The 246099-nt window shown below is 46.2% G+C and overlaps 3 protein-coding genes across 4 annotated transcripts; 2 read left to right on the plus strand and 1 right to left on the minus strand.

Annotated features, from left to right (window-relative positions):
* Window positions 1-6636: 6636 nt before the first annotated feature.
* LOC133351499 (pleckstrin homology-like domain family A member 2) lies at window positions 6637-16769 on the plus strand. Its single transcript, XM_061566758.1, has 2 exons — window positions 6637-7783; window positions 16006-16769. The coding sequence occupies exon 1, from the start codon at window positions 7195-7197 to the stop codon at window positions 7723-7725; it is 531 nt and encodes a 176-aa protein (XP_061422742.1). The 5' UTR covers window positions 6637-7194; the 3' UTR covers window positions 7726-7783; window positions 16006-16769.
* Window positions 16770-161134, minus strand: SLC22A18 (solute carrier family 22 member 18). Its single transcript, XM_061566757.1, has 10 exons — window positions 160845-161134; window positions 156876-156973; window positions 153598-153743; window positions 150645-150777; window positions 128213-128331; window positions 126137-126241; window positions 59089-59189; window positions 38483-38584; window positions 23924-24044; window positions 16770-18901 (listed from the first exon to the last, which is right to left on the minus strand). Exons 1-10 carry the CDS (start codon window positions 160956-160958, stop codon window positions 18699-18701), a joined length of 1242 nt encoding a protein of 413 aa, XP_061422741.1. The 5' UTR covers window positions 160959-161134; the 3' UTR covers window positions 16770-18698.
* Window positions 161135-179539: 18405 nt separating this feature from the next.
* Window positions 179540-219711, plus strand: ST8SIA1 (ST8 alpha-N-acetyl-neuraminide alpha-2,8-sialyltransferase 1). Of its 2 annotated transcripts, XM_061566744.1 has the most exons (6): window positions 179540-180363; window positions 186651-186795; window positions 192042-192154; window positions 193930-194022; window positions 201790-202244; window positions 219234-219711. In XM_061566744.1, coding segments are annotated over exons 1-6 (1032 nt in total). In that variant the 5' UTR covers window positions 179540-180139; the 3' UTR covers window positions 219236-219711. The 2 variants fall into 2 exon arrangements, with proteins under 2 accessions (XP_061422728.1, XP_061422727.1); XM_061566743.1 differs by lacking the exon at window positions 219234-219711 and having other exon boundaries at window positions 201790-203067.
* The last annotated feature ends 26388 nt before the right edge of the window (window positions 219712-246099 follow it).

Here is a 246099-nt window from a genome sequence, read left to right on the forward strand (position 1 = left end):
CGAACTAATTATATGATCCCATCGCCAATGGAGTGCCCCTCACTCACCCCTCACCCCCCGCCTTCACAAACCAGGGCCCGGTTTCATGGGAGGATAATTTGACATTTGTCTAGGGTCCAAAACTCCAGAGGAGTCCAGGAAAAAAAAACATTTTAATGTGAACCATATACACAATTATATATTTTTATTCAGACAGTACATTAGTCACCGACATGTACCGATCGTATATGTTAGAGCACCATTCCATAGCCCAGCACCCGGGGGACACTAAACTCTCTTAAATGCTGTAAGAGGAGGTGAGCATTGGCAGGTATTTTTTTGCTCAGGTGTCCAAAGGACAAAGGTGGCGATTCATCCGGCCGAGTCACCAAGTCGCACTGACCAACATGTATATGTGTATGTTGAACTTCTTTCGCACCGCACGTAGGCCAACCGTGCGAATAGGAGGTGCCGGGAAGGACAACAAACTAAACACACACACAAAAACAATCCGCACGGGGCATGTATGTGGAGGCCTTCGTGGAGCAGTGAATTGACAATAGGGGGCTATACAGTACTTACACATGGCTTACATTTTCACTTAATGTTTTACGAGTCGCTGTGAGACTTTGGTAGGCATGTGACTAGTAGCCCCATCCATAACGAGAGGTATACTGGATGTGGTATGCCGGGTGCTGAATTCGTTTGCTTTCGGGTCCCTGACCGCCCCAGTCCCGGCTGAAATGAACCCACTATTCGTACACGTTACGATAACTCAGTCCGATCGTGATGTTGCCGTGTCGTGTGTCTATCAAACTGTTTCATCGATTAATATTCAAGGGTCAACCTGCTCTACTGTGGCACGAATAGGGAACGCAGAGCTCACGAATGTTGACTCGTGCCTTGCTTGCTGTGCGCGCGTGCGCGTGTGTGTGTGTGAGCACACAGCACATGCGACGGGCACTTTTGTCACGACGCTCTCGTTGCCAAAGTAAGGCGATGAGGATGCCCATCCCTTGACTACAAAAACAAGCGACCGCTCACTTCGGTGGCTATTTTTGAACGTGGCCAATTCCCCCGTTTGCCAGAGCCAGATTTAATCCGGTGGAGGTTGCCACTCGGCTTCGACGCCTATTTCCAGAGCATGGCTGAGAATGGTTTACACACGTTGTTACCCACTGGGTTATACATTACCCAGGTACAGCCACCCACACCCGGGTCTAAAGAAAAACATCCCTTCAATCGCCTTTAACATACCTATAAAGCCTTGAATAGCACAGGAGGGGTTTGAGTGGCCAACACCACGCCCCGTTGCCGTTCTATCCCAGTGCTGATGTTTACACACTGTACCAGGAACTCATTTAAGGCTGAACCAACCTAGCGGTGGTCCGGGACCGTTTCATATATATATATATCTCCCGCTGTTACAGTATTGGTCGTGAGCGGAATTTTAATTCGGGACGCACGCTTTGTAGTGCAGTGCGCTAACCACGACACTAACCGCTCACCACCCAGGGTACGATGTATCTTACACATCAGCCCCGCACACAGTTTACACAAAATAAAGAGCACAACGTTGAAGAAAAAAAGAATAGACTTTACCCTTTCCGGCAAGAATACAGGTGTTAAGATGTTCAAACGCCCATTAGCCAAAAAAGGTCCCAGAGATGACTACTTTCTGTATTGGGGCAGGTGCTTTTAGCGAGCACTGATCAAAGCCTGCACGGGGCACGATGGGGGTGGTGTGGACCCAACTCTTGGCCCCATGTGTCTCCTTGGTGCTAATATTTACATATCTGCGCAGGAACTCATTTAAGGCTGAGTCGACCTAAGGGTGGCCGAGGACTCGTTCATATATATAACCCATCGCCGATGTTAGCTGTGGCCACGAGTCGAACCCAGGTCACCGGATTTGTAGTGCATTTGCGCTAACCACTCGCACCGATCCTCATTACTTGCAGGTTTATCCACACAGCCACTCACACTCGGGCAGGGCCTATTTTAAGGAAAGGTTAACCACTGACCATCGAGCTCTGTCATGTATTCACGTAAGTATATGGCATAGTGTTACAGGATACAGAGCAACAGCTACAACAGTTACCGAGTTGGATACATAGCTGCTATGGTTACCACTTTTTTTACTGACCATTTGTCGATTGAATCCTGAGCAAAGTCGGCTTCATACTGACCATTTTTGGTTGTCACTAACTAGTTAACAATGACGTACAAAGACTAACATCCCGGTGTAGCCTTTAACAGGTTAGACTTGGGGATAAGTGCTGTTAGCTAAGCAACGTTCCGGCCTTAATAGGTGCTCGCAAACACACAGGGTACATCTGCACACACGCACACACAAAGCTCACATCCGCATGAGACCCACTGCACATTCAGGTGTGTACTGCACGTGCACAAAACATGGTCAACGTCACAACCGTTCATTCACTCTTCATTCATTCCGCTTCTGCCAATCCTTTATTTAACCAGGTGAGAACCCACGTGACGTCGTCCTTCGAAAGAATGGGCAATCCATCGTGTGTGCCACTGGTGTTACGCAGTGTTGTCTACATCACCAAGTGTTTAAATGGAACGCAATTTATGTTATTTTGTCAACAACAATAATGTCAATTATTATTTTAATAGTGGCAGTTTAACCAGCAAAGCCAACGCTTGAGTCCCGGGACTATTTAAACACGGTCCTAAATGAGGATGTTTGGCGACATTTGAGTGCCCGGAACAAACAAAAAAACCCTCACCACATATTTGAGGGGGTAGGACTCAAAGCTCCGCACGGATAGAGTCAAGACTTCATTGTTGTGTTTCCATCTGCTAACTCCCTCGCAGCTCATCCCGAGAACAGCTTGGTCTACCCGGGCAGTCTTCCATAACACAAAGAGCGTTTTGTGCGTGACAAGTGACTACACAGATCTATATTGCAAATTGATTTGTTTTTTTTTACAAACTACACTATACAGTACATTTATATTAGTCATCGTGTACAGAGAACATGATACATTAATAATCGCCCCGGGTATCGATGACACGTTGAAACCGATTACTATATATGTGATACTTTGCAATGGACACGTGGGCAATCGTTATAGCCATCTGTCATCGGCATCCATCATCATGAACATTAGCATCATTGCATCATAATGATCAGCAGTAGTCGTAGCAATTTACTACTATAATGAGCCAAGGCATGTCTGTGTGTCCCGCGCGTGACGTCACTCCCCGTCGAGCAGCCCCCCTCAATAATCATGAACAGCTGACGTCCTCCAAATGGACCCCCCCCCTCCATTAATCATAATTAGCGGGTGACGTCACTCCACATGGGGGGGGGGCGAGGCGCCTCCTCCCCCCTCCTCGGCGTCAACTCACAACCCCCACTACAAAGGCAGAACCCTCACGTCACGCGATCTCCGTAACGCTGTTGATACATAGAAGTAAAAAGGACGTCATGATGAACAAGGGATTATAACCTTTAAATGAAATAAGTATGTGTCACCGCGCCCTTACAAATTGCACACGAATTGATGCAATGAATATCACTTCGCGTTCTGCTTTTCGCTTGCAAGTTTCAGATTTACTGCAATACACCCGTCCTTGGACGGGCAAAAGGCTAGTGCTATATATAAACGGTCCTACTACCAAATATAATGATCATTATTAAATCATCACCAATGCGTCATCATTGGCACCAATGTATCATTTCCAACATCATTAGCAGCAATACAAATACGTCTTGTGGGTAATTCACACGTAATCATCATCATTAATTCATCATAAATGCATAATCATTTTCAACACTGATTCATCATTATCACCAGCAGCAGCAGCAAACATAACTTTCTCGCGGTCATTTACGCATCATCAACAATGCATCACCATCATGAGTGTATTGTTCATGCATCAACTATCGTTGATGCATGAATGCATCATCGGACACTATTATGATCATCAGGAAGCGCAATGGAAATATGTCCCGGTAATTTACAAATCATTAACACATGATCCTCAATTGAAATTAATCATGATCTATATTTTCTTCAATTATCAATAATCATCATCATCATCATACTCAAACATTACCATTAATGACTTATAAATATCGTCATTATCTTCATTTGTTGTCATAACTAACGAATCGTCAGTACAGTAATGACAGTGATTTATATCAAGCGGCAATTCACAAATTATTATCAACACACCATCATCACCTTCAATTCGTAAATGATAAATCATCACCATGATTAACACAACAGCAGCATCATCAGCAGCAATGGCAATAATTCGAATCTGTAAACACATGACAACGGAAACATTTACAGATTTGAATTATCGTGTCCTTCAGGCAAGTGCTAATGGGTCCCCATCGTGTTAAGGTAACAAGCCATCTCCATATAAGGGGCTCTCCCACAGGCATAGTGGCAGCAGCGAACATTTTAATATAATAATCATAAACAGCTCGGTTTTCGATAGCACAATTTGCACAAGGCCTCAGAGGGTTTCACATAGAGTGTGAGTTATGGAGAAAGCCTGTTGTGAAGACAGGCGAGTTTGAAGACGAGAATTTTTAAAAATTGTAACAGACTCGGACTCAGAATAAAGGTTTTTGGGTTAGATCGCGTAAGTATAAATGTGTCGTAACCCTCCACCACCCGACACAGCCAATTACTAAGGGATTTGTCAGGTAAACGAAACGCCAATTAGTGACTACTTCAGTACTCAAATTGTAAATCTTGTGGATTTACTCTCCAACACACCGGTGGGCTGAAGTAGTAACGAATTGGCACGTTCTGTTTACGTGACAAACCTCGCTAATTTGCTGTGTCGGGTGGTGGAGGGTTACGACACGTTTACACTTACGCGATCGAATCCAAAAACCTTGATTATGAATAATATCGGACCCGAAAGCCCGCTACGAGTTAGACACCGCGGACTCCCGCAATGGACCGAGGAGGAAGAAAATTCCACACAATTCTCACGAAGTTTCGGCCACAACGCAAGCAGCCGTCCTCAGGTGAAGAACAGGGCTGTCGGAAAGACAGCGTCATTCAGACGCTGTCTTTCCGACAGCCCTGTTCTTCTTGCTTGCGTTGTGGCCGAAACGTCGTGAGAATTGTATTTTATTATATTTTATTTTTATTATTTTATTATTTCCCTTCTACGTGACTTTATCGAAAGAACCAAGAAGATGAATCCCTGCATGCAGTCACGAAAGATTTAAATCGAAACGTCTGGTCTTTACAATAACAAGTGGACTGCAGTGAATCGACGAGTCCTAATTAATGACGAGGCGAGTACACACCGAAGTTGTGTCTTTGCTTCACTGCCGCCTGTTGGTTCGGCCACATTTTCTCAACAACTCTTGTTGATTTGGTGGTACTAATGGGTTATGGGAGTGTTCACATTCCCAAATTATTGAGGACTATGTCCAAGCTCTTGGTTTGATTTTAGTACTACTGTGCTTATTTCACCAAATCGGAAACTGTCGTATGCCTATACAAATATCCCCCCTTTAAACAAAACATACTTATGGGGCAAGTGTAGTTAGCGAGCACCTATGAAGGCCGGCACGGCACGCGAAGGGTTGGGCGGCCAGCACCACGCCCGGCCGCCTTTGTCTCCCTAGTGGCGATGTTTACGCACCGCACCAGTCACACTCCTCATTTGAGGCTGAGTCGACCTAGAAGCGGTTCAGGTAATCGTCAGTGCTGTGGTTGACCGTGATAGGGGTTATCGCTATCGGGCACGACGCCGTTGCCACTCACACACACGTTGTTTTTGAGCCGGAGAGTCTGGATAAGTCTCTTTGTGGGAGATCATCCCGGACAACGAGATTTCAACGCTGCTGCTTGATCCTGCTGCTGCACAATTATTATTCGTGTACAGCTTGCAGGTGCTGCTGCTTCTTGCTCCTGCTGCTGCTGCAGTTGCTGCTACTGCTGCACACTTATTCTTTGTGTAGTGCAGCTGCAGCAGCAGCAGCAGTAGTAGCAGCAGCAGAAGCAGCATAAGCAGCAACAGAAGCAGCATAAGCAGCAGCAGCAGAAGCAGCAGCAGCAGAAGCAGCAGCAGCAGAAGCATCAGAAGCAGCATAAGCAGCAGAAGCAGCAGAAGCAGCAGCAGCAGCAGAAGCAGCAGCAGCAGCAGAAGCAGCATAAGCAGCAGCAGCAGCAGAAGCAGCAGAAGCAGCAGCAGCAGCAGAAGCAGCAGCAGCAGCAGAAGCAGCAGCAGAAGCAGCAGCAGCAGCAGAAGCAGCATAAGCAGCAGCAGCAGCAGAAGCAGCAGCAGCAGCAGAAGCAGCAGAAGCAGCAGCAGCAGAAGCAGCAGCAGTTACACTCCTCATTTGAGGCTGAGTCGACCTAGAAGCGCGATGGCACCTTTGCTGGGATTTTGTCGCCGGAGGTAATTCTCCCATCGGAAGCGTGCGGGGGGGGCGCGCTCGCGCCGGCTCGGGGTGGAGGGGGTGGGGGCCGTGTGGCTGAAGCGGGGTTGGGCGACGTGTGACGTCAGCACTTTGCGGCGGGGCTGGGGTGAGGGTGGGGGTGTGGTGGGGGGCTGGGGGGTGAGGGTGGGGGTGTGGTGGGGGGGTGAGGGTGGGGGGGTCCTCGTATAAAGAGGAGCGCTTCCTCGCCACGCACAGCGCCACTGACAGCCAACGCGGGCGTCAGCAGCAGCAGCAGCTGCGTGTGTGTGGGCCCAGCGCTTGCCTGCCCTTCCCCGTACAACACCCACTGAACAACGCGTATCATCCACATTGTCGTTATGCATTAACGTTGCTCGCCAAGCGGATATTTCACGGCATCTGCTTGCCGAAGACTGGGGCTTGTGTGTGTGTGTGTGGTTTTTGTTGTTATTTTAAATTCAACGTCCGAACCTCGGGACTGTCATTACCGCTACATTTCATTTTTTTTGGGGGGGGGGTTAAAGTAATTCTTTTCACCGCTGCTTTCGGAATCGTTCTCAACAGTGGCCAGCAGCGAAGAGACCCTGAAGAAAACGCCACCAAACAACAGCAACAGCAGTAGCAGCCCAGGCACTTCCAGACGGTGTCAACTGGAGGACGTCATCCCGTCGCTCTCGAGCTCAGCAGGGAGCCCTCTGGTCACACCGAGGCCCCCAAGACAGATCCTCTAGACAGCGCGAGAGGTGGAAGAGTGCCGGGTTGGGGGTGGTGGGGGAACGAGGTTGTGTGGGACACCGGGGAGGAGGATGCGAAACACAGCACCCATGGACCCACGGCAGGTGATCAAGGAGGGCGAGCTGGAAAAGCGCAGCGACAACTTCTTGCAGCTGTGGAAGAAGAAGCTTTGTGTCCTCACCCCGGAGGGTCTCAGCATCTCTGACGCCGAGGAGGGCTTCATGAGACCCCGACGTGGCGGCGGTGCCGGTGGTGGTGGTGGTACAGCTGGCGCCGGTGGAGCAGTCGCGGGTGGTGGTGGTGGTGGTGCTGGTGTTGGTGGTGGTGGTGGGAGCAGCAGTGGCTCGGCCAAGGAGCTGCCCTTCGCCAGCATCAAGACGCTGGACTGTGTGGAACGCAAGGGCAAGTACGTGTACTTCACCATCGTGACGGCCGAGAACAAGGAGATCGATTTCCGCTGCCTGGACGAGACGGGGTGGAACGCGCAGATCACGCTGGCGCTGGTGCAGTTCAAGAACCAGCAGGCGGTGCGGGAGGCCAGGGCTCGGCAGCAGCAGCAGCAACAGCAGCAGCAACATCTGCCACAGTCCGTGCGCAATTGACAACCCCGCCCGCGTTTATAAAGTGGCCACTTGGAGCCCCTGTGAACGAGTCCCAGAGGTAAGAAGGTTCGGATGTTGCTGCTGCTGCTACTGACGACGATGATCATCGCGATTTCATTTTCCATTCCTGTGTCCAAAGCCACTGCTGGATGAAGGCGAACCATCCCGGTGTCGTGTCGGTTCTTGGAGGTTTTGTTTGATCGGAACTCGCCACGCTGGTCCGGGGAGGGTCGGTGACGTGGTTGAAGGGGAGAGAGGTTGGAGAGAGACTAGGACCTGTTCACGTATCACTCGCCGCTGATGTTTACCGACACACAAATCTTGGTTGCTGCGTTTAATAGCGCGGCGCGCTTATCCATTGCGCCACTTGATCCATCCATAACAATAATTGTTAGAATCTTAATAATGCCTTTTGCCCACGAATGCCTCACTGGGTCTCAACACTTTAGTTTGTTAATGAGGGCCTCTTGAATGTTGGAGGTGGGGGCGTGGGGGGGGTGTTTGGCCAATGTCATCAATCTGCGTGTTTGGCACGTGGAAGGAAACTGCAGCTCCCCGCGGAGAAAACCCACGACGCACATGTGCGGGTGACGTTCAAAAACTCCGTAGAGGTGGATTCAAGAATGCACTAACGGACTGCCATCCCAAATGACCCATCGCCAGGTATATGCGTGGTCGACCGCATCGTCGCCCTTCACGGGAGGGGGGGGGTCAATAGTTCAGTGCGATGGGAGGCGTCTGAGAGTGTGTACGTCTTGAAGATGTGGAGCGAATTAAATGAGTTGACGCGCAGATGTGAGGTCGATTATTATTGACATCGCAGGATCGAGAGAGGTGACGGCGGCTTGGAGAGGTCTTCATCCAGCAGTGGATTGAACATGGCTGATGGTTCGCTGACGATTGATATCGTAACTCCTTTTTTTAAGGAACACTAAACTTAAAAAAACTTCAGGCTGGCTCCGTCTTATGGGTTATCTGCCTAGCTCGCTGCTGTCATTTTGTGGGGGCCCAGATGTGACATTGGGTTTTAGTGTTAGGTTACTTGTAATCAAATACTGAACTGCATTCGTGCCAATTGTCAGCTTTCTAGCCCTTGCAGTCAGGGCATCATTATAATGTACATCAGGCACTCATCTACATGCATCGGCTTTGCGTGCTGTAGAATTCATTTAACAAGTCACATGACGGTCTATTTTGTTAGTTATCTTGGAATTGCATTGGGAGACAGACAGAAAGCAAAACAAACACGTGGATTAGATTAGAGAACGTTACCAGATTTAAGACAATTACAACTGTTGAGAAAAGTAAGTGCACTTGCATCGGGCAACGCCGCTTGGAAGGGATGATGATTTAATTTATTATTTTATCTTTATACGTGACTTTACCGAAAGAACCAAAGAGTAATTCCTGCAGTCACGAAAGCTACAAATTAAGAATGATGACCGATGGTCGAGAATAGTGACAGAGCGGCAGCCAAGAAATGGAACGCGTCCCAGAGGGCATTAATCGAGGAGATGGAGCGATTAAATCAGCTCACGTGTTGGTGCTAGGTGAGCCACAGAACTGCGACAGATGGCAAGGACTTGGGAAGGCCTTCATTCAGAATCAGAATATTTATTTATGCTGGAGGAATCCGATGAGCTATAAAGCTCTTTTTCACAGATGTCCAGTAGAGGCGGGTCAGAAGGTTACAACAACAAACGTTACAAAAACACGATAGGAGTGCAAAGTATAGGAAAGGTAAGTAAATCACACACAAAAATAAAATACACGTAAAACTAAACTATTTTGTTTCACCAGGTTAAATGTGTTTATTTTTCAGAATCGACCTGGCCACAAATGATAGCTCAACGAAGTGGCTTTTGTGGACATTTATTATAGCCAACGGTGAATGAATCATGGCTGATACTTGATTGTAGTTTCAGTTAATTTGTAGTTTCAGGGTTAAGGATGAACAAGTCATGGGCAGTGTGTTTTGTCTGGCCATTGCTCAGCGCTTATATTTAAACATTATCCTAAGGGATGCGGTGTGTGAGCAGTGAATAACTTTGGCTTTGGGAGATATCCACAGCTGGCTTTCATCCAGCAGCAGATAAATACTGGCTCTGTGCTGTGAGTGCGCTTAAGCTGTGACACTAAATCATATATGTGCAGGATGAAGCACGGATGAGGGGAAACATGTGTTGGCTGGATTGCATTTTTTCAGTGTTGACAGATTTTACAGGCACAGTATTCTGTTTTTAGTCCACTTTTTCATGAAATCTTAACGCCAACTCAAACCTAGCTGCTGTTTTTGTATGGACCGTTGTTATTATTCTTGTACTGCTCACGGTACAAACAGCGAGAGAATGAGCAATCCACCGCTGGATGAAGGCCTCGTGGGGGTTGTTTGATCATACTTTCCCACGCTGGTCAGTGCGGGAGATCCAGGATCTATCCACATGCCACTTATGTTAGCCGTGGCCAGGAATCGAACTCGAGTGGCCATGTTCGTAGCTTCGTGCGTTCACCACCGCACTACCGCTCCACCACAAAGCAATTATGGCAGTGTTGAAATGGACACGTGAATAAACCCGGTGGCATTCGTTTGCAACTCAAACATATGCAGGTCAAGGCGGGGTGCTAAGTGCATACGCACTGGTCCTGCTACTTTGATGAATTCCCATTCCTCCCCGGGTAGAAAGGACCGTCTAAAGCTCTGCCCCCAATTTAAAGAGGCCCTCGCTGAACCGGCGAGTGTAATTCGAAGCCTTCCCGTTCAATGCTCTGCGGCGGCATTGTCCGCCTGTCCCTTTTGTGCTCGCGCGGGCATTCTTTTTGAACGCACCCTTCCCTTGGTGTCCCGCGGCCGATTGTCCTTTTGCCAAGGTCTCACTTCGAAAAGAGGGCACGCACGGTGTCTCAATAGAGGGGGGTTTCACTCACCTGCTCACGAAGTGCATATGGAATTACGCACCCAAAGCTTTTAGGGTTGACGTCTTTTGTTTAACGGTGGCGGGGGTGAGGGGGGGACCGAAACAAACGCTTGCTTTTTTCCATATAAATCGGCACAAGTGCCAGCCTCGTGCGAACTGAATGAATTCCCACCGACTTCCATCGACCCGCGTGAAGATCTTAGCACCGCGAGGTGGCAGCCGATGAAACAACGGTGCCTCTTACGAAAGTGTCCTGAGCAGGGACATGCGGGGTGCTTTTTTTTGGAGGGGTGGATTGTGGCTTCCGAAATGTAAATGCACGCCCAGCCACGGGTACCGCGTCAATTCATGCTGTGATGTCTTGCCAGTCGTATTACGCACGTGTACACAAGTATGTCCGTGTCGATGCCTTTCGGGCGTTGACAAACCACAATCGGGTGCACGCACACACACACACCACACACTCGGAAAACACGAATGTCTGTCTACGTGACGCGTCCAGATACAGTGGCGCGTTTCGTGTGTGAGCTCGTATGAGGTCAGCGCACAGCGGTGCATGATTTAAGACTAAATTATTCATCTAATGCGCCATTAATGCATTGTGCTTAGCGTCATCACAATATCGGGTACAGTGCCGGAGTTTATTATTATTTTACAGTTTAATACCCCCCCCCCCCCAGTTATAAAACACAAGGTGCAATAATTGTGTGCGATTTAAATGCGAGTGCAGGACAGGCAATTGTGTACTCTACCCAGTCGTAGGAAGGCGATTGTGATTTGTCGGAGGCACACAATACTTTTTCCCGTGGAAATGATTCTCCCATAGAACAACACAGTTGAATCACCACGGTAGGTTCGTGTTGTAAATGATTAATTCCGATCATTCATTCCATGCCCTACAAGTATTCTTCAGTGTGTGTGTGTGCACGCGAGTGTGTACACGGGGAACGGTAGTGCAGCGGTTTAGCGCGCTGCGCTGCGAACCTGGTGACCCAAGTTCGATCCCTGCTGACCCAAGTTCGATGCCTGCTGACCCAAGTTCGATCCTTGCTGACCCAAGTTCGATTTCTGCTGACCCAAGTTCGATTCCTGCTGACGGTCAACACCAGTGACGATTTTATGAATCGGTGCTGGGCCTCTCCTAGGTCGACTTGGCCACAAATGAGTACCTGGTGCGATGTGTAATGATCGCCACTGGGGAGACAAAGTCGACCGGGCGTGGTGCTTCCCCGTGTGCCGTGGGGGCCTTCATAGGTGCTCGCTAACAGCACTTGCCCCAACTGTCTGTTAAGGCTATACTGGAGATCTTTGTCATTGTATACGCAGACGACAGTTTCCGATCTGGTGAAATAAGCAAGGTACTAAAAAAAAGCTAATAGCTTAGAATAGTCCCAATAATTTTGGAATGTGAGCACTCCCACTACCTATTAGGCCGTAATGAAATAGAACACGTCCCTGCGTCTATACACGGGTCTGCATTTCACTCGGAAGCATGCCTGGTGACGCAAATGCAATTCAATATAATCCCGTAGGTGCATGCCGGTGGGCTTTACATCAGCTCCTCACGAGCCTCTGCCCTCAAGTGTTCACGCTCCGTTTGATTAATGGACGGTATTGGCTCTCGGCGCTTTTAAAGCATACCCAATTTCCCGCGGGGCAGATTTATTTTCATAATGCCCGAATCTGAGCCCAAGTAATGCGTTCGGCAGAGGCGGACACAATTATCTTCCCCGACGGCGGCAATCACGATTCTCGTTTGTCACAAAATTGCGTGGTGGTTACAGGACGTATAGCAGCAGCAGTGCGATTCGTGCGTGTTCCCGATTTATTTTTAAACAAATTGCACGTTTAACTGATGGCTTTAGCACGCACGGCCACATTTGCACGTGTGTGTGTGTGTGTTTTGACTCGTAAGGAAAATGGCACGTTACGATATCGACTGTAAAAATAAAGAGGTAAAGGTTGCAGCCCTGCAATTACCCGCTCATGCGCACTGCTGGTGGAAGGCCCTCTGTGCCCCTCGAGAGGATATTTGGCCTACTTCTTCCACACTGACCAAACATCTTGGGGGAGTAAGCCACATTTCATGCCAGCGTGCAGGCCTGCCAATCTACTAACTGGTGTATCCTTTTATACTGTGCGGGGAGAGGGAGGGGAGTTTAAGAAACCTGACACGTTTGAAACCAGTGGCCCTCGGGATCGCAAGTACAACGTCTCATAGCCATCACACCACGACAGCATCCATGGTCTAGAAAAATACTACTGATGAACGGATGGAAACTGTGGCAAAGTGTTTGGATTTTGGTAACTTGCAAAATGCATTCTTATTTTTGTTTTATCGGGCAGATGGGTTACCTAAAACTGCGACACGGAGTCGTTTGTAAGAGGTACTGTAGTTAATTGTGCGCTCGCTATGAAAACCCGAATCTGATAAATACTTAAATCCAAACTGTAAAATAACCCGGGCCACACAATGACACACATCGGTTTACTTATTACGAATTCAATCGCGGTGGGTTCACTCCTCGCTTACGACATTGAATCACGTTACTTTTAAATGTGCCGTACTACAAAACCTGTGCAAATAACATGTTAAAGAAATTACATTTTATAGCACCTTTTAAGGCAAGTTTTTCCCGGGATATTAATAATCCCGTTTTTTTGTGTGTGTCAGTTGAGTAATAATACACCACTCAAGGCAATGCATTTATTTACATGCAGATCTGCCCTCCTCTGGTATCAAACAGTCGGCCAGAGCAGACATTTTTCAGTTGTATTTATTTGGTTTCGCTCTGTGAGCCATTCGGCTCTTGAATCGGGTGCAATCGCAAAAAAAAAATCGCTACTACCTTCACACTACCAATGTATTTATACGGCCAATATATATATGTTTCCATACCCCACTCATTTTAAGTGGTTATCACATTATCCACTGTTATTGTCCACGTAAATTAATTTGAACCGCTAAAGTGATTGCACCTCTGGTGGTACCTATAGTTGAAATATCGGGTTCTGGCTTACGGACTAATATTGTAGGATACAGTATTCACCCTTCCCAAGGCACGTCCTGTTTGTTTGTACCTCAGCGGTGCCCACGCCGTTGGCAATACACATTTTTAACTGCGGTAAATTGTGCTCCATGCTACACGCATTTAGCAAATAAAAGTAGCACGCTTTGCATGCGCCTGCGTTAAACTAAAACTAAACTATATTTTTAATTTCGATTTAAAGCTTTCGTGACTGCAGGGATTCATCTTCTTGGTTCTTTCGGTAAAGTCACGTAGAAGGGAAGTAATAAAATAAGAAAAATAATACATAACAAAACATACAGGCATTATTTTGTTATGTTTTATTTATGTTATTTATTTATGTTTTATTTTTATTATTTTATTACTTCCCTTCTACGTGACTTTACCGAAAGAACCAAGAAGATATATTTTTAATTTTACCAGGTATGGCCCACTGAGCGATATAGCTCTTTTTTGGAAGCGACCTGGCCACAAATGATAGCCAAATGAAATGGCTTATCGTGTGGAAATGTATAGCAGACAAATACTCTAAACGTACGTTGATTCTAAATGTGGAGGGAAAACCTGGAGCACCCGGAAAAAAATCCACGTGACCACGGGGAGAACATGCACACTCCAAATATGCAGACATCAGGGGTAGGATGGAACCCACGGCCTCCTGTATACCAGGCGAGGTAGTTAACATCTCACCACCACGGCGCACAATGGATTTGGCTGGATCTGTGGGTGGGATTTTGCGTATTGCTTGAGGTCTTGAAGCTCCCCGTCTTTTGTGAGCCACACGGGCACTCCGGGACACCCAGGAGCACCAGTGAAAGATGCAAAGACAAAGTCTCCCGTATAGCCTTAACAGACTGTATGGGCAAGTGCTGTTAGCGAGCACCTATGAAGGCCGGAACGGTACACGAACGAGGGGGGTGGGTGGCCAGCACCACGCCTGACCGCCTTTGTCTCCCCAGTGGCGATGTTTACACACCGCACCAGGTACTCATTTAAGGCTGAGTCGACCTAGGGGAGGCCCAGGACCGGTTCAGATAATCGTCACTGGTGTTAGCCGTGAGCGGGAATCGAACCCGGGTCGCCAGGTTCATAGCGCAGCGCGCTAACCGCTACACTACCGCTCCCCAAAAAGATGCACGCACACACGCACACACTCCAACACCACCACCACGACCACGACTTCACACCCCACCGCTCGCCCAATAAACACACATGCTGCCAGGATATAAGATTTGGCTGTCATGGCAACGGAAATGCCATTTGCCAAGTGGTGCTACTGGGCGGGGCTGTGAGAGTGTCAAGATCGGGTGCGTTTAGACATCGCTGCTGTTGTGACCTTCCAAAGCCAGCGAAACTGAATTCTTACAAACACAAAAAATAACATTTAATGAAAATGCATTGCGTGAAAGCTGTGCAAAAGCTCTTCAGGACTGGCCGATTTTTTGTATTGCTGTTTGTTGCGCTGATTGAGAGCGTTGGTTTAGATTCTGCATTGCTTTTTGGTTTCCTGGCTTCGCGTGTTTGAACGCAGGCAGGTTTCTCGGAGATGCACAGCAATTGCGAGAGAGAGAGAGAGAGCGCCATCATTCACGTACACACTTTGCTGAGCCCTGGCAAATTCATCCGGTGCAATGCTCATCGTTGTCTTCGGCCACGATCAGTCCACCCGCTGGATTAGCGGTCTCTCAAAAACGTCGCCATCTCTCGTGACCCTGCGATGTAATCATCCAGAATCAGAAGATTGAACCGGGAGAAATCCGATGAGCCATGAAGCTCTTTTTCACAGATGTCCACCATAGGAGGTGGATGTCCTCTCCTTGGCTGTGTCTCTTAACCGTCGGCCATCATCCCTTTCTAGCGCCGTCTCCTGCCGAAGCCAACGACTCGTAATTCCTTAACGGCTTGAACGATGTCTTTAACGTGGTGCAGTGATGTTGCCAACGCAAAAGTGCAGCGTCTCGAATACTGGAAAACTGCACACGGTTGACGAGAGCAATAACAGCTGTTCGTGATGCTTAACCCATCGTTAATTCAACAACCCTTTGCGCGTTTGCACTGGGGGAGGAAGTAACCCAGTTTCCATGTGCACAGACACATCTCAACCCTAAAATTAGCCACAGCCAACGTGGCCGCATTGAAAAACCAAAAAGGCAGATAATTTTACTAATCACAGGGTAGTCATGCTTATCTTCTGACGTGTAATGTTTGCCGGTAATTGGGAAATCTGTGTACGCGAACGTTTGAATTCAGAAGAGCTTTGCACCGCTCTTCATTGTTGAAATTCCCGATACTTTCATATATTTACATCTCTCGTCCACCGCCTTTTTCTTTTCCAGGCTGCAAGCAGATTGGAAGTGAGTCACCAGCTTCCACCCTCCACCTCTGCCAAGCACAAAGCAGCGACCGACCCTCCTCCTCCTTTTTGCCAATCTTTCGCAGCCAGCTTTTTTTGTAGATAGCCCGCAGTTCCCGAACAAGTTGCTACGGTACCGTGCCGCGTGCGTGCGTGCGTGCGCACGGCGCGACGCACCCTACAACCGCACCTCCTGGCGACGGCGCGAGAGCGGCCACGTGTCAGTCGCGTGTGTCATGTTGCTAATCTGCCTGCCATGCAAATGCCCGGGAGCGGCTGCCCCCCCCCCCCCCCCAAGTAGTTGGACAGAAACGGCAAATTTTGTTTTGCTTGACGTGGCATGGCGATGGGTTCCCGCGCAGTCGGGGAAGAGATGACGGCACTTTTGGCGATTGGGATCTGCGCGCGAATCTTCATGCCGAGGAGTGTCGTCGTCGTCGTCGGCATCGTCCGGAGGAGTCGTCGGGGGGGAAGGAAGAAAGAAAAACAGTGTTACCTGCTGTAGTGTATAATTATATTGTACGTTTGTGATTCACCACGTTTTAAGTGGAGATGTGATTCATGCTTCTTCTTCTGTTGTTGTTGTTGTTGTTGTTGATTCTTCTTTCCTGTCCATTAGAACTTGCACCTAGTGAATGGGCAGTGTTGTGTGGATCAAACCGATTGTTGGTTGTTCAGAGCTCTTGTGTCTGCATTGCTCCACTGTTAATATTATTTACATCAATAAAAAATAACATACAACCCCTGTTTTAAGTGTCCAACTTCATCATGGTTTATTAAAGCACTGTGATGCAGCAATTATTATAATAAATTAGCATTTATAGCACTGATAAAGGTTAGATCACATAAATATAAATGCAGTTAAACCCGCCTCCACCCAACACAGCCAATTTGTAAAGTTTGTCAAGTAAACAAAACTTCTAGCGGTTTGTTCGAGAGTATGTTTTGTTGACGTAACAAACTTTACGAATTGGCCGTGTCAGGTGATGGCGGATTTCACGACGCATTTATATTTACGCGATCTAACTGAGAAAAAAAAACGTTATCATGGCTAATATTGGTCGCGAAAACCTACGTGTTAAACTTATAGGCCTGGATCAATCGACTGCTGGATGAAGCGTTCATCGCAAAATTCACCACGATGGTCACTGCGCGCGAGTTGCTACGTAGGGCATTCGCTCGGACCGGTTCTGCCAATCACTGACGTTAGCCGTGGTTGCGAATCAAACTCGGGTTCACGGTGCAGTGGGATAAACAGCGCGTCACCGCTGCACCCGATTGGAGCATTTGCATTAATTGCATTGATTTGCATGACTCAGGCAGGCAAAAGCACTGCGGTGTTTAATGGAGCCTCTAATGATCGCCGCACACATCGTGTCTCAACAAGAACACCCACCGAAGCATTAGGACTTAATCCTGGGGATCGCGGTCGTGCTTACACTTATCGCATAGGTAAGTGCTGCAGTACGTTTCGTACAGCCGTCTGCACAATTGTCCTACATCACACCTTGCAAGAACGCCCACCGGGGCACTAGCATTTATGCCTGGGATCGTCTCCAAATTGGTCACACGGCTGCGGCTCGTAGTGCAATTAAGAATGCCGCGTGATTCTGAATTGTACAGCTATAACCCGGCAATTTTATGCACCACATGTTCTTAAATCCCGACTGAAAATCCCAATGATGAAAATAAAAACAGTCTTGGAACGCTTGGACTTTTTCCAGTTGTCATTGATGCTCAAGATGCTGACCGCATTTGCCAAAAAGTGCGCATATTAAACACTCTCTGCCAGACTCTTGCTTGAGTTGGCGGTAAATGAGGCAGATAGAAGTGCTTCATTTGGCACGCATTCCTGGTCTACACTCCACAGCCAAACAAAAACTCGCAAGAGTGAAAACTTGAAGCTGTTTATCAATGGGAAACTTTCTTGCACTGAAGTAGCAGTTAAAAAAAATGCTCTCCAGACTGCTGCATGAGTGTTGTGTACTGCATAGGCAATGTCGCAGGAGCAAGCGTGCCGTCATTCAGGAAGGATGTTAAGCATTTCGGCTTCACGTGTGAAAAATCGCAGGCTGCCGAGGAAAACTGGGGCCGAAAAAAGGGAGCAGTCTTTGAAGGATGAAAAATTATCGCAGCTTGTTTTTTTAAAATCGTTCGTGCTTGCTTTTCTTTTTTGCGGTTTTATCACTTTCATTTAGTTATGCCCATGGATGCCGGTTGTCGCCTACGAAGTAAAACTTCCGTGTTTAGGTTTCATTTCAACTCGCCAAAAAAAACCTAACACCGGGCGTTTGATGTACAGCAGCGCAGTTTATATTTGTAGTAGCAGTAATGCAAAAACAAATCTGGCTTGGAAAGGCGGCTACGCGAGCGAGCTGACGTTACGTCCGCCCACCATGCCACGGTTACGCACGAACAGTCGCAGTCCAGAGGCGCTGAGAGAGAAACGTGCATCGCGTGCGGTTGTCACAGCCAAGTTTAGATGAATGTGTGCGGTATGAAAATAAAACTGAGGAAACGTTGCGCATCAAACCACCCGGGCTTGAACGCACACTTCTTTAAAATATGTTTTCAACTTTCATTCGAGTCAAATTTCTTTTGGCCCTTCATTACTCCATCACCAGCATCGCCATCGTTGGTCCCAGTCAATCCACCGCTGGATGAAGTCCTCCCTATTTACTGCTTCGAGCTAAAAATAGCCGCCGCCTTTGATTTGGACCGTATGTAGATGTGCAGGCTGACGAAGAGCGCCAGGTTGACCGCGAACTGAAGCCACCCAAACACGGGGAAGCCAAAGGACGCGTAGAGAAACCCACCGATGGTCGGGGACACCGTTCGGATGAGCGAATGGATGGACATGCTCAGACCCAGCATCACACCTGGAGAACGAGAGACACAAAACAAATATATATACACGTCTTCATCTTCGCACTCATCACAAATTGCAAACCATCGCGCGTTTCTAGTCGTGGGCAGATGCCCTGCTCGGCGAAGGCCCTCCGATCCTGCTGTCATCTCTCACAGTCCCGCGATGGAATAATTCAGCTGGCACCCACGCACGAGGTCATTTCATCACTTCATCTCCTCGTCGGGCGCCATGTCAAACATGTTCCACCCCTTGGCTGCCACAACGTTATCACTCTCGACCATCGGCCGTCATCTCCTTTTGCAAACGAGGGCGCCACGGTGGCGAGATTGTCAATTGCCTCGCCTGTTATGCAGGAGGTCGTGGGTTCAACCCCAACCTTGATGTCTGTTGCCGTGTGGATTTTTATCCGTGTCCTCCGGTTTTTCCCTCCACATTTAAAATCAATATGCATATGCGTATTTGGCTGCTCTAAATTTACACATGATAAGCCACTTCGTTGGCTTTAAAGGTGTTATGCCCAAGCCTACTTAATTTCCTCCACAGTTTGTATGATGTCATTGAACTACGTGTTCTCTAATCCGTTTGTTCCTCGTGTCTTTCCAAGCACGCATCTGCCCATGTTACTTTTGCGCACTTCTCAGTTTTTCGTTCCAAATGGCAAACCAGGTAATCCGTGAACGCACGTTTTTATACAGTTACCGTTTAAAAGTTATGTGTTACTCATTACGGATGAGTAGTTAGGCTTTAACGATGGCATGCTAAACTTTATTTTTGTGAATGGAGGGGTATGTAACGTGTGATTGCAGGTAGCACATTTGGTTTGAATGAAGTCTAAACAGTAGACCAGTTGGCAAGTCACGTGTGGTGTGGTCAAGGGAGGGTACTCCCACGTCTTCCAAGGCATCTGTCCAGTATGGAGGAGTAGGCCAAAATACCATCTCGAAGGGATCTCTTGAGCTCCATCATTTTTGGAGGTCCTTCCACCTCCAGTGACGCGAGGTCGCAATTGCAGGGCTGCACCTTTGCCAAGCCAGAGGGAATTTTTTTCCAAAGTACCCAGTCATGTGGGGGGATAGGTTTTTGTTTCACACCAATGAACTGCTGACACGGTGCCCGGCATGCCACATCTTTCCGCCTGCATATTTTCAGAGCGATCGGAACACAAATGAATTAGCAATTGCGTGGTATCGCTGTTACATTTCAGGGCAAATCCGTACAAGAGAGAGAGGGAGGGAGATAAAAAAAATACGTGAAGATTGCAAGCGTCCATGTTGCTCAGAGGTCACTCACTCAATTCGGATTCCAAGGTTCAGTGATTTTAACTCCTAGCCCGGCGCTGTTGACCCGCTCTGTTGATGGCACGAAATGGGCAGCGTGACATGCTGTCACTCTCCTGGGCGGATATCTCCCTTGATTCTTCTGTTGATCCCAACGAGTACAGCACGCTCCCTGACACTGCACAATACAACCAGGGCTAGTTGGAAGTTAATTCTTCTCCCGTGGAATTCGGACTTCACAATTCCACACCCGACAATTCCTTCTCGGGGTTTATGTGTTTTTATTATTACACGCTTTTTATTAACTCTGTCTGTTGTTGTTGTATCCACAAATCTTGTAACTCAATTTTTACCCACTTCCCAATGTGGTATCGACTGCAAACTTGGTATACTTATGTCATACTGATGACGATACTATATTCTATCATAAAAAAAATGATATTTGTAAACATAATTTTTTATATGTTCTGTTTCGGCTTGGGTCTAATTGTCCACGCTCAACTGCCGTTGGCTGTAATCACCACGGCCCCTTACGTTGTGGCAAGCTTCTTGGCCACTTCCTGGAGACGTGGAGTTCTTCCATTACTAGTACGGTACATTTAATTAAAGCGTGTTTTTAAAAAAGTTAAAAAAATATTACTTATTTTTGTTAACGATAGCAGTGAACGACAGTGCCTCTAGTGGCTGTTGGCGGGGCTGCTAAATCTTGCGCCACGGCAACTCGTTTCGTCTCCGGCACACAACCACTGAAAACGATGGCTTCGAGGCGTGTTGTCCTTGCTTCTGTGCTTAGCATCCAACGAAACACACGGGCGAGTAACCTAAACAAAGCCGGGGGCGGTAAGTTGCGCACAGAAACGTCGTAACACTGGGACCCGTAGCTGTAGTCCCCTTTATACCAAGTTCGGAAGCAGTGACCCGCTGTCAAAGCACATCTGCTCCCAACAACAAAGGAGTCCTGTCCACATTGAAACAGCCAGAGAGGGTATAGCAAAACTGCCTGTGTGTACATCAGCTTGAGTAAGGGCCATGCATTTGCTACTTGACACTACGGTCACCTCAATGTCCATTGATTGGTCAACAAATGAAGAGATGGCTGGTTAAACAAACGATTGTTCTTGATATAGCCACCGAACCGGTTTGCACGGCGTTGACAATTTCCATTCCTGCAGCTGCCCCACTCATTCCCGTGGGGAGGAATTAGCAATGCCCGCTGCAAAGATGACGGCCGTGGATTTTGCTCCCACGTGTTTTTCGGATTGTACCGCACGTTTCGCTGCTCGTGCCGTGAGCTTCGTCGGGAGCCCGGCGCACGGATTGAAACGTCGGACATCGTTACCCAGCGACACACGCGCGGCACAAAACTGAAAACACACCGGAGAGCAGTGAGAGGGGCGCAATTGCGAAAACATTCGGTGCACGCGTGGGCCACTTTGTGATGGGCCATGGCCCAATTTTTTTAAAGTCATTTATTTTTTCAGGAAGACCTTTCATTGAGATATTGGCCTCCTTCCTTCTTGGAGGAGGATATTAACATGTGGGAGGAAACTGAGAGTCGGTTTTCTCCATGACCTCTGCATCACCATTTGCACGAATCGGGTGTTTAAATGCCCTAGAAACTCAAAGTGCCTTTTATCACATAGCCAAAGGGACCCCAATAACTAGATGTGCTTTTTTGGCAACAAGATGTCTTCATCACTGGACTGTAAATGGGTATTAGTCTACTAGTTCACGGGGCTGGGGCGTGATATTGCTATGCCTTTTTGTCTCTCAAGTAAGTCATTTGCATCATAGCGGATAAAAGCAACAGTCTGCAGAGACACAGACATGCCCCTGTAACTTCCCCTATGTAGCAACGATTACCCCCGGGTTCTCTTTCACAAAGCGTCAACAACCTCTGAACGGGTTGAATAGTGAGGGAATGAATTACATGCATTAAACAAAGGAGTACAATTCTTCTACAAACACACACACACGGCAAAGACAGCTTGATCGAAAACGACTCGCCATTTTGCTCTCACGGCCAGACTGCCTTCATTGTGCCGTCTCCACTAATAAAAACACATTAGGCACTTAGCGTGCGGCGGGGCTTACACGGAGAGGCGATGGGTGAGGCTCTCACACTCGGCAAGAGACGGCGCCTACGCAGGAGTTAGACCTTGCCAGCGTAGGCTGTGCCACTGTGAGCTGAGAGGCATAAACGTGGCGCTGGGCTGGGCTGGGCAAATCCGGCCAGTGTGTTTTTTTTGTGTGTGTGCACCCTTCACGCAGCTGCTGCCCGTTCCCACAAACGCAAGGTACGGGGATTCAAGATGCCGATTATCGGGGGGTCCTTACAGCTGCGAATTCCGCGCGCGTGTTAACTCAATCCCCTTTTTGCGGTAGCGATTATCTCCCACGACAAAATGTTGCTCACATTCCGCCGGGTGGGTCTTTATGGGTGCCAAATAATAAGCGAGTGAAGAATTACAGGGTTAGGAGGACGGGATGGGTGGTGGTGGTTGGTGTGGTGGGGGGGGGTGAGAAATGGAGTTTTAAAAAGGATGCGGTGTGAAAATGTGCCCCGAAACAGCAACAACCGCACAGCTCTTGTCGCGCTCAGGGCGAGGGATCGTGAAACGAGATGCCCCCCCCCCCCTCTCCCGATATCGATGGAGGTTACGTTAGCCTCACTCTTTAATTGATTCGCGGAATGAAATTTTCCGGGCGTCACCTACCTACCTACCTCCTTCTGCCCCGTGCGTCCAGACCGCGTGATTATAACGCCGTGATTCACGACGCCACTTTGCCCCCCGCTCAATCCCCGTGTCCTGATTCACGGCCCAGCCTTCCCCCTAAGTCCCGCCACGTAATGCGCTTTAATCCTGCAAAATATGCGCACTAAGTGCGCATTACATAATGGCACAAATTGCCGGTGTTCTCGTTAACCCCTTCGCTTCCCGGAACCTGCAGTCCCTCTCTATCCGTGGGGATTCGTCGCTGCCCTGCCTTGTTCTCTTACGGTGGGTGGCTCGGTTACAAGCGGCATGAAGCGACCCGCGGTGACGGATAAAGGAGCTGACACAATTCATCAAATATCAAGGATGTGGGGATACGCGCCGGAAGGTGGGGGAGGCTCAACAATGGTGCGATGTGCAGATGCCATCGGCGTGCAGTTGATATTATTCGTGGTTTTGATGTGTTTGTAGCATGGGCCGAGTTTGCGGTGGGGGGGGGCAATGCCCCCCCCCCTAACTAGACAACTTCATCAATTTAAATTTCGATTTAAAGCTTTCGTGACTGCAGGGATTCATCTTCTTGGTTCTTTCGGTAAAGTCACGTAGAAGGGAAGTAATAAAAAAAAACATAATTATTATTAAAAATAAAAAAAATAATTATGTTTTATTTTTATGTTTTATGTTTATTTTTATTATTTTATTACTTCCATTCTACGTGACTTTACCGAAAGAGCCAACAAGATTCATCAATTTATTTTCAGGAGTTTACAATTAAGACGAATAAAAATATAAATACATGTATTTATATTCCTAATGTGAGGGGCATAGCGAACCCCTGCAGCACCCCCCCCCCCCCCATATAGAAGTCAAACTCCGCCTTTTAGACTTTCTAGGTTTAATTTACAATGCGGGGAACGTTTTAATTTCTCTCCCCCCGCCCTTCACTCTTTGCGGTGCACCTGGGTGAATTTATCTCCCAACGATGGACGAGTCTTGCTGTTGGTGTTGTTGTTGTTGTCTTCCCACCCGGTGTTCTACCTGTGTTTGCAGGCGGCACGACCTTAGTCAGCAAGCTGTCCGACATCACCATGGTCATGCCCAGCCCCAGCGACATGGGAATGGCATTCAGGCAGAAATGAAACACCGAAGTCATCATGGCCTGCAGAATGTTCAGTGCGGAGACAACGAGGGAGACGACACAAGTCAGGAAATGGTGGTTACAGTACTTGTACCACCGCAATCACCACTGATGCAAACCACCACCGCGATATCCACAACTGTAATTTCAATTTCCACCATCACATTAGCACTGTCACCATTTCCATCAACAACATGAAATCAATCAACACCACCACTACACCGACCTATCACCGTCACATTCATCACCATCACATCCCCCACCACCACAACTACCGCCAAATCACATTTGCCGCATCGCTTCCACCACCACCACCACCATCTTCACATTCATCACTGCCACCATGACCATATCCATCACCACCTCCACCACTGTTTCCACCATCAAGGCCATCAATTGAAGCCGTAATTTTAAATTATCCCATGTGCCTCACTGCAGAAAACACACTTTTGCTCAGGTGCTATTTATTTTGCTGGCAAAGTGAGGCAGGCAGTCCCACTTAAGAGAGAAAGAGAGATTGAGTACAGTGGTGCAAGAAGCCACCGATTAGCACATGTTGGGTCATTCTGGACTGGGCAGTGATTCACATTCATTCATTCATCACGCATAGTCAGCGAAGAGCCGCTGCGTCGAGCATGTAACCACTTGCGACAGCATTCGCAAAAACTGCTCTTGCTGCTATACACCCGCGTCTCGAGTGATTTGTTTGATCCACCGATCACGGGGGGAAGGGGGGGCGGGGGGGAGGCGACCACGGGGTCAACGCCATTCCTTTGGGGGTCGCAGTCCTCACTTCAAACATCGACCGCCAACTGCCGTGAACGCAATTTGCTGCAATTTGCGCATCAAGATGGGGGCGACGTGTCCACGAAGTGGAAGCCGTCTCCCTCGAACTCAGCTCGAGAATGGTGACATTTGCGACGCAGAACCCGGACTAAAGATCCACGCGACCACGGGGAGAGAGACACGCAAACTGCAAATATACAGCAGGAGGCGTCAGGGTCGGGATCGAACCCACGTCCACTCCTGTATACCAGGCGAGGGAGTCAACATCTCGCCACTGTGGCGCCTTAGCAATGTCCATGCCTCCGCACCATACAACAAAGCTGACAAACACAGCACTCGTAGACTCTCGATTTAGTGCCCAGACTTAAACGTTTCTGGGACCAAATATGGTTCAGGCCATTCATTATTCCTGAGGTCAGGTCGATCCAGTGCATGACATCAGGTCTACATCATCCAGCAAAGGGTATATTGAGATGTGCATTCTAGACGACTGGCAAGCATGATTTCCTACATACTGCAACAACAACAACCGCCATTCATTCGCCACTAAGTGGCGGTGACGTCACCACGACGCTTGTGCCAGGCCATGTGCACCTTGAGGCCACGTGAAGTGTCGAACGCCCGCTGGCAGGAGGTCACGGGGCAGACCCAGGTGCCACGGGTCGACTGACTGAGACGACTGGCTGATGCACCACCTGTGCCCCCTACTGTGCCAACTTGCTGGGCTACATACTGCACACATTATAGGACACATATAGTTGGTGTGATTGTTGTTATTTTGTTAAGGATTTGACAATCTGCAGGTTAGGTATGCACGGATTAATCTATTCAATTCCAATCTATTATACTGCTGACGATGCGTACGCATCGTATGCTTCAACGAGGAATATATTATTTATAATATATGCAAATTATTATTTCATACCTGAATAGTGGGAAGCTAATAGAATGAATATTTTAAGTTAGTTTAACACGTAGCAGGCTTTCGCGACCAATATCATCCATAATACAGGGTTTTTTTGGGGGGGTTAGATCGCATGAATATATAAATGTGTCGTTAAACGCGCCACCACCCAACACAACCAAATAATAAGGTTTATATTGATATATTTACGCGATCTAACCCAAAAATAACTGTATTATGGATACTATTTTACGTTATTTGTCAAACCACTGTTGGATAAAGTTATCCGCAAGTTGGTGTCGGGCAAGGAGGTTGTTTGACTATACTTCACCAAGCTCGTCAATGTGGGTCGGTGAAAAGGGGGGAATCCAGGACCCGGTTCAGATATTGCTTGCCACTAATGTTAGCCATGGTCGGGAATCGAACTCAGGTTACCTGGCAAACCGCACAGAATTAACGAGGCAGAAAACATTCGACGAAGCATGTGAGACAGAAGGTGCCAATGAAGTGCAATTTCGGATCAAGCCAGGACAACAAATCGTGACAATTCATCGAATCACCAGAGGGGTGAATTACTGCGTGTCTGTTTACTGCGCAGCATGAGCGCACATTGATTGTTTGTAAGTCACCAACCCTGTCACCACTTAAGTGAGAACCCAGTGAAACCTGTTCTGAGTGTGCATAAGCAAGCGAAGAAGCATAAATATAATGGCTCATCCACTGAACACACATGTTGGAGGATAACACCTCGAGTAAAAGTTGTACAAATGAGCAGTTAGCAATAACATTTCACTGCCCAAAAAAAGAATTCTCAATTAAATTTCCTCCTGTTTATTTCCAGAACAAATCCCTTTTTATCCGCAACCCTTTCGCTCATGACTCCACCAAAGCTTGTGAGTAGCATGACAAACGCGTCCTATCATCTGTGGAATATTTGCACGCATAATTCTAGTGTAGGTGGCAGCAATGTTGACAGTGGTGCCTCGTGGAAATGGGGGAGGGGGGAACGGCAAATAAAAATACAAACTTCAGTCACAATACTCTTTGGTTCTTTCGGTAAAGTCACGTAGGTAGAAAAATAAAGTAAAATAAAAAATAACATCTCATTATTTTTCGACCTACGTGACTCTACCGAAAGAACCAAAGAGTATGGATTCCTGCAGTCACGAAAGCTTCAAATCAAGATTCAGTCACAATCTGTCACACCTGCCTTGAGCCAATGACTGAACGTCTTCTTCAGAACATAAGTTGCAGATAAAAGGATGCCGTTTGTAACACGTGCACATGACATGCTCGTTACAATAACAACAACAAACCCACAAGTGATGCGTTGTAACCATCCAGGGAGTTTACTCCTTGCCCTGGGGCTTGGCTACGCCTTCCCCTAATTGTCCACCAAATTCTGATGGTCTCCACTGCATTAATATAAGGGGCCGTCCATAAATGACGTCACGTGATTTTGGACGATTTCTGACCCCCCCCCCCTCGTCACACGGCGTCACAAAAAGTCAGACCCCCCCTCAAATCTGACGTCACAAAGCTCTGCCCCCCCCCAAAATAAAACATGCTTCAAATCGCTTTAAACTATTGTCATTGTAGTGCGTATTTAATGTGGCGCTGCACTTTGATGTAAAACATTTATTAAAAAGTCTATTTAATTCAGTAGAACGTGTTGTCTATATTTATTTAAAGTTGCGCAATTTGATGTGACGTCACATTTCTCAACCCCCCCCCCCCCCATCGTAACACATCGTCACAAATTTCTGACCCCCCCCCCTTAGGGGCGTGACGTCATTTATGGACGGCCCCAAATAGCTGAGCACAGGCCTAAAAAAGGGCCCAAAACGCAACAAATATCCGACAACAAAATAAAAACTGTGAGAGATAAGAGTTGACTCGTTTCTGGAAATGAGCGCGGTTACAGCAAACTTGGAAAAGAGACGAGGGGAGGGGAATTCCAAAGTTGAGCAGCCTTCTGCTTCTTCTTGTCGTACGGCTGATGTGCATGCAGAACAACGACTACAATCTTCTTGGTTCTTTCGGTAAAGTCACGTAGAAGGGAAGTAATAAAATAATAAAAATAATAAAATAATAATTCTTATTTTATTTTATTATGTTTTATTTTTATTATTTCATTACTTCCCTTCTACGTGACTTTACCGAAAGAACCAAGAAGATGAATCCCTGCAGTCACGAAAGCTTTAAATCGAAACGACTACAATGTCACATTCAGGTGGTCAAGCCAAATAAATAACAGGAGTCGCGGAGTGGATCATCGCCGTGATGTCTCCCTTCGTATTTGCGGATCGGGCATCGTTGTTCGGGTCTGTCCTGGATGACCACAGTCGCACACCGGCGAGTTCTACTTGTGTATCGTGCATCCACATCTACTGCCGTGGTTTGTACCAGTGGATGCGGTTTAGGGTGGACCATGAGTTACTCTTTGGTTCTTTCGGTAAAGTCAGGTATAAAGATACAATAATAAATTAAATACTAGCATACGACGTTTCGATTGCAACACAAGCAATCGTCATCAGGTATAAATGAAATAGAAACACAAATCTTGTATACTTAGACATGTAATGTAATACAACAGAGAATCGGATAACATAACAGTCAACACCCTACCTGGTTGATTACGTTCTTCTTGAGAATGCTAAATTTGAGAGAGAGATCAAACACAGAACCAGACACATATAGACAGACATATAAGCAGACAGATATCACAGAGATACATAGAGAGAGAACAAACATAGGCACACAGAGGCATACATTTCTAAGTATACTAGATGTGTGTTTCTATTTCATTTCTACCTGATGATGATTGCTTGTGTTGCAATCGAAACGTCGTATGCTAGTATTTAATTTATTATTTTATCTTTACACGTGACTTTACCGAAAGAACCAAAGAGTAATTCCTGCAGTCACGAAAGCTTCGAATTATGTTTGGTGGACCATGAGCTTCGTGGAAGATCAACCGCAGATATATTCCACGTCTTTATTGAGCAGCAAGAGTAGTTGCCGCGTTGATGAGACCGAGTCGTCAACACGGGTGGAGTTCACACGAACAGGAGCCGTGCCAGTGGCGATAGAAGAGGAACAAGGAGGCAACTGACCGCGAGTTACGAGAGTAAATCAGCGAGTTCTGGGGTCATCGATCAACCCGATTGTTTCACTTTGAATGCCCATCAAGTACAGTGAGGTGGTGGGGGTGGTGTGCCCCGTGTTGGCACGTGGAAGGAGGGAGCGGGTTTAAAAAAATGAATTCGACAAAGTTGGCTTTCCCCAAGAGAGGAAGTTTGGCTTAGGGAGAGCAGTTGAATCATCCTCCCATCCCGAGGTGGTTACAACTGTGAAGACATTTAATTGTGCCATGCCAGCTCAGGTTTCGGCTTGGGTTATAGAGCAGAGAAACACAAATGCCCACCGCTACCCACGGTGGAGTGAATGGGGAGGAGATGAATGTGGAGGCACGGTTGTTTTGTTATTGAGGTTCGCTCCGGAGAAGGGAAAAAAAACACATTGCAAGGTGAGAAGGAACAGGAGAGGAACGCCGAATAAGTGGCTGGAAACAAAAAAGCAAAGGAGCCAATTGGATCAAAAGCAAAGGATCTTGCGCACAGCAGGTTACATTTCATTAAAGCAAAGAGGGCAAGAAAAGCTAGCGGCAAGGTCAGACCGCTGTAATGGTGCAAAGCAAATCACTATCACAGGAATAATATTTAATGGACATGGAAAGTACGCACTGTACAGAGAAGAACACGAAGCGCCAAAGGGTGCACGCACACACAAGAAAGCGAACTCCGGTGTGATTGCATTTCTCGCGGAGAACGCAAGGGGAAGGGATGGGGAAGGGACAGAGGTCGCAAACGGGTTTTGATTCCTTACCCGTACCCGGCCGCACCAGGGTCGCAAACGGGTACCCTACCCGTACCCGGCCGGGTAGGGTACGGGCATCGGGTACCTGATTGCGACGTCTGGGATGAAGCCATGTTGCAGGCGCGGGTGGGTTGATTCTAACAAACTTGAATTGTGAGAAGAGACAAGACGTTGGGAAATGAGTGACAAACGGTTACTCACCAGTGACTCACGGCCTACCCGTACCCGTACCCGGCCGCACCAGGATCGCAAACGGGTACGGGTACGGGTAGCCGGGTATCGGGTAGGGTACGGGTATCGGGTACCCGGTTGCGACCTCTGGGATGAAGCCATGTTGCAGGCGCGGGTGGGTTGATTCTAGAAACTTGAATTGTGAGAAGAGACAAGACGTTGGGAAATGAGTGATAAACAGTTACTCACCAGTGACTCACGGCCTAACCGTACCCGTACCCGGCCGCACCAGGGTCGCAAACGGGTACCCGGTTGCGACCTCTGGGAAGGGAGTAGCGTATTGGAGAGAGCCGTGCGCTCTTGCTCTCTCGCTCTCTGCCTGTGTCCCGGACCCAGCCGGCGCCTGTAGCCGTCAATCTCGGCTTCTAATCCCCGAGGCCCCTTTTGGCTCTTAGCATTCCAAAGCTCTTTCAATCACGGCGATTTTACGTTTCCGAATTGTGAGTCTTAAAAATAAAAAATAAACGCTTGAATGTAAACTTGATTTTAACAAAGGAGAGAGAAAGAAAATACCGAGTGAGCCGAGTTGCGAAATCCTTTTGAAGCCGCCTAATACTTGCGTTGTTGTCAGCGATTATCCATACCCTCCCCATATAGTCACCGTCCGTGGAAGTTTACCTTCATCGAGTTAAAAACACCGATTAACGCCCACAGTGTTACTAATGTCGAGGGTCTTGCGGCCAAACGAGACGAGGTTCAACCCACGACACGTCCTGTATAGCCTTACAAGACTGTTGAGGGAAGTGCTGTTAGCGAGCCCCTATGAAGGTCGGCATGGTACACACCACCGCACCAGGTACTCATTTGAGGCTGAGTCGACCTAGGGGAGGCCCAGGACCAGTTCGGATAATTGTCACTGGTGTTGGCCATGAGTGAGAATCGAACTCGGGTTGTCAGGTTCGTAGCGCAGTGCGCTAACCATTGCACTACCGCTCCCCACAACACATCGGAGAGCGAAGATCCCTTGTATAGCCTTAACAGATTGTTAGGGCAAGTATGAAAGTGCTAGCTCACAAGAGCAATCACAGTATCACTCGCAATATACTAAGCCAGTGTGTATGCATTCTCTGGCTAATGTGGCACCATATCGTTTTCAAACGCAATCAAATACTCTTTCAATAGTTTTTTTTGTAATTAAAGTTCATGATTTGAACGTAGACGCCGTTTGGTGTAAGTGCTATATATGAAGGCTGGCAGAGCATCAATGTGAGTGGTGTGTTCGTAATTTTCAAAAGTCAGTCGGAACTGCACTGGCTTAGTGCTTGAACCTGGCTGAGCCCAGGAGGAACTCGCGCTCCCAGGGGGACTTGACACTTCTAGAGCCACCAGCTGTGGTCTCATGGGGTCAATAGAGTCGCTGCATGAGAGGCGCGGTATAAAAAATAAATAACGATGATCATGAATATAGAAGGGAGATGCATATCCTGTGATGTCACTTTCTAAGGTCAATTTGCTGGCTGCGTTAATGTTTAAATCCTATACATGGCAAAGCATCACAAAACTGATTTTAGCTTAAGATTGTCGAAAGTAACCCGTGCATATATTTAACCTTGTTGGAAATTAACTTATTTTAAGATCACTTCTCGACTCAAACCGTTGGCAGTGGAGTCGAAGGTAATCGACATGCCCCGATGCGTTTGACAATTCGATGCAGTGTTACATTTCCGAGACCAAATGAGACGGTTTTTGTTTTTATTGCCTCATTTGTACCATTTCTTGTTTGCTGTCTCTTATTCGGACGGTTTCAAACACTTAACCTCGACGAAACTGGAGCAAACAATTGGCACACGAGACACAAGGTGGATTAAAAGGGCCTAATAATAAGACTGTGTCCTCATCCCCCCTTATAGACCATGTAAAAGAGCAATCAATTCATGATAAATGTTCAGTGGCCATCGCTTCCGTGACCGTCAGCCGCATCAGACCGTCAACAGGCCGATGCGCACACCTCCTTCACGTTTGGGTGAAATTTAAGATAAGCCACATGAGTGCGATTGTGGCCATGCAACTGTAACTATACGTCTGAGCTCTACACACAAACTCTCTCCTGAAGGCCTCTCGTGGCTAGCAGAACTCAACATTGGCATTTAGCTCCTGAACATTCTGCTGCCATACACAACAAGAGAATAGTGGCCATCGTTTAAATGTGAGCTCGGGTTTATTTGAATTTTTACTTAAAGCTTTCGTGACTGCAGGAATACATATTCTATGGGTCTTTCGGTAAAGCCGAGTAGATATTAAAAATAAGAATAAAAATACCACGACGTTTCGATCGCAATAGTCTTCCTACTCTTCCTCTAACTTGAAGACGATTTCTTGTGTTGCGATCGAAACGTCGTGATATTTTTTTCATAATTTTTCTATCTACGTGGCTTTACCGAAAGACCCATAAAATATTCATTTGAATTTGTTACATTGATAATAAAATCCCATTCGGCCAGTTTTCCCTGGCTGCGTTGAGCACAGCAGCAGGAACAAAACAAAGACAAAAACATCAACATTGCAGAGAAGGGGTACAGGGTTCCTCAAGGAATATTGCACAGCTACCACGGAAGGCCTTTGACGAACATGAACATGAGAGCGAGAGGCACCAGAAAAAATATATATTACTGCAGTGCTCAGGTCCCGCCAGTAGTTCTCATCTGTAAACACCTCGAGAGTGAAGCATCATCACTGCATGCAGGCCATGTGCAAATGTGCTCCTAAAGGACGTGAGCTGGACTCTAACAGTACGAATATTAGTCACCATATTTTGAAATAAATGAGTTGTACACACGTTATTAAAGTCAACTGACTGAGATTTGCGAAAGTGTATTGACGATTGGATGGGGTATAAAAGTGTTACGCAAATGTGTTTGTTAAGCACTATATTGTGTTGATTGCGGCTTCTGATGTGGTCATTCTAACGTTACTGTGAAATGTGGAAAAGTTAAGAGTTGAAAATATTGTTTTCATTCTCTGAGTTCCAAATATGATCCTCATCGCGGTACCCCGGGCTACCGAATCATACAAAATGGGCCGAGGCAATTAAATATTTTATTTCTGGGACACTATTTTTTCCAGGGGTGTACTTAACTCCGCGACTGGGGTACCAATCAATCCTGAATCGGTGCCACACTCTGCGATGTCGAAACGCAGCGAGGACGATTGTGCTGAAACCCTGAACGCTCGCACGCACCGTGGTGGTGCATCGTGTACAGCTCGTCGAGATGAGTCGATTGCCGCGTCGCCGACCATCAACAGACTAAACATGACTGCATCACGGACATTGTGCAAGAGCCGGGGTACTATGGAACCCCGGGGTACCGCCATAAGGTTCATTTGTTATTTAATAATTGTAATACAGAGACGCCCTTATATGTTTTTGCCTATGAAGAATTTGATGTACAGTGCATTGCAAAGATGGTTTTATTTCTTTTTTAAAACATGTGCAAAACAATGTGTAATGTTTATTTGTTCCATGCGAATTTTAGAGATTGCTGACCCTGAAGTGCCGAAACAGTGGTGCCTTATGCGGTTATAGACATGTATAGAGTGTATGCTGAGTGAATGTAAGTTGTATTTCTCTGCCCTTTGAGGCAGTGAAACATCACTGCATGCAAGCCATTGGCAGTGTGCGCTCCTGAGCAGTAAGCGAAGAACAAGAGTGTTCATCCGTTATTGTTACAGACATTCAATAAATGTTGGTGGCATTTGGAATGGACCCTGCCCCCTCATTCTAAAGATGCTACACACATACATTTTGAACAATCGATTCTCACGAGCACTATCTGAATGCAGGTATCGTGAACGTAGCAATCAATATTAATGAATGAATGCGTCGTTGTGCAAGTTAGTATGGAGGGAAAGCGGTTGGTGGCCTGGTGGGTGTGGATATGAGGAGACGGGATGAAATCACGGACCTTTATTCATTGAGCACAGTGATTGAACTGGGCCGTTCTTGGGCCAGAAGACCCTGATTTCCAATAGTCATGGAAACCACTGTTGGGTCACCCGTACACATTCTCGACACTATATATATATCACATGCAATGTCCATACTCCTTGGCACTGTCTTTGCACTTAAAATTGCGTGATTTGACACCCTTTGTCCCAAACACTTATTTGTGCGAATGTATAACTGTGACATAGTACAACTCCTTTTAACCTGCTCTTTGTCAATACTTTCTTATATTCAAAGGTGGCAACCCTTCCATGATTTTAAGGCTAAGCGTCAATAGTATTCACAGACAGAAAACGGACCTGTAGCACAGTGCCCTAACTATGACACCACACATAGACAAAGATCCCCCGTACAGCCTTAACAAACTGTTGGGGCAAGTGCTGCTAACGAGCACCTATCGAGGCCGGCACGGCACACGAGGGGATGGGTGGCCAGCACCACGCCAAGCTGCCTTTGTCTCCCCAGTGGCGATGTTTACACACCAGGTACTCATTTGAGGCTGAGTCGACCTAGGTGAGGCCCATGACCATTTCAGATATTCGTCAGTGGTGTTGGCTGTGAGCGGGGATCGTACTCGGGTCACCGGATTCGCAGCACAGCGCGCTGCAACACTCCTGCTCCCCACACAAACTGCTTCTCTACACAGACACATACTTGTGGGTGTGAAATGAATGTAATGAAGCCGCTGCAAATTAATCTGTTAAAAATAAAATACTTGATAAAATGATAGACGACTAATTAGCGTTATGTTTCTGGCTCACACACACAAATGAACCACAGGAGTTTTTTTTTTTACTTTAAAAGATGTAGCAAAAAAATATCATTAAGTATGCAATGTTCTTTGTGCTGATCTTCATGAAGCAGCGATTAAACGTTGGAGCTCAGTCTGACCTGCTTATACGCAATAACCCCCCCCCCCCCCCAAAAAAAAAACAATGATGATCTTGCTGCGGTTACTGTTATCGGATTATTGCGTTATTTTTACAATACCATTTTGCCTCGGAGCACACGTAATACACGGAGCACAGAGAACAGCTGCAGCGGGTAAGATCAGCGTTTACCGTGACCTTTGGTGCCTAAAATGCCAGGAATGTAATTGGAGCCAAATGAAGCTTTTTCAAAACTTTTATTTTGGTTGCATTCGTGTTAACAAAGGCGGGGGGGGGGGGAATAACTATTAAAAGCCCCATCAAGTTAGACACCGCAAATTGCACGCGCATCGGAAAAAAAATTTACGCTGAGCGCCGCCACCATCGAAACCGCCCCAAAAGATGTGATGCATCACCGCCACAACAACAACAACAGCGCAGACGTGGGGAAGGCCGCACGAGAGGCCGGGCAGCTCGTTAAAGATTTGAACACCGAGGGGAGATGAAAAAAAATTAACCCGTAAAAACAAAGTTTTTCACTATAAATCCTTTATATGCGTGGCGGCTAGAGTCCTCTCGTCCTCTGGCTTGAGATGGCTGCCACCTATGGGTCAGATGATTGCGTGCCACCATTAAGCAATTGGTAATTTAATATAAAAAAAAAAGTTCCCTAAAAAGTGTAAAATTTTGGGGGAAAAAATTCACGAAAATAAATTGTCACACACAACGAGTCTGTGTGCAAAATGTCAGCTCGATTGGATCACGGGAAGTGGGTTAAAAAACGACCGAAAGATTTGCACGGTCGTAAGCGCGCAAGCGCGCAAGCAAGTGAACTTAATATAAAGGATTTAAAAAAGTTTTCGTCAAATAAATAAATGGGGACGGCAGCTCAACGTAACCGAAGCCTTCTTTGTAACGGACGCCCTTAATTTTGCCAGGCGAGCTCTCGTTGAATGTTATTAGTTCATTACTTTTAAAATAACATTTGGGGTGAATTAATTTGTAAATATACAAGCCCTTTTGTCAATTCTTCTTCTGGATGATGGCCTCCTCACGCTGTGTGGGTTGTTCAGGTCATTTGGCCACACTTTGTCATGCTAGTCGGTGTGTGTGTGTGTGTGAAGGCAGGTAAACCTAGACATGTGAGCATAGTACATTGCAATGGATTTTGTGTAACGTTATATTCACGGTGGTTGCCTAACAAAAGCACAATCCAGGCTCAAACCTGCTTAGCGTTCAAGATCTGACAAGATTGGGTGTATTATAGGTGATTTGCTCATAGGCAGCAATTGAATTTAGATGTGTGCTCATTTTTAAATTGGCATTCTGGCCATGAGAGATACACAATGGCCTCACTGATATGAGTGGCATAACAGTATAACGTTATTGTAATGCCGCATAAAACAATACTGGGCCACTGAATAGGAGGATAAAACTGTCCGCTCGCCACCAAACGCCCAACGGTGGCGATGACAAGCCCACTTGAGGTGCTTCAGCCGCACCGAACCTCACAAAAATAATATCCAGGGCCTACCTTGGCTCCTCCCACCCTCAACCAGTATATATACAAATACTGTTTTCTTGGAATTTCTCTCACTTGATACAGCAATCGTGCTGTGACGGTTCCACCTGAAGACGGAGGCTTGTGTTGCCTCCGAAACGTCGTGATTTTTATTTTATTTTTATTTTACTTTTATTAATTTTAATTTCTGACCTACGTGACTTTACCGAAAAAACCTAAGAATACCACTTGAGGTGGACTACAGGTGACCAATCGACGACGGGCCGCAAAGCGTCCGAGCAGGTGTGTCGCGTGCCCCGTGTGTGGGGTCGCGCGCGGGCGTCCTGTTCCGCAGCGCTCGCCCCCCTAAAGACGTCGGAGTCGATGTCCTCCCTCGGGCCGACCGCACAGCTGCGCTGCTTCTTCCAACGAGAGGGACATTTCGGCAGCCGTTTGTTCAACAAGCCTGAGCCTTGCTGATGAGTCCCAAACGGTCAAAAAACAAGTCCAGGGGTCGGATTGTTTAAATCAATGCTGCAGGGTAATATTGGTCTTTAAGGCAAGAGGTCCGATGGACTAAAATTATATTTTTATTTAAAGCTTTCGTGACTGCAGGGATTCATCTTCTTGGTTCTTTCGGTAATTTTATGTTTTATTTTTATTATTTTATTATTTCCATTCTACGTGACTTTACCGAAAGAACCAAGAAGATAAAATTATATTTTTATTTATACATGGAGACAGTTCTATTCGACTGCCCCTATTTCAATGGAGGGCAGTTTGGGTTTCTCCATGAACTGCCATGATGTTCTATGCAAGGGGACAATGACTGTTTATTCCTTGCACAGTTTTTAATGGCTGAATATTTAATTTAATTGAGCATACATTCAATCAAGCGGTATGGCCTCACAATATAAGCCAATGTATCGATGAGGCTATTATAGCCTTACTATGGCCTCGTTTATTAAAATACAGGCTGGTGTGCTCCAATGTGTCGCATGCGTTTAATATCGCTCGGTCCGGAGTGAACTTTCTTCAAATTTATATTTATTTTTAACAATCTCTTCGAAGAGACAATTAAGTAGATTGTCAAGGCGCCCACAAAAAAGCAATCATTCCATTCAGCCCTTTCAACTACTTCGTGGTGGCAACCTAATTGGGTGCATTCAATCAGACGGAAATTTCAAGGCGTTTTTATGAAAGCAATTGAGCGCTAAGTATTTATGTGATTATGTTTTTTTTTTTCTGCAAGGTCAAAGTTGCAGACAAAAGTTTCAGCTGCAGAAATGGAGGGAGAGTTTGCAATCTACCCTTGTGCTCGGCATACAGAAGAAGTAAGGTTACAAAATGAGATAAGACGTAAACATTTCATGGAATCGTTTAATCATAGCTGCGGCCTTAATCTCTGTCACAGAGCAAATCCCACTACAGATCAGCAAGATCTATGGGCAAGCCAAATTCCCTCTACATAGCTAATTTATATATGGAGAATCATTCTTGGAGCTATAAATCTTTGTAAATACATCTCAAGAGATGTACCCTGCATAAATAAGATTCTTTTTTTTTTACAATTGTGGGTTAGATCTGGGTGATCATGCAAGCCATTAAGGGGAATTTCACAAATTTCACCGTTCATCTGCGGCTAAAAGAGGCATCTGTTATTAACTGCGCCTCTGTTTGTGAATGTCAGAGTGTTTTCATTAATGCAAAGGCCATTGCGAAATTCCAGTTTCGAATGTGGCTGGGCGCTCGTTTGATGCAAGCGGCAACCCAGCGGTTCGACGCGACGCTCCCTTGCTGCGAGCGTTCACAAGCCCGTGGCCTCTCCAACCCTCCGAGACACGTTCACGCTTGGCCGATCCAACTAAAAACAGACCTGCGATTTCTTCCCACACTCGGGGCACGCAGGCTTGCAGTGCAGCGCTGTCGGGGGTGATGGCCACGGCCGTTGCGATTGTTTGAACCAAACCGCCGGCGAGCGGAAGGGCCTCCGCTGGGAGAGGACGCTCAAGGGTATTTGGTCTACTCTTCCAGCCTGGCCAGATGTGTTGAAAGAGGTGGATGTACGAAACGCAACGTGGCGGTGGAGAGACGGGGTAGGGGAAATGTGGCAGCTTTGTAGCGGCACCGTTAACGAGGTATATGCACCTCCGATTAGAATGATTGGCTACGTAGGATGCGAAAGAGGTTCAACATACATGCAGGTATAAGGACCAAATTGCTTCTATGGAAAATACTAAATGAGGCACGCTGTTGAGACGTGAACCGAACGTACATCTGTCCATTTATCCATACATCTTTTCATCCATCCCTACACACCGCCTCGGCGTGGGTTGACCGTCTTACCGAGCCGATGCCGACGAAACTCGTGATGCCGATGCCCCAGAGGAGCAGGCTGCCTTCGTGGAAGCGCTTAGTCAGCCGGCCCATCAGCACCCCCTGCATGACCTGTGCACACACGTGGGCCGGAGGCACATGTTTCTTAGCTTGACTTTCCACGAGCTGGTCAGGCGAGGTCCTGCGTGCGTGTGTGTGTGTGTGTGATTCGGGGGCGGGGGGTGAGCGGTGGGCGGAAGACAACCTGGGGCCACGTTGTCGTCATTATGAGCAATATATGTGTCTTTGCTGTAGAAGTCCCTTAAGTTTAATGTTGAGCCAAGGTCTGTCCATTCTTGCGCTTTCCCAAGCATCCCCTGATAGGGTGTTACTGGCCGGTAATGAGAAAATATATGCTGACCTTGAAGGCAAAGTGAGGCTTGCTGTCTGGCCAAATTAACCACCAGAAATAAAAAATAATCCCCTTACACACACGCTGGACCTGCCTGTAAATATGTAAGCAGTTACTGCAAACTTTACTTATAAATATATGCAGAACTGCCGAAGAAATTGTAATACCTGGAGAGATCAGACCATGTCTGTCTAATTAAGTTTATTATAAATAGCTGCAGTGATATCATGTTTTTGTCAATATGATATAACATTTCACAATATGACAATTATCACGATATCAGTTTCACACAACTTAGTAATTTTATTTAACCTGTTTTAGTGCATGTTTTGTGCTTTGCTGTACTTCCAGTACATATAGAGATTACTTAAAGATTTCTTAACTGCGGTTTACTCAATTTAAGCCTGCCATATGTCTTTCTAATCATTAAAATCCACGACGCTTAAAATTCACAAGCTGTCAGTTACACTAAGGATATTAAAATAATGAATTAAACTGTGTTATGTAACAGCCATGCTGTCAATTAATACAGAAAGCATTTTGCAGAGCATTAATTTATGGGCAAGATAGCTATTTATTTGAAACTTCAATTACCGAGTTTGCTATTTCAATTTTTTTTGGCAGCAATAAAAAAACATTTCAGAAAAATTGAATTAGCAACGATAATCAAAACATAACTGTACTTTGTGCAGAGGACGCTGTGGTCACCGTGGGTCTCATAACGTACAACGTTTCGTAGGATTATACATATGTCGAACTTCTTTTGCACCGTACATAGTCAACCGTGCTAAATTGCCAGTGAGGGATTGCTATATATCGTGGCAACCCTGTGGGTAAACATTAATGAATTGATGCAGCTAATCCGGCTGTGACGGTCCCACCTGATGACGGAGACTTGTGTTGCCTCCGAAACGTCGTGATTTTTGTTTTATTTTATTTATTTTTATTAATTTTGATGTTTTACCTACGTGACTTTACCGAAAAAAACCTAAGAATTTTAATGAAAGCCCTTTCCACTAGGCCGCACTTTCATGCTGCCTTTATGAAATTGCAGCTAAAGTGCCAAGCCACGACGAGCCTTAATTTTGGCAAAATCTTTATCAGGGTTCTCAACATGAACAGAAACGCTATATTCGTTGCTTCATTATATTACGGCACTTTGTCCAAGGGTTGCCATTCCAATTATAAAGTGCCGCATAATGTGGGGGCTGAGCGTACGCGCGATGGTGTCAAATGAGAAGGTCACAACATAACTGTGTGTGTGTGTGTTCCTGTGAAATTCGTGCATTCCTGAAGCCAATTAAACATATATATTAGCTAATAGATAAGAAATTACCATACACAGACTCAAGTGCACAAACAGTTTGTAATATCCGAGCAGTGGTACAACAGAGGGCACAAAAGCAACACTTTTGCTTGTATGGTATTTTGTAATGTTTTGTATACATTTGTGTCTGGTTCACAAGCTTTGCTTCGAATACTAAACACTGTGCCAAAGGTGGTTTGACAGTTTTATTCTCCTTTCAGTGGCCCAGTATTGTTTGATGAGGCATTACAATAAAGATTCCCAACGTTATACTGTTATGTCATTCATATCAGCGAGGCCATTGTGTATCTGTCATGGCCAGAATGCCAATTTAAAAATGAGCACACATCTAAATTCCATTGCTGCCTATGAGCAAATCACCTGTAATACACCCAATCTTGTCAGATCTTGAAAGCTAAGCAGGTTTGAGCCTGGATTGTGCTTTTCTTAGTCAACCACCTTACACAAAATCCATTGCAATGCGCTATGCTCCCATGTCTAGGCTTATCTGCCTTCACACACACACACACTGACTAGCATGGCAAAGTGTGGCCAAATGACCTGAACAACCCACACAGCGTGAGGAGGCCATCACCCAGAAGAAGAATTGACAAAAGGGCTTGTATTTCGATTTAAAGCTTTCGTGACTGCAGGGATTCATCTTCTTGGTTCTTTCGGTAAAGTCACGTAGACGGGAAGTAATAAAATAATAAAAATAAAACATAATAAAATAATTCTCACGACGTTTCGGCCACAACGCAAGCAGCCGTCCTCAGGTGAAGAACAGGTCTTTACCGAAAGAACCAAGAAGAAAAAAAGGGCTTGTATATTTACAAATTAATTCACCCCAAATGTTATTTAAAAAGTAATAAACTCATGACATTCAGCGAGAGCTCGCCTGGCAAAATTAAAGGCAACTGATTGATTGCATACAATACGAGAAGACGGGTGGGGAAACAAAGGAATAGATTCAATAAGGAAAGGACACCAAGGTTGAAAAATTCCACACTTTAATTATTTATCTTAGGTGACTGGCGCATTACGTGGGTTTGCTAGATAACAGCCACTTTCTGCAATGTCATTTTGGTGAATGTGTCGAAATTTTCACTATGTTTGCAGCCCCAATTATAATTTGCGAAAGCCAGATAAACTGCAAAATGATGAAAGTTAATCTTAATGCGAAACATTATTTTAATATTTGTCATATTCATGGCAAGATCTTCGTATTTTTTATCTCAGCATGCCCTGCCTACTAATGTGTATGAGTATTGCACTACAGCCCATTACATTTTACTTGCTTCTGCAATCGGTCACTGATGAAATGTGATACTGACAATCGCTATATGCACTATAAAGCGCATGCCTATATTCATTGAGTGCAGCAATTTTATTTCCTCACGTCTACCATAAATGTGCGTTTCAACCTGCATTGACCGGCGTGGTGAAATATGGTCAAATAACACCCACAATCTGCACGGCGTGGAGAGGCCCACATCTAGCAGTGTACTGACGAAAAGGGCCGTACCGTACATTTACGTGTACCAAACAGTTACAAAAATTGTCCAGTATTGAGAAGATAATTTATAAATGACGAAGGTTTTCCTATGCCACATCAGTCATGGGGGTTCATCTTCTTGGTTCTTTCGGTAAAGTCACGTAGAAGGGAAGTAATTAAATAATAAAAATAAAACATAATAAAACAATTCTCACGACGTTTCGGCCACAACGCAAGCAGCCGTCCTCAGGTGAAAACCAGGTCTGTCGAGGCGACAGACATGAGGACGGCTGCTTGCGTTGTGGCCGAAACGTCGTGAGAATTATTTTATTATGTTTTATTTTTATTACTTTATTACTTCCCTTCTACGTGACTTTACCGAAAGAACCAAGAAGATGAATCCCTGCAGTCACGAAAGCTTTAAATCGAAAAAAAGTCATGGGGGTTGTTTCACCATACTTCACCATGCTGGTCAATGTGGGCTGGTGGAATACAATGCGGCTCAACGACCAATTCAGATGAAATGTTTTACGATTTCATTGCAGATAGCAGTCTTCAGCGCAGTGTGCTAACATCTGCTGCACCACCACTGCACATTACGAACAATGAAATAGAACGATGGGGGCGCCACGGTGGCGAGATGTTAACTACCTCGCCTCGTATACAGGAGCTCGTGGGTTTGATCCCGACGCTGACGCCTGCTGTATACTTGGAGTTTGCGTGTCTCTCTCCGTGGTGACGTGGATTTTTTTTCCGGGTCCTCCGGTGTTCCCCTCCACATTTAGAAACATTGCTTTGAGTATTTGGCTGCCGCTATAAATTTCCACGTGATAAGCCACTTCGTTGAGCTGTCCATTTTGGCCAGTTCGCTTCTGAAAATTAACTATATGGCTCAGTGGGCCTCATCTGGTAAAATAAAAAAATTAGTTTTAGTTTAACATTTTAAAAAGTTAAGTTATTTTTCAATTGCTTTAGATCACTGTGATGACCATTCGTAACTGCCGTGCACCTGACGTTAGCAGTGTGTGGGAGTCGAAAGCGGACCGCCGCATTCGTGGCACAGCGCGCCAACCGAAACACCCCCATTGAGGAAATAGAGATGTCAAGATCAAAAAATGTCAGCGGATATTGACTAAGAAACAGGCGCCATTAAAAAAAAATCATTGTTCTATGTAATTTAACAATGCTATGATATGTATTAATGATGGAATAGCGTGTATTGATTCCCAAGAATCCACTCGCGTATGACATTTCAACAAGTACAGTGTTCATACAAAGGCACAGTTACTGCCTGTGTTTACGCAGTGGGGTGGCTGGGACTCAAAGATGTGCCACCCGAGTTAGCCTGTGTGAACATACATTAAATATCCATAACACAATCTTGATTTGAAGCTTTCGTGACTGCAGGAATCTATACTCTTTGGTTCTTTCGGGAAAGTCACGTGACTTTACCGAAAGAACCAAAGAGTATCCATCATACAGTTGTTTTTTTGGGTTCGATCGCGTAAGTATATAAATGTGTCGTTAAACCCGCCACCACCCGACACAGCCAATTAGTAAGGTTTGTCACTTTAACAGAATATGTCGTCACTAGTACAGCACACCGGTGTGTTGGAGAGCAAATCCACAACATTTACAATCCACGTGTCAGGTGGTGGCGGATTTAACGATACATTTATATTTATGCAATCTAACCCAAAAAACCTATATTATGGATATTGGTTGTGAAAGCCTACGTGTTAAACGTACCTTAAATATCTCATTAAATTTGATCGAATCAGTGCCCCAGGCTTAACAATTAAAAGTATAAATGACCCCATCAGCCTCTTGAATTTTACCGCACCATCATAATTGTTGCATTAATGGTCTTGCATTATCATTTGGTTTATCATTCTCCTTTGGAGCATGGAGTGGTGGTGCAGTGATCAGCACACTGTGCTATGAACCCAATAACCTGAGTCTAATACTGGTAGGAACCTCCTGGTTACACCAGCCCACAGGGAATTATTGTGTCTGTCGTGCAGGGAGGGGCTGGGTGGGGAGGGGCTGGGTGGGGAGGGTGGGGAGGGGCTGGTCATCCCGTGGTGCCCTTATAAAACTCAACGTTTAACCTACTCACGCCGGCTTGTGCCCGCCCTCACAGTCGGCCATATTTGCGGAATACACCACGCCGCCGTTGACCCTGGCCATTGACTGAGCAACCCAACGTTCCTACCAGCTCCCTCCGCAGGAATGTGTTTCCTGGCCAGTGATGTCTGAACCAGTCCTATGCCCCCCACCCCTTCACCAACCCACTTTGACTCCACATAGTGAAGTATGGTCCAAGATGATACACATCCTGGGGAGGCCTTCATTTATGAGTGGACTGGCAAAGGGCTGAAAATGACATGGATGTAGGTGCTAGTTGGATTGTCACATTGGAGAACTTGGAGATGGCTATGGCTTGGGGAAGCCTTCATCCAGCATTGGATATATCATGGCTGTTGATGATTATATGTAATTCGTGGCAAAAGAAAAACAAGTTCAAGGTTACATGAGATGAAAAATCTACTTGCGGTGTATCAGAGATCAGTAGCGTGGACAAAGTGTGCATATGAGCCATCTCGCATACATCCACTGGCTGCTAATGAAATTGGTAGCAGGCATTTGCATTAGTGCTTAATTACTGCGACGATTTGGAACAGGCTAATATTCATTAGGAAAAGGGATAACCTTTTAATAGATCACGTTCAATTAAGTTGCATTAATCTTGATCAATAAACATGCCAGTGTGATTTATGTGATGCAGTGCACGCTGGATTAGGAGGTCTGTCGAGCAGGCCTCCATATTTAAGGGAACGATTAAATATAAATCTAACCGTAATACTGCCATGCATCAGAATAAATTCAGCGTGTGCCATGCAATGAATGTGTGCCCTCGGCTGAAAGCCCGTGGCTAGAATGCGACGTAAATTTTACTTTTCAAAGTTTTCTTGGTTCTTTCGGTAAAGTCACGTAGAAGGGAAGTAATAAAATAATAAAAATAAAACATGATAAAGTAATTCTCATGACGTTTTGGCCACAACGCAAGCAGCCGTCCTCAGGTGAAAACCAGGTCTGTCGAGGCGACAGCGTCTGAATGACGGCTGCTTGCGTTGTGGCCTAAACGTCGTGAGAATTATTTTATTATGTTTTATTTTTATTATGTTATTACTTCCTATTTTTTATTACTTCCCTTCTACGTGACTTTACCGATAGAACCAAGAAGATGAATCGCTGCAGTCACAAAAGCTTTAAATCGAAATTTTCAAACGTTTTCAATGTTTTCCTACCTGCAAAAGCAATGTCCAGCAAAAATAAAACCGCGTAACGACTCGAAATGATGATCCAGTTATGTTTAATTGCACATAACTTCAGGTCAGTGTTAGTGCTGGCTAATGTATTTTTTTTTATTATAATAATAATTCTAGCAGTCCACATGGCATGAATCCAAAGATCAATATAATAATTCCAAAACTTTGTAAATTTATGACCAAGCTGAGCCAAGGAATGGAATGCATCCAATGGGACGTTCACCAACTGAGTTGGAGGGATGAAATCGGCTCGCGTGCAGCTGCTGTGTGGATTGTTGCATCGCGGAACCGTGAGGGGTGGCGATGACGCGGAGAGGACTTCGTTCAGCAGCGAATTGATGAAGGCTGATGATGATTATGAGCTTACGGAATAGCCATGTAACAATTCCAGCCACCACCCCACCTCAACCAGCAATTTGATGAATTGTCACACGTTCGGGTCGTGATTCAATTCAATAATCAGTTATTGATTGTTTCAAATCGTTGCGTCTCATATTGTTTCAAATGGTTTTGTTCAATCCGTTGGCCTATATATTAGATTGGCATATTATTTTCACGTAATTTGTACAAATCGTCAATAATAATAATACATTCTTACATGCACAATTCTACGGGTGAATCGTGAGCGCAAGAAGAGATTTTTATCGATGAATCGAAGCATCGTTAGACAGCTGTTATTTACACATTGCTCAGTTTAAACATTTAGCCATTTGTGCAGTCTATACGGCCTATTCACTATCAGACCTGTCAACAACAGCTGTTTTAAATCCCTCCCGTTGTGGTTCTGGTTCTAAACATGCCCACGTTGATAATTGGTTCTTTACCCTTCTATCTGGCAACAAAACTGACACCTTTTTGCAAGGAGTCATGTTTGCATAGACCGCAATACCTGCAGTCATAATACAAACAAAAGAACATAACTTTGATAATGTGCACTGTCCTTGAAGTTGATTGGTCCACACCCGAGACAGCTTTCCTTCGAGCCTAGTCTCATATGGGTTGGACCAGATGACGCCAAAAGGCGCACAACTCAAGGACAATGCACATTATCAGAGTTATGTTCTTTTGTTTGTATTATGACTGCAGGTATTGCGGTCTATGCAAACATGACTCCTTGCAAAAAGGTGTCAGTTTTGTTGCCAGATAGAAGGGTAAAGAACCAATTATCATATTTTTACTGGCAAATGAGGTCCCCATAGCATGGCCACGTTGTTAAGGCTCACGAGTAAGCATTAGACCAATGTTCCTCTGAAGATGTGCAAGTTCAGCATGGAGAAGGAGGCGGTGACGTCACTGAGACGGGCAATTGCCTCAAGGTTGAGATCATCCTCAGGACGGACGGCAAGAGACATCAGGAGTGGACCTCGCAGGTCACGTGGTTTGGCAACAGTTGTGATCCGCAACATCATTAGCCATGATGACCTCTTGACCCTGAACCTGTATGCATTGATTATGAACCTGGTTTGTTGGTCACATGTTTTTTTTTTCTCTCTCCCCCACAAGCAACAATGATTTAAAAGTTACATGTACGTCACTTACTCACTGGTAAGTCAGTTACCACCACATCACCCATGCTATAACCATGGTTACTAGTCCCATGGACTTCATTTGTGGATACCTCCAAGTTGAGAACTCGGTCTACTCACCCACACTCACCTACCACACTGTAAGTCACAACAACTCACTCACCCTCTCACTCACCCACACTCACCCTCTCACTCACCCACACTCACCCTCTCACTCACCCACACTCACTCATCCATACTCACCTACCACACTGCGGGTCACAACAACTCATTCACCCACACTCACTCACCCTCTCACTCACCCACACTCACCCTCTCACTCACCCACACTCACCTACCACACTGTGAGTCACAGCAGTTCACTCACCCTCTCACTCACCCACACTCACCCTCTCATTCACCCTCTCACTCACCCACACTCACCTACCACACTGAGTCACACCAGCTCACTCACCCTCTCACTCACCCATACTCACCTACCACACTACGGGTCACAACAACTCACTCACCCACACTCACCCACACTCACCCACACTCACTCACCCTCTCACTCACCCTCTCACTCACCCTCTCGCTCACCCTCTCGCTCACCCTCTCACTCACCCTCTCGCTCACCCACACTCACCTACCACACTGCAGGTCACAGCTCACTCACCCTCTCACTCACCCTCTCACTCACCCTCTAGCTCACCCTCTCACTCACCCACACTCACCCTCTCGGTCACCCACACTCACCCTCTCACTCACCCACCCTCTCACTCACCCTCTCACTCACCCTCTCACTCACCCACACCCACCCTCGCACTCACCCTCTCACTCACTCTCTCACTCACCCACACTCACCCTCTCACTCACCCACCCTCACCCTCTCACTCACCCTCTCACTCACCCACACTCACTCTCTCAGTCACCCACACTCACCCTCTCACTCACCCACCCTCTCACTCACCCTCTCGCTCACCCACACTCACCCTCTCAGTCACCCACACTCACCCTCTCACTCACCCACCCTCTCACTCACCCTCTCGCTCACCCACACTCACCCTCTCAGTCACCCACACTCACCCTCTCACTCACCCTCTCACTCACAACGCTTCTCTTTCTGCTTTTTCCCTGGCATTGTTCCACTTTGGAATCCCCCCCCCTCCCATCGACTCGTTTCCCCAAGATCTTACAATAACAACCTTGCTCAATACAAGACACGTGTTGAACTCGGATCTATTACAACATCTATTGCACTGTTTGTTGCTGCATGCTTGACGTTTTAGGCCTTTGAGCCAGTTTTTTAGAGCAACTGTGTTAAAAAAATATATAAACCGTAAATGTCAAAAAAAATCATTGGATGATGCGGCTTAGCTGGCTGAAGACCAGAAGTGGAGGCAAAAACAACGTGACTTTATGTGCTGTACAGCACAAGAAGGACTTGGGTCTAAGGTCCAGGCATTCTGCACAAGTGCCAAAAGAACACTCATCATAAACAAAACGCCGTATTTTCTGCTCGTATCTATTACAGATGTGTGTGCCTATGAAGGCAGCCTTGAAGCTTAGCTTCTGGAAACCTTTTACGAAAAAATGTGTTAAAAAATCTCCCCTTCCCCGGTCCATGACCAACATGTAACTTTAGTGGTGACAATACGAAGGAGTTAAACATTCCTGACTTAAGTTTTTCAAATAGATTCCAATTACATTTTAACCCCCCATCCGCCCCGCCCCCCGTTCATTTAATTCAGGAGATTACAATCATATATATACATATAAAGCACAAACTTTATCTCTACCACCACTGCGCACACGCAGACATTTGTCAAACCTGGCTTACATTATTTTAATGTCAATGTATATCAAGAGTAAAAAGGGCCGTCCATAAATGACTTCACGCGATTTTGGACGATTTTTGACCCCCCCCCCCCCCTCATCACACGGCGTCACAAAAAGTCAGACCCCCCTCAAATATGACGTCACAAAGCTCTGCCCCCCCCAAAATAAAACATGCTTCAAATAGCTTTAAACTATTGTCATTGTAGTGCGTATTTAATGTGCCGCTGCACTCTAATGTTGTAGGAGAAAACTTTTATTAAAAAGTCTATTTAATTAAGTAGAACGTGTTGTCTATATTTATTTAAAGTTGCGCATTTTGATGTGACGTCACATTCCTCACCCCCCCCCCCCCGTCACACATTGTCACAAATGTCTGACACCCCCCCCCCCCCCCAGGTGCGTGACGTCATTTATGGACGGCCCCAAAGTGCATGCCCAAGTTTTAATAATGCACACTCTCTGTCTAAATGGACCGAGTCTCAAACTCGCACTCGCCAACGTGAGCTGAACGCATTGCGCCGTGCAGAGCAGCCCACGGCGTTGTGTCGTCTGCACAACGAAAGCAAGGTGGACCGAGTGGCGGTCTATGGAGTGCGACGCAGTATCCATACCCAACATCCCACATCATCAACGTGGCCCCACTGCAATTCCAACACAAGAAAGGGTTCACAAATAAAGTATAGTCTGCAGCCAGGGAAAGCGACGCTACGCCGGTTGTGAAAAGCACAGCCCTCGAATTGTTGGGAGTATCAATCAGAGAGCCATCCCACGATTTAATAGATGTCAATTAACAACAACAACAAATCCCTACTTTATCCAGGTGCAGTTTGTCGCAGGGGAGGTACAAAGGACAAACACCGCACGCATTTTCTCTTCTGAAAACAAGGACGCTATTTACACCATTGGAACCTCATTTGCCAGTAAAAAATTTGATAATTGTTTTTTTACCCTTTTATCTGGCAACAAAACTGACACCTTTTTTACAAGGAGTCATGTTTGCATAGACCACAATACCTGCAGTCATAATGCAAACAAAACACATAACTCTCATAATGTGCACTGTCCTTGAAGTTGATTGGTCCACACCCGAGACAGCATTCCTTAGAGCCTAGTCTCACATGGGTTGGACCAGATGACGCCAAAAGGCGCATCTGGTCCAACTCATCTGGTCCAGAATAACTATTATCAAGGACGCTATTCTCTTCATACGTTATCGTAATAATATATTGATGCCGATTATTATCAACGCTGTCTTGTGTCTAGCACACTGGACTAGCGGTTACCGGTTCGATCTCCGGGCAGTTGAAACGGTGCAAGTTTTTTTTAGAATCCCTCCGACTCTGTCCACCGGCCAGTATAAATAGGGGCACCACCGTCATTCAATCAGCAGGTCGCCTGTGGTGGTGTAAAGTGTGGATACGCCAACTCTTTAAAGACGTTTGCTAGCGTGGAAGAGTAGGCCAAGATTACCCGTCAGAGGGGCTCTCTAGAGCTCCCTCTACTGGAGGCCGGTCCATCAGATCGTAAGAGCAGCCTCTCATTCTTTCTTCTGCTACCTTGCCCTGTAAGATGACGTCGGTCGTTGCTCTAATCTCCTCACGTGTCCAAACCATTGTGCTGTTTCCTATATCTTCACTGTTGTCACAAGAGTGGTTGTCAATGTTCTCCCATCCAAATAGAACGCAAAACTATTGGTGCTCACTTATACAGGACTAATGGCCATGTCCGCGCCTGCTATCACTCTCACTAACGTCTCGTTTGTGTCGGGTCACGTTTCCGAGGCAGACACGTGGCTAAGGTGCAGCGGCGAATAAATCTTGTTTGTTGGGCTCTTTGAAGGTGGCAGGCCTCACCTGGCCTTGGGCTACGTGAAATTCAGTATCGAGTCACGTACAGGGTGATCCAGATGTCTTGTGACTCCTAATTAATTGACCCCACACATTTTTGTTCCTTTGCATATTCATTTTTGTTTTCAAATAAACCTAAAAAAATGAAGTTTTAGAGAATTAAATGGGGGTCACAAGGCATCTGGACCACCCTATACAGCCTGTGGGCTGTAGGTTCCCCACCTATCTTATAAAGCGTACTGGAGAGATGTTAACTCCCTCGCCTGGTATGCAGGAAGTCGTGGGTTTGATCCCGACCCTGACGCGTGCTGTATATTTGGAGTTTGCGCGTTCTCCCCGTGATCGCGTGGATTTTTCTCTGGCTCCACATTTAGAAACATGCATTTAGAGTATTTGGCTGCAACACATTTCCACATAATGATAAGCCACTTTGCTGAGCTATTATTTGTGGCCAGATCGCTTCTGAACAAGAGCTTTGTGGGTCTTACCTGGTAAAATAAAATAAATAGTTTAGTTTAAAGCAACTGTCCCCCCCCCTATGAAAGGAACGTGGGAGTTCCCAAAGTGCTCGGCATGATGTCCGGCGTTTTACTCCACCTGCCGGGAGCTTCTTCGGGAACTAAAGTGGCATCATCTTCTTGGTTCTTTCGGTAAAGTCACGTAGAAGGGAAGTAATAAAAGAATAAAAAAAAACATAATAATATTTATTTTATTATTTTATTACTTCCCTTCTACGTGACTTTACCGAAAGAACCAAGAAGATGAATTCCTGCAGTCACGAAAGCTTTAAATCGAAATTTAAAGTGGCATCGCAAAACATCGGGCCAAACACGACGCAGAGCAACTTGAAAAGAACTCGGGGAGAGCGATCCAGCAAGGCCACAAACACCGACTTTGTGGCACGGCCCAGGGCACCCACAAGGCAACAGGCACTGCTGGTTGGACGTACGGACCCTGTGATTTTAATTGTTCCTCCGGCATGGGAACGTTTTGTCACGAAGGGACAATTCCAATTGCTTTGACAAGAAAATAAGCCCCTGTAGTCAATAGCCAATTTGAAATGATAGTTTAAAATACAACTGAAAATGTGTTTTTTTTGGGGGGGTGTGCTTAATACGACCAAGAACACGCACCTACGCAAAGTATCGTACTATGTGCCAGTGACAAGTCGTTCACAAAGGGCAAATTAATTATTTTATTTAAAAAAGCAAATTGGAAAATAATGACATTGCCTTGCTTGCTACGCCCATAATCCACACAGCGAAACAAGGGCCAGGCGCCAGCAAGCCTCTGAGAGACAGAGGCCGACCCGACGGCTAAAGTAGAGTGCCCGTTGTTTTGTCTCCTTGCAAGCAACGTGGAGTGGGTGGCAGCGTGGGCCGCGCACGCGGTGACCTGCCACTCGGCGTGACGTCAATTCCAACGCTTTGTACGTCCACCGCAGCTCGCCGGCAGACGATGCTCAAACCATCGGCTAAACCCACTGGGCGAGCCCCGTTTCATCTGCGTCGACGCGAGGCCGCTCTTTCCGCTAAAACCCGTGAAGAGATTTTAATGAGCAACGGATCATTCGAAAGGTCTTGGTCTCATTATAATGGAACCGGCATGTTCTTATACTTTTGACCTGCCCTTGACCCGAGGGAAAAGTGAAAAAAAACGTGATTTTTTTTTTCTTTTCGGGCGGTGTTATTTTTTGCAAAGAGTGTTTTGCAATGCGGAGTAGGGCGCTGAATGCTGTTTGTTATCGCAGCAACATTATTGAATGGTCGGTGTACTTAGCGCGCATTGACTTTAGGTATTGGATTAGAATAAGTATTATTGTCGACGCCAGAGTCCCCATTTATCACGTACACGGCGATATGTTCATGTACATTTAACAGGCAAAGCAAATTAGTGCTCTACAATACTCGTGGGCATACACAGGAATGGGGGGGAAAAGGAATGTAATGCAATTCAATAAAAGTCTCGATGTATTTTGGTCGGCGGTACATGAAATAGGCGGTGTGTGTTGACCAAGACGTCAATCTGTCTTGTAAACACCGAGTAAAACTGTACTTGACCAAATCAACTATAATCCTTTTCTCAATTTAAAGCGGCTCTCCGAAAATGAGGGATTTAAATGAGAAAAAATTGGTTCAAGTGCATTTATATTGGGGGTCCTAAGCACCTTTATCCGGGATCATTACGATTTTGTGGAGTCATCACATGACATAGGTTAACAAAGCATAGAAATGACATAATCCACAAAGGACTCTGGCTACATTTTCCCCACAGGCAGCTCAGTGCTTTGTTAAACTACCTTTCCATTTTTCATCACGAGAGTCCGGACAAATCCTTTGATTTAACAGGGCAGACAAGACCACGCGCCACTAAATTGGCAAAGCATTAGTCTAGACTGCCTAAGAAATCGTGAGCCCCAATGATCACTCGGGATAAAGCCCTCTGAACAGCACACTGCACCACCAAGAGATACATTAGATAGCACTCGTAAGGATAATGCATTGATTTACTTCTGATGAACAAGAAAAGGACAACAGTGGAGTTAAAAAAACAATTACCTTGGCTGAGTAAATAGGGCAAAATTATACAGTTAAACAATGACTACAATAATACCAACCAATATGAATAGGTCTGTTTTATATTTGCGGCATTATATATATATATGTTTTAAACCAGGGCAGAATAGGCGCGGATGGTGATTGTGTCGCAAACAGGGTGTCTGAAAAATCGGGCTCCAGTCCCACCCAGACAAATGAGACCAAGATTCAATTCTCTCGATAAAGGCATCCAATTTCAGAAGCCTGAGGCCAGTGTAACGAAGCCTGAATGGTACAGTACATACCGATGTGGAGAAGGGAGTTTATCCTTGGGCCAGTAATTTGTTCTCTCTCTCTCTCTGCTTCGTGTCTTGACCTCGGCTGCGATTGGGTCCATGAAGCTTGTCCCGAGGAATACTTTGGCGACGATGCGGCAAGTGCAATTTTCATACGGAGCGGCTCATTGCAGCCACATTGCAACGATAAACAATTGTGGCAACGGCGGTGTAAACCGTCGCTGCCCGTTTTCATCGAAAGGCTCCATTTGGAATAAAACGATGCCCAAGCGTGTTGAGTATTCCTCGTCAGTTGCGCTGTTCCATCATGATATATTCATTCGAGGTGGACGGGTGGCTAAAGGGGGTTAATGTGTAGGTCAAAGTGATGAGCTGCCACTGCTGCTGATATTCCGGATTTGCACCTGAGAAGCCACCTATGACGAAATGGGATTGTGAAGTGGAAGTGAGCTGATCGTCTTAGTCCAGTCACCAAACCCTCGACGAAACACCCATCAACTTGAATTCAGCCTTTAACTTAACGTTGCTTGCTCCGTCGCCGATAATGAAAAAAATGTGAATTCTAAATGTCGCCAAACACTGTTTTGTAGGGAATATTAAATGCGTGCCTGTATTGTTTGAAAAATACGTCGAGGAGTGAGCCTTCACATTTGGCCAGGGGGCTCAGCTGCAGAGTGAATGTGTTTTCAATCGGAAGGTTGCGAGTTCAAATCCTATTCTTAGGTTTTTTTCGGTAAAGTCACGTAGGTAAAAAATTTACATTTTTAAAAGTAAAATAAAAATAAAAAATAAATCACGACGTTTCGGAGGCAACACAAGCTTCCGTCTTCAGGTGGAACCGTCTTTTTAATTTTAATTAATTTTAATTAACAAAAAAATACCTACGTGACTTTACCGAAAAATCCTAAGAATATGAATCCTTGCAGTTACGAAAGCTTCAAATCTAGAAAATAAGTTAAAATCCTGGTTGAAGGTTGACACAGGTCATCACCTCTCCGGCCTCAATGAAGTGAGTACAAACGTGGAATTTCTACAATGTGAAGTTTACCTGCACATTATATTTATAATTATATAACATTACATTTAGAATCTATGCCATGAATTGTGGCTGTGACAATTGGAGATGAATTGTCACAATTCCTGGTGACAATTCGATTAATGAATTGTTTTTGTACTGCCTCATTTGTATTGTTTCTCATTAGTTTTCTCTCAGCTTTATTTTCTCTATGAGCCTTCATGTAACATATTACTCAGCATGTATATAATTTGCATACACTGGAAATATTCCTTCTTAGGCAATTAGAACGCTTGCATTGCAAGCTTTAATACACAACTTAATTGACGAGGGGAGCGGTAGTGTAGTGGTTAGCGCGCTGCGCTATGAACCTGGCGACCCGGGTTCGATTCCCGCTCGATTATCTGAACCGGTCCTGGGCCTCCCCTAGGTCGACTCAGCCTGAAATGAGTACCCGGTGCGGTGTGTAAACATCGCCACTGGGGAGACAAAGGCGGTCGGGCGTGGTGCTGGCCACCCACCCCCTCGTGTACCGTTCCGGCCTTCATAGGTGCTCGCTAACAGCACTTGCCCCTACAGTCTGTTAAGGCTATACGGGGGATCTTTGTCTTGTGTGTGTAAGTAGTGCTGTGTGTATAGGTATGGGTGTGTGTGTGTGTAAGTAGTGCTGTGTGTATAGGTATGGGTGTGTGTGTGTAAGTAGTGCTGTGTGTATAGGTATGGGTGTATATGTGTAAGTAGTGCTGTGTGTATAGGTATGGGTGTATATGTGTAAGTAGTGCTGTGTGTGTAGGTATGGGTGCGTGTGTGTAAGTAGTGCTGTGTGTAGGTATGGGTGTGTGTGTGTAAGTAGTGTTGTGCGTACAGGAGGAGTGGGTAACACAGTGGTTAGCGCACGGCACTATGGACCTGGCCACCCGAGTTCGATTCCCATTCAACGCTAACATCAGTGGCGAGCGATATTAGAATCGGTCCTGGTCATCCCCTACGTCAACTCGAGTGAATACGTTAAAGGGTTTGTAAGCATCAGCACTGGAAAGACAAAAACGGCTGGGCACGGCACTTTGCTAAAACACACGTTCGAGTGTTTTAGCCGCTCTTAATAGGCGCTCGCTAACAAAAGGCACCTGCCCCATGCAACTCTCTGTTGTGGCTGTACCGGGAATCCTTTATCTTTGTGTGTGTTTTGGTGGCTGCCTGAGCACCTTAGCAGTTTCCGTGCGCACTTGCAGAGCGGCTGCAGTTTGCATGCATTAACGAATGCAGCAGCACATCAAAGACGAACGGTGTCACTGGGGCCACGTGGAGTACATCAATTATGACGCGTGACGCAGGCTGTTCATGCACACGAGCGATCGCATGCGCAACACGGGAGCGGGTCATTTCCCTTCTTCCCTTGACCTCTCCGCAGCCCAGAGGACCATGCGCCGACTCGATAAACTGCGAGATTTACCTACAGAATCTGAAACTCGTCGTTGCTCAGGGACCCCGGGAGACGGTCTTCACAGCGACTGCCAATTAATTTAAGCTAACCGAAGGAATCGTTTTCTTCATATCTATGATGCCCATTAGTTCGTGATGGACAACAGAACTTGGCGGCTGTGAGTCTGATGATTGGTGATCTCTAATAGAATTTGGTGGCTGTGAGTCTGTTGATTGGTGATGATTAATAGAGTTTGATTGCTGTGATTCTGATGATTGGTGATCACTAACAGAGTTTGGTGGCTGTGAGTCTGATGAATGATGATCACTAATAGAGTTTGGTGGCTGTGAGTCTGATGAATGATGATCACTAATAGAGTTTGGTGGCTGTGAGTCTGATGAATGGTGATCACTAATAGAGTTTGGTGGCTGTGAGTCTGATGAATGATGATCACTAATAGAGTTTGGTGGCTGTGAGTCTGATGAATGGTGATCACTAACAGAGTTTGGTGGCTGTGAGTCTGATGAATGATGATCACTAATAGGGTTTGGTGGCTGTGAGTCTGATGAATGGTGATCACTAATAGAGTTTGGTGGCTGTGAGTCTGATGATTGGTGATCACTAATAGAGTTTGGTGGCTGTGAGTCTGATGATTGGTGATGACTAATAGAGATTGGTGGCTGTGAGTCTGATGATTGGTGATTTACTAATAGAGTTTGGTGGCTGTGAGTCTGATGAATGGTGATCACTAATAGAGTTTGGTGGCTGTGAGTCTGATGAATGGTGATCACTGATAGAGTTTAGTGGCTGTGAGTCTGATGAATGGTGATCACTAGTAGAGTTTGGTGGCTGTGAGTCTGATGATTGGTGATCACTAATAGAGTTTGGTGGCTGTGAGTCTGATGATTGGTGATCACTAATAGAGTTTGGTGGCTGTGAGTCTCATGAATGGTGATCACTCATAGAGTTTGGTGGCTGTGAGTCTGATGAATGGTGATCATTAATAGAGTTTGGTGGCTGTGAGTCTGATGATTGGTTATCACTAATAGAGTTTGGTGGCTGTGAGTCTGATGAATGGTGATCTCTAATAGAGTTTGGTGGCTGTGAGTCTGATGAATGGTGATCACTAATAGAGTTTGGTGGCTGTGAGTCTGATGAATGGTGATCACTCATAGAGTTTGGTGGCTATGAGTCTGATGAATGGTGATCACTAATAGAGATTGGTGGCTGTGAGTCTCATGAATGATGATCACTAATAGAGTTTGGTGGCTATGAGTCTGATGAATGGTGATCACTCATAGAGTTTGGTGGCTGTGAGTCTGATGATTGGTGATCACTAATAGAGTTTGGTGGCTGTGAGTCTGATGAATGGTGATCACTCATAGAGTTTGGTGGCTGTGAGTCTCATGAATGATGATCACTAATAGAGTTTGGTGGCTATGAGTCTGATGAATGGTGATCACTCATAGAGTTTGGTGGCTATGAGTCTGATGATTGGTGATCACTAATAGAGTTTGGTGGCTGTGAGTCTGATGATTGGTGATCACTAATAGAGTTTGGTGGCTGTGAGTCTGATGAATGGTGGTGACTAATAGTAGGTGTTACCGTAGCAATAACGCTAAAACAGAAAATATGATCATTTACACTATGTCAAAATATGAATGCATCGATCAATATCCTCAATCTACAACCAAGTAAGAACCCATCGAGTATAAGGGTGACCTGAAACACAATAGAATTCCTATCAATTCCTTGACAACATCATCCTACAGAGTCTAAATATTAAGCAACGTAGAGGGAAAAAGCCTTGAAAAAAATATTAAGCAATTAAAATAAAATGAACGTGTGAAGATGTTAATGAGCGTCACCTTACTCATTCCACATTGGGGCAAGGGTATGTGTATTTACTTCCATTGACAAATATTGGTTTCAAATAGACGTGTGCGACAAACAGGTTCAGTATCCATGGAAATCTGCCACGAGGAAGGGAACCTCGCCAAGAATTCGGCTGGCGGTTGGATACGTACTGTGCGAAAGAAGTTCTACATACAAAAGGCCACCCCCATGCTAAAGCCCTTGCCATTCATTCCATTCTCCTGCTTGCTGCCTAATGGCATTCTTAGCCAATGGCATGTCCCACTTTCAGGGTAAACAATGATGCCAATTACTTACCCAGTTTGAACTAACAATCGCCATACTGATGAGTGCTGTTGTTACCACATCGTCAATAGCAATTAGCAATGCTAGCGTCCTAAACTAGAATGCTCATATGAGTGTGTGGCAGTTTGCATCACCAATGACAGCCCCTAATAATGGCAATCAACGCCAGCGTTTAACACTGAAAACGATTCAGCCAGGTAAAGACTCACCGAGTCTCAAGACTAATTTCCTGGAGGGTCCTGCATTGGGATGTTTGGCCAAATAACATGAAGAAGTAATTTGACACTTTAGGGGGGGGGGGGGTCAACTGGAGTACCCGGAAAAAAAAACCCCGCACACAGACACACACGAGAAGGTGACAACACCATCTTCTTGGTTCTTTCGGTAAAGTCACGTAGAATGGAAATAATAAAGTAATAAAAATAAAACATAATTTAAAAAAAATTTCATTTTCATTATTTCATTATTTCCCTTCTACGTGACTTTACCGAAAGAACCAAGAAGATGAATCCCTGCAGTCACGAAAGCTTTAAATCGTGACAACACCAGTTTCTTCCTGATCACCTCACGGCCTCAACACAATCCTGGCAAGGCCGCGGTGCTTCACCTACCAACGCACCAACTATGCTTAGCTTTCAAAAAGCGGGCACACGCGTGGTGAATTCATCTCAATCCGTGTAAGCTATGTTATACATTTAGGAGGCAGACTACGTACGCGAAGCTACGTGCCATGCATTGCCTCACGACTCTTCTGACTGTCATCTTCAGCTTTAAACAAATATTGGGTGCATAGCATCGGCAGACTTCCCCCCCACGTATAAACTTTCAGTGGATTTGCAACACAACCCTCGGACGACGATGATACGGACGAGCAATGACACGCATTGGATTCTCGCACATCTCCATTCATGATATTGCCGAGCCCTCTGTCAATCCACTGCTGGATGAAGGCCTTCCGATGCCGAGTTGGTCGTGAGAGTTTCTCGACCGTACTGCACTACGCTGGTCAGCGCCAGTTGGTGAAAAGGGGGTTCGGGTATCACTCGCCATCGGTGTTAGCCGTGGCTGGGAATGAAATTCAGGTCACCGGGTTAACAGCGCGGAACGTGATGCACTGCACCACTGCTCCTCCGGACCGATGGCTTGCACGTGCGCAATTATTCCTTGGCAGCCGATTTATAGAATTAACTGGATTTTCACAAAATTACCCGAAACTAATGTCCCCGATTCACTAACGTTAGCCTTGGCCAACAATGAACCATCGAACTCAGGTCGTCGGGTTCACAGTGCCTTACACTTACCCACTGTGCCACAGCTGCACGCCAACGACATATGACGAAACACACCGTTTTAAAATGTGAAATACGTGTGAATGTTTTTTTGTGTGTGTGTGTCAACGATCAACAAGCGGGAAATGAGCTTTGGCTTAGCATTGCACTTGGGGAAAATAAGGGTGTAAAAGCTCTCACCATCTGCAGCAGGCCTATGTAGGACATGAGGTATCCGTTCTGCTCTGGCTGCAGCTTGAAGTACTCCATAGTCAGCAGAGAGAACATGCTGTGGAAGATTCCTGGGTGGCGACAAAAACAGGGAACGCAGGAGGGCAGCGAGGCTTAAAGGAGAGATGCTTTTGTAAGTACAGCTGGTGGGATAATTGCAGAGGCACACAGGCTACGTTTAGGAATTGCAGTAAAAGGTCACAGATGCTTAACAGCTGGATATATAGTGCCATTAGATACATCCTTGGTGGTTAATTCCTCGCCTTTGATTCGGTCAATTAAAACATGCTTTCCGCTCCTTACTAGCGTGATCGTCGTTAACGAAGCCGCGTGCGGTGCATGTTCATTGTTAGACGTGCCTTTTTCCGTGCGAGACAGGAGAAACAGGAGTCATGACACACTGGCTTTCCCGGGTGATTCTACCTAGTTACATTGAAACATGCTTCCTGTCACGTTGATTGGATTAAACAAAATGTGTGGCCAAATGTAGGGCTGACCAGAAACACTTAAAAGCTAAATTAAAACGTTAGGATGTCTCAAAGTTTCCTAATCATTAACCACAGGCGGCGTGGGTCAGAAAAAACTATCTTTGCTCCGTTGAATATTTTATCACTCCTACGCTTGTTATTTGAATTTCGAAAAAAGAAAAGTAAAATAGCCTTACAGCAGTCTTATGGACGATGAATAGACATGTATTAAGTGCATAGAATAGGCGTCAAATATGTACACAAATGTAAAAATAACAATAACAAATATTCAAAAGTGCACAAAAATCATGACATATATACAGGGTGCTTTCAAAACAATGTTAACACTTATATGGGACTCGTTTTTAATGGACAAAGAAGGGATAATACAATGTAACATGATAACGATTGTATATTAATAGCTTTAAAAAGTCAAAGAGTCTCCCACTTGTTCGCCATCATTGTCAACACGTGCCTGGAATCTTCTCCAGGTGGTCTCCAGAGCCCGGAGGCAGGACATTTCTCGTGGTGTTGTTTGAAATTCTCAGAAGTGTTAACAATTTTTTGAAGCACCATGTACGTGCTTAGAAGTACACCAACAGACAGAATAAGGAACACGCGATTCAGGGAACAAATACATTTCCCTGCCACCATTCCATTCTAATTCTTGCTTGCGGCAATATGTTCAGGAGCAAAATGCCAATGTCGATCGACGCCCGCTAGCCACGAGAGGGCTTAATAGCCAAGCGTTAATGAAAGAGGGCTTGGGCAGGAGACATCACTCGAAGGCGACGGACAAGACTGGTGGATGGAAAGGCAGCCGAAGGAGGAACATCCCCCAGAGGGATGACCGCCATGGAGATGAGACAACTTCGCATGCAGGATCCGGTTGTGGATTTACGGCATCGCGAGACCACGAATGGCGATCTTGTGGAGAGGCATTCGTCCAGTGGTGAGTAAGACCCATCGCTGTTGACGATGGTGATTACGCGTAGCCGTAAGTAACCGTATTGTTTTTCAACGGAACCTCCATTGTCGCGTAATAACGTGCAACATTGCAATTTATTTACACCGCAAACACTCGTTCGCCCGAACCAATTTTCAGATGCCCTTGCCTGTTTAGGATGAGTGAGCTTTTGCTGCACTGGGCAATCTGCCGTGTAAATTTATTTGCCGTGCCCATTCGGCAACCGTGCATGCTGACCAGGTGGCTGTCCGGTTGCACTGACCGTATCTCCGCAGCAATAATATATTGAACTAAATTGTGACTGCGTCACTGCTCCCTGTCCGTTCCGCTGTAAGCGCGGTCTGTCTGCCCGCGTAATGTGTAGGTGTGGCGGGCGTGTGTGAGGATGTGGTTTGTCAATATTCCTGTTCGACCCACAGCTATTCACTGATGACAACGGATTCCGACGGATAACTGCGGCCACAATTTTTTGTTGTGCCAAAAAGGAAATAACGCACTGCCTGTGTGTGTGTGGCAATGTGGCTCTCTGTGTGTGTGTGTGGGGAGCGGTGGTGTAGCGGTTAGCACGCTGCGCTACGAACCTGGTGACCCGAGCTCGATTCCAGCTCACGGCCAACACCAGCGACGATTATCTGAATCGGTTCTGGGCCTCTCCTAGGTCGACTCAGCCTCAAATGAATACCTGGTGCGGTGTGTAAACATCGCAACTGGAGAGACAAAGGCGGTCGGCCGTGGTGCTGGCCACCCACCCCTTCGTGTGCCTTGGTGGTCTTCATAGGTGCACGCTAACAGCACTTGCCCCAACAGTCTATTGAAACTATACGGAGGATATTTGTATTTGTACATGCACATACATGTCCGGCCACCTTTCTCTCCCCTTTCTTTCCCCCAGTGCTGACGTTTACACTCCACGCTCCAGATAATTGACAACAACTCTGCAGGTTGCCCTGCGAATGTTTTTGATAACGTCTCAAAGAGCCTGCATTTTCATCTCCTGATTTAGTCCACGATACTTTGACTCAGCCTTAAACGAGTACCTGGTGCGCTGTGTAAACATCAGTTCTGGTGGCTGACAATAGTGCTGGCTTCACCAGCTACCCTCGTGCACACTGCCCACATTCGTAGGTGCTTGCAAACAGCAATTGCCTCCGCAGCATGAACAGGCAATGTGGGAGGATCTTGAACCTGTGTGTGCACGCGTATCTACGTATGTTTTACTTATACTGGTAGGAGCCTCTGGTTACACCAGCCCACAGGGGATTATTGTGTCCGTCCGTCTGTCGTGCAGGGAGGGGATGGGTGGGGAGGGAGGGTGGGGAGGGGCTGGGTGGGGAGGGTGGGGAGGGGCTTGGTGGGGAGGGTGGGGAGGGGAGGGGCTGGTGGGGGGTGGGAGGGGTGGGGCTGGGTCGGGAGGGGCTGGTCACCTCGTGGTGCCCTTATAAAACTCAACGTTTAACCTACTCACGCCGGCTTGTGCCCACCCTCACAGTCGGGCATATTTGCGGAATACACCACGCCGCCGTTGACCCTGGCCATTGACCGAGCAACCCAATGTTCCTACCAGCTCCCTTCGCAGGAATGTGTTTTCGCACCGTACGTAGCCAACCGCGCTGATCGGAAGTGCCCATACACACAAGTGCACACATGCTCAGTCGCCATGCATAGAGATGAACCCAGACACCATCACGCAGGCTGCAGTCTTCCAAAGGAGCAGTCACCAACATGCTCATATAGACATGCAATGAACCAACAATAACACTCGCGCACTCATGCATACTCATTACACCTCAACTCACGCCGATTCACGTTTCCATGTGTCCGGAATAGAGTAGCTTCAAAAAGACGTAACATCGCATCGGGCACATTTTTTGCTTATTATTAACGGAACTGCAGACTACATTTGAGCCTACGCACGGCAATGACTCACAAATAAACACACCTACTCTAGAGCAGAGCCTCCCTACACAGTAGCTCTGTAACGTAAGATATGCAGCTGTCGTTGTGGTTGTTGTTGTTCCTGAAAGCGACGTTCAGTGGCGTGACTTAACCCAACGGAGGCAATGTCTGCTGCCCATTCCCTGCGTATGGCGCGGGGCATTCACTTTCGGGGGCCCATTGCGCCGCTGAGCATCGCTGTGCTGGATGAGTGCGTGAAGAGGATGAATAAAATATGAATTAAATATTTCATCCCTTGGATAGCGGATTGAGAGCCCGGAGGAATGTGGCGGGGTGGGGGGGTGATGCATAGATAGCACCTTTTTATTGGGCTGGAGGAATGTGTGCCCGGATCGTGTAAACCTGTTCCCCGGTCTGTGCCAGGTAAGCGCGGTTACCCTGCTGTTCGCGTTAACACTGCTCGTACAGATATATTGCCGTGCCGCGCAGCGCAAGCGTGCCGATTGAAGTGAGCCCAGCAACGTGGGCAAGGGAATTGGGACGGAGGCTGAAAAGAAGCGTGGACAGATGTGTGCTTGGGATTGCACCGAGAGACGTAACGAGGAAACGATGGATGAGAGAACATACGACGCACGCAAGCTACGGATATCATTGATTTCCAGAACAAGACTTTTCTTCTGTTTTGAGGGGGTTGAACATAGTGACTGAGAAGTCGCAGTTTGTTTGAATAGAAAAGTGTTGTACGAGACGTTGGTGAGGCCGGTTCCTGTTGTATGGGGCCGAGTGCTGGGGCACAAGCAAGAGGGAGGACTAAGCTGTGGCTGTCGCAGAGACGAGGATGTCGCGGTGGATGTTGGGTTCAACAAGGAAAGGACGGCGGGAGAAATGAAGAAGTGAGAAGATGACTCAAGGCGGTGGATGTCACGGGGAAGATGAGAGAGAAAGAGAGAAAAGGCTCTGGTGTGGTTTGGTCATGCGGAGAGACAACAGGAAAATGTGGGTCAGAAGGTGCCAAGTGATGCAAGTGGAAGGAAAGCGATGAAGAAGCAGAAGAAGAGGTGGGGGCGGGGGGGGGCGATGTGGTGCGATCGGACCGTGGTGGCCCGAGGAGCGGAAAGAGAGATGGCGCAGGACAGGGCAGCGTGGAGAAGGTTGGCAAGGACAGCAAACACTCCGCACGAGTGGGACAAACGCGTGGACGAAGAAGACCGTGATGAAAACTAAGTGGGCTTGGGAAGGACGCGTCGCTAGAAGGGGCGATGGCTGATGGTCGAGACTAACGACAAAGTGGCAGCCAGAGGAGTGAACGGAGCCCAAAACGACAGCCATCCGGCGGGCACAGCCGCGAAAACCTACGCGGTGAGGTGAGAGGGTCGCATTCGCGAACCGTTGTGTGTACGCTGCACAACAACAACAACAACAAAATGGCCCGAGTTGATTTGAATGCAAGTTGGACCCTGATTTCACTGCATTCGCCCCATTGCTGCGGTAATTGCTGGTGACTCGTCAAGAGCAATCGCCTTGTCGATGAATCTTAATTTTGCGGTTAGTGTAGCGTGCAACGAAGATTATCTCAAGTGAGCATGAGCTGAGAGAAAATCACACGCACAATTAGTGTTAATTCTTGTCACGACAAATCCAATAAAAGTTTAAGCGACAGAGCAGGGGATTCCGCTCGCATACCCGAGTGTCACAAGTGGAAACAATTCTACTGCGCCCTCCTCAAGAAAACTAGTTCAATATGTAAAATACCCATCTTGTGTCGTACAATGATAACCAAAGTTTTTGTTGAAAAAGTCAAGTGCTTCTCCCGAAGCCGAAATTGTAACCGGCCAATTAAATGAATGCCCCTAAGCAACAAAAGCAACAAACTGGAGAATCAAACAGAAATATCGAACGGTTAAATGACGCCGCCTTGACACGCAAAGCATGCTCGTATTCCTGTTACAATTGTCGTGGCATCGCGGGATGTCACTCTGTAACGCCGGCCTGAGAGAGGCACGGCGTGCGATGTGGCGACATCGCGGACACCACGTGGGTGTGGGTGCAGTAGCGGCCCTAGAGGGGCTCGGTGAGCGCTGACTGACAGCGCCGGATGGCATCACGCTCGGCGTGCAGTGCCGGCCCCTACAGGATAGGCTGCGCGAGTGCCGGACATGGAAATGGGGTTACTAAGGGCCACGGCGCTCTGGTTGACCCCGGACGACGCGTGAACGGTGAAGTCTACACAGGGCCCCCAAGTGGGGGCTAGGGGTGGTCACGTGTCAGGGTCGAGATCCTGCTCGAGGATTCTAGAAGGTGGGCGTGGCTAAGGGCGGAGCCAGCTACGCCGCAGAGGATATAAGCCGGGTCCCCCAGTGGGACCAGCTGCTGTTGTTCATCCTGAAGAAACCTTCGTCAACGTTCTACGTTCTATGTCCTACAAGAGTCTCCAACACGTGGACCTGGACCCAAGCTGTGGTCCGGTCTGTTGTAGCTAGTCACGGTGTGATTAGTGTAGTTAGCCTGGTGGTCACCACCATAGGTTGTTATCCTGTTAAGGGGCAGTTACCCCGTGTGTTGGTGTTAATAAATGTGTTGCCTCCAAAGAGTGCGTCTGCGACTCAGTTGAACTCAATACAACATTAAAGATTCATAGATTATTCAGAGATTGTGTAGAGCTTAGTTTAGATTTAACTTCGTAGAAATGAGCATTCCCTAGGAAACCCTAAAACAATACAGGACAATAAAAAAATGAAGAAAAATCTCAGAGGCTAACGCGGTGAAAGAAGCAGTTGTAACTGTTTCAATTTTGCTCGTGCAATTTACAAGGCAGAGTCCTCACTTGACAATTCACAAGTAATTATGCATTATTCATGACCCATTGTCAATCCACTACTGGTCGTGTGACTATACCTGCCAGCGAGCGTTCGACACTTCACGTGGCCTTAAAGTGCGCATCGCCTGGCACAGGCGCCGTGGTGATGTCACCGCCACTTCGTATTGAATGGCGGTTGTTGTTGTTGTTGTTTTTGTTGTGACCATTCTTCACCACGCTGATTCCGCGTGGGTTGATGAAGTGTGTGATGGAGGTGTATAACCAGTTGAAATTATCTTCTTGGTTCTTCACCTGAGGACGGCTGCTTGCGTTGTGGCCGAAACGTCGTGAGAATTATTTTATTATGTTTTATTTTTATTATTTTATTACTTCCCTTCTACGTGACCTTACCGAAAGAACCAAGAAGATGAATCCCTGCAGTCACGAAAGCTTTAAATCGAAAAGTTCAAATCATGTCAACAATGGCTACCACCACCATCGTTATTATTTGTACTGTTCAGTTCAGGTATCACTCGACGCTGTTGTTAGCCATGGCTGGGAATTATATTCAGGTCGCCGGGTTAATGGTGCAGTGTGCGTGAATCACTGGGCCACTGCACACCCCCCCCACGCCCTGCACCCGCACAGCAGCTCATGACAGCAAATTAATATCGTTAACCGGCTTTTCAAAAAAAAATCCAGAAACCTTTACTGTATTCCCAATTCAAATAAAACATTTGCCTTTGTTGAGCTTGAGGGATTTCTTTCCCCTTCACGGACATATCGGCGTTCATCGGTTCCCATCAACATGTGTGGTTTACCAAATAATAATGCGCATATTTAATGCAATCTAGTTGTGGACTACACGCAGGGAGATCACGTGCACAGCCTTGCATGTGTCTAGCCTCGGCTAGAGCCTCGCATATACACTTCACGTGGCCTCAAGGTGCACATGGCCTGGCACAAGCGTCGTGGTGACGTCACCGCAACTTAGTGGCGAATGTCGGTTGTTGTTGTTGTTGTGTGCGGGGAGTGAGCGGTGGTGTAGCGGTTAGCGCACTGCGCTACGAACCTGACGACCCCGAGTTCGATTCCCGCTCACGGCCAACACCGGTGACGTTTTTTCTAAACCGATCCTGGGCCTCCCCTATGTGGACTCAGTCTCAAATGAGTACGTGGTGCGGTGTGTAAACATCACGTGGTGCTGGGCCATCCACCTCCTCGTGTGCCCTTCCGGTCTTCATAGGTGCTCGCTAACAGCACTCGCCCCAAAAGTCTGTTAAGGCTACACGGGGGATCTTTGTCTTGGTGTGTAACCTTGGCTCTTATGCAAGGGTCAGAAGGTAGCAATGTGGGTTAGGCCCAAGGGATGGGGGAAGAGCTAAAACAAATGAAATATGACAAAGAGTGGCAGTAAGAGAACAGGGAATGTTTCAGGTGCACAGGTGCATCTACCCAAGGGGAGGTCAAGGGTTGGTTACAGACAGAGCTGTGGAAGGTGGCCACGATTACAAATGCCAAAGAAACGGATCCAGCTGCAGTTGCATAGAAAAGGAACAGAAAACACTTGAACATTTACTCGATGACTAGACGAATGGCAGGCTCTGGCCAACAGGCCCCAAATACCACGTGCAATATCGAACATGCACGACATTCTGAACAATCACTCATTATTTTCTATCATTCGAGATAAGTGCCCTTCCGAATCTCCTCCACTTTAATCACTAACAGAACGGCAAGTAAGAGAGAGAATCCTATATTTTAAGGTCAGTCCCATTACAGCAGTTCAGGCAATTGCACGTCACAGCCCATCTATTTTCATTCATTTCAGCTGCCACATTAATTATTCAGCTTTAAAATTGTAATTGATGACATCCGGCGAAATGTTGGGATTATGGTCTTGGGGTATGGAGATCGAACGGATTTATTTATTCTAATTTATTTTCCCTGTGATGATCATTTTCTTGTTATGTGCATTTTTCTTGTGATTTATGCATTCATCATTTAGTTTTAGATTTGATGAGTCGGTGCGTTTTGTTTTTGTATTAACTGTGTAAGGGACTGACGAATTTATGTGCAGCACTGTGGGGTGCAATTGCATGAATGACGCTATGTAAAATTACATTATTATTATGAACAAGCCCCCTCCACTACCATGACGAATGACGACTACTGCCGTGGCCGTAATTTTTAATCAGAGAGATGGATTTTAATCACACGAAGAGCCCCAGAGCTTGCTGGGCTCAAATATTTGTCACAATTCCAATGACGCAATGCTTTTTTCTTGGCAAAATGAGCAACACCCGACCTCGAGGAAACCCGAGTCGGAAAGGGAAGTGGCCAATGTTCGTAATTTAGCCGGCAACGTGGACAGGTGCTGATGATCTCGTGACCTGCGTGCCGTTGTGTTGACTCAATCGATTGGAGTTCAGTGCCCCGGGCGTAAAAAAAACTGGGGGAGGGCGGTTGGGGGAGCAAAACTTTCCCAACGCCTTTTACTCAGCATCCCTATCAAGCGGCAAACCCAGCCCGGCTCATCATCGCTGTGTGGTTGACCGGTAAACAACACGCGGGGCGAATGTCTGCCGTGAGCTGGACATCCCAACGGCAACGCTGCTGCGGGGCTTGACGGCCGAAGGAACCCTTTAGGCAGAAAAGATCATCTGCCGTTCGCGAAATAAAATAAACAAAATAACAAACAAAAGGAAGGCTTTTTCGATTTAAGCTTTTGTGACTGCAGGGATTCATCTTCTTGGTTCTTTCGGTAAAGTCACGTAGAAGGGAAGTAATACAATAATAAAAATAAAACATAATAAAATAATTCTCACGACGTTTCGGCCACAACGCAAGCAGCCGTCCTCAGGTGAAGACCAGGTCTGTCGGGGAGACGCTTTGTGGCCGAAACGTCGTGATAATTATTTTATTATGTTTTATTTTTATTATTTTATTACTTCCCTTCTACGTAACTTTACCGAAAGAACCAAGAAGATGAAAAGGAAGGCTGCAGAATGACCGGACTGGCTACGTGCAGAGACCTAAAATAAATATGACGTCTAAAGAAAATGTTAAATACTGACACATTTTTGTTTGAGAAATACATGATATCAACTGGAAGGGACTCTGAAAAACATCGCTCTTATCTAACCAGGTGGGTAAAACAGACCCATATAAGCAATGTTCTGTGTCTACATATACAAATAAAATAATTGTATTCTATCGTCCTGTCGGCTTTCGAGATTAATATTATCCAGCAGCATTTGTTTAAGCAAGCAAACTATGTACCGGTTTCAACCTTTTGGCTCTCATCAGCGGTCAGGCTTGTTCAACAAATGGAACAAATGTTAAACGAATGCTGCTGGGATTCCAAATATTATTGGCAAGAGCACACTGTATTAATCTCGTGGAGACCCAGAAGGTCAAACCCTGTCCAGAGTCTGCTCGCTGAAACAAACATTGCTGTATAATATTGGTTGGTCTGTAAAGCCATAAGGCCAACAATGGACTGGAGTTTCATTCTGTTTATATGTGGGAGACAGAATGGAGTTCTGCTTCTATAAACATGTACCCGAAATTGTCAATAAGAACAACAACAACAACGTGTAATGAAAATAAAACAAAAAATAATATAACACGACGTTTCGATCGCAACACAAGCGGTCGTCCTCAGGCGGAAAAAAATATATATATTTTTAAATAATTAATTTTTCCGCCGGAAAAAAAATACAGATCGAAACGTCGTGAAATATTATTTTTGTTTTTATTTTTCTACCTACGTGACTTTACCGAAAGAACCAAAGAGTATGGATTCCTGCGGTCACAAAAGCTTCAAATCAAGATTGAACGTGTAATGAGTTCGTAAGACAAGTCATCGATGGAATGAAGTTGCGTCCTTGCAAGGCCGTACCCCACGAGGTAACTCAGCTGCCAGGTCTCAGCTCATCTAAGTGATGTCACCTTGGTCGTGATCACGATATGAACATGAAGATGCATTTCCATTTTTTTTATTTTGACGCAATCAACTTTCGAGAGCATTTTCTTACGCGCTTGAAATTTTAACGTTAATTGCACGCATTTTTGTAAAGCGCCGCTGCACGTTTATGCCCGTCAATGACGGCTGCATCTGCGCCGTATATTTTTGGGGAGGTCGGGGGGAAGGGGTAGTGTTGTGTGTGTGTGTGTTGTTAAATTGTGGTGTAATTACGAGTTTGACATCTTCAAAGGCAATGATCAATACACGGCCTCCCCATAACCCTACCTTTCCCTCCGCGATGCCGCCTATTTCCGTTAAACGTCAATTAATTTAGTCAAAAGTGATCATTATGCATTGGCGCCGCGTCACTCGAGTTGCACACGGACATGGTTAGTTAAGCTCAGGAGTGGGGTTAGGTTAGCCTTGGCCTAGGGAGCCCTACCTTTGGCAGAGCTCTGATTTATTACACGGTATGATGTCGGCATTTAGCGCACTGGTCTTGTGAACCTGGCTCCCTGAGTTCGATTCCTGATCGTGGCTAACCAGTCACATCACATCCCCTCTGCTTGCACCCAACCCGCACTAACCCACACGGTGAAGTGAGGTCAGACACCCCTTCATAACTGGCACGTTGTCGGGATGCCTTCATCCAACAGCCGACAGTCAAAGGGGCTGTAACATTTTTTACTTATTTTAGTGTTCGTAGTATAATGATTGAAGAGGAAGTAACTCGGACATTATGACACAATAAAACGGATCGTTGCTAATAATTTGTCGTTCTATAAATGTACGAAGGGCCCCTTTGTACACAAGTATTACATTCGAAGAGCAGGCTATCACATTTCATCAAACAGGGATGGCCTCTAGGCAACAGGCGACGCGACAGCGAACAAACGCTGTGATCTATGTCGCGAAAATAAAAACGATTGGAGTGTGCTCAGCGGGTCAAGCAGACAAGCACTTCTCGATCACGCAGTCATTGCAGCTCCGCTCTGTTTTACAAAATCAAGACTCGCACTGTGAACCGCAGGCCACAGAACACAGTCGCTCTCAGGTTTGTGTCAAATATGGCAAAGAAGACGGTGCAGCCCTGCATTGGCTTGCGAACGCCTCGACTGGCGAAAGGCCACTGCTGGTGGAAGAGACCTCCCTGAGAGAGACCCTCTTTGGCAGGGGTCCTCAATCCCCGGGCCGTGGACCGGTACCGGCCCGTGGCCTGTTAGGAACCGGGCCGCACAGCAGCAGGAGGTGAGAGCGGTGAGTCCACACGTGGCCCTGCCCCCATGATTGTATTATTCACCACTTCCGTCCGCGCCTCTTTCCCACACCTGCGCACTTGTCTCAGCAGTCACAGTGTTGGTTAAGCCCACAAGCTGCTAACCCCTAGTAGCCACAATGAGTAAAAAACAAACGTCGCTGGAGAGCTTCTTTGAAAAGGGGGAAAGACCCAATGATGAACCCCCCCCCCCCCCCCCCCCGGTCCGTGAAAAAATTGTCTTCCACGAAACCGATCCCTGGTGCCAAAAAGGTTGGGGACCGCTGCTCTATGGGGTATTTGGCCTACTCTTCCACGCTGGCCAGACAGCTTAGGTGACAGGAGCTGCACCACACGTGACCTGCAGATCTACTAACTGCGGCGTAGCCCATTTATGCCGCTGGCTGGACAGACGTTGGGTGGACAAGGTAAACTTTCCCAATTGTTTCAAATGCCGTGCCGGGAGATTGACATCGAATACTGGTAACCTCTGGTTTAGAAGTCCGGCTTGCTAACTATGACACCACGGTAGCATCTCAGGCATGTTTTACTTGTGTTTAAAAAAAAATGCTCCTGTGTAAAACCCATAAATGCTGTTCAGTCACTCTGTGGATGGTGTGTTTTGAGCCGCCAATTAACTTCTAAGTCACCAACCAGAGGCGCACATAGACACGAGTGTCATTCATATATTCCTGTTCTCACCACGGGTGGCTCATGGATATCAGGTTGAGGAAGCCAAAAATGCCCACCTTGGGGTTTCCAGTCTCGGGTAATAATGTATACAAGTGGATTTATTGAGAATAAAAAAAAAAATTACTGACAGTGGCTTCCTGCATAGACTCACTCAGAGACTCATAGACTCCCATAGAGACCCAGACTCCCACAGATACCCATAGACACACACAGATCCACATACTCGGCCCCACAGACTCACACAGAGATCCATAGACTCACATTGTGGCTCAGAGACGCGCATAGTGGCTCAGCGTTTCATTATAAAACACAATTAATCGATTAATTAATTCAAATTGATTCTTAGTCTCACAATGCACGTGTCAAATCAAGTGTGTGAGGACAGATTATCAACAATGTGTGCAAATGGTATGCAATGTTTTTCATCAAGGATCTCAAAGTGCTGTCCAGGACACAGCAGCAGCAGACACTCAGCATGAAAGTAATTATGTTCTATATAAATTTTAAGAATCCATTTACGAAATGAACTAAAAGTTGGATAAACGGAAGCGTATAAATGGGGTTTAAGACGTATTTTTAAAATGTTCACAGGCTCAGAGACTCCTAATGGATCGTGGAAGGGCGTCCATAGCCTGGGGGCTACACGGGAAAACGCTCGGTCACCCATAGACCGAAACCTCGATCTGGGAACGCAGAGAAGGTCTGCATTACTCGATCTTCGCGACCTTGGAATAAAAAAAACACATTCCTGCGGAGGGAGCTGGTAGGAACGTTGGTTTGCTTGGTCAATGGCCAGGGTCAACGGCGGCGTGGTGTATTCCGCAAATATGCCCGACTGTGAGGGCGGACACAAGCCGGCGTGAGTAGGTTAAACGTTGAGTTTTATAAGGGCACCACGGGGTGACCAGCCCCTCCCCACCCAGCCCCACCCCTCCCACCCCCCCCACCCAGCCCCACCCTCTCCATCCAGCCCCTCCCCACCCTCTCCACCCAGCCCCTCTCCACCTTCCCCTCCCCACCCAGCCCCACCCTCCCCACCCAGCCCCTTCCCACCCTCCCCTCCCCACCCAGCCCCTCCCTCCCCACCCAGCCCCTCCCTGCACGACGGACGGACACAATAATCCCCTGTGGGCTGTAGTAACCAGAGGTTCCTACCAGTATAATAGTACAAGTACTCTGAAACGAAACAGTACACAATAGAAAGGAGACAATAAAAACAAGATGAAAAAGGGAAATCTATCGTAAACTGAATCGTGATCTCTTATTGTGACAATTCATCACATTTATGATGGGCAAATCATCTAATTCCTTATACATTTGGCAATAAGCAGTCTAAAATTACTCCAGATTTCAGATAACTTAGTGCTGAATCCATGCCTTTGCCCTGAGCAAAACTGTGCAGGACGGGTTGTGAATTCACCCCTTTTATAAATTTGTGATTATTTAACGTGAACTCAACTCACTTATTCTAAGGCTACGGCGGCATGAGCCAGTCGTTCATAGGACTTAAATAGGGTGAATCAACAAAAGGCGATCAGAGCTAAGAATAGTTAACAATAGTAATCAATAGGTAGCTCTGATCAATAGATCAATAGATCAGAGCTAACAATAGTGCACTCTTGAGATACCACCTCCAGAATTTCAAGGATCAACATTCAGGCAACACTATGAACGCCACTGCATACGCACCCCAAAAAAGGCTTATTATTATTATCAACCAGACCTCGTCCCGTCCAGAGCCATAATTTCCCATTTGCGATTCTCTGCAGCCCCGTGTGTAAAAATGTTAAATAAAAAACGGCACCGAGCTGTGAATGTTACCGATTAATAATGTATAGGCCATCAATTGATTTATTTTTCTCGTAGCGTTTGGCCAAAACTGCGATTCCAAGATTGAATCACACATTCAATCTTGAACTTTTCTACATCCCTTAATCTTTGCATTTTTATCAATCCAGTGGGCATGGTGCAGAGCCAGAGGTGTTTAAAAGCCAAGGCAGACAACGATAAACTTACGTTACATATTTACAGTCAGCACATGCACACTATCATATACAGTCTTGCATAATGCACAATGGGGGGAGGAGCAGTGGCACAGTGGTTAGCACACTACGCTATAGACCCTGGACTTGAGTTTGATTTCCAGCCGTGGTTAATGTCAGTGACGAGTGATATCTGAACCGGTCCTGAGTATCCACACTGATTAGCGTGGTGAAATATGGTCAAATAACCCCCATGGCCTGGGGAGTTCATTGGCAGGGAGTGGATTACACTGGTCAACAAAAAAAACATTTTTTTCTGGCCTGGACTTTTGCAGCTGTTTTAGGCTAATTTCAGGGTGCTGATTCCAAATGGATCTCAGATTTGCTGTATCACATCTCATTTTTATGCTATCGGCATACCCCATTTGCAAGTGGTTGCGAGTCAGTGACTGCTTTAGTGTTAAAATATGGCGCTGTATTTTTAGGATAGTGTGTTTATAACATCATTTTATGTAGATATCCACATTTATTTAATATTTTTTCTTTTGCAGTTTTTATTGAAAATGCAATATTTGATATCTCAAAAACCTGATGTGATAGAAAAAAACTAAAGCCAGATTTGGAATCAGCACCCCAAAATTACCTTAAAACCGTTGGAATACCTTGTGCCAGAAAAAAGTGTGTTGACCAGTGTTGGCAATCGGTAGCTTGACAAAGGGCCGTACATCATTATCTTAGTAATTGTTATTCCATAATGAGACAGCATATCAGGAAATGACACATTTATACACTCTGTGTGTGTATATACAAGAAGTTCATGAAGGTGTCATCCATTATTAAAGCACTATAATTAGACATCAGTTCGAGCTAGGTAAATAAAACTACGCACACGCACTAGGTCGTATGAAGACTTCATCATGCCAGCCTCATCCCTCGAAACATCCACGTGTCCGCAGTGGCATTGGCGAGATGTGAACTATTACGCCTGGTATACAGGAGGTCGTGGGTTCGATTCTGACCCTGATCGCCTGAATGTTTGGAGTTTGCATGTTCTTCCCGTTGTCGGGTGGATTTTTCTTCGGGTCCCCCCGGTTTTTATAGCCACATTTAGAAACATCCCTTTAGAGTATTTGGCTGATATTAATTTACACATCATAAGCCCACTTCGTTGAGCTATCATTTGTGGCCAGGTCGCTTCTGAAAAAGAGCTATACAGCTCAGTGGGCCTTACCTGGTAAAATAAAGAATAGTTTATAGAGAGATAGAAAACGCAGGTGTTTGCCAACATCTTAGGCTGTGATTGTTTCAAATGCTTCTGTTCTGTGCTATTGAAGACCACTTCGGCCTTTTGGTAAAACAAAAAAATTGCATACGAGGAGTCCAGTTTGTGTTTTCACAGCGAAGTACCATGCAAGTTAAGAAAACGATTTACTTCATACCTGCGTCGCACGCAATGTGAATGTTGAGGGCAGAGGCCCTTGCTTGTGAACAGCGATGGCAGTGAAGTATTCTCAGTCTGCCTGGAGGAGCGTGTGAAGGGGGTGCGAGACGCGTGCCAACTGCCCCCCCTCCCTCCCCTGTTCTCTCCCCCCCCCAAACCTTCCCCCTTCCCCCCCCCCCCCATCTTCTTCCACCCCAAAGCTCACTCATAGTCGGGCATGCAAGGCCGCCCACTATAAGTCGTGGGGAGCCTGGCTCTGTTGACGAGCTGTCGCAGCCAGCACGGGCTACTGGTGAGGGTACGTGCTGAGAATAACATAGGACGTACGGACACTCTGAGAATAACACAAGACGTACGGGCACTCTGAGAATAACACACGAGGTACGGGCACCCTGAAAATAACACACGATGTACGGGCATCCTGAAAATAACACACGAGGTACAGGCACTCTGAGAATAACACAAGACGTAAGGCATCCCTGAGAATAACACACGATGTACGGGCACTCTGAGAATAACACAAGACTTAGGGCACCCTGAAAATAACATACGAGGTACGGGCACCCCTGAAAATAACACACGAGGTACGGGCACCCTGAAAATAACACACGAGGTACGGGCACCCTGAAAATAACACACGAGGTACGGGCACCCCTGAGAATAACACACGACGTACGGGCACCCCTGAGAATAACACACGAGGTACGGGCACCCTGAAAATAACACACGAGGTACGGGCACCCTGAAAATAACACACGAGGTACGGGCACCCCTGAGAATAACACACGACGTACGGGCGCTCTGAGAATAACGCCGAGCGACAACTTCCAATTTCTAAGCACTCAAAGCTCTGACTTTTCATTTTGTGCTCCCCATGAATGTAATTCTTTTGCCAGGATATTCCTTAAATCCGAGTGAATTTATACGTTCAAAAAAGACTCCGTCACATAACATATTATCTTGGTATTTTATTATTACGTAAAAAAACAGATTCCTTTTAGTGGTTCGTGTAGGGCATTGTGAGAAGAGCATGAAAATGACAGCCCTCTCTGATTTTCCACTGCATAGCAACGGGTTCTCTCCTCGCGTCTTTAAAAATGCAGGTTGTACTGCAGAATAACGCGTGCAGTTGACGGTCATGTTTTCTGTCACAACATCATCTTTAAAACGAAACTCAACTTTTTATCTTACCAGGTAAGGCCCACTGAGCTGGTGCCTATGCTGCAACTGAACGGCTACCTTATAGCCCAGCAGAGATGGGTGTCTCACTCACGTGAACATCTCTGCGTGATCCACCAACCTTGATTTACAAAGTGTCGGGATATCCGCACGCACCACCACCACGCCAGGAAACAGCCTTCCCTATTCCATTGCCTGAGTTTGCCACCCGTCCTGGCTTTCCTAGGACCGTTCTGCTTTGCTGGTATCTGTCCTGGGAAATCTGTAAGTCTTCCTGTGACATTTGAAGTGTTAATTTGTTGGCAGTTGCATGATTATACACCGCTCCAAATATTGTATTTATTTGCACACAGTAATTCCCCCCACCTAGCCCGATGCTTTCTGGCATTGTGAGATATTCTTCCCATGATATGTCCTCGTTTTTTTTGGAACCTCAGAGGTGGCAACTCTATCCATGACCCAGTCATCAGTCGATCGATCCCTGAGGCGTGGGCCCTGACACTCTGCTGTCGTTCACAGCATTCCTAGGGTGTCTGGAAACGCCATCTGCTGAAATATTAATGCCCAACCAGGAAAAATTTTACGACGCTTCCCATGGTGGTTGCACCCACTGCCTGCATCGGGCCTATTAACTTGTCACAGCTGGCACGCACAGCGTTGTTGCTTCGTCTTTTTTAGGAAGAAAAAACTTGCTCATTTGGCTTGATATATATTTAATAGTTTACACCCACGTGTTTCATGCACGTGGCATCTGCGAGACGATGAGCTACACGTATTAAGTGTTCCCGAAAAGTCTGCATTAATATATATTTTAAAAAATGATTTTTTTTTCATGGTAACCGAAGGCAAGTGGTCAAAGATGCAGTTGTTCAGGAACTGTTCATGGGTTTTTGCGTATTGCATCTGGCCAAAGTGCTTCTTGTACACGTTTGTGTGTGTTGTTTGAAACGTATGATTTTCAGACCTGCACCGATGTTTTTGTTGTGATGGGTTTCCTCATCATTTACATATTCAGTTTATACAATTTGCAACCTTGGCGTGCAGGGAATAGATTACGGACGTTTAAAAACCTCGGCTCTCTGTATTAATGACTTCAGAGTTGGACGACGTCATATTGCTGGCAAACCTTATGTTACTTTGCGAGTAACAGACATATATCCAGGATATATATCAGAACTGAAACGTTTCCAACATTTTGCTTCGGCCGTTTTCACTTAAAAATGTTCAAATCCATATTTGCCGCAAAACCACACGTTCCCTGCGAGCGCGCCACAGATATATGCAAACGCTTCAAATATTTCCCTTTTTAGCGTGCGGATTTCCTTCTGCTCTGACAACGTGCACAATAAGAATTCCACAAATGTAAGCAATTAACGCGCTGTCTTTTTTTTTCTTCCTTGTGGACGGATGCCCACCCTCTGAGCGCGGACCATCTGGCTCCTGGGGAGAGTGCCTCGCTTTCTTCGCCGGGAAAACCCCCACCGCTCTCTCCTGCCGACGAGGGCTTGAGGATTTAATGAGCTGCCACCATGAAAGCTGCATTCACACCACCACCACCACCATCCACTTCAGCGGGACGAGCTGCGTCAGAAAATGCTCTCGGGCCACGGCGTCAGCACACTCAGGCGTTTAGACGTGTCTTCCCATCAGATCGCAGCTTAATGTATTCTGCATTTGTGTACATGCACACGCGTGTACGCTGTATATTTAGCACAGGCGGAATGTGCCCGATTTTGTCGGATCTTATGGTGCCTAAAGGAGGCATGAGCCTGGTCAGTGCTCAGATCAAGTTTCAAGTTTTCATTTATTAGGTATAGCCCTGTGAGCCATTCGGCTCTTGAATCGGGTGCAACCGCAACAAACAAAAAAACTAAAACATGAACAAGAAAACATCTTAAAGTGACTATGTGCAAACAGAAAATCCAAGAAAAGACAGCAAAATATTGCAGAAAAAGCACCGTACACCAACACTGTGTGCAAATATCCCAGTGGTTGACCACCGTGCACAGCAGGTTGCCATAGGTGGCTGTGTGATTCTGCTCCGTGGTGGTTAGCGGATGATAAAATCCAACGTTGTACTGTTTGTCTATGCTCTTGGGTGTATGCTGCCTGCCTTCACCAACCTGCACTGAAGCAGCGTTGTGCACAACAGTCAAAGAACACGCGAGCTCTGCACACCGTAGGGAGGTCTTCATCCAGCAGCGGACAGATGAAGAAAGAGCTTGGGATAACACAATTCTTCATTGGCGTTTAAATAAATGACACTGACATTCAAGACTTTATTTCAAAGCCTGAATGTTTGGCCAATTGCATTTTTTTTTCTTGTAAGTGGAAACCAAATTATGGTACTTAGAAGAAGAAAAAAAAACACCAAATCAAAGATACTTTTTGTACTGACATCTACATACGCCTCACTGGTGTATGCGGGTCGATATTATATAAGGTCCATTTCTGTATGATCCACCGAACCTGACTGCTAATGTTGCATTTCCACGGCCGTTATAAATCAAACCAAGCCGTGCCAGGCCACATGTTGGTGCCGGCATGGCTAATTTCTCGTCCCACCGTGCGGCTCCGAGGCCTCGTTGCTTCCTACTCTGTCTTCGCAACCTCGCTCGCCCCACCCTGCCCCCACCCATCTCCTCTGCAGCCAGAGAGAAGCAATGTTATTTGTTATGTCTCTTTAAACAAGTTTTAACGTTCCATTAGCGTGAGTTTACGCTATCACGAGCTCTAAACCTATTCAGTTACATTTCCGCGGTGACGTTTAAACAAAGGCATGGACTAAACCCTCGCCTCGGCTTTCCGCCCACCCCTCTTGTGTTGATCAATTAATAGAACGGCCAACCCTGCGAAATCCCAATGATAGGATCTGTAAATAAGGATTCACTTCGACCCGTAACGCCTGTCGGGGTCTACCACCATGCGTTGGGAACGTGAACGCAACAAATACAAATAAACCCACACGGGCACGAAGTTGGCGTGTACGTATGAACAGTCCGTTCTCCTATAACGCATGTTTTTACAACGTGAGTTTGGATATGATGCGGTGAATGCATTAGGGAACACGTTTTGATAACGAGGACGCGAATTGGATATAACCGCGATGAATGTACGAGGGAACACAGTTGTTTGTATAACGCGGATGCGAATTGTATATAGCGCGATTGGGTGAACGGAACGACGTTGTGCGAGTAGGAACAAGGCGTTCGTGCGGCTGCCTCGGCGCAGCGTCACGTGAGTCGGGATGCTGCTGGATGCTTCCAGACGCTACCCACGCGCCTCGGTCTTTGTTCAGCCTGCGTACGCATCTCACGTGCTATCTGTGCTTTACCCGGTGTCGTTTATTATCACGCGATTTTTCTATAATGCGACGTTCTTCAGGAACGTAACTACCTACCGCGTTATAGGAGAACCGACTGTATGTTGAACTTCTTTCGTACCGTACGTAGCCAACTGTGCTGATCGGAGGTGCGTCCGTGTTGACCCCATGATGTGACGGGTGCCAGCTCGCTTGTGTGCTCATGCAGGCGAGCGAGCAAGTGGGTCACCGCACAACTTATCCTGATCTGTCATCCCGTTAAGTCTGCCATGGGAATTCTGCACCATGCCCACTTTCCCAGCACGCAAACCGGAACAGCCTCTGCTTTTCAGCGCTCGTAGGAACGGTGCATCGGTCTCTGGATAGTTTGTGTAGAGTGTGGGTAGTGATGCCCGCTAATGTCACTTGCCCAAACAGCCTGCTGTGTTGGCTATACGGAGGACCTTGTACATTTTGCTAATGTGCAAAAGTGCAGACCAAAGACACAACGGAAGATAAAGGGCCCTCTTGCATGCAGAGTACACAGGCAACGTAAGGACGTGGGAAGTTAAAGGTGCAGCCCTGCAATTTCCTGCTCACCCCACTGCTAGAGGAAGGAAAGTTATAGACTATAGAATCCTTCTCGAGGGTATTGGCGTGCTGAGAAAACACCTTGAAAGACATGGGGGCGCTCACAGTTTATTTCACCACACGTGACCCGCCATTCGTCGAACTGTGATGCACTTATTTATACTTCTGGGTGGATGGAGAGAGAGGCGGAAGGGAGATCGAACCAGCGACCTCTGGATTCCCAATCCAGAATTGCAAATCCAATGCGCTAACCATTACACCATGGTAGCATCCGAGAAGAGAGAGGCATTCAAACCTCCCTCCACCTTAACGTCTCCCACCGCACGTGTGCAATTTCGTCGGGGGACATTAAACCCATCGAGTGCTGAGTGAGGATGGTTATATGCATCAATTCCAGCCATCGCTTTGCCGCACAGAGCAACACATAAATAATTCAACACAACGTTCGAGGCATTTCTATATTTTCGCGAGTTTTTTTTTTACGATTTTAAAATTGAACGGGGACACGGTGACACGTTCCGCAGCATGTGTTCAAAATGCCCGATGCGGTTCCCGCTCTCAAAGCGTCGTGAGGCCAGTGCAGCGAAACACAAAGCCGCATTCTCCAGTCGACTGAAGGGAGAGATTAGGAAGAAATGCTACAATAATACAAGCGCCAGCTTACGCAGATAAAACAAAGATAAAACTCGCGCACAACACAGTGGCTCAGAGTATCATTGTACCTCCAACTGACGGAGGTACAAAATGTACAATCGCAGAGCGCACACTAATAATATAATCTAAATCCACCCTCCGCCGCTGACTCGTCCTCTCAGGGTCGAGGATGAGCGAATCGCTCACCAATTCACACGTGGCCACGGGTGGCTCAGCTGAAGCCGTGAGGCTCGCCGTGCAGGGGAAATATTTAAGCACTTGTGGAAGCCGAGATAACTGTTCCCTGCGGTCCCCTGGGGTAATACACAAACACGAGACAAAGCAGCCACATCCTGGGCCAACCAGTCAAGTCGACGCAGCTCTGAAAGTGCTTGAAAAACGCCACTGCTGCGCTAGAGAGCCCCCTCTATGAGGATTCGTTTGCCTACTCATCCACATCGGCCAGGCATCTTGGAAGAGGTGTGCGTACCCACACTTGATCTCGCACCTCCGATTAGCACGGTTGGCAACGTACGGTGCGAAAGAAGTTCAACGTACAATTAAATATACGGGACCTGCCAATGGACTAACTTGCATATCCATTTGTACAGCTGGCTCGACAGAGGCGGGGGGATTTAAGAAACGTACCCATTGTTTAAACTGATTTGTCGGGAGATCAAACCAGTGACCTCTGGATTTAAAGTCCAGTGTTGTTAACCATTACACACCACGGCTGCATACCAGACAAATAAATGTCCTAAAAATCAGGACATTTTCACCATAACTCGGTTTGTTCGAAATATGACATTTTCTCTTTTTACAGTAGATAATATGTTACTATGGCAAGCACAAGGTTTGTCCCAAGATAATTTAGCGTAGTGTTTTGAAAATGCAGAAACCAAGTTAAAGTTTCAGAAAATTCACCGGCCAGACACTTAGCTTCGATCTAACACTCGGACACGCGCATTGTTTTCAGTCGGCTCAAAACAAATCCCCACCGGCGAATTCAACGCAGCGAGCCGCAATTATTCAAGCAGTGTTTGCGATTTGACGGGGTGGGGTGAGGTGGGAGGAGCAGAACGCTGTACTGTGATCCCAGTGACCTGAGTTCGACTCCCAATCATGGCAAACAATCAGTGGGTGGGATATCATGAGCCATCCTCCACCACTTTACCAAGCCTGACTAACCAGCATGGTGAAGTATGGTCAAACAGCCCCCCGTGACTGACACGCCATCGGGAGAGGCCTTCATCCAGCAGTGGAGCGACACTTGGACTGTGATTTGTATATTTAATTATTTATATTCGACATATGTGCTCACCCTTCATGCAAAAGGACCGTGTATGACAATCACAAATAGACCAACATAGTGTTTTTTTAAATATATCTGCGTATTAAGTGGTGAAAATAAGTTAAACTGCAGCACACGTAATATGCCACACCAAAGAAAACATTTTTGTTTGTATAAAAAAGCATTTTGTCAAACGCAATATTACTTAGGGGAAATTTAAATTGTCAACGCGGTGGAAGGCGCTATGGTGAAATAATTTGGGGCCAATGTGGTTACGCCCACTGACACAGACAGATGAGTTCGTAATTATTTTCAAATTTCATCAAAAGTTTTCTCTCTGCTCTCCACGCGGGACTTAACAGAATCACGAGGCATTCGGGAGTTGGGGCGTTTTATGTTCGGACGGCAAATTAAACCACTGAAACTCTGTGATTTAACTTTTTTATTATTATTATCTAAATGCCAAATTTTTGAAAAAAGAACGAGTCTCCACAACCCCCCTTCTGAAACCCATGATATTTAACGTACACTGTATATTTGGGCAACGGTTTTTATCTTTACAATAAGCCATTTGACAAGACGATTGATTAAAGTATGTTATATTATTCTTCCCTCTTAATTTTAATGCCTATTTTTTAATTTTCAAATTGTTTCAGTATTCAATTAACTCTTTTTTACGTGGTTAAAATGCCGACAAAATGTCGTTACGTCTTAACATTTAAGCGCTTATAAGCAGCTTTCATTAAAAAATATTGTTATCATCGCCTAAAAATCCATTATCAGCACCGATAGCAAGTTGATATATCCATTACTGTAGTTCTGATTTAACGCGGCTGGCATAAGTCATGGTAAAATTGTATCTCGCACGGTAATTGTAATTGGATACCTATTTTTCGTCAGTTTTTTTAATAACCCAAACAATGTTTTAAACCATTAACGGTTTTTTTTACTCGTCACTGCAAATGGCATTAAACTGCTGTAATTTAAATAATGCTCCCAATGTGACCAACACATATGTGCTTCCGTAGTAATCGTGTTTATGAAATATTCATTGCCACAGCTACTGAGCTGGCACCACTAAGGTCCTGGATTTGAATCCAGACAGCTGCCTGTGATTAAACCAGGTCCTTCCACCAAGTGTAACGAGTTGATCGTCTCAGTAGGATCACCAACAACTGCACAAAACCCCAAGCATGGAATGGTTTTTCTCCACTTAATTGGGCTACATTCCAGCTTTGAGAAGAAACATTGGTGTGACTGCCATGCAACGAACATTACTTTCAGTGGCAGAACGAGTGGGAAAATACTGCCACCTACCATGTGGAATAGAGGTCACTTAGAAGGGATCTCAGAGGTAGCTCTGTGGTATCTACTTTCACGGGGCGAATCTCTCGCACAAAAGACTTGCATTGCTCTGTGAGAGATCCGAATCGGTGCTTCGTCTCTTGGCATGACATCAATAGCATAATCGGTATAAAATTTGGAAAAGAATTACAAGTATGTTTTTTTAAATAACATATATATTTTTTCTCACTTGGCAATAACGCATGGCATTGGGAGAGTAAACACGCCGGCTGGACAAGGCCATGCAGCCCACGGAAAACCCTAAACCTCTGGGAAAATCACAAACTGTACAAACACAGCTGCAGGCGATACCAGTGTGTGTCATAACTTTAAAGAATGCATTGCCGCATAACGTCTCCGCGATAAGTATTTATAGCATGCGGTTATTAATTTATTTTCGCCGACTCAAAACATCATCAGCCCACCATCACGGGGAATTATTGTGGGGGGGGGGGTGTGGGGGCAGTGGGGGGCCATCGTTTATAAAAACCAATATGGAATTAAATTAGCAGTGAAGAATTCACCGAGCATCGTTTTTGTTCTTTTGTTTGTCACCGTTGGTCTTTTCCTATTTCATTTCTCATCCTCTGCCAATGTGGCCGAGGGATTGCCATTTTGTTGCGGGGGGGGGGGGGCTGTTGGAGGGGCAGGGATTATTATCTCCCTCGTGAGTCAGGGCCCGCAAATGTGTCTTGTGACAGGGGGAGGCTGTGTGCGGCGGCGGCGAGACACAGAGCGGCTGTGTGGCGGTGCACAGAGGCTTTTTTGTAGCGAGCAAGCGAGCGCCCGGACAGACCACCCCAACGCGCTCCAGCCACGTAAACAATAGGAGCATATTAAAAATGCCCTTCGTTTACGGTCCGATCCTCCCGAGCCTTGAGCGTCCACAGAGAAACTCTTTGTGTGCCCAAGCCTGGAAAATGTTGTGAGATTTTTCTATTGATCCAGCACATTTAGAATGTAAGATAAAGCCATGGTTCTCCAAAGCCAATTTGTGGGGGGGGGGAGGGGGCGAGAAACTGTTGCTTTTAAATGTCATCTGCTCCATGAGAAAAATGTAAAAGTAAACTTTTGCTCGCGGATCAGAATAAATACGTCGATAGCTATACATCACGGATCACGCTATATGGCACAGCTGGTCTTTATCTAATTACTTTGCGGGCCGGTTTGGCTGGCAGTACATTTCATTTTTTTTAATGTTCCATAAAGCACAGACAGGCTTCTCCAGTAAATTAAGTAGCGGACAACATTCCAGCTTCGTTGCAGCTTTCCAAGGAGGGTGCGTAATCGTGTAAACACTTAACGTCAGACCGTACGTGTATTATTCACTCGTGTACTCTGCAGCAACATAAACACAACGGGACTTGTTTTTCTTGCCCACGGAAAGTCACGTGATGCGGCAAACTCAGTAAAACCCTCTGGCATAGATTTTCATTTGGTGAAAGTGGTCATTTTCTCAGCAAGGCACTGACATTTTCATCAAATGGAAGTAAACCCCTTTGCTTTGCCTCTGTGGAGTCCTTGAGATAATTTGGATTTTAAAAAAAATGTATAATTTGTATCCTGGAATTCAAAGACACAATGAAACAGTCAACTATTAAGCTGCAATAGGCCTCGTTTCTGCGTAATTTTCCGCGGTTGTGACATCGGGCGCAATGTCCGACGTACAGGAATTAAGTTCCTGAAGAAGCTCCCAGCTCACGGAGGAAAACGTCGGACATTGTGCCAAACAACACACAGGACAATCAAAGAACACTTTGGAGACCGAGACAACGAAGCTTATTTGGTGGAATAAAACATTGTAATTGGACGCTTTGGATTACTTTAACATATCAAAGCTAATCTTTTATCATTTTCCAATGTGAAAATATACGAATCAAATTCAGAATATGTATTTATACGGGAGGAATCCGATGAGCTATGAAGCTCTTTTAAAGAGATGTCCAGTAGGGGTGTGTCAGCAAGTTACAACAACAAACAATCCCAAAAAAACGATAGGAGGGCAAAATAGAAAAAAATGGTAAGCAAGTCACTAAATATAAATGAATAACTTACGTAAGTAATTTTTTAACACGAAATGCAAGCTTTGGCAAGACAACAAAAACAGTCCCAGACCACACCAAGATAACACAGAGCCCCTTAATAAAATAGCAGATTAAAATGTAACTATCGATACACAGGTATGATTAATGTTCAGGCTCTGGAATTTCTTCACCAGCCTGCAATGATCAGCGTGGTGAAGTATGGTGAAATAACCCTCAACCGACACGGAATGAAAACGATCTGTAAAATATAATTTTTAATAACCTACTTCTTAGATTCAAAATAGTTAACGATATTCATGAGCAACATACAGTACACTACCAGGACAGACAAACCATTCCTAGCAAGAGACAAAAAATACTCAAATGAGAGAATAACTAGGTATATTAAATAATAACACAATCCATGCGAGGAAGCGATGCACATTAACCGAATTAAAATCTCAAATTCAAAATTTCATTATACAAATTGAAAAGAGGGAACAAAGCCAAACTTCAAAATGTTCTTACACGGTGTTAAAACAAATCATTTCCAAATAACAAAAATAATAAGCCATCAATATATCTCTTCCTCCGCATAAAAAAAAGAAAACTTTAACACATTCCACCGACTGCAAGGCCTTCTGGGAGTGCACCATTTCAGCAGCATTTGTACAACACAAGCACAACTCTGTGCCGGTTTCCACTTATGGTGTCTCATCAGCGGAGTCAGGATTGCTTGAACTGATCTGCCAGATGTTATTGGCGGGCATCTTGACTTTAAGATATGGGGTCCATTTTGAAATAGGTCGCATTGAGTCGATTTAATCTTATAAAAGTCAACACGAGAAGTTGAAATCAGTATAAATTGACCTAATTGCTTGCAATTAGGTCCCTCGCTAAACAGCACTTGCCCCAAACAGGTCTGTTCAGGCTATGCGGGGGATCTTTGTCTCTGTAATGCTGAGCCTTATAAATGTTACACGGCGGAGCGTCGTTTGAGGGGGGGGGGGGGTCAGTGTGATTCGTCGTAAAAGTGAAACGGTGCTCTTCTCTGGATTTGTATTTGAAACTGGCCCACGTCTGCACGCCACTGTGTGTGTAGTGCGTCGCTAAGTGTGTCATTATTCACCGCAAGTTGCCAAAATAGCAATCTCGTTATCCCGGTATCTTCGCCCGCGCCAGACGAAGGCATGATTGTTGAGTGAGAGCACATGTTAAATCAATGCCTCGCTCAAATTGTCCCACGGTAACTTGGAAAACTGTCACTGCTGTGGTCATACGGCAGTGCTACGAGCGGTATTGGAAATTTAAGATCGTGAAGATGAAAGGTCAACATTCCATTGCAAAGCCAAAATATGAGCTACGTATTTCAATGCTTCATTTCCTACCCTTGTGCAAAAAAAAAAATGTTTTGTTCACAACCAAAAGTTCCATTCTCACACTCCAGTTCTTCGGGACACCAGGATGGCATTCATACTTTTTTTTTGTGTTGGCCATTAGCTTACCACTCCAAGTATGTCAACCTCACTAGAGAGTGCATTTCACTGTTTGTGCCACGCACTTCCCCCCAGTGTAAATAACCCACGCATACATCCACATCGACGTCAGACCCTCCGCGTAAATGCGCGTGGGCGCGTGCGTTGGGTGTTTTGCCGTTTCGAGTGGTGGACAGGCCCAAACATGCACTTTGCAGGCTGACGCCAACGCTGTCTGCAGCTTACATCCAATTCCCGTTAACATACGCTTGCTGCAAAGTGCACTGAAAGTAAATTTTGATTTAAAGCTTTCATGACTGCAGGGATTCATGTTCTTGGTTCTTTCGGTAAAGTCCCTTCTACGTGACCCTACCGAAAAAACCAAGAATATGAAAGTAAATTCTTCTTGGTTCTTTCGGTAAAGTCACGTAGAATGGAAATAATAAAATAATAAAAATAAAACATAATAAAATAATTCTCACGACGTTTATTTTCATTTAACGTGACTTTACCGAAAGAACCAAGAAGATGAATCCCTGCAGTCACGAAAGCTTAAAGTAAATTGTTATAATTTTTTTCCGGGTGAGGCCCACTGAGCTATATAGCTCTTGTTCAGAAGCGACCTGACCACAAATGATAGCTCAACCAAGTGACCTATCACGTGGAAATGTACAGCAGACACATACTATAAACGCGTGATGTTGCTTCTAAATGCGGAGGGAAAACCCGGAGGAACCCGGAGATAACTCCGCGCGACCACGGTGAGAGAAAAACGCAAACTCCAAATATACAGCAGCAGCTGGCGTCAGGCTCAGAATCGAACCCACGACCTCCTGTAGACCAGGCGAGGTAGTTAACGCCTCACCACCGTGGCGCCCTTGCAATGCGATGCTGCAACGGCAGACACTGGGTGTAAACCGCGCGACCTCATCTCACCGTTACATTTCCGCGGTAATGCCTATGATCCGGACGGCAAAGGCTGGGCCAACCTTTATAGAAAAGGGTTCTTGTGACTGTTTGTCGGGGCGGCGGGGGGGGGGGGCAGAGGAAATAGACTCTGTGCCGTGTCTTTACCCGGCTCGCATCTCCCACGGGTCCACGTGGGTCCGTCTGGGTCGGCGATCACAGCGGCACGCCACATCGCCAGCGAGCAAATGGCGAAAGTGACAAAACAATAAAGCACAGACGGCAGGCACGAGCGGATGTCGACATTTCTTTCAGCAAATGTATCAAGGCTGCGATATGAGAACAAATAATGGTGCCGGATTTCAATGTAAGGTATTAATTTTTATTATTTTATTATGTTTTATTTTTATTATTTTATTATTCCCATTCTACGTGATTTTACCGAAAGAACCAAGAAGAAGGTAAGGTATTCAATCACAAGTTTTAACAATGGGAACAATGATAATGATGATATCAGTGTATGTTTACTGATGAATAGAACGGCACCGGTTTAAATAGAGATTCTGTCTGTGTTTGTCCATCTGTTGCAAATGCTACATACATTACACTATGTAACACGATTTTTGTCCCTGGGTACCAAGTGTTATTTTCTAATTTCTTATGCATCAAAAGTATAGAAAACGGCTATTATTATTCCCCACAAACTTTGCTTTTGTGACCAGGATTTTACGTGAAGGAATGACACAAATGCACACCACGTTTTCTCATTGAAAATAAATACATTTCAAAATATCACTGTCCTGGTCACAAAAGCAAAGTTTATGGGGATTAATAGCCATTGTCTGTGCTTTTAAGGGATAAGCAATTAGAAAATAACACTTACTACCCAGGAACAAACATTTATTTTGTTACAAAGTGAATTATCAGTGCAGCTGACGTAATTTTAACCTGGACACAACATTGCTATAAATATACTTTCCAATAACTGGCACAGGTGAACACACAATTGAAAAAAATATCCAACATCATTTACGATTCCTATTGTAGATACAAATATAAGAATATGTAAAAAAAGATATGTTCACGATGGAGAAAAAAAATGAATACACTTTACCCAAAGATTCACAATTAAACTGCATGATCCGTCAAAAAAAGAGTTCCAGAATTTTTTGTTGATCGTGCCAATTAGGGCGTTCTCATGGACACATCAAGCCATTAAAGGCCCCCGGGGGCTTCTTACCAGGGCTCTGACCCCAAATAAGACAAAATGGCAGGCATATTGTACAACACAACGCAGCTCCGAAAATTTCCACTGCTTGACATTTGTCACGATGCTCCGATGCGTGGTCACGTGGTCGCACGGCTTGTCCGCTCACTGCTGCATTGAGCCGTGGCTTTGAATATCTCTAATAAGTTAATTTGATGACACAGACCATCGCCAAGTGGTACAGCGTACGGGCCTGCCCGTGGCGTGTCATCTCTCAGCCTGCCTCTCTGCTTTAACTCTCCTCTCTATCTGCCTAAGCTGACAGCTACCCTGCATGGGAAACGCATTAGTATTCTGCGCATGTCTCAACGCCCTGGCAAATGCATCTGGCGGCAAGGGAGAGATGCCGCGAAAACAAAAGTGTGCCCCGGGTAATTCCCAACAAGTTTAATCCCTTGCACATTCCAGTTGCATTGCCATCGTTATCATCATCATCATCGTCATCGGCATTGTCCGGGCTCAATCCACTGCTGGATGAAGCTTACCAAAGCCGCCGCTGCCAATCTCTCGTGATCACGCGACGCAGCGAAAAATGTGGCTCCCGCGCACAATCAGATCTCATCGCACATCACTCCATCTACCTCTGACGGGCGTCCTCTCAGAGGTGTTCCTTCCGATTGGCCGAACACTTCCTCGTTAGTTTCGACCGTCGGCCGTCATCCCTTCAAGCGACGCGACGTCTCCTACCCCCCACCCCCGTGCTCACTTTCGCTGCCGTTTTAAACGGTCACTACGATGCCTCGAACGTGTCTGCGCTCCGTTCCACGTGCTCCTCCATTCTGTCTCCCAGTGTAATTCCAATCGTGCCCTATCTCCGTGTCTCTCTTTGTGCACCTTTCAACCTGTGTTCCACCCGCCTGTCAATGTCAGTGGTCATGTCTCTGACCCATAAAATGTCACGGCAAGAAAGAAGGCGGTGATGGTAAATGTCGCGTGTTTTGCTGATGGGAAAAAAAAGAACAGGCAATGAATTCAGGAGGTTTAAGATGTTCAAACACCAAATATGTATGTATGTTGAACTTCTTTCGCACCGTACGTAGCCAGCCGTGCTAACCGGTACCTTTGTTATCAAGTCTGCATTAACTGAACATATAATAAAATAATATTTTATTATGTTTTATTTTTATTATTTTATTATTTCCCTTCTATGTGACTTTACCGAAAGAACCAAGAAGATGAACCCCTGCAGTCACGAAAGCTTTAAATCGACATTTAACTGCACATACTTGTCGCAAAACGTGCTCTGATAACGTACGTCATTGTCTTTGAAACTCATTGGTCCGCAACCAGAGACAGCCTTAAAGTATGACCTTATCTCACCACCGGTGTTAAGACAAGAGGACGCCAAAAGGCGAGCGGTTTCTACTGCACATCCACTTGTGGGACCTGGCAGGTGGACATGGAACGCGTTGGCGAGGTCTGGTGGCAATGAACGGCGATGGTCATGCCGACTTCTTGATCTTGGAAATTGTCGACTTGAGGCCCATTGCTACACGTGCTGAACTATCGCAACGGCGACCGATGTTAATGCTGAATGTGTCTTCGACTTGTGAAACAAAACAAAGCCAGTGGTGCGATTGTAACGGACGTGGAAAGTTTCCACACGTGGAAGAAGCAGCTGCCGAAGACGGATGACCAATATAAAGCCTTCTTTCATAAGGTCACACAAGATCAGCACCATTAATTACCAGTAAACAATTTACTGTCGTAGGTTGCATGGTGGTAATTTATAGCTTTGCCGTAAATAGTTTAGGCAATAACTTTTACATAAACGTAAATTTAATAAAAGTTTTTTTTAAATCTTTCCCTTTTAAGTTGCAGCAGCAAAACTATCGCTCTCTGCATTTGTGCTTCTGGGCCGCGGATTTTGCAAAACGCTATTATTCTCTCTGTAACGTAAACATTCGACGGCAGACTTGACGCACATTTCGCCAAGTGCACAAAACCCAAAGCGGGCCAGATGGAGAAGTCGCTTTGTTTCTGTCAACACGTGATTTAACATGAACATAAAACACTTTTATCACTTCAAACGATATATATTGTGTATATCGTTAATGTACGTTAATATATTTGTTTTGTAGGCAAATTTAACAATTCATTTCATGCGTTTAATGAAGAGAGTGTTGAAATGAACGAACTGCAGACCACTAGTGCCTGACATTGCTCACCAAAACAAAAGTGCGGCAAGCTTAATTTAGGTTTGAAAATAACGGAGCTTTGTTCTGATATGCCTATTCTATTGATTTACAAATTAATAATCTTGCCTATATTTGGCAGAAGACATTGTATAGGTTTAACAGTGTAAACAACAAAAATACACCAAAAATAAACGGTAAAATATATTAAATTTATACAAATTTTAAAACATCGATTAAATACTGCCACTGTTACAAATAGTTCCCTGGCTGGCTGCTGACTGGGCGCCTCTCAACGGCAACAACTCCGTTGTTAGCGGCCGCTGCAGACCGTTGACACCAAAACTAACTGGTTGAACAGAATTTTCCGTTTCACAAATGAACATCGAAATTAAAACGATGTCAGGTGTTCGGAAGACGTCATAATAATGGACAGTGACACCGAAAAGTGGGAGTAACGAATACGGAAGACTTGCACGGGTCATTTAACATTGCTCTAAGTTTTAAATTTGCACTCCTATTAAAGATATTATTTCGCCAGTATTTTATTACGGCGTAATAAAGGAGATTATTTTTACTGCTCCAAGTACAGGTTTGTGAGAAGAGTGTGACAAAGACAGCTGTCTCTTATTTTCCATTGCAGAGCAACGGGTTCTCTGCTGGCTATTGTAATAGCTTTCAGTTCCTTGTGAATCCATCATTGTTGGACAATGGCCTCGCAATGCTGCATTGGTTATGGGGTTGGTTTAAGAGATGACTCACCACTGATTTTAGCCCGAGCTGGGAATCGAACTCATAGGATTCAAAGCACAGTATGCTAGTTTTCATTTTTCATTTCATTCATTTGGTATAGCCCTGTGAGCCATTCGGCTCTTGAATCGGGTGCAACCGCAACAAACAAAAAACAAAAAGATGAACAAGAAGACATCTTAAAGTGACTATGTGACTATGTGCAAACTAAGCTCTACGCCACCAATCTACTACCAAGATCTGTTAGAAAAAAGAAAATAGCACATTTAAAAAGCGTCGTTTTAATTTAGCATGTGGATATGTTTGTATGGAAAAAAAACCCATTAACATTTTAAAACTATATTTCTATTTGAAACATGAATTCAATTCGCTGAGTATTGCAACACTCATTCTACCCCTTTTTTAAGTGGAAGTGCCAAACAAAAGCATAGCATACACAGACCTGTCTACAACGATTAGGGATACAAACAAATAATTTAAGAGTTGAGAAGGCGGCAGAAGAGTGACTGCAGGTATCACAACAAGTAATGGTGGCATGAAAACAGTGGAATGTTGATGATTGGCAAATCGCAAATCGGAGTCTTGTCAACAGCAATGTGGACGAATAAGGCATGATTGAGGAATAAGAATCACAATACAAATGAGTGGTATCATTCAATGCATATCTTGATAGCAGAAAAAAATACCCACATCATATACCCCGATTGAAATTTTTTTTTTATTCGGGTTAGAAAGAGCCAGACATAAACATGTCCATCTTTGTATTGTTGCAGACTGTCTTCAATAAATGCATCGTATCGGGAATGAACCCCGCCTCATCACTCGAGAAATGTTCCAAAAGCTCCCAGACAAGATGCAATGAACGTTGCGATCGTGAAAGATTTGTGACCGGCTGTTTTATCCAAAGACAATGACAGGTGGGAACACGTCGAGGATTAACCTCCATCTCATTGCGAGTCGCATGCTGTATCCACTGTGCCATCCTGCAAGATCGTATAAACAGTGCACGTACGTACGTACGCATATACTGAGTGCTTCAAAGAAATATTACTGGTAGGAACCTCCTGGTTACACCAGCCCACAGGGGATTATTCAGTCTGTCCGTCCGTCGTGCATCCAAACATGGGAGGGGTGGTGCTGAGTGGAGAGGGGAGGGTGGGGAGGGGCTGGGTGGGGAGGGTGGGGAGGGGCTGGGTGGGAGGGGAGGGTGGGGAGTGGCTGGGTGGGGAGGGTGTGGAGGGTGGGGCTGGGTGGGGGGTGGGAGGGGTGGGGCTGGGTGGGAAGGGGCTGGTCACCCCGTAGTGCCCTTATAAAACTCAACGTTTAACCTACTCACGCCGGCTTGTGCCCGCCCTCACAGTCGGCCATATTTGCGGAATACACCACGCCGCCGTTGACCCTGGCCATTGACCGAGCAACCCAACGTTTTTACCAGCTCCCTCCGCAGGAATGTGTTTTAACACTATACCACAATAAATGTGCCTCCTGGGCTCTGGAGACCACCTGGAGAAGATTCCAGGCACGTGTTGACAATGTATGCGAACAAGTGGAGACTCTTTGACCTTTTGAAGCTATTAACATGACATTTGTTATCATGTTACAGTGTATTATCCGTTCTTTTTCCATTACGAACGATAGCCCCCTATACGTTTTAAATCAAATTTTAAGCACTCTGTATATTAATATTAATCATGAAAACAGGTGCATCACAGCCAAGAGAGGCAATGAGGGGAAGGAGTAATGAGATCAGACGATGCGCGGAAGCGAGATGGATTGTGGCATTGCAGCACCATGGATGGATGGGCAAGACATTTAAAGGCCTTCATTTAGCAGTGGAGAGATCATACTCTTAGGTTTTTTCGGTAAAGTCACGTAGGTAAAAAATAAAAATAAAAAATTAATAAAAGTTAAACAAAAATGACGACGTTTCGGAGACAACACAAGCTTCCGTCTTCAGGTGGAACCGTCACAGAACGATTGCTGTTTCAAGTAAAAGAGAAATTGTGTTGCCTCCGAAACGTCGTGATTTTTATTTTACTTTTATTAATTTTAATGTTTAAAATATTTACCTACGTGACTTTACCGAAAAAACCCAAGAGTATGAATTCTTGCAGTCACGAAAGCTTCAAATCTATGGAGAGATCATGACTGACGCTGAGGACAATTGTCTTCCCCATGAAAACAAGAATATTGTCACAGCACGGACATTTGGAAACTGAATGTTGCACAAGTTACGAGTGCACAGGCTCGTTCGGAGAAACAGGTTCTCTAGTGAATTATGAAAGAGCAGGGGTTTCAATATCGGGTACAAACAGAAGGAGATGTGGGACAATTGTTAGTAAGTCTGCAGGGTCCTATTTATTCTGTGCCATTTGCCATCAATGCACCAGATGGTCTGGTTTACACAGCCGTTGGCTGATTACTGGCACATTTCAACTTTCCCAGCCTTATCGGCAAAAGTCAACACTGGCTTCGCTGGATTACAAAAGGGGTACAAAAAGCTGGTTCACACAATCATGATAAGGATACAAATTACCATGTATTTATGATCAAATTACACAATTGTAATGGCCCGCTTCGAGAAATTTCCCTTCTTGATAGCAGAACTAAACCAAAAAAGTAAAACTTAATTGTTGTTTTTTTTACCATGGAAGATCCACTGATATACAGCTCTGTTTCAGAAGCGACCTGGCCACAAATGATAGCCAAATGAAGTGGCTTATCACGTGGAAATGTACAGCAGACAAACACTGTAAACGTATCGATTTAAAGCTTTCGTGACTGCAGGGATTCATCTTCTTGGTTCTTTCGGTAAAGTCATGTAGAAGGGAAGTAATAAAAAAATAAAAATAAAACATAATAAAATAATATAATAATATAATAAAATAATATAATATAATAAAATAACATAATAAAATATTTGTAGTATTTTATTACTTCCCTTCTACGTGACTTTACCGAAAGAACCAAGAAGACTGTAAACGTTCTTTAATTCGAAATGCGGAGGGAAAATCCGAAGGACCTGGAGAAAACTCCACGCGAACACAGGGAGAACATGCAAACTCCAAATATACAGCAGGCGTTAGGGTTGGGAATCAAACCCACGACCACCTGTATACCAGGCGAGGTAGTTAACATCTCGCCACTGTGGCGCCATTACCAGAAACGTCACCTATGAGATATATTTTATCTTCTTGGTTCTATCGGTAAAGTCACGTAGAAGGGAAGTAATAAAATAATAAAAATAAAACATAATAAAATAATTCTCACGACGTTTCGGCCACAATGCAAGCAGCCGTCCTCAGGTGAAGACCAGGTCTGTCGTCTTTTCAGACGCTCTTCTCCCCGACAGATCTGGTCTTCACCTGAGGACGACTGCTTGCGTTGTGGCCGAAACGTCGTGATAATTATTTTATTATGTTTTATTTTTATTATTTTATTACTTCCCTTCTACGTGACTTTACCGAAAGAACCAAGAAGATGAATCCCTGCAGTCAAGAAAGCTTTAAATCGATATATTTTAGTTCATTATTACTGCTCTCTGTCAGTCTACTGCTAATTGAAGGCCCTCTTACGTCATGTTGGTTGCTAGGATTGTTTGACCAAACTTCCCCACACTGATAATTGTTTTTTTTACCCTTCTATCTGGCATTGTCTTTGAGTTGTGCGCCTTTTGGCGTCATCTGGTCCAACCCATGTGAGACTAAGGCTCTAAGGAAAGCTGTCTCGGGTGTGGACCAATCAACTTCAAGGACAGTGCATACAGAATTATGTTTTTTGTTTGCATTATGACTGCAGGTATTGTGGTCTATGCAAACATGACTCCTTGTATCAAAGGTGTCAGTTTTGTTGCCAGATAGAAGGGTAAAAAAACAATTATCATATTTTTACTGGTAAATGAGGTTCCAATGGTGTAAATGCTTACCCCGAGCTCTCATACTCTGATGGTGCATTGTCTTTGAGTTGTGCGCCTTTTGGCGTCATCTGGTCCAACCCATGTGAGACTAAGGCTCTAAGGAAAGCTGTCTCGGGTGTGGACCAATCAACTTCAAGGACAGTGCATACAGAATTATGTTTTTTGTTTGCATTATGACTGCAGGTATTGTGGTCTATGCAAACATGACTCCTTGTATCAAAGGTGTCAGTTTTGTTGCCAGATAGAAGGGTAAAAAAACAATTATCATATTTTTACTGGTAAATGAGGTTCCAATGGTGTAAATGCTTACCCCGAGCTCTCATACTCTGATGGTGCATTGTCTTTGAGTTGTGCGCCTTTTGGCGTCATCTGGTCCAACCCATGTGAGACTAAGGCTCTAAGGAAAGCTGTCTCGGGTGTGGACCAATCAACTTCAAGGACAGTGCATACAGAATTATGTTTTTTGTTTGCATTATGACTGCAGGTATTGTGGTCTATGCAAACATGACTCCTTGTATCAAAGGTGTCAGTTTTGTTGCCAGATAGAAGGGTAAAAAAACAATTATCATATTTTTACTGGTAAATGAGGTTCCAATGATGTAAATGCTTACCCCGAGCTCTCATACTCTGATGGTGCATTGTCTTTGAGTTGTGCGCCTTTTGGCGTTATCTGGTCCAACCCATGTGAGACTAAGGCTCTAAGGAAATCTGTCTCGGGTGTGGACCAATCAACTTCAAGGACAGTGCATACAGAATTATGTTTTTTGTTTGCATTATGACTGCAGGTATTGTGGTCTATGCAAACATGACTCCTTGTATCAAAGGTGTCAGTTTTGTTGCCAGATAGAAGGGTAAAAAAACAATTATCATATTTTTTACTGGTAAATGAGGTTCCAATGGTGTAAATGCTTACCCCGAGCTCTCATACTCTGATGGTGCATTGTCTTTGAGTTGTGCGCCTTTTGGCGTTATCTGGTCCAACCCATGTGAGACTAGGCTCTAAGGGAAAGCCGTCTCGGGTGTGGACCAATCAACTTCAAGGACAGTGCATACATTATCATAGTTATGTTTTTTGTTTGCATTATGACTGCAGGTATTGTGGTCTATGCAAACATGACTCCTCGTAAAAAATGTGTCAGTTTTGTTGCCAGATAGAAGGGTAAAAAAACAATTATCATATTTTTTACTGGTAAGTGAGGTTCCAATGGTGTAAATGCTTCCCCACACTGGTTTGGTGAATTGGAGGACTTCTAGATTGGTTCACATATCACTGGTGTCAGCTGTGGCCGGGAATTCAACTCAGAATCCTGGGATCACAGAGCTGTGTGCTAACCACTGCACCATCGCTACCCCCACCCTTGCATTTACCACGATAATACTCTACTTGTTGTGGCATGCAACATGCTAATTATTGCAAAACATTGCAGCTTCAAATAAATAGTAATGGAGTTTGTTTTGATTAAACAGGCCAATCATTATTATGAGCAAATTAGAGTCAAATTGAAAATTGTTATTAAAAATGTATATTAATTAGACAGCATAAGCCAGAAGCCACATTATCAAACTGTCTTGATAACGTAGGAGTAATCATGTATTTGTTTGTTACAGTGTCTAGCATACATTTATAACTCAAGACTGCTTTATGTATAAGTGAATCGTCATGAGGCATGCTCCATCTACTGCTGGATGAAAGCCTCCCCGAGGCACTGCCATCTGTCGCGGTCCTGTAAAAATCCACCGAGCATTTGCACACGAGAGTTTCATCATTCCGTCCCCTAAGCGGACATTCACTTCCGTGACCAATATTTACGATTCGTAACTGATCTTTGAGCTCGATCGCTTGGGTAAAATGTTGCGTGTCGGGAACCCTCCTCCACCCGACGCAGACGATTAATGAAGTTGTCACATGACGACCAAACTGCTTCGGCAGCACCACCGGTAGCGTTGTGGGGAGAGCGATCCATAGAATTTCGAAATCGGGTAGTCTTGACGCTTTTATCGTAGTTACAACCAGCATCGGTGAATGCCAGAGTCAAATCAAATAAAGAGCACGCGGTTCACAAGTCTCACCTCTTTTTTTTTGTCACAATGCTTTCTTGTTCAACAAAGCCCCCCTGAATCTTATCAGCGAAATGCAAGACTCGGCAGAGCCTTGATAATAAAAAAAATGCATTTTGTGAAAAATAAAAGTCGAGCTGCGGAGACCACCGCTATCGAGTAAAGGTAGCTCAACAGGATTATACTCGGCCAGACTTCATGACGATCTCGTGTACACCCATTCCGAGCGCGGGGGGTTATCAGGCAGTCAGGTGAGATGAAATGTACTTCCTTGAGGCCGTCCCACAGAAGCCTCCGGCGTCAACATAGCGAAGCATGCCGACGTTCCCAAAATAACTCGGCAAGGAATCGGGCGCTTAATTGGGTTTTTTTTTCTCTCTCTCTCTCTCTTCCAAAAAAAGCGTTCAAGGGCGTTTTCACATTGCGGGTGGACGGCCGTGATGGTGATGATGATGATAATAATATGTCACAATATGTCACACCGTCAGAAGTGAGGCTTTACTGCCCTGCAACGGATGTCCTGGTGCGATTTGCACGCGTGAATTCATCACGCTTTACTGACAGTTTTTGTCCGTCGCTACGGGGAGTATGGGAGGGGGGGCGCGGGGAGTTGGGGGGGGGGGGTAGCAAGGTGACCCCCAATGTAAGCGGCGCCTTTTCAAGTCTCCTACGTGGAACGAGCGCAGCGTGATACAACCACGCGCGCATCGGCCGAGATAACACAAAAAAAGTGCTGCGATTTAGAAACTTCTGTCATGTCATGCTATCTATAATTAAGTATCTATTGATTAGAGAGAAAAAACACACACAAGAAAGGCTCGGTGAGATTCGAGATTCTATTTGTTTAAGGAGGGCCGTGCAATTAGGGGTGGAACGACTCCCTCTACACCGGCGGAGATTCGTCACAATTCAGGCTCTCAGTTTAAAGTGACAATGTATTTTTAAATTTCGATTTAAAGCTTTCGTGACTGCAGGGATTCATCTTCTTGGTTCTTTCGGTAAAGTCTCGTAGATGGGAAATAATAAAATAATAATAAAACATAATAAAATAATTCTCACGACGTTTCGGCCACAACGCAAGCAGCCGTCCTCAGGTGAAGAACAGGTCTGTCGGAAAGACAGATCTGTTCTCCATTCAGACACTGTCTTTCCGGCAGACCTGTTCTTCACCTGAGGACGGCTGCTTGCGTTGTGGCCGAAACGTCGTGAGAATTATTTTATTATGTTTTATTTTTATTATTTTATTATTTCCCTTCTACGTAAATTTACCGAAAGAACCAAGCAAAATTACTTTTAGTTGACATCTCACCGCGGTGGTGAGATGTTAACTACCTCGCCTGGTATGCAGGAGGTCGTGGGTTCGATCCCGACCCTGACGCCTTCTGTATATTTGAAGTTTGCATGTCTCTCTCTCCCTGTGGTCGCGTGGATGTTTCTCCGGGTCCTCCAGTTTTTCCATAGACATTTAGAAACGTGCGCTGAGAGAATTTGGCCTATATAAATTCCCACAAATTCCCACAGGATAATCCACTTCATTCAGCAATCATTTGTGTAGAGGTCGCTTCTGAAAACCAACTTTCTAGCTCAGTGGGCATTACCTGGAAAAAAATAAAAGTTGAGTTTAGTTTTAGTTAGTAGCGCCTCTAGTGACTGCAGGGGTCACGTGAACCCGTTACGCACGATCAATGCGAATTTGACAAGCATTGATTCTCACCTCACGGCATGCAATGCGAGCTTAAGAATCGCTATTCGCCGACATATCCTTACAACCCTACCTGCAACTCCTTAAGATATATTTTGCAGCTTTCCACAAGCCTGCAAGAAGCCACAAAGGTAGGTCAGCAACCTACATACTGTACTACACCATACTCAAATACATTACTTTGTGATGCTACTGCATAGGCAATTAACAAAAAAATCAACACTTTTGTCAACAACTCTGCCTCAAAAAATATAATCTTCATAACGCGTAACAGCGAAGCCAGAGAGGTAAGAGTTAATCAGGGGTTGGAGACCGCATGGACACCATGGGGCCTGATGAGAATTCAATGTTTAAAATTACTTCTGCAGACCAGTTATTCTCTCTTGAAATGCTGGCACAATGCATTGTGGGAAGGTTTGTTCTTGTTTGGACGAACAAAGCGCATTGACTGGCGACCGCATAGCCGCGTAGTTCGGTCATATCACACAGGGGATAACATCTGCATTGAGTAAGAAACCTTTTTCATCAACACTATTTATTTATAACAATGTTGCAAAAATAAATCTTATCACGCATTTCTTGATTGGGCTGAGGGAGGCTTTCATCTGGCGGTGGCTCGACAAAGGGCTATAAATAAATTCATAACATGTTACCAGGTGAAAATGTTATCGTATTTCCGACCTTATTTCAGCAAACAATGTCGACTTAAAGCTGAACTTTCTTGTGTTTAGTTGGTAAACGTGCCATGCCATAGAGAACCCTAAATAATGTAATACACTGTCATTCAAACGTATTTGCGCATATCTCACACCTCATATCACATGTATGTGACACACCGTATCCACGACTATGTTCAGGTCGACTAAGAAAACACTACATTACTGCACGGGTCCTGCCACAGTGTTATGAATGTATGTTGAACTTAAATTTCGATTTAAAGCTTTCGTGACTGCAGGAATTCATCTTCGTTGTCCTTTCGGTAAAAAGTCACGTAGAAGGGAAATAATAAAATAATACAAATAAAACATAATAAAATAATTCTCACGACGTTTCGGCCACAACGCAAGCAGCCGTCCCTTCGACGTGACTTTACCGAAAGAACCAAGAACTTGTATGTAAGTATGTTGAGAATAATTTTATTATGTTTTATTTTTATTATTTTATTACTTCCCTTCGACGTGACTTTACCGAAAGAACCAAGAACTTGTATGTAAGTATGTTGAGAATAATTTTATTATGTTTTATTTTTATTCTTTTATACTTCCCTTCGACGTGACTTTACCGAAAGAACCAAGAACTTGTATGTAAGTATGTTGAGAATAATTTTATTATGTTTTATTTTTATTATTTTATTACTTCCCTTCGACGTGACTTTACCGAAAGAACCAAGAACTTGTATGTAAGTATGTTGAGAATAATTTTATTATGTTTTATTTTTATTATTTTATTACTTCCCTTCGACGTGACTTTACCGAAAGAACCAAGAACTTGTATGTAAGTATGTTGAGAATAATTTTATTATGTTTTATTTTTATTATTTTATTACTTCCCTTCGACGTGACTTTACCGAAAGAACCAAGAACTTGTATGTAAGTATGTTGAGAATAATTTTATTATGTTTTATTTTTATTATTTTATTACTTCCCTTCGACGTGACTTTACCGAAAGAACCAAGAACTTGTATGTAAGTATGTTGAGAATAATTTTATTATGTTTTATTTTTATTATTTTATTACTTCCCTTCGACGTGACTTTACCGAAAGAACCAAGAAGACATGTTGAACTTGTTTCGCACCGTACGTAGCCAACTCTGCTAATCGGAAGTGCGGGGGTGAGGACAACAAAGTTATAAATAAATTTAGTTTTTAATCGAGATGATTTAAAAGTGCACGGCTCCAGAGGCTTTCCTAATATCGAAAGGAAGAGCGTTCCAGACGGCCGCATCCGAAAGCGCAGCGCGATGCGGTGACCGTCTTTGTTCGGCGGTTCGCAAAAAGCCGCTACTGCGAGGACGAACGGAATTAGCGAGATGGTTTGTGCTCCTTGACGAACATCTGCAAGGCATCGCGGTTCATTTGCAGCAAGCACTCCGTGCGTATTCAGTGCGAGCTCATGATGTATTCGTTCAGCAACCGGGTCAGCACACTGCACCTGGAAGCCAGAGGTTGTGGTTTCAATCTGCTGGCAGGGCAGGTGATATCCCTCCTCACCTCTGTCCACCCGACCACCTAAATAGGTACACGACAGCTGGCCCATCGGCAGGTTTTCCGTGTGGTGGGGCAAAGCGTGCATACTCCCACCTCTTTCGAGACATCTTGGCCAGCGTGGAAGACCCGGCCACATGCTCCTCTAGGGTTATTTCAGGGCTGCACCATTACCTTTGACGATCGGAGACCTCACGATTGTAATCGACGGCGGAAATAAACAGCATGCCGTAGACAAAGCCGTCGTTTTAGTTGTCAGAGTGACGTACGTTCAACGCACCAATACACGGGCATATATAAGTGATAAGCATTTTAGAAAAGATGACGTGGGGTGCACGAGGTTAAATGAGCACTTAGCAATTGCTTCGACCTTGCACGCGACAGTCTGGTGTTGCGCGCGGTAATATTAAAAAATTCAGCCTCGGCACGGCGGGCAGGAGAGCATTAATAAGGGATGATGCAGGGCTGTGGGGGAATTGAAGAACGTTGCACTGAATTATCTCGTGCCATTTTCTTGTTTTATTTCCACGGGCTGACATTGCGGAAGGCGGGGAGGGGGGGAAACATCACAGGGGCACAACATCAGGGGGGGGGGGGGGAAAGTTGTACCTACCAAAACCCCCCCGCATACCCCACAACGCACTTTTAGTAAGACATTCCTGAAGCAGCTGCCCGCAGTTGTGATCCACCAGCGGAAATGGCGCGGCCTTTTTTTCTGCTCGCGAAGATTTTATTATTCTAGCGGCTTCGTTTTCTGAGTTGAGACGCAAGTGGGGCGGCCTCATTTACATGGCATTGCTGGAAACGATTACTTTCACGATGATAATGTTGTCTAGATGCAAATAGATCCGGTCTAAAGTTATGCTAATTTTAACCTTCATTTTGATTACAGGACGGAGGAGATTATGCATCACAAGTCGCGCTAAGTTGTTAATAAAACGTAATTATGTAATGAATTTCGTTTGAGAGGGAAATTAATCTTTCCTGGCACTGAAGAGGGCATTTGAGGACAAAAAATATATATAAAAAATGCCAAAGAAATGTTATCACTTGTGAAAACTATAACGTTGATGATTTCGAGAAAAAAAATGTTCCTCCGTAATTATTTCCAATAGAGATTAAATTGATCTGTACATTCAGCAAACGACCTTCACCGATTCCCTCAAGCTAAAATTAATACCTGTCCCTTCCTCTAATTTCTTTACGCTTGTCGAGGAAAGGCAGTGGGAGGGAATTCGGGGTTAATAATGGCCAGAGCACCCTGGGCAGCCTGATTAAAGAGCACTTTCTCCAATCAATCAGGAGCAGCAAAAGAACCAGAGAATTGCACAGTACGCTGTTGCGTTTTATCTGACTTCAAGCTCGTTTCATAGTCAGCTTACCTTATCTTAGTTAAACGAACGAACAGCAAACATCTTGACATTACAATAGAGTCGGTTCTCCTCCAACTCGTGTTGTGTTCATAACGCGAATTGAATATAACGCAATGAATGAATTTTTTTTCTAATGCGGAGCCGAATTGAATATAACGCGAGTGAGCGAACAGAACGACGTCACGCCAGTAGGAATAAGCGGTTGTGCGGCTGCAGCAGCGTAGCATCATCACGCGAGGCGCCAGGATGCTGCTCAATGCTTCTAGATTCAATCCACGCGACTCACTCTTTGTTCAGCCTGCGTGTGCATTTCACGTGTTATCGCGGACAGTGCTCTACCCTAGATAATATTTTATTTATTTACTATAACGAGATTTTTACATAACGCGGTGTTCTTCAGGAACGCAACTACTGCGTTATATGAGAACAGACCGGGGTGGTTCAGAGGTCAAAGTGCTGAGCTGGCACCACTGACAACCTGGGTTCGAATCCAAGCAGCTGTCTGTGATTAAAGCCGGGTTCTCAATTGTAACGAGTTCATGATGGTCTTAATCCGATCAACAAATGACTGCACAACAATACCATCGCATTAAGTGTGGCTATGTGTGCATCAAAAACTCACATCGGGTATGATGAATTGATTTCTGCACTCAATTTGGCGAATTCCAGTGATAAGAATAAAAAATTAATTGAATGTCACGCAATAATCGATGACTGTCACGTGCAGAGTGGGTTGGAAAGTGCTGCCCTCTACTGTGTGTGTGAACCAGAGGTCACCTGAAGGGATCTCAAAGGTAGCTCTGTGAGATTTGCTGCCATGGGCCGTTCTCTCTAAGCTAAAGGGTTGCAATGCACTGCGAGAGATGCTGGTTCAGCAGTTCCACTGCTGGATTATATTTTTTTCCGCCTGAGGACGACCGCTTGTGTTGCGATCGAAACGTCGTGATTTATTTTATTTTATACCCACGTGACTTTACCGAAAGAACCAAAGAGTATCCAAGTGGATATTCCGTCTGATTACGTGACGTCTCTCGCGCAATGGGGCTCAAAATCCCAACAATTGAGAAAAATAAGCAAACGACTAAGCTTATGAAGCAAACATTTTTATTTTTGTTCAGTATTAAGAGATGACTCAGATTTAACAAATGCACACTTAAATAAAATCGATATTGCACTTGCTATTTTATTACAGCTTCTGAACACAGGCCCACATGGTCAAAACATCAAGGGGCCAGCAACAAAGAGCATTCTTAGAAGCAAGGCAATAAGGGTTCATGAGAACAGATGATTGCAATGCATTCTAAAGTCGAGTGGTGTGTGTTGAAAGAGGCAGAAGAGAGGTGTTTTTATGGTCCTTTAGTGACGTACGTTGGCAAATTTGTACTTCAAAAACCCAGCAGCTATAATGAATGGATTTCCCAACGAGCCCTCTGAAAAATCAACAGTCTGAATTTGAGATTAATAATCCTTAGCCATGACACTGAGTAAAACTGGCAATAGGTGGAATAACCACTTCCAAGGTGAAATTGATCCTCAAATGCATTGAGTCTGATGGCCTGAGCCAAACCAAATCTGCGATGACTTAAAAACTTTAAAAAACTTAAATTTGAATTTGCTCTCAACAGGAAGAGAGAATAAATACTTTATAAACGTATCTTGGGTGGAGTGGTAAGCACGCTGCACAAAGAACCTGGCAACCCAAGTTTGATTCCTGGCCAGGGCCAATAATCTATGAATCAACGCTACCCTCTCCCCCTTCATCAACCTGGCCTGCATGGTGATGAATGGTAAAACAAACAAAACAAACCCCATGACCAACATGGATTGAGAACAGCTGGATTAATATTGAAGCATTTTAAGAAGGTCGTCTTCCTGGGTGGATAATAACAAAAATACTTATTGATTAAGACTTGCAGAGAGTGTTGTGACTGGAGCTATTCATTGCTCGGAGCTGTGCTTTTCTCGAGGTAACAACCTATCGAGTTGTTGTTGAACCTGTGTGTTATAACACGCAAAAAATATATTTATTGAAAATGTTGGATGATGGTGAGCGCGCTGGACTTGCAATGAAGAAGAGGTCACGGAACTTTGAAACAGCGGGGCGAGTTTCTTATTTCGCACACCCCCCCCCCCTTCTTTTCACAGTCGATCGGCAGGTCGTGTGGGTCTGATCAGTGTGGATGAAAAGTCCAACTACTCTCTAGATGGACTCTCTGGAACTTTCTCGAGTGGAGGCCCTTCCAACAGCAGTGGCAAGAGCAAGAAATTTCAGGGCTGCTCCTTTACATTTTAAGGTACAAATTCTGAAGGAACGAGAAGCGCTAGTGGAGATAGAACGTTTTTGTTGTTGTTGGACTACCGCTGTGGAGATGGAGCAAAGAAAGCAAAGATATGAGATAATGCGCAGGAGTAGGTATCGTATTGATGACCCAGGGAGAGCCCATTGGAATTATACTCCTCTGTGTCTCGGAGCACCTGGGTGACAAACATTAAATGCGTAACGAGTACAGGACAAAAGTCGATGACAACGGCAAAACAAACACGCAAAAAGCCATACGTTCTTTAACATTCCAATTCGATTCTTGCTCTCAAAATAATCCTACTTTTTGTTACTGACACGCTGAACGAATCCACGTACGTAAGACGCGAAGGCTAAAAGTGGTAGAAGGCGACGATCAAAGCGTTTACGTTCGATTTCGTCGAAGAATGAATGCAGGTGGTGATTGCAGAAAAAACATTTCAGAGGAAATGATCACTGAATACAAAAGAGGCGCGATTTTGTTCCAGCCTTATAAAGCATCGGTGGATGAAGGAACACTCCGTGAATCTGGTGTCAACTCTCGACACACGACACAGGACATCTTACGTTGCGAGCGTTTAATCCCCGGTAAGAGCGTAAGCCGTGTATCTTCTTGATGGTAATTTCATACCAATTGCTTTGGAGATGGCTGTACAGCCATGTATGTCCCTGTGTAATAGTGGCAAAGTAGCCAGTTGTCGTGTCGGGGTCAGGACGATGAACAGAGCGTCGTTCCTTTTAAAACAACGCGCAAAAAAAATTGGATTCTCGATTAAGTAAAGCCGTGACTTGTCCGGATTTATGAATTGCATCGCATGTTGAAAATTATAATTCGACAGCAGTTTTACCTTGGTCGATAAAACCAAGCCACGCACACTTGGTGTGATGAGGGTTTTATCGTACGAGTCCCATCTCTCCGCATGGCTTCTCTCCTTATGTCCCTAATGGCGCTGGCCAGACACATTACATCTTATTTATTATGCTTATTTACCCAGAAAAGCCTGAGTCTCGGCACTATAATTCTAAGAAGGTCCTGCTAAGTTTTCAAAGAAGGCGATGATTGCAATGCATTTTTCAATGAAGTAATGTGCAAATACTTGTTTTTCTAATTTGACCAATATGGGCTGTGACACTGGCACACAATGGCCCTACTCTTATTTGAACGATGCCACGATATATTTGACGTCTACTATGAAGCAGACAAGTAAAACATGTTGCGGTTAATACACCCGCAGTATTAACTAGGGCGGCCAGGCGGGTTCGAGCCACGGACCTCTGCAACATGCTACCACTCGGCCATGTCACAGTCCCAAATGGGCGCCATGGTAGTAAGATGTTAATTACCTCGCCTGGTATGGAGAGGTCGTGGGTTCGATCGCGACCCTGAATTCTGCTGTATATTTGGAGTTTGCATGTCTCTCCCCGTGGTCGCGGGGATTTTTCTCCAGGTCCTCCAGTTTTTAGCTCCACATTTAGAGTATATGGTTGCTATAAATTTTCACATGATAAGCCACTTTGTTGAGCTATCATTTGTGGCCAGGTTGCTTCTGAAAAAGAGCTATATAGCTCAGTGGGCCTTGCCTAGTGAACTAAAAAAATTGTTTAGTTTTAGTTTAGTTTTAAATTATAATGATATCGTGCCGATAGTTATCCGTACAGTAGATACTTATATTCATTGTACAGATGAGAATTGAACACGAAGGAATATTTGAAGGAGATTCAGTATGAGTAGAAGTGTTTGATGATAAAATAGCAGAACGTATCACATCACAATATCCAGTGAAATGTGTTCAAAGACACCGTCCGACGCAATCGTTCTGAAATAATTATTTTTCAAGGTTAAATATCGTTCCTGACGGACAAAGGCACGCAACCTTAAGTCGTCGGCACTCAACAGAAAATAAAACAAACGAGACTGCAGCAGAGAGGAGAGGTTATTGTTACGGTGCACTTGATAAAGATGCGCGGCACGGGATGACATTGGGAGAGAATTATGTGATAAGAAATAACCGAAAGAGGTTAAAAGTCCAGATTCTGACTTGTGTGTCCTATGGGGCATTTCTGCCGAGAGCTGGTGATGAAGGTGAGTAATATGGATGATGGAAACGCCCGCTGAAGCCCTAATGATAATTCTGTTTTTCCAATGAAATGAAGACGTTGTGAAATGAATCTTGCTGCCGGGAGAAAATGTAAGTTTCTCCGAGAAGAAATCGATGGCAGTGCGGCACACAGTTACCTCCGTCACATAACTCTCGCGGTTGTGGGAAAAAAGCATCGCATTCTTTCCGTGTTTTTAAATAACATCATTATACCACTGTCACAGAAGAGAACCAAACTATACATCACTTGTTTTTATATATATACACACACAGATATATTTATCTCGCATTGTCATTTTCCTTCGAGAATAGTGCCATTCAATATCACTCTTTGAGATAGAACGTCGCAGTTGCCTCGAGAAAGCTCGGTAAAATACAAAAAAAACTTGAATAAAAAATTCAGTCGAGAGTTAAATCGTGGCGGGCGCGAGTAATTTACGACTCCTTCGGTCCATTTGGATTCTCTCCCGATCCGAGCTCACGCGGAGAAAGCTACAATTGCACCGACGCGATCTCGCAATATTGCAATGGAGAGTGGGGGAATCCGTTTAATAGACTTCACGTCCCAGCTGAGTCAGGCCGTGGCGCCGCGTTCCTCCAAAAGCAATTTTTGCGCGGCCTACGCTCACGTGCGAAACTCTGCACCGCGCGGATTGAGACGTACGCCAAAACTGTGCGGTCACGCAATCCACGTGCTCGGATTTTGAATGTGGGGAACGTAGTCCAGTACAACAATGGATTTCACCGCGTAGCCTTTCTGCTGCCCACGATATAGCCGAGGTAATGTATTCAGGATACTTTGAGTTTTACGAACAATGTACGGCCCTTTGTATTTCCACTGTTGGATGAAGGCCTCAACACACCATGTTGGGTGGAGGGGTTGTTTGACCGTACTTGAACTACGCTGGTCATTGTGGGTTGGTGACGGGGTGTACCAGCATCGGTCAGACATCACGCAGAACATGAAATAATCATGAGTGTCAGCCACAAGACCCTCTGGAAGTTAATTTATTCAGCAGCATTGGTTCAAGACAAGCAAACTCTGGACTGATTCGACACTCAGTGTTTTATCAGCAGTCTGGCTCACTTAAACCAATGCTGGGTGAACCATACCGCTATTGCATGTGTAGTGACATAGAATAGTCGTGTAGCAGCACAGCGCCGGCTGCTGGCAGAGAAGGGGATCTGCGGCTTACGGCAACCCTGACGTCAGCAGGCCACGTGACACACCAGAGGGGGATCTAGGGGAAAGTTCACAGAAGGGGCACACCAAGAACCCGCCGGTAGGTTCTCGAAAGGGGGCGTAGTCAGGGGCGGAGCCAGGCCACGCTGAGAGTACAAGAAGGGCCCCTGTAGGGGACCTCGGGGCTGTCGTGTGAAGTGGGATCCACGTCGCGCTGCTAAAGTCTTCGTCATCGTTTTTCTCGTCGTCTTCACCATCCTTCTCGTCGTCGTCTCCGTCTTCACCATCTCGGGGCGTCACCAGTCAGGCGGCCTACCAACTGTCCTGAGGAGCGTCGCCGACCTTAGACAGACTAGTTATTAAGAGTGTTTTCCCCCGATGGTGCTCGTTAATAAAGAAGTGCCTCCAACTCTTACCGTCTCCGAGTTAGTCACTACCACATGCATAACACAAAGAGTTTGTGTAATGTATTCAATAGTTTAAATATACAACACATATCTAATAGAGAGGGCACTTGCCTATATATACATCTGGCAGTACGCCAGCATCGGTTAATTGCAAGCCTGTTTCTGTTGATGAGACACTAAATGGCGAAACCCGTCCAGAGTGTGCTTGTTGTGCAACATTAATACAGCACAGCGGTCTGTTCATATAAAGGACGCACAGTCGTTTCTGTCGTTTTACAAGTTTACATAATGCCACACGGGCTTTTAATCAAGCAGCAGTGCTGCAATATTCCCCACCCCGTCCAATCCACTCGGACGGCGTGGGATTGACAAAACAAAAACCAAGAAAGTTTGTTATGAAAAATCAATGACATATCCTCGGCGCAAACGGCTTTCTTTTTTGTGTGGCCATTCTAAAATACGAAACAGACGCTCCAACGACACACCTGTGCCATCAAAGGGCACCAATTTGGCGCTGCACGCACACACACACTCTCCCTGCTGTTTCGCTCGCATTTGGCTTCTATCAAAGGGAATCTTTGTCCTTCCCCCACCCGCCCCTCCAGCACGCCAACCCCCTTTTCAATTTATCAGAAAGCTTCTGCCGTAATGGTTTTACATTAGTGGCGCTGAAACGGAGACACGGGCTGGTGAGAACAAATCCCGCTGCAGAGCTGGAAGCGGTATTGAGTTGGCCGCGCACGCACGCGACAGACCGATTGATGAAATTATGGCCTCGGTTGAGGTCTCTTTGTAAGTGACCCAAAGTGGATTAGGTCCAGCCGAGATAACGAGAGTGGGAAAGGGCAGGAATGTATCAGAACTCAAAAAACAAATGTTACCCCCCCCACACACACAAAACTATAACAGATGACCCTACGATTCGTGTGAATACACACGGGTTGTGACACACGCTGTGAGGCCGCGAAATATCTGACAACGCCCGTGAAAAAGTGTGCGACAATTCAATGTTTAGTTACACGTCACTCTTGTTAAAAAACGCAATTTACAAGTTTGCTGCGCCTCCGAATGCGTTATAAATTAAATTTACAACGGGATTCCAACTTGCTACTGTTGTGGAAAGGTAAAGTATACTCGTGCCTAACATGATAAATTACAATAACAGTTGTACGCATTCGTGCAGAAATAACAAATGCCTACATTTTTATTCATATATATGTTCCTAAAGTTTTCTGAACTATACTTCATATGCAATTCATTTGAGGAGCGCGGAGATAGTTTCTTCGATAAAATTTGCACTGGGAACAAATTGTCCCAATTATTTTGATGCAGTTCATGTGGCTGCTGCATCAGGGAAGCGCAGTCTACGCACACGTCACAAATCACTTTAAAGAAGAGACCTGTCTTTTTCTTTCCCAATAATGAGACTGTTATTATTTTGCTGCCAAACCCCTTCCAGTGAGTGCAAGTACAAGCAGCAAGCATCCGATCCAGAAGACAGGAAGAGCTGAAATAAATCGCTGTACAACTCACTCGGCTTCTGTTGTTTAAAATCAACATGACTCGATTGAATGTTTTAGTTGCCTCCACTGCGTTGCCTTGCAAGAGATAATGAAACACGAAAACAATATGACGAGCGTGCCATAAAACGATAGATGTACTGCAAACACAAAACAACAACGAGCTAATATAAAGAGAACATGCCACGTGTAGTCACATCACAGAAACTTCTAAACAAATACTAAAACTATAAACTAAACATATTTTTTTTTATTTTACCAGGTAAGGCCCACTCAGCTATATATCTCTTTTCAGAAGATCTGGCCAGAAATGATAGCTCAACCAAGTGGCTTATCATACGGTAATTTATAGCAGCCAGATACTCAAAATGTGGAGGGGAAAACCGGAGGACCCGGAGAAAAATCCACACGACCACGGGGAGAAAGACACGCAAACTCAAAATATACAGCAGCAGGCGTCAGAGTCGGGATCGAACCCACGACCTCCTGCACACCAGGCGAGGTAGTTAACATCTCGCCACTGCAGCATCCCCAACACAAGCCGTCGAGTACTGTATTTGCATAATGGGAAGTATCAAACACTGCACACATTCACACAGCATCTCGATGGGGACAAGTTCTAGAAAAGCTAACACAGAGGGGAAGGCGTAGGCGTGTATAAGCAGAGCTTTATTCTATGTCTCCACATATAAATTAACAAGAAAAACATTTAGTTCGATCGGCCTCTTGGCTTCCAGAAACAAGATTACGAAGAAGCATTTGTTCGGACCGATTTCATAACATTGGTCTGGAAAGCCATTCGGTGGATGGACACATAATATAACATTGGTCTGGAAAGCCATTGTGTGGACAGAAAAATCAAATATTTGTATTTATACTCCAGGAGACACACTGGAGTTTTGCATATCGAGTATATTTGTGTAATATATACCAATACCACGAATGCTCCACAACAATTCATAATGGGTTTGTATAGAACACAGAGGTGGTTTCGTTGGTTGACATTACTTGAAACATGCTGGCGCCACATGTGCAGACAGTCGGTTGGCTTATAATGAAATAGGGAGGTCACCAAAGCATCTGCGGAACACGTGCAAACTTATTCGGATTATTTTTGTTGCTATAAATTTCCACACGATAAGCCACTTCGTTGACCTATCATTTGTGGCCAGATCGCTTTTGAAAACAAGCTAATAGCTCAGTGGACTTTACCTGGTAAGATAAAAAAAATGTTTAGTTTAATTTGTGTAAATGTCTTCTTCTTGGTTCTTTCGGTAAAGTCACGTAGAATTGAAATAATAAAATAATAAAAATAAAACATAATACAATTATTCTCACGACGTTTCGGCCACAACGCAAGTAGCCGTCCTCAGGTGGAGAACAGGTCTGTCGAGGAGACAGAGTCTAAATGACAAGCCCCAGGCTTGGAGCGACTAGTTAAGCTGGGATGTTTTAAGTGATGCGTTTACCTTTCCTATACTTTTCACTCCTGCCGTGTTTGTGTATTGTTTGTTGTTGTAACGTCCTGACCCTATGGCCCTACTGGACATCTGTGAAAACAAATACAGACTTTATAGCTCATTGGATTCCTCCAACATAAATAAATATTCTGATTCTGAGTTGGCATAGCCCACAATGAGCAAAGAGTGAACAATATTGGGGGCAATTCAGAGCACGAGTCTTTAGATTTTCCATTCTAGGGCTACTTAAGTCCATCATGCTTGGACACACACAGGCAGCCGGGGTTGAGTGGCATTGGGCATTTAATTAGTGTCAATATTACCCCCTCGGCCAAAGGTTACTTAGTGTCCCATATGTCGGCCCTACATTTTTGTACAGCATTAAATGAATAAAGACATCTAAAGTACTTACAATTAATATTTGAAAGCGTCGTTCTTCGTACGCTAAATGTTGGAAATTGCGGACACACCAATGCATTTTAGATATCATCGTCAGCCATGGTCTATCAACTGCTGGATGAAGACCTCCCCAAGCCATCGCCACCTCCATGATCCTGCGTTGTAACACTCCAGCCAGCATGACCACCACGAACCCATTCGTTTGCACTCCAAGAGGATTGCAAATATATTTTTTAGCCTAAATTTCAGTGCAAAAAAAGTATAATTGGTTGATATACATTCCAGCTTTATATATTGCACACGATACGCTTATAACTTAAATATAACCATTCTAGTTGGAGGCACCCAACTGTTCTTCAAACAACCCAATATATGGGACAAGGGTTCCAGCATAATGTTTAAGGTTTATTGGTGCAATATAAAACAGACATTGCATTTCTGGGAAGTGTATGGGTTAGTAAATCGGGGTGCCTGCTCTGCTCTATTTGAAAAATTATTCAACACGTGCCAGGAATCCATATCCAAGCGCTGTAATACGTGTGCCTGCATCTGCTTAGTGTACTCACTGCTACACTACCGCCCGTTTAAATGCTAACGCCCTATAACTGTGTTTAAATATTAGTGCAGACTGTGTCCTTATAATCGCAGCTTATTGTAACAGAAACAATTTAGGTAATTCCTGCATCGTCATCATCAACATCATCATCACCTTCGATTTAAAGCTTTTGTGACTGCAGGGATTCATCTTCTTGGTTCTTTCGGTAAAGTCATAAAAATAAAACATAATAATTTTATTATGTTTTATTTTTATTATTTTATTACTTCCCTTCTACGTGACTTTACTGAAAGAACCAAGAAGATCATCATCACCCTCGGCCATTGTCTGCAAATTGCAACACGTGCATTTTAATACATCATCAGCCATGGTCTATCCACAGCCGGTTTAAAGCCTCCCCCATGCCATTCGCAGGCCCCTGATGGTCCTGTTATGCCGCAATCCAACCCGCTCCGGAAGATGAACAAACCGCTCCACTTCTAGATTTGAAGCTTTCGTGACTGCAAGGATTCATACTCTTAGGTTTTTTCGGTAAAGTCGCGTAGGTAAAAAAATAATAATACAATAAAATAATAATAAATGATTTAATTGAGTTATGTTCATTTATAATTATTATTTTTTTTACCTACGTGACTTTACCGAAAAAACCTAAGAGTATAGACCGTTCCACCTCAGCCTTGGTCAGTTGTTTTCACCCTCGGCCGGCATTCCGCGACCAGTTTTTGTTCCATCGGACAGCGTCCGTTCTAGCCGGGTGTCTTGCCCAAACCCTACTTGCTCGTCTTAACCGCCTACTGGTAATCAGCGTCTTGTTCTCTTGAGCAGTACGCACCCCAATTCCGTCTCTAAGTTTAATTCGTACAACATAACTGGGGGACATCGGGGATTCGCCAACTAGCGACCGTGCCGAGGCACCATTCACTTCGCCGCATCGCCAACGAATGACTGCCCAATGCACGCAATTCTCTGATGTTGGGACATGAGGGGCGGGCAACATCGTGACTGCTAGGCGCACCCAAGTCAGATGATCGCCCACGCACAAAACTCCTGCCACCCAGAGATCCATTCCTGGTGGCATCGCGGCCATTCACGCTGCGTCGCCTGAAGCGGCTGAATGGATCACTAACCTCGGCGTTAAAACTATAACTGCTTCCCCAGCCGTACGCAGAGGAAGTTATCAAATTAAATTTTTTTACTTGAAATTTTCGTGACTGCAGGAATTCATATTCTTGGTTCTTTCGGTAAAGTCACGTAGATAGAAAAAAGAAAAAAAAGTAAAAAATACAAATAATGAATTGAAAATAATAAAAGCAAAAACCACAATAAAAATAAAAATTGTAAAATAAAATGAAAATATAAAATTGTTAATTATTTTTTATATTGGTTTTTGTTTTTATTATTTTCAATTTATCACTTATATATTTAAAAAAATCCTATCTACGTGACTTTACCGAAAGAACCAAGAATATCAAATTCAGTTTCCCAAACACACTCTAATGCTACTTTTGTTCACCTCTTTATTTCACAGTTTGATTCTGATCTTCTCTTGACCTGAGAAGCTGCATACAACTAGCACACATACAAAAACAACACACGTTTCGTGAATACTCTTGAGATTGGAGTTTATTCCTGTGTTCAACGCTCAATGTTTCGTGAGAAAAATAAACGTAACTTGGAAAGAACATGCATTCGCAAAATAGATGTAAAAGAATAACTTCGTAAAAAATTGAAGTCGCCGTTTTTTTTATAGAGACATTAAGACCCGTTGAAGACAATTTAATTGCTTTAAATAATTTCAAAATTAAGCCTTCGGACATCAGCGAGTCTGAGTGTTTTTTTTTATATCACCACTACTACCCCCATGTTTCCTCAAGTGTTCCATGCTACTTAATTGCTATCATTTATTTTGTCACGCTGCGCCGAGCGAGAACGGTTTCACACAAACGAAAAGTACAAAGCTCGGGTGTTGTGCACTCAATTGCGAAGAACACACCTGGGGAAAAATAAAAATAATAATAAACATGACATTAAGCATTAACCCGGAGCGCTGAGTGCATTATTTATCACATCCGATATTAATGACTTGGGCCTGGCTGATACGCTAATTTTGCAACCTGTGATTGAGTGCTACCACCTAAATAAATAACTGCACCAGAGCGGCGGAAGATGGTAGTGCAGGAAGTACGCCATCAGGAGGAGGCTGCAAGGTGGGCCAAGGCAGTCTCTCTTGCCAAACAAGGACAGTGGACTCGATGGGACAGTGTGGAGAAGAGGAAGATCAGCTGGAAGGATCTGTGGGCCACGGAAGCGAGGCGGTTGAGCTTCTCCATCAGAGCAACATATGACATCCTTCCAACACCAGTTAATCTTCACCAATGGTATGGTGAAGATCCGGACTGTGCCCTCTGTTCCATGCCAGCCAACCTCAGGCACATTCTCACAGGGTGTAAAACAAGCCTCACCCAAGGACGCTACACTTGGCGTCACAACCAAGTCCTTAAAAACCTTGCGTCCGCCCTGGAGGACAAGCGAGCTGCCACCAACTCCCTACCACCCCCAGCAGCATCACACCCCTTACGGACGACCTTTGTCCGCGAAGGGGCTAAACCACCGAAGAGCGGCTCTACACCAATAGAGCGAGACCAGCTGCGCCTGGCCCGCGACTGGAAAATGCTAGCTGACATTGGCCGGCAACTTGTGTTTCCTCCGGAGATCGCAACCACCACCCTAAGACCTGACGTGGTGCTCTGGTCCCGTTCGCTCAAGAAGGTCTTCATCATTGAGCTCACAGTACCCTGGGAGGACTCAGTAGATGAGGCTTATGAGCGAAAACATCTGCGCTATGCCGATCTAGCTGCCGAAGCACGGCATCATGGCTGGAACACAGAAGTCCGACCAGTGGAGGTCGGCTGCAGAGGTTTTGTGGCAACATCTACAACCAGACTGCTTAGAGACCTGGGAATTAAGGGCCAGAGCCAGCGTTCGGCAATCAAAGCTGTATCGGAGGCGGCAGAAGGCAGCAGTCAGTGGCTCTGGATGAAGAGGAAAGACCCCAGCTGGGCCCCAAAGTGAGAGGGCCAGGAGGTATGCAGTCAACAATGCTTGACTCAGGGAGGAGGACGCCCCTGCCATGCAGAGTCCCATGGGATGTTGGCTACCAACAACAAGGCAACTCCTATGACCAATTGGGAATGGGACGCAAGCGTAGGATTGATCACCCTGTCGCTGGCCGCCTTTGGGGAGGGTGTATAGTATGAAAGGCCGAAACACCCTAGGAACCAAAGGGTCACTACTGACGATGCGCTCCCCAAATTTCACCAGGCTCACTGTTCATGAACTCTTGGAAGTGCTTGCACAAAGGATAGTAACATCTCATCCTGTGTTCTTTGGAATCTACTGGGTTCTCCAAATGAATCAAGCACACACACACACACAGGTTCATTAACAATTGATTCGAGGAAAAACCTAGATTACTATTTAAGCACCACTTTCAAGCTTTCAAACATCACAAATGCAATATTTAAAGCGCTGGAAATGGACATCATGGACAGAATGTTTTTGTAAGCAGCCAAACTATCTCACGCTTCAGGCTCAATTTCGGCGTTGCTTTATTTTGCACGCAATTAAAAAGAGCACTCTTAAGCACAACATCTAGTAGCCTAAGAGCAGTTACACTTTAATATACCCGTAGAACTTATTTGTAACATATACACTCGAGTAGATGCGCAAACGTGAAACCGCTTTGATTGCAAAAGATTAAGCAAAACGATCAGGTAACACATGCCCTGATTACGTAAACTTATACCAGATATACAATACTGCACTGTAACAAATAAGACCAAGGCTTAAACAAAAACACTTGTTGCATCTAAAATAAGCTACCACATGTATCAACTGGGGGGGGGGGGGGGAGTGGTGGTGCAACGGACACCGCACTGTGCAATTAAACTCGATGACCTGAATTTTATTCCTGGCAAATCACTGACATGAACAGTGAGTGATATTTCAACCGATGCTGCCCTCCTGCCCCACTCTCCTCCAACTCTTCACCCACCCGCACCGACCGGCATGGTGAAGCATGGTCAAATAATCATCCTCATTCGGCATTGATCCAGAGGGGATCTACGTTTGTATTCTAAATTGTAATTATCATTACATTTATATGTAAACTGGTGATGGCGACAATGACGATGACGGTCATTGTCAGGATCATGATCGTGATATCGTTGTCGTCATGATGACGATGACGATGATCACGCGCGAATGAGTGGTGATCGCTCGTCGCTCTTTAGGGAAAGCTTCAGGCCGTTGCCATCGACGGGGATTCGTGCGGGAGCCACGCGGTTTCATGGCACGGACGCGAGGAGAAGCGAAACTTCTGCCAGTGGTCGCAAAAATTTAATAAATTGGCAGGAGGTTCTGCGGTGGGGGAGGTGGCTTTCTCAAGGTGCGAGGATTCCCACCGCCCCTGCCTGGCTCATCCCCAAGGCCACCTCTGAATACGCCACTGGGGCCACCGCTCATTCAGCGATAAGAGCGACGGGCGGCGGAGTGGCGGTTCGATTCCAGCGGCCGCCCTGGTTAATACTGCGGTGAAGATATGGCGGATAGGCGCCGCACGCTTCGCAGCGGACGTTAAAGATCCCGTGACGCCGTTCGCGAGAGGAGGGTCCATCGTGTGCCGGCGTCACGGTCGACATTTGCGATTACTTCCATCGGATGATACGGTACACAGCACTTCTCGCCCCCTACTGCGAAAACCTGGCAGGACCCTCGTCAAAAGAGTCTTGAGACTCGGTGAGGCTCTTCTGGGCTCACAAGCGGAATAATCAGAATAATCACAATACCAAAACATTGCACAGCTCCAGCAAAGCGGCAGTGACACAGACAGAAATATACAGCGAGATTTTAAATACAGAAGACCCTGCTTCTAAACTGGGAACAACAAGATTTGTTAAGTAATTTTTTTAAAGCAATGCCTTTTGATGCATAAAATACACAAAGCCAAAAATAACTTCACTCCCTGTCATAGCCGTCGTCCAAAGGGGATTGCAGCTTGTTTGGCAACAGGCGCCCGACATCAAAACGCATTTAAAACCACTCCCACTTTGCGAGCATCGCAGTGAAAACAAAATGCAATTTATCGACACGAATGCATTATAACGCACTCATGCCCCTAAGGCTTCCATTTAACATCGCCCCCCCCCCTCCTCCTTCTCCCCTACAGCCCCTCCTCCACCTTCACTTCAAACCGTCGGCCAAAAACATCCGTTTCCAACTCCATTGATACATTCGGGCCGAGCGCATGAATGGGCCCAACATTTACGAGCGGGGGGCTTGTTTTCTCGCCCGTGCAGCCCGCCTTAGAAAAGGGAACCGTGACAAGATTTGCGTGGCGACCACAGCGCAAACAGACTTCGTTTGGCGAGCCTGGCCGTGGTCACATCACTAAATCAGCCGCGCGCATTAAGCACCGCCGGTCAGCTCCCCCTCTGGTATTCACGGTTGTGCAACTTGCATTCAAGTTTGCGCCTCCCAAACAAGTTGTGGGAGAGCGGAGAGGAGTTTGATGGGTCGGTGGGTGGGTTTGGTGGGCAGGGCTGGATGCCGTGGCAGGGACGTGATTGACGCCACGTGAGCCAAGAGTCCAATGTCCCACTCACAAAGAGAATATGCCAGCGAAGACGACGACGTCTGAATTAGCGGGTTGACTTCTGGGCGCAAAGACCATTAAAAGCGATTTCGCAAGGAAGATTTTACAGTGCTGTTTGGTTGTTGTCTTCGTAATGTGGGCGATGTCGCCATTCAAGATTGGCGTTGCACCGTCTCTGTTCCACACAAAAGTGCTCGCCACAAGTGAACCACAATACCTTGCTGGTTTTCGTTAAGGAGTATCAACCATCGCGTGAGCTGCGGTCATCCTCACAGCGGCAGCTTTGGGCTGCCCATCGAACAAAGACGGTCACCGCATCGCACTTCTGCGGCCGTCTGGAATGCTCTTCCTTCCGATATTAGGAAGCCACTGGAGCTATGCACTTTTAAATAATCAAGATTGAAACCTCATTTCTTTAGAACTGCTCTTTGTGTTTAGTTTGTTGCCCTTCCCCCGGATCTACGATTAGCACGGTTGGCTACGTACAGTGCGAAAGAAGGTCAACATACACACAGCAGAATTATTTGCTACCTTGGATGGCTACTGAAGGCAGACTCGATATCAAAATGGAGAATTAAATGAGGCAGGCTAGCGCAGGTTGGAGTGCTTCTTGAAAGATGAAGCTGATAGTGAAAAATATCATCTGCATGTGCCCGGAGGAGAACATGTATAAATCAGTGCGCACTGGCGACTATGACGTATGATTCAGAAACAGGGTCGTTAATAAACAAACACGAAACCGGAACAAAAACTGTGGAATTGTTCTAAGAAGCATGCGGGAGAGGCATGCTTCCAATGACACTGAGAAACACAAGAGGAACACATGGGTTGGAGGGAGCATGCAGACATAATTGTAAAAATTGTAAAAAAAAATTATTTGGGCAGAGCATATCGCTGGACGGGATGATGGCCAACGTTCAAGAAGAAGCGAGTCGAGTGGCAGCCAAGACGTGGAACGCATCCGAGGAAACGTCCACTGTGGAGATGGAGCATTGAAATCGGCTTGTGTGTGTGTGTGTGTGCAGGTGCTGGGTGGATATCGACATTGCAGAGCAGCGAGACACGGTGATAGCTTGGGGAAGCCTTCGTCCAGCAGTGGATTGATCATGGATGATGATGATGATACGTTAGTGAGATGTATGCCTTTACCTTAATACGCATTGCAAAATGCCCTACATTTACAAGGCATCTCCCCGAATGCGTGTTATATAATGTGGTAATCTCATTCGTCTGCACGCCAATTATCCACACCCATGCCATTACCCACATGTCTACCTGATTTGTTTTTTTTACATATTCCCTCGTGAACAGAAGACAGGAAACTCATCAGCCAATCATCTGTCGTCAGCATCAGGCCCATCAGAATCTTAATGACAACGGCACGCCTCAGCGGCTGTTAATACGGCATTACTTGCGCCTCGACGAGATGAGAATTTAAACGCGAGCGGCCCATCCGCCGTATGGACTCGCAATGAAACATTGGCGCAAAAACACCGGCACAAGAAATAGGAACCAGAAAAATAAACAAATGTCAAGAATCAATTTAGCGCGTCGGCCTTCGCGACCAATATCATCCTAGAAGTGCTTACAAGTGATGTCATCACATCTACCTCTCGATTTAAGGAACGAAACAGGAGGATTTCACCACAAATCTGGCTGTCGCCTGATGAAGCTAGTTGCAATTACTGGCGAAACGTTGTACTCTGATTGTAAATGTTGTGGCTTGGCTCTCCAACACACCGGTGTGCTGTACTAGTGACGAATTTTTGCACGTTCTGTTTACGTGACAAACCTTACTAATTGGCTGTGTCGGGTGGTGGTGGGTTTAACGACACATTTAAATATTTACGCGATCTAACTAAAAAAAACTATTATGGATATTCTTGAAATCCACAGAAAGAAAATTTTCTTTCTGTGGATTTCACACCTGATGATGATTGCTTGTGTTGCAGTCGAAACGTCGTGAGAATTTTTATTGTTTTATATTAATATTATTTTATTATTTCCCTTCTACGTGACTTTACCAAAAGAACCAAGAATATGAATCCCTGCAGTCACGAAAGCTTTAAATCAAGATTTTCTATTATGGATGTCAAGGATCATTTGGAACTTTTGCCAGCACCCTCCCCAACACTCCACCACCCGGTATGGAACACACGAGGGGGTGGTGGGGTGGCCAGCAGCACACGTGGCCACCTGTGTCTCCCGAGTGGCGATGTTTACACGCGGCACGAGGTACTCATTTAAGGGTGAGTCGAACCCTGGGGGAGGCCCAGGGTCGGTTCAGAAATCCGCCACTGTGATTTGTTGTGAGCGGCAAACGAACTTGGGTCACCACTGCTCACCCACCCACACGAACACTATGTTTGCATGCACAAAGACAAAGATCCCTCATATAGCCTTAACTGACTGTTGGGGCAAGTGCTGTTTGCGAGCAGCGCCTTTGAAGGCTGACACGGCACACGAGGGGGTGAGTGACCAGCACCACGCCCGGCCGCATTTGTCCTGAGTGGCGGTGTTTACACACTGCACCAGGTACTAATTTGAGGCTGAGCCTACCTAGGGGAGGCCTAGGACCGATTCAGATAATCGTCACTGGTGTTGGCTGCTGCACCACCGCTCCCCAGACAAAGATCGGTAGAGTAGGGAGCGGTAGTGTAGCGGTTAGCGCGCTGCGCTATGAACCTGGCGAACCGAGTTCGATACCCGCTCACGGGCAAGATCAGTGACGATTATTTGAACTGGTCCTGGGCATCTCCTAGGTCGACTCAGCCTCACATGTGTACCAAGTAAGGTGTGCAAACATCGCCACTAGGGAGACAAAGGCGGCCGGGCGTGGTGCTGGTCACCCACCCCCTCGTGTACCGTTCCGGACTTCATAGGTACTCGCTAACAGCACTTGCCCCAACAGTCTGTTAAGGCTATACGGGGAATCTTTGTCTTTGTCCACATGCCCACGTACATAGTCACGTACAATTCTTCTTGACACTGACAACATTATGCAAAGTATGACAAACCGTTCGACCTTTAAAAATGTCCTAAAGTGTGCTCAATCTACACTGATTTCCCTTGTAAATCTGTGGTTTTTCATAACTGTGGCGGTGAAGGGGGAAATCCACATTGGGTTGAGCTCTAAATGTAATTCATCGCTGCGTTTTTAATATACTGTGCAGGCAGCTAGGGAAGGTAGGGGTGGACATATTTCACTATTTCATTTTATTTTATCAGGTAAGGCCCACTGAGCTATATTGCTCATTTTCAGGAGTGACCTGGACACAAATGATAACTCAGCGAAGTGGCTTATCAATGTGGAAATGCATTGCAACCAAATACTCGAAACGGGTGATGCTGATTCTAAATGCGGAGGGGAAAAACCGGAGGACCCGCAGAAAAAAAATTCCACGCGACCACGGGGGGAACGTGCAAATTCCAAATATGCAGCAGACGTCAGGGTCGTGATCGAACCCACGACCTCCTGTATACCAGGCGAGGTAGTTAACATCTCATAGACACTGTGATGATGATGAGAGAGAGAGACACGCAAACTCCAAATATACAGTAGCAGCAGGCGTCAGGGTCGGGATCGAACTCACTACCTCCTGTACACCAGGCGAGGTAGTTAACATCTCATAGACACTGTGATGATGATATGGAAGAGAGAGACACGTAAACTCTAAATCTACAGCAGCAGCAGGCGTCAGGGTCGGGATCGAACCCACGACCTCCTGTACACCAGGCGAGGTAGTTAACATTTCATAGACACCGTGATGATGATATGAGGATGATGAGAGAGAGAGAGACACGCAAACTCCAAATATACAGCAGCAGCAGGCGTCAGGGTCGTGATCGAACCCACGACCTCCTGCACACCAGGCGAGGTAGTTAACATATCATAGACACAGTGATGATGATATGAGGATGATAAGAGAGACACGCAAACTCCAAATATACAGCAGCAGCAGGCGTCAGGGTCGTGATCGAACCCACGACCTCCCGTACACCAGGCGAGGTAGTTAACATATCATAGACACAGTGATGATGATATGAGGATGATAAGAGAGACACGCAAACTCCAAATATACAGCAGCAGCAGGCGTCAGGGTCGTGATCGAACCCACGACCTCCTGTACACCAGGCGAGGTAGTTAACATATCATAGACACCGTGATGATGATATGAGGATGATGAGAGAGAGAGAGACACGCAAACTCCAAATATACAGCAGCAGCAGGCGTCAGGTTCGTAATCGAACCCACGACCTCCTGCACACCGGGCGAGGTAGTTAACAAGCTCGCCACCGCAGAGATGCGCCGTGTGTAGAGATAACGGTTGAGAATTCTAGATTTGAAGCTTTCGTGACTGCAAGGATTCATACTGTTAGGTTTTAACGGTTGAGAAGCACCACGCCGCTGCACGGCAGTCGCGACAGATTCAAATGCGCACGCTGCCCGTGTGGTCATCCGTTTTAAAAATAGGACGAGCGGCGCAATAGCGGCGCAGTTGTCCGGACATACCGAAGAACTTACAAGTCGGCGGTCGCTATTATTTCATTATTTAGACGCTTCCGCTGCATGTGGAGCCGATGTCAGTACCAACTGTTTGCGTGTGATTAACATCGGAGCCTAACATGCCCTCTGCGTGTGTCAAGCCAGGATACAATTGGGCAAATTTTTTTTTTAGCTCCAAAACCTTCCATTGCATACGCTGTACACAATAACCTACACAGATTCCCCTCTCATTCCACTGCTGGATGTGTGCACGTGTGTGTTGGACTTCTTTCGCACCGTACGTAGCCTACCGTGCTCATCGGAAGGACAATGACCACTGTGGGGGGTTGTTTAACCATACTTCACCATGCTGGTCGGTGTGGGTTTGTAACGTGGGTTTGTGGGGGGGGGCGGGTGGTGGGTGAGGGGGGTGGGGGGTGCAGGCCAAGTTTAGATGTCACACGCCGCTGATATTACCAGCGCCGGGATTGTAACTCGGGTGAACCGAGGTCGATTCATGTCGCAGCACGCCAACCACTGTGCCACCACTTCCCCTACTCATCATTATATATATTATATTTGTGTAAACCAAATTTTAAGGTGGCCATCCATGTGTCCGTCCACCTGGGTTGTGTATTCATATATCTGTGTAAATGTGCGTGAATGTACGTGCGAGGGCACATGCATGAGGATACATGTGTTTATACGGCACATTAGTATATGCTTATCAGTAAATGGCTGTATGTGGGTGTAGGTATAGGATGGTATTTGTATGATATTATTATGTGTGCGTCTATATGGGATTGTAAGTTGTGAGTATAATTATATACATCATATCAGCTATCCTGAGTGTGATTGCTGTCCATGATAAACATCAGTGGCACTTGATATCTTAACCACCTCTGGCCCCCTCGTTTGCCAACCAACATTTTAAGATCTTGGTAATACCCATAAAGAGAAACGTGGTGAAATCTGGTAAAAAGGAGGCCATCATTAAATATTTGATTGAGAAAGGGCTGAATGTTGTTGTTATTAGTATATGTGTGTATAAGTATATGCGTGAGCATAGGTGTTTGTATGGAGGGCAGAGGACCGACACTCACAACAACGAGCAGAGCGCCGGGTGGCTAAAACGCAGCAAGTTGGCACAGTAGGGGGCACAGGTGGTGCATCGGCCAGTCATCCCAGTCAGTCAACCTGTGGCACCTGGGTTTGTCCCGTGACCTCCTGCCAGTGGGCATTCGACACTTCACTTGGCCTTAACGTGCACATAGCCTGGCACAAGTGCTGTGGTGATGTCACCGCCAAGTAGTGAATGGCGATTGTTTTTGTTGTTGTAGTATGGCCTTTATCCAGCAGTGGATTGATCATGGCTAATGATAATGGTTATGTGTGTTTGTGTCTAAATATATGTGTGTATGTATGTTAGTAAACATGTATGTGTGTGATAATTGGTTTTTTACCCTTATATTGCCAGATAGAAGGGTAAAAAACCAATTATCATATTTTTACTGGCAAATGAGGTTCCCATAGTATGTATGTGTGTGTCGTGGGGAGTGGTAGTGTAGTGGTCAGCGCACTGCACTACAAACCCAGCAACTGGAGTTCCATTCCCGCTCATGGCCAACACCAGTGACGATTATCTGAACTAATCCTGGGTCTCCCCTAGGTCGACTCAGCCTCAAATGAGTACCCGGTGCGGTGTGTAAACATCAGCATTGGGGAGAAAAAGGCGACCTGGCGTGGTGCTGGTCACTCACCCCCTCTTGTGTCATGCCGGCCTTAATAGGTGCTCGCTAATAGCACTCGCCCCAAGAGTTTCTTGACGGCTATATGGGGAATACTTGTCTTTCTGTGTGAACAAGTCTGTAAGATGACAAATGTCGTCTTTGGTGGAACATTAACTGTGAAATTTCACAGGCATTTTCTAATAATAGTTACAATTTCTCACAATACATTATGACAACCGAAACATATACCGCTGACAGTGGAATGAATTTCAACACCAGATAGACGATAGACTGGCCTCCGCCAAAGCAATGTGGAATTTCCACCAACTTTTCTCCGGGCCACCTGTGCTGACAAAAAAAAAAACTTCCTTAAAAATGTGGAATCTGGCTTGCGGAGAAAGGTGCTGAAGCGGTCGCGTAATTGCAAAGTGACATTACCAGGGCACGGGCGTTCACCGCTTCCCACCGCTATAAATATACGTGAGAATGTTCGCGTGGAAACAGCGCGCCGTCTCCTTTGTGTGAAACGTCACACAGGCCTGGCACGGGCTGCAGCCAGCGAACCGCTCGCCCGCTCGCTCCTCGCTCGCTCGCTCGGAGCTCTGAATGCCCGGGCGCATGACGTGAACTGCAAAACTCGTGGGGGTGAAGAAACGCTCACTGGATTTGAGGCTTTCGTGACTGCAAAGATTCATATTCTTAGGTTTTTTCGGTAAAGTCACGTAGGTAAAAAAAATGTAATTAATAAAAGTAAAATAAAAATAAAATAAAAATCACGACGTTTCGAAGACGGAAGCTTGTGTTGCCTCCGAAACGTCGTGATTTTAATTTTATTTTAATTTTACTTTTATTAATTAAATTTTTTTACCTACGTGACTTTACCGAAAAAAACCTAAGAATATAAAACGCTCACTGGTTTCAGCGCAGGCGTGCACATGTACGCCACTACCCCATGCCCCCGCTCTCTTCGCTGTGGTCTTAAATCCAGAGGGAACTTAAAAAAAAAATAAAGAAAGTTTGCAGCACGGGACAAGGCATTTACCCGGCATCGCGCATTTAATTACGCCGCCCTCTTTTGTGCGCGGAGTTGAATATTGCTGATGGACGAGACCGGCGAGAGAAAGAAGGCAGCCAAAGAGGAAGATGACACCCGAGGCGGGTAACCGCCACCACGGAGGAGAGATGGCATCGGTTCACATGTAGGAGCGAGATGGGTTACGGCATTGTCAGACTGTGTGGGGGTGGTGCCGGAGTGGGGAGCCCTTCATCCGGTAGTGGATAGATCAAGGCTGCTGCTGCTGATGATGATGTCATTTGGTGTGGCACGCTTTCGTGTGCCAATATCCTATTGAGCGGACTACAGCAGGATGACGGATGTGGTGGTCAAGTGCAAAGACTCTGCTGGGTCTGGTGGTATGTGTGCCACTCGTGTCAAGTCGCCTCGCTATGTACACCCCACGGTGTCAGACAAACATTTACCAGAGCTTACCTGAACGCTTGCCCGCAGCTGTTGGGCAAGCTGCCTGTCTTGGGCGTTACATTGTAGAAGCAGCGAAATTAACAGGCCAGTGTAAACAGTGTGAAGGGAGTCAGCGAATTTTTTTTTTACCTACTGGTAATCCGGTGATGGTCTTTATGGTGAAAATCTGCAGTGTTCCTGGGATCTTCAGCAGTTGGACTATTTTCTGTACGTTGAAGATGCCCGTTGACTCATCTGAATGGCACAGCAGAGTAGACTTCAAAGTACACTTCAGAGAACACTTCAGCCCTCAGGGTTATCCATTGCATCCCAGCCGCACATCTCAACACTCTCAGCCTTTGTTCAATTATTAAAACTGCGATACTCAAAGTCCCTAGAATGTGCAAGGCGAAATGCTGCTCTGCATTCGTAATAAAAACATTTTTTTTAATATGTAAAACAAAACGGAAAGTGAATCTGTGCGATAGAATAAGAAATTCATATTCTGATTTGCTCATCGAGTTGCTACACGACACGACGTTTGATACTGAAGCTTTCCAGATGTCACTGCGGTTATTAATATCGCCGCTTGTTCCACAAAAATAGGCGACACGTAGGTCCATTAACGCGTTACGCCAACGCCTTCACTGTCCCGTATCTCAGCAGCGAGTAATATTCACTCACTGGGCGAGCGGCGGTTCGAGCAGTTTGCGTGCTGCGCCATGTGCCACGGTGACCCCGAGTTTGATTCCCGGCTAACATCAGTGGCGAGTGATATCTGAACCAGTCCAAGCCTGAACTTCACCCCCCCCCCCGCACCACTTTCACCAACTCGCACTGACCGGCGTGGTGACGCATAGCCAATCCCTGATGGAGCATGGAGAGTGTTTCATCCAGGCAGAGGATTCATGAAGAGATGTTCATTCTACAAATACATGTGGACCTCGTGGTGGGACCCCGGGGACCCATAAGCCCCCCCGGCTCTCGCGTAAACATATTGTGATGTGAACAAAAACTTTGCTCGTTTTCACCAATGGGTTTGAAGGATGGTGGCAAGTGTTGTCTTGTTAAACTATGCCTTTACAATTGAAAACTACTTACCTGCAGTACCTCTATTTAAATACACTATAGAAAAAAGAATTTGCACCCCTCTGTCAATCATCGTGTTTCTCAGTGTGGATTTGTGAACACACTTTGTAAACAAAACATAAAATAGAGCGCGTTTTCAATGCGATGTTCATATCGTAACAAGCGTTTATACCGATGTTACTCTACAGAATAGTGGGTCGCCGCTCCTCTTATCCGCATTGATACGAGCGGTATGTGGGGATTATGGCTTAAACGCAAAACAAAAACCCATCTGCACAGATGCATACGGACAAGAGAAGTATTATCAAACAGGAGGAAGTAACGGTGCAACGCATCTCATCTGTTAAATATCTGCAGGTAATAGGATTGTCATCGATTGATCCTGGCTGCAGACATTGGTAGGTCACAAATAATAATGAAGATAAGAGAGCAGTTTCACTGTATTATGCAAACCGTGATGACAAATACAGGACTTAAGTGGTGTAGGCAGTTTGAGCAGCTTTGGGTAAGACTCATGATCCTGCCCATTCGTCCTCGCTGCTGCACTTGGACACGACATGACAACAGAATGATCCGTGCCAGGCGGGTCGCGGCGTTTACGTGCGCGGTGGGACGGAGTCGCCAAAAATAAATGTATTGATTACGATTTTGACTTCCGTTTATTCGGGACCCCGGGGTCCCCCCATAAGGTTCATATTTGGAATGGATATTATCCTCATAGGGATCGGTTACTTGACAATGACTGATAATCCCACTTTCACAACTAACCATCTACTGCAGCTGTTTGCCAATCCACAGCCGGATGAGGGCCTTCCTATGCCATGTCATAATAGGGGTTGTTTGACCATACTTCACCAGACTGGTGAGTGTGGGGTTGGTGTTAGCAAGGGCTGCTGGGAGGCCCCGTGCCGGGAATCAAACCGAGGTCGCCGGGCTCAAACAACTCCCGTGACCGACACGGCCTAGGGGAGGCTTTCATCCAGCAGTGGATGAACAAGGGTCTGCGAGTTGTTATCGTCATCATCGTCGTCATCATTATGACTCTCATCATACACAAAAGAGCAGTAATCCGCTCCGGCGTACCACCACTTGGTCGCAACAAGCACAATCCCAGCGGCGGTCACGTGACCTACTGACCTTTGTCTCCCTTCGCGAGGAGGACGGAGGGGGACTTGGTGTGGCGGGGGACGCGTGCGACCGCCAGCACGCTGCAGGCGAGGCACCCGGCCGCCGCCACGAACGCCGCGGTCTCCTCGCTGCGGCACGGAGACACGCGCAGCGGCACGGAGACACGGGTCGGCTCGCAGTGCACGGCTTCCCCATCGCCGGCGCGTGCGTGAAGGTGGAACGCGGAGAGCCCCTTCTCTCGATGCACGAGGGGGGTTGTGACCCATCGCACACACTGTTGCATGCGTTGACCACGCTTCAGGGTGTCGGGTCGGTTGCGAATTGGTGAATGGGGAGAACATAGATGCTGGAGCGTAGTACAGTACAACATTGGATTTTGCTGCAATGGCCTCGACTGACAAAGCAGCCCCGGAGCTGCCTAGAGCAGCTGTCGACTGCACGGTGGTCACCCATCCAAGCATTGTCCAAGGCTCATCCCTGCTTCGCTTCTGAGATCAGACCGGGCGTGAATTCCGGGTCATTTGGTTATAGGCACACACATATACATAAGCCATATATATACATAGGCCAAAGCTCCCCTTATAGGGTGTTAGAGCAGCTTTAGTTTGCGAGCACCTACGAAGGCGTAGGTAGGTGTGGCTTGCACCAACGCCCTGCCACCTCAGTGCTGATGTTTACACACAGCACCATGTACACATGTCAGGCTAAATCAGCTTTACATATACACCCACACACGCACGTGCTTATATATACACGTGAAATGCTACGAGTGCTTGCAAGCTGGCATTGGCGTCCTCTGGTCTAACACCGTTTGAGACTAGGCTCTAAAAAAAGCTGTCTCTGATGTGGACCAATCAGTTTCAAAGACAATACATCATATACGACCAGAGTGTGTTTATTTTGCATGTTCACCACAAGTGTATGTGGTTAATGCAGACATTCCTTGCAAAAGGTATCAGTTTGGTGTTTTAACATCTAAACACCTGTTTCATTGCCAGAACGGTTAAAACCTAGTCTCATATTCACGGTAATGGATTGCTTCTCTACACACCCATTAGGGTTGGCACAATGGACAAAGGGAGTGTCGCAGCAATGATGGCCAGGGTTTGTGGGTTACGCAGGTGGCTGATGAAGACCAATCCTGGAACCGCATATCTTGTTTATATTTAGTTCAAGGAGGATGCCTGCAGTAATGTGAGGACACCGTCGATTCGAGCCAGTGTCCACACGATGCTTGATCATGACAGAACCTGGATCCAAAGGCAAGGAGACCCAGACAATTGGAGGATCTGCTTTGAAGCCAAACACTGTATTTACTTCTGGCTGAGTCAACCTAGCGGGTGCCCAGGTCACATTCAGATACCAATTGTCGCCGATGTGAATTAATCGATTCTGGGTTGCCAAGATCTTAATGCGGTGTGATAAACACGACGTTGCCCACTTATAGTCTCATGCACTGCTGACGATCATACATTGTTATATAGTGCACTGGGTGGCCACGGATGCATCATCCGTTATGACGTAATGTCAATTTGTGGAGTATAATGCATCCGCATCATTAATCACAGCAATCTGAGTTTGATTCATCGCCACGGCTGACATCAGTGGCGAGTGACATCAGTGGCATCTAATTGTATTATTCTTTAGATATACATCAAATTCATGGCAGTTATAGAAGCACCCGCTGTATTCAGTTCAAATGCAGCTCATTGTACAAGGTCACGAACGACAAATCGGCGTTTCACATTTCAGATAAACGATCATCACAATCGATGGGGCCAAATTGATACGAGCAACCGAGGGCGATGTCATGCAGGGTCACGCGACAAAAACCCAGAAACACGCGCGATGCAACGTATTCGCCGTCGGCATTCGGCTAACCGGAGCACAGCGGCTTGACATTTGGGGAGCAAACGGACAGCAACCGAAAAGGCACCTGGGAAGGACGGATTGTTTGAAGCGCGCGTGGCGAGCAGCACAATGACGCCGACACCGTTAAGCACACACGTACCACGACCTCCCCCCCCCCCCACACGCGCACCCGAACTCTTTGCACGAGCGCCGAGTAACGAGAGTGGGGAAACACGACCTGAGACGAGGACTGTCTTTGTCGCCCTGCCCCTGACTCTACGACTGCCGGGCGGGCAGGCCTCGCTGACGAGACAGCAACTCTCAATTGGCCGCCACGGGCTCAAGGAGGAGCGCCCCTCGTGTATCGTCTCATCGCCAGAGTCGGTGACACATCCTCGCCACAAGTGCTGATTCTATCGCCAGATAACTGACGGGGAGAGCCCCGATGCTCCCCGCCCACCCAGTCCCCCACACAGCCCACCCCTTCCCCGTGCGCTATGCGAGTGAACGTGCAGAGCGGAGTGCTTCTTGACCTGGGCTGCGCGCAGCCAGTGGGGGGATGGGTAGGGTGGCACGTGCCCCCCCCCCCCCAATGATCCGATCGAAATCCCGAATTTCGATCGGATCATTCGGGTTTATTAGGCATTCACCTTCGGCGAGCGCGATGCCGATCACACAACGTGGTTCGAATTCGACCCTCGATCGATTGCTGCGCCATCGCCGCACACGCGTCGAATAAAAAGCAAGGGACAAGTCCTTACATACTAACAACTCCTCTATCATTTTTCACTGCTGGAGGGGTTGCCTGCCCTACCTGAAAATCCTGGCTTCATGGGGGGTGGGAGACATGACCAGATTTGTTTTTTTATCAGAGAAGGTAAATAATGGAAACGCAAATTAAGCCCGGGCACGCAAGAACGACAACTCTCTTTCATCGAACACTCGGCATTAATGAACATTGTGCATGTATTTGTTGTTCAACGATTGCGAACCAAAGATGTTGCAAGGCTGCACTCAAATATTCAGAGAGCCGCTGGTGTATGTGAAACCCTCTCTTCGTCAATCCGCCGCTGCTGCTGCTGCTGACAGAGTGACGCCTCGACCACCGTGCCAGCGCGCGGTGGTCGTTCGCGAGCGCTGTGTCGACTGGAACGTCGCCAACAGCTTGATGAGCGAGTGCGTCGCTGGCGAAGGCTGCGGAGAGCACAGCCGTGGAAGCACCGGCGCGCAGCACGACGACTCGTTTCGCTTGCACTGCCGTCCAATAACCGTCACGTGACACCCGCTAGCGCTGTGGCAATCTGCGGGTGGCGGTCAACCATCCGTATCCAGGACATCAAGGCTAGCTCGCTGTTGCTTAACACTACCGAACAAAGACGGCCACCGCATCGCGCGGCGCTTTTCAGATGCGTTTCCGCGGCCGTCTGGAACGCTCTTCCTTCCGATATTAGGAAGCCACCGGAGATATTCACTTTTAAGTCATCCAGATTGACAAACTCCTTTCTTTAGAACTGCTTTTTGTGTTAAGTCTGTTGTCCTTTCATCGCACCTCCTATTAGCACGATTGGCTACGTATGGTGCGAAAGAAGTTCAACGCACACACATGCAACGACATCTGACTAGATCTGGCAGAATTTTGAGGAATTTAACAAAAGCCACACACGCAACACAAACGCTCTTCAATTGTCCAATGCAACTTCAACGCCCTGACATGTTTGAATGTTGTTTTGATTGTTTGATGCAAATGCATGGACAAAGACCCCCCGTGTAGCCTGTAACAGACTGTTGGACAAGTGCTGTTAGCAAGCACCTATGAAGGCCAGCACGGCACACGAGCGGGTCAGTGGCCAACACCACGCCCGGCCGCCTTTGTCTCCCCAGTGGCGATGTTTATACATCGCACCAGGTACTCATTTGAGGCTGAGTCGACCTAGGGGATACCCAGGACCGGATCAGTTAATCGTCACCGGTGTTGGCCGTGAGCGGGAATCGAACTCGGGCCGCCGGGTTCGTAGCGCAGCGTAGCGCTCACCGCTTCACCACCGCTCCCCACAAGTGCATGGACACACACACACGTGCGTGGGAAACAAGAAACTGCAGTGTACGAAACGAGACACCTCACGCAGCCCCAACAGTCTGCAGTATATATAAAAGTAACGCCATTTTGGCAGCGTGCCTCCATCCTACTTTGAAACGCGGCGGTGCATTCGGAATTTGCATGAGAGTCGTGTTCCGAAGATTGTTTTTTCTCTCTCTCTCCTCCCTATTTAAGAATAACTAAAAGCTACTAACATCACGTTACATCAACCCACCGGTACGGGCGAATGTAAATCTATCCCGCACGAGCAAAACGCGGGTTGTTCATTTATTTTGTCATCACCACAATAAACAGCACGGCCAGAGAGAGAGCGAGAGCGAGCGCGCGCAATGATCCACATGGCAAATCATTCCTCACGATGAACCAAGCACACACATACACACAAAAAGTGTGTGGCACGTTGAAGACACTAATATATTCTAGTCTCGAACGGCAGAACCGCGTTCCGGCCGGCGTAACGAGCTTCAAAAACTGTGGGCTCACTCTGCGACGTTTCCTCCCAGAGGTGCACATTTTTTTGCCCCCCCCCCCTTACCACCACCCCCACTTTGAAGCGCATGGAAGCAATTAGCTCCACAAATCCCACACTACGAGGCGACCGGCCAAATGATTGCATTGCTAATTTGCTGCCAAGGCCGCCGTGGGTCAGTCGCCCGCCCTACGGAAAATGGCCCCCTCAGAGGCATCCTCTGAGCCTTTCGTGCGTGCGCTTTTTATATTTTGTTTGGGGAAGAGACAACAACAACAACAAAAAGGTCTCGCTCGCCGCCAAGTTCGCTCCCCTTTAAACGCTTCAAAAGGGCCTGCCGACGAAAGGCATCGGGCATTCTCCCAGCGGGCGTTCGGTGCGCATTAGGAGGAGTGATGAAATAGATGTTTACCAACGTGCTGAACGAGACGGCCGTGCCACGTACAGACAGACACCTGCATTTATTAAAACTCTAACGCCCTCCCCACCCACAGCAATAACACAACAACAACAGCACGCACAACGAAAACAGCTCCGAGTCCCGTGTTGTTATTCTGTGAAGAGTTGGGGGGGGGGGGGTTAAATTCTGGCGGGGTGATGGCGATGGGGGGGGGGGGATAAATGGGACCCCTGCAATTCCACCCCACGTAATGGGGGGGGGGGTGACTATACTTCACCATTGTGGTCAGTGTGGATTGAAGGCGGTGGAGCATAGACGTAGTGCCAAAGAAGTACAATGGGAATTTGACGCACTGCCCTCTGCTGACCAAAACGTCGTCCTGTAACCTATAACACTTGTTTCATGGAATTCACACTTGCATAACTTTTAAACCTAAATGGATATTCAGCAAAAGTCAAAAAGCAAATGGTCGATCCATCAATAATACTTTCCATTACTGAACCAGGAAAGTCTCATTGGGTCTCAAGACTTACTCTTAGGATGGTCCTGAATTAATGTCTGGACAATTCCATTCGTGAGTGTTTGGCGTGTGGGAGGAAAACAGAGCGCCCGGAGAAAACCCCACTCATAAGAGGGGTGTAACAACCAAAGCTCAGCACAGACAGCTTCATTAAACCATTGTTGTATTCATCTTCTTGGTTCTTTCGGTAAAGTCACGTAGAATGGAAATAATAAAATAATAAAAATAAAACATAATTAAATAATTCTCACGACGTTTCGGCCACAAGGCAAGCAGCCGTCCTCTATGTCTGCTTGCGTTGTGGCCGAAACGTCGTGAGAATTATTTTACTATGTTTAATTTTTATTATTTCCCTTCTACGTGACTTTACCGAAAGAACCAAGAAGATGAATCCCTGCAGTCACGAAAGCTTCAAATCGAAAAAAAGAAGGATATATATTCAAGAAAAAAATCAGTTCTTCAATAACTCTCTGACGTGTTTTCCAAATTGTACTGCGCGTCGTTCGGCACGATGTCCGAAGTTTCACTCCACGTGTGAGGGGGGCGCTTCTTCAGGAGTTAAAATGGCAAAAAAGCACGTGGCACAAACCCGAACAAACACATCGTCGGAGAGCCACAGAGCACAACTGCAAACGAAAACAAACGCGGCAGTCGTACACTTTGTGGGCTTTCTCAAGCCTCGCACATGTGTCTATGGGTGGGTGGGGGGGGGGGGCAAGAATGACAGAAACACGAGGCTTTGGGGGGGGGGGAGGGGCTTGAGGAGCATCCCCCCTGGGGGTGGGAGGGAAGTGGGGGATAAGGAAGCTCGAGGTCATGTCTACAATTTCGAAAAATGTCAAAAGGTCCTCGAGGGGGTGAGACAAACGGCCCCTCTCTCAGCTCACGTCGCAGCGCCCGAGACGAAAAACGCTCACCGCTTGCCCGCCGCGTTGTTTTGGTGTGAACCAATCAGTTTCAAAGACAATGCAATATACTATCAGAGCATGGTTGTTGTTTTTTTTGCACGTTCGCCACAAGTATATGTGGTTACTTCAGACATGAGTCATTGCAAAAGGTTCCTGTTTGGCGTTTTGACATCTTAACAGCTGTTTTGTTGCCAGAAAGGGTGAAACCGATTCTTGTATTTTGACACTGGCAAGGGTGGAGGTCCCATTGATGGAGAGTTGGTTCTGTCCGTCGTTCTCGCTGTCGTCTGTAACACGGGGTCCACGAGATAGGAAACTGACCAAAAAGCAGTAAAAAAACTCGGGAGACACATAACCAGAGGGGAAAAAAAGGGATTACGGTACCTGGTAAATAGATGCATAAGCACGTTTTGTCCTGACCGCTACCTGTCGACTTCTGTAATGCTGAACAAATAATTAAACAGTTCCGAAGACAAACGCTCGCTGGGAAAGCGTGGGCAATCCTCGCTGGGAAAGCGTTGCGCAATGCACGCTTTGTCTTCGTCGCTTGAAATCAGGATGTGACTCAATTCATCGCTCGCATGATGCACCACCGTGGATATCAACTACAGCCTCGAGATGTCCCTCGTGAACGTACAAAGATAAGTGCGATGATGTCAAATAGTGTCTTTGATGCACTGGGAAAAAAATCTATTTTTAAATCCGGAGTCGAAGTACATTCCATGTCCCAATATCAAACATTTTGACTGCCCTTAATAGCGTACATTCCAGCTGGCTTGATATGTATAACCATTTCATCTTGACTTGCGTGACCAATAAGCATAGCATACCCCGACTGTTTAAGGCAAAGGCATAATTGCAGGAAGCATAACCTGACATTTCTAAATAATGTCATAATGATATCTGATCAGTGATCATGCAAAGGGATTATCTGCATGAATCGTATCAGAACTGAAATTGAATTACCTAACAGTCAGCACACTTTGATCTGGAGGTCGCTGGTACAATCACCCAGCGTGGCAGGTTCAACAACGGGTGCAAGTTTCTTAAACCCCCCCTAGCCGGCCGGCCCTGTCTACCGAACAATATGAATTGGTTCTAAGCTTTCGTGACTGCAGGAATTACTCGTTGGTTCTTTCGGTAAAGTCACGTAGAAAATAAAATCATAATGGAATACGACGTTTTGGTTGCCACACAAGCAACCATCATCAGGTAAGAATGAATGATAAAACACAAATACGGGAACACTGTGCGAGACACACTCGCTCGGTGTGTCTTTGTGTGTCTCTCTCTGCATGTGTGTCTGCCTATGCTGTTCCCGTGTCTGTGTTTTATCATTCATTCTTACCTGATGTTGGTTGCTTGTGTTGCAACCGAAACGTCGTATTCTATTATCATTTGATTTATTTTCTACGCGACTTAACCAAACGAAGCAAAGAGTAATACGAATGGGGACACCGCCGTTTAGCCGATCGGCAGGGCGACAAAACTGGTGGGCCGAAGCATTGGTGCTCCCACCTCTATTCTGAGACATCTGGCCAGCGCAGAAGGAGTAGGCCAAAATACATTCTGGAAAGAGAGAGAGGTCCCTCTTAAAGTGGAGGCCTTTCCGCCAACAGAATCGCAAGTGAGGAATTTCAGGGCTGCCACCCTCTCGCTTTACCTTCGCAAACTCAGGCAAGCGCACGTTGCTTTCCTTTAACCCCCTCGCCGAGCCTCTTTTTCAAGTCGCTCGTTGCAATCTACCATCACATCTAAGGCAGCAAAAAAAAAATCAACATTAGCAAGAAACTTTTGGGGATTTCTCCAAAGTATCCAGAGTAGAAAAAGGGTCACAGCGTGTGTGCAGGCAATGAGCAATTTCTCTTCAAGGCCGGGGCAATGAAAACCAGATGGTGGTGGTGGGGGGGGGGAGCGCACGCATACCTTACGCGATTCGGTTGACGGACCCGAGGTGGGCATAGCAGCCTCCAAAACGAATCCAAATGTCTCCATTAAATGAGTGCACGAGGACACGCGCGGACGCGACGCTCTCGCTGAACTCTCCGTTCGGCATTTTATTTTACGTTTTCAACGTTTAAACCGGACACGGAAACCGTGCAAGTACGTGCACGGAATCGCAAGCGTCACACTAACACATTGGACACTCTATAACTCCAAATTTCAAAATAATTTTTATAGTAAAGAGCGGTGTCCCTTTAAGACTTCAATGTGAAAGGACTCCATAACCTTCTCTTGAAGTTCACTTCTTTGTAAAGTCACGTTGTCACTGTGTACATTGTTGGGCACCTCACAACTCCAAACTGCAATGTGATTGAATTGTAACGAGACTTGCATTTGGCCGAACTGACTCCAAAGACCCTCGTGACCTTTTGCAAATTGAGAACAAAGATTCGTCGTGTTAAAGTTTCGAGCGCCACTTTGTAAATCAGACAACTTCATAACTCCGAACTGCGATGCGATTTTATTTTGAAGAGTGTCGCGGTTTGCAGGCTTGCCGAAGATCCCATGGTGCTCTGCAGAAGGACTCCAGTGCCACTTTATAAATCCGACGAAACGTCACAATTCAAAACTGCAATTGAATTTCACGGCAAATAAGTGCGGTGGCCTTTTTCACAACTGTGAAGAACGCATGGCCTTTCTCAAAAAAAGTCGAGTTAGTTTCATGGAGTGGATAATTTGTAATGTTGGCAGGCAAGTAAACAAGAAGTGAAAAGCACCGCGGCCTTCAGACCTCAAACGCGGGCTCATGAAGGTAGTGATTGCTTGAAGCACACCTAAAACTCAACGGCACTACAGTAGTAGAGAGATTTGCATTCATTAATGCACTGCTTGATTATATAATTATATTACATAAGCTTTACCGAGTTTGGATCGGCACTCTGCGTTATGGTGCCATTGCGAAACGTTGGCAGTGACCTGGCATGCTGTGCGCAACACCAAACAATCATTAAGTGGAGAATTCTAATAGCAATATAAATAACCCATCGGCCGCACGATCCTACTGGCAATGTATCTTGTGAGCAGCATTGGTTCAATATAAGCAAAAGTTTCGACCGCTTTGATATTCAGTGTCTCATCAGCAGAGTCAGACTTGCATCGATCAATGCTCTTGAACGGGCGACTTGTGTGGTGATGATTTACGACGTATGGAATAAAAAACAATAATTTGCCGAGCCTTAGTCATTACAAATCTCTCAACCTAACTCTAAACCTAGCAGACCACCGGTAGATCACCAACGAAAAGACACCAAAATGCTTACGTCTCGAGATCAAAATGTTAAACATTCGCCTGTAGGAATAAACACATTTAACCAATAAAGTGTGAGTGATAACACAACCGCTACAAGATTTTTTTTTGTTTAAACTTGGAGACGCAAATTCAGTTCTGCTTGCCAACGCTGAACAAGACAATCATCTGCTGTCCCTAAAGCTGCGCCGAGACTTGAAACTCGCCGACTTTTCAGCAAACACTCCACCATTCAAGGACATTCCTGGCACGAGCTCATGTTTCTTACTGTTACTTTGGCTGCTCTTGGCTTTCGCCCCTCCCCCACGGCCACATGCATGCACACGCATTTCTCACTAATCTCACGCCACTTTCAATGGCTCCTTTACACCGATTCTGTGCAAAATGAGCGGCCCGGATCGTATCATTTTTCAGCCGTCTGCCAGCACGCAGCCCTAGGCAATGTCCATCAACACAATACAGTGTAACACACAGAAAACCGTAAGTGTTGGATTACGAGCCGTTTCTTTCTCTGCATAATTCCCTCCAGCAGTGAACCGCTGCATTCAACACGCGCACACATCTCGAGAAAGGCAACCATGGGACAGCTTGAATAGTTTTTTTTATATCAACTATAATAATTTTCGATTTAAAGCTTTCGTGACTGCAGGGATTCATCTTCTTGGTTCTTTCGGTAAAGTCACGTAGAATGGAAATAATAAAATAATAAATAATAAAACATCATAAAATAAGAGTCAGACTCTGTCTTCTCGACAGACCTGCTCTCCACCTGAGGACGGCTGCTTGCGTTGTGGCCGAAACGTCGTGAGAATTATTAAAATGTTTTATTTTTATTATTTTATTATTTCCATTCTACGTGACTTTACCAAAAGAACCAAGAAGATGAATTATAATAATGTTTCGGCCTTTGTCAAACCACTGCCTGACAACAATCTTCCGCAAGCTTTCGTCGGTCAAAGAGAGGTTACCTAACCCATACTTCCCCATTCTGGTCAGTATGAGTTGGTGTAAGGGGCGGGTCCAGGACCCAGTTTGGATATCAGGCACCGGTGATGTTATTGGCCGCGGGGCTGTGAACGCAACTCAGGTGACGAGGGGTGGGTCACAGGCCAGTGAGCTAAACAAGCCTCGTAATCCACTGCGTGCCACTAGCCGCCTCGTCTCGGAATCTGTGCAACTCGAATGCAAATTGTTCAAAATCGACTCCCGGTCACGTTAAGTAAATGTTTGACAAGAAGTGATGGATGTGCAACTGTGTCATCGATAGCCATTGGCATAGACGTTCAAATATTTACAGTCTAATGAGCGTCTATTTTGTGAGGTGCAGGAACTGAGTTGAGTCACGCCGTGACTGAATCTCCCACGAACGTGCCTCATCTCGCCAGATCTCGGAAAACTAAAGCACGGTTGGTTGTTTGGTTTGACACGTGAGCTTTCGCGACCAATATTGTTCATGATACAGGTTTTTTTTTAAAGGGTTATATGGGGTAAGTATGAATGTATCTGTCGATTTAAAGCCTTCATGACTGCAGGGATTCATCTTCTTGGTTCTTTCGGTAAAGTCACGTAGAATGGAAATAATAAAACAATAAAAATAAAACATAATAAAATAATTCTCACGACGTTTCGGCCACAACGCAAGCAGCCGTCCTCAGGTGGAGAACAGGTCTGTCGAGAAGACAGAGTCTGAAGACAGAGTGCATTTGAACTGCGCGTCCACACTGGCCAGACGTTTTGTAAGACGCAGAAGTACCCACACTTGACCCCCCTGCACGTGACCTGCAAACTGACGCCAACTGCCACTACGGGGAGATCGAACCGGCGACCTCTGGCTGATTGCAAGTCCAAGTTCGCTACCCATGACATCACGGCAGCGTCCGAGGCGTTGGTCGAGAGTGAAGAACGCAGACGCCTTAATCTAAGTTGTCTTGTGGTTGCTGTTGTTGTTGTTGTTTGACTTGCATCCCACTGGGATTTGTGCACACAGCGTTGGTGGACGGTGTTTTTTTCTGCAATATTTTGCTGTCTTTTCTTGGATTTTCTGTTTGCACTTAGTCACATATTCACTTTAAGATGTTTTCTTGTTCATGTTTTTGTTTTTTGTTTGTTGAACCCGATTCAAGAGCCGAATGGCTCAGAGGGCTATACCTCATAAATGAACTTGAACGTGAAAACCCATCTAGCGACACCGGGCTCCTCCAGGCCTCCTCGTTATGCTCTACAAAGGCTGAAGCAGCCGCATCTCCAGCTCACATTTCACCGATGGTTGTCGCATGCACTTACACGTTCGTGAGCGCGCAGGCACGCCAGGTGTGTGGCGCACACCTGCTTTCCACAACCTCGTGGGCAGGGTGTATGTAGGTCACGCTGAAGTCACGTGTGCGTGGAAACACTCGCCTGCATCGGGAGTGCCACCTGCCCAGGTTTTTCCCAGGAGTTGCCCTTTTTTGGAAGTGGCCGTGCTGGGAAATCTGTAATTTCTTCCCGGGGCGTTAAGAGTCCAGGTTTATGTCAGTTGTCTTATAATGCATCACTCAAGGCGATGATGCATTTAAGGGTAGTTCTCCCATATTGCGGCACTGTGAGATACTGGAAATCCTACTACCTGCAGCAGCAGTGATGTGCCTTGAAGAGACAGCGCAGCAAGTGGGTTGCGGAGCCCCATGTGCTTGGCTTAGGTGGGCTCTTGTCTGGGCACTCGTAGTTTCCTTCAACACTTCGTCATCGTCATCATCATCGTCAAGATCATCGTCAGCACACGTTGAAATATCCCCAACCCGTCGCAATTTCCCACCTGCCCGCGAGTTGACTTCATCGTGCCATCTCCTCCGGCGGACATCCTCTTGGATGCGTTCCATTCCTCCAACTCTTACTCAAAAATATTTTTAAAAAGTGTGCCCAACTTTCTAAGAAACACCCGGCAAAAAAATGTGCCCTGAGACTCACAGAGCATTTTCTGGGTAAATAAATAAACAAAGCAATACGTACTCTTAGGTTTTTTCGGTAAAGTCACGTAGGTAAAAAATAAAATTAAAAGTTAATAAAAGTAATAATGGAAAAATAATAATAAATCACGACGTTTCGGAGGCAACACAAGTCTCTGTCATCAGGTGGGACCGTCACAGCTAAAATTTCTGATGCAGTAATTACTGATGTAGTAATTTACTGATGTAGTAATTACTGATGCAGTAATTACTGCATCATAAATGCAGTAATTACTGCATCAGAAATTTTAGACGTGACGGTCCCACCTGATGACGGAGACTTGTGTTGCCTCCGAAACGTGATTTATTATTTAATTTTATTTCCATTATTACTTTTATTAACTTTTAATTTAATTTTTTACCTACGTGACTTTACCGAAAAAACCTAAGAGTATGAATCCTTGCAGTCACGAAAGCTTCAAATCTAAAACAAAGCAATACCTGTTATGAGTCTCAACGCTGCTTGCTGCTCATGCTACAGAGTCGGACTGAGCTACAACACAACCACCCTTTGGCGACTTGCCCTCTCGTTGCCAATGGAGACATCGGCATATTTTTTGTTTGCCAGAAATCGGATGGAAAGAGACACAGAGCCCAAAGTCTGTGATTTCGATGAGATGCACACACGCGCACACGCTGCCAAATTTTGAAACGGGCCGCTGTTGGGAAGCACGAGGACTACAAATGGAAAAAGGTTTTAAGGTCAAAATCCTGTTTGGGGAATCGAACTAGCCCATCACGCTTCCTGTGTCGATAAAACAAGGAATACTTGGCTGGGAAGTCAACAGCAGTGTTCATATTCTTAGGTTTTTTCGGTAAAATTACATAGGTAAAAAATTTAAATTAATAAAAGTAAAATAAAAATAAAATAAAAATCACGATGTTTCGGAGGCAACACAAGCTTCCGTCTTCAGGTGGAAAAAACCTAAGAATATGAATCCTTGCAGTCACGAAAGCTTCAAATCTAGAAACAGCATTGTTTTCTACGGATATACTTATCCTCGTCGCAAGTGGAATTTCCAATGCTTTCTCGTGAGCCACTTCCCAGAGCTCATTTACGCAAGGGCACAGAATCTTGCCTTTTTTGGCCAAACACAAGACAACGATCCACCGTGTAGCCTTCACTGGACTAGCGCTGGCAGGAGTCACCGGTTCAGTCTCCCGAGGCGGTAAATCAACCAATTGGCAAGTTTCTTAAATCTACCCTGTCCCCCCCGATCCCCCGCCCCCGTCTCTGTTCCACCCAGTAGTATTATGCGTGGGTACAGTGGAGTTAGTCGATTGGCAGGTCCTGTGTGGTGGGGTAAAGTGTGGGGACTCCCACATCTTGCAAGACATCTAACCGATGTAGAAGAGTAGGCCACAATACTGCACAGATGGGGCACTTTTGAGCATCTTTTCATGTTGCTGCGCCGTTACCTCTTGCATAAGCACTCCAATATCGTTTCATGCATCAGGGGGGTTGACTTTCAACAAAAAACGCCAGTTTTCCAGATTACTTATGAGAAATGCAATAGCGTACTGCAGATGTCTTGTTGACATTAAAGATGATGTTTGAAAAGAGAAAAAGGCACAACACTCATGAACAAAACAACTTAAAACAATTCCTAACACATTACACACTTCACTCGAGTTGTTACTTTACAAACATTCTCCAGTGAATCACATCCGATGACTGCCCTCAATGCGTTTACATTTTGGGGCGAAAGGAATAACATTGTGGCGAACGTTCTATTTTCCTTGACGCAACTGCGGCATGTGTTGTCATTGTTGTTCTCATACGTTGGTAATTGTTTACAACTTTTTGTTATTCGTCATGGAGCTGGACGAGTTATTATTATACACGAGTCTTTTGCCCATCCAACGGGTGTATTGCAGTAAATCTGAAACTTGCAATCGGAAAGCAGACCGCGACGTGATATTCATTGCATCAATGCGTGTGCAATTTGTAAGGCCGCGGTGACACAGACTTATTTCATTTTAAGGTTATAATCCCTTGTTCATCGTGACGTCCTTTTTACTCTGATGTCTCAACAGCGTTACGGAAATCGCGTGACGTGAGGGTTCTGCCTTTGTAGTGAGGGTTGTGAGTTGACGCCGAGGATGGGGGAGGAGGCGCCTCAGCCCCCCATGTAGAGTGACGTCACCAGCTAATTATTATTAATGGGGGGGGGGCTGTTCGATGTGCAGTGACGTCACTTGCGCATGATTATTAGTGGGGGGGGGAGGGGGGCGAGTACTCCATGTGATTATTAATGAGGAGGGGGGTGTCCATTTGGAGGACGTCACCTGCTCACGAATATTAATGAGGGGGGCTGGTCGATGTAGAGTGACGTCACTAGCGTTAAGGAAAGACATTCCTGGGTGATTATACGAGGTATCCTGTATAAAACACAAGGCCCCAACAGATTGTTGGGGCAAGTACTGTTAGCGAGCACCTATCAAAGCCGACACGGTACACGAGGGGTTGGGTGTCCCTTCGTCTCCCCAGTGGAAATGTTTTCACACCACACCAGGTACTCATTTGAGGCTGAGTCGACCTAGGCGATGCCCACGACCAGTTCAGTTAACCGTCACTGATGTTGGTCGTGAGCGAGAAATCGAATTCGGCTCGCCGGGGATCCGCAGCGCAGCGCGTACTTTTACTGGTAGGAACCTCCTGGTTACACCAGCCCACAGGGGATTATTGTGTCCGTCGTGCAGGGAGGGGCTGGGTGGGGAGGGGCTGGGTGGGAGGGGTGGGGTTGGGTGGGGAGGGGCTGGTCACCCCGTGATGCCCTTATAAAACTCAACATTTAACCTACTCACGCCAGCTTGTGCCCGCCCTCACAGTTGGGCATATTTGCAGAATACACCACGCCGCCGTTGACCCTGGCCATTGACCGAGCAACCCAACGTTCCTACCAGCTCCCTCTGCAGGAATGTGTTTTAGTTGTTATAGTAGTCCACAAACAAATACACACGGCTACCTAAAGAGTGATGAAGCAAAATAACGTCAATGCGGTTTCAAAATCCCAACAACCGTGGGCAGCAATCATCTCCTGTTTACATCCCGAAGGCAGCGGTGGGGCATTTCCTGATCCCCATGTGCGGCGGGGATGAGTCACTTGGGAGGCTCACCGCCGCCGTACGACTTTCCCACACAAAGCAGGAATCATTTCACCCACGCGAGAAAAACATCGGAATAATGATGCCGCCGTTGCGTCACGGTTAGCGCGGTAGATTTCCGATCCAGAGGTCTGCATTTCTTTTTAAAAAATCCACACTCCCACTCCCCGCCTCTGCCCGCCCGGCAGCGTAAAATGTCTACACCGCAACTCGCCCATCAGCAGGTCGTGTGCGGTGGGGTTAAACGTGGGTGCTTCCCACTTCCCAAACCTTACAAATCTGTCTCGCTGGCGTGAGAGAGTAGGGAGGGCCTCTCTGGAGCTCCCACGAGCGGAGGTCCTTCTATCAGCAGTGGTGTGAGCAGGCGATTGCAGGGCTGCACCTCTACTATGAATATGACTCCGGAGTCGAACCACTCCCCCCCCAACCCCATCCACCTCCTTGACCCCCTCCCAGGGATTCATCTTCTTGGTTCTTTCGGTAAAGTCACGTAGAAGGGAAATAATAAAATTATAAAAATAAAAATAATAAATATGCAAAATTCCTCTTGATATGCAAATTCTTTGTCAAGGCGTTCTTCCCCCTCCAACCCAGCTTAAATATACGCTGCCAAGCCTGGTTGTGTTCATTCAGACGCTGTCTTTCCGACAGCCCTGTTCTTCACCTGAGGACGGCTGCTTGTGTTGTGGCCGAAACGTCGTGATAATTATTTTATTATGTTTTATTTTTATTATTTTATTATATCCCTTCTACGTGACTTTACCGAAAGAACCAAGAAGATGAATCCCTGCAGTCACGAAAGAAGCTTTGAATCGAAAAATCCTCCCAGGGAATTAAACTCTCGAAGTTCTGATTGCGAGCCGTGCGCTCTAACCACCGCTCCATAATGACACATGCACAAACATGACCTCCCACGCTAGACCATCGGCCGATCCGTCGCCCGTGACTTGTCTAACGACGAGGCGATTGTGGCTTCGTGCTCGCGGCTCTGCTCGTGGTCTCCCTCTGTACCCTTGCCCGGCCTTCACCCTCACAGATCAGCCGCTTGCGGTTTAAGGCCGGTGCGATCATCCGCGGAGTTCTGAATACAAGTCGTCATTGAGCTTCCTCTTCTTGGGTTGCCCTCAATGACGCGTTGTCGGGTGGTTGCGGGGTGGTTTGCTTGATCTATCGATGGCGCTCGGAGATCTGCGGTTTTATCTCCCGTGAAGGTTTTCGCTGATGAGCCCCAAATCTCTCAGAAGTGTTTTCGGATTGTGTCTAACCCTCCCCCCCACCCCTCCCCCCGAAAGAAGCTCCCGGCACGTGGAGCGAAACGTTGGACATCGTGCCGAGTAGCACGCAGTACGACTCGAAAACACATCGGGGGAACTAAACTGCAGATTTCCTCATTAAATTGTGGCTGGAAGCCATTCCTCCTCTCCTAATTGGGTGGTAATTGTTCTCCGTCCGTCAGTTATGTGCGCCGTGCCAGGGCTTGATGGTAACTTTCAAAAGCATTTCATTTCAAAAGCCAGGATTCCCCCTTTCATCTTCAGCTGACAAGAGTCTGTGCTTCACATCCACACACAATCACATATTTCAATGGATGTCTCAAAGAATTCCATCCTTATTCATGCGTTAATAACATTTCTTTTCCATTGCATTTTCAAAGGCCGCTCGCAAGTATTTCGAAGCAATTGACCTGACTTAGCGTTTTGGCCAATGATGGAAATATCGATGCGATTAACACCGGTAATTCTCACGACTAATTTCCGTTCCATATCATCTTGATACTGGAAATCTGTGCATCGGATTCCTCCAGGAAGAAATAACGATGCTGATTCGGATGTTGTGCAGAGTTGTCTTGTAATATCGCAAAGGTCTTCCTCTGTTCCCAGTGTCAATTCAATGTCACCTGAAAATATATGGATGGAAACACACTCTACTCCAACTAAAGCTGCGCTAACGTATCCATCGAGCGCATCCACAATAATTCCTTCCCAAAACTAGAGAAGGCATACTGGTCATGAAACCCACTCTTGCCCAGAATCCCAGTGACCAAACTATAGCACACATTTAGATTTAAAGCTTTCGTGACTGCAGGGATTCATCTTCTTGGTTCTTTCGGTATTTTATTTTATTATGTTTTATTTTTATTATAGCACATATAATAATCATCCATATTTGGATATGCACGGGGGGGGGGGGGGGGTTCAAAACTCGCGTTCGATTGAAACCCAACTTGGCCGACCATGAGTTCGTCTGTGGCCACTTGACTGACGAGGTGCAACAGTTCAGGGGTGCTGCTTCGCGCGGTGCTGTGACGGCCCAGCGCTGAGCTACTGGACATCAGTGAAGAAGAGCTTCGAATCTCATCGGATTTCTCCAGGATAAAAGATAGACTCTGAGAGCGCCGCGAGCCATGAGCTCGAGACGTGGGAACGAGAGCAGACGGTCGGCAGCTTTGCCGACGGGAGCCAGCCTGGGTCACGTTCGTGGCTACACGTCTCCCACTTCACGTCGGCTATTCAGCCAGCGATTCACGCTACCCTCTTCATTCATTAGTTCATTCTTTCATTCATTCATTCATTCGTTAATTCATCCACGGCAATCGTTGGTCCTGCCAGTGTTACTGTGTTTCCATTACGGATTAGAGGCATAACTCAGCCGAATTCTAATCGAAATGTGTTTGTGCATTTCGAGTAAACCTATACTATTTTTTTCGACAATGTAAATCTTATTTAACGGCCACTTCTGTAACATAATTTCTACCCTCCGTCAACTCATTAGCGACGAAGGGGCCGAATTAATTTCCCTCTACGGTGCTCTATCTGGGGCGCAGTGTTTACTGCATCAGTCAATCACTTTCCTTCTAGACTCGAGAGCAGTGAGTGGTTCTTAACCTTAACTGCCCGATTCTCAGAAAGGGCATCTCGCGACCGCCAGGGAGTTGCGTGCATCCCAGGTTAAGAACCACTGCTCCAGAGCTTTCACCCTGGCATCTGTGTGTGCTGATCTTAAAGGTGCATTGAAAAATGTTGATACTCCGACTGATGCTCCTGCTGTTGTGGAGTGACTCGTGCAGCCAGCTATGGCTGCAGAGTTTGGTAGTACATGTTGTTTACGTCGTTTATTGTGAAAATTCGGCCACAGTTCCTATGACCACTGTTTCATTGCTTTTATGGCTTTATTTTGGTGATTTTCGAAAAGTTTTTTGGTTTGGCCATGTTTGTTTGTTGTAGTATAGAGTTAGACTGATGGCCTTAATCTAAGTTGTCTTGTGGTTGTTGTTGTTGTTTGACTTGCATCCCACTGGGATTTTTGCACACAGTGTTGGTGTACGGTGCTTTTTCTGCAATATTTTGCTATCTTTTCTTGGATTTTCTGTTAGCACATAGTCACTTTAAGATGTATTCTTGTTCATGTTTTTGTTTTTTGTTTGTTGCGGTTGCACCCGATTCAAGAGCCGAATGGCTCACAGGGCTATACCAAATAAATGAACTGGAACTTGATCTCTACTCCTGGCTCTGTCCTCCCTTACATTTTGTACTCTTAAACGTCCAACAGAATGTACAACTTTCTGGAATGATCGTGACGTGCTGTTATACATTTTTGGGACTGTTCCATGAAACCCATTGGGGGGGAGGAGGCAAAGGCTCAACGTCTATTTTCAAGATACAAATTTTGAATTCAGGAAATATATTAATGATGAAAGTGAAAGCAGAGATAAACAAACAATAAATTATAAGGCAGTGCTGCCATCTGGTGGTAATACTCGGGGGTTTCCGTGTTAAAACGTTTCAGAATACTGCATGTTACGAGATAAAATGTCACGATATGACGATTATTGCGATATAAATTTGGCACAACTTTGCAATTGCATTTCGCAATGTTATCGTAGAATTGTTATGCTTCTGTGTGTTCCCAGTTACAAACAGAGATCGATAAAGAGTACTTCAACTTGCAGTTTGCGCAACACAAACCTTCCAGTTCAACACGTAGGCTTTCGCGACCAATATCATCTATGAGAGGTTTTGATTGGTTAGATCGCGTAAATACATAAATGTGTCGTTAAACCCGCCACCACCCGACACAGAAAATGTGTAAGGTTTGTCACGTAAACAGAACGTGCCAATTGGTTACTAGTACAGCAACACCGGTGTGTTGGAGAGCAAATCAACAACGTTTCGCCAGTAATTACAACTAGATTGTAAATGTTGTGGATTGTAAATATTGTGGATTGTAAATGTTGTGGATTCGCTCTCCAACACACCGGTGTGCTGTACTAGTCACGAATTGGCACGTTCTGCTTACGTGACAAACCTTACTCTGCAATGAACAATGCTCAAAAGCAATCGTGCTGTGAGTTATAGTGGAAATAATATGCAGCAATTATGAACAGTATGTCGTCTTATAACCGACCGTTCCGTCAATTGCTCCAGAAAACATGTTGCAAAGGCAGCTGTATAATGGGATAATAGCTATTTAAATGTCATCACCACTTTGATGATTGTGCTTTGATTTATGCACAAGTATTTTACGATGCAAAAACTACATTTAAGCGAGAACTAATGAAATAATGATCAATATTATATTCACGATAGAACGATATGTTCGCAAAACGGACGATAACGATGATCGTGGATCTTAAATCGTTACATATATCGTTGTTCTTTGGTTTTTTCGGTAAAGTCACGTATAAAGATAAAGCAATAAATGAAATAATTAAATAAAGGCACGTATAAGGATAAAATAATAAATTTAATAATTAAATGCTTTTTTTATTTCTTATTTTATCTTTATACGTGACTTTACCGAAAAAAACCAAAGAATAATTCCTGCAGTCACTAAAGCTCCAAAATTAAAATATACCTTTGTATCGTCATATCGGGGCAAATTTACCGCACACATTAAAAGTTTGCTGCAGGGGGCTGGTGAATAGACTGAGTGCCTTGCTCGCTAGACAGTCCGTTAAGGCTATGGAGAGGGGGATTCTTCCTCTGTAACTTGCTGTAGATTTGTATTCAACTTTTAGATTCAACGCCTCCTGTATCAAGATACAGCAATTTTGCTGTGACGGTTCCACCTGAAGACGGAGGCTTGTGTTGCCTCCGAAACGTCGTGATTTAATTTATTTGTTTTCTTTTTTAACCTACGTGATTTTACCGAAAAAACCAAAGAGTACCTCCGTGTTGGTTTCAGTAATGACGTATGAAATATCGGTTCTCCTCCACACAGCAGTTGGACCACGCTAGGAACACCACGAACCCAGCAAGCGTCGAACGCTGATCCAACGTTGGGCCACCAGTTCCAACCCCGTTGGCCAACGTTGGTTGGCATGTTATGAACAATAAGGATAGGTTTTTACCCTTTCTGGCAATAAAATAAGTGTGAAGATGTCCAACCACCAAGTAGATAGCTTTTTGCGAGGAATCAAGTCTGCATTCATCACACGCGTGCACACAAACTGATACCTCGTCTTTGAAACTGATTGCTCTGCACCAGAGGTAGCAGGCTTCTTTATGGCCTAGACTCACCGCCGGTGTCAGACCTGAGAACGCCAAACGGTGAACAGCACAAAGACAATTCCACACGTATCGGAGCATTTATAGCTCGGGGAGGGCAGCTGTATCATGGGATACCTTTTTTGGGCACCTTTTTTAGGCATGTCGTTGGCATGCTTATTGGGCAGGGATATATTCGTTCTACGAATCTGAGGCAATGCAGTTTGCTAATTCCACGTGGGGAGAGGCTCCATACTCCGCGGCCATGAATCGTATTCCAATTCGGGCCAAGGGGCCTTGCAGTCGACATCACCGTGACTCGAAGGGGGCAGCGTTCGGCTCGTGTAAGTGCAAAGATGAGACACAGCCCCGGGACAGTTACTCCGATATGTATAAAACACTTGCAATGTCCGCGAAGCCAATTGTCACGTCGCGACGTCGCCAAATACAAACAGGCGCAAAAAAAACTTGCTTTGGAAGTGGGTGGCATTGTCAGGACTCGAGCAAAGTTCGCCGGTGGCTATTGGTTAGATTACTGATGCAAAGTAAAAGACAAAGACCCCCCCTACCCCCCGTGTAGCCTTAACAGACTATTGGGGCAAGTGCTGTGAGCGAGTAGCACCTATGAAGGCCGGCACGGCACACGAGGTGGAGTGGGTGGCCAGCACCACGCGCGCCCACCTTTGTCTCCCTCGTGGCGATGTTTACACAACGCACTAGCTACTCATTTGAGGCCGAGTTCATCTAGGGGAGGCCCAGTACCAATCACTGTTGTTGGCCGTGAGCTAGAATTGTACTCTGGTCACTGGGCTCGCAGCGCAGCGTGCTAACCTCTACACGACTGCTCCTCATTACCGGTACACACACAGCATTATGGATTTCCCTTTACTGTTATGGGAGTGCGGTGGATGTTCATATACTTTGCATATGCAGGCTGCACGCATTCCACAGGCATTGCATTAACTAATGCATGAATGGCTCGTAAAATTGGCAAATTAATTAATGCGACCACGAGTGCATGGTAGAATGCACAAATGTATGCAGGGATCAATGAACTAATGCATGAGTGAACTAATTTATTCATGTCTTCGTCAATTGCTGAATGCACGAACGGATTGACTAATACTTTTTGGATTAATGCATGAAATGAATGAATGAACGACTGTGTATAGAAACATGAATGAATGAACGAACGAACGAATGGTTAAAATGCCCGACGCAATGAATTCACGTGGATGTCTCCGACCACATCCAAACATGTTGACTGTTTCCGGACACGCGCGGCAACCCGCCGCATAGGGCTCCGCGCGCCCCTCAACACGAACGCACGCGTTGCTGACACGCTCGACGCGTGCTCGCCTTCGCACCTGTAGTGACTGGTGAGCAGACCCCCCAGCATGGATCCGGAGATCATGCCCACGCCGTACAGCACTCCGATCTTCCCCAAGGCGTCGGCGCGCTGGGACTTGTCCGAGAGGTCAGTGACCACCATCTGCGCCCCTGCGATCGAGTCGAAACATTTGCAGAGGTGGCATTTGGCGCGCCTTTTCGAAGCGCGAGGCGATCGCGAAGGGTATGCGCCGCACTGTGTTACACAGCCGCAGTCTGCAGTAGTTTCACAGTGGGGGGGGGGGGGGGATGATTGCTGTGTATTCTCCCAATTGAGTAATTTGCGAGTAATTTTCCACCAATTGGCAAATTTGGAACGTGACGCCTGGGGAGAATGGCCTACCCTTTCAGAACAAAGTCACGCGGATCTTTGATGTCCGCTTTGAAGCTGACGATGCAAATATTTTGGCTGATAGAAACTCGCGGTTCTACCCAGGGCAGCCGTGGGGTTTGAACCACAAACCTCCTCAACACGCGGTGAATGTGCTTCAGCTTTGCAATATCACCGGCCCATCGACAGAGCCTTGTCTGTGAAGCAGAGCATTCATTCCCGCGTGTCCCACGGATCGACATGCAACATTTACTGTGGCTCATGACCTCAGCGAAGGCTGGAAGCATCCTTGGGCAGTGCGATTAGTGCAATGTAGTTCGTTTCAATGTCCTCTGCTTAACACGGTGAGATTCCAGCAAGAGTCGTTTTCTCTTATGAAACCTGTAAACGCATAGTAAGGTAAGGCAGCTGTAATAAAGTTAAGGGAACATTCCAATGCCAGCTTGTATCGAGTTTTGGATTTGGTTATATTGTTAACAAAACCTACGTGGAAATCAACAGAGGTGTTTACATTTACAGTGAGGAGTGGGTGTGCAGGAGTTAGAAATTTTCCCTTTAGGCCTGGCTACCCGAGTTTGAATCCTGGTCACAAGGTCACACCAGTGATGAGTGACATCTGAACCGGTCCCTGAGCCTTCACTTGACCAGCAAGTGCTGACCGGCATGGTGAAAGTATGGTTAAACAATCCCCATGAATGATACAGCATGGCCAAAGATTGTACACTATTCATATTTAGAGTAGATATTATGCTCCGAGTCAGCTACCTTGCTAACAATTACTCCACTTTATGAAAGTCTACCTGAGCCCTTTGTCGATCCGCTGCTGAAGAGACGAGGGGAGGCCCAGGACCAGTTCAGACATCACTCAGCAGTTAAGTTAGCCGCGGCCATCAATCCAACTCAGTTTGCTAGGTCCATGGCACAGTGTGCTAACCACTGCGCCACTGCTCCGCCCACTATACAACAAATGACATTAAATGTCTACACATAAAGTTGATGTATGAGAATGTATGAAAAAAAAATACATATTTGTTGTGGTTAATAAAGTGCATTAAAAGTATGTTTGCTTTACCAAGGCTGTCCTTTAAAAAGAAAAAAAGAGTTTTGGTTTTGAGAAACTGAAAAATGTCCTAGGATTTCTCCGCGAACGTCAACACATCATGTGCGCGTGTCTCGGTCACTATACTCTTTACGCGCGTGACCTTGGAATTGTTAAATGTTGAAGTCGAGTCGGAAGAAGAACAAAAAAAAACTACCCCCATGCGTCAGAACACTCTCAGAGCATGACCGCGTCTCAGCATTTGTCAAACAATAAGTGGTTGAAACAGAGGTTACAGATGACAGGGAGAGAATGGTTTATATTGAAATGAAACGGATGGCTAACATCTGCTCCGTGTACCACTGAAGCAAATTTGTTAAGAGGTCTCCATTCGTATTCAAATACATGACAAAAAACAGGACACCCGGCGTTTAAGCCACCTGCCTTGCCATACGTTGCAACAAAACATTTAAATATTAACACATAAAACGCAAATACAAAGGGAAAAAAATTAAGCAGGAATTAAAGCACTGCAATTAATCAAATGGCTCTGCCAGCTCATTGGATGCATTCCTCATCCGTTGCTGTTTTTGGTGGTGCGTGCCACTGCTCCCGGAACTTTTGTGGAAAGGATTGGTGAATCACACAGATTGTAAACTCGCTGTGGTCTGCGAGGTGGTTAGGAGATGACAGTGCAGCAAATATATCTTTTATTGTTATTTTTGGAGCTTTTGAGTGCGAGCCCTTTGCATGCAAAGAAATTCCCACGTGCAAACAAATAACAAACTAAACACAAAAAGCAGTTCCAAACAAATGCCTCCTCAATCTAAAATCACGGGAAGAAATATATCTCACAATACCAGAACGGGGGAGAACGATAATTACATGCATTGTCTTCTGTGGTCTATTATTTCACCACTAACAAAATAATCGGAACTCCTAATGCCTTGGGAAGACTTACAGATTTTAAATAGGACAGCTACCTTGAACTAAAGAAAGACACTGCTGGGAGAACCACGACGGATGGCAACCCGAGGTATAACGGCCCCCAGGCAAGCACAGCTACTCTGGCTTGCCCGATTCGTGCCACCACCTAGTCCCTGGCGACTTGTTATCTCCCTCGAGATGTTATCTCCCTTGGGTTTGAGCCATGGACCTCTCTAACATTCGTGGAAATGCTACCACTTGGGACATGTCACAGTCCCAAAAGGGTGCCACGGTGGTGAGGTGGTAACTACCTTGCCTGGTATACAGGAGGTCGTGGGTTCGATTGCGACCCTGACGCCTGCTGCTGTATATTTGGAGTTTGCATGTCTCTCTCCCCGTGGTCGTGCGTATTTTTCTCCGGGTCCTCCGGTGTTTCCCTCCACATTTATAAACACTCGTTTGGAGTATTTGGCTGTTATAAAATTCCACACGGTGAGCCACTTGGTTGAGCTATCATTTGTGGCCAGGTCGCTTCTGAAAAAGAACTGTATACAGCTCAGTGGGCCTTACCTGGTAAAATAAAAAGTAGTTTAGTTTTGATTTTATTTTTCTCAGCCTGCCGTGCGGTCGTCACCTTGAAATCCGTGCATGAACATGGAGGGCAGGCGCGAGATGAAGAGCAGGGGGATGCTGCTGGACAGGCCGAGGAGTAAGTGAGCGAACGCCGCCGAGAGATAAGCCACGGAAAGTGCCGCCCGCCCACCAAACACGTCCCCGAACCTGCGGCGCGTTACAAAATGACAACGCAAGGCCATTCGAAAGCACGTACCAAAAAAAACGTTCACATTACGCATTTCCATATTTATCAACGTGTTTGAAAACTCATTCCTTTAGAACTGATTTTTTGTGTTTAGTTTGTTGTCCTTCCCCCGCACACCTCGGATTAGCACGGTTCGAAGAAGTTCAACATACATACGAGCAAAGGTAGATGTGGCAGCCATGATATTACTTCCATGGACACCCTGTACAAGACCAGGCTGATGATGATTTTGGGAAATGTTCTTTGCCTGTAAGTCAGCTTAGTATTTAAGTTTCTCCGAAAAGAGCAGTGTTAATGGCGATAATGATGGTGGTGCACGTAGCCGTGGTGGCGTCACTGCCACTTAGTGGCGAACGGCAATTTGTAGTTGTTGCTGTTGCCGGTGATTGTGGTGCATTTCGTCCTTGTCCATGTGAACCACCGCCAAGGAAGTCCCGTCAATGTTTCGTTTAGGGATAAAAAGATACTAAGACGCGATCCATTCGTAGATTACCCTCCACTTAAACGAATAGAGGGAAAAAATATCGAGAAAACTACGTTTAATTTCAAAGTCTTTCCCTAATCACCCACCGATTTCAGTGCACTCATTTAATTATTTACACCCTCACCCCTCCCTCTGCACGATATGCAGCCGTCGCGTTTTTTCCCACAATGCAGTATTGTTCTCATCTGGTAGACGCACGTGCCAGGTACGTGTACAGATACGTGTACGTGCATTCAAATCCGTACACATTCGTGTTCAGGTATTTTGTTAATATTCTACTGGATGAGGGTCTCCCAATGCCGTATGGCTCGTCGGGCTCGTTTGACCATACTTTACCGTTACTGGTCAGTGCGGGTTGTTGAAGGGGGGAAACCTCAATGTGGAACGACGCAAGCCCCCGTGTGCAAAGCTATGGGCGTTGTTGTACTGCCCTCTCTTGCCAAACACGCTGCCCCGCAGACCAATGGACCAGATAGCTTCCGTTTCCTGGTGGTTAATCACCCAAAAACTATCCAGGCTTAACTTTGCGTAGCTTGCGAGACGTGTGATCGCGCATTCCCGGTGATTTGGTCTATAGGCATTGTGCACCTCTGACAAACTAATGACCATTTATCTTCTTGGTTCTTTCGGTAAAGTCACGTAGAAGGGAAGTAATAAAATAATAAAAATATTATATTGTTATATTATTTTATTATGTTTTATTTTTATTATTTTATTACTTCCCTTCTACGTGACTTTACCGTAAGAACCAATAAGATGAATCCCTGCAGGCACGAAAGCTTTAAATCGAAAAATAACCATTTAGTTACAACGCTTGTTATCCAGCAATGTGGAGGCGACGGTTAGTGGATCACGCACACACACACACGTTGTGAAACTTCCTGCCCGATGGCGTTGAGGTGCCATACCCTGACTCGCCAGGAGATGGCAGTACGGAAAAATGTGGACTAATCTCCATCTGCTCCACTTGTATGGGATAGAGTGCTGCTTCCCTGCCACTTGTCGGTTTTCTCCGGGCACTCTGGTTTCCTCTGACATATATAAACACGCATGATTTCACTGAACATATCTTAATATTTAGAGGGCCTTAGAGTTTGGGCAAATCTTATTGGTTCTTTCGGTAAAGTCACGTAGAAAGGAAATAATAAAATACAAATAAAACATAAAATATTTCTCACGACGTTTCGACCACAACGCAAGCAGCCGTCCTCAGGTGAAGAACAGGTCTGTCGGGAAGACAGCGTCTGAATGAAACACCACCTGGTGTCTTCCCCACAGACCTGTTCTCCACCTGAGGACGGCTGCTTGCGTTGTGGCCGAAACGTCGTGAGAACTATTTTATTGTTTTATTTTTATTATTTTATTATTTCCCTTCTACGTAACTTTACCGAAAGAACCAAGAAGATGAATCCCTGCAGTCACGAAAGCTTTAAATCGAAGATTGGGCAAAGTTTTCCACCAGCTCACTGCCTGGCTGCCTCCCCGCTTGTCTTGGGGTCCCTTGCCCCTCCGAGTCGTTCTGTCTCTTAGAGCAGTGGGCGAATACTGTGCAGTGCGTTACACGTTGGGATGAATGAAAGCCAGGGCTGCACCCACCTTGGGCCACACAGAGGCAGCTGCCGCGGGGCCTCCCTCGGCTACAATAGAGCAGGGCAATGAAATGGTTGGGATGAGATGTGATGAAAGGCCCTTTGAGTTTCTGCATTATTTAAGCACTCGAAAAGTACAACTCCTCGTGCTTACCTTGTATTTTAATTGACGAACTGGATAACCAATTTAAATGATGCCCCATTGCGTTGTCTCCGCAACCTGGTAGCCAATTACAGGTGAACTCCTCTTGTGTGCAACCCCCTATTATCCACGGGGGTTGTTGGGTCCACAAAAACTCCAATTATTCACGGTCCTATTTGTCCTATTCCTACAGATAAGAAGAGTGAATTTGTGGATAACCCCGTGGATAATAGGATCGGCGGGGTTGGTCCCCCACCCTGCACCACCCTCACATCACAAATAATCCAGTTGTATCTGTATATTTTTCAGTTCTTTGTTTACCTTTCCTATACTTTGCAACCCTGTCGTGTTTTGTATTGGTCGTTGTCGTAACGTTTGTCGCCCGCCCCGACTGGACACCTGTGAAAAAATTGTCCCGTAAAAACAAAGTTTTTCACTATAAATCCTTTATATGCGTGGCGGCTAGAGTCCTCTCGTCCTCTGGCTTGAGATGGCTGCCACCTATGGGGCAGATGATTTCCTGCCACCATTAAGCAATTGGTAATTAAATATAAAAAAAAATCCTAAAAAGTGTAAAGTTATGGAAAAAAAATTTCACGAAAATAAATTGTCACGCACAACGAGTCTTTGTGCAAAATGTCAGCTCGATTGGATCACGGGAAGTGGGTTAAAAAACGACCGAAAGATTTGCACGGTCGTAAGCGCGCAAGCAAGCAAGTGAACTTAATATAAAGGATTGAAAAAGAGCGCCGAAGCTCATCGAATTCCTTCTGCAGCGTAAACAAATATTCTGACTCCGATTCAGATCACCAGCAGATAAAGAGGAGGAGCTCTCCCGTCGGACCGGCTTTCCCCTCTGCCCCATCGCTCGCGTCACCTCCCAAAGAAGGAGCCTCCCAGCAGCTGCACCACCGCGAAGAAGGTCTGCAGCGTCCCGAACTGCACCGCGTCCACGTCCAGTTTCCTGGACAGATACTGAGAAGCAGCAGCAGCAGCGGTGGTGGCGGTGGCAACAGCAGCAGCAGCGGCGGCGGCGGCAGCAGCAGCAGCGGTGGTGGCGGCAGCGGCGGTGATAGCGGTGGCATCAGCGGCGAGACAGGCTCAGAGCAAAGTGTGGTGGCAACACTGGAGCGTGAAGGGAGAGCATATAACGACTTGAGATGCAGTCACGGTCTAGCAAATTTAAAGCTGTAGGAATTTAGAAGTGAGGATAAGCATTCAGCAAGTAGGGGCTCATCGTCCTCCAGCACCTCACCCCCCTCCCCCTCTAAGACGCTACGGGGCCTGGGTCAAAGGCGAGAGCTGGAGGTGAAATGAGTATGTGGTGGGGGTGAATGCAGACTGTGATTTGTGAGTTTGGGCCGTGATGGTGAATGTAGACAGGGCTGGTAAATGTCGGCTTCTTCTTGTCGTGTGACTGCTGATGTAGATGCAGAGCAAACGACTTCACGTTCAGGTGGCCAAGCCAGATAGCCACGTGAGGAGCAGCGGAGTGTATCGCTGCGACGTCTCCTTCGTATTTGTGGATCGGGCATCGCATGCGTTGTACGGTCTGTTCTGGATGACCACAGTCTGACACTGGTCAGTTTTACATTTTCCATTCGGGCATCAGCTATCCGCATCTGGTGTGGTTTGTGCAGATGTGGTTTCAGGTGTCGGATGTGTTAGGGAACGTATAGACGAGGCATAAACAAAGTGATGTCCTGCTCAACTGAGCATTGAGGCAGTATTCATCTCCTGTATACAGCCTTGAAGGCAGTGGTGGAAATTCCTCATTGCTACGGTGGGAGTCGAGTCTCTCTCTATCTCTCTCTCCACTGGACAACCACTCCATAAAGTGGTGCTGATTTGATCGATCCCCAGAGGGATTATGGGGCTGAGACACTGGACGACATTTCAGGTGAAAATAAACTGCGATGGTGCAGATTTTGATGGTAGCTGTTGAGGGGCGATGGGGAATGTGGATTTGGGATGCCACGGTCACACAGCCACCCGGGGCAATTTACACTCCTTGCACTAAGCACCCCCAGCACACCACGTACACAACTGGCTGGATGTCCAGCTCGATCGCCCCGGCATCAGACCTCTCCTCGACATTAAAATTGTAAAAACTCATTTCTTCGGAACTGCTTGTTTTAGTTTGGTGTGTCCCCCCCACCCCACCGCACCTCCGATTAAGCACGGTTGGCTACGTACGATGCGAAAGAAGTTCAACATGCATTCACCCCCATAGGTTGTCTCAACCAGGCAGCCTAGCGGGTGACCTTCAGCCAAAGGGTTTTTTTTTGTAAGGGAGAGAGAATCGGCTCAACAAAGTCGAGTGGGCAGAGCAGGGCACCGGGCCTCTGCGATATCCGGCGTGTGGGTCTAGCACAGAGGTCGCAAACGGGTTTTGATTCCTTACCCGTACCCGTACCCGGCCGCACCAGGGTCGCAAACGGGTACCCGTACCCGGCAGGGTACAGGTAGGGTACGGGTATCGGGTACCTGATTGCGACCTCTGGGACGAAGCCATGTTGCAGGCGCGGGTGGGTTGATTCTAAGAACTTGAACTGTGAGAAGAGACAAGACGTTGGGAAATGAGTGACAAACGGTGACTCACCAGTGACTCACGGCCTACCCGTACCCGGCCGCACCAGGGTCGCAAACGGGTACCCGTACGGCCGGGTACGGGTAGCCGGGTATCGGGTAGGGTACGGGTATCGGGTACCCGGTTGCGACCTCTGGTCTAGCAGGGGGGGCCACTCCACATGAAGCCAGGCGGCCGTGAAGGCCACCGCACGGTGCTTCGACGGAGCAGTCTGGCGCCACGACCCCACCTGGGCACGTGTCCACGCTGTCACGTGCCAGTCTATGATGGGTCTGTTTGTTGCATTAGCAATGTTGTATGTAAGCATGTTGAACTTCTTTCGCACCGTACGTAGCCAACCGTTGCTAATCGGAGGTGCGGGAAAATGAACGGTAATTGTTGATTTATTAACGGACAGAGCCATTTCCTGGAATGTGACGTGGCATGTCTGTTATGTATAACTGGTCGTTCTGGGCTATAAGTTTTCTGATAGCTGCATCGCCATTGTGATGTTCGCCTATTGGCGTTCTCTGCTCTAACACTGATGGTGAGACAAGCCCATAGAGAAGGCTTTCTCTGGTGTAGGCCAATCAGTTTCAAAGACATTGCAAAAATTATCAGAGCATGTTTTTGTTTGCATGTTTTGCCACAAGTACGTGTGGTTAATTCAGACTTGATGCTTTGTAGAAGGTTTCTATTTGGTGTTTGAACATTTTAACACCTCCTGTTTTATTGCCAGAAAGGGTAAAACCTCTTCTTATTTTTTCATCGGCATGTCTGTTGTTCATCATTGATAGCAAACACAACTAATTCGAAGACAATCTTGTTTTTCAACAATTCTTAATGCATTACATTAATTAGAAATGTATATATGCACATACAGCAGCAGCAGTATTAATCTGCCACCAAACACTTTTATACTGCAGAAAGCACTGGCTTTCTCACGCGTGATAGACGAGTACAAGCATTATTGATTACAGAACAATACATCTATAGATTCAAGAGGGATGGTGCACTGCACAGTTATTAGTCAAAACACCAAACGTCTCAGCCTAAGCAGGTGATTGCTGCTAAATCCCTTAAGGCTCAATGATGGATAGCGATTAAGCAATGAAAACGTGTCACGGCGCAGCGCTGCGTTATACCATGCATTGGATCATAGTCTCCTTATTGTGTAACTCGAATCAATTTCGTAAACGGAGATGCTGTGTGTGTGTGGATTCGTGGTTATGGTTATTTTACGGGGAGCGGTGGTGTAGTGGTTAGCGCTACGCTGCGCTACGAACCCGGCGACCCGAGTTTGATTCCCGCTCACGGCCAACACCGGTGACGATTATCTGAACCGGTCCTGGGCCATCCCTAGGTCGACTCAGCCTCAAATGAGTACCTGGTGCGGTGTGTAAACATCGCCACTGGGGAGACAAAGGCGGTCGGGCGTGGTTGCTGGCCACCCACCCCCCTCGTGTGCCGTGCCGGCCTTCATAGGTGCTCGCTAGCAGCACTTGCCCCAACACTTTGCCTTGCAACAGAACTTTACTAATCAACGGCCTGGTACTTTAACATTGTGAACGTGCATGTATGCACTGTCTGTCGAACTTCTTTCGCACCCTACGTAGCCAACGGTGCCAATCGAAGGACCACAAAACTAAACACTAAAAAACAATCACGTGTGTGCCATGATTTGCATCCATCTCTTCAGGTTATTGAAGAGATGGATGCGGGTTGTTTGACCATACTTCACCACGCTGGTCAGCGTGGGTCGGTTAGAGCCTGCTTCTAATATCACTCGCCACTGACGTTAGCCTCGGTTGGCAATCGGTTGCCGTGTTCGGAGCGCTGAATTGAAAAAAATGCAATGTCACCCCCCACCCACACAGCCGGCAACGTGAACTCAAGACTGTGGCTGTCAAGAGCCACCCACTGAAAACCACCGCTTGACATACCCACAGAGACAATGAATAGAATGCAAGTGCCCAAACACCGTGTACGGTAACACAAATACACTTTACGTACACCATGCCGGGCAATCGACGGCGTTAGAAGATGTGCGTTCGTCAATTAACTTTTCTTTGCAAATTGACGTTTGAAACCCGCTGGGGTTTCACAAATCGCGTGCATTGTCGCGGTGGTCGCAAGTCAGGAGAGGCCCCCCACACACGAAAGGCCACCACGGGACCCGGCCAGTGACCCCGCGTGACTGGCAATGAACTCCCGGCGGACTACGGATGGAGCCAGCGTGACATGAGCGTGTTGGTCTCGTTTAAATCGCTCACTCACGGGCAAAACGCCGAGCTGTATCCAGAAGCAGCACGCGTAGATGGCCGTCGTGAGGTGCACAGTCCGGACAACGGAGCGATCTCTCTCCACGCTTCTCTCCGCACGCTTCTCCATGATTCGCGCACGCGACCGGCAAAGAGATTAGTCCGAAAAAAAGGAGTGCGCACGAAACGTCGAACAGGCGCGTTCGAGGTGTGCGCGAAGGCGTTTTGTTCGCTAAGCGGTCGTACAGTAGCGATGGCGTGCGGCTTGCGATGTTGGTTAAACCCTTGCGAGGTTGCGTAACTCGAGAGAGAGAGAGAGAAGGAAATATTTAAACAAAACTGCTTTGAGCGCAAAGTACAAACAAGCATAAGGGCCGATTCGCTGCCAGCACGTTGCATGGTGACCCCCCTAACTACGGTGGCTGTGAGTTTAATTGCTCTGCGGGTCCATAGAAAAAATAAATATATGTGGAGTATATTTTAATCACCTGCAGTGGCAAAACTTTAAGTGGTTATAATTGTTGTGTGTGGCCAACAGCAGTGGATTGTGCGATGATAATAATCGTTTGAAATGAGTGGGTTTATCACAAGGCCTTGGCCATGGAGTCAACATGGGGGGGGGGGCAAATCTTCCAGGGGGTCTGGGGGCCCCCCCACAGAAAAAAATCTAAATTTGAAAACTCATTTCCTGCCATTTCCTGCCTAAAATATAAAAGAATTCACTATCACATAGGATGGACTTTTTATGTATTTTTGACAATAATGTCTAATAGTGTATTGTATTAAATTGCTCAGTTTTCTTTTTTACCTTTTCTTGTTTCATTGTATGTAATGGCAAAGATTAGGGATTAATAAAGTACAATCATAACAACAATCAAATAACAGAATTCTATTTTATAGCAATATATTGGGGGGGGGGGCATTTTGAGCATATTTGAATATTGGGGGGGGGGGGTGTGTCCCCCCCCAATATATATTATAATTACGGTCTTGGTTTATCAGATATTGTAGCTGTAATTCACTTCTCACGAGCTTTGGATATAAATCGCTGCGATTGAAGTTTGGCCACATTAAGTGGTACCGAGTTCCATTCACGCTGTTGTCCTTTTGAAAATCTATGATTAACTTACTTTAAAAATATACTTCATGAGGATTCGAGTGTTAAACGGTTCGATATTTGTCGCGGTATGCAAATGTGATGCAAATGTTTCATTCGGGTTGATTGAGCGAATCAAAATGTGGTCGGAACACGAGAAACCCGGGTAAACGTGACTAACGAGGCAGAGAAAAGTAGATTTTAAAAAATTGAATGGAATTCTGAATTGAATGATTATCCACAATTTATAGACTGAAATGGACGTTGAAATTTAATGATTGATCAATATAGGTTATCACTTTTACAAGAAGTTAACATAATGTTGCGTTGTACGTAATTAAATATGTATTGATCAGAACGTTTATTTATCCTGGAGAAATCCGATGAGCTATGAAGCTCTATTTGACAGATAAACTATACACTTTTTTTATTTAAACTATAAACTATATTTCTTTTTACCAGGTAAGGCCCACTGATACATACAGCTCCTTTTGTCAGAAGCGACCTGGCCACAAATGACAGCTCAACGAAGTGGCTTAGGGGCCGTTCATAAATGACGTCACGCACCCGGGTGGGGGGGGGGTCAGACATTTGTGACGATGTGTGGACGGCCCTTAAGACACAAATAGGTGCGTTTCTTAACTCCCCTCCCTCACCGTCTGTGTTCATGCAGGAGATTGAATGAGTACCACCATAATCGTATGACGATCAGCAGCTTGTGTCCTGTGGGAGTGAACTGTGGGGGGGGGGTCCATTGCAGTGAATTCGAGGTTGCCACAGTAGGGGGGCACAGATGGTGCATCGGCCCAGTCGTCTCAGTCAGTCGACCCGTGGCACCTGCTGGGTCTGCCCCGTGACCTCCTGCCAGCGGGCATTCGACACTTCACGTGGCATCAACGTGCACCTAGCCTGGCACAAGCGTCGTGGTGACGTCACCGCCACTTAGTGGCGAATGGCGCTTGTTGTTGTTGAATTGGAGGTGCAACTACCCCCAGGTTCGCCAGCAGGGAGCGCTGTCCCGCGTTCTCGCCCAGCCGCAACGGACGCCGAGGAGCGCACAACGCTCCGATGGAATTTGCACCCAGCGTTGTAACACGGTGGGGGTTTTTTTTTCTGGAAGATTTGCTGGTTTATCCAGGATGTTTCTGTGGCGCGTCGTCGCTGTAAGATGTTCTCTGTTGATATTTTGTTTGTTGCGGTTGCACCCGACTCAAGAGCCGCATGGCTCACAGGGCTATACCGAATAAATGAAAATTTAAACTTGAATCCAGCTACTCCAGAGCGCATCAATGTGGACGCAGCCTTGGCATTATACCCAGTGGCGTTAACTACATTAATTATCAGCTCAGGGGGGGAGGGGGGGGGTGCGGCAATCGGTCAAGTGGGGCCCCAATATTTGATTTGAATGAAATAAAAATGAAACGTGGAACGTAAATGAAAACATTTTTATTAAAAAAAGAAATTAACCGCGTTTTAAATAAGTGTGTTGTTTTTTTACACTGTTGTTTATAACATTATCTATTCGTGGTTGTCACGGTGGGATCCAACTCGTAGCTTTGACCACCACGGGGGTCCGATGCACCCCCTACCACCACACTCGTTACGCTACTGAATTAACCTGCGTGGTTCGCACACTGGACTTGTAAATGCACTTCCCCTGCCGATAATTTTTTGGTGATCCCACGTTTCCATTGGTGCACAAGCAAAATTATCACAACATTCAACACGTGACAGTAATACCGCCTTAGCATGAAAAGCTATAATGAACTTCTATCGCACCGTACGTAGCCAATCGTGCTAATCGAAGGTCACCTTTTGGGCAATGGCTCTTATTCCTAGACAAGCCCAGAGAGATATTGTGGACAATCTGGGTTGAGGACTGTTCGTTACCCCATGGGGCCCTGGCTACCACTGCTCGTGGTAAAACATGAGTTGGACCGTCCACGTAATTGCAAGTTGACCGATTTGCGCTGTTGGTGACTCTTAAGTGCCATGCCGCAGTGTGACCACGAGGTGTCGCCACTCTACGCGCGTTGTGATGAAGCGAAACTCAAATTGGAGGAGGTATCGTGTGCGAACCAAGAGGGATGACATTTATTCTCCCCGATCACGGCAGTACAGTATTCTCACTCGTCATTTACTACCATAATGAGCCAAGAATGTCTGTGTGTCCCGCGCGTGACGTCACTCCACGTCGACCAGCCCCCCTCATTAATAATCATGAGCGGGTGTCGTCACTCCGCATGAACCCCCACCTCATTAATAATCATGAGCGGGTGACGTCACTCCGCATGAACCCCCCCCCCCTCATTAATAATCAGGAGCAGGTGACGTCACTTCACATGGAACAGCCCCCCTCATTAATAATCATGAGCTGGTGACGTCAATCCACATGGACACCCCCCTCATTAATAATCATGAATAGGTGACGTCCTCCAAATGGACACCCCCCTCCTCATTAATAATAATTAGCGGGTGACGTGCCTTCACATGGGCGTCAACTCACAACCCTCACTACAAAGGCAGAACCCTCACGTCACGCGGTCTCCGTAACGCTGTTGAGACATCAAAGTAAAAAGGACGTCATGATGAACAAGATATTATAACCTTTAAATGAAATACGTGTAAATCTTGACTTAAAGCTTTCGTGACCGCAGGAATTCATATTATTTGGGTCTTTCGGTAAAGCCACGTCGATAGAAAAAATAATCGTCTTCACCTGAAGACGATTGCTTGTGTTGCGATCAAAACGTCGTGATTTTATTATTTTTTCTATCTACGTGGCTTTACCGAAAGACCCAAAGAATATGAAATAAGTGTGTCACTGTGGCCTTACAAATGCACATGAATGGATGCAATGATTATCACGTCGCGTTCTGCTTTTCGCTTGCAAGATTCAGATTTACTGCAATACACCCCTCCTTGGACGGGCAAAAGGCTCGTGAATTATATATGGGTAGACTTGCACCTGTCAAGGGAACGTGGAATTTCCAATACTGTCTCAAGAACGCTGCGCCTTCCCCAGGTAGAAACAACACTGACCATATTAAGGTGGAGTCACTTTGATAACGACAACGTGAACATTTGAGCATTTCAGTGTATGCATTTTCTGTAATTATTACATGAGATTCTCGAATGAAATGCGCCGTATAAATGTAAATTTTTATTGTGTTCGTGGATATTTTCCAGTATGTAAGTAATGATGGACAATGGGTTGTTTTCATCCCAAAAAAACCATCAATTAGCACCGTCAGCCTCTATGGACCATCTGGGCTGTGTTCCCATTAGACACAAATGTGAATGATTTTAATGGGTGTCACACCGTTGCTCTGTAATTTGCACCTGCGAGCAGCTAAAATAGCAGTGTCCCTGTGCTGCCTTGATTGGCTCTACGTGTTCTTTCCTATAAACACTATGCATCCCAGCGGGTATTGCTCACGCCATGATGATGATGATACTGTAATGCGGGCGTAAATGGGCGGGGCGGATATGACGATCCGAGAGGGAGGAGTCAGGGTGACGTGGGGGAGAAGTTATAGCGGGGAGACAGGAAGCTATCTGGGTCAGTCGGGGGAGTGAAGGGTGGTGAACACGTTGGGTGGTCGCCGTGCCTCAGCCTGGTGGCTGAGGGGCTCATGACGGCGCCAGCCAGCGGGGTGGAAGAGAGAGTGGAGGATTGAGGTAGGAAATGGCGAGATAGCCATAGAGGCCACGAAGGGCTGACATTGGGAGGTGGCGAGATCGCCACGCACGGAGGAACAGGGAGCAGAGATGGAGCTGCTGGGGGAGCAGCCAGAGGGCTGTACCAAGAGCCTGCAGCGGAGCTGCAGGAGCGTGGAAGGCTACGGGAGCGAAGGCAGATGTGGGGCTGCCAGGGAGAGAGTCTCAGGAGGAGTGCCGTGTGGGAAGGAGAACGCGAACCCCAAATAAAGGACACGGAGTCAGCAAGAAGTGTCTGAGTCCTTTTATTACACTGGAGTCAGAAGTGAAACGGCATCTCAAAACAACTGAGAGAAAGAAGAAAAAAAAATATTCCTGCTACATCATCCGACGACGACGACCTTCCTCAGACAGTGGACCTGCCTGCGATGGAAGAGGAGATCCGTTCTGGAACGAGTACGGGTCCGGGTGAGCAAGGTGTCGCCGCGTCGGTGGACCTGTCTGTGCCGAAGGATGCCAACTTACGATGGAGACAGATGGTGATGCAGATGGGGACCTTGAAAATCGTGCTGGCGCGACTGTGTGAGTTCACCACGCCGAGGACGACGTCGGGGAGGCCCGGTGGTGATCCGCAGGCCTCTGCCTTTCCTGCGCTGCCAGCGCCATTGCCACGTGGCACGAAGACGCCATCTTGGGCGTGGCAGGGGAGAAACGGCGGGAAGCCGCCATCTTGTCTTCACCGCGGCGGGAGGACGCCGCCATCTTCAACATCGCGGCGGAGAGGCAGCCTTGCGCTGCCATCTGGAGGTGCCGTGGGGTGAGAGCCTGCTGTGAGCTGCTGTTTTTCGAGGGGGTGCTGCGAGGAGAAGACGCCGATGCTGCAGCTGCTGGGGCGGGAGCTTCCCGTCCTGGCTCGGGTGCGTGACAACGGAGCCGTCAAGTCGCCGAACGAGTTCTGCGAGGCGTCTCAAGTTGCCACCCTGCCGTCCTCTTCTTGCTGCAGCCCCGGGCGAGTCATAACGATACGCACCCGGCCTTAACACACACCTCACTCATCTTTCGAGGGCCGGGGGGCTATTTTGGTTTTCTCTTATGACTCGATTGTGCGGAGCGCGGTTCGGACTGTGTGTATGTGTGTGTAATAGCGATGAACGCGCTATCTGCTTGTTAATGGTGTCAATGTAAGTGTGTGCGTGTGTTGAGAATGGACGGAGAGTCTGCTGTATTTGCTGAGTGTCAAATTGTGTGTGTGCGCTGCTGCGTGGAGTTGTTATCTTAATGGTGAAGTTAATTATTAACTTGGGAGCGTCGGGTATCTTGCGCTGTATTATTTGTGGGTTACCTTGTGCGATGGGCTTAATTGGAAAAAAATAATATATATTTTTTTGGTGTATTGTGCTGCGAGGTGCTGTGTGCGATGCGATTGTTGCAAGAGAGAGAATAATTGTGTTGTTGCTGCAAAGTTACGACAGGATTAATGGTGTGTTGGTTGCCTGCAGATCTGCTTGCTATTGTGCTTAAATGTGCGCGTGTGATCGCGATATGCTGATTGCATGTGCTGTTATACCGTTCTGTATGGTTATGGGGTGCGATGCAGTGGTTGATTATTGGAATTGGGATTGTTATTATATTGTGCGTACCTGTTGGAAATTGGTAACAAATTCGAGGGGGACCCAAATAATTGGTTGTATGGTTGTTGTGCACACGAGATTGCGTGTATATTATAGAGGGGGACCCTAAAATTCGGTTGTATTGGTGTTGTGCACACGAGATTGCGTGTATATTATAGAGGGGGACCCTAAAATTCGGTTGTATTGGTGTTGTGCACACGAGATTTCGTGTATATTATGGGTAATTGCGCTTTTTGAGAGAGAGCGCGCTTTGAGGGTGCGTGATGACGCCGTTGTGGGTGTCTCAAAGGTTAATGCTAATGGGACCGTAAATTGGCGCCAAGTGGCGTCGCGTATTCGGTTGATCGCATGCAGCCACGAGTTGCTTGGCGAGTTGGGTTGTGTAACTAATGTGGTTGGTAAAATATTGGTTAAAAATTCCACGATATGACAGCTGTGCGCAGCAAGCTGGGGCTGTGCGTCTATCGTTGGTGGGGTTGTTATAATGTGACGGGAGATGCGTCTTGTGACCCCCAGCTAAGGGAAGCTGGGGTGCACGAATGGAGAAAACTGGCCACGTGTTCGCACGTTGGGCCGCCATTTTGCGCGCACGCGGGGTATGGCGACGATGCGCTTTGCGGAAAGGGCCGCCATTTTGAGTGCGCGCGAGATATTGCGCGAACGCGCTGGGCGAAGGGGGACGCCATTTTGAGCGCGCAGGAAAAACCGGGGTGGGGCAAATATTCCATCTGTTATGCCTGCCATTGTTGATTGGGTGATGCACGAGTTGTGGTCACATCGGGCTATGGCTGATGGCTGACCTGACAGCCCGGAGGCGAAACCTCCGTGGTATGTCTTAAACTAATGGGCCATGTGCTCATATGGCTCGGGGAGTCATGGTTCAGTTGTGCGGTGGCAGACTGAACCTGGTGTGCCGGGGGCTCACGGGATCTGGGTTAGGGTGTTATTGTCTCTATAAGAGAACATTGCCCCGTGGGGGGAGTACAGGGGGTCTGGCATTGCTGGGGGATGAACCTTCCCTGGGCTATAAAGCATCGGACTATACGAGGCTGGTGTGTGTCCATCTCTGATGGGATAGTAATGGAGGAGCGTGGCCGAGTTGCTGCTCATCCCCGAAATTGCACTAGCTGAGAGTATGGTCAGTGGATGTTGCTGTGGGTTGACGACCACGGTGGGGGTTAGGGCGAGTTAAACATTACCGCTGGGGAGCGTGGCTCTCTCCACGCGAGGGTGTGCGATTAGGCGTTTTGTTGGGTTGCTGAGAGTGACCGTGGGTACATGCTGTGTACGTGCGATGTCTGTGCTGGTCCTCAAGGGAGGACTGCTGGTGGGTAAGAGCAGACAATTTTGTTGTTGTTGTTGACGTGTAAATAATATTGTTGTTAAAATGTAAATAATGGGGCATCCATTGCGTTATTTTGGGTATTTATGGGGAGTTTTTTTTAAGCGGGCTGGATTTACATCATCTCCACTACCCTGAGGCCGGGTGGCTGTCGTGTACGACATGCGGATGTGCGTTGTTGTGCTGTGCCTCAGGGGATTGGATTCTCCTTCTCGTCACAGATTCTTCAGCTCCCGTCGCACTGGGTGTTACCTGGTGTGCTAGCTGGATGAGGACTTGAAGGAGCAATTGAGCGCCGTTCGTCATTCTGCTCTACCACTTGCTCTTTGACGTTGGACTTGAGCCGAGCGGATGGAACTGCAACATGGACACGCACTAAAACATCACATTCTGGGTTGTGCGCGTTGGCCGTTCTTGCGTGTCAGTTGCCGTTGTTGTTCATTGTGCCATTCTTATTCTTGTTGTTGTTGCGCGGAGGACAGGCCGGTGTTCTGTTCCAGTTCCTGATACCTCCCCTTTCGTTGCTTGTGTTGTTGTTGTTATAATCTCCGTTGTGTCTGGGGGACTCCTGATTGTGATGCCTTCGCCCGCATTATTTTGTTCTGTTTCAGCCGAGGACGGCTGGGATTTTCTCTACGGGGGAGGGTAGTGTAATGCGGGCGTAAATGGGCGGGGCGGATATGACGATCCGAGAGGGAGGAGTCAGGGTGACGTGGGGGAGAAGTTATAGCGGGGAGACAGGAAGCTATCTGGGTCAGTCGGGGGAGTGAAGGGTGGTGAACACGTTGGGTGGTCGCCGTGCCTCAGCCTGGTGGCTGAGGGGCTCATGACGGCGCCAGCCAGCGGGGTGGAAGAGAGAGTGGAGGATTGAGGTAGGAAATGGCGAGATAGCCATAGAGGCCACGAAGGGCTGACATTGGGAGGTGGCGAGATCGCCACGCACGGAGGAACAGGGAGCAGAGATGGAGCTGCTGGGGGAGCAGCCAGAGGGCTGTACCAAGAGCCTGCAGCGGAGCTGCAGGAGCGTGGAAGGCTACGGGAGCGAAGGCAGATGTGGGGCTGCCAGGGAGAGAGTCTCAGGAGGAGTGCCGTGTGGGAAGGAGAACGCGAACCCCAAATAAAGGACACGGAGTCAGCAAGAAGTGTCTGAGTCCTTTTATTACAATACTCTGAAAATCAAAGCCTGGTGAATGCTGCTAGAAAGTACTCGACCAGACATTTTCATTTGACCTTAATGTTATTTTATTTCACTTTGTATGATGAATTTACACGCTCGATTCTAAAGTTTATTTTAATGTCACCAGGTGAGACCTCGAGAGACCAGGGTAATTACATTTGCAAGGGTCACGTGGGTCACCAAAATCTTAAAAATAACGTTAATTACTATAATGAATCAAGTAAAATTTGAAATACAAGCAACTCAAGAGAAATAAATAATTATATACAAAAAATATTCATATTTTATAAGATATAATTCCTGTAATGAAAATTGGCTTGGACAAATTACTTTTGAAAACCCTTCAAAGTACAATTAGGTTACGAAAACATGAATACGAATTTAAGGTGATAATTTTACCAATTTGCTAAATATTATGTCAATTACAACTTCATTGACGTTATCATACAGAATCAACAGTTTAGGGTCGTATTATTCATTTTATACATAAGCTTTCACGACCAATATTATCATTCATAATTGTTTCCCATGGTTCGGTCGTGTAAAAAAAACCCATGTGAGGGGGGTTTATGACTTGACTTAAGACGAAAAAAACCCATTAAAACAATCATCGTATTGTTATTTACGTAGAGAGTAAAAGAAGCCGACGATTATTAGGAGATAGAGGGAGACCAAGCTTGAGATGGGAGGATGCGGCGGAACGAGAAATGAGGATAGAGAGAAATGAGGATAAAGCTTTCATGACCGCGCTAATTCATATTCTTCGGTTCTTTTGGTAAAGTCACGTAGATATCTACGATAGAGGACTTGACTAGAGAAGAGCCACAGAATCGCACAGCCTGCAAGTGTCGAGGCAGAAAACGTTCTATGCATTTAGCAGATGCGTCCCGGTTGAGTCTCCCAGACATTTGGCAGCTTTAGTGTAGATTCAGGTTGGCACAATGTTTTCATGATGTGATAATAAACTTCACGATATGACCATAATTACGACAGGGGCGGTTTCTTCATTAGGGCGATTGGGCGACGCCCCACCAATGTATGAAAGGGACTTTTTCAATCACATTAACAATCTCATTCAACCACAGAGCTATGCTAGCCGTTACTGTGCCTCTGGATATAGTCCAATCAGCGTCATGTCACGTTCTGTGGAGTACCGCCTCTTTTTGGGCGATTCACTCCAGCTGAAAATCGCCCAGAGTGTTCCCATAGACTTACATTCAAAGATGATTTTTTTTTCGAACGGCGGGGGCTCCAATGCATTCTCTATGGCTTCCGGGAGGGCTCGCACTAACGTGCTTACGTCATCATACGTAAGCACGTTTCATCCAACAATATTATTTGTCGCCACCTAGTGAAATCTTTAATAAAATAAACTGAGTGGATTGTATTAATAGTGAGTATAGAAACAAACAAGATGTATTGTAAGAGTCACTTCATTTTTCATTAATATTAAAGAAGTGAAGTTGCCTTTACATGCTTAAGCTGTTAATTTATCCATTGCATGGGTGGACCTTATCCTTATAAATCATCCAGACATTTGCCCCCCCTGAGAGATTTTGCAGGAGCCGCCACTGAATTACGATATAGCATTTCAGTTGAGGTTGAAAAGTGTTATATCAGATTTTATTGCAGGTTGTACAATCATTATCATTTGCTAAATACATATATACGATTCCTTTCTTTCTCTCCCTTTCATGTCGTTTCGTTGAGTTGGAATGGATGACTGCAGATTTGTTTTACGCTGTTACCGTGAATTTTCAGCGTGGTATGTCAGACTCACGTTTCGGTGTAATAAAAGCATAAAAAATACATATATATAACGTCTCTCTAGTGTTTGTAAATATTATTTAGAATATAAAATCATTTTTTCGATTTAAAGCTTTCGTGACTGCAGGGATTCATCTTCTTTGTTCTTTCGGTAAAGTCACGTAGACGGGAAATAATACAATTAAAACATAATAAAATACAATTCTCACGACGTTTCGGCCACAACGCAAGCAGCCGTCCTCAGGTGAAGAACAGGGCTGTCGAAAAGAGCGTCTGAATGAACACCACAATGGTGTCGGAAAGACAGCGTCTGAATGAACACCACAATGGTGATGATCGTCTGTCCTTTCATACTCAGTAGGGCTTGGCACCACAGGGTTATCCTGCAGACAGCATTTCCAGATTGCTGCCTGATAGTTGTCTCGTTGAACATGCGTGAAGAGACAGTCTCTACATGGTGGCAGCTGGCTGGACTCGACTTCTCCCCTTTTGGTGCAGCAGAGCTGGTAGCGCAGTTCGTTCACCTCACCAGTGCTGCTATTAGCAACGTACATGTGACAGGTGAACTGCTCAATTTCTGGAACAGCTCATCACTCACATTCCATGACTGCCCCAGTCGACTAAAAGTCTCTTGGCAGGAAGTGTCCTTTCTCACCATCTTCAGGGCGATCAGCTTCCCTCGACCGGCGAATGCACTGACAATGTCGCAGCCTGTGAAGGCGTCTAAGCCAATTAGGCTGTCACAGATGCTGTCTCCAAGTGACCTTGTCAGTCTGCTGATATCGACAAACCTTGTGCGGTTCTGTGTCCCACATTTCTGGTAGATGGGACAGGTGATGTCCTTCTGGAAGCCAAGAGAAAGCACCATGACATCAGTGTCCTCAGCTGTGATGATAACTGCCATTGAGCCCACATTTGCTGCATGCACACATCTCATCACTGATGTTAGCTGTGGCCAAGAATCAAACTCAATAAAGGCATAGGGCTCGTGTCCGCAGTGAGCTTACCCAATGCACCCCCATGTCAAGACAATCGATGGTTGACCAACAAAGTCAGACAATGGCCACCCAAGTCAGATAATCACCGACGTACTGAACTCATCGCAAACATTCACTCTGCCCTCACGTGAAGCTGTTGCATTGATTGCTAACCTCGACATCAAAACTATCGTACATGTATAACTGCTTCCCCAGCTATACGCATATAGAGTATTTACCTGCACAAATGGAGAGACAGTCAAACACATGAGAATTACGTGGACCGTGGAGCCGACGAGAAACATGGCTCCCTATTGGCTGAAAGAGCGCAACTAAGAAATAGCTAATTTGCCGTTGGTGGAGGGAGACAGATGATATCAGACGTACCTCCCTATGCAGATGAGAAGAGAAGAAGTATGACGAGGGAGGCGAGGAGAGAAGTCATTGGATAGAAACGGAAGAAAAATAGCGGGAAAGAGACAGGAGAAGAGGATCGGAGAGGTCTCGGGTCACTTTTGATGGTGGAAGTTGAAGTGAACGTGCACTGCAGGAGATAATAAAATATTCTCACACCTTTTCAACAACCAACGCGTCAGAGTCGTTACAGTGGTGGCAGCGGTGGGATCAACTACAAGAGGTCTCGCGCTGGTCATAAAAGGAACCCCACTGAGACTCCAGGAGAAGAAGAGGATGGGGCAGTAGCTACTCCAAGCACCCCAGGCTGAAATGGGCTGGAAGACCGACCAGTTAAGAAGCCCATTGGCGATCACGTTCAATGTGTACGTTCAGAGTCAATGTTTAGCTGCGAAAGGGGGAAGCATGGGAATTGTAGGACAAATACAGTAATTTGTATTGGGGAGTTACGTGTTACGGGCCTGGTTCTAGTCTCTTCCACATTGGCTGTTACCTGCCGACTGGGGACTGATTACACAATTTAACACAATTTTTGTTCCTGGGTAGTTTGATATTTCGTAATTGCTTATGCCTAAAAAGTATAGAAAATTGTTATCATTCCCCACAAACTTTGCTTTTGTGACCAGGACAGTGATATTTTGAAATTTACCTATTTTCAATGAGAAAACGGGCAAATTTGTGTCTTTTCGTTTACATAAAGTCAGAAAAAACCATATGAATCAATATTAACATGTATTTATACTAAAGTAATACAAAAATGACTAGAAAAAATTTAGAAGTGACTAGTTTTTCGAGATTCATGAATATACTGTAAATCACGAATCAGCCCACAAATGTAGTCTCCAATCATGTTCTCGTTATACTGTCCTTGATAGCGGCGTTCAAAGTTCAGTCTATCCTGGTAGAAGCACTCGCCCTGCTCCTCCGAGTACGCTCCCATGTTCTCCTTCAATTTATCAAGATGAGCATCAAGGATATGGACTTTGAGGGACATTCAATCTTGACTTAAAGCTTTCGTGACTGCAGGAATTCATATTCTTTGGGTCTTTCGTTAACGTAGATAGGTTAAAAGAAAATAACAAAAAACTACGTTTCGATCGCAACACAAGTTTGTGTTGCTAGCTTGTGTTTGCGATCGAAACGTCGTAGTTTTTTGTTATTTTCTTTTAACCTTTCTACGTGACTTTACCGAAAGACCCAAATAATTTAAGGGACATCCTACAGCCAATTGTGCCATAGTTCTTCACCAGTCTCAACCAACTCCATAGTTTTCGACCTTGTGATTGCCCAGGAAGCCACGAACCACTACGACAAAGCTGTTCCAAGCCGCTTTCTTCTTACTAGTGAGCTTCTTGGGGAATTCATTGCACTCCAGGATCTTCTTTATCTGTGGTCCGACGAAGACACCAGCTTTGACCTTTGCCTCAGACAGCTTAGGGAAGTAGTCTTGAAGGTAATTGAAAGCTGCCGACTCCTTATCTACAGCTCTGACAAAGTGTTTGATGAGGCCCAATTTGATGTGCAGTGGTGGCATCAGCACCTTCCGGGCGTCCACCATTATGAGCTGTCAATGAATAGGAACATCTCCTTCAGCCAGGGTCTCTCGGGAGATCTGGATCACAAGCCTAATGCAGCTGTTGTAGCTGCATGAGCTACAGTCCCGAACCTCACCCATTTCCCCTCAGCATCAGGAGGGGAGCACAATGCTAACTTCAGCTGCAAACGATGTTGAAATTCCTGCTTGCAACTATCCTCAGCTAGCTGAGACCAGGTGACTGTGGGCTTGAATGGGGTCCTAGATGGACACCCACCACCGGAGTGGAAGAATGGTAGGCGTATCTTACAGATGACAAGTCGATGGTTAGTGGGGAGATCAGCTCCACGGTTGGTCCTGGTGTCAACGACATGGGCCCGCATCCGCTGGTCCGTAATTATATAGACCAACAGATGTTCTTGCTTGGACCCGGCATGCATTCATGATGTTGTGTGAATGCACCAATGCTGGAACAGCGCGTTTGTAATAACAAGCCCATGGGCTGCACGTAAGTCTAGCAGCTTCCTTCCGTTATTATTGAGCTGATCTGGCCCATGCCTTCCGATCACTGCAACCCAGGAGTCTGCGTCATGACCCACTCGGGCATTAAAGTCACCTAATAGGATGACTCTATCCCGAGGGGCCACTTTAGCTAGCACCTGGGACAAGAGGTTATAGAAGGCGTCCGACTCATCGGCCATGTCTGCATCCCTCCACTGATGTCCATCTTCGGTGGGGGCGTAAGCAACCACCACCATTCCTTGCCTCTTATTGATGGGAAGGCGAGCCCACAGTAGCTTGGGACTTACAGCTTCCCACACCTCACCGCCACGCTCCCACACGTCTTCATTATTTTGTTGAAAATTGCCACTCCCTGCTGTTTGGTTGTTTCCTGCCCCTAGTGGAGAACTGTCCACCCCTCAGATACAGTACGCCATGCTACTGTACAACAGTCTACAGTACACACTACGGTACAACACGCTACTGTACACACACATTACAGTACACACACTACAGTACACACCACACTACAGACCAGACTACAGTACACACACTACAGTACACACACTACAGTACACACACTACAGACCCCACTACAGTACACACTACAGTGCACACCACACTACACACCGCACTACTGTACACACACATTACAGTACACACATTACAGTACACACACTACTGTACACACCACACTACTGTACACCCACTACTGTACATACAGTACACACACTACAGTATACACACTACAGTACACACAAAGACAAGAACACACGAACACAGACACAAAGACAGACACTAAAAAAAGCGCGCTAAAACGTTCAAACCAAAGCTTTAGACAATTAAAAAAAACTCCGATGGATAAACGCGATATTAACGCACGCAAACACCGAGAAACACAAAGCACCTCCCTACTCACTTTCAAACTCAATCAATCGCATGCGATCACGCGATAGCTCTGCCATCTTCACACACAAACAACACAACAACAACCACCACCACGTAGGTCTATCACAAACAACAACACAACAACAACAACCACCACCACGTAGGTCTATCACAAACAACAACAACAATCACCACGTAGGTCTATCACAAGCAACAACCACCACCACCACGTAGGTCTATCACAAACAACAACAACAACCACCACCACGTAGGTCTATCACAAACAACAACAACAATCACCACGAAGGTCTATCACAAACAACAACAATCACCACGAAGGTCTATCACAAACAACAACAACAATCACCACGTAGGTCTATCACAAACAACAACAACAATCACCACGTAGGTCTATCACAAACAACAACAATCACCACGTAGGTCTATCACAAACAACAACAACAATCACCACGTAGGTCTATCACAAACAACAACAACAATCACCACGAAGGTCTATCACTAACAACAACAACAATCACCACGTAGGTCTATCACAAACAACAACAACAATCACCACGTAGGTCTATCACAAACAACAACAACAATCACCACGTAGGTCTATCACAAACAACAACAATCACCACGTAGGTCTATCACAAACAACAACAACAATCACCACGAAGGTCTATCACAAACAACCACCACCACGTAGGTCTATCACAAACAACAACAACAATCACCACGTAGGTCTATCACAAACAACAACAACCACGGAGGTCTATCACAAACAACAACAACAATCACCACGTAGGTCTATCACAAACAACAACAACCACGGAGGTCTATCACAAACAACAACAACAATCACCACGTAGGTCTATCACAAACAACAACAACCACGTAGGTCTATCACAAACAACAACAACAACAACCACGAAGGTCTATCACAAACAACAACACAACAACCACGAAGGTCTATCACAAACAACAACAATCACCACGAAGGTCTATCACAAACAACAACAATAACAACCACGAAGGTCTATCACAAACAACAACAATCACCACGAAGGTCTATCACAAACAACAACAACAACCACCACCCATCACATCATCAATGGCCGAATTGGAGGTGAAGGTGGTGGGGCCGTCGTCGCCGCCGCCGTCATCGTCGACGTTTCGAGTGAGAGCCAAAGGCAGTGAGAGGCAGGCCCCGCAAGCTGCGTGAGACGATTGTCCTCCCTCCTCCCCTAGGTCGACTCGGCCTCAAGTGTGTTAAACATCGCCACTGTGGGAAGACAAAGGTGGTTGTGGTGGGGGGGGCACCACCGCTGTGTGTGTGTCGTGCCGGGTGCTACTCGCTAACAGCACTTGCCCCGGCGGCCTGTCAAGCCTATAAGGGGACCTTTGTCTTTGATGATGGAGAGAGTTGAGGGGCGGGGAGGTGGGGGGGAGGTGGGGGGGAGGTGGGGGGAGGTGGGGGGGGGGCGGGGGAGGTGGGGGGGCGGGGGAGGTGGGGGGAGGGGTGTGCGTGGTGTGTGGTGGTGGTGTGCGTGGTGGTAGTGTGGTGGTGTGCGTGGTGTGTGTGTGTGTGGTGGTGTGCGTGGTGTATCGTAGGGGTGATGGTGGTGTGTGTGGTGGTGGTGTGCGTGGTGGTAGTGTGGTGGTGTGTGTGGTGGTGGTGTGCGTGGTGGTGTGCGTGGTGTGTGTGGTGGTGGTGTGTGTGGTGGTGTGCGTGGTGTATCGTAGGGGTGATGGTGGTGTGTGTGGTGGTGGTGTGCGTGGTGGTAGTGTGGTGGTGTGTGTGGTGGTGGTGTGCGTGGTGTATCGTAGGGGTGGTGGTGGTGGTGTGCGTGGTGTGTGTGGTGGTGGTGTGCGTGGTGTGTGGTGGTGGTGTGCGTGGTGTATCGTAGGGGTGGTGGTGGTGTGCGTGGTGGTGTGCGCGGTGGTAGTGTGGTGGTGTGTGTGGTGGTGGTGTGCGTGGTGGTAGTGTGGTGGTGTGTGTGGTGGTGGTGTGCGTGGTGTGTAGTGGTGGTGTGCGTGGTGTGTGGTGGTGGTGTGCGTGGTGTATCGTAGGGGTGGTGGTGGTGTGTGTGGTGGTGTGCGCGGTGGTAGTGTGGTGGTGTGTGTGCTGGTGGTGTGCGTGGTGTATCGTATTGGTGGTGGTGGTGCGCGTGGTGTGTGGTGGTGGTGCGCGTGGTGTGTGGTGGTGGTGCGCGTGGTGTGTGGTGGTGGTGCGCGTGGTGTGTGGTGGTGGTGTGCGTGGTGTGTGGTGGTGGTGTGCGTGGTGTATCGTAGGGGTGGTGGTGGTGTGTGTGGTGGTGTGCGTGGTGGTAGTGTGGTGGTGTGTGTGCTGGTGGTGTGCGTGGTGTGTGGTGGTGGTGTGCGTGGTGTATCGTAGGGGTGGTGGTGGTGTGTGTGGTGGTGTGCGTGGTGGTAGTGTGGTGGTGTGTGTGCTGGTGGTGTGCGTGGTGTATCGTATTGGTGGTGGTGGTGTGCGTGGTGTGTGGTGGTGGTGCGCGTGGTGTGTGGTGGTGGTGTGCGTGGTGTGTGGTGGTGGTGTGCGTGGTGTATCGTAGGGGTGGTGGTGGTGGTGTGTGTGGTGGTGTGCGTGGTGGTAGTGTGGTGGTGTGTGTGCTGGTGGTGTGCGTGGTGTATCGTAGGGGTGGTGGTGGTGTGTGTGGTGGTGTGCGTGGTGGTAGTGTGGTGGTGTGTGTGCTGGTGGTGTGCGTGGTGTATCGTATTGGTGGTGGTGGTGTGCGTGGTGTGTGGTGGTGGTGCGCGTGGTGTGTGGTGGTGGTGTGCGTGGTGTGTGGTGGTGGTGTGCGTGGTGTATCATAGTGGTGGTGGTGTGCGTGGTGTGTGGTGGTTGTGTGTGTGGTGGTTGTGTCCGTGGTGTGTGGTGGTGGTGTCCGTGGTGTATCGTAGTAGTGGTTCTGGTGTATCGTAGTGGTGGTGGTGTGTGGTGGTGTGCGTGGTGTATCGTGGTGGTGTGCGTGGTGGTGTGCGTGGTGTATCGTTGTGGTGGTGGTGTGCGTGGTGTGTGGTGGTGGTGTGCGTGGTGTATCGTAGGGGTGGTGGTGGTGTGTGTGGTGGTGGTGTGGTGGTGTGTGGTGGTGGTGTGCGTGGTGTATCGTATTGGTGGTGGTGGTGGTGCGCGTGGTGTGTGGTGGTGGTGTGCGTGGTGTGTGGTGGTGGTGTGCGTGGTGTATCGTAGGGGTGGTGGTGGTGTGTGTGGTGGTGGTGTGGTGGTGTGTGGTGGTGGTGTGCGTGGTGTATCGTATTGGTGGTGGTGGTGTGCGTGGTGTGTGGTGGTGGTGTGTGTGGTGTGTGGTGGTGGTGTGCGTGGTGTATAATAGTGGTGGTGGTGTGTGTGGTGTGTGGTGGTGGTGTGTGTGGTGGTGGTGTGCGTGGTGGTAGTGTGGTGGTGTGTGTGGTGGTGGTGTGCGTGGTGTATCGTAGTGGTGGTGGTGTGCGTGGTGTGTGGTGGTGTGCGTGGTGTATCGTAGTGGTGGTGGTGTGCGTGGTGTGTGGTGGTGTATAGTGGTGGTGGTGTGCGTGGTGTGTGGTGGTGTGCGTGGTGTATCGTAGTGGTAGTGGTGGTGTGCGTGGTGTGTGGTGGTGCTAGGGGAGTGGTGATGAGAGTGGGGAGGAGGGGAGGAATTGGGGAGGAATGGGGGTGTACGGGGGGCGGCGTGCAGAGCCCCAGGACCAGTGAGGACGGGCTCTGGCTCGGCACAGCCAGGCGCACGATCGGCTGCAGACAGCAGAGAAAGGAGAAGACATTTTTGTTTTAAAGAACAAGGACCGCAGTGTTTTGACTACGAACAGTGTCGTGATTACAAGGACGTCCCTTCACGCCTTACCCCGCTTGCCTTCTACAACGCGTTGACAAATTCATCATTTAGTACCCGGGACCTAAACGTAGAGAGTGTGTTTTTAAACAGGGACCGCGCAGATAATTTTTTTTTGGGGCCGACTCGTCTTTTGATGATGCCAAAATGATTTTAGAAAAAAGAAGCAGCTGCATGAAGGACGAAGAATAATGGTTGGAGCTACGCGTGTGCGCTTTGCGTTGACAGCGCCGAATGTGTCCCCCGTCAATCACCGCACAGGTGTTGCAGCGCACGTGCAGGTAGCGGGACGCGTTAGATTGACTCCGATCACGCAAAACGCAAGTCCCGTAGAGAACCTTCATCAATTTCCGTTGCTATAATAATAACAACAACAACAACGAAAAAGCAGCACAAATCTTGCGGATAATTACGCAGTGCTATTTAGATTTTTTTTTAAAGGGACATTATAATTTTTTAAAGGGTTATTCATGCACGCGCAACCTGTAAAAAAGGTGGAGGTCAAAATGATGAAAGCATCAAAACTGCTCAGGAGCAAGGTGTGTCTCTTCATCGTCCTGGCTTTGCTGTCACTCTACGGGATTTACGAGCTCTTGCCGATGCACGGCAAATTCGACGAGCAGAAACTCATTCGGCTGGTGAAGCGATCTGGCGTCCTGTGGAAGAAAAACAAAACCGCTACGACACTGTTCAGGTAAGAAAGCAAGTGCTGATGCAATGCAACGTATATTGAGAAAAGATTCATATTCTTTGGTTCTTTCGGTAAAGTCACGTGGATAGAAAAATAAAAAAAATAAAGTGAATAAAAATAATAAACAACAAAAAAACACTGATGTCGACTGTAGCCTGGTTCTTAATCGGAGTGAGTGTACTGGCAGTCTATAATTTAGACTGGCAGCAATGGTTATTAAGCTGAGTGAGTGTACTTACAGTCTATAATGTAGACTGTAGCCTGGTTATTAGGCTGGGTGAGTGTACTGGCAGTCTATAATGTAGACTGTAGCCTGGTTATTAAGCTGAGTGAGTGTGCTGACAGTCTATAATGTAGACTGTAACCTGGTTATTAGGCTGGGTGAGTGTACTGGCAGTCTATAATGTAGACTGTAGCCTGGTTATTAGGCTGGGTGAGTGTACTGGCAGTCTATAATGTAGACTGTAGCCTGGTTATTAATCAGAGTGAGTGTACTGGCAGTCTATAATGTAGCCTGTAGCCTGGTTATTAGGCTGGGTGAGTGTACTGGCAGTCTATAATGTAGACTGTAGCCTGGTTATTAAGCTGAGTGAGTGTACTGACAGTCTATAATGTAGACTGTAGCCTGGTTATTAGGCTGGGTGAGTGTACTGGCAGTCTATAATTTAGACTGTCGCCTGGTTATTAAGCTGGGTGAGTGTACTGACAGTCTATAATGTAGACTGTAGCCTGGTTATTAAGCTGGGTGAGTGTACTGGCAGTCTTTAATGTAGCCTGTAGCCTGGTTATTAAGCTGGGTGAGTGTACTGGCAGTCTATAATGTAGACTGTCGCCTGATTATTAAGCTGGGTGAGTGAACTGGCAGTCTATAATGTACATAATCAACGTTTTTGGGTTAGATCTAACCCAAAAACGTTGATTATGAATAATATTGGTCGCGAAAACCTACGTGTTAAACTGATTCTATAATGTAGACTGTCGCCTGGTTATTAAGCTGGGTGAGTGTACTGGCAGTCTATAATGTATGTATCTGCACGATGCATGTTACAGCTTTTGCTCTCTGATGATGTGTTCGCGTCGTTACGGCCTGCTCTTCGGTACGGTGTCCGACGTTTCGCTCCCAAGTGCTGGGAAGCATTTTTTTTAACAGAGCAGCTCCCTACCACGTGCAGCGCAAACGTCATGCTGACAAACAGCACGCGGCGCAACCGTGGAAACCCGCGTCTCGAGTGTTCATTCAATGATTCAATCCACTACCGGATAAAGGTTTTTGAAATCCTTTATATTAAGTTCACTTGCTTGCTTGCTTACGACCGTGCAAATATTTCGGTCGTTTTTTAACCCACTTCCCGTGATCCAATCGAGCTGACATTTTGCACACAGACTCGTTGTGCGTGACAATTAATTTTCGTGAAATTTTTTTCCTAAATTTTACACTTTTTAGGAAAAAATAAATTATATTTAATTACCAATTGCTTAATGGTGGCAGGCAATCATCTGACTCATAGGTGGCAGCCATCTCAAGCCAGAGGACGAGAGGACTCTAGCCGCCACGCATATAAAGGATTTATAGTGAAAAACTTTGTTTTTACGGGTTAATTTTTTTTTATCTTCACGTCATGTGAGTCAGTAGTAGTAAATCTTGACTTAAAGCTTTCGTGACTGCAATAATTACTTACTCTTTGGGATCTTTCGGTAAAGTCACGTATATAGAAAAATAATGAATCACGACATTTCGATAGCAACGCAAGCAATCGTCCTCAGGTGCAAAAATACAGCAGACGAACCTGCTTAGGCAGACGATTGCTTGTGTTGCGATCGAAACGTCGTGATTTTGAAATTATTTGTCTATCTACCTGACTTCACCGAAACACCCAAAGAGTATCAGTAGTAGTACTTTGCCATGCTGAGTAAGTCAGTGCGGGTTGTCGGATGAGTTGAGTTGGGTGGGGTTTGGGGAGAGGACCCGCTTCAGGCAGGATTCGCCCCACTTGTAGCCGAGGTCTGGAATCGAACTCAAAATGTTCTCGCGCCAAACCACTGTGCCACCGCTCTACCACACATGTAGCATGACACATGTAGCATGACACATGCAGGAAAGATCATAGAGTCTTAAGGTAGTAAACGTATGGAGGGCATATTTGACTAAGGCTAATATTTCTTGTTTCATGAATGAATACATGAATGTTGGGCCATGCTAATTACTCAAATTTGAACCAGTTACTGTTGGTAATGATGTTTTGATGAGGTCAGATGTATAAGAGCCTCATTCATTGCACGAGTTGGAATAGTTAAGGCCGATACACTAATTAATGACTTCATCACTGGTGAATGTAATAACATGAAATGCTCACCTTGAAAGACTTTGCGTCAAAGGAATTGATGTTAGCTTTCTGCTACAGTATTCACCGGATTATAAACCGCTTTGAAGAAAGTAAGACGCACACCAAACATGTGTCCGGTGTCAATATAGTTACACAAATCTGGTCACATGCGTGCACATCGACACGATTTATAAGACGCATTCACAACTTTTGCGTTAACATACAGGAGGGTGGGAGGTGGGAATGTGCGTCTTATTATCCGGAGAATACAGTAATATTTATTGCTTGGCATTCTCCATTATCCTGGAATTTCCTTATTCTATAGTATGAACAAGTACTAGATATTCAGTATATGCACAATGCTATACGCATACAACTTATGTATATGCAACAATTGATTATATATTTTTGTAGGGGACTGTATATTTCAGTTAGGGGACTGTATATTTCAGATACAACGTTGTAGTACAGTGGACGCGTGGGCGTGGGAAATTGTACGAAGGAATATTTGGGAAGTCACACGTTGAGTCAATTAAGAACAGGTGGCCCGTCCACGTGGGGACAGTAGCTCATTGTGGATGGGGCCAAAAGGGTATATAGGAGGGAGCCCAAACGCAGTACGGGGCACAAGGCTGGGATGAGACTGAAGAAGGACGATCAAGGCGGGGTGCTGCTAGGCTGGATTCAACGTAGCTGCCCCGACTCTCCCATTTGTAAATAGACACCTTGTTAAAATGGACACCTCCAAGGTACTCATTTACACTGGTGGCAGCGGTGGGATGTCAACCTTTACATCCCGACGAAGAACCGAAAGAGGAGCTCAACAAGAGGAGGAGGTGCCGACCCGCTGGCAGTGATGTTCTTGGGGGAACCCGAGATGCTGCGACTGACGAGCCCCGTGGAAGGGTGGCGACAGTTGGCGGAGAAGGTGGACCGCCTCACCTTGTCGATCGAGCGGCTCATCACGGGGATTGTCGACGGGAGAGAGCTTGAGCGGGCCGACAGGACAGGGATGGAGCCGCCGCCCCTTGCCATGCGGCGAGCCGACAGTATAGAGCCGGAACAGTAGCCGCTCCTCGCTGTACGACGATCTGACATCGATGGGCTGGAGCAGTCGTCGCTCCTCTTTGCGGCTAGATGTATGGAAATGGGTCATCTTGTGCAGCTGGGGTCCCCGGCTGTACCGCAGGCCACCATCACACCACCTGAGCCGCTGCCACAGACATCTTTGAAACCAACCCAGAGCCCAGCAGAATGAGTACGACGGCTGGGCCCGATCAAAGAGTTCGCTGCCACTGGAAGCGACTGGGCGGCCTTCGTCAAGTGCTTCAAAGCGACCATCACTGTCAGCGGCTGGAATGAAGAAATATGCCCTCCGAGCAATGCCGACGGTGCATGATGATGGGGTGCTGATGGCCTTCTGTACCATCGCAGAGGCTCATCGCGCCACATTACAACAGGCCTATGAAGAGATGGCGGAAATCTTCTGCCTGCCATCCAGTGCCATGGCAACAGTTCTCGAGCTTGCAGCGTGAACAGAATGAGCCACTGATGGCCTTCCATTGCACCCTTTGGGTGCTCGCTGAAGTAGCATTTCTCAGGATGGACGAGGCGGCCAGACGCGCTGATGGTGGAGAAGATAGAGGCCTCATCCAAAAGAGTGGAATCGTACTGCCCGTTGTACCGGAGAGCGACCGGACTTAGTTGTGGTTTACGAGATACCTCCTGGTACATGAAGAGGCAGGAGCGCCGACCCTGATGGTGGCGGTACCATGTTTATGAGGGACTGATTATTATCTGAGTCGGTTGTCCATTACAATCTTAATGGACCAGGATTGTATTGGGACACCGTTAGGAGAGCGAATGCGTTTTTTGTGCCCAGACATAGAAACCAGCAAAATCGTTAGGGTAGTCAATGGAAAAGGGGTGGCGACAGACTGTGAAAAAACTTGCCCTGTGGAAAATTGGCCTACACCAACTTCAGTCGAGAAAGTACGGTGGTTTCTGGGGTTTGTGTCTGATTACCGCCGATTTGTACCCCAATTTGCTACCATAGCGAAATATATGGATGGCTTCATGAACAAATCTTTGTTGATGGCAAGTGGGTTTGCAAAGTACCTTCGTCTTAGAGAAATCAATATCATGTGAGCCCACCGCATTACAACAATGATCAGCCACGGCCGAGGTATTGGTCCTACCGTGTTTCAGATCTGCTTTATGTTCACGAACACGGTCCGAGACATGTCGCTTAGTTTCCCCAATGTAACTACTGCCGCAGACACAGCTTAGTTTGTAGACACCGGGGTATTGCATGTCAGGGATCACATCCTTCACAGATGGGATCAAATCACGAATTTTATGTACTGTGTTCAATAGAACCTGGATCTTGTGTTTGCTCATGATTTTGGAAATCTTTTTGGTGACCCCTGCTATGTATGGCAAGGTGATGGTTTTGATTGGTCCTCAGATGGTTCTTTCACAACAGTTGGGGTGATAGCTTTAATTGGTCGAAAACCCACTACCGTCGCGGTCGCTGCCCACCACTTACATTAACATTAGCTGCCCCACCCATGCTGCTGACATTTGGGCTACGCCCATTTCAAACCTTTAAAAACAGTTAGCCTTTAGAAGCTAGTCTCAAATAGTGTTAGACAATAGAACGCCAAAAGGAGAACAGCACAAACACAAAGTACTATCAGGGCATTTATTGCCCTTGGTGAGCAGCTACATCATGGGACCTTTCTTGCCGGTATCAAAATATTAAATTGTTTTTACCCTTTCTGGCAATTAAACAGGTGTTAAGATGTTAAAACACCAATCAGAAATCTTCTTGGTTCTTTCGGTAAAGTCACGTAGAAGGGAAGTAATAAAATAATAAAAATAAAACATAATAAAACAATTCTCACGACGTTTCGGCCACAACGCAAGCAGCCGTCCTCAGGTGAAAACCAGGTCCGTCGAGGCGACAGAGTCTGAATGAAACAGCACACGAGCTTGGAGCATATATATAAGCTGGGCGCATTGACAAAGGAATTTGCATATCAAAAGAAATTTAGCATATTTATGGGAAATGCAGGATAAATATGCTAAATTCCTTTTGATATGCAAATTCCTTTGTCAATGCGCCCAGCTTATATATATGCTCCAAGCTCGTGTGCTGTTTCATTCAGACTCTGTCGCCTCGACGGACCTGGTTTTCACCTGAGGACGGCTGCTTGCGTTGTGGCCGAAACGTCGTGAGAATTGTTTTATTATGTTTTATTTTTATTATTTTATTACTTCCCTTCTACGTGACTTTACCGAAAGAACCAAGAAGATGAATCCCTGCAGTCACGAAAGCTTTAAATCGAAAAACCAAACAGAAACCTTTTGAAAAAGGTCCCATGATAAAATAGCGAAGATAAAGTGAGGTGACAAGAACGATGTACAGACAAGATAGAGATAAGGGAGGTTCATTGGCAATTGTGTGTATTACCTTGTCATGGATTTTAATTTGAACTGATATTCAATAAACCCTTATTTTCTCACGAATCTAATGACCCCCACTTTGGGGGGGATCCCTTATCTCGTGGCGTCAGCGGCGGCTTGACGCCACGGTGAGGATATAAACAGAAAACAAATGATTTAAAGCTTTCGTGACTGCAGGAATTCATCTTTTTGGTTCTTTCGGTAAAGTCACGTAGAATGGAAATAATAAAATAATAAAAATAAAATATTAAATTTCGATTTAAAGCTTTCGTGACTGCAGGGATTCATCTTCTTGGCTCTTTCGGTAAAGTCACGTAGAATGGAAATAATAAAATAAGAAAAATTAAACATAATGTAATAAAAAGAAAAATGTTTTTATTTTTGTTATTTTATTATTTCCATTCTACGTGACTTTACCGAAAGAACCAAGAAGGAGAAAAAAATGCTTTTTGCCAATGCGCTGGTGGTGATGTCATTCTCGCGTGTGTTCTCTCGCAGGCAAAAAATTGAGAAGTGCTGTGACCCGCTGAAAAGCTTCGCTCTCACGCAGAAGAATTCTCCGGTGGGAAAGAAGATATGGTTTGACGGAGAGCTGTTCCATTGGATCACTGTGGACAACGACACCTTTGGTCTATTCCCACCTGTGAGGACCCCTTATCGACCATAAACCATTCACGGATGTTAGTCTCGTGTGTGTGTGTGCTTCATGGGGGATTCCGCTGTATGCATGTTGAACATCTTTCGCACCGTTACTGTAGCCATCCGTGCTCATCGCAGGATAGCACGGTTGGCTGCTGTGGTGTAAACACTGCGCAGACTGGACTCGCAATCCAGAGGCCCCAGGTTTGATTCGATCTCCCGGCGTGGCAGTTGAAACAATGGTTTCAAGTGTATTGAATCCACCCTGCCTTTGTCCTTCCAGCCGTATCAGTGAGTATAGCACAGTTAGTCAATTAGTATGTCACGTGCAGTGGGGTAAAGTGTAAATGCTTCCACCTCCAAGAACTTTTGTCACTTGTTACCTCTTATCACCTTTCCTGGATTTTAGTCTTGTGTGTATGCTGCATAGGGATGCTGCTGCTGCTTCGTAACGGTGAGCACACTTCACTTGGAAGCCAAAGGTGGCTGGTTTGACTTTATCTCTTGGTGCGGTAGTTTAAACAATGGTTGCAAGTTTCTTAAACCCACCCCGGCTTTTTCCATCCAGCCATATGAATGGGTACCTCTTCCAAGACGCCTTTCCAGTGTGGAAGAGTAGGCCAAATACCTACCAGAGGGGCTTTCTAGAGCGCCGTCTAGTGGGGGCCCTTCCACCAGCAGTCGTGTTGGCTTGAAATTGCAGGGCTGCACTTTTACCTATACGCTTCAAATGATTCAGAAACGAGGTCATTAACAAAAAATACTGCAAAAAAACTCAAAAGTTTGCAAGGAAGCGTGCAGTGATGCACGCTTGGAATTGAGGAACACAAGGAGTAAGTCAGTGCCCTACCTTATTACAGACCAATTCAGACCGTATTGGTCACCCCGTGCCATTATACATCTCAATGGTGAATGAATGGCATTTTGGGCCATGTGTGTATGATACATTAAACTTTAAATATGTATACATTTTTGCACTGCCAATTATCTCATTTGAAAGCAACACCTGCTTCATTACATTTAATTTGTTATGCAATGATACTTGACCATGATAAGACATTTTGTGACCTTCATTTGCAAAGTTTAAAATCTTCAATCGTTGCATATTTGACGTAACGATCACGCACACGCAATTCGACGCGCCTGATTTCTGCACGCAAATAACAGTTTTTGTTTCTAGATTTGAAGTTTTAGTGACTGCAAGGATCCATATTCTTTGGGTTTTTCGGTAAAGTCACGTAGGTAAAAAATATAAAATACATTTTAAATGAAAACAAATAAATAACCCATTGTGCAACTAGGCTGTATATTTTTTACCTACGTGACTTTACCGAAAAAACAAAGAGAACAGTTCTTGTATCAACGAATCTGCATAGTTGCTCTCTCATTATTATTTTGGATAGGCATTGCTCATAACTTTGAGAGAAAAACCCCCCACCAATTACCATGTAGTTGTTATGCGGCAGACAGCCAAACTGTTTTCGGCGTAGACGCATTAAAATGCAGATCAATCACGCCACAGTGTTTATGTGAGAAAGTATAAATAATGCAGCGGTCTCCATGGCGCTCAGTCTGCACGCCATTTCACATGCAAAGTAGCCATTGAGTCTTGCAGCTCAGGGATACTTATATTTACTCAGGCCATCGAAATAAGCTCCACTGACCCTCTTGATAATGCTGGTGGGAGAGCACGCAGCAGAAATGCCTTTGCGTAGCCGACCGTATCTTAAAACACAACACAGCAAGCACGAGGAAAAGCATAGGCACAATTTGGATAACATGGTGGACTTATGTCAAAGTAATATTTGTATCGATTGAAAAAAGTCTACCACTTAAACAACACTAAGCCTTTGCATTTTCTCATGGCTGATGTGTTTTTTTGTTTGTTAACACTGATAAAAAGCAGACTGATGGAGAAACTAAACAAACCAGTGTGTAGCAAAGCACACGTAAAGCCCTCCGAACTTGATGTAGCTAAAGGGGTAATGAATTAAATGCTCAGTCCCTGTTGTACACATTTTTTGGAGATCCAGGTGCGTTGGCAGTGGTGCACAAGCACAAATAACAAAAAAAACTGAACACGGTGCCTTCAAAAGGAAATATATGTGAATAGGCGAAGTTTCGGGGCAATGGCCCTCCTTTATAGCACAAATATGAGTCCCCATTATCAAGATTCTTGCAGTCAAGTGACAAGAATGTTGGTACAATATTTTAACACGGGTGGCAATTTATCGACGGGCATCATGATTTTTCGTCATGTACACAGGGTGAGAACCGGAGCAAAATTCACGATTTAACACAAGCAGATTGCACCGTGACTCATTCCATTTACCGTTAAACATCTTTAAAGTTTGTTGAGCAATGACTCTCCCGTCCCCCCCTGCATTTCCATTTAGGTTTTTGGATTTCCAACATTTAGAATGATTACAAAGTGGTGAATGTACCCCGACTGATATTTTATAAACGCCCTGAGCATTTGAAAATAACTCGACGGACGGAAGCGTTTCATGTGCCATGTTTTAGGACAACGTTGAGAATATATTGGGATAGGCCTAAAACTATAAACAAAGAATCGTAGAAAAAAGACGTTAACAATTGGTGTAACACAATCCCAGTGTAGACATATACATCCGTTTGACCGTGTTGCCAAAACACACGGATACTGTACACCGTGACCCAATAATTCCATCCAGGCAAAGAGTGGATCTTGAGACGTTTCCATCGTGGCACCGTACCGGTCGTGTGTCCAATCTGTCGTGACGTTGGCCTTACCTGACAGGAGGCCTCCTTCTACAATGTCGTTGGAATGGGGACATTGGTTGGAGCCACGGGGCCTTCGTCGCCTACGCGTTTCTGATGATGACGATGATGATGATAATGAAGCATTATTTAATGATCTCATTGCTCACTGCGTAAAGCTACTCATCGCAAACAGTTTTGCTCATTTCACATTATAAGGGAAGGTGCATTCTTAGGGCAGTGCATAATAATACATATATTTTAAATGTATTTTTATACAAAAAAAATAGGTGAGGCTCTATCCCCGATGTATTTACGGGGACTCCTCTACTTACGAACGAGTTAGGTTCCAGAGGTCTGTTCGTAAGCCGATTTATTCGTCCGACTTTACTCCTGTCTGAAATTAAAATTAATAAAAATAAAATAATAAAAAATCACGACGTTTCGGAGGCAACACAAGTCTCCGTCATCAGGTGGGACCGTCACAGCCAGATTTGCTGTATCAAGTGAGGCCTCACATGATACAGCAAATCTGGCTTTGACTTAATTTAAATTTCATTTTTTACCTACGTGACTTTACCGAAAAAATACTAAGAGTATGAATCCTTGCAGTCACGAAAGCTTAAAATGTAGAAATTACTCCTGTCGATTCCAAACATGGTATGCGGCATGTACACCAAACACTGGGAATGGCTTTAAAATTTGTATAATTTCCTGTCGATGCAATTGGTTCTTCATGTTCTGCAGATGTAGATGCCATTGGTTCTTCATGTTCTGCAGATGTAGATGCCACTGGTTCTTCACGTTCTGCAGATGTAGATGCCACTATGTTCTTCACGTTCTGCAGATGTAGATGCCACTGGTTCTTCACGTTCTGCAGATGTAGATGCCACTGGTTCTTCACGTTCTGCAGATGTAGATGCCACTGGTTATTCACGTTCTGCAGATGTAGATACCACTGGTTCTTCATGTTCTGCAGATATAGATGCCACTGGTTCTTCATGTTCTGCAGGTGTAGATGCCACTGGTTATTCACGTTCTGCAGATGTAGATGCCACTGGTTCTTCATGTTCTGCAGTTGTAGATGCCACTGGTTCGTCATGTTCTGCAGATGTAGATGCCACTGGTTATTCACGTTCTGCAGATGTAGATGCCACTGGTTCTTCATATTCTGCAGATGTAGATGCCACTGGTTTTAGAGGTCATGCCGATGTAGAAAAAAACGTACCAAGAGATGTCTGCACAGTTGCTCTCTTCTTCTGTTCATAAATCAACTTGTAACAGGCAACAGCATTATGTTCATGAAAAGCACAAAGAGAGCGTCGTAGTGAACCGCACAGCGACAGACATTGGCAGCGACCCAGGCAGAAATGCTGGGAATGCTGGGTAGTAACACCGAACGACCACCGCCATCTATTGTGCAGCGGTTGAACTTACGACTCTCGATCCGAACAGGCAACTGGACATACGGACAGGTTTGTTCGTATCGCTGAAAGTTCATAAGTAGAGGCGTCCCTATTATTTTATTATCTCCCTTCTACGTGACTTTACCGAAAGAACCAAGAAGATGAATCCCTGCAGTCACGAAAGCTTTAAATCGAAATTTAGAGTCCCTGTACGTTGAAATTGTTTTGCGCCGTACGTAGCCAATTGTGCGAATTTCAGATGCCACTACAGACCAGCATGGCAAAGTATGATCACGAAACACCCGCACGGTGTAGGGAGGCACTCATCCAGCAGTGGATCGATAAAAGGGCTGCACGTGTACTCTCTCAAGCAGTAAATGTGTGCCGTTCACAAGAGGGAGCTCTATCGTTCCCCTCTGTTCATGTATGTGGCCTACTCTTCCACACACGTTGGAAGGGGTGGGAGTGCCCTACCGAACGTGACCTGCCGGTCGACTGACTATAGTGTGACCATTGGATGTCTGTGAAAAAGAGCTTCATAGCTTATCGGATTTCTCCAGGACAAATAAAGATTCTGATTCTGACCATTGATACTGCTGGGTGGGACAGAGAGGGGTGGGGGGGGGGGGGGTTTAGAAACTTGAAACATTGTGTCAATCGTCGCCGAATCGAACCGATGACCTCTGGGATTTGCAAGTCCAGTGTGATGACCGTCACACCCCTGTGGTAGCATTCCTTAAGTTATATAACCTGCTGATAATGCCCACGCGTGCGGGTGTGTGTGTGTGCATTTTCAATGTAGCGGTTATTGCGCTGCGCTATGGACCCTGTGACCCGAGTTCGATTCCCGCTCACAGCCAACACCAGTGACGATTATCTGAACCGGTCCTGGGCCTCCCCTAGGTCGACTCAGCTTCAAATAAGTACCTCGTGAAATATGCAAATATTGCCACCAGGGAGACAAAGTCGGCCGGGTGTGGCTGCTGGCCATCCACCCCCCTCGTGTGCCGTGCCGGCCTTGATAGGTGCTCGCTAACAGCACTTGCCCCAACAGTCTATTAAGGCTACACGGAGGATCTTTGTCTTTGTTTGTTTGTATTTGCAGCACCAGCCGCTGGGTCAGAAGCTTCTGAAGAGATGCGCCATCGTCGGGAACAGTGCCATCATGTTGGACCACGGCTGTGGAAAAGACATCGACAAGGCTGACGTCATATTCCGGTAAGATCCAACGTTCCCAGAAAAGCAATTTTCCTATGAGGCCCAGTGGATAACCCGTGAATGATTATGGCATACTTGTTCACGGTTGGGTTGCTCATTGTCACTTTGTCATTCATTTATTGCTACGAAAGGACCATTGTTAACCCAGATAAAAACCCGGTGGAGTGCTGGCACCGAATCTGGGAACCCGAGTTTGATTCCCAGCCTTGGGTAGGATCAGTGGTGTTTCCAAGGCCCCTCCTGCACAAACCTGCACCGACCAGCGTGGTGAAGTATGGTCAAACAACCCCCATGACTGAGAGGTGTGTGGATGCCTTTATCCAGCAGTGCATTAATCAAGGGCTGTGCATAACATTTATTTTAACCAGTTCAATGTCGTTGCTCTGTCTCATTCTTTGCAATTTGGGAAATTAGAGGGTTCGTGATGCGTTGTGGTGGAGCATTGTGAGCAATGAAACACACGGACCTTAGTTCACTATATAAATTAAATAGATTGGATATTGAAGAGTAGCACAATTTGACACTGAGTGACTTATTTAGCAATAATACTATTTTATTGTTTTGACTGCACTCGAAGCAGCTCGTTAAGTACTCTGCGCTGTTTTTGTGTATTTAGGGGTGCTTACACGGCCTGGATTTAATTCTGCAACACTAACGGAATTTTATCAAATATATTCAGGCTGCGGTCGGTACAGTCGACAACACTCCCCTTCCATCTATTCACGCATTTAATTAAGTTGCGGCAATATAAGATTCAGCTCACGTACACACTTTAGTACAAGTCAACATGGAGAGTATGCTTATTTGATCATTGCTTCACATGTGTGTTTGTAAAGTAAAGATAAAGGTGCAGATCCTGCAAATGACCTGCTCACGCCACTGCTGGCAGAAGGGCCTCCACAAGAGTTAGTTCTGGAAGGCCCTCTCCAGAAGGGTTTTTTGACCGACTTATCCACGCTGGCCAGACGTGTTGGATGAGGTACCCACACTTTACCCCACCACACGTAACCTGCGGCTGTTTCTAATGCTGTGGGAGAACAGAGGTGAGGGAGGTTTACACGATGCGTGAATTGTTTCGACTGCCGCGCCCGGAGACCGAACCGGTGACCTTGAGACTTCAATTCCAGTCTGACAACCACTGCACCAGGCTTCATGCTCTATGCATTTGATATTCTCTAACAAACAAAAAATTTCCCTTTAATTTTTTCCGGCACGGTAAGTCCTCGTTTTTAACGCGCGTGCACACTGCGATGCGTGTCCACGCTTCGACACGGTTCTTAACTCGTCGGGAACATGTGCACCGTTACGACGCGGTTTCTAAAGCAGTCGGCGATGAACTTACATTCTTCGTTCCTTCTTGAGCTGCACGGCCTGAGTGGCATCTTGCAGCACCCCCCCCCCCCCGCCACCTTTTACGGCATTTCTGATGGGGAATTTTTGTTTCCGCGAAACGCGGCACCTTTTAGGAGCGCACCTACAGCGTCAAATGAGGAATTGCTTGATTGTATTTGAATCCATAATTGACGCTATGCCTTTACCGAACGTCACCACAGATTTTCTGCAACATTGAACTTGGGCTTCTCATGAACCATTCATAAAGCAACGTTCGTAAAAAATGCAAACATTCTTTAAACGCCGCTATATACACTCGGGCAATGAACGTGCATGCGAAATTTGTAAATACTTCATGTATGTCGGGTGTACAGATATGCATCATTGAGTTTGAACGCTGCCTGATATTAATTTCCGTGTGTCATTTGTTTTTGTTCTTTAAGGTGCAACCTGCCCCCAATTACAAAGCAGTATGAGCCAGACATTGGCACAAAGACACACCTGGTTACAGCCAACCCCAGCATCATACAAATAAGGTGAGTTATATATCGCCTCTTCTTATCACTTGCACACTTGCCCTTTGGGACAATAACTCTCAAACCTCCTGGTTTCGAAACAGCATTTTAAGTGAATGCATGAACTCAAACACGCATATATACACGATTGTACATATACACTTGCAAACGTCCAAAGTTACATATGAGCACTTACAAAACAGAAAAACAAAGGTCTCCCCCCCCCCCCCATGTAGCCTTTTTTTCCTCCTCGAAAAGTATTTTTTTTTATTAACAAACGATTTCAGGTACACAACACAAGATGATATGAAAGGGGGTTGACACCAGCACGAACAACACATTACGGATTGCAGTGCAATGGACACCTGCAGGAACCGCACGTATCAATACACTGCTTCAATAAACTCTATGAACCTCTGGCATCTTCATAAGCTCTGATACCGCTGTAGGAGAAGGGAAACAGGGGAGAAGGGAGGGAAAGGGGGGGCCTAAATGCCCCAATGAACGCTCTTAAGACTCAATGCACACTGCAGGTGAGGTCGTCAAGGGGTTCCATGTTTGGTGGTAAGCTTCCTCCCTGCCCCTAAAGTTTTGCATTTAGACGTTCTAGAGCGGCCATTTTTGACAATGTATTGACCCATTCCTGCAGTTTGGGGGGAGCATGCTCTTCCTAAGTTGGCTATAATGGTGCGTTTTGCCGTAACATTTAACATTTGGAATAATGTATTTGCCTCCCTGGAAAGGCGTTGAGGTTTCAACCCCAACAGTGACGTTTCTGGTGAGGGTGAGATGGTTTTTTTTGTGAATGTGGTTAAAGTAGCAAAGTGATCATTTGAACTCGTTAATGTGTGGACATTTCCAAAAAATGCCTTTATATTTGAGGGGTGCCGGGGGGCATCGTGGCCAGTTGGGGTAGGTTTTGTCGAAAAAATAAAATAAAAAATAAATTAATTAAATCACGACGTTTCGATTGCAACACAAGCAATCATCATCAGGTGTGACAACCACAGCAAGAGCAATTTTACTGAAGTAGGAGAGATGCCAAGGTTAGGTCAGTTAAATAAATCAGAGAGGGGGAGGGTGGGGGGAAAGGGAGGGGGCAAATGGGGAGAGGAGGGCGAGCGCTGCAGGGACGCTGAGAGCAAAGGAGCAACATGATCGCTGCCAAGATAGATGATGGCGCACAAAGAAAAATAACCGCACTGCTACACGCTGAGGATGCAATTAACTCGGTAAAATAGACGAGTACCCGGTAAATAAGATGGAACTATGAACAGTAAACTATTACTTGGTTAATAACATCTTTCCAATGATTGCTCAATTTGTATCCATCATCTCGGTTGAAGTTATGTCTATGTTTATATATCTGGATGGCTTCATGAACAAATCTTTGATGGTATCCAGACGGCTTGCAGAGCACCTTGGTCTCGGAGAAAACAATATCATGAGAGCCCATAGCGTTATAGCAGTAAATTTACCGAAAGAACCAACGAATATGGATCCTTGCAGTCACGGAAACTTCAAATCTAGAATGTTTTGTCAAATTTGCCTCTTTAGTTAGTTAAGTAATAGCCATGGAGAGATGTAAATTGTGTTTCTCTGAGACGGGCCGAGTGAAGATGTTGTCGCATACTAGCCCAGGTGTTGTCTCTTTCGGCACTTGCTACTGGGGCACCGTTAAGGGAAGACCAGATTGTTGTCGGTTTTCGGTCATGCTACGGAGGCTTGTTTTGGTAGCAGAGTCCATGAGCCACTCCGTTGTTTGGGGGGCAGTAAGGTTTATGGATAGTTTCTTATCTCCGCAAGGCCGCTATGAGTTGGGCATACCTAATAAATTGGGAAGCGAGTAAGTGGTGTTCTGTCCATGAGTAATGTTTCCTTGTGAGTCTACTATATCTCGAATTAGCCTTGTGTTTTTATTTTGCCATTCCTGCCATATTACGGGCTTTCTTATTTATTTTGAAGAGATGGGTTTCCCCATATAGGGGAATACAGAGGAGCTAGGCCTCTTGGGTATTCTCATTTCGATTGAAAGCTTTCGTGACTGCAGCATGGATTCATCTTCTTGGTTTTTTCGGTAAAGTCACGTAGAAGGGAAGTAATAAAATAATAAAAATAAAACATAATAAAATAATTCTCACGACGTTTCGGCCACAACGCAAGCAGCCGTCCTCAGGTGAAGAATGAAAGCTTGGTGGTGTTTCATTCTTCACCTGAGGACGGCTGCTTGCGTTGTGGCCGAAACGTCGTGAGAATTATTTTATTATGTTTTATTTTTATCATTTTATTACTTCCCTTCTACGTGACTTTACCGAAAGAACCAAGAAGAGGGGCTATTCTAATTGTTTCTGGAGACGGCTCCAGTTTCGCAATGCAATCTGCAGGGATCATAATTGTGTTGAAGGAGGGGTGCAGCCGCTTGGGTTTCGCGTGTATTATCCCCCTCCATCTGAGCCGGTTTAGCTTGTTCAATAGCCCAGGAAGACCACGCCATTGATCTGTCGTGGTGCAAACACCCATATCATCGATGAAATTTAGTAGCGCGATGCTAGCGACTATAGGAGGGAGTGACCTCCCGTAGTCTCTTTGGAGCAGTTCAAGTCTGCAGGTCTCCCCATGTCGCCTTTTAACCAGACTTTCGGGGCAAGTGCTGTTCGCGAGCAAATATGGCGGCCGACACGGCACAAGAAGGGGGCGTTTGGCCAGTACCCCGTCCTTTGTCTCCCCAATCCTGATGTTTACACACCATACTCATTTAAGGCTGAGTCGACCTAAGTGAGGCTTACATATTTTCCACGTACATTCGCACGTGAGCACGTGCACATTTGCACGTGAATAACTTGGCTGCACACACGAACACACAGATTCTCTGACACACACAAATACATAGGAATTAGAGAGGCACAGCGAGAGAGAGAGAGACATGAGTGACAGAAACAAGACCGTTGACACGACCAAATCGAGAAATGGGAGTCTAGACCAGGGCTCGGGAACTAAAATAACAAGAAGAGCCATATTTTTCGAATTCGGTAAAAAAAAAAGCCCTCAATATTTTAAGAGCCTCATTGCGTGTGAATGCGAGACGGTGGGGTCCTTAATAAATAACTGCCACGAAGCAAGTCCTTAAAGAGCCACCGCACGCGGCAGGCTGCCGACCCCCTGACCTCGACGCAAGGGGAGACGTGGGGAGAAAGAGGCACGGAGAGAGAATACACGGGGAGAGAGAAACGCTGGGAGAGGACTCGCACACATTGGGGAGAGAGTCATGGGTAAAGAGGGAGACTTAAGATAAGATGAGAGGCTTGCGATAAGATGAGAGGCTTGAGATAAGATGAGAGGCGTGAGATAAGATTAGACATTTGAGATAAGAGAGAAACAACGGTTTAGTGGCAATGGGGGATGCAAAGAGACCGACACAGGAGAGAGGAGTGAAGCACTAAGAGCGAGACGCACGGCGATAGAGAGACACACGGGGATGGATGGACGCACACACTCACACACACAGCGACTCGGAGGCAGACCTCCTGATAACCCCGTTTGACTTTCGTGCCCCCCCCCCGATCTCCCTGCCCACTTCCCACCCACCCCCCGTTGCCACGTTGAGTGAGCAAACGCCACTTTACGCCTCGCTCTCGGCGATAGAAGCTGAACAATGACCCCTTCACCTAAAACGAACGGCGTGTGACGCTACCGCTGAAATGTGAACAACGCCTCTCTCGAATTCGAGGGCAAATAATTGCCGATGACGTCAGGAGGCGGAGGGGTGGGAGGTCACTTGCGTTTAGCCGTTGAAAATGTCGTCCCTCGTTGGCACCGTTGTGTGCACCAAGAACGGTGTATTTTACCCTTTTATCTGGCAACAAAACTGACACCTTTTTTACGAGAGTCATGTTTGCATAGACCACAATACCTGCAGTCATAATGCAAACAAAAACATAACTCTGATAATGTATGCACTGCACATTATCATAGTTATGTTTTTTGTTTGCATTATGACTGCAGGTATTGTGGTCTATGCAAACGTGACTCCTCGTAAAAAAGGTGTCAGTTTTGTTGCCAGATAAAAGGGTAAAAAAACAATTATCATATTTTTTACTGGAAAATGAGGTACCAATGGTGAAGAACAGTGTACTTTTGATTTAAAGCTTTCGTGACTGCAGGGATTAATATTGTTGGTTCTTTCGGTAAAGTCACGTAGAAGGGAAACAATAACATAATAAAAATGTAAAACAATACAATTCTCACGACGTTTCGACTGCAACACAAGCAATCATCAACGGTGTCCTTATAACTCTGATTGTCTCGCACTGAAGCATCTCACTGGGATTTGTAAATCTTTGTAGATTTAGATCAAGCTGTTGTTGTTGTTGGCACGTGTCTGTATGTGTAATTAATGGCCTTCATTTAAACTGGAAGTTACCCATCCCATTATCTCTTTTAAACGGGATATTGTGGGATTTTAGCTCTTCGGCGAACCGGGGTTTTCTTGGGCACGGTTTGATGGCAATCTTTCTAATTTGGGTTTTTGGGGATGTGACATTAGACCACAATGGCCTTCTCTCGTGAGTGATGTTGCAAGTGGTTTTACTTTGTTGAATGCACTTTACAGCAGATGGCTGGCCGTGGAAATTTCCCCACAGAAAATGCCATGGGGCAGCTGTGGGAATTGAACTATTGACTATGCAAATGACCACTTTCGCTCACGAGACATTAATTCTATTCTGTGAACATTCGTTCTTAGCTTTAAAGCTTTCGTGACTGCAGCAGGGATTCATCTTCTTGGTTCTTTCGGTAAAGTCACGTAGAAGGGAAATAATAAAATTAAAAAAATTAAACATAATAAAATAATTTATTATTATTATTTTATTTGAATAATATTTTATTATGTTTTATTTTTATTATTTTATTATTTCCCTTCTACGTGCCTTTACCGAACGAACCAAGGAGATTGGTTCCCATCTTTACATTTGCCTCTGACTGTTACACCCAGAATGTGCCCAATTTCATCAGAACTCAGAAGCTAAGCCAGAGATTGAGCCGGGATAGTTCTCGGAGGGGCGATCGTCACGTACAGAACAGGTGTTATAGGCTGCGGCAGCAACGTGTTTGTCAGCAGAGCGCAGTGCAGCAAAATCTTTGGGTTTAATCTTCTATGCTGCTGACATTTATGCTCCTTTCTTTCACCATCTTGCACGCACCAGCATGAGTACTTGATGTGGTGTTTCGATTTAAAGCTTTCGTGACTGCAGGGATTCATCTTCTTGGTTCTTTCGGTAAAGTCACATAGAAGGGAAATAAACACTCAGAACAGATCTGTCGGAAAGACAGTGTCTGAATGAACACTCAGAACTCTCAGTGTTCATTCAGACCCTGTCTTTCCGACAGACCTGTTCTTCACCTGAGGACAGCTGCTTGCGTTGTGGCCGAAACGTCGTGAGAATTATTTTATTATGTTTTATTTTTATTATTTTATTACTTCCCTTCTACGTGACTTTACCGATAGAACCAAGAAGATATAACCAACTACTCCCTGACATCCCACGTGGTGTGGGGAAGCCCTCGTCATCCAGCAGTGGACTGACAAAAGGGTTGTACACACACACGTCATTAAATTACAGATTCGTGTGAGTCCATCACTGCCCCCCACGCTTTCCCCGCCTGCCATTGCATGGACAAGGCTGAGTGCCTATCGCAGAGGTTCATGATTGGGGTGCAGAAGCCCTGCGTTTATCTTATCTTCCATGGATTTATTTCGCACCCTACTCCAAGGCGCTTTACAGGAATTATAACAATTGTAAATAACATGATAGTGGTTGAGATGAAGTGGGGTTCATTAAGAGTGGCGGTGTAGTTATGGGGACAGGAGGACAGGCAGGAGTGGTTGTGGAGGGGTTGGGGTAGGCCTGATCGTAGCTGGGTGGTGGTGGCAGGCAGTAGCAGGGGTAGTGGTAGGGGTCGGGGTAGTGGTAGGGGTCAGGTAGGGGTCAGGGTAGTGGTAGGGGTCGGGGTAGTGGTAGGGGTCAGGTAGGGGTCGGGGTAGTGGTAGGGGTCGGGTAGGGGTCAGGGTAGTGGTAGGGGTCGGGGTAGTGGTAGGGGTCAGGTAGGGGTCAGGGTAGTGGTAGGGGTCGGGGTAGTGGTAGGGGTCAGGTAGGGGTCGGGGTAGTGGTAGGGGTCGGGGTAGTGGTAGGGGTCAGGTAGGGGTCGGGGTAGTGGTAGGGGTCGGGGTAGTGGTAGGGGTCAGGTAGGGGTCGGGGTAGTGGTAGGGGTCAGGTAGGGGTCGGGGTAGTGGTAGGGGTCGGGGTAGTGGTAGGGGTCAGGTAGGGGTCGGGGTAGTGGTAGGGGTCAGGTAGGGGTCGGGTAGTGGTAGGGTCAGGTAGGGGTCGGGGTAGTGGTAGGGGTCAGGTAGGGGTCGGGGTAGTGGTAGGGGTCAGGTAGGGGTCGGGGTAGTGGTAGGGGTCAGGTAGGGGTCGGGGTAGTGGTAGGGGTCAGGTAGGGGTCGGGGTAGTGGTAGGGGTCAGGTAGGGGTCGGGGTAGTGGTAGGGGTCAGGTAGGGGTCGGGGTAGTGGTAGGGGTCAGGTAGGGGTCGGGTAGTGGTAGGGGTCAGGTAGGGGTAGGTAGGGTCGGGGTAGTGGTAGGGTAGGTGGGGTCGGGGTGGTAGGGGTAGGGGTAGTCAGGTAGGGGTCGGGGTAGTGGTAGGGGTCAGGTAGGGGTCGGGGTAGTGGTAGGGGTCGGGGTAGTGGTAGGGGTCAGGTAGGGGTCGGGGTAGTGGTAGGGGTCGGGGTAGTGGTAGGGGTCAGGTAGGGGTCGGGGTAGTGGTAGGGGTCAGGTAGGGGTCGGGGTAGTGGTAGGGGTCAGGTAGGGGTCAGGTAGGGGTCAGGTAGGGGTCGGGGTAGTGGTAGGGGAAAAGCACATTGCAACTTCGCTCCCACGACCCGCAGGCTAATTGTAGATTTGAAGCTTTCGTGACTGCAAGGATTCATACTCTTAGTTTTTTCGGTAAAGTCACAAAAATGACATTAAAATTTATAAAAAAATAATAATAATATTGACCCACTCTCAGGCCTGTTCTGCATTCAGAATCAGAATACAAATATTTATTTATACTGAAATAATTTGATAAGCTCTAAAGCTATTTTTGACTGATGTCTGGTAACTTGTTGTGTGCCACACAGCAACAGCTGCCACGGGGTGGTCCACTGCATTAGGGCGCCTCAGGACGTATAGTATGGGAAGTGTGATATATAAATAGTAAGTGATGAGGAAAACGATAATGAAAAAAATTATGACGACGATGATGATGACGATGATGACGACCTCCGTGATTATGATGACGACAATGACAAAGACGACGACGGTGATAATGACGATGATGACTACGATGATGACGACAATGATGATGATGATGATGACGGTGATGATGATGATGACGTTGACGACGACAGGAATGACGATGATGACAATGATGAAGATAACGACGGTGATGATGATGACGACGACGTTGACGACGACAGTAAGGATGATGATGACGACAATAATGATGATAACGATGGTGATGATGATCATGACGACAGTGACGATGATGACGACGATGATGACGACGACGATAATGACGATGATGATGACGATGATGGCGTCGATGATGACGAACATGACGATGATGACGACGGTGATGACGACAATGACGATGACGACGACGACGATGATGACGACAATGACGATGATGACGACGGTGATGACGACAATGACGATGATGACGACGACAATGACGACCGACCTAATCGTTTCCAGGTACCAAAACCTGCTGTGGTCGAGGAGGGCCTTCTCGGAGAGCATGCGCGCCTACGGCCACAGCTTCGTGTACATGCCGGCCTTCTCCATGCGCGCCGCCACCGAGTCGTCGCTGCGGGTCTACCACACGCTGCACGACTGCCACCAGAACCAGACCACCGTGTTCGCCAACCCCAGCTTCCTGCACAGCGCGGGCACCTTCTGGACGGAGAACGGCGTGCGAGCGATGCGCCTCTCGACGGGCATGTTCCTGGTGAGCGCCGCCCTCGGCATGTGCGAGGACGTTCACCTCTACGGCTTCTGGCCCTTCAGCGAGGACCTGAGCGGCCGCGCCATCAGCCACCACTACTACGACGACGTGCCGCCCCTCTGGTACTACCACGCCATGCCCGAGGAGTTCGAGCAGCTGTGGATGCTCCACCAACGGGGCATCCTGCGCATGCACCTGGAGCAATGTGACCCGTCCGAGTAACCGTCGCTCTGTCGTCACGCGAGTTTTTTTTGGTTTTGTTTTTACGGGTGTCCGGACCCACGTTGTGAGGTTTCTGTCACGTTCAGGCGAGTCGTGCCTCTGTGTAGGTGTTGGCCGTTGTGCTTGATAGCTCTGCGATCTAAAGAGTTGTTTTGGGTTGCGCTTCGTTCGGGATTGCCACCTGTTCTGGTTTTCCCAAGGTGGCCCTCATATTGAGGTGGCTGTCCCAGTTTTTTTGTGTTAACTAAATATTTGCGGATGCAAAAAGAAAACGTTCCACAATAATAAACCAATTAACACAACGTGTATATATGTAGTACTTTACCCCTTGTAAGTATCGACAGATATTTTTTCTTCCCATGATATGTCCCCGTGTTTGATTTGTACCTCAGAGGTGACAACCCTCTACCACGTGTCACTCCCCGCGTTGTCCGTCCCCGAAGCAGCTCCCGGCACGTGGAGCAAAACGTTGTGACGCTGTGCCAAACAGCACAGAGTACAACCCGAAAAAAACATCGGAGAGATAAGAGCACAGCCGCCAATCACCTATGCAGCCGTACTGCTGGGTATTGCGAGGGCCTGGTTGACGTGCTGCCAGTTGTTTCCACCCCTTTTCGCCTGAATGTTGCAAAAAATGTGCCAATTTCTCCCGTTACCTCTACCATTGAGAAAATTCGCCGAGGGTCCATGGGTTTTTTGCGAATTCTTTCCTTCTAGATTTGAAGCTTTCGTGACTGCAATGATTCATATTCTTAGGTTTTTTCGGTAAAGTCACGTAGGTAAAAAAACATTAAAAAGTAAAATAAAATAAATAAAAATCACGACGTTTCGGAGGCAACAGGTGGTACCGTCACAGCCATGACAGCTGTATCAAGTAAATGAGAGATTGCAGAAGCCACCACTCCGTTTATATAATGGTTGGAGGAGGTATTTGCAACCATTATATAAACGGAGTGGTGGCTTCTGCAATCTCTCATTTACTTGATACAGCTGTCGTGGCTGTGACGGTACCACCTGAAGACGGAAGCTTGTGTTGCCTCCGAAACGTCGTGATTTTTATTTTTTTTATTTTATTTTACTTTTTAATGTTTTTTTTACCTACGTGACTTTACCGAAAAAACCTAAGAATGTGAATTCTTTCCTTGTCAAGGTGTGTGATTGGGGGCCCTTCCCCGTCGCGTGTGGGTTTTCGGGGATGTTTTATTTTCTCTCTCGGTGTTTACCCAATCAGGTTCTGATAAGTGCCATAGGCGTTCATGAACAGAGTGAATTTTCATTCGGGTGACTAAAAGTCCTCGCGTGCTATCGTGTGCGCTCGCCACTGAGCCCGTGCACTGCCGACGTCCGCGTTTTCCCCCGGTAATTTGTGCGGAAAATTATCTGTTTGCAACTGTCGGCTGCAAAACGGGTATGTACAACAACAACAGCAGCAATAAAAAAACCAACATAATTCACAAAAGTCACGTCGCTGTGAAGCGGTCGTCATTGCCCAAATAATATATACGCTCAAAGTATTTGCAGCTGAGTGTATAATTAAGAAAAACACATCTCCTTACGCGACCGCATTTTTCCACGGCTGCCATGCTTAGGGGCTAATATGTTTTCAAGGCCTCTAATCACCTGGTTATGTGAGATAAATGTTTTGTTGGTCACAATTAATAAGTTACCGCGGTGGCCGCACACAGGTCACCACCGCAGGTGATAGATTGTGGAATATTTCTCCACGGGGGCTGTGTGTGACTCTGCTGTCCGCACTGGTTGTGTTCCTTTGAGTTGTTCAAAAGCAAAAAAAAAAGATAAATGCTCAGAATCTTTCCGCATAATAAGCTCTTATCAGAGCAGGGGCCCCCCTGCAAATATTAACTGTAGTGGAGTTATTCAAATAACCTCGTTTGTCGTTTCTGGTAACGGAGCAACCGCCTGTTCACACTTTGGGTGGACGCCCAGAATATAAGATTGTAAGCACTGCGGGAATATCGCTCTCACATGCGTGTGGAACCCACCCCCTCCACCACACAACCCCCAACTCCAAGCTAGGCAGTCACCTATTTTATTTTTACATCTCTAATGAAAAATAACTAAACGTAGATTGAAGTGCAAAAGATGAACTGCGTTGTCTTTTCTCCCGAGTGTGTTGACAAATATTAATTGGGTGTGGGTGTTCACCGCCACGGGGGTAGAGGCCTTCATAGGTGATGCTCGCTAACAGCATTTGCCCCAATAGTCTGCTTAAAGGCTATACGGATGATGTTTGTCTTTAGGGAGTTGTAGTGCCGCGGTTAGCACGCTGTTACACAAACCCGGTGACCCGAGTTCGATTCCCGCTCACGGCCATCACCAGTGGCGTTTATCTGAACCAGTCCTGGGCCTCACCTAGGTCTACACAGCCTCAAATGAGTACCTGGTGTGGTGTTTAGAAAATAACATCGCCACTGGGGAGACAAAGGCGGTCAGGCGTGGTGCTGGCCACCCACCCCCTCGTTTTTGTGCAGTTCCACTGGGGTTGGTGAATTGCTGCTACGGACTGAGCGTGCTGTGTCTGACAATCGATCGAAATGAGAGATTGCAGAAGCCACCACTCCGTTTATATAATGGTTGGAGGAGGTATTTGCAACCATTATATAAACGGAGTGGTGGCTTCTGCAATCTCTCATTTACTTGATACAGCTGTCGTGGCTGTGACGGTACCACCTGAAGACGGAAGCTTGTGTTGCCTCCGAAACGTCGTGATTTTTATTTTTTTTATTTTATTTTACTTTTTAATGTTTTTTTTACCTACGTGACTTTACCGAAAAAACCTAAGAATGTGAATTCTTTCCTTGTCAAGGTGTGTGATTGGGGGCCCTTCCCCGTCGCGTGTGGGTTTTCGGGGATGTTTGTTTTTTTCTCTCGGTGTTTACCCAATCAGGTTCTGATAAGTGCCATAGGCGTTCATGAACAGAGTGAATTTTCATTCGGGTGACTAAAAGTCCTCGCGTGCTATCGTGTGCGCTCGCCACTGAGCCCGTGCACTGCCGACGTCCGCGTTTTCCCCCGGTAATTTGTGCGGAAAATTATCTGTTTGCAACTGTCGGTTGCAAATCGGGTATGTACAACAACAACAGCAGCAATAAAAAAACCAACATAATTCACAAAAGTCACGTCGCTGTGAAGCGGTCGTCATTGCCCAAATAATATATACGCTAAAAGTATTTGCAGCTGAGTGTATAATTAAGAAAAACACATCTCTCTACGCGACCGCATTTTTCCACGGCTGCCATGCTTAGGGGCTAATATGTTTTCAAGGCCTCTAATCACCTGGTTATGTGAGATAAATGTTTTGTTGGTCACAATTAATAAGTTACCGCGGTGGCCGCACACAGGTCACCACCGCAGGTGATAGATTGTGGAATATTTCTCCACGGGGGCTGTGTGTGACTCTGCTGTCCGCACTGGTTGTGTTCCTTTGAGTTGTTCAAAAGCAAAAAAAAAAGATAAATGCTCAGAATCTTTCCGCATAATAAGCTCTTATCAGAGCAGTGGCCCCCCCTGCAAATATTAACTGTAGTGGAGTTATTCAAATATCCTCGTTTGTCGTTTCTGGTAACGGAGCAACCGCCTGTTCACACTTTGGGTGGACGCCCAGAATATTAAAATGTAAGCACTGCGGGATTATCGCTCTCACATGCGTGTGGAACCCACCCCCTACACCACACAACCCCCAACTCCAAGCTAGGCAGTCACCTATTTTATTTTTACATCTCTAATTAAAAATAACTAAACGTAGATTGAAGTGCAAAAGATGAACTGCGTTGTATTTTCTCCCGAGTGTGTTGACAAATATTAATTGGGTGTGGGTGTTCACGGCCACGGGGGTAGAGGCCTTCATAGGTGATGCTCGCTAACAGCATTTGCCCCAATAGTCTGCTTAAAGGCTATACGGATGATGTTTGTCTTTAGGGAGTTGTAGTCCAGCGGTTAGCACGCTGTTACACAAACCCGGTGACCCGAGTTCGATTCCCGCTCACGGCCATCACCAGTGGCGTTTATCTGAACCAGTCCTGGGCCTCACCTAGGTCTACTCAGCCTCAAATGAGTACCTGGTGTGGTGTTTCGATTTGAAGCTTTCGTGACTGCAGGGATTCATCTTCTTGGTTCTTTTGGTAAAGTCACGTAGAAGGGAAATAATAAAAATGCCTTTGTCAAGGCGCCTCTTCCCCCTCCAACCCAGTTTAAATATACGCTGCCAAGCATGGTGGTGCCCATTCAGACGCTGTCTTTCCGACAGACCTGTTCTTCACCTGAGGACGGCTGCTTGCATTGTGGCCGAAACGTCGTGAGAATTATTTTATTATGTTTTATTTTTTTAATATTTCCCTTCTACGTGACTTTACCGAAAGAACCAAGAAGATGGTGTGGTGTTTTAAAAAAAAAATCGCCACTGGGGAGACAAAGGCGGTCAGGCGTGGTGCTGGCCACCCACCCCCTCGTTTTTGTGCAGTTCCACTGGGGTTGGTGAATTGCTGCTACGGACTGAGCGTGCTGTGTCTGCCAATCGATCGTTTCCTCCGATATCTGGTCACCTCCCTGAGCACGAGAGGCAAGACGTGTGTGACCCTTTAGAGATTGTAGACCTCAATACGAGGACCTTACACCAAGGCAAATGTAATGGGCGCACCAACGTACCGTGTGGGTGAACCCGTGTCCCCGCTAATGTGGGGGAACGGCATCGCAGTTCGAGTTCTCCACTAGTTTACTCCACTTATCCGCGGGAAGTATTCACGGATAATTATAGGATTGTTTGAAGGTAATAGGAAGACGATTCCCGGTCAGTATGGGACAGAGCTCAGTGACCAAAGTAGGAAGAAGAGGCATTTTTTTTTCTAATTCAGTCAAAATGTCAATATTTCACGAGCTGCAATGCGCGTGGTGAACACGACACTGTGGACATTAATAAATGACGTCATGAAGCGGTCCTTAAAGAGCCGCATAATTATGCATAGAGGGGTGGATAATTATGTTTACCCACTCCACAGATCCTACAGACAAAAGGGGTTGCGGATAGAGGAGTTCCCCTATAAGTGAGTTAACGAATAAATCTTAGCCGAATTTTTTGTTTGTTTGTTAAATCGCTCCATATACAAAACTGTTCCGTATACATTTGTTTTCATCATTGTGTCTGTCGGCTTCGTTCTAAGCGCGATTGTGGTCGTTTTGAAAGTTTGCAGAGTCAAAATCAGAAACGGTTTTAATCACCATGTAAGTTTGCACAAACAAGGAATTCACTATGGCGGGACGGTGCATACATTGAACAAGTAGGAATCTTAACTTATATAAAAGGTAAACACTCTAACTATACTAACGTTACAAAGTATAAGTAATACTAAAGGGCTAAAATCTTTAAAATTATGAATAAGTAGACCTTATAAAATGCGAAATGTAAAATGGAGCAGGATTCATGGCACCTGTGGCTGTCGTGCAGATGACCTCAACCGTCAAAGCCCAGCGAGGTGCCGTAGTGTCCCACGTTCATTTGCGCCACACGGCAGATGTCCGCAAGTCGCACCGGCGTTTGACCTGACATTTGCCTCCCTTTAGAGGTGTAAGTGTTTCGTGCAGCCATATAGCAAACACATCATTCAGAATCAGAATACCTATTCACACTGGAGAAATTCTATGAGCTATACGGCTCTTTATTCACAGATGTCCAGCAGCATTATTACATTGACGTCAACATCATTTGCACTCGTGCGAAATGATGCAAATGTGGCTCATGGGCCTCATAGTGTAGAAGTGGGAACTCCATATTTATGGTTAGCGAGAGGCAGAATGCAGCATTGAGGATTGGTGGCTATAATGTGCTGATGAGTCCTAATTCTGACAAAACCGGTCCTGCTGTCAGTCACATTTGCTCACATTTATACTGATGGTGACTTTCCACAAGAGGACCACAATGCACTTCTTCAGGGAATACTGGTGGTTTTTGCATACTGCACAGAGGCGCCGTGCTTTCTGTCATGTTTCTGTGTATTGTTTTGAACTTATGGATGTCCAGCCGACTATTATTTCGTTACGGTGGGGTTTCCTCGACATTTAAAGGTTTGATTGTCGATTCTTGCTGTATCTCGTCCGTCTGCCTTCAAGTCTTTTCCAGATCCAGTTGGGAGTAATGGATTTGAATTGTCTTGGTATAAAGGTCGAACCACAACATCCCAATGAATTCCGCACTTTTCGTGCATTTTGTTGTCATCATCTGCAACAAACGGCACCGCTGTTCAGCCCGCAGAGTTGCGATGTCAATGTGCGTTGCTTGGTTGTCCTTGTGAAAATAATAATGATTGGCAATGGCTTTTTTGCCCAACAAAATGTCAAGGCGTAGTACTGAGTGCACTGTGAAGTGTGCCTTGCGAATTGCGAAAACGTTGGGAAGGCCACTTCGGATGAGTGCCGCTTGCTCATGCGCATGTTTTCAGGGATGGACTAAATATCGAGTCGAGCGATAAATATCGGCAAATGTTCACCCTTTATTTGTAAGTATAACGAATCCGATGCATCCGACTGTTGAGTGTTTGGCCTGCAGTTATGTATTATTTATTTTAACAATAAGCCGTTATATTCCACGAATTCAAATTCCATAGAGCAATGACAATATTTATTCAAAGAGCAAGTGGCCAAATCTCCCGAGCAACACTTTCCTGCATAAAGAGTCTTGAGACCCGATTAAGCTATTCCCATACGATGAGAGGATCCGTGTAATGCGCTGCATTTAAACATTGTCTGCAAAAAGACTGACTCGTGCCAATGACTGCCAATCTACAATTCAGTCCGGTTACTTGCGTTGATTGTCATTTAATTTCAAGGCCCAATTAAGGACCCAGCGAACTTGATGGAATTTGTTTTAAAGTGTGCTGACATTGCCATGATCTTTACAAATTGCCGACAGTGATTAAATTGCCATGAACTTTATAAATACCCGACAGTAAAGGTCAATTTGACACGTGATTTGGAATTCCCAACCAGAATTGGACCTTTGCCAGAAATCCATATTCCTGCGGCAGAGGCAAATCTCACTCTCTGGCGTGCGTATTGTCTGGCATGTTGTCCGACGTATCGCTGGTTCCTGAAGATACTCCCAATACTCGGGAGTGAAACACCGGACATCAAGCCAAACAACACCACGTGGTGCTTATTAGCAAACGCGTCAGCACAACCACGATCAAAACCTACGCGTTAATTCGAGGCGAATAACGAAAATTCCAAAAATGCTTCCTGAGAGAATGTTGTCACGTGACTGCAGGTTTTGCATTTCCACCGCCCGCATTACGTCCCTGATTAAATTCTGATGAAAGTAAATACCTTTGCGACTGGCAGGGGAATTCCTCTTCAACAGTTTTCCCTTTGCAAAGATCAATCACTCGTGACACCATTTCCAGGCCGCCCTTGAACATGGGCAATACTTCATCTATTATTAAAATGCAGTGCAAAGTTAAGAGCGGCAGTGGAGGCCACTTCAGGGATTAGACTTTACGACAGCTCGTTGCATTCCTGCGCAAAAGTGGGCTCCCATGAGCACTTCTTGGAAGTGAAGACTCTTGCATGCATACCAAACGCCTGTCACGACTTGACGAAGCAACAGGCACATTGTGGAGTACACCGAGCGCCGCGTGTGCGTGTGTGTGTGGCAATGTGGTTTTTGCGACTTGAAGCAGGACAGTGATACCTCGACGCAGGGGCGGTTTCTTCGTTAGGGCGATTGGGCGACGCACCACCAATGTCATTCAACCACAGAGTCACGCTAGCCGTCACTGTCAGCCTCTGGATATAGTCCAATCAGCGTCATGTCACGTTCTGTGGAGTACCGCCTCTTTTTGGGCGATTTCACTCCGGCTGAGAATCGCCCCGAGTGGCCCCATAGACTTACATTCAAAGATGTTTTTTTTCGAACGGGGGGCGCTGCAATGCATTCTCTATGGCTTCCGGGAGGGCTCGCCCTAACGTGCTTACGTCATCATACGTAAGCACGTTTCATCCAACAATATTATTTGTCGCCACCTTGTGGAATCTTTAATAAAAGAAACTTGAGTGGATTGTATTAATAGTGAGTATAGAAACAAACAAGATGTATTGTAAGAGTCACTTTATTTTTCATTAATATTAAAGAAGTGAAGTTGCCTTTACATGCTTAAGCTGTTAATTTATCCATTGCATGGGGGGACCTTATCCTTATCAATCATCCAGACATTTGCCCCCCCTGAGAGATTTTGCAGGAGCCGCCACTGCCTCGACGTATGGAATAGATGCGTGCCTGGAGCTTTCGTTCGTACGTTGAAACCTCGTATATTGAACAACTTGTAACATTAGCGCTAGGGGGATGCATTCACAGCCTTTCGTGGCTTGCCATTTTATAAAAAAAAACTTCTTAACTTACTTTTCGTATTGCTAACAAGGATAATCTAAGTTGACAATATAATATTTTATAATGTGCAGTAGTTTAATATATAAACTGACGTAAATACAAGAAATCGTAATGCTCAAGAATCCATGATTTCGATTTAAAGCTTTCGTGACTGCAGGGATTCGTCTTCTTGGTTTTTTCGGTAAAGTCATGTAGAAGGGAAGTAATAAAATAATATTTTTATTATTTTATTATTTTATTACTTCCCTTCTACGTGACTTTACTGAAAAAACCAAGAAGAAGAATCCATGACTTATTATAATTATATTATTTTTATACAGCACCGTAGCTCAACATTTTTTATTCATTCGTTTCAGTGTATTTATTAATTTACTTTATTTGTTTTGCTTTCTGTTTAGAATATTAGTAATAAATCCAAAGTTCGTGATACCGAAACTCCCTTTATCGAATACACCCATTTCCGAATCAGAATCTCAATTTAGACTGTAGAAATCCGAAGAGCAGTGAAGCTCTTATTTACACAGATGTCCAGTATGAGCTTGTTAGCAAGTTCCAACAGCAAACAATGACAACAAAAAACGATAGCAGTGCAAAAATATCGAAAATGGTGAGTCACGAAATCTGAATAAATATCACACGCATTCATTATATGTCGAGGTATCACTGGGCACGTGCGTTCATGCGTTGTTAGCGGCGTGCTCCATTAGCGATCGCACGCAATTACAGCCCCGCTGAACGTCACGCTTCGCGTTGGTCATGATGAAATGTCGAGTCGCCTTCAAGTTCGGGTTGCCGCGACATGCCGATAATCCGATAGGCAGTTCATCGGACGATTTGAGAAAATAATAAATCACGACGTTTCGGAGGCAACACAAGTCTCCGTCATCAGGTGGGACCGTCACTGCTACATTTACTGTATCAAGTTCCAACCTCACTGAGCTCGATAGAATTAAATTTAAAGCAGTAGTAGGGTTGATTGAAAATCCAGCGCTCACTGAACTCACTCCGGTCACTCGCCGGTTAGTCAATCATTCGCCTTCTATCGCTACTACCATGGTTAATGTTCCCATAAACGTTATTTCTTGATTCCTTCATTCTTGTTGAGCACTCGGCCTACCAGACTGCTTCCTCTCATCTACGCTGTGTTCTGCCACCACACGACAGGACAAAAAGCTTATATTACGACTGCGTCCCTTGAATTGCTTTAATTTGGAATTCCCTGCCAATGGTATATTTTACAAGTTCTCACAACCTTGCTGAATTTAAGACATGTATGAATTATTTTCTATTCTACCTGGACTAGTGCTGTTTTTTTTTTTACTGGCCGCTTGGAGTTGTGGGCTTGTGCCCAGCAAACTGTGATACACAAAAGAAGAATGACTTTCAAAGTTGGGCTGATGTGGCCTCGATAGAGTAGTGGATGTGTTTTTTGTTTCTCCCTTCCTCTTGTGCCATTTAATTTGAGAACATTTTGTGCTTTTTTTGTGCCACTCATGTGAGATCATACGGTTCGCTTGAGGTCCCGGAATTACTTCAAACAATAAAACGACCGGTTGGAACACGTAAATATTACAGCAAATATTAGGTTAATAATTTAAGCCGTAAATGTATGTGTGTATGGTGAACTTCGTTCGCACGGTACGTCGCCAACCGTAGGTGCGATGAAGTTATACCTTTTTACCGCTGCAGTTTGTGTAAAGCGTTGTATGGCACCGCTGTGAATAGCTTGCGTAGGAGTGCGTCTCCTTGAATGACTCCCCTTCTCATGTGCACTACGTTATATTTTTATGAAGAATTTTTTTTACCATTTTCCAAATGTTTTTTTATAACATGTTGTCGTTTGGTTTGTGAGAGGAGTGGGAGTAGCGACTTGTGAAGGCATACAACCAGCAGTGGATTAAGCATGGCTGTGATAATGACGGCAATTATGATGTTGACGACGATGACATTAAATCAAGCATGGGGAGAACTTGCATAAATGTCCAGCGTAGCTGGAAGGGGCTGGGCAGTAGTGTAGAGATCTTGTCCAGAGATCTGTTTTTTAACAGACTAGTTCATGAAGCCTGTCTTCGCCAGTGAAAAGTTTTCAATACATTTAATAATCAACCTGATATGATTGTTTTTGCAATTTTTATCTACGATCAGACACTAAAATTTACTCCAAAAATGTGGTATTTTCCCGTAAAATAACCCCCACAAAAATTGTTCACGACTTGAATCAACTTCTTATATTTAAAGACGTACCCATCGGAAACCGCTCGATTGAAAGATTCCGTCATCATTTCTATTAGAAAGAACAACTTTTAATGAACTTAATACTCTACGAGAGGAAGCCCCTATCTTTTACCGTTTTCGAATTGTTCAGAATTGAACATCATGAATTGCGTATTTCTTTAATTCAAAACCGCTTGAATCCGACATATCTAAAAAACCCAATGGTTCTCGCTTAAATTGTATTTGCTGTTTAACGGTCTATCAAACGAAAAAAAAACGCAATCTTATATTTTGAATGGTTTCTGAATGACACGCACATACATCGCGAATTTCAGATTTTCCTCCTGTGGTTTGTGTCCTAAAAGCTACCCATGTACAAAATTCCAGCTTTCTACCTGGTCGGGTAGTACCCTAGAAGTTTTTTTTTTAAACATACAATTTAAGGTATTTATTTATATAGATTGCATATTAATCCGTGGTTACTGTTTCCTTGCACATCCTGGCCAGGCTTTCTGCAGTGGATGTGGACGTTGGCCTGCTAATTATGGTGTGCAATTGGCAATGGTGGACAATGTCCTACTTGTGTTGCTAAGTTAAAATTCATCTCTCTTTTCAAGCTGACATTGGGCATGAATTCTGCACTTGAGCATGACTTATGCGGGGGTTTTTTGTGATTGCACAACGGATTCTAGCTAATGTGACGTGGCTAAAGTGGTATCCAGCCCTACTGTGTGCATAAGAAGCCAAAGTAGTTGTGTCCCGTAACTCGAATGATCTTAGACTGGAGATTACGGTTTAAAACGTTTCAGCCTGTGGACGTTTGCTGGTTTATCCAAGTATGTCTTGCCCCCCACCCCCGCCCAACGGCTGAGTTAGTTCGAAGCAACCTCCCACGTAAATCACAAAGGCTGCATCTTGCATTGTAGGCAGAATGTGCAGGTGTAATCCACACGACTCTTTCTCGTGGGCTCTCCGACTTTGCGACTAGCATCAGGGAACCCCCTCCCCCACCACCGGTCACGCCTCTCTGTCACAATGTTCGATGTGTGCATCCAAGGTGGATGGGTTCACAAAAGCAAGTGGTGAGTGGGCTACACTGGCATTCTACACCTGCACATGATGGACTTGTCACCCCTCCCCACCCCCGACATACTTATTTAACCCAAGATGTTGCCATAAAGTTGTTATTTAAGACAAAAGTACTTAGACTGCATCCAATGTGATGAATGTTTTGTTGGTACAATCTTGGCACAACAAGTGTCGTGCCAATGTTTTCAACTGTGAATGTACTAAGTAGCTTTTAACGTATTTTTAATGGATTATTGAGAGCGGAGTCACGTGATGAAAATTAGACGTTTTTGCATGTGCAGCATGGATCATCGGTTCGTGCGTTCATCAAAGGGACTGACGATTTGTGGCATTCCAGGACGTAAATATATGCTTGTGGTGATTTTTCGCAACGAAAAGCCTTTGACTATTTTTTTAAGTGCACCTATATGCTCGAGTAATAACAATACGTAATCAGTACGGAAAAAGAACAATCCTGCATGTTAATCGAAAAAAACCCACCTTTTTTTGTTCAACTTTAATTTCTAGCAACGATTTTACTTTAATGTTTTTGTCTCATGTGACTTCATTCCAGAATGTCATGTCTCACCTGAGAATACATGTACGATTCCTCTTCTGCAATCAACTCAGAAGTGTGCTTGCGTCTGCCTGTGTGTGTGCCCACATCGTTCGCTTAACCCATCAACGCCAACGTTTTGAAGGGGCCATCTGGTCGCCAATAAAGTTGTCCAGTAGCTACTAAAGTGCCAAAACCATTCACGCTGTGAAGGAGACTGGGTTGGTGCTCCAAATTCACAGCACGTTCCTTTTACCACAATGCAGTCGGAATATGATCACATTGGTTAATTCATGCCTGGAACTTGACAAGAATGGATACAATGGCGTTGCTGCTACAGAAGTTACGTAGTACGTTGAACTTATTTTGCACCATCCATAGCCAACCGTGCTAATTAGTTACCTCCTCTTAAACTTGCCCGCTGCTTTGCCTGGTTACCATTTAACCTTGAGCCGTGAGATATTTCACAATTTATCTTTTTTGTTCGGTGTTAAAATCCAGGCCATGCTCCTAAGACGTCACCCCCCACCCTCCCCCCACGCACAGTTACACAGCTGTGGCATGTTCACAACTGACCACAATTTGGTCAGATGTTAGGAGTCGCCTCGAAGCAACTGATGTTAACAGGGTTTGTGTTAGCCAAGATGACATGTACAGGGTTGGGGGGGGGGAGGTCACGGACTCATTGTTGGCACAACTTGAGCAGTTAACCTCTGAATTACCTACATCGGCCTCAGGAGATGGACACACTTTCCACTGCACATCTAAAATGCCCTTTAATTTAATTGGCAAAAGCAAGCCATCGGTACGTGTGGGTGACATTTGCCAGAGACTAAATGTCTCCCCCCCCCCTCATGTGTTTCCCCACAGGAACGAGTATTTGTTGTACCCCTTGGACGAGATGTTACTTCTACATCCATGCATTTCAACTGAAACCTTAATTTGAAACACAACTTTCCTGTGTTAGATGTTCAACGTGAATGTACTTTTGCACTGGACCAACAGTAAATGTGGCATCTAACAAACAACCCTCGCCTGACCCCACCATGTGTTCGCTGGTGGGAAAAATCATTCCTTCCCCTGGGAATAAAAAATTCAATATTCTATTACTCTGTAACCTGCATCTCAATTAAAATCATTGTGAACTATATTGCAAAAAAATGCGTCGTTTTCCATTATTTTTCGTGGGCTGCACATAGTGTAATAAAAAAAAAAACATCTATATTATTGTTTTAAAATAATAGTTTAAATGTTAAAGGTTACATTTGTCATATATAGATAAATACGTTTTAATTTTATTGGTTCTTTCGGTAAAGTCACGTAGAATTGAAATAATAAAATAATAAAAATAAAACATAATTCAATTATTCTCACGAAGTTTCGGCCACAACGCAAGTAGCCGTCCTCAGGTGGAGAACAGGTATGTCGAGGAGACAGAGTCTACTTGCGTTGTGGCCGAAACGTCGTGAGAATTATTTTATTATGTTTTATTTTTATTATTTTATTATTTCAATTCTACGTGACTTTACCGAAAGAACCAAGAAGATGAATCCCTGCAGTCACGAAAGCTTTAAATCGAAATTTACGTTTTAATTGTAAAGCATAGAGTCAATGGTATGTCCTGCTAAAGTGAGCTATGAGGCAGTGCGTATCTCTCGTTTATAGCCCTGAGGCAGCTGTTGGAATTTCCACATTCCTAGGCCGGGGGCAAGGACATTCGCGGTTGGCCTTCCCACAAAGTGGTACGCATAAACCTTGCAAGTTATCACAGCACAGCAATCCATAGAACTAAATGAATCTTACACTCAATGATGTGTTTGTGTTCAAGGATTAATGTTGTAAAATTCCTGCAAATAGTTTATATATTATATGCCAAGGTCACATTTAGGCTATAACGGCATCACAAAGACTGCACACACGAGGGATAGGAAAGATAAACGATGCAAATAAGATGGTGAGCAAAGGGAAATTATTGTTGGGGAGACACAACTGGGAAAAAATACATCAGTATGTTGTATGTTGAACTTCTTTCGCACCGTACGTAGCCAATCATGCTATTCGGAGGTGCGGGGGACAGACAACCAACTGAATCACAAAAAGGGCAATTCATGTTTACCAAGGGCAATTTATTGACGAGTGGGTTCCAGGGCTGGGTCAGATATCACCCGCTAATTGTGTTAGTCATGCCCAGGAATTACAACTCAGGACTCACAGAGCAGTGCGCTAAACAATGTGCCATGACCCCATTCAGGCATGGAAGTGAGTAGTTTATTTAGACTGGCAGCATCGTTTTTTTTACAAATACTGTACTGATTAAAATACCACCCTCTACCCAAAGATCACCCGTATAGCCGGAACGGACTGTTGTGGAAAGTGATGTTAGCCAGCGCCTATTCAGGCCGGCACAGCACCACGCCCGGCCGCCTTTGTCTCCCCAGTGGCAATGTTTACACACCACACCAGGTACTGATTTCAGGCCGAGTCAATCTATGGGGAGACCCAGGACCGATTCAGATAATCGTCACCGGCGTTGGTCGTGAACGGGAATCAAACTCAGGTCGCTGGATTCGTCGCGCAGTGTAGCGCTAACCGCCACACGAACCACTCACCACTGCTACCACCACCACTCTCACCTCCACAATCCCGGCTTGTCATTCCATTGTGCACCAGAAAAAGGCGGCAGCATTTTACGACCGATCCCCTGTCAGAAATACCAAAGGGCAATGAAAAAAATGAACAATAGGCATCCCTGACGTTATGAAAGGTTTCCTAGTGTCACCGCCGGCATTCCATCTTGCAAAATCGCGAGCCACGGTGTAACGATCGGGCCGCGAAGCCCGCTTGCTCTATGTCCGTGGAGACGGAGCGTGTTCCTAGTAGGAGCGTGTTCCTCGTAGGAGCGTGTTCCTAGTAGGAGTGTGTTCCTAGTAGGAGCGTGTTCCTAGTAGGAGCGTGTTCCTAGTAGGAGCGTGTTCCTAGTAGGAGCGTGTTCCTAGTAGGAGCGTGTTCCTAGTAGGAGCGTGTTCCTAGTAGGAACGTGTTCCTAGTAGGAGCGTGTTCCTAGTAGGAGCGTGTTCCTAGTAGGAGCGTGTTCCTAGTAGGAGCGTGTTCCTAGTAGGAGTGTGCTCTTAGGAACGTGTTCCTAGAAGGAACGTGTTCTTAGTAGGAGCGTGTTCCTAGTAGGAGCGTGTTCCTAGTAGGAGTGTGCTCTTAGGAGCGTGTTCCTAGTAGGAGCGTGTTCCTAGTAGGAGCGTGTTCCTCGTAGGAGCGTGTTCCTAGTAGGAGTGTGCTCTTAGGAACGTGTTCCTAGTAGGAGCGTGTTCCTAGTAGGAGTGTGTTCCTAGTAGGAGTGTGTTCTTAGGAACGTGTTCCTAGTAGGAGCGTGTTCCTAGTAGGAGCGTGTTCCTAGTAGGAGTGTGTTCCTAGTAGGAGCGTGTTCCTAGTAGGAGTGTGTTCCTAGTAGGAGTGTGTTCTTAGGAACGTGTTCCTAGTAGGAGCGTGTTCCTAGTAGGAGCGTGTTCCTAGTAGGAGTGTGTTCCTAGTAGGAGCGTGTTCCTAGTAGGAGTGTGTTCCTAGTAGGAGTGTGTTCCTAGTAGGAGCGTGTTCCTAGTAGGAGCGTGTTCCTAGTAGGAGCGTGTTCCTAGTAGGAGTGTGTTCCTAGTAGGAGCGTGTTCCTAGTAGGAGTGTGTTCCTAGTAGGAGTGTGTTCCTAGTAGGAGCGTGTTCCTAGTAGGAGTGTGTTCCTAGTAGGAGCGTGTTCCTAGTAGGAGCGTGTTCCTAGTAGGAGTGTGTTCCTAGTAGGAGCGTGTTCCTAGTAGGAGTGTGTTCCTAGTAGGAGTGTGTTCTTAGGAACGTGTTCCTAGTAGGAGCGTGTTCCTAGTAGGAGCGTGTTCCTAGTAGGAGTGTGTTCCTAGTAGGAGCGTGTTCCTAGTAGGAGTGTGTTCCTAGTAGGAGTGTGTTCCTAGTAGGAGCGTGTTCCTAGTAGGAGCGTGTTCCTAGTAGGAGTGTGTTCCTAGTAGGAGCGTGTTCCTAGTAGGAGCGTGTTCCTAGTAGGAGTGTGTTCCTAGTAGGAGCGTGTTCCTAGTAGGAGCGTGTTCCTAGTAGGAGTGTGCTCTTAGGAACGTGTTCCTAGGAGGAACGTGTTCCTAGTAGGAGCGTGTTCCTAGTAGGAGTGTGCTCTTAGGAACGTGTTCCTAGTAGGAGCGTGTTCCTAGTAGGAGCGTGTTCCTAGTAGGAGTGTGTTCCTAGTAGGAGTGTGTTCCTAGTAGGAGCGTGTTCCTAGTAGGAGCGTGTTCCTAGTAGGAGTGTGCTCTTAGGAACGTGTTCCTAGGAGGAACGTGTTCCTAGTTGGAGCGTGTTCCTAGTAGGAGTGTGCTCTTAGGAACGTGTTCCTAGGAGGAACGTGTTCCTAGTAGGAGCGTGTTCCTAGTAGGAGTGTGCTCTTAAGAACGTGTTCCTAGTAGGAGCGTGTTCCTAGTAGGAGTGTGCTCTTAGGAACGTGTTCCTAGTAGGAGCGTGTTCCTAGTAGGAGTGTGCTCTTAGGAATGTGTTCCTAGGAGGAACGTGTTCCTAGTAGGAGCGTGACAGCAACTCGTGAGGATCCTTCTGGGGTGAGTAGGGGGGGGGGGGGAATTCACCGTTGTGTGAAATTAAATGTGGCCGCTCATTGGTGTGTTTTTTTGTCGTGCTCTTTTCTCAGCTGTGCCTTCAACACCCCCCCCCCCCCCCCCCAATTCGCAGAGATCGAGGAAGGTGAATCCACTTCAGACCGTTCAAAACAGCTGTGTGGCAAACAGAGCGTTCAATATGAGTCCGTCACTGGCTTTATTTCATCTGCAAGACCTTTTAAACCTGCTCCAAGCAATTTGTTAAACCTGGACTCTGCACACACACACACACTTAAAACACATTTCAGTCGCTTAAAATAACGTGCGTTTTGCTGCTAACTTTTGGATTGGTTATTGCGTCTTATGCTAGACATGAAAATTTTGCTTTTTTTGTAACTCAAAATATTGTCTGTGCTGCAATTAGGGCACTCTTAATTGGTATCTTTGCACTGCGCAGTTCAAGTTCAACCGAACCGCGTCTGAGCTACGGATTCTACTGCGCATTTCAAACCGCAAAGATTTGTTTGTAGCAACGGTCACATGCCCCCTTCTATTTAAAAATTACAAAATTATCATTAAACAACCGCTCATTAAAACTTTTTTGTTGCAGCTGTATACTTTTCTCATTTTGTGAGTGACCCGTTTGCTGGGCAGATACGCCGAAGTTGGCTCGAATTTCAAGAAACAAAGACAATCCTAACATGGTTTATATAGGAATATTATTTATAATATCACATGGATTAAAACATGTTCACTTGTTCAATTACATGAATGGTGTCATTAATTTACCGTACTTTCTCCGACGTTGAATCTAGTTGTTTAAAACTAACCCAGCCAACTCAAATTGAGTACCTGGTTGCGGCGTGTAAACATCGCCACTGGGGAGACAAAGTCGGCTGAACGTGGTGCTAATCACCCCACCTCCTCGTGTGGCGTGCCGGCCTTGGTGGGTGCTCGCTAACAGCACTTGCCCCAGTAGTATGTTAAGGCTATACGGGGGATCTTTGTGTGTGTGTGGCATTGTTTTTGCGTGCGTGCACGCGCGCCACGTGTGTTTGTGCAATTGTGTTGATTCATTACACCCCTTCCGACAAGCAAGCCAGCACTAGAACTCAAGGTAATTGAAAATAAAAATGATGTTTTTTTCTATTTATCTTACTTTATTTTATGTTGTGTTTACTCTACAGTATATTTGTTTACAGTGTTACATGCAAATGTACAATATTTCTTCTTATTTACGAATTTAGCAATGTTGAATCGAAACATTTCATAACACCGTATGGGCATTGCATTTACATACAGTGTTTTGTAGTGTTCCGACTTACGTACCGTTCGACTTACGAACGGGTCAGAGGAACAACATTTGTTCGTTGGTCGAGGACCACCCGTAGATTACACACTACCTTTAAACATCATATACAAATATTTGTTATATATTACAAATCACCCTTCCATGATTGTATATTTACACGGAGAAGTTTCGTCCAATACGTACGGCACTTCCAAGTCCATCGAGTGAACAAAGCGCTCACGTGCACCGATATGCCGCTTCCAAATAGTCAAAGACTGTGGCCAAGTCCCAGTAATTGCAAACGAAGCAAGCAAACGGTAGCACAGTCATATCAAAGGTTAACGCCTGCATAGGTTGCTCTCAGCGTATACGCACTGGGCTTTGTCATCTATCCCGCAGCCATGGCAAAGGAAGACGAATGATGAAGGGAACTGCAGAGGGTAGGAGGAGAATCCATGTGTGGGGAGGGAGAGTGGGATCAGCCCTGCCGTGGCCTCGGGGTGGCGTGATGGCAATGGCTTCCAAGATGCCTTCATCCAGCAGTGGATGGATCATGGCTGATAATGATGATGATAATAACGATGGCTATGTACTCAAAGAGTTATACATACAGGCATTTTAATGCATAAATTGAATTTCCCCCAAAATCTGTAACCACAGTGGCGAGATGTTAACTACCTCGCCTGCTATACAGGAGTTCGTGGGTTCGATCCCGACCCTGATGCCTGCTGCATATTTGGAGTTCGTGTGTTCTCCCCATGGCCGCGTGGATTTATCTCCTGGGTCCTCCGGGTTGTCTCTCCGCATTTAGAGACATGCGTTGAGAGTATTTGGCTGCTGCTATAAATGTCCACGTGATAAGCCACTTTGTTGAGCGATCGTGTGTGGCCAGGTAGTTTCTGAAAAAAGAGCTGTAAAGCTCAGTGGGCCTTTAATTTTACAATAAAAAAATAAATAGTAAAATAGGTTTACAATTCTACATTTCTCGCATTTGGATTCCACAAATGCAAAGAATTTGAGCCATTGCGATCGAATGAAAGTGTTACTGAGTCGTGATTTTTTATTTAAAGCTTTCGTGACTGCAGGGATTCATATTCTTGGTTCTTTCGGTAAAGTCACGTGGAAGGGAAATAATAAATAATAAAAATATGAAACAATAACATTCTCACACCTGATGATGATTGCTTGTGTTGCAGTCGAAACGTCGTGAGAATTTTATCATTTTATATTTTTATCATTCTATTATTTCCCTTCTACGTGACTTTACCGAAAAAAACAAGAATAAGTCGTGATTGTTGTGGGATTGTTTTCCCCATAAGTATCCTTGCATTGAACTTTAGGAAAATTCCTTACCGAGCATTTTTTTTTCAATGCAAGAGTAAACGCATATACCTGAATAAAACCCCGCGCTTGTGAGGAGACAACCGAGGTACCCGACGATGCTAGAAAAACATAAAAATGTCCTTAGTATCAATGAAGCGACGTATTTAAAGCCTATTACCAAATCACCCAGATTGGGCTCGGTCTTGGGGTGAAGCCTGGGCAGTGTTCGGTTGGGTGACCACCATGCAACACGATCTTGCTGTCGGCTGCGGGGTTACATATTCTTAGGTTTTTTAGGTAAAGTCACGTAGGTAAAAACATTAAAATTAATAAAAGTAAAATAAAATAAAAATCACAACGTTTCGGAGGCAACACAAGCTTCCGTCTTCAGGTGGAAGCTTGTGTTGCCTCCGAAACGTCGTGATTTTTATTTTATTTTTATTTTACTTTTATTAATTTTAATGTTTTTACCTACGTGAATTTACCGAAAAAACCTAAGAATATGAATCCTTGCAGTCACGAAAGCTTCAAATCTAGAATTAATGCGGGGTTACAATTTGAGCAGAAGATGACAGTGCATTCTCCAACGCGCACTGCTCGGCGTGGTGAAGTATGGTCAAATACTCCCCACGATCCGCACGGCATTGAGAATGTATGCATGTTGAATTTCTTTCGCGCCGTACGTAGCCAACTGTTCTAATCGGAGGTGCGGGGGATGGACAACAAAATAAACACAAAGAGCGGTTCTAAAGAAGTGAGTTTCTAATCGAGATTTAAAAGTGCATAGCTCCAGTGGCTTCCTAATATCGGAAGAATTCTATCCAGCAGTGAAATAACAAAAGTGCTCGACAGATGAATGTGGAACTATCACGAAAGCAACACCGCTTTACGTGTTGACATCATTGCACTGTATGCGTGACTCATTCACAGAACAAACCAAAAAAATCCCAAATCTAGATGAGACTACCACCATGGTGTTTCAGCAATTTTGACACAAATCTTCGGGCTGTCGGTTCACACTTCCTCGCTCTGCTAATGCCTTCCGAACGCACATCATGAACCCCACGAGTTTACTCGGCACGCAAAAAATATTTTTGTCGACACTGCATCGGCGGTGGCGCACAAGCACAACAAAACCCAAGACGTTCGTCAATACCAACGTAGCCTTAAAAGGAAAAAACATAATTTTCATCGGTGACGTTTCGGGCAACGGCCCTTCTTCGCGTGCTATTCCAGCACCTCCGATTAGCACGGTTGGCTACGTACGGCGCGAACGAAGTTATATATATATATTGTTTTCCTTTGAAGGCGACGGTGTTATTGTAGAACGTGCTGAGTTTTTTGTTTGTCGATTCTTTGCCAGCTGCATAATCTGCATGCGACAGGCTTTGGCATGCCCGTCACACTGTACTCGCTTAACATATCATTTCACCAGAGGTTGTCAGGCTGACCTTTCGCGGTGGCTTGCGTGAACATTTGTTGTCGTTGTGATTAGCACGCTAAAAAAATTGGCGACACATCGCGGCACATCAGAAGGATGCTCTGTCAGGGTTTCCGAGACCAAGTGGAACTCGAGCGAATTAGAGCCACGCAACTCACTGGCAGTTTAAATGCTCTGAGTCACGTTTAACAAGCACAAAATACCCAATGCTTTTCTTTCAGTGTTTCATTTAGCCCCGTGCTAGATGGAATGCATCGGACCAAATCACCCGAAACGCGACGCGACCTCAACAATTCTCTGAAGCCAAGCGTGTATGCTGAACTTCTTTCGCACCGTACGTAGCCAACCGTGCTAGTCAGAGGTGCGGGTGAAGGCGACAAGCGCAAATGTCTGGTTATTGTAGGTCGTGGCTGGTGTGCGTGGTGGGCATGAAAGGGCTGTGAAGCAGAGTCCTTGAAACGGATTGGTCCACACCAGAGACAGCTTTCTTCTGGTGTGTGGACCAATTAGTTTCAAGGACAATGCATCAATTATCAGAGTATTGTTTTTTGTTTGCATATGACTGCATGTATTGTGGTTAATGTTAACATGATTCCTTGCAAAAGGAGTCAGTTTATTGCCAGACAAAAGGGGAAAAACCCTATTAGTATTAACATAAAGTGTGTCGTTTCAGATCCACAATCGTGCGATACAAACCATGTTGATATAAGTGCTCCATTGAATTATGAATAAGCCCGTATTGTAGTTGGCTTTTAATGTTTTGGTTTGTTATTATAGTGCCGTACAATCACCCTGAGCTGATATGCAGCCGCTGGGAATTGGACAAAAATCTGGTTCACTGCATATTTCTTGAGTCGCGAAAAGCCATTCGCATTGCGATGAGGCCCTGTCGCGTTGCACGCCCCTTACAGCGGGAGCTGCATCTAATTGCGAACGAGGCAAGAACGCACAGCAAGTGAGAGACACAGTGGGGGCATTGTTGACTGGCGCGCTTGGGCAGAGCACGTCGCGAGGATGAATGACGACGGCGGTCGTGACTAATGACGGGTGGGTGGGTAGGGTAGATACATTCTTTGGTTCTTTCGGTAAAGTCACGTATAATTTTTTTTATTTATTTATTTAAGTTATTATTAGATAGTTATTTAATTTGTTTTCTTTATACGTGACTTTACCGACAGAACCAAAGAATAATTCCTGCAGTCACGAAAGCTCCAAAGTTAAGAGGGTAGATACATTAAATGGGGCAACACGCACGAGCAAGATACTCACCGCGGCGACATTGACAGTGGGATCGTGTGTACAGACGAATTGTTGCTTTTGCAAGAACCCCTGGCGAACGGAAATGGCTTCCAAGATGCCTTCATCCAGCAGTGGATGGATCATGGCTGATGATGATGATTATAACGATGACTAAGCAGTTATAAATACCGAAATTTGAATGCGTGAATTTTATTTTCCTCGAAACTTATAACCACGGTGGCGAGATGTTAACTCCTCTCGCCTGGTATATAGGAGATCGTGGGTTCGATCCCGACCCTGACGCCTGTTGTGTATTTGGAGTTCGCGTGTTTTTCTCCCCGTCGTCGGTTGGATTTTTCTCCGGGTCCTTCGGTTTTTCCCTCCACATTTATAAAAATGCGTTTAGAGTAATTGGCCACTTTGTTACAATCTCATTTGTGGTCAGGTCGCTTCTGGAACAGAACCATATGGCTCAGTGGAGCTCAGTGGGCCCTGACCTGGTAAACCAATCTAAAATAATAAATAATCAGATGCGGGATTTTCCATTCAATGTTGAATCACAACTGTACGCCCCGTGGATGATTTGCCGTGGTTCATGTAAATTGTAAGGCATGATTTCCCAAACTCCAGTCCTCGCGGACCCACCATCAACACGCTTCGTCTACTCCGCGTTCACCGATTTACGGGTCCCCCGGGTTTGTCCCTCCACATTTAGAGACCCGCGTTCGAGATGATTTGGCTGCAGCTTTAAATGCCCACACCATAAGCCGCTTCGTTGAGCTATCATTTGTGGCCAGGTCGTTTCTGAAAAAAAAACAAGTATAACCCGTAAAAACAAAGTTTTTCATTATAAATCCGTTATATGCGTGGCGGCTAGAGTCCTCTCGTCCTCTGGCTTGAGATGGCTGCCACCTATGGGTCAGATGATTGCATGGCAGCATTAAGCAATTGGTAATAAAATATAATATTTTTGTCCTAAAAAGTGTAAAATTTTGGAAAATAATTTCACGAACATTAATTGTCATGCACAACGAGTCTGTGTGGAAAATGTCAGCTCGATCGGATCACGGGAAGTGGGTTAAAAAACGACCGAAAGATTTGCACGGTCCTAAGCAAGCAAGCAAGTGAACTTAATATAAAGGATTTAAAAAGCTATGTAGCCCAGTGGGCCTCGACTGTTAAAATAAAAAGTGTAGTTTTTAGTAGCTTAGTTTAGAGAGCACACGCTCAGATGGCCCAGAAGCCAAACCGAGTCGGAAATCTGAATATGTATTTATACTGCAGAAATCCGATGAGCTGTAAAGCTCTTTTTCACAGATGTCCAGTCGGGGCGGGTAAGAACGTTACAACAACAAACAAATACAAACACACGACTGAAGGTGTTCATAGGTAAGTGTTTACGCCTTTCCTCAATCGGTCAAGCTTCTCAGATCTCGGGGAAAATATACAATGGGAGGAAATTTCAAAGTTGACTCAGCGTGTCATGAGCTGCAGTGTGGCGGTGGTGGCGGTTGAGCAACAGCGCGGATGAGACGCAACAGTCAAGACCGAGTCCCCCACGTACCCGGACACGGGAGGACAAATCAATGATTGAAGACCACGGTAACTACGGCCGCAGAGATGGAGGAGTGTTGCGACTCGACTGAAGCAGTGAGTGAGTGCGTGTGCTCGATCACGGAGTGCCGCCTGTTGAGCCACGCAAAGGACGCACGAAGAAGAGTGGTTACGCAGACGTCTCATCGGCCTGCGTTAAGGAGATTGATCAACACAACGTAGCAAGCCTCCAACACTTGCAGCACGCCGTTTGTACACTGGGCATCACGGTCAGGGGGGCGGGCGGGCTGGAGGGGGAAGGGCTGGAGGGGGGAGCTGGAGGGGGGGAACAGGGGGCTGAGTCCCCCCTCCTGAAGGCTCAAAGGCTCAGCCGCCCAGTTCTACATTCGTAGAGCCCAGACAGACTGTGATGGTGCAACATTGAACACCGGTGGTAGCTTTTTCTTCTTCAAACTTCATCAGTTCGGCAACCCCCCCCCCCCCCACATGACTCTAAATAAATACAACTAAGGGATGGGCATCACAGCCTTCTCGCGTATACACGGGGGGGAGGGGGGGTGAAAGCCAGCGCAGAATGCACGACAGACACAAGCAGAACGTAGCGCTTGTTAAAAGTTTGACGAACACTGACTCTGCTCTGCCTCCCCTGAGTTTTAATGCCCCCTCCCTCCACTATTAAACAAGGTCACGTTACAAGGTCACGCCACAAGGCCACGCTACATCAGTGTCATTCACTGCAAAGCCCACGGACCATCGCCATCGTGCTGCTGGCACAAACCCCGATGGTTTCAAACGCGTGGCGGACCCTCGACACTGACGATGTACCCTCCCCCCCTCTGAAAGTGAGTGAAGACCACTGTACAGCACGATTGCCTGGCACACTGCACCTCTGTAGCACGTACCTTCATGTTGCCCCCTAACCCTTTTGTGTCCATCAGACATAGGCAATGCAGTGGACGAAGCAGCCTGGGTGAACACGGAGCCTACACGTGGCCGCGTCTGGCGACGCTGCACAGAGGCAGCGGGCATGTTGAGTTGGCCGAGGGGCAGGGCAAGACGTCCGCAGAAGCTGAAATGGAAGGTCGTGAGGCGGGCCTTGCGGTAGGGGCAAGGGGTCGACAGCACGGGGGACACCGCGGGAAGGGAGCCGTAGGAACAGCAGAGAGAACAATGAGCCACTTCCCTCCGGGTTGACTGGGGCCATCAACAGGGTGTTTTGGCAGCTTGTGCGAAGAGTGCGTGGAGGGCAGGAGAGTGAGGGGAGAGGTAGGAGGGTGCGTGGAGGGGAGTAGAGTGAGATGAGAGGGGAGAGGTAGGAGAGTGCGTGGAGGGGAGTAGAGTGAGATGAGAGGGGAGAGGTAGGAGGGTGCGTGGAGGGGAGTAGAGTGAGATGAGAGGGGAGAGGTAGGAGAGTGCGTGGAGGGGAGTAGAGTGAGATGAGAGGGGAGAGGTAGGAGGGTGCGTGGAGGGGAGTAGAGTGAGATGAGAGGGGAGAGGTAGGAGAGTGCGTGGAGGGGAGTAGAGTGAGATGAGAGGGGAGAGGTAGGAGGGTGCGTGGAGGGGAGTAGAGTGAGATGAGAGGGGAGAGGCAGGAGAGTGCGTGGAGGGGAGTAGAGTGAGGTGAGAGGGGAGAGATAGGAGAGTGCGTGGAGGGGAGTAGAGTGATATGAAAGGGGAGAGGTAGGAGAGTGCGTGGAGGGGAGTAGAATGAGATGAGAGGGGAGAGGTAGGAGAGTGCGTGGAGGGGAGTAGAGTGAGATGAGAGGGGAGAGATAGGATAGTGCGTGGAGGGGAGTAGAGTGATATGAAAGGGGAGAGGTAGGAGAGTGCGTGGAGGGGAGTAGAGTGAGATGAGAGGGGAGAGGCAGGAGAGTGCGTGGAGGGGAGTAGAGTGAGATGAGAGGGGAGAGGTAGGAGAGTGCGTGGAGGGGAGTAGAGTGAGATGAGAGGGGAGAGGTAGGAGGGTGCGTGGAGGGGAGTAGAGTGAGATGAGAGGGGAGAGGTAGGAGAGTGCGTGGAGGGGAGTAGAGTGAGATGAGAGGGGAGAGGTAGGAGGGTGCGTGGAGGGGAGTAGAGTGAGATGAGAGGGGAGAGGCAGGAGAGTGCGTGGAGGGGAGTAGAGTGAGGTGAGAGGGGAGAGATAGGAGAGTGCGTGGAGGGGAGTAGAGTGATATGAAAGGGGAGAGGTAGGAGAGTGCGTGGAGGGGAGTAGAATGAGATGAGAGGGGAGAGGTAGGAGAGTGCGTGGAGGGGAGTAGAGTGAGATGAGAGGGGAGAGATAGGATAGTGCGTGGAGGGGAGTAGAGTGATATGAAAGGGGAGAGGTAGGAGAGTGCGTGGAGGGGAGTAGAGTGAGATGAGAGGGGAGAGGCAGGAGAGTGCGTGGAGGGGAGTAGAGTGAGATGAGAGGGGAGAGGTAGGAGAGTGCGTGGAGGGGAGTAGAGTGAGATGAGAGGGGAGAGGTAGGAGGGTGCGTGGAGGGGAGTAGAGTGAGATGAGAGGGGAGAGGTAGGAGAGTGCGTGGAGGAGAGTAGAGTGAGATGAGAGGGGAGAGGCAGGAGAGTGCGTGGAGGGGAGTAGAGTGAGATGAGAGGGGAGAGGCAGGAGAGTGCGTGGAGGGGAGTAGAGTGAGGTGAGAGGGGAGAGATAGGAGAGTGCGTGGAGGGGAGTAGAGTGATATGAAAGGGGAGAGGTAGGAGAGTGCGTGGAGGGGAGTAGAGTGAGATGAGAGGGGAGAGGTAGGAGAGTGCGTGGAGGGGAGTAGAGTGAGATGAGAGGGGAGAGATAGGATAGTGCGTGGAGGGGAGTAGAGTGATATGAAAGGGGAGAGGTAGGAGAGTGCGTGGAGGGGAGTAGAGTGAGATGAGAGGGGAGAGGTAGGAGAGTGCGTGGAGGGGAGTGAGATGATAGGGGAGAGGCAGGAGACTGCGTGGAGGGGAGTAGAGTGAGGTGAGAGGGGAGAGGTAGGAGAGTGCGTGGAGGGGAGTAGAGTGAGGTGAGAGGGGAGAGGTAGGAGAGTGTGTGGAGGGGAGTAGAGTGAGATGAGAGGGGAGAGGTAGGAGAGTGCGTGGAGGGGAGTAGAGTGAGATGAGAGGGGAGAGGTAGGAGAGTGTGTGGCGGGGAGTAGAGTGAGATGAGAGGGGAGAGGTAGGAGAGTGCGTGGAGGGGAGTAGAGTGAGATGAGAGATGAGAGGCAGGAGAGAGCGTGGAGGGGAGTAGAGTGAGGTGAGAGGGGAGAGGTAGGAGAGTGCGTGGAGGGGAGTAGAGTGAGATGAGAGGGGAGAGGTAGGAGAGTGCGTGGAGGGGAGTAGAGTGAGATGAAAGGGGAGAGGTAGGAGAGTGCGTGGAGGGGAGTAGAGTGAGATGAGAGGGGAGAGGTAGGAGAGTGCGTGGAGGGGAGTAGAGTGAGATGAGAGGGGAGAGGCAGGAGAGTGCGTGGAGGGGAGTAGAGTGAGATGAGAGGGGAGAGGCAGGAGAGAGCGTGGAGGGGAGTAGAGTGAGATGAGAGGGGAGAGGTAGGAGAGTGCGTGGAGGGGGGTAGAGTGAGATGAGAGGGGAGAGGCAGGAGAATGCGTGGAGGGGAGTAGAGTGAGATGAGAGGGGAGAGGCAGGAGAGTGCGTGGAGGGGAGTAGAGTGAGATGAGAGGGGAGAGGCAGGAGAAAGCGTGGAGGGGAGTATAGTGAGATGAGAGGGGAGAGGTAGGAGAGTGCGTGGAGGGGAGTAGAGTGAGATGAGAGGGGAGAGGCAGGAGAATGCGTGGAGGGGAGTAGAGTGAGATGAGAGGGGAGAGGCAGGAGAGTGCGTGGAGGGGAGTAGAATGAGATGAGAGGGGAGAGGCAGGAGAGTGCGTGGAGGGGAGTAGAGTGAGATGAGAGGGAAGAGGCAGGAGAGTGCGTGGAGGGGAGTAGAGTGAGATGAGAGGGGAGAGGTAGGAGAGTGCGTGGAGGGGGGTAGAGTGAGATGAGAGGGGAGAGGCAGGAGAATGCGTGGAGGGGAGTAGAGTGAGATGAGAGGGGAGAGGCAGGAGAGTGCGTGGAGGGGAGTAGAGTGAGATGAGAGGGGAGAGGCAGGAGAGAGCGTGGAGGGGAGTAGAGTGAGATGAGAGGGGAGAGATAGGATAGTGCGTGGAGGGGAGTAGAGTGATATGAAAGGGGAGAGGTAGGAGAGTGCGTGGAGGGGAGTAGAGTGAGATGAGAGGGGAGAGGCAGGAGAGTGCGTGGAGGGGAGTAGAATGAGATGAGAGGGGAGAGGCAGGAGAGTGCGTGGAGGGGAGTAGAGTGAGATGAGAGGGAAGAGGCAGGAGAGTGCGTGGAGGGGAGTAGAGTGAGATGAGAGGGGAGAGGTAGGAGAGTGCGTGGAGGGGGGTAGAGTGAGATGAGAGGGGAGAGGCAGGAGAATGCGTGGAGGGGAGTAGAGTGAGATGAGAGGGGAGAGGCAGGAGAGTGCGTGGAGGGGAGTAGAGTGAGATGAGAGGGGAGAGGCAGGAGAGAGCGTGGAGGGGAGTAGAGTGAGATGAGAGGGGAGAGGTAGGAGAGTGCGTGGAGGGGAGTAGAGTGAGATGAGAGGGGAGAGGCAGGAGAATGCGTGGAGGGGAGTAGAGTGAGATGAGAGGGGAGAGGCAGGAGAGTGCGTGGAGGGGAGTAGAATGAGATGAGAGGGGAGAGGCAGGAGAGTGCGTGGAGGGGAGAGGTAGGAGGGTGCGTGGAGGAGAGTAGAGTGAGATGAGAGGTGGAGAGGCAGGAGAGTGCGTGAAGGGGAGTAAAGTGATGACAGAGGTATGGGAGTGTATGGAGGGGAGTAGAGTGAGGTGAAAGGAGAGAGATAGGCACGAGTGGGTCCATGGAGGATCTTGATTACGGCGAGTGCAATATTGACTGATCCAGGATCGGCTTGGGAGATAGAGAAGCCGTGTGCGTATTGGGGACATGCGGTCTTATTTATGAGTGATTGAGCAGTCTGGAAAAATAAATGTGGATCCCCTGTAGATAATACATCTGGGGAGGCAGTGGATGAGAGCGTTGCCGTTGTCGAGTCAGGATGTAATGACGGCACGGATGAGGGTCTCTGCAACAGCTGGGGTCAGTAAATGGCAGATGTGGGAGATAATGAACTGATGGAGGTCACACAGACGGAGATGAGATGTACGGGAACAGAATGAGAGCTCCGGATCAATGACAACTCCGGGGTTTGACGGAAGCACTTTGGCAGGGTGACGTAAGGTCAAGAATAAAAAATCAATGGCAAGGGTTTCTCATGGCGCTCTTTATATTAGATAATCTGCAACCCTGTGTTTCCAAATAGCACAGCGAGCCAATTAGTTTCCATCATATGTAGCTATACAAGCCAATAAACATCCCCAATCACCTATTCAAATACCCGCAGATGAGAAAGATACCGGTACCTGCATCCTCTGGAGACCATCAACACTTTTGTTCGCCTCTGACCAAGTCACGCTGAGTATGCTCGATCTCATCGGCGCTTCAAAGCTAAGCAGGTCTCAGCCAGGCTACTTACTTGAACGGGAGACTGCGTGGGGTGTGCGAGGTGCCTGCGATTGGCCAAACGATCCCATTGAGAGCCGGCACGAGGAGGCTGCTGAGGTGGGGGCCCTGCACCACCGACATGTCCATGTGGCAGGACCCGGGTTCACTCTCCTGAGCGGTGAATATCACTGTTGTGGTGCACCCCCCCACCGCTCGAGTGGTCCCCAGCCCCTCATCTGAGAGGAGCTGGGTAGAGATGGGGCCCGAATCTCAATGCAAGACATTCCTGAATAAAATACAAAATTCGTAAGACTCACTGAAGCATTTCTGGGTAAATAAATGGCATAACTATTTTTTTATTTAAATCTGGTCATCAAACACATTGAGCGCGATAGAATAAACGATGGGTTCTTACTGTCATCGAGATCCTCTTTCAGAAAACACGCGGTTTGAGCAATGAGGGGCCCACTGGGAAGATGCATGTTCAGAGTGCGGTCCACTTCTGTTGCATCGCAGCATCGTGAGGGATGGCAGCGGCTTGTGGCGTGGGGACGTGCGACTGTGGGGAGGGGGGGGGCGGGGGGAGTGATTGACCACTGCTGCTGCCGATGATGAAGTTCTACCTCGTATCTACCTCTCCTCTTACCTGCACCCCCACCCCCCCCTGCTCCGGTGACCGATATTCCATTTTGTTTTTCACATTATTCATGAATTTTTTTTTGTTTAAAAAACATTCACAAATATGAAATGTGTGTGTTTTTGTGTGTGTGTGCTATGTACGTGAGTGCAAGTTGATCCATATTAAAGGCCGCGGCTGTGTCAGGCACTCAATACGTTGAGGTGGAGTACCAGTTGGCTTAAACCTCATCTCTGGCTGAAATAATATCACGGACGATTAGGCTGTCAAGTGGCTTTGCAACTTGAGTCATTGTTTTTCTTTTACATTATCATTCTTTTAATTGCGTGCGTGCTTGATTCTTAGTGAAAGCTGGGTGGTTCCACAAAGGCCCACACAGATTTAGAGTCTAAGTAAATATTGTATTAGATTCATTACGCGCAGGCATTAGGGAGAGTGTCTGCTCTTGTAAATACAGGCCCGCAATAAACGATTTAGTCAATGAGGCGAGGGAAAATGTTGTCAGTGACCATCAATCGTAACATTCGAAGAGGTTTCTCACACAGATGTTTGTGGGGCGATGCTTATCTCCTGTTCACATCACTGAGCCGAGTGGTGGAAATTCCACATTCCCATGGATGAGTGTTTAAAAAACTTCTACCACAAAATAGGTAATCTATTTTATCGACCCTCGAGAGAGAAAGGGAGGATGAGTTGAGCCAGCTAGAATGTAGCCGAGCGACGAGCCGGCTACATTTGTCCAAGCTCACCGGTCCTCTACATAGTCAGACGTTTTCAGCCAATGCACGACTGTTTATACACGTGGGAGGAAACCAGAGCACACGCAACAACAACAACAAAACCCACACGTGCGACGGGGCAACGCTCGATCCCACGCGGACGGAAGAGATGGAGTCCACAATTGCCGTGCCGCGTCCTCTTGGCAAGGCAGGGCGCGGCACCTCTGCGATGCTCACGGGAAGGGAGTTTCACAGCGTTTCGTGCGCAGTGATCCACCAGCTCTTGTTTCCACAGTGCCGGGTTAAGGGTCACGCGCATAGGCAGCACCGACTGACTCTATCGCTTGTGTGAAGCATGGCTTATTTATGCTTTCTCAGCTCCGGGCTGGAATTTTTATTAAATCTTAAGTTCGCTTGCTTGCTTAGGACCGTGCAAATCTTTCGGTCGTTTTTTAACCCACTTCCTGTGATCCAATCGAGCTGACATTTTCCACACAGGCTCGTTGTGCGAGACAATTAATGTTCGTGAAAATTTTTTCCCAAAATTTTACACTTTTTAGGACAAAAATATTATATTTAATTACCAATTGCTTAATGGTGCAATGCAATCATCTGACCCATAGGTGGCAGCCATCTCAAGCCAGAGAACGAGAAAACTCTAGCCGCCACGCATATAAAGAATTTATAGTGAAAAACTTTGTTTTTACTGGTTATACTTATTTTTAATATGCGCTGCGTGACGGGCTTGCGTCAACGCTCTGCACAAACAGTTCCTTTCAAGAGATGCGTGACACAAACACGTGCGGGTGGCTGGCTCCCTTCACGTTGGCTTCAGAACAACACCAGCATTGGTGTCGGTGAAGCTCTGTGGTGAGTTTGGACGTGGTGTTGGTGAGCCGTGCGGTGAGTTGAGCGTTGGTAAGCTGTGTGGTGAGTTTAGTGTCGGTGTTTGTGAGCGGACATTTGAATCGGCCGTGCTTCCCACTATTCACCACTGGCCTGCGTCGTTAAATATGTCCAAACAAACCTATGACTGAAGGGTCATTGCCCAAAACGTCGTATTATAAGGCAGTGCATAGTGATTAATGTGTTATGTTCTTTTCTTTCTTTTTTCCACGTGTGCACCACTGTCAACGCAGTATCACCAAATCATTGTGGTATTGCATCGTTCCGTCCGGGATAAGCACTGGGAGTGGCCCATTTTTTTGATTAACACAGCCAAAGTCACTGTGGTTGAGAAGGTAACGCTTGGTTTTAACAACCAGATTACTACTAAACTATTTATTATTTTACCAGGTAAGGCCAACTGAGCCATATAAAGCTCTTATTCAGAAGCGACTTGGCCACCACAAAGCTCAACGAAGTGGCTTATCACGTGGAAGTGTATAGCAGCCAGATATCTCAACGTGTGATGAAGATTCTAAATGTGGAGTGAAAAAACCGGAGGACCCGGAGAAAGATCCACGTGACCACGGGGGGAGAGAGATAGAGAGAGACACACGCAAACTCCAAATATGCTGGCGCAGGGGTCGGCATCAAACCGACGACATCAAACCGACGAACCTCCTGCATACCAGGCGAAGTAGTTAACATCTGGCCACCGTGGCGCGCGATCGTGGGCGTGCAATGCAGCTGCGAGTTAATTCCGCTCGGGCTTGATGACACGGGGCACTGCGGTGAGGTCGTTAATGCAGGTGGCGTGCGAATCGGCAAAAGATGGTGAGGGGTGAGGGGAGCCCTTCGTTGTTGGGAACGTCAACGTGTCCTGTGCGGGGCAGAAGTTGCGGGGCACAGTTCCAGCTGGAAAACAAGGCTGGTTACCTTTTGATTTAAAGCTTCTTTCGTGACTGCAGGGATTCATCTTCTTGGTTCTTTCGGTAAAGTCACGTAGAAGGGAAATAATAAAATAATAAAAATAAAACATAATAAAATAATTCTCACGACGTTTCATTCAGACGCTGTCTTCCCGACAGACCTGTTCTTCACCTGAGGACGGCTGCTTGCGTTGTGGCCGAAACGTCGTGAGAATTATTTTATTATGTTTTATTTTTATTATTTTATTACTTCCCTTCTACGTGACTTTACCGAAAGAACCAAGAAGAAGGCTGGTTACCGTTTACACAGCAATGTTCTTCACTCATCTTCAGAGTGGGGAGGGGATGGGGGAGGATCGATACGACATCATCAGTGTGAGAGCCGCCACACATTTGAAACCATCTGGGTTTGACAACAGTACGATGACGATGCTGCTGATGATGGGGGGCAGTTTTCACATTTTTTTGCGGTTTGCGTGGGGCCCGCATCACAAACCACTAGGGCCCCCCTCGCCAGAAGCTCGCGGGCCTTGCAACGGAGAACACTGATTTACACAGCTTTCCCGACGTGCTCTCGCACAGATAATATTGCATTTGGTAGTTACATGTATGCCTTGGGGGGGGGGGGGTGTGGGTGGGAGGGTTACAGTGGTGGCCACCTTGCCCCGACTTGGGAAGGCGGCTCCCGGTTACGCAAGCAACCTCAGACCTAATTTCCACAATCACACAGAGCTCTCGTTTATCGCACGAGCGCGCTTTCATTGAGCCCCGTGGAGATCAATAAAGCGAATGCGCGACCCCAACGTGGGCGTATTTATGTACGTTGTCATGCAGTGCCACCTTGTGGCATTTCCCGAATGCCAAACAAATATTGAGGGGCACCATGAGGCCTCAACAAAACGGGACCTTTCTTGACAGTATTAAAATATAACAATAGGTTTTACCCTTTCTGGCAATAAAACAGTTGTGTCGAGATGTTAAAACGCCGTACAGAATCCTTATTCGAGGAATCCTGTCTGCATATATTATCAGAGCATGTTTTTTGTTTGCATGTTCACCACAGGTGCGTGTGGTGAATGCAGACAGGATTCAAAAAGAAACCGTCACAAATGACTTAATTGCAAGAAACCATCAGCAACATTGCCACCGACTGGCAGGCTGGTTTTGCATTCGCCTTGTGCCACACAGAGACTGCTGCCACCAAGGTGTCCCCTAGGCTAAAAACAATTATAGCTGGGGATTTGTATCAGGATATGAGGTGCTTTGGGTCACTGCATTTAAGCACGTGCCCTCTAAATGATAATCCTTATACCTAACTTCCAGATTGCTTCTCTTGTAAATGTAGAATATACTACCTTTTTTACTTATTTCAGTGAGGGCTATTTCTATTTTCTGCATACTCTCTCTTATAGATACCCCACTGATTCTCATGACCCGATTTCTAATGAGGCTTTGCCATTAAAGTGTTGCTCTCTCTGTAACTTCTCCCTAATAATTCTAGATTTGAAGCTTTCGTGACTGCAATGATTCATACTCTTAGGTTTTTTCGGTAAAGTCACGTAGGTAAAAAAAGAATAATGATAAAATAATAATACATGAAAATAACTTAAAAAAATACAAAAATTACATTTAGTTATTTTCATTTATTATTATTTTATCATTATTATTTTCTCCCTAATACCCTTGCGATATGTCTGAAGTAATCATTGCAGTGGACAAAAAGTGTTCTTGAGATTCTCCACGTTCATTTAGTGAATATATAATTTAAAGGATCACCCGCTATTCTTTTACTGTTCTATCATGTGGAACCATATCAGTTATCGATGCGAAATTGTTGCCTTTCTATGCACAATGCAGCCATCCCGGTCAGTGATGAATTGTGAACAGCATGGATGGCATTTCACTGTCTGCTGCCCTTTGGTGAAACATTGGGCACTGGGTAATTATCATCACGTGGATGTTACATAAGCAGTTCAGTTTAAACAATCAACCAATGTTTTCAGTGTGAAACATGCAAACTATTAACGAGCCACTCAGCATGCATCATTTACAATGTGCATGGAATCCCACATCAAAAAACCATGTTGCTTGCCAAATCGCCTACTAATTAGTTTCATTAAAACATGTTTTTTTTCGGTATGAAAACCAATTCGGTGAGCTGTTCGTGATAACCCTCTGGAGCGTGCGTGGCTTTCCTGAGCAGGGCATTAAAATCCTGCCCTACGGGAGCTTGGTCAGGACACATTACGACGAGAAGGGATGATGGCTGAAGGACAAGGCGGGTGACGATGTTGCGCCCGACGGAAGACGGAGCGATCAGAATCAGAATGTGGATTTGCACTGGAGGAATCCGATGAGCTGTGAAGCTCGGCCCATGAGCAGGAACGCGGCGAATTGTTTTTGCAGCATCGCAGGTTTGCGGCGGCGGCGGTGGCGTCATCCTGCAGTGCGTAGATCGTGGCCAATTAAAATGAATGAGGATGAATGCCATCTGGAACATAAAAAAAACACGCCAATGCAATTACTTTGCGAGTAGTTTATTGTCTACCCCATTCGGCTATTTGTTGTTGTTGTTGTCACAACCATTAAAGGTGGAGCGTGCGGGGGCGCGTGATGGGATTTATAACAAATTCCCCTTCCATTGTTTGAGTGGTACATCCCAGTTTTCTAGCTCGATCGGACGGGGGCTCATCTCCCAGCGCCGTGGGTGTGTTTGTATTTTTAGTAGACACGCACAAGGCTGGAAGGAAGTCTTTGGAACGCGCGATTATTCCAGTCACGTACAGCCGTGGTTCACAACTGGCGACAGAAGAAAACTGGCCACTTTGCTCTCAATGCTCGTGTTGCCCGACAGGTTTGAGGCTCTGCGTCTACGCAGTGACGCCACTGAGACTGCGCACTTGATGACTCTACTGACTTAAGTGACGAAATAAATCGGCAGACGTCTCCTTTAAAACATCCATGATTTTTGTCACATTAAAAAAAAATATTTCTTACACAACTCATTCGCCGCGTTTCATTATCCGCGCATGGCCTTCTCTGGAAGCGAATCAGTTATGCAGCATTGATTCAATCAATGCTGGTGAATTGCTGAGCTTAGAGGCAATGGCCCTCTCTCTCTTTACGATACGGCTCCTCGTGTTAGGCTGCCGATGTTGCAACCCTTTTAGCGCAGCGCTATGCTGTATTCTTAAAGCAACAATTCCCGTAATTTGTTTCGCTCAACAAAGTTGTTCTAAGCTGTATACAGTGTGCTTCGAAACAATGTTAACACTTATTATGGCTCTATCGTTTTAATGGGAAAAGAACGGATAATACACTGTAACATGATAACGAATGTCATCTTCTTGGTTCTTTCGGTAAAGTCACGTAGAAGGGAAGTAATAAAATAATAAAAATAAAACATAATAAAACAATTCTCACGACGTTTCGGCCACAACGCAAGCAGCCGTCCTCAGGTGAAAACCAGGTCCGTCGAGGCGACAGAGTCTGAATGAAACAGCACACGAGCTTGGAGCATATATATAAGCTGGGCGCATTGACAAAGGAATTTGCATATCAAAAGGAATTTAGCATATTTATGGGAAATGCATAAACGTCGTGAGAATTGTTTTATTATGTTTTATTTTTATTATTTTATTACTTCCCTTTTACGTGACTTTACCGAAAGAACCAAGAAGATGAATCCCTGCAGTCACGAAAGCTTTAAATCGAAACGAATGTCATGTTAATAGCTTCAAAAGTCAAAGAGTCTCCACTTGTTCGCATACGTTGTCAACACATGCCTGGAATCTTCTCCAGGTGGTCTCCAGAGCCCGGAGGAACATTTCTTGCTGTATTGTTGCAAATTCTCAGAAGTGTTAAAACATTTTTGAAGCACCCTGTATATTTAAAGGAGGAACGAACGAGATCCACTCTGCGTCTGAACAGACAATTGAGTGGATAACCAATCTAAAATTACACCTTTAATCTGCTGCTGTGAATCCATACAAAAGAAAAACAAGAAACGGCTTTGAAAATCAGTATGTGATTCAAAGTAGGACAAAAAGCGCCACTTAATTCGGTAGGGCTGGCATCTGCATCGGAAGGGGTTTTGCTGGAAATTGTGTTCTGAGCAACCGTGATTTAAATAACAAAAACGTATTTAGCTGCGGTGTTCTCTTGCACATGCATATTAACCTTCAGACAAAGCCAAACAAAAACACCGTGATATTTCTTAACCAGCTGCAGGATCTGCTAGGAACAAATTTGAGATGCCACACCGCCTGAAAATGCATGGCTCGCTTCGGAAACAGCAATTGTCCGGCGGCGGATGAATAACGAGAACAGCGCCGCATGCAGCCGCCTAAGACTGCACAAGGGCCGTTTGTGGACACAGGGTGGGAGTTTTTGGGTGGCTTGTTGTGTGGATTCACCCGACAAGAGCCCATGTGTTGTACTTCAAGTTCAAGTTCATTTATTAGGTATAGCCCTGTGAGCCATTCGGCTCTTGAATCGGGTGCAACCGCAACAAACAAAAAACATGAACAAAAAACATCTTCGCTGTTGTCAAATCTATCTAGATGGGCGTCCTGTTCATACACTCGATGTTGCACTTCTTTCACACCGTATGTAGCCAACCTTGCTGGGAAGGACAACAAACTAAACACAAACCACCCCCCAGTTATTTTTAGCGACCCCTGTTTCTCCAACTACACAGCCGATGCATTTCTTGGTGGAATCCGTATAACTGCTGGGAGCTGTGGTTTGAGGTGCGTTGGTCATGGGGAACGAATTGTAGTGTAGTGGTTAGCGCTACGCTGCGTTGCGAACCCGGCGACCCGAGTTCGATTCCCGCTCACGGCCACCACCAGTGACGATTATTTGAACCGGTACTGGGCCTCCCCTAGGTCGACTCAGCCTCAAACGAGTAATTGTTGTGGTGTGAACATCGCCACTAGAGAGACAAAGGCGGCCGGGTGTGGTGAATTCAAGTCCCGGGCTGAAGACGGGTAGTACAGCTAGTTGTATATATGACACACTGATCAGTCCATTTGTCACTTGACCCCATTCCACAGTCAATGATTCAATTCCTACATCGGTAGCGTCAGTTCTGCCGAGTCTCTACTCAGAAGGGCAAATCCAAAATAAGCTTTTAGGGGTTTTAATTTAGCAGTGAATTGGCAGTGGCTCATGAGAATGATATCGTTCACAAGAAACGACGCATTTATCAGAATCAGAGCCCAAAAACAAATATTGAATTTTCAATAACAAGCAAAATAGAAGGCAAACCTCAAATGGCATTAATTTGAAATACACCTTTAAAGTGCAATTTGTTTTCCACTGCGTTAATTTATCGTCCAGTAAATGCCAGACCTGCTTCTAAAGCACTGCATGCAACGATGCACCGTGTGATGTGTAAACAAGTCGAGAACAAAGAAGAGCCGCGTCTTTGTTGCTCACCACATTCATTAGGAAGCGTCTCAATGCCAACTAAAGCTTCCGCATATGACATTGGTAATGCAGACTGAGCCACCATATGCCCCAAACGTGATGAAAATGCCGTTGCCATTTCCCTGGGATTTTTTTTTATTATTGCTATGATTAATAAACACACACTTATTTATTTTTCTTCTTCTTATGCATGTCTTCGCTTTCCAAAGAACAGGTGCACGATCACAGCAGCAACGGAATCAACGTGGAAGGGCAATCATCCACAAGCAGCTTTCGCTCTTCTCCGAGTGCAATTGGTAGCGTCGCGATTTCATATTCCGTGCACGTCTTTGTTATTTCTTCACCCCCCCCCCCCAACACTGCATTGCAGATTTTTTTTGGAGCTCCCTTAGGGTGGGGCTTTTGTATCACCACATGCTCCTCGTGAGCTCAGCAGTGGGAATTTTCCCTCCGCGATGGACAAAGTTACCCGGTTTGACCTGGCAGCGTCCACGCGTGTCTTTCCCCACGCATACTCTTAGTTCTTTCGGTAAAGTCACGTAGGTAAAACATGAAATTAATAAAAATAAAACATCTTCTTGGTTCTTTCGGTAAAGTCACGTAGAAGGGAAGTAATAAAATAATAAAAATAAAACATAATAAAACAATTCTCACGACGTTTCGGCCACAACGCAAGCAGCCGTCCTCAGGTGAAAACCAGGTCCCCACGCTGGTTTTCACCTGAGGACGGCTGCTTGCGTTGTGGCCGAAACGTCGTGAGAATTGTTTTATTATGTTTTATTTTTATTATTTTATTACTTCCCTTCTACGTGACTTTACCGAAAGAACCAAGAAGATGAATCCCTGCAGTCACGAAAGCTTTAAATCGAAAAATAAAACAATAAAAATCACGACGTTTCGGAGGCAATACAAGTCTCCGTCATCAGGGGGGACCGTCACAGCCACCTGATGAAGGAGACTTGTGTTGCCTCCGAAACGTCGTGATTTTTATTATTTTATTTTTATGAATTTCATTTTTTACCTACGTGACTTTACGGAAAGAACTAAGAGTATGAATCCTTGCAGTCACGAAAGCTTCAAATCTAGAATGTTCCCCACGCATGCACAAGCGGACGAGCGTGTACAGCATGCGTGTACAGCATGCGTATACAGTACACGTATACAGCATGTGCAAGTGTCACGGTGGAGAGATTTTTTTAACTACCTCGCCTGGTATGCAGGAGGTCATGGATTCGATTCCAACCCTGACGCCTGCTGCTGCTGTACATTTGGAGTTTGCGTGTCTCTCTCTCTTGGTCGTGCGGATTTTTCTCCGGGTCCTCCGCTTCTCCCTACACATTTGGAACACGTGCGTTTAAGAGTATTTGGCTGCTAAAAAATGTCCACGCGATAAGCCATTTCGTTGAGCTGCCATTTGTGGCCAGGTCACTTCCTGTTTGCAGAACTAATCCTCCGTGGCCCCGTGTAATGCAAATACAACGACTGGTAAATAAATAACCTCATTTTAAGAGAATGTTTCCAGTGGCTCATCCTTTTGTTTGTGTTGGGTTCGATTCCCGTTCACGGCCAACACCGGTGACGATTATCTGAACCGGTCCTGGGCTTCCCCTAGGTCGACTCAGCCTCAAATGAGGACCCGGTGCGGTGTGTAAACATCACCACTAGGGAGACAAAGGCGGCCGGGCGTGGTGTTGGCCACCCAACCCCTCGTGTGCCGTGCCGGCCTTTATAGGTTCTGCTCGCTAACAGCACTTGCCCCTATAGTCTGTTAAGGGGCCGTCCATAAATGACGTCACGCACCTAGGGGAGTGGGGGGTCAGACATTTGTGACGATGTGTGACGAGGGGGGGGGGGGTTGAGAAATGTGACGTCACATCAAAAAATGCGCAACTTTAAATAAATATAGTCAACACGTTCTACTTAATTAAATAGACTTTTTCAATAAATGTTTTCTCCTACAACATCAGAGTGCAGCGCCACATTAAATACGCACTACAATGACAATAGTTTAAAGCGATTTGAAGCATGTTTTATTTGGGGGGGGGGGGGGGGGCAGAGCTTTGTGACGTCATATTTGAGGGGGGGGGGTCTGACATTTTGTGACGCCGTGTGACGAGGGGGGTCAAAAATAGTCCAAAATCGCGTGACGTCATTTATGAACGACCCCTGGGGGGAAAGGGATACTAAGTATCCCTGCTCAATGGGTGCTTACTCTTTGCTCCTCTGCTATCCTTGTCGACTGGAACTCCCTTCCCTTGTTCACATCTCTCATTCTGCACCCCTTGCTCCTCTCAATGTTTTATTGACTGCCCCAATCCTATACCGTCTATTGTATTGAGGGACTGTGTAATCCTGGTGTGGTCTGGGACTGCTTTCAAGATGATTTTGCGGCCTTGCTTATTTTTTCTAAAATTTTCACTCCAATAGTTTTTTTTTATTGTTTGTGATTTCAACTTGCTGACCCGCCCCTACTGGACATCTGTGAAAACAGCTTCATAGCTCATCGGATTCCTCCAGTCTAAATACATATTCTGATTCTGTATGTCGGGGTTTGGATGCAGACGAGGGCAGGGTTGTAACACACGCCGAGTAGCAAAAAAACCAGCACCTGCTGCATGTCGAAGGAGTCGCAGAACAGGTAGGAACATAAAGTGGATTTGGATGGCGGGTTCAAATTTCCACGTGACATTACACATCGACCCTTCAGCCGTAGCATCTCTTCGCTGTATTCATATTCTTAGGTTTTTTCGGTAAAGTCACGTAGGTAAAACATTCGCTGAGCCAGCTTGCTTTAAAGCGATGCAATCTACACCGATATCATCGATTCAGAGGCCATTCGTCAATCCGTTGCTGAATGAAGGCCTCCTTATGCCGTGACGGATTTTGGGGGTCGATTGGCCATACTTCACCAGTGCTGGTCAGTGAAGGAGAGAGAGCCCCGGGGCTCTGCTCAGATATCACTCGCTAAACGATGCTAGCAATGGCCGGGAATCAAACTCAGGTCGCGGGGTTCACAGGCCAATGCACTCACAAATCATCTCGGCTGCATTACAATGATTTAATTGGTGTAGATTTCATTTTTTGGGCACGCAGCTTTTGTTGATGGCTCACACACTTCATTATGTTAGATGTAATCAGTTGGCTCCCCCCAGCACTTATTGTGGGGGGATACAATCTATTAAATTTCGATTTAAAGCTTTCGTGACTGCAGGCATTCATCTTCTTGGTTCTTTCGGTAAAGTCACGTCGAAGGGAAATAATAAAATAATAAAAATAAAACATAATAAAATACAATTCTCGCGACATTTCGGCCACAACGCAAGCACGTTGTGGCCGAAACGGACGGCTGCTTGCGTTGTGGCCGAAACGTCGTGAGAATTATTTTATTATGTTTTATTTTTATTATTTTATTATTTCCCTTCTACGTGACTTTACCGAAAGAACGAAGAAGATGAAATCTACTGCCTACTCCACAGTCTGTCAAGTGTGTGGGGAGAAAAATCCACATGACCACCGGGAGAACACGCAAGCTACACATATACAGCAGGCGTCAGAGTCGGGATCGAACCCACTACCTCATGTATACCAGGCGAGGCAGTTAACATCTCGCCTATCGGAGATGCAGGGAAAGGACAGCAAAGGACGACTTCAAACATCAAATTGCCTGCCACACACATAACCCCGTTTACCGCTGAGCATGAGTTTGTACGGAGTTTTTAATCAAATGTAAATCCTTTCCGTTTGATGTCCTATCATCATAAAAAAAATGTACCGACAATTGTTTGCACTGCCACATGGTACTTTAGACTACAAAACAAGTAGAATATTTTTAAACATTACTTAACTTCCTAAGCACACCACATGTAGTTTACCATTTACTTTTAGATTGTGTCAATACAGCACGTAGTATCAAATGAATAAACCGACCGGGAAAAAATATTTCCTCTTGCTGTGATGTTTGCTTTTATTTTCAAACTGACCGATATCAATTGAGTCATGGGTATTTCATGTTCAACACAAAACGGCAAAGTAATTATTTTCCTAAACATCCCTGATGCTGCTCTGAGGATGAAAAAAGATATCCAAATATCTTAACAGAGCCGCAAGCAGGATTAACTTTTTTAACAAATGCAGTGAGCACTTCACTTAAAAAAAACATCACACGGCTCAAATTGAACTCCCTGGCTTGCAATGGAGAAATGATGTGAGTGGAGCAAGTTTACGATGGAGCAAATTTAAAATCAATTGAGTTTTCCATCAAATCGAGCATGCGCTGTTGACTTCATGGGAAATCTCACCACCACACGCTTAAAACGACAAACCAAGTGCCCAGCCAAATCGAACCAATCATTTTCCGTGACTTTGTTCGGCAACATTTCATTGGCCAGGCGACACGCCAGTCGTACCGACACACTTGCTTCGGGTTGCTGATGAGATGGCAAACATGTAATAATATAAACTATGGGGCTTTTTGCGAGTATCAAAATGATGAAACAAAAGAGTAGCTGTTTCTACCCTTTCTGGCAATAAAACAGGAGGTGTTAGGATGTTCAAACACCAAATAGACGCCCCTTGCAAGGCATCAAGTTTGCATTAACACTATGAGACCTCCTTTACCAGTAGAAAAATATAGTAATAGGGTTTTACCCTTTTATCTGGTACAAAAACTGACACATTTATACAACGGATCATGTTTGCAATAACCACAACACAAGCAGTCAAAATGCAAACAAAAATAAACAACTCTGATAATGATAATGATCTGCATTAACCACACGTACTTGTGGCAAAAATCATGCAAACAAACATGCCCTGATAATATACGCGTGGTCTTTGAAACTGATTGGCCTACACAGGAGACGGCCTTCTCCCTGGCCTTGTCTCACCAGTGTCATGCCAGAGAACGCCAAAACTCCAACAGCACTAAGACAATTGAGTTCACAGACGATCTGTAATTGTAGCTCAAGATAAAACGAGCGGCTGTGCGAGGATGTGTTCGCGATTTCAGGCCAGGTGGCTCAGGAGGTTTCTACCAGTATTAATCCCCATTAAGCATCGCCCTCCAAGCAGTCCCTATGAAAGGCTGGTGTCAACTTGTATGAGAACGTATGCTGCCCTCTCGTGGTTGTGTTGCAATCCGTTGGCCAGGCTGCGTTGGCTCGGTGATGTCGCCCCCATAGTCGAACCACAGAGCGCCTCAAGCAGCACCATGCGACATTTGGCCACAACATTGGCATTTTTACGAGGTATAGATGTTTAGCCAAACATAACGTCGTGAGAATTTTATTGTTTTATATTTTTATTATGTTATTGTTTCCCTTCTTCGTGACTTTACCGAAAGAACCAAGCTTATTAATATACCTCCAGTAGTTTTTAACACTTTTGGAAAAAATATGCTGATGGTTCTGAGTCCATGTTTGTTGAGTTTTATAGTGTTTATATGGCTCTGCATAGCAGGATGAGTAATATAAAGTATATAACCTTGTTTTTAGCTTTTTTATCGTACCTTATGATTGTCAACTAAACCGTACGTATTGTGCTGAAATAAATGGTTATAGGTGGATTAATATTTAATTAATTTAGTTGCATTGCAAAGTGTGTGGCACGATCATGAGGTCAGTGGGATATCAATGTTAGCATGAACCACGTGACTTTATTAATTGCATGAAAACATATAGATTTACCAATTGTGCTGTTTAAATTCTTTTTTTTTTACAATAAATAAGTAATACAAATCAATGGAACGTTTCTTCTCAGAAGTATTTAATTTAGCGATGATAATGGTAGCGTTCATGCCAGGCGGACAGCAATGAGTAGGTACACAGGCCGCGATGCAACTATTTTAATTTAAAATTTTATTTACCAGTTTACTATTTTTATTACACTTTTTATTTACCATTTATATTTTTACTCTTTGGTTCTTTCGGTAAAGTCACGTAGAAAGAAAATAAATCAAATAATAGAATACGACGTTTCGATTGCAACACAAGCAATCGTCATCAGGTAAGAATGAATTGAGAAAACAAACCTATTAAACTTAGCAACATAATGCAATACAACACAG

Source organism: Lethenteron reissneri, chromosome 37 (assembly GCF_015708825.2).
Source record: "Lethenteron reissneri isolate LAM-NWPU_2019-01 chromosome 37, ASM1570882v1, whole genome shotgun sequence".
In the NCBI taxonomy this organism is placed as follows: Eukaryota; Metazoa; Chordata; class Hyperoartia; order Petromyzontiformes; family Petromyzontidae; genus Lethenteron; species Lethenteron reissneri.

What these genes read in the sequence shown, in the direction of transcription:
- ST8SIA1 (XM_061566743.1), top strand. Translation starts at nt 180,140, where the DNA reads ATGCACGCGCAACCTGTAAAAAAGGTGGAGGTCAAAATGATGAAAGCA. An exon ending in CCTTTGGTCTATTCCCACCT is followed by an intron (nt 186,796 to 192,041) that starts GTGAGGACCCCT and finishes TTGTATTTGCAG; the next exon opens with CACCAGCCGCTGGGTCAGAA. An exon ending in AAGGCTGACGTCATATTCCG is followed by an intron (nt 192,155 to 193,929) that starts GTAAGATCCAAC and finishes TTGTTCTTTAAG; the next exon opens with GTGCAACCTGCCCCCAATTA.
- SLC22A18 (XM_061566757.1), bottom strand. Translation starts at nt 160,958, where the DNA reads ATGGAGAAGCGTGCGGAGAGAAGCGTGGAGAGAGATCGCTCCGTTGTC. An exon ending in TACAGCTCGGCGTTTTGCCC is followed by an intron (nt 156,974 to 160,844) that starts GTGAGTGAGCGA and finishes GCTGCTTCTCAG; the next exon opens with TATCTGTCCAGGAAACTGGA. An exon ending in CCTCGCGAAGGGAGACAAAG is followed by an intron (nt 126,242 to 128,212) that starts GTCAGTAGGTCA and finishes TGTGCCATTCAG; the next exon opens with ATGAGTCAACGGGCATCTTC.
- LOC133351499 (XM_061566758.1), top strand. Translation starts at nt 7,195, where the DNA reads ATGCGAAACACAGCACCCATGGACCCACGGCAGGTGATCAAGGAGGGC.